Here is a 220000-nt window from a genome sequence, read left to right as displayed (position 1 = left end):
TTACTTCGAATACTACAAATAAACCAAAATCCCCCCAAAAATATAAAAATAACAACTGGAGCATGCGCAATAACAAAATAAACACAAAACACGTGTATTTACGATGGAACGAAAACGGCGCATGCGTTACATTTCTAAAAAAAAAAAAAATAATTACTGAGCATGTGCAACACAAATAACGCAGCAGATTCATTGCTAAACGCACAGCCTACAGCACTTTCTAATAACGCTCCACGTTACACACAAACACAACGTATGCACTGTGAATGTCGCACAGACTTAGTATTGCTGTGTCTGCGTTGAAACATTTTCTAACGTGCGACTTTAACGCCGCACTGTGAAAGAGGCCTTACTGTACCTACTGTATGTGATGTTAACATATCGGTAATGTGCATTAAAACCTTTTTTTTAGCATTGCGTTGTAATGCTGTGTTGTGACTTTAACATCGCATTACAACGCACCATCCTACTGTGAATGTAGCCACGAGCTTCATACACGAGCATGTCTAAAGTCAGTCAGGTGTATGTAAAGCTTCTGAACGTCAATTTAAACACTTCAGCCCTCAGTTGTGTTTCACTTTATGCATCCGAGCAATTTTCACCTCCCATTCATTCGCCTATAACTTTATCACTACTTATCACAATGGACTGATCTATATCTTGTTTTTTCTGCCACCAATTAGGCTTTCTTTGGGTGGTACATTTTGCTAAAATCTACTTTACGGTAAATGCATTTTAACAGGAAGAATAAGAAAATAAACGAAAAAATTAATTATTTCTCAGTTTTAGGCCATTATAGTTTTAAAATAATACATATCTCCACAATTTAAACCCACGTATTGTATTTGCCTAATAGTCCCGGGAATTACACCATTTTAATTATGTCCCTATCACAATGTATGGCGACAATATTTTATTTTTGGAAATAAAAGTGCATTTTTTTCCGTTTTGCATCCATCACTATTTACAAGCTTATAATAAAAAATAAAAAAATACAAATATTCAAACTTTACATGGATATTTTAAAAGTTTAGGTAAATATTTAAATTTTTTTGTAATTTTTTTTCTTTTTTTTTATCAAACATTTAATTTTGGTATTTTTTGGAGGGTGGGGTGTAAATAGTAAATTTTTTATGTAAATATGTGTTTATTTTTTTTTTAAACATGTAGATGTAGTTTTACTGTTTGGCTACAAGATGACAACCATGAGTTTGTTTACATTACGTCACTCTAAGCGTAACATGTACGCTTAGAGGGACGTAGGGGGACGTAAGAGGCAGAAAGAGCGAGGCTTCCGAGAGAAGCTGTCGCTTTTTCTGCCGGGGAAAGGAATCAATGATTGGGCAGCATGTTCTGATTCATTGATTCCCGGGCTAACGAACTGCGGCCCGGGAGCGTGCATGCACGAGCGCGATCGGCCGCGGGAGTGCACATGCGGCCTTTTGGACGTGTACACACCTTTGAAGGATGTCACCCTTCAGGGATCAGGACCCAATCCACTTGGGTGACATCACTGGGCTGAGCTGCGCAGAGGTGTGTCAGCTGTGTAGCTGATGGCGCACTGTGTTGCTATGCAGGGAGGTGGAGGGACAACAGAGTGGCGCACGGCATGATGGCATGCGGCGGACAGGGGAGCGGCGTGAACAATAGGATCAGACAACGCTGGGGGTGAGTTGATTTGCTGGGCAGATTGCTTTCGGGTTGGGAGTCGGGTGTTGCGAAACCTGTGTACACACTCCTGATAATCAGCTAAAGCGGTCGTTATCGGCCTCTTATAATTAATAAGTGACATCAGTAAGTGGGGAAAAAATCTTAAAATCCAAAGAAAAAAAACATTAATGTCAATGTAGTGTAGGGAACAAATAAGTTCACAAGTGGTTATGGAATAGTACAGTGATCTGGCGTTATTTATTCACATTTCACTTTACAATAATCTTACAATGTGTCTGACGTGTGAATGATCATATACTCATAGCTTCCAACTGTCCCTCTTTTGGAAGGGACAGTCCCTCTTTGGGAGCACTGTCCCTCTGTCCCTTTTTCCTCCTCATTTGTCCATCTTTCCGGACGTTCCTGCTTTCTATGTAAATATATATATATTTATCTATAAAAAAAAATGTGTTTGACTCTAAGCTTTATTCCCATCCTTTAAATTGATACATTACTAATTTTAAAATGTTAATATGAAGGAAAATAATCAGGATAGAAAGGACCAGTGTGGTGTGAATTATAAAACAACATATTTTTCTTATGAAATCTTTATGGTATACGTGATTAGGGGTGTGCCGGGGGCGTGATCAGGGGTGTGGCAGGTGTGTGGCTTAAGTGTCCCTCTTTCTCATCTGAAAAAGTTGGGAGGTATGTATACTTACATTTTTTATTTATTTTATTCATTTATGTTTGCAAGGAAAGCAAGGGTTTCCAGTAGCAGAGATGCTGTTTCCGGCACTATATAACCCGTTAGGAGCGAGAGAAAAAGCAGTATGCAAAGATGAATTTCAACAAGCGATCTAGCTGGGGACTTACTTTTTATTCAACACATCCCGGAGTTTTCCTTTAAGAATTTATCTGCTACGACTTTTATCCTTTCTTTCAGCACAATAAAATTCAGTTGTTTTCCAGTCCAAGAATTTGGCTCGGGGACTTTTTTTTTTCTTCCTCTGGTTCATTTCCTCCGAACGACCGGAGCAGTAAAACCATGGAAATCAGCCACCGTTCCATAGCGGAGTAAAATGCTAATGTGTAACTTCTTGTCATAGTCGGGACAATTGCTAGGAAGGGCTGACACCGGCCTGGCGGATCAGGCAGCTGCTCACACAGCAAAGAATTAACAGATGGAAGATATGCAGACTATTGAATAAAGGCTTCTTTATTTGTCCTAGGAGGTAAAAAGACGGAGATGTTCACACTATCATCAGAGGTGTTTTTCATCTTTTCTTTCCAGCAGGCTTGCCGCTAAAAAAGACAAGATGAAAAAAAAAGAAGCTGAAAATAAGCCAGATTTTTCCTTTTATTCCGAGCGCAGGAACAGCCGCCGCTTTTTCTGGGGAGCGAGAGTAACTCCCAAGGGATCATGCTGGTTAGGTAGTGAAAGCAGTCTTCCCTGTTATTCTTTTCCCTCACACCTCTCCGCTGCCTGCGATCAATCACAGGATCCGTGCCGCACATGGAGGCCGCAGGATGCCCGAGAATAGCTTACGCTCTCCAAGTATATCTTCGACTGTAGAAAAACTGCTGTTGTGAGAAATAGGGAGCCTGATATTTTTAGACATTGTGCCCTCACTCGACCCCCTCCCCCCCCCCCCCCCCGTATTTAGCTAACTTCTACCATGTGGCGCTAGAGGGACCTACTGCTGTATGCAGAGCCAGGACAAGGTCTTCCAGCACCCAAGACTGAGACACCGAAGTGCGCCCCTCCATCCCTCCCACCCCAGCCATCACACACTGATTGCTATTAGATTAAGAGGCGCCCCAGGGCCCCCAACCCCTTGATCTCTAGTTATCTGGCTTACAGTCACTGCCATGTATCCCCTTTTCTTATTTATTTCTGCTTCAAACACAATAGTGGAATGATAGCTGAGTGAGTTATGCACCCCCTCCTACACTGCGCCCTGAGGCTGGAGCCTCTCTCGCCTCTGCCTTGGGCTGGCCCTAGCTATACGTAGCCTGTACACTGAACAGTGACGTAGCAATAGAGGTTGCAGAGGTAGCGACCGTATCAGGGCCCTTTGGCTAGAGAGCTTTCTCAACCAAAGTATTAGCTTTTTATTGGTCCTGTGCTGGTAATAATCACTTCTATAGATGCTTTGAATAGTCATAATCATTAACAAACTGTTCCCCATCCCCTTCTTACATCTCTAATACTGTGGATGAGCTTGGCAGGTTTTGTTGCGCTTTATCAAGTGCTACGTATAGAGTGCTTGGGGGGGGGGCCCAATGTAAAACTCGCACCGGGGCCCATAGCATCATAGTTATGCGGCTGACACTGTCCCACCACCAGAGTAGAGATGGCCCGAACGGTTCGCCCGCGAACTTATTCGCGCGAACTTCGGTGGTTGCGTTCGTATATGCGAGTTCAACCTGCCCCCTATACTACATCATTAGGGTCAACTTTGACCCTTTACATCACAGTCAGCAGGCACAGGGTAGCCAATCAGGCTACACTCCCTCCTGGAGCCACCCCCCCCCCCCCTCCCCTTATAAAAGTCAGGCAGCGTCAGCCTTTTCACTCACTCGTGTGGCTGCAGTAATTAGAGAAAGGAAAGAACCTTGCTGCTGACATAGGGAAAGCTTAGTTAGGCTCTTGTGTTAAGCTTGTTAGGTTACTCTTTCTTGCTGATCTTATTGCTAAAAAGCACTCCTCATCCTTAACAGCTCTTTTGAGAGCTATTGTTGTTCTTGTGATCTATTTTGTGTGTGTGTGTGTGTCACAGACACTTGTGTTGCATATACAGCCCTGTCAGTCAGTCGCAGCCGCAGCTGGGACATTGGCCCCTTGGTAATTTCTACTGTGCCACTGCCAGGCCCAGCACATTCAGTGACTACCTGTGTGTGTGACAGCTGCACATTTGTAATACCAATCACTGCATACCCACCTGTTCAGTGCACCTACCTACCTACCTACCTACGTGACCGCAAGCAGTGTTATATACCAGTCACTGCACCTGTTCACGGTACCAGCGTGTGTGACAGCTGCAAAATTGTAATACTAGTCATTGCATAATTGTTCACAGTACCTGTGTGACCGCACGCTGTGTAATAAACCAGTCCGTGCATACCTGTTAACTGCACCTGTGTGACAGCTGCACATTGTATTGTAATACCAGTCACTGCATACCTTTCACTGCACCTGTGTGACTGCACGTTGTATTAGTCAAGTCAGTGCATACCTTTCACTTCACCCCCCCCCCCCCAATATGGACGACACAACAGGCAGCCAGGGGCAGACCCAGAGGCAGGCCACCGGGCAGGTCTGTTCAAGGTCATGCGGGCGTGATTTCGTGCGGCCCTGGCCCAAAGTATAGTGCTCAGAAGAAGGCACGTCCCATCAACTCCCAAGATTGTCAGGACGTGGTTGACTATTTAAGACGGAAAAAAACTCATCTTCCACAGCCACCAGCGTTACTACAAGCACTACAGCTGCATTTGACACTTCGCAGGAGTTATTTGGTTGGAAATTAACTGATTCACAGACATTATTGTTACAACAAGATGAAGGCACTAAGCAAGTTACACCACCTCATATGTCTGAGTTAGGTGACACTATGGACGTAACGTGTGAGGAGGAGGAGGATGAAGTACCTGCTGTTGGTGCAGTTTGTGAGGTGTCTGAGGCAAGCAAAGCTGGGGAGGATGATTATGATGATACGGATGCCACGTGAGTTCCTAAGAGACAGGATGATCAAGGGGACAGTTCAGAGGGGGAGTCAGAGAGGAGTAGGAGGAGACAAGTTGCTGAAAGAAGCAGGCGGAGCTCGTCTTCAGAAACAGCTGGTGGCAGTGTCCGCCGCCATGTATCGCCACCTATAGACAGCCAGCCAACATGCCCTTCAACGTCAGCTGCTGAGGCCACCATAGTGCCCACACCCCAGGGGGGCTCAGCAGTTTGGAATTTTTTTGTGTGTCTGCCTTAGATCAGAGCAATGCCATCTGTTCTCTCTGCCGCCAAAAATGTAGCCGTAGAAAGGCCAACAGCCGCGTAGGGACAATTGCCTTACGAAGGCTCATGGATAAAAGGCACAAACTGAAATGAGAAGAGCACCAGAGGAAAAACAGCACAAAAGAGAAAATCCACCCTCCTTCTTCTCTTCCTCCTTCAGGTGCATCATCTTCAGCCACTTTCTCCCTTGCAACTTCACAATCACAGCCACCCTCCTCCACTCCGCTTCTCACCTTGAGCGGATCCTGCTCCTCTGCACAGAGCCGCAGCCAGGTGTCCGTGAGGAAAATCTTTGAACAGAAGAAGCCAATTTTCTGCCAGTCACCCCCTTGCCCACCGTATGACTGCTGGCTTGGCGGAACTGTTAGCTCGCCAGCTGTTACCATACCAGTTGGTGGACTCTGAGGCCTTCCGAAAATGTGTGGCCATTGGGACAACGCAGTGGAAGATACCAGGCCGCAATTATTTCTCCAAAAAGGCGATACCCAAACTGTACCATGAAGTTGAAAGGCAAATGGTGTCTTCTCTGGCACACAGTCTTGGGTCAAGGGTCCATCTGACCACGGATGCCTGGTCTGCCAGGCACGGTCAGGGCAGGTACATTACTTACACAGCCCATTGGGTCAACCTGGTGACTGCTGGCAAGCAGGGAGTACGTGGCTGTGCAGCGGACCAAGTTGTGACACCTCCACGGCTTGCAGGTAGGCCTGCTGCCACCTCCTCTTCTTCTCCTCCTACTCCTCCTGCTACATCCTCTTTGCTGTCGTCCTCCTCCTCCTCCTTGGCTGAGTGGCAGTGCTACTCTACTGGTGCTGCAATCTCCTCTCCAGCTACACAGCCCCAGCTTCCCCAGGGCCTATTCTGCATGCCAGGTACGACGGTGTCACGCCATCTTAGACATGTCTTGCCTCAAAGCGGATAGTCACACTGGAGTAGCTCTCTTGGCTGATCTTAACAAACAGGTGGATCAGTGGTGGATCAGTGGCTGACCCCGCACCAACTGGAGATCGGCAACGTGGTGTGTGACAACGGCAGCAATCTAATTTTGGCTTTGAATTTGGGAAAGTTGACACATGCACCCTGCATGGCACATAATTCAGAGATTTGTGTCTAAGTACCCAGTCTTACAGGATGTCTTGAAGCAGTCCAGGAAGGTGTGTGGGCATTTCAGGCGGTCTTACACGGCCATGGCATGCTTTGCCGATATTCAGCGGAGAAACAAATTGCCGGTGAGACGCTTGATTTGCGATAGCCCGACTTGCTGGAATTCGACCTTCCTGATGTTCAACCGCCTGCTACAACAGGAGAAAGCCGTCAAACAGTATCCCTACAACTTGTTCTGGCCGAAGTACTGGACACTCATGCGAAATGCCTGCAGGCTCATGCGGCCAATTGAGGAGGTGACAAACCTGGTGAGTCGCAGTGAAGGCGCCATCAGCGACTTGATCCCATATGCTTTCTTCGTGGAGCGTGCCGTGCGTAGACAGGAGGAAGAGTTGTGGGATCAATTCTCAGTAGAAGCAGATGATTCCTCAACACCTGCGGCAGCACAAAGGGGGGAGGAGGAGGAGGAGGAAGAGTCATGTGGGGAAGAGGAGTCAGATGATGAGAAAGGTGGTTTTTTTTGGAGGAGGAGGCGGAAGAACAACCGCAGCAGGTGTCGCAGGGGACTTGTGCTGCTCAACCTTCCCGTGGTATTGGTCGTGGCTGGGGGGAGGAGGAGAACTTAGCTGACATCACTGAGGAAGAGCAAGAGGAGATGGATAGTACATCTGCTGTGCAGCCTGTTGAGGGACCCCTGTATAAAAAAAAACTCAAGGGGAACGAGCAGGGCCAGTTCAAGTAACAATTGGGCCCTAGAGCAAAATTAGCCTGGGGGCCCCCCAACAAACACCCCCCCCTGACCAAAATACGTCATTAGAGGCCCCTTGTTAAATTTCCCTCCTGGGCCCCTGAGTTGGCTGCTGACCCTCCCCCAATCACCTCCCAACTTAGCAGACTCTGCAGAGTCCCTGGGGAGCAACAGTTAAGATGGTGGAAGGACAACTTGGGGGCCCCTACAGGCTCGGGACCCTGGGACAATTGCCCATTTTTTCCTATGGTAGCTCCGGCCCTGGGAATGAGCTGTACTGGGTGGCCACGCTACTATACCCTCGGTATAGGCCAGTGTTGCCAACCTTTCATGTTATTTTTTACTGACAAATACCTAAAAATTTACTGATAAAAGTTTTTTTTTACTGACAAAATCTCCTGCGCCGCGGAAAATGGGCGTGGTCACACAACAAAATGTGGGCGTGGTCATGGGTGGGGCCAAATATACATGATTTTAGTATTGCTGTAAAAGGTCTGCCAGGGAAGTTTAAGCTCTGCCATAGTGTTTTCCCCCCTTCCCCCAAAATACATGTAATCTTAATTTCACCAAAAATCCACGTAATCTGGCAGAGGTTCTTCCAAAATACAGACAATATGGCAGTGGTTCCCAAAAAGTAGATGTAATCTGGCAGCAGCGATTCCCCCAACATACACATTATCTGGCAGCAGTTCCCCAAAATACATTTAATCTGACAGCAGTGGTTCCCCAAAAATAGATAGCCCCAGGTCTATAGGTGTCCCCAGAATAGGTGGCCAGGGGTAGGGTATAGATGTCCCCAGAACAGGTAGCCAGGGGTATATGTGCCCAGTATATGTAGGCAGGGGTACAGGGCCGGTTCTAGACTGGCACATACGAGGGGGCAGTCAAATGGGTAGGGGGCAACATGTTTGAGGAAATTTGCACGCCGCGGCGACGAAAGTGGGCATAGCAAGTAAATGCACATAATGAGAGACAGTGTTTCACCAGTAAATGCACATTAGAGACAGCTTTTCAGCAGTAAATGCACGTAATGAGAGACAGCTTTTCAGCAGTAAATGCACGTAATGAGAGACAGCTTTTCAGCAGTAAATGCACGTAATGAGAGACAGCTTTTCACCAGTAAATGCTCATAATAAGAGGCAGCTTTTCACCAGTAAATGCACATATTAAGAGACAGCTTTTCACCAGTATATGCACATAATAAGAGACAGCTTTTCACCAGTAAATGCACATAATAAGAGACAGCTTTTCACCAGTAAATGCACATAATAAGAGACAGCTTTTCACCAGTAAATGCACATAATAAGAGGCAGCTTTTCACCAGTAAATGCACATAATAAGAGACAGCTTTTCACCAGTAAATGCACATAATAAGAGACAGCTTTTCACCAGTAAATGCACATAATGGCAAACAGCCAGCATTCTCAGTATATGTAGCCTGGGATATATGTGCGCAGTATATGTAGCCAGAGGTATATGTCCCCAGTATATGTAGGCAGAGGTATATGTCCCCAGTATATGTAGCCAGGGGTATATGTGCCCAGTATATGTAGCCACAGGTATATGTCCCAGTATATGTAGTCAGGGTTATATGTGCCCAGTATATGTAGCCAGAGGTATATGTGCCCACAATAGGTAGCCAGGGGGTATATGTGCCCACAATAGGTAGCCAGGGGTTATATGTCCCCAGTATATGTAGGCAGGGTATATGTGCCCAGTATATGTAGCCACAGGTATATGTCCCAGTATATGTAGTCAGGGTTATATGTGCCCAGTATATGTAGCCAGGGGTATATGTGCCCAGTATATGTAGGCATAGTATATGTGCCCAGTGTATGTAGGCAGGGTATATGTGCCCAGTATATGTAGGCACAGGTATATGTAGCCAGGGTTATATGTGCCCAGTATATGTAGCCAGGGGTACATGTCCCAGTATATGTAGTCAGGGTTATATGTGCCCAGTATATGTAGCCAGGGTTATATGTGCCCACTGCCCAGTATATGTAGCCAGAGGTATATGTGCCCACAACAGGTAACCAGGTGACCCCCCCCCCCCCCCCAGCAGGAGGACAGCAGCGCAGTGGAGGGAAAGCTGTGGCATCAGCGGTGGAGAAGGGGGGCAATATACCCCCCTTCTCTCACCTTAGTGCTCTCCCTCCCTCGCTGACTGTCCCCTCCTGATCTAAGTGCTGAGTGGCTGGCAGGCGGCAGCGAGCGGAACTTACCTGCGTCTCGTCGCCGGTGCGGGATGATTTGCCGCTACTCTGGTCTGGTCCAGACCAGAGCAGCAGAACTTCCGGCGCAGGAGCGAGACGGAAGGTAAGTCCCGCCCCCTGCAAAACGCCACTCCGCACTTAGATCAGGAGGGGACAGTAAGCGAGGGAGGGAGAGCACTAAGGTGAGAGAAGAGGGGGGGAGATTGCTCCCCTTCTCCACCGCTGCCCATAGCTCTTCCTCCACTGCGCTGCTGTCCTCCTGCAACAGGGCGGGCGGCCGTCTGGCCGCCCTTACAGACGCTGCTGAATTCCTTACCGAATTCACGGGCAGCTCATTTTGTATGAAAATTTACGGGCTGCCCGTAAATTTAAGGGCGGTTGGCAACACTGGTATAGGCACAAAGTGGCGGAGATGTTTCCAAATCACCAGAAGGCAGAAAGGATGCAGCACTTGCAGAACAAGCTGGCAACTATGCTTTACAGTGTGTTTAAGGGTGATGTCACAGCACAACGGAATAAAAGTGCCACTGCCAGTAATCCTCCTCCTCCCATGTCCACGCAGGCAAGGACAGGACGCTCTAGCGATCTCATGGTGATGTCGGACATGCGGACATTCTTTAGTCCAATGTCTCGCCTTAGCCCTTCCGGATCCACCCTCCACCAACGCCTGGATTGGCAGGTAGCCGACTACCAGGCCTTAAAGGGAACCTTAACTGAGACGGATATGGATGTTTCCTTTTAAACAATACCAGTTGCTTGTTAGTTCTGCTGATCTCTTTCACTGCAGTAGTGGCTGAATCACATACCTGAAACAAGCATGCAGCTAATCCAGTCTGATTTCAGTCAGAGCACCTGATCTGCATGCTCGTTGAGGGGCTGTGGCTAAAAGTATTAGAGACACAGGATCAGCAGGAGAGTCAGGCAACTGGTATTATTTTAAAAGGAAAAAATCATATCCTTCTCAGATTAGGTTCCCTTTAAATGTGGATGTAGACACTGTGAACAGCGATGAACCCCTGGACTACTGGGTGTGCAGGCTTGACCTGTGGCCAGAGCTGTCACAATTTGCCATACAACTTCTGCCTTGCCCTGCCTCAAGCGTCCTGTCAGAAAGGACCTTCAGCGCAGCTGGAGGCATTGTCACTGAGAAGAGAAGTCGCCAAGGTCACAAAAGTGTTCAGTACCTCACCTTTATCAAAATGAATGAGGCATGGATCCCAGAGGGCTACTGCCCGCCTGAAGACTAAATCAGTCCCCACACACAGCATCTCTGCCTGCACGCCGTGTGACTGCCTGCCCCATGACTAAGTCGCTCCCCACATAGCATCTCTGCCTGCAGGCTGCTTGACTGCCTTCTCCGCCACCACCAACAGGGTCAATGACTCCAGGCGGATTTATGAATTTTTAAGGCCGCTGTTAGCAGCGGCCACTATAATAATTTTTCTGGTGCGTGTACATGCCTGCCTAATTTTTCTGGCTGCACTGCAGTGATCATTACCTTGCTGCAGTGAAGGGGCTTGCGTATCACAACGAAGCAATGACCGATGTAAAAAAAAATAAAAATGAACACACATTTACATTATAAATCTATTGTTTACCTCCCACCCTCCCAAAACTACCCAAATAAAATGTTTACTATAAAAAAAAAAAACCATTACAATAAAAAAAAAAAAACATGTAAATATTTACCTAAGAGTCTAAACTTTTTAAATATCAATGTAAAGATGAAATATTTCTATATATTTTTTATTTTAAACTTGTTAATAGTGATAGATGCAAAATGGAAAAAATGCACCTTTATTTCCAAATAAAATATTGTCGCCATACATTGTGATAGGGACATAATTTTAATGGTGTAATAACCGGGACATATGGGCAAATATAATACGTGAGTTTTAATTATGGAGGCATGTATTATTTTAATACTATAATGGCTGAAAACTGAGAAATAATGAATTTTTCCATTTTTTTCTTATTCTTCCTGTTAAAATGCATTTACAGTAAAGTGGCTCTTAGCAAAATGTACCCCCCAAAGAAAGCCTAATTGGTGGCGGAAAAAAACAAGATATAGATCAGTTCATTGTGATAAGTAGTGATAAAGTTATAGGCTAATGAATGGGAGGTGAACATTTCTCACATGAAAACGACGGAACGCGAATGGGTTAAGCACTTTAGGCCTCCAATTTAGCATGCAATGTGATTTCTGCCCTTAAAACGCTGCTTTGCGTCAAATCCAGATTTTTCCCCGGGACTTTTGGCGTCTATCCCACTCTGCCATGCCCCCCTCCACTGGTGTTAGACCCCTTGAAACATCTTTTCCATCACTTTTGTGGCCAGCATAAATGTTTCTAATTTTCGAAGTTCGCCTCCCCATTGAAGTCTATTGCGGTTCACGGAAGTTCGCACGAACAGAACTTTTTGTGGAGGTTCGCGCTCGAGGTGCGCAAACCAAAAATCGGAGGTTCGAGCTAGTGTTGGGCGAACAGTGTTCGCCACTGTTCGGGTTCTGCAGAACATCACCCTGTTTGGGTGATGTTCGAGTTCGGCCGAACACCTGGTGGTGTTCGGCCAAACTGTTCGGGTTAGCCCGAACGGCTCAATGCCTGGCCGAACAGGGCCCTGTTCGGCCGAATACGGCCCCCCTATGGGGTCGCAGGCATAAGGGGGGAGCATGCCCCGATCGCGGGGGGGGGGGGGGGGGTCGGAAATTCCCCCCACCCCCTCCGCTAGCGCTCCCCCCTCTGCCCGCTTCCCCATACAAAAGTTTAAGGAAAGTAAAATAGTACCGGTGGTAGTGGCTGGCAGTGGCACTGTGAAGTGAGTGAGGAGAAGGAGTCCGGAGAGTGACGCGTTGAGGGAGGCCGGGCAGCGGGCGGTTCAGCGGTAGTACCCTTGTGGTACTTCCGCCCTTTCTCTGACCTCACGTCCTCTGCGTGATGACGCATACGAGGGTACGCGTGACGCGTACCCTCGTATGCAGAGGACGTGAGGTCAGAGAAAGGGCGGAAGTACCACAAGGGTACTACCGCTGAACCGCCCGCTGCCCGGCCTCCCTCAACACGTCACTCTCTGGACTCCTCCTCCTCACTCACTTCACAGTGCCACTGCCAGCCACTACCACCGGTACTATTTTACTTTCCTTAAACTTTTGTATGGGGAAGCGGGCAGAGGGGGGAGCGCTAGCGGAGGGGGTGGGGGGAATTTCCGACCCCCCCCCCCCCCGCGATCGGGGCATGCTCCCCCCTTATGCCTGCGACCCCATAGGGCCCCCAAAAGCGGGATGTTCGGGGAGTTCGGGGTTCGGCCCGAACATGCCGAACATCGCGGCCATGTTCGGCGAACGTTCCCGAACCCGAACATCCAGGTGTTCGCCCAACACTAGTTCGAGCCATCTCTACACCAGAATGGGATAATGTATACTGCTCTGCTGCTGCTCTGCATTATGTACAGAAGTGGGCCCCCTTAGCCATGGGGCCCCTGCAGCTGCACTGGTTGCAGAGGCTAATGTTGCATCCCTGCCGCCATTCCTGAATGTATTTTAAACAATGTTAGGTCTCTGTTCTCCAGATATGTTTTCTATGCCTGACTACAGAGAAAAGAAGCAGATCAGGGTGTCCTTGTTGCACTGGCTGCATGTTTGTACCAGGGGGAGCGCATTATAAATGAAATGCTGTATCCATACTGTGCGTGTGATGCTTACAATTCTGCTCTGCATGCAAACTGACAGGAAGTGCATTTGTTTAGTCTGTTTCTATGGCGCAGGCAATTTGCATGAATTTTGCATGTAAGCCAGAATTATGAGCATCACATCGAGCATCTGTAATCCAGGTATGAGGGTTTTGCTACTGAACATGATGCACATTCGAGTGAGCCAAGTTGCATATACTGGCCCATAGGGATGGTCAGCGAGTTGCTGATAATTCTGGCTTATGTGTATATTTAAAAAAAATAAAGAAGTTGTATAGTTGTTCAAAGGAAATCAGAGCTCATGTTAGTAAAAAGATTTATACATACCCAGGGCTTCCTCCAGCCCCATCCGTTCAGATCGCTTCCACGCCGCTGTCCTCCACTGCCCGCAGCTTCGGTAGCGGGTTCTGTTACTGCCCTCAGTCGGAGACAGTCTACACAAGAGAAGTGTGGTCTCTTTGCATATCTCTGCAGCAGCCACTGTAGAGATACGTAGAGGGCCCACTTCTCTTACGTCAGACTGGCTCAGCCTCTAGATGGTCCAGAGGCCTCCCATATCCACCTACACTCTACCGCCATTGCCCAGGACCCTCCTTTTATTCACAGCCAAATGCAAGTGTGGTCATACTGTGCATGCAGGGACGGATCTAGACAAAGTTGCGCCTGGGGCAAGGTCAGGTTTTGGCGCCTAAAGGTCAGATTTTGGCGCCTAAAGGTCAGGTTTTGGCACCAAAACAGCGCCTAAAGGTCAGGTTTTGGCACCTAAATTGCACTTCCCCATCCAAATTTTGCCGCCTTTTTAAGAATTCAACAAACTGTGCCTGGGGCAAGAGACCCGCCTGCCCCCCCTAGATCCGTCCCTGTGTGCATGCACAAGTGGTCCTCCAGCACCCAAGGCTGAGACACCAAAGTGCACCCCCCAAAACCCCCCCACCCCAGCCATCACACACTGATTGCTATTAGACCAAGAGGCACCCAGGGCCCCCAACACCTTAATCTCTAGTTATCTGGCTTGCAGTTACCGCCATGTATCACATTTTCTTATTTCTCTCTGCTTCAAACACAATAGGGGAATGATAGGTGAGTGAGTTGTGTGCCCCCTCCTACACTGCGCCCTGTGGCTGGAACTTCTCTCCCCTCTGCCTTGGCCAGGCCCTACCCAGGCGTAAAAACTACATGAATTCTGCATGATAAACAGCCTTGGCTAAGCCTTAGTGGGAGGGCAGGTTATATATTTAGCAATATATAGCTATAGGAAGTGTTTCTGATGCTGAAACCAGGATATTTAGCATAATAGTGGGTATGCTGAATATTTGACTGCCTTCTACTATAAAGTTGTTACAGTTCCTCTTTAATCCATTATGCCTGGCTAGTGGGGGCTGGAGGGGTTTCAGTTACTGAGTTGTTCTCCTAAGTTCTGCTTTAAGTATGAAACAATAAATGAGAGCCCCCTTTTGAAGGCCGCAGCAGGAGGGCCAATCTGGGAACCAAGTAGGCTTGGCAACGATCCATCACTAACAAGGACAACAGCCCATTTCCTTCTCTTCAAATACAAACACTGGCATTGAGAGATGGTAGAAACTAATGGGATCTACTTAAACCTGAAACATGTCATTTTTGGGTGGCTGACACTTTTTTTCATCCCTGGTGACAGTTTGGAGAAGATGTGAAGGAGGGTGTCTGCACTGGCAGATAAAGGGTTTCACAGCCGCGAAGTATTCATTTTACAGTAATTAGCACTAGGTTTCCAGTCCCTATAGATCCTGCCACTCCGATGCTTTTGACTAAAGGAGTCTGGGTTTGTCCTGTTCCTCGCACAACGCTAATTGCCTGAATGCCGCTTTCTGGGTCACTAATTATCAGCAGCAACACTCAGCTTGGGGACACAATTACAGAGAGAACCCTAATTAATCAAGAGTAATTAACAAACTTTATAATTCTGTGAAAGATTAATGAAGTCAGTGCGGCAGAAGCAATCAATGGTGAGAGCTGGTATCGCGCACAGTGGCCCCTGTCTTACAGGAAGTTGTCTTTCTCCTGTGCAAAACGAATTTCATAACAGCGTCATGCAATAAGCACTGCAACAGTCATATGAGGTTTCACCCATTATCTCCTACTCTGACCTTCTCCAGCCTTCAAGTATACCCAAAGGCACTGATTTGCTAAGACATCTCAGAAAGGTCTCCAAGCAACTCCGGGGGGGAAAATGTAAGTGATGCAACAAAGCTGGACCGGTTTCATTAAACATTGTTAGTTAAAAAAAGGCACATTAGGCCTCAGAAGAAGCACAGCACAGCGAAAAGGTCATCAGGCTGTGAACCATTGCATAGCTAACAACTTTCCCTCTTTTGGAGTGACAGTACCTCTTTGGGAACCAAATCCCGATGTCCCTCTTTTTCCCCCATTTGTCCCTCTTTTAGGACTGATGTACAGATCTATGTATATGTATGTCTTTTTCTACTGAAAAATGTGTTTAACCACTTCACCACTGAGGGGTTTTACCCCCTGACCACCACAGCAATTTTCACCTTTCAGCGCTCCTTCCATTCATTCGTCTATAACTTTATTATTACTTATCCCAATGAAATGAACTATATCTTGTTTTTTTCGCCACCAATTAGGCTTTCTTTAGGTGGGACATTATGCCAAGAATTATTTTATTCTAAATGTGTTTTAATGGGGAAATAGGAAAAAATGTGGGAAAAAATTATTATTTTTCAGTTTTCGGCCATTATAGTTCTTAAATAAAGCATGCTACTGTAATTAAAACCCATGAAATGTATTAACCCATTTGTCCCGGTTATAAAACCATTTAAATTATGTCCCTATCACAATGTTTGGCGACAATATTTTATTTGGAAATAAAGGTGCATTTTTTTCAGTTTTGCATCCATCCCTAATTACAAGCCCATAGTTTATAAAGTAACAGTGTTGTACCCTCCTGATATAAATATTTAAAAAGTTCAGTCCCTAAGGTAACTATTTATGTTTTTTTTTATTGTATTTTTTTTTTTTATATAATTACAAAAAAAAAAAAAAAATTGGGGAGTGTGGGAGGTAATGAGTTAATTTATTGTGTAAATGTAATGTTTGTATATGTAAAATGCTTTTAGGGTGTAGTTTACTATTTGGCCACAAGATGGCCACAGAGTGTTTGTTTACATGCGACCTGTAAGCGTCCGGAAGGACGCTTACGGGAAGCAGTAGGAGGCTGGGAGACGCACAATGATCTCGCTGTTTCTGAAAGAAGCAGCAGATCATTGCGGGGGCTAGATCAACGAACGGGAATGGATTTTCCCGTTCATTGATCTCCGGGGGAGCGGGCGGCGGCGTGCACGAGCGGCGGGTGCGCGCGCACGAGCGGCGGGAGCGCGGACGGGGCGGTAGCGCGGAAGGTACGGATTTCTCCGTCCCTGGTTTTTTAGGAGGGAAAAAAGGGGCGGAGAAATTCGTACCGCTGGGGGTAAAGTGGTTAATTGACTCTAAACTTGATTCCCATCCTTTACATTGATTTATTTCTTATTTATATGGAGGAGAATGAACAAGGATAAAAAGGACTAGCTTTATGGTATGTGTGACTAGGGGTATGCCATCGGCACCCACTGCCCTTCAGGGGAGGACTGGGGCCTTTTGGCCTGGGGGGAAAACACAAACTAGAGGCCCGTTTTCACGGCAGCCCCAGCCCAAGTGACATCACACACGTGCCCCACGTGCTATATGTCGGTAGTCACGTGGGAAATACAGCAAGGACACTCGAGGGACAGCGTGACAGGTAAAGTATAAATGCACTGGCTCCAGGGGGCACATAATACATTTTGAGTTACAACAGTTAGGGTTTCTATCACTTACACAAGTCCTGCAAGCAGCCCTTCTGGAGTCTAGGGACTGTCTGCAAGCAGCCCTTCTGGAGTCTAGGGACTGTCGAAAACTTTTCAACCTAGACAATATCTTATATAGCTGTGCACATGCAGTTAACAATGGTGAGAGACCAGACAGATTTTTTTTCCCACGGACCCTGCAGGCAAGCCTCTGCTCTGTATCATGCTGTGTATACTTACTAGCTTGCCCGTCCTGCAATTGCTCTGTAATTGGGCATTTATTTCCCTCATTCAGCCTAGTGTTTCACATTGCCTTATACAAAAACCTGAATTCACCAGGCACAGTGCCAGCCCTAAATCACTAAATGAGAGGCAGCCTGGGGGGAAATCTCCCCCCTGTCCCCCCTGGCCAGTCCTCCCCTGCTGCCCTTCCAGCACCCCTGCATCTGTCACGATAAGTACAGGGGTGTAACTAGAAATCACTGGGCTCCCCTGCAAAACTGCCCCCCTCCCAGAAAGGCTGGGGCTAGAGCTGTGCTCTACACACGAGTCCTGCTGAATAGGGACAGTCTACAAATCTTTGTCTGCATAACTTTGCATGATTCCTTATCAGTAGCTGAACAGACGCAGTCATTAGAACAGTTGTGCAGAGAGTAGAAGGTTCTTTCTCTCCGTACCCTTAGCTGTCAGTTTTATTAGGACAGGGAAAAGAACCCCCCCCCTGCACAGGCCCTCTTCAGCTTCTAGAACCCCCCCCCCCCCCCCCCTGTGGATGCATCCCTTGCAGGGTCTATTGTTACGCCCCTGGATAAGTACACACATTTTGCATTGTATGTTTATGGACTGCTTATCATTGGCAAAACAAAAAAAAATAAGCTGCCAAGTCTGATTTTTGCTTTGACTGTACTACGTCAAACATTTACTCTGTGTATTGCCTTCCTAATCATGTCCTGGCCTTAGATGTGATATGAACAGCGGCAATTGTCATTTTTGCATTCTAATTTTTGTTTAATGCATCTGAGGATTTAATTTGCTTTTTTAGACATTGAGTGTTGATATTTACGTTATTGTTTACATTATTACCAAGTCACTTTCCATAACTGTATGCTAAACTTCATTCGTCACAGAGAGAGTTGTGTTATTTCTCCACCCCAAGTGCATTACCTTACCGTTATCAAGATTGAGTTTCATCTGCCATTAACGGTGCATATTGCCATTTTATCAGGATCTATCTGTAATATGCCATCACCTTGCTGAATTTTAATGACCCTACCTAATAAAATGGCAGCATCGCTATTTGTTCCATAGTCATTCTTTAACCGTGTGAACTGCATTATTGCTGCATAAAAAGTGCAAAATTGACACTTTGTGACTTTATAGATCGGTTTTAACGACAAGGATATGATATTGGGGGAGAGGCCGTCGTTCCTCCCTGCCACGAGGCACAGATCAACCGAACTTCACATTATTCTGGGCCTGGATGGCCACATCCTAAACACTGTAGTTGGCTATAAGTTTTGTGAGATTTAGCACCTTTCATTCTATGGCCCCCACTCCATATCTAAAGCTTGCGTCTCCTTTATCACCATTTGATGGATGCAGGTCACACTATATTACACAGCCACATAAAAAGCAGAATCAATGTTTAATCATAAAAGTCTAAAGTGTATTCCACAGAGGACAATGACAGCGTATTATAGCCTTTATGTGTTAATCAATCCTCAGCTTCAGAACACCTAATAAGGAAACATAATGAGAAAGCCTTTATCAAATACAAGAAAAGCCATGTACATTGCAGCCTTTGGTCTATGGTTCAAATCACAGCTAAAAAATCACTGTCACAAAACTGTTTTATATACAGATATTTATCTGTAATCATGTAGTGTAATATCTTCATATTGCAGCAATATGGCTCCATATTGGTTCCAGGGATGGGGAAGATGCTGCAGGTAGAGATGGCCCGAACGGTTCGCCGGCAAACGGTTCCGGCAAACTTCGGTGGTTTGCGAGCGAACGCGAACTTTTCCGGAAGTTCAATTCGCCCCCATAGTGCATCATTAGGGTCAACTTTGACCCTCTACATAAGTCAGCAGGCACATTGTAGCCAATCAGGCTGCATTCCCTCCTGGAGCCCCCCCCCCCTTATAAAAGGCAGGCAGCGTCAGGCATTGGACTCACTCGTGTGCCTGCAGTTATTAGAGAAGGGAGAGCTGCTGTGCAGAGACCTATAGGGAAAGCTTAGTTAGGCTCTTGTAGGCTTCTTAGCTTGCTCCTTGCTGATTCTTATTGCTAAAAGAGCACCCCTCAACAGCTCTTTTGAGAGCTAATCTTGTTCTTGTGATCTAATTTTTTTTTTTGTGTGTCCCACTGACACTTGTATTGCATAGACAGCCTTGGTAATTCCTACTGTGTGTGCCACTGCCAGGCCCAGCACATTCAGTGAATATCTGAGTGTGTAACAGGTGCACATTGTAATACCCATCACTGCATATACCTACCTGTTGTTCACTTCAGTGCACCCACCTACCTATGTGAGTGCACGCAGTGTCACTGTGCCTGTCCGGTACCTGTCTGTGTGTGAAAGGTGCACATTATAATACCCATCACTGCATATACCTACCTGTTGTTCACAGTGCACCCACCTCCCTACGTGAGCGCACGCAGTGTGATATTTAATACCACCAGTCGCTGTACCTAAACTTGCCTAACTTAGGCGCTACACCTGCTATTGACGAAATTCTGTTTTGTCCCCACATTTATTGCCTGATGAAGCTGGCTCGGCCTGCGAAACGCGTTGCACTTTTGGGGTACTGTATAATAAATGTGATTGCTACTTTTCAGACAGTCTTTCGTGTCTGCTTTATGGAGGTAAGTCCACCACTTCCTCCTAGCAAATTTTAAAGGTTTTATCCACTTTTATTCTGCTGGCACCTCTGTTCTCCTACTACAAAGTCGCTGTACCTGTTCACGGTATGTGTGTGTGAGACAGGTGCACATTTGTAATACCTATCACTGCATATACCAACCTGTTGTGTTCAGTGAACCCACCTACCTACGTGAGTGCACGCAGTGTGATATACCACTCCGTGCACCTGTGTGACTGCACATTGTATTAGTCAAGTCCTATGATGAAGTGAAAGCATCCCTTTCACTTCATCCCCCCCCCCCCCAATATGGACAAACATAGGCAGAGGCAGGCCACCTGGCAGGTCTGTTCCAGGTCACGCTGTCATGATTTCATGTGGCCCTCGACCAAAGTACAGTGTTCAGAAGAAGGCATGTGCCATCAGCCCTCAATATTGTCAGGACGGAGTTGACTATTTAACACAGAACATCTCATTTGATTGTGTGGACCTTCAGAATTTATCACTGACTGTTACTCAGTTCCAGCACCTCCATAGTGGTGTGCGGTTCCTCCTCGGATTCCCACTTAACACTCAGTCGGCCGCCACCACCAAAGTGCCATCACCCCAGGGCTCAGCTGCCTTGTATAGCAGATAGATATACTAAATATACAGGAATTGATTTACAAAACTCTTGTTAGGAACTTATCTTACTTACTCACAATTCATCTCTCCTTATTATCCTTTTTTTTTTTTTTCAAACTTTTACGAATGTTTGTGTGGTTATAATATGCCATCTATGTACTGCTTTGTGTTGCAATTGTTATAATCTTGGATGTCCAGTGGCCCAGACTGCCTCAGAAACTTTAAAGGTGGCGGCCGATCGGCCATCCGATATGATAATTATTATCGAACTGGATGAAAATCAGCGCCGCCAAGAGCACGCCTGAACAACGATGCAACCAATTTCGGGCCGAAATTGATTACATGTATCAATCGGACATGCTGTAAGATGTCGGGGTGTCGTGGTCAATCGGGTGCACGGCGTTAACCGCAGGCTTTATATCGGGACGAGTGATGAAGGTGACGAATACCCTGCCGCTGTTCCCTCTAGTGTATAAATATGCCCTCCTGCGGGCATTTATACATAACCTGTCCTATGTCGCCCACCGCACAGTGCCCAATCCGTATTCAGAATCCGGCTCCTCTATTTGCGCTAAACACACCACCCGTGTATAGCATTTGGCGCATGTGTGACGTCACACATGCACCACGTGCTATACACTGGCTGAGTGTATAGAACAGATGGAGAAGTGGGATTCCAAAGCCGGATTGGCACCGTGCAGTGGGCGACATAGGACAGGTTATGTATAAATGCCCGCAGAAGGGCATATTTATACACTAGAGGGAACAGTGGCAAGGGGATTCAGCCAGTTCCTGAGATATTTCATGTTAAAGAGGGCCACTAACGATACAATTCGGTGAATGATCGTCTACAACAATTATTCGTATGAACGATCAGAACTGAATGTTTGGGACCACTAACGGACAAAACCATCTTAACCACTTGAGGACTTAGGGCTTTCTACCCCTTAAGGACCGGCCACTTTTTTTCCATTCAGACCACTGCAGCTTTCACGGTTTATTGCTCGCTCATACAACCTACCACCTAAATGAATTTTGGCTCCTTTTCTTGTCACTAATAAAGCTTTCTTTTGGTGCTATTTGATTCCTCCTGCGATTTTTACTTTTTATTATATTCATCAAAAAAGACATGAATTTTGGCAAAAAAATTATTTTTTTAACTTTCTGTGCTGACATTTTTCAAATAAAGTAAAATTTCTGTATACATGCAGCGCGAAAAATGTGGACAAACATGTTTTTGATTAAAAAAAAAAAACCCATTCAGTGTATATTTATTTGTTTGGGTAAAAGTTATAGCGTTTACAAACTATGGTGCAAAAAGTGAATTTTCCCATTTTCAAGCATCTCTGACTTTCCCCTGTCATGTTTCATGAGGGGCTAGAATTCCAGGATAGTATAAATACCCCCCAAATGACCCCATTTTGGAAAGAAGACATCCCAAAGTATTCACTGAGAGGCATAGTGAGTTCATAGAAGATATTATTTTTTGTCACAAGTAAGCGGAAAATGACACTTTGTGAGGAAAAAAAAAAAAAAAAAAGTTTCCATTTCTTCTAACTTGCGACAAAAAAAAATGAAATCTGCCACGGACTCACCATGCCCCTCTCTGAATACCTTGAAGGGTCTACTTTCCAAAATGGGGTCATTTGTGGGGTGTGTTTACTGTCCTGACATTTTGGGGGGTGCTAAATTGTAAGCACCCCTGTAAAGCCTAAAGGTGCTCATTGGACTTTGGACCCCTTAGCGCAGTTAGGCTGCAAAAAAGTGCCACACATGTGGTATTGCCGTACTCAGGAGAAGTAGTATAATGTGTTTTGGGGTGTATTTTTACACATACCCATGCTGGGTGGGAGAAATATCTCTGTAAATGACAATTTGTTAATTTTTTTTACACACAATTGTCCATTTACAGAGATCTTTCTCCCACTCAGCATGGGTATGTGTAAAAATACACCACAAAACACATTATACTACTTCTCCTGAGTACGGCGATACCATATGTGTGGCACTTTTTTGCACCCTAACTGCGCTAAAGGGCCCAAAGTCCAATGAGTACCTTTAGGATTTCACAGGTCATTTTGAGAAATTTCGTTTCAAGACTACTCCTCGCGGTTTAGGGCCCCTAAAATGCCAGGGCAGTATAGGAACCCCACAAATGACCCCATTTTAGAAAGAAGACACCCCAAGGTATTCCGTTAGGAGTATGGTGAGTTCATAGAAGATTTTATTTTTTGTCAAAAGTTAGCGGAAAATGACACTTTGTGAAAAAACACAATTAAAATCAATTTCCGCTAACTTGTGACAAAAAATAAAATCTTCTATGAACTCGCCATACTACTAACGGAATACCTTGGGGTGTCTTCTTTCTAAAATGGGGTCATTTGTGGGGTTCCTATACTGCCCTGGCATTTAAGGGGCCCTAAACCGTGAGGAGTAGTCTTGAAACGAAATTTCTCAAAATGACCTGTGAAATCCTAAAGGTACTCATTGGACTTTGGGCCCTTTAGCGCAGTTAGGGTGCAAAAAAGTGCCACACATGTGGTATCGCCGTACTCGGGAGAAGTAGTACAATGTGTTTTGGGGTGTATTTTTACACATACCCATGCTGGGTGGGAGAAATAACTCTGTAAATGGACAATTGTGTGTAAAAAAATCAAAAGATTGTCATTTACAGAGGTATTTCTCCCACCCAGCATGGGTATGTGTAAAAATACACCCCAAAACACATTATACTACTTCTCCCGAGTACGGCAATACCACATGTGTGGCACTTTTTTGCACCCTAACTGCGCTAAAGGGCCCAAAGTCCAATGAGTACCTTTAGGATTTCACAGGTCATTTTTGTTTCAAGACTACTCCTCACGGTTTAGGGCCCCTAAAATGCCAGGGCAGTATAGGAACCCCACTAATGACCCCATTTTACAAAGAAGACACCCCAAGGTATTCCGTTAGGAGTATGGTGAGTTTATAGAAGATTTTATTTTTTGCCACAAGTTAGCAGAAATTGATTTGAATTGTTTTTCTTCACAAAGTGTCATATTCCGCTAACTTGTGACAAAAAATAAAATCTTCTATGAACTCACCATACTCCTAACGGAATACCTTTGGGTGTCTCCTTTCTAGAATGGGGTCATTTGTGGGGTTCCTATACTGCCCTGGCATTTTAGGGGCCCTAAACCGCGAGGAGTAGTCTTGAAACTAAATGTCGCAAAATGACCTGTGAAATCCTAAAGGTACTCATTGGACTTTGGGCCCCTTAGCGCACTTAGGGTGTAAAAAAGTGCCACACATGTGGTACCGCCGTACTCAGGAGAAGTAGTATAATGTGTTTTGTGGTGTATTTTTACACATACCCATGCTGGGTGGTAGAAATATCTCTGTACATGACAATTGTTTGATTTTTTTTACACACAATTGTCCATTTACAGAGAGATTTCTCCCACCCAGCATGGGTATGTGTAAAAATACACCCCAAAACACATTATACTACTTCTCCTGAGTACGGCGATACCACATGTGTGACACTTTTTTTGCAGCCTAGGTTCGCTAAGGGGCCCAACGTCCTATTCACAGGTCATTTTGAGGCATTTGTTTTCTAGACTACTCCTCACGGTTTAGGGCCCCTAAATGCCAGGGCAGTATAGGAACCCCACAAGTGACCCCATTTTAGAAAGAAGACACCCCAAGGTATTCCATTAGGTGTATGGCGAGGTCATCGAAGATTTTATTTTTAGTCACAAGTTAGTGAAAAATGACACTTTGTGAAAAAAAAACAATAAAAATCAATTTCCGCTAACTTTTGACAAAAAATAAAATCTTCTATGAACTCATCATACACCTAACAGAATACCTTGGGGTGTCTTTTTTCTAAAATGGGGTCACTTGTGGGGTTCCTATACCGCCCTGGCATTTTACGGGCCCAAAACCGTGAGTAGTCTGGAAACCAAATGTCTCAAAATGACTGTTCAGGGGTATAAGCATCTGCAAATTTTGATGACAGGTGGTCTATGAGGGGCCGAATTTTGTGGAACCGGTCATAAGCAGGGTGGCCTTTTAGATGACAGGTTGTATTGGGCCTGATCTGATGGATAGGAGTGCTAGGGGGGTGACAGGAGGTGATTGGTGGGTGTCTCAGGGGGTGATTAGAGGGGAAAATAGATGCACTCAATGCACTGGGGAGGTGATCAGAAGGGGGTCTGAGGGGGATCTGAGGGTTTGGCCGAGTGATCAGGAGCCCACACGGGGCAAATTAGGGCCTGATCTGATGGGTAGGTGTGCTAGGGGGTGACAGGTAGTGACAGGAGGTGATTGATGGGTGTCTCAAGGTGTGATTAGTGGGGGGAATAGATGCAAGTAATGCAATGGCGAGGTGATCAGGGCTGGGGTCTGAGGGTGTGGGCGGGTGATTGGGTGCCCTAGGGGCAGATGGGGGTCTAATCTGATGGGTAGCAGTGACAGAGGGTGATTGATGGGTAATTAGTGGGTGTTTAGAGGAGAGAACAGATGCAATGCACTTGGGAGGTGATCTGACTGCGGGTCTGCAGGCGATCGGATGGTGTGGGTGGGTGATCAGATTGCCCGCAAGGGGCAGGTTAGGGGCTGATTGATGGGTGGCAGTGACAGGGGGTGACAGGGGGTGATTGATGGGTGATAGGTGATTGGCAGGTGATTGACAGGTGATCAGTGGGTTATTACAGGGAAGAACAGATGTAATTAATGCACTGGCAAATTGATAAGGGGGGGTCAGAGGGCAATCTGAGCGTGTTGGCGGGTGATTGGGTGCCCGCAAGGGGCAGATTAGGGTCTTATCTGATAGGTAACAGTGACAGGTGGTGATAGGGGGTGATTGATGGGTAATTAGTGGGTGTTTAGAGGAGAGAATAGATGTAAACAATGGATTTGGGAGGTGATCTGATGTCGGATCTGCGGGCGATCTATTGGTGTGGGTGGGTGATCAAATTGCCCGCAAGGGGCAGGTTAGGGGCTGATTGATGGGTGGCAGTGACAGGGGGTGACAGGGGGTGATTGATGGGTGATAAGTGATTGGCAGGTGATTGACAGGTGATCAGTGGATTATTACAGGGAAGACCAGATGTAATTAATGCACTGGCGAATTGATAAGGGGGGGAGGGGGGGTCTGAGGGCAATCTGAGCGTGTGGGCGGGTGATTGGGTGCCCGCAAGGGGCAGATTAGGGTCTGATCTGATAGGTAACAGTGACAGGTGGTGATAGGGGGTGATTGATAGGTAATTAGTGGGTGTTTAGAGGAGAGAATAGATGTAAACAATGGATTTGGGAGGTGATCTGATGTCGGATCTGCGGGCGATCTATTGGTGTGGGTGGGTGATCAAATTGCCCGCAAGGGGCAGGTTAGGGGCTGATTGATGGGTGGCAGTGACAGGGGGTGACAGGGGGTGATTGATGGGTGATAGGTGATTGGCAGGTGATTGACAGGTGATCAGTGGATTATTACAGGGAAGACCAGATGTAATTAATGCACTGGCGAATTGATAAGGGGGGGAGGGGGGGTCTGAGGGCAATCTGAGCGTGTGGGCGGGTGATTGGGTGCCCGCAAGGGGCAGATTAGGGTCTGATCTGATAGGTAACAGTGACAGGTGGTGATAGGGGGTGATTGATGGGTAATTAGTGGGTGTTTAGAGGAGAGAATAGATGTAAACAATGGATTTGGGTGGTGATCTGATGTCGGATCTGCGGGCGATCTATTGGTGTGGGTGGGTGATCAGATTGCCCGCAAGGGGCAGGTTAGGGGCTGATTGATGGGTGGCAGTGACAGGGGGTGACAGGGGGTGATTGATGGGTGATAAGTGATTGGCAGGTGATTGACAGGTGATCAGTGGGTTATTACAGGGAAGAACAGATGTAATTAATGCACTGGCGAATTGATAAGGGGGGGTCTGAGGGCAATCTGAGCGTGTTGGCGGGTGATTGGGTGCCCGCAAGGGGCAGATTAGGGTCTGATCTGATAGGTAAAAGTGACAGGTGGTGATAGGGGGTGATTGATGGGTAATTAGTGGGTGTTTAGAGGAGAGAATAGATGTAAACAATGGATTTGGGAGGTGATCTGATGTCGGATCTGCGGGCGATCTATTGGTGTGGGTGGGTGATCAGATTGCCCGCAAGGGGCAGGTTAGGGGCTGATTGTTGGGTGGCAGTGACAGGGGGTGATTGATGGGTGATTGATGGGTGATTGACAGGTGATTGACAGGTTATCAGGGGGGATACATGCATACAGTACACAGGGGGGGGGTCTGGGGGGGGTCCTGGGGAGAATCTGAGGGGTGGGGTGGGTGATCAGGAGGGGGCAGGGGGCAGGGGGGGAGATAAAAAAAAAATAGCGTTGATAGATAGTGACAGGGAGTGATTGATGGGTTATTAGGGGGGTGATTGGGTGCAAACAGGGGTCTGGGGGGTGGGCAGGGGGGGGTCTGAGGGGTGCTGTGGGCGATCAGTGGGCGGGGGGGGGCAGATCAGTGTGTTTGGGTGCAGACTAGGGTGGCTGCAGCCTGCCCTGGTGGTCCCTCCGACACTGGGACCACCAGGGCAGGAGGCAGCCTGTATAATACACTTTGTATACATTATAAAGTGTATTATACACTTTGTAGCGGCGATCGCGGGGTTAACATCCCGCCGGCGCTTCCGTATGGCCGGCGGGATGTTACGGCGGGTGGGCGGAGCCAGTTGCCGGGGGAAGCGCGCGTCATCAATGACGCGATCGCTCCCCCGGCATAGGAAAAGGACGCAACGCCCTAAGGCGTATTGCGGTCCTTAAGGCATCCACTTTGCCGCCGCCCATGGGCTGTGGGCGGTCGGCAAGTGGTTAAACAATCTGGTCAGATTGAAGGGATGAATCCCAAACCGGATCAATTTCATTAATCTGATTGAATTGGTTAGGAGATTTCCATCCGTTAGTGGTCCCAAACGATCGTTTCCGATAATTCATACGAATAATCTTTTGTAAATGATCGTTTGCCAAATTGTATGGTGAGTAGCCAACTACTTACCATACAATCAAAGGATTGGTTTGGTCTTCATAACGGAATCTCAGATATTTATGTAGGGTTGTATTAACTGATGCTAAATCTTTGACAATTGTTGGATTGCATGACGTTGCTTGGTCACTATCAAAGCACATCTGTTCCAAAGACACCCAGATTTTTTATTGTCTGCTCTGTGCCATCGCTGCCTTATCGATCTTAACTCTTGGTTTATCTCTCCTTGGGGTGTATTCACTGAATATCTGTAAAATTTACGTGCGCAGGTAATGCCTGTAAAATTTACTGACTTTTATGCAAAATAGCATAATGTACATTATACAAGCAATTAATGCAAATTACATTGCATAGTTTAGTACATTTAGCGAATACAGCCCTTACGTGTCTATCTCATATTGTTGCTCTCCTTGGCAATGGTGTGTAGAAATCATCATAGCGGCCACTATGGGGCCCACAGCCACTGAGTAAGCCCCAGGCACCTACCTAGGTTGCCTTATGGATGATCCTGCTCTGACATTGACAAATGCCTTCTTGCGCCTGTAGAGCATTGGAAGTGATGGACGCAGGTAATGGAAAGTTGAGTCCAGGCTTGCTATAAAGTGGACCTGAAAACTATTACACAGGACAGAAGGAAAGCATAGAGAAACGCACCCTGTATGTATTAGCCCAGGTATGGGCAAACTTGGCCCTCCAGCTGTTAAGGAACTACAAGTCCCACAATGCATTGCAGGAGTCTGACAGCCACAGTCATGACTCATAAAGGCAAGTGCATTGTGGGACTTGTAGTTCTGTAACAGCTGAAGGGCCGAGTTTGCCCATGCCTGTATTAGCCTGTCAAATTCCCCTTCATCTGTGGCTGTTCACAAGTTGTAATGTGATCCCTCCGCTGTGTCAGCTTCCATGAAAGCAGGAAGTAGACACACTGCAGATTTATTGCAGGATTTTGTATCAGCTGTAACAAAGAAATGTTTTTGTTTAAAGGTTATTATGCTGTTGCGTATCTCAGAGGAAGTTCTGAGTTCAGGTCCGCTTTAAGCTGGCGTACATACAGGCAGTTTATGTGCCATTTTTATCTGCATACATTGTTTATTCATTATTTTGCCCAGGCTTTACATTTCAAAGGTGTTTTTTAATTTGCATGGATTTTTTTTTCTCCAACAAAAGTGCCAGACACACACTATGTGTAAGCATTTCGCCTGGGAACTCGGGCTGTGACTGGCACTAAGGGTGAGAGATAAACAAGATGTAATGCACTCATTATAAGGGGAGGCAAGAGCCCTTAATCTTTTTACTACCCCAGAATCCTGCATTGCATCAACGCACAAGGATTAAACTATTTTCACAGAAGACCAGGGAAAAACAGAGGAAATGCCACATTTGTCAGCTAGCCCAGGTATAAAAGGTGCCATTGTCTAAGCAGATCCATAGTAAACTCTTGGCTTCTTATAGGGTACGTAGGGATGAATGACAGTGTGACTTCTAAAAGTTACAACATAAAAGTAGGCCGGAGGGGATAATGAAAGCTGCTGTAACACTATAGAAAATCTGATGAGATATGGGGAATAAAGGTTCCTTATCTTAGTACAGGGAACAGCACAATGCTGTACAAAGCGTGCTCTGCTCAGTGTGTGCTGTGCACATAGCCTGCTGCCACTGCTGTTGTGTGATATTGTTTAAGCTGAGGTGACCTATTTCAGAAAGATCATGACTGGTCCAACAGGACAACCAGACAAAAAAAATATTACATGTGACTTTCTGAAGTCATATATTGTAAAGCCTTCAATAACTAGTCAACTAAATGGTCACCAGCTTGTCAGTATTTAAATAAGGGCGGGCATATGCAAAAGAGAGTGTCCACACAAAACAGGAGGAGTTGCAGGGTTCGAACTACAAATCATGCCCGCAGCATCCCATTGCTTACTGCATGTGATAGTGAGTTTAGTATACTGCATGCTTATACTTTTTGCAATAATATATTGGAGATATCTGTTTGGCTTCTGTGAAAGCATCCAGTAGGTTCTTATTGCCAGGGTAGATCACCTGACCCAGACCGTCCCCCTCCCACTGCACTCTTTGTGGCCAGCACAGCAACTATAGTTCCTCCCTGTGTACGGTAATAAATAAATTAATTAAATCTTCCCACACTCTATTTATTGTCTTTATAAAAGCCATTTGTACCTTTCCTACCTCACTAAAGAACAAGTATCAAAACATGAGTATTTTCCTAACCTCCCTTAACAGCAAGTAGGATGATATTCATTAGCATTAATGCCAATATAATCAATATAATCTTTTTGTTATTTACTAGTGCTACGGTGTACCATTATAGTCCTGATGGTGTTGGACTGATGGTTCAGCTTATTTTCAAAGGAGAAGATGCCCTTCGAAGAGTTATGTTGTAGCCTCTATTTTCAGTCCCCCATGCCCACGCAGAATGTGGAACTAGAAGACCCACAAGACCACTGCTTCAGTTTTAGCAGACATGTGAGAGACTAAGGGCCAGTCCACACTGGTGACTGACGGCGGCTCGTTTCACCGATGTCAAATGCTTTTCTGCTACCGCGCACAAAAGCATTTGACATCGTTTCCCAACAGCTCATCATCGCATGGTATTTGAGCCTCTAGGGGGATACAGCCGATGCTAGAAGCTGCTTCAATTGTGGCACTTGCGCAATCACGGTAAATGCACTGAGATGAATGTTGATGAATGCTGCTTTTCTGCTTTGCCCACGTAAGTGTAGCCTGCATACATGTGTGAAACCATTGCTGATTAGATGGATGAAACATACCCAGAAGGGGGAGCTAAAGCAATGGCAGCCATACAATCACTGTGGGCAAAGCAAGTGCAAGATTGGATGTATCTGCACATCTGCTAAACTTGAACCTCATCCCGTGGGTTTTATTTTTCACATTGCACACAGATGGAGGGAGCTGAAAATAGAACATGCCACACAGCTCATTGCAGGGCCGCCTACTCTGTAAAGATATGCTGCTCCACCAGGCCGACACTGTAAGTACTGTATGTAACACCACAGCAAAGGTAAAAAGAAAAAAAAAATCACCAGACAAAAATGTTATGTTGGTCTTAATGTTTATTAAAATAGTTATGTTTGTTATTAAGGTGGTTCAAAAATTTCTTGTTTTCTTGATAGTTGTCCTTTAAGAAACCATCCTTCAATGCTTTTTTATGTATCTTGTTTATAAGCACTCCCACATCAATCTGGCCCCGCCTCCTCCAGGTTCTGATTTCTCAGGCAATGGAAAGGGTTTTGACAATCTAGGGCCCATCTTCCCCTCCCCCCCCCCCCCCCAGTATTGTACCCCATATCATGCTGTAGGCACACATCATCCAGCCTGCAAGCAATGGCTCCGCCTCTGGAAGCCATAGTATAGCAGCACACAACACCAGAGCGGGATCATCTACGCTTTTTCGGCTTGTGAGCTAATTTAAAAATTAGCACGTTAAAATGATCTACCTATGTACAATTTTAGGAGCACAATTGTATATGCAGAATGGATAATGTAGTGCGGTCGGCATCTACCAGGAAGTCCTTGTGATATACCAGCAGATCGCAATCTACTTAATGGGCACCTCTGATCTACAGGGAAATCTAGGCAGGTGTCTGGGGCCTATTGGGTGTCGGGACACCCAACTGCCATTTTCTGTGACCACCTCTCCCATCTCAGATTACCAAAAAGACAATATGGCTGTGCCAAAGCTACTGCCTTGCCTAGGGCCCAATTTAATCTTAACCCATCTCTGTGCAACACGATCGTGTGACTGCAATCTCTGATTATCAGAGACGTTATTTAGTGTTATTATTATCAAAATAAATGATTGCATTTTTCCTAAACTAAAAGAAAGAAAGAAAGAAAACAAAGCAATGCCTGCAGCGTAGCTTTAGGAAATAATATACAAAATAAAAGGAAAATCCAGCCAGCTGAGGGAGCCCATGTCAGAGTGAATTTAGATTTATTTGCACATCATTAATTACAAGTCAAGCAGACAATAACACTCTCTGATAAGATAACATTTATATTAGGCTGATGACATTTATGTGTGTGTCTAATATACTTCAGAAACAGCATAGATTCTATCTATAAAGTGCATCATCTTCCAGGTACCGTTATCAGTATAACGGCAGATGAACTTTGCTCTGACGCTTTGTTCTTCTATCGCTGCCAAGAGTCCTAAAATTCCTGGACAGTCATAAATGTAAGATCTGTCTTTGTATAAATAGACAAGTACGGCTGTATAGGTCTGATGTTTTTTATTTATTTTATTTTTTGGGGTGATAAACAGTAATCCACTGCCATATAGGAAACATATTGTCCCTGTTCTCGAAAGTATGTCCATGCAATTGAACATCATGCATTTACTAAAGTTGGCTAATAAGCTGGTCTTGTTTTTTGATCAATATCTGGATGATTCGATAATTTGATCTGTTAGAAATTGATGACACAAATGACTCCAGATTGGTCAAATTTTGGTCAAAATTAATCAAAGTGGACGATTACGCCAAATAGAAGATATTGCTTGAGAGCATGGCGATAGGGTGGGAATCTTAGCATAATTCATCCTATGGTTCTCAAATATCTTTTCAAATCCCAAAAGTTGTAATCCTAGTGTTGTACAAATACTCACTCAGGACTCCTTTTCTTGGGCCTTGTAATACTTTAACCTCCCTAGCGGTAACCCTCAGTCAGAGCAGTAACCTGGAGCCTAAATCGTGGTAGCCGCTGGGAGATATGAAGAGGCTGTGTAGCATGGTGTCAGTTCATCTAACCTCCCCTGGGATCCAAACACTGGCAGCCATTCTTCTTCCGGTCCATTGAGGCTGTCGATCCCTCTGGTGAGATCGCCATCTGTCGTCATGACAACAGATCTCACTGTCGGAGTAGAGTGCCACTTGGTGGATGGAGGTAGAATTTCAGCGCTTGATCCAGATGTGGTGAGGAATGTGCAAAGCTGCTGCAGATCTGTGTGGCTGCATGATTTTTTTTCCTGCTTTTAGGGTCCAAAAGCCTGTGTAAAAATTGCACCACCACCACCACTGTGTAAAATCTGGAACTCATCATACCACTAGGGAGGCTATTCATATCATGCTGTGACCTTGTTGCCACTATTTACCTTTTTTCCTTCTCCACTGCTTTATTTTTACTCCTAGTATTTTTTTATTTTTATAATTGTAAGATCTTGCCAATTGTATAGCATTTTTCAGTTTGTATACTGTTTTCAATAGAGACATTGAGCTTTTTTTGTTATTTGTTACCACCTCTCTATGTCAGTAAAGTCTGCTGATAGCAAAAAAAGAAAAGTGTGTTGTGACAATTGCTTTTTTGGGCAGAGAAAAAATGTCAGATTCCAGTGGATAGGGACAATTTGCAGAGCGCTGTTAGACTTTAGGGCCTTTTTCCACTAGCCTGCGATTTGCGATTTGCTTCTGATCGCAAATCGCAAGGTACATTAAACTAATGGAAACTGCAGCAGCATTTTTCATTAGTGCGATCCGATTGCGATGTGATTTTGGTCAAAGCGCAATCCTCGTCCTGCCGCGTTTTGTATGCGATTGAGCTGGACTATAATGAATATAGTAGCTCAATCGCAATCGCATGGTGGAAATTGAAACGCGATTGCGATCGGAATCGCGATTTCATAGTGGAAAAGAGCCCTTAGTTGGTGTAGGGGTTGCCTTGCTGCAGGAATAATTAGGTGCATATAGCGGGAATTTTTTCTATGCAAACACTGATTAGCATTGAATCAAAACTGCTATCTCCTGGTTTCTTTGAAGCCTCGAATACACGCCTGACTTAAGTCAGCTGAGGTGATAACGACTGCTTCAAACGACAATCAGGCTTGTGTGCAGCACCTGATGACCCCCGACACTCAACATCAGTGACACCCAACCCCAGCGACACCCAACCCCAGCGACACCCAACCCCAGCGACACCCAACCCCAGCAACACCAATCCTCTCGCCGATCCCAATGTTCATGCCGCTCCCCCGTCTGCCACATGACGTAATGTACGCGCCGCTTGTCATCCCTCCGTTGCCCCCACACATAGCAACACAGCGAGTCATCAGCTACACAGCTGACACATGTGTGTGCAGCCCAGCGATTTTTTGATAAATAAAAATAGAAATTTAGCTGCTAAAAGTGTCATTTAGAGGTCCACTTTCCAAACTGATTTTCAAAAATGCAAAAATGATTTGCTTCATTTTGGAGAAGAAAAACAGCATGAAACAAATTTGCTTTGTTCTCCTTCCATTGCTAGCATAAAGTATGTGGCTGCTGCTAATTCCTCATTGTCTCCTTATCCCCAGGCAGCTGTTTGGTACACAATAATATCTCCATTTTTGAGGCTAGTTTCACATTTACTTGGTGCTATATGGAGCATTAAATGGCTCTTTCTTGTTTTTTGGTGTCATTATAATCCACTCTACAATTACTATCATTATTGTTATTGCATCAATTCTGTTAAGTTTTCTTTTTTTTTTGGGAGGGGATCAATCAGTCCAAGTAGACCTTACATTAATCTGGTTCTCTGAAACACTTCATGGGCCTATTCTGGCTGTGTTAATTAATTCATTTATGTACCGTAGGGCATTTATATATGTGTGTGTGTGTGTGTGTGTGTGTGTGTGTTCGTGCGTGCGTGCATGTATGTATGTATGTATGTGTGTGTGTGTGTGTGTGTGTGTGTGTGTGTGTGTGTGTGTGTGTGTGTGTGTGTGTGTATGTATATACACACAATGTAAAGTAGACAGTGTACAGATTGTATAACAGTGAAACTTTGCTGTCCCATCAATATAATTCAACACACAGCCATTAATGTCTAAGCGACTGGCAACAAAAGTAAGTACACCCTAAGTAAAGAATGTCAAAATTGTGCCCCCAAACATTCGAACTTTCATACTATTTATTAATATAGGGGTATAGGGTTGTGTCCAGGAGGTTAACTATAGGGGAGCTACTGCTGTGAACACAGGGGTGTCAGAGTTGAGAGGGTTCCTATCCTACTAATATTCCTTCCATCTGATACAGGGTCCCATCTTCCAGATCACGTGTTTTTGTGACTACACCTATGTATGTGTGAGGATCTGTGAAGATCATGATGGCCCTTGCACAATGGTCCCCCAGGCTGTGATTTTCACCAGGCGGTGGAAAGGGAAGGGATATGTATATTGGAGGACTCCATTAAAGATTTGCTGAGAGCCTCATGATTTTTAGTAGGTCCCTGTTTGCCTTTCGATTTTGGTCTTAAAGGGAACCTGGGTTGAGAGACATATGGAGGCTGCCATATTTATTTCCTTTTTTCCTCTTTCCCATCGCTAAATCCTGTATCTACACTCTGCTGGACTTCACAACCAGGGGCATAGATACACGGATCTTTGTATTCATGAGTGGCACGCGCCTGCAACCCCCTGCGGCAGAGTACTGATCTTTGAATGGGAACATGTGTTTCCAAAGCCAATCAAAGTGCCCATAGTGAAAAATCACTGGTGCTGTGTCCGATTGTGCGGTCCTAAAATGTACGCTGCCCCACATGTGCAGTATGATCCTATGTTGCGAGATTTCCTATTCTATTATGCTGCGCGCGAAATCTCCGCAGCCACGCCTCCTACACTTTCCCAAATTTTAAGGGTATGGGGGGATCCCCCAAACTACCTTTGTGGAAAATTGCAGCCTCACTAGTTCCCGAGATAGATTTACTTACTCTATCTCAAGGAACAGTGGGTTTTGGGCTCTACACTTTTGCACAGAGGTAGTCCCCTTCATACCTTCAAAATTTGAGGGGTATAGGAGGTGTGGCTGTGGAGATATTTGAGGTAATTCGTTTACAGTTCCCACTGAGCATGTGTGTTACTCAGTGAGGAAGGCAGCTCTAGGACTGCCTGATCAGACACGACACCAGCAACAGCAAGATACCTGTGGTCATTCACAAAATTGAAGTTAAAACACACACATACACATTACTCCCTATGTACTATTCAGTACACAGGATAGTGTGGGGACATCCATTGGCAAAAAAAGTCATGTTAAATACATAAAAAAAAAAAACTCCATTAGTTATTAACCCCTTCTTCCTCGCTCCCCATAGTTATCAAAATAAAAAAAGTGACAGCATTTTTAAAAAATACATAAATGGTTACCTTAGGGACTCATTTTTTATTTGAATGTCATGAGGGTATATTACTGTTATTTTCACAAATAATGGCTTGCAGTTATTGATATTCTATAAAAAAAAAAAAAAAACACAAAACAGAGAAAATACATCTTTATTACCAAATAAAATATTGCTGCCATACATTGTGCTAGGGACATAATTTAAACGTTGTAATAACTGGGACAAATGGGTGTATAAAACGTGTGTATAAAACGTGTTTGTTTTATCTATGGTAGCAGTTTTTTTATGTTAAAACTATAATAGTTAAATACTAAGAAATAATACATGTTTACATTTTTTTCTTATTATTCCCTTTAAAATGCATATAAAATAAAACAATTCTTAGGAAAAAGTACCACCCAAAGAAAGCCTAATTTGTGTTGAAAACAAAATGTATTCCTTTATCTGTGATAAGTAGCAATAAAGTTTTTGGTGAATTAATAAGAGGAGCGTGAAATGTGAAGGGCAGCATGGAGAAAGGATGCCACACGCTGTGCAGTGGCAAAATGCAGTGGCAGATATCAGCAAAAGTTAAAGGACCACTATCGTGAAAAAAGTAGGTAGATTTTCTTTGTTTTCAACAGCATTTCCTGAACAGCAGTTTAACTGCCAAAATAGTAAGATACCAGCCAGCCTCCTTACTCATTTGCACACTATTTTGGCAGTTAGACTTAATTGCAACTGCTGTTTAGGAAATGCTGTTGAAGACAAAGAAAACCCTGAGTATCCAATGGCCTCAATTCACTAAGCAGTTTAGTCTACTGATGGTTTTTCGTCTATGGATGGTTTGGTGTAAATCAGTTGCATCAAAAGGGAATTCACTAATAATTATCCAATGTTTTAGACCTGTTTTTAGACCTGGTCTAAAACATTTAATAATTAGCTCGGTAAAGCAGGGGAAATGATCAAAAGATGCAATTCACAAACGAGTAGTTATGACTGACATCCTTCTCTGATGAGCTCTCCTCTGGATACAATACCTCACAGAATTACTTTACCAACAGAAATCAGCTGGTCTAATCTCTGTCAGAAGAAGTGGGTGTGGTTACTCCTTGTTTGCCTTTGTGAATTGTATCTTTTGATCATTTCCCCTGCTTTACCGATCTAATTACCAAATGTTTTAGACCAGGTCTAAAAACAGGTCTAAAACATTACACCAAACCATCAGTAGACTAAAAACCATCCGTAGCCAAGGAGTTGGACTGACCCAAACCTGTCGGGTTCTGTCAGATTTTAACTGCCTACTTTTTCACAATAATGGTCCGATGCAGTGTCCGCAACAGACATGGCCATTTACCAGGCATAAGATACAATATTGACATTGGCAGCAAAAAGGGGCCACCAATTCTTTCTCTGCCCAGGGCCACCACGAGCCTAGCGCTGCCACTGCATGCTACTACACAGATGCAGTGTGGCTGTGCCTATTCTCGTATCGGAAGTGTGGCCGTGAGCTTTAGGAAGACACAGTGCTGGAACTGCGAGGAGAAGGCAGATGGGGGAGGGGTCAGAGAAAAATGGCGCATAGTGCCAATGTTTAAAAATGGCGCCGCATTGAAAACATAGCCTTAACGTTATTTAGCAATATCAATGTTTAATTATGGCGCACAGACGAAAAACTAATTGAAAGGTTAAATTGTTAAGCGGCATATCGCTAATTATCATTTTACTGTCTTTAATGTTAATGAATCCACCGTGAGGAGGGTTTCTTCGGCTGCTGGCTCATTCACTGACACAATTTCCTCGTATGTGGCGGCTTCTCAAGTTTCAACACAAGCAGCAGGAGAGAAGAGAGAGGAGTGGATGGGTGGAGAGCGGACACTTTAGCCCTGCCACCTCTGCCATCTAGGAAAAGCAGATTCTGGGATGAGGATGGTTGGCACAGCACGGGGATGATGCTGGCAGGAAGAGAGTGCAGCAGCAGGAGCCGGAATGCCACGCAGGCAGCAGTGTACTGGGTCACCCACACAGGATCGGCTGCCTGACCACTTCCAGCACCACTAGACAGCGGGCACTGCCAGCCAGCCACCAGCCAGGAGCATCATGCACAGGGTAAGAAAGTACTTTCAGTGGCAATGGCAGAGCCCTGGCATTTATATTTGTTGCCTCTGTCATCTGGCTGATAACGTTTTATAGCTAAACATTAAATAACGTTTAATAACGTTTATAGCTTATTGTTAAATAACGATAAGCGGCAAAAAAAAAACAGCGGCATCACCGTGCGCTATTTTTCATATGCGCCATTTTGTACTGTACCCAGAGAGCCTCAGGAGGATCCCTCCCGCGGTAAGTATCTATTTTTTGCTCTTAAAATCTTATAGGTTTGCTTTAATTTGTTCCCCACAGATTTGGCTTTAGGAGCCTAAGGAATTTGGCAGGGATTAGATTGTTAGCTCCATTGAGGGACAGTTGTGGCATGACTATATATTCCTAGGCAAGGTAGTGGGTTTTGGGCCCCCTTTTTATAAACTGAAATGGAGAGAGGTCAAAGTAGGTAGGTGGCCCCCCCCTGAGGCCCACTAAGCCCCAAAGCACCTGCCTAGGTTGCCTGGTGGATAATCCTGCTCTGCTTCACTGTGGAAGATGTTAGCACCAGATAAGTACACAATAATAAGGCGGTAGAACTATTCAGTGTACGCTGCACAGCCTTGGCATGACCACCCTGCCTGGCATTATCGCTCTGAGTTACATTTGCATGGAGACTGGAGATACCAAGAAAAGATTAATTTTCCCACAGACAGGCTGTGGCAGTAGCAGAAACAGCTTGATAAGTGTGTTTTTTTCCTGCTCTTCTGACAAACATCTCTGTTAATGGCCAGCAGAGTGAAGGCTTGCAGCAGAAGGGGTCTCTGGGTCTCTCCTAGTTGTGACCAGCACTCGGCTGGAAGACCCTGGCAAGAACAAAACAAAGGATTTGACAGCAGATTAAAAACGGCTTCTTCCACCTCTGCCCTTGTGCTGGCCGGCTTGCTCATTAGCATTGCAGGCTGTGGACGGGGCTCTGCAGTCTGTCTGAACCGTGCACTGCCTCGCCTATACCTCTCTCTCTCATAAACAAGCACGCTAGATCACGACAGGCAGAGGAATGTCTCAGGTTACTCAGTATTTGCTCAACTTTGAAGTAAGATGCTCTCAGTCCACCGATTTCAATATAGGTTTACAGTATGTGAACTTAAATATAATTATATAGCCCCTAATCTTTTACTATTTATTTTGCCCCCAAATAGATCACACCAGATCTTCTTGCTGCCAATTTTTTGTATTCGAAACAATTCCTTTTCACGGCAGCCTGTGTGACCTGAGTGAGAGCAGGAAATTTGGGTGCCGGAGTTGCCATGGAAATTTGGGTGTCACCATAGGCAGCCATAGTAGTATTGGTCACTGTGGGAAATTTGGGCACCGGCGGTGCCACGGAAGTTTGTGTGACCCCATAGGCAGCCATAGTAATATTGGCCACTGTGGGAAATTTGGGCGCTGGCGGTGCCACAGAAGTTTGTGTGACCTCATAGGCAGCCATAGTAATATTGGTCACTGTGGGAAATTTGGGCGCCGGCGGTGCCACGGAAGTTTGTGTGACCCCATAGGCAGCCATAGTAATATTGGCCACTGTGGGAAATTTGGGCGCCGGCGGTGCCACAGAAGTTTGTGTGTCACCATAGGCAGCCATAGTAATATTGGCCACTGTGGGAAATTTGGGTGCCAGAGGTGTCACGGAAGTTTGTGTGTCACCATAGGCAGCCATAGTAATATTGGCCACTGTGGGAAATGTGGGTGCCAGAGGTGCCCGATAAAACAGTGCCCGATATGCAGACTGTGGCTACAAATAATGGTTACTTGCGCCCACTATTTGTAGCCGCAGTTTTCATTGTGGATATTGCCGGATATATTATTGGGCTAGGGTTAGGTTTAGCTGTAGTAAAAGATCAGTATCATTTACCAACATTTTACTATCAGAATTTGAACTGCAAAATAGTAGAATATTGGTAAATTTACAGATATTCTACAAGCAGCTATTTTGGGTGCCCAAATTTCTGAGTGCCTTTTCGGTACCAAACGGAAGGAGTAAAGTAACTCACCAGTCAGAGAGAAAGGAAAGGAAGGGGGGATAGAGCCAGGCACCGGGTTGGAGGGATAAATTTAGATGAAGTTAGGCATCAACTTGGTGGGGGCGGTCCATTTTAGCCAAGTAAGTACCAGTCAGGAAGGTAGAGTTATGCATCAACGGTAGTGGTTAGGTCAATGGCACTGACTACATTAGGCAGGCAGGATTGAAGTTAGACAGTAGGCACCAAGATAAGGTTGGGCACAAGCCAGGGATTAATAATGTTAGGTTTTTAGTTAAGGTAGCAAGATATGACACATTGCTAGTGCCGCCTTGCATCTTTAATACCTTTTATTTGATGCTAGTTATTCAAATCAATGGGACTATGCTAGAGCTCGCTTTTATTTAAAGCCTAAACCTCACCCACTGAAGGCACTGGTCTTGTGTTAAAGGAGCAGTTAAAGCAGTATTGTCACCATAGAAATCAAATTTCATCAGCAACTGGTCTGAGTGTATTAAGTGATAAAGATGCTAATCCTGCATTCAAAACTTGCAAAACTTTTTCTGCAGTTATGGTTTGTAGTTATCACATACTAGCCCTAGTGCCAAACAGTGCCAAAGAGTTGAATGCTGGGAGTTCTTTTTATCTATAATATATTCCTCCTCTTCCATTTATTTCCCTGCCTAGCTGCTTATCAGAAACACCCTCTGATTACTTGTGTTCACAAGCAAGGCTGAGGTGAATCAGTGATTGGATGTGTAAATAAAAAAAAAGACAGTGCAGTTGTTAGTATACATACACCTCAGTGGGAGTGTCTGAAGATTCTGGGATGAGGGCAGCTAATGAATACACAATGAGCAAGAGAAGCGAGGGGGGAAAACAAGAGTCAGGAAGGATATGATGTCAGCATTAGCTTGGCAAGTTGGCCACTGCCTAGAATAGGATTTTCTGCTTTTCCTTTATAAAATTTACAGGAATCATTACGTGGATAGCACAATACATCTGTAATTTAAGTAGAAGTAGTATTTATCTACTTATATATAGAGATGGGCCGAACGGTTCGCCGGTGAACGGTTCCATGTGAACTTCGGTGGTTCGCGTTCGCGTCCCGCTGGCGAACCTTTGCGGAAGTTCGGTTCGCCCCATAATGCACCTTGAGGGTCAACTTTGATCCTCTACATCACAGTCAGCAGGCCCAGTGTAGCCAATTAGGCTACACTAGCCCCTGGAGCCCCACCCCCCCCTTATATAAGGCAGGCAGCGGCGGCCATTACGGTCACTCGTGTGCTGCCTGCGTTAGTGAGAGTAGGGCGAGCTGCTGCAGACTGTCTCTCAGGGAAAGATTAGTTAGGCTTAACTTGTTCCTGGCTGGCTGCATACCTGTTCTGTGAACCCACCACTGCATACCTGTACTGTGAACCCACCACTGCATACCTGTTCAGTGAACCTGCCACTGCATACCTGTTCTGTGAACCCATCACTGCATACCTGTTCAGTGAACCTGCCACTGCATACCTGTGCTGTGAACCCACCACTGCATACCTGTTCTGTGAACCCACCACTGCATACCTGTGCTGTGAACCCATCACTGCATACCTGTTCAGTGAACCTGCCACTGCATACCTGTGCTGTGAACCCATCACTGCATACCTGTTCAGTGAACCTGCCACTGCATACCTGTGCTGTGAACCCACCACTGCATACCTGTTCTGTGAACCCACCACTGCATACCTGTGCTGTGAACCCACCACTGCATACCTGTTCTGTGAACCCACCACTGCATACCTGTTCTGTGAACCCACCACTGCATACCTGTTCAGTGAACCCACCACTGCATACCTGTTGTGTTCAGTGAACCCGCCACTGCATACCTGTTCTGTTCAGTGGACCCGCCACTGTATACCTGTTTAGTGAACCCGCCACTGCATACCTGTTGAGTTCAGTGAACCTGCCACTGCATACCTGTTCTGTGAACCCGCCACTGTATACCTGTTCTGTTCAGTGAACCCGCCACTGTATACCTGTTCAGTGAACCCGCCACTGCATACCTGTTGTGTTCAGTGAACCCGCCACTGTATACCTGTACTGTTCAGTGAACCCGCCACTGCATACCTGTTCAGTGAACCCGCCACTGCATACCTGTTGTGTTCAGTGAACCCGCCACTGCATACCTGTTGTGTTCAGTGAACCCGCCACTGCATACCTGTTGTGTTCAGTGAACCTGCCACTGTATACCTGTACTGTTCAGTGAACCCGCCACTGCATACCTGTTCTGTTCAGTGAACCTGCCACTGTATACCTGTACTGTTCAGTGAACCCGCCACTGCATACCTGTTGTGTTCAGTGAACCCACCACTGCATACCTGTTCAGTGAACCCACCACTGCATACCTGTTGTGTTTAGTGAACCCGCCCCTGCATACCTGTTCTGTTCAGTGGACCTGCCACTGTATACCTGTTCAGTGAACCCACCACTGCATACCTGTTGTTTTCAGTGAACCTGCCACTGCATACCTGTTCTGTGAACCCGCCACTGTATACCTGTTCTGTTCAGTGAACCCGCCACTGTATACCTGTTCAGTGAATCCGCCACTACATACCTGTTGTGTTCAGTGAACCCGCCACTGTATACCTGTACTGTTCAGTGAACCCGCCACTGCATACCTGTTCAGTGAACCCGCCACTGCATACCTGTTGTGTTCAGTGAACCCGCCACTGCATACCTGTTGTGTTCAGTGAACCCGCCACTGTGTACCTGTACTGTTCAGTGAACCCGCCACTGCATACCTGTTCAGTGAACCCGCCACTGCATACCTGTTGTGTTCAGTGAACCCGCCACTGCATACCTATTGTGTTCAGTGAACCCGCCACTGCATACCTGTTGTGTTCAGTGAACCCGCCACTGCATACCTGTTGTGTTCAGTGAACCCGCCACTGCATACCTGTTGTGTTCAGTGAACCCACCGCATCAGTGCGCATACCTGTGCAGTTAAGTGAACCCACCTACCTACGTGAGTGCACGCAGTGTGATATACCACTCCGTGCATACCCGATATGGACAAAACAGGTAGAGGAAGAGGTAGTGCCAGAGCCAGAGGAAGGCCACCCGGCAGGTCTGCGCGAGGTCGTGTGAATGTAATTTCGTGTGGACCTGGCCCACAGTACAGTGCTCGGAAGAAGGCACGTCCCATCACCTCCCAAGATTGTCAGGACGTGGTTGAGTATTTAGCGACACAGAACACCTCATCTTGCTCAGCCACCAGCGCTACTACTAGCACCACTTCCGCTGCATTTGACACTTCGCAAGAATTATTTAGTGGTGAAATCACTGATGCACAGCCATTGTTGTTACAGCCAGATGATTTTTCACCAGCTCATATGTCTGCGTTACGCGGCAACACTATGGATGTAACGTGTAAGGAGGATGAAGGACCTACTGATGGTGCATGTTTGGATTTTTCTGAGGCAAGCGAAGCTGGGCAGGATGATTACGATGCTGACGATGATAGGGATCCTCTGTATGTTCCCAATAGAGGAGATGAAGAGGGGGACAGTTCAGAGGGGGAGTCAGAGAGTAGTAGGAGGAGAGAAGTTGCTGAAAGAAGCTGGGGCAGCTCTTCGTCAGAAACAGCTGGTGGCAGAGTCCGGCACCATGTATCGCCACCTATGTACAGCCAGCCAACTTGCCCTTCAGCATCAGCTGCTGAGGTCCCCATAGTGCCCACATCCCAGGGTGGCTCAGCGGTGTGGAAACAGCGCTGAGGAACCCTTGAACTACTGGGTGCGCAGGCTTGACCTGTGGCCAGAGCTGTCCCAATTTGCCATCCAACTTCTCTCCTGCCCTGCCGCAAGCGTCCTGTCACAAAGGACCTTCAGCGCAGTTGGAGGCATTGTCACAGAGAAGAGAAGTCGCCTAAATCACAAAAGTGTTAAGTACCTCACCTTTATCAAAATGAATGAGGCATGGATCCCGGAGGGCTGCTGCCCGCCCCAAGACTAAGTCAGTCCCCGCACACACAGCATCTCTGCCTGCACGCCGTGTGACTGGCTGCCTGGGCTGCCTCATGAAGACTAAGTCGCTCCCAGTCCCTCCACACAGCATGTCTGCCTGCAGGCCGCTTGACTACCTTCTCCGCCACCACCAACAGGGTCCGGGACTCCAGGCGGATTGCTGAATTTTGTAGGCCGCTGCTAGCAGCGGCCGCTGTAATAATTTTTCTGGTGCGTGTACATGACTGCCTGATTTTTCTGGCTGCACTGCGGGCAGCTGCAACAACAAAAGAAAAGGCATGTACATGCGCCCATTCCCCTTCGTGATCATTACCTTGCCGTGGTAAAGGGGCTTGCGTATCACAATGAAGCAATGACCGGCGCCTAGATGAGTGTCTCGGGGGGCACACAAAAGATAATAAGGTCGTTGCTTCATTGTGGTCAGACCAAATTTGATCAGCTGGACAGTCACTGTTCTGTCATTCAGCTACATCAGCCAGGCGACCATATGGGCTGTAAAGCCACCAAAACCTGCACTCTCGCCATGGTGTGCACCAGTCCAGCACGGCCATCACTACACAAACAGCTGTTTGCGGTGCGTTACACGGTGAGTTTGGTGTGTCAGTGTGAAGCAGTACCTTAATTACACTACCTGATTGATGTATACACATGCAAGATGTTTTAAAGCACTTTAGGCCTGTCATTTAGCATTCAATGTGATTTCTGCCCTTAAAACGCTGCTTTGCGTCAAATCCAGATTTTTCCCCGGGACTTTTGGCATGTATCCCACTCCGCCATGCCCCCCTCCAGGTGTTAGACCCCTTGAAACATCTTTTCCATCAGTTTTGTGGCCAGCATATTTTTTTTTTTTTTTCAAAGTTTGCATCCCCATTGAAGTCTATTGCGGTTCGCGACCATTAACGCGAACCGAACGTTACGCGAAAGTTCGCGAACCCGGTTCGCGAACCTAAAATCGGAGGTTCGGCCCATCTCTACTTATATATGTGGGTTTTTTTTATTTCTAGGTTAGCATGGGTGTCGCTTGTTCTTCAACCTCCTGAGCGTTACGCCACTCAGGAGGTTTTGTTACTTTTTGCAAAATTAATAAAATTATTGCTCCAAATCAGTGTAAACCATTTAGTTAGCACTAGGCTAGCTAGTAAAGGTTTTGGGCACTCCCCGATCCCCGCCGCTTCCCCGTTTATACATTACCCCCCCCTGGATCCAGCAAACGGCGCAGCCTCCCCAGACAGCTCTAGTCTTCACTATGGGGAGGATCGCACATGACGTCATGTGCAAAACTGATCCTCCCCATAGAGAGACTGGAGCCGTGCAGGGAGGCTGCGTAATCGCTGGATCCAGGGGGGGTAATGTATAAATGGGGGGATCGGGGGGGGGGGGTCGCATGGGAGCGGCGGGTGCCTGACACCTTTGCTAGATAACTTAGTGCTAGCTAAATGGTTTACACTGATTTGGAACAATAATTTTATTATGGGGGACTCCTGGGGCCACAGAGCGGTATGCCTGACACAGTGTCGGGCATACCGCTAAGGAGGTTAAAAAGGGTGCAAGGCACGTCTTGTTTAACCACTTCACCCCAAAGGCGTTTTTACCTAACGGACAAGAGTGATTTTCCCCTTTCAGTGCTCATCCCTTTCATTTGCCAATAGCTTAATCACTACTAATCACAATGAAATGATCTATATCTTGTTTTTTTCACCACCAATTGGGCTTTTGGGGGTTGATATTTGTTTTCAGTAATTACTTTATTTTCTATGCATTTTAAAGGGAAAAACAAGGAAAAAATGAAAAAATACACTATTTCTCCAATTTCATCCCCTATAGTTTTAATATAAACACTGCTACTGTGCATAAAACCCACACATTTTATCTGCCTATTTGTTCTGGTTATCACAAGATTTTAATTATGTCCCTAGTACAAAGTATGGTGCAAAGTATGGTGGCAATATAGTATTTGGAAATAAATGTGTATTTTTTCTTTGGTGGTACTATTTTCACATGCACGTGCACTGGAATGCACATGCACACGCGGGAGCGCGCATGTGCACGCGCACAGTGGCAGCAGCACTGTCGGACTTATAAAATTTCAGCTTGTTATTAAGTGGTTAAAGGACCTCTGTCAAATTTTTTTTTAAATTTTAAATACTTGTAAACACATCAAAATAAGAAGTCAATTTCTTCCTGAGTAAAATGAGCCATATATTACTTTTCTCCTATGTTGCTGTCACTTTCAGTAAGTAGTAGAAATCTGGCATAACCGACAGGTTTTGGACTAGCCCATCTTCTCATAAGAGGTTCTCAGGGTTTTCTTTATGTTTAAAAGCACTTAGTGAATGGCAACTACCAAAAAAGTCTGCAGCGAGCAGGGAGGCTGTCCAGCACCTTTATATAAATTTTTTTCAGGGAGTGTCTTTCAAGGCCATGCTGAGAATGACCCATGAAGAGATGGACTAGTCCAAAACCTGTCAGTAATGTAAGATTTCTACTACCTACTGTAAGTGACAGCAACATAGCAGAAACGTAATTTATGGCTCATTTTACTCTGGTAGAAATAGACTACTTATTTGTATGTGTTTTAAATTTTAAGATTTTCGCGACAGTTCCTCTTTAAAGGCGTGTGGGAGGGGACTGTGTTACAGGTTGCTATCACCATGCATTTTGTGAGTGCAAGGGGTTAACATTGCTAGGTAGCAGGTAGCTTTGACACTTGTCTCCCAGACTCTCACAATCAGTATGGTGTAGCTGAGCATGCAATGTAATAAAATGTTTTCCATAAATCCTTGCAATATGTACAACTGATCTGATATTTCTTAGTAAAGGTGGATTTTAGTAGCGTTAAAGTGACCAGTAGCGAGGGTGGCCCAGTTGGGGGAACCTTCAATTACTTCCTGATCAATCATAAATCACTTAGGGAAATAACAACCATGTTACTGCCTTTAGCTATTGTCACAGAAATCTGTTTGAAAGACAATTGTATTGCCACAACTGCTACATTTTTACTTTTCAATGCAGGACAAAGCTTAGTGACAGTGGATTGCATGCCACTCCTTCCCAAACACTATTAATAAAATGGACCATATGTACAGTACCTCCTGATCAAGGATGGATCAGGAAATTGCGTAGTACATGGCCGGCACCACTTTGTAGTAACAGTGAATTGTAGATGTTGCTTCCATATCATGTCATTAATGATATTTCTTGTGTAAGGGATACCCAGGAGGGGAGCACAGTTCATGTTTATCCAGAATGACACTAGTGGGACATCAGGTATGCTGCCACCCACAAGGTGCACTGTGAAAACAGGTTGAGAAGAAGGAAGGTGACAAGTGGATCCTTACAATCCTTTCTGGAGATCTCCCTTCTGTAGATCAGCATCATCTGCAGCACAAGTCATCATCTGCAGCACAAGAACCATCATCTGCAGCACAGACCAAGTACGATGGCGGCGCGCACAGACGCAGCGGCTTCATGCTACCCACATTGGTGCTCTCTTCTATTAATTTTCTTCCTACTGACCTTCACCGCCTCACAAGATCTGTAATACCTGGCATATGTGTATAATTTCTTCTCTTCCTTATTGCTATCACTATGTTCCCTATATGCACCGTGGGGTTGTCATGAAAAGTAATTTCGTTGTGTTACACAATGACAATAAAGTGAATTGAATTGAATTGAATTTACTCTGAGGAAGCAGTGGTGACCCTTGAGAAACACGTTGTTTTTTCGTAGATTTTTTGTTTTAATCCCTGTAATAAGAAAAGTCTATACTTTACCTATGAGGTTACATTGTTTCCTGGTTCTCCACCTTGCTGTTGGTTGCAGGTCCACTGAGCCTTCTAGCCCCACAAAGATGTAGAGCCTCTACTCACCGATCCGTAGTGATGTCTCCGCCAACATGTTTTGGCACAAGCGCTTATGCTGATAATCAAAAATACAGATTCAGCCAAGGTGAGCGATTTATATATTGTGTGAATCCCTCATTCAACATACTTATATGCACAGAGAGAGACCATTTCTTTCTGCTTGTCTACTTCCTTCTTCCTAAATGAGACATTATTAAAAAAAAAAAAGGTCCTAGTTTATTTTAATGGGCAATTATCTCCAGCTATAAAACTCCCGGGCCCATATGCAATTAACTTTTTACCTGAGTTTTCTCCTAGGTGATATTTTTAAACTTTTCAATAAAATGTCTTTTAAGCGACCAGAAAGCAAGAAAATACTCCAAATAATTTTGATAGTACTTTTTCACAAACTTTTTGGTATTTTTTTAGTTGAAACTGCTGAAAAGTTATTTTAAATCGAAGATAAAAAATGATCTACTAAGAGAAAACTCAGGTGAAAAAGTGAATTGCACTTTCTCTCCTCAGTTCTCTCCTAGCAAATCATTTTTCACAGGGGCGTAACAATAAACCCCGCAAGGGATGCAGCCGCAGGGGGGGCCCAGAAGCCACAGGGGGGGACCAGTCTTGGGAAACTGAAAACTAGGCAAGGAGAGAAAAAACGTTCTGCTCTCTGCACAACTCTAATGACTGCATCTGCTCAGCCACTGATAAGGAATCATACCAAGTTTTGCAGACAAAGATTTGTACACAGTCCCTTCTCAGTGTTCAGCAGTGTCTTGTGTACAGGGCTGTTCTAGCCCCAGTCTTTCTTTCTACCCCTCCTCCTTTAAAGAGGAACTGTCAGCCATACTATCTCAGAAAAAAACACATATATAAATAGATAAATGCTTGCTCTACTTATATAACATATGTATTGCACTGTCCACGTTTTGATTTTAGTGATTTTTCTATAGTAAAAAAAGAGAAAATCCTTCTCAGGATTCTTCATTTTAACTGTGTCTATCTTGAAGCCAATCCTGATGTCATTTTCTCCCTTACTCTCCTCTGCTTGATTGTGTATGCATTGCCTGCCCTCCTTCCAGTCTTCAGGCACTCCCACACAGCTATGCAATAGAAAGTGCATTGTCTCAGAATGATAAATATTGGCCAATCAGAGAGGAACAGAGGTGGGGGAGGGGAAAACAGTAGGGAAAGAAGCTTCAGCCAACCAGGCTGCATTAGCTAAGTCTGAGGGGAAAGTAAAGAAGCAAAAAAGACAACCCACCATGCCCTGCAGCTTCCTTTGTGCGGCAGTCAGATGTACCAAATAAGAGCCAAGTAAACTGGGGAATGTTGTTTTATGAACAAGAAAAGTAAGAGTGATTTGTTTTACTTTTGGATTGCCTGGATAGCTTTCTTATAACTCGTTTACCAGATAAAAATACAGAAATGATTTTTGATTTTGTGCAGAACAGTTACAGAATGACAGAGGTGAAAAATAGCAAGAGGAAGAGGGAAGAAGGTGCTAGGAAAAGAAGGAAGAGGGAGGGAACGAGAGTGAGAAGGATGGAAGGGTGGCAGAGAAATAGAGCATTGAGAGGAGTAAAGTGGAGGAAGGGAGGTGCTAAGTGGGGGACTTACACAGATATGATGGTGAACATCATGATGATGTCAAAGATGTCAGAGAGACAGAGATTATGATAAAAAGGAAAATAAAGGAAGACAGAGGGAGGAAGGGGAAGTAGAATAAAGTGAGGGTGAATGAGAAAGTAACCTAAAAGAAAAATTAAGGGAAAGAGAGGAATAGAAAGATACAAGGATGGTGAAGGTGGAGAGAAGTATGAGCATAGAAGAGAAACAAGAAAGACGCTGTTTTCTGTGACAGTGAAGAAGAGAAGGGAAGAAGACTGAGGGAAATCGGGGCATAGCTACAGAGCCATGCTCCCTCCACCCCAAACATGATACATAAAATAATTGCCTGATACAGGTCAAAACTGTCTCTTCAAAAACAGCAGAGGAAAAGGAATGGTGTGTTAATGATAACTGGTATTCAGGGCGCATAAAGAGGTAAGCATTGTCACTACAGAACCAATAAGGCATTAAGGAGTCAGAATGGTCCCATGTGGGCACCTTGGGTCCAGGGCACTGGTACCACTGGCAACCTCTGCATCCCTTGTTGCCGGGAGAGGAGAGGGATGTGGACAGTGATAGAGAGAGACAGAGAATGTAGATTGTAAAATAGAGAGAGAGCCGTTTGAGAGAAAAGTGCAGGGATAAGAGGAGGAAGGAGGGGGAAGAGAGCATTTGACTAATGATAAAGAGACGGGAGAGAGAAGAGGGGCGAGGGTGAGAGGGAGACAGACAGGACTGGATGAGAGATAGAAAAGAAGTGCAGGGAGAAGGAGGCAGAGGATAGTGAAGGCAAGATAAACTCAGTTATAGCCCATTGCGGGGATCCGTGCCCCCGCTGTGCCAGTGTCACAGCTTGGCGCAAGGAGGGTGGCAGAAGGGAAAGTCTGTGAAGTGATGGAGTCATCTGTCTTGCAGAGTGATTAGGGAAGGCAGTCCTCCTCCAGTCACTGAGGACTCTCTGGATAAGGATGCATTTCCATGTAAGCGTGCCAGGCTGAGGAGTGATCTAGCCTCTCTGCATGGCATGCCAGGCGGTGTGAGGCTCGGGCAGGGCGCAGGGTGACCCGCTGGCAGGGCTGGTAGCAGGGTAGGTGTTGGAGGGGGATAGGCAGAGCCCTTCCTCCCTTCCCAGCTGATCTCAGACTGAGGGGGTGTGCCAGGCATCAGTGCAGCTTTACCGGGACACTCACACATGCAGGAGCCCGGAGGGGCCAAGATGTGGCCCCCGTTCATGGAGCCATGGCATCCAGACTGAGCCCCCGCAGGGCACGGAGATACCTCTTCCTATGCACCCTCTGCCTGTCCTGCACCCTCCTCTGCTACAACCTCATCCTCCGGGGCAACTCCAGCATGCAGAGTCGGGGCTACCAGCAGCAGCACAGCTGCCCACCTTACCCTCCACTACTAGCCGGAAAGAAACTACAGAGGATGCCCCTGTGCCACCCCTCCGGAACTACTGCAACCCCAGGCAGCACTGAACTGCCCACCGCGGAATGGACTGGCAGGAACCACACAGAACCCCCTCACCTAGCTGGTACCTCTTCCAGACCCACCGAGCACCTGACCCACTCGCCTGCCAACAGCACCCCTGCCATGCGCTTCGGGCACAAGAGGCTCCCACAGGCCATCATTGTGGGGGTTAAAAAAGGAGGCACCAGGGCAGTGCTGGAATTTATTAGGGCGCACCCGGAGGTGAGAGCCATGGGCACTGAACCCCACTTCTTTGACAGGAACTACGAGAGAGGTCTGGACTGGTACAGGTAAGCGGCAGTGTCAGGCTGGATCTGCAGTTTGCCCCTGCTTCTATTTAATTTCGCGATGATTGTATCGATGCCTTTACTTTATCTGTTGATTTTATCATAAAACTTGAAACATTTACACAGAAAATAAATATCAACATGTCCTGCATAATGACCAATGCTGCACTTTATAAGGGAGAAGCTTAAAAGCCAGAGGAGAATTTCCCGCTGACATAGGGGACCAGGAACGCTTCACACTCTTGTGGCAATGCACTGACTAGTGTAGTAGGAGTGTCACTCTGCCTGAAGCCATTCTATAAGTGTGCCTGGTTACAACAATCTCCGATACAGTAGTAATATAAAGTGTACATGAAGCCTGATGCCAGTCTATAAGTGTGCCTGGCTACAGTCTCATAGTAATATAAACAGTACCTGCAGCCTGATGCCACTCTATAAGTGTGCCTGGCTGCAATCACATAATACTATAAAGAGTACCTGAAGCCTGATGTCAGTCCATAAGTGTGCCTGGCTACAGTCTCATAATACTATAAAGAGTACCTGAAGCCTGATGCCACTCTATAAGTGTGCCTGGCTGCAATCACATAATACTATAAAGAGTACCTGAAGCCTGATGTCAGTCCATAAGTGTGCCTGGCTACAGTCTCATAATACTATAAAGAGTACCTGAAGCCTGATGCCACTCTATAAGTGTGCCTGGCTACAATCTCATAATACTATAAAGAGTACCTGAAGCCTGATGCCAGTCTATAAGTGTGCATGGCTACAGTCTCATAATACTATGAAGAGTACATGAAGCCTGATGCCAGTCTATAAGTGTGCCTGGCTACTATCACATAATACTATAAAGAGTACCTGAAGCCTGATGCCACTCTATAAGTGTGTCTGGCTACAGTCTCATAATAAAAAGAGTACCTGAAGCCTGATGTCAGTCTATAAGTGTGCCTGGCTACAATCTCATAGTACTATAAAGAGTACATGAAGCCTGATGCCAGTCTATAAGTGTGCCTGGCTACAATCTCATAATACTGTAAAGAGTACCTGAAGCCTGATGTCAGTCTATAAGTGTGCCTGGCTACAGTCTCATAATACTATAAAGAGTACCTGAAGCCTGATGCCACTCTATAAGTGTGCCTGGCTACAATCACCTAATACTATAAAGAGTACCTGAAGCCTGATGTCAGTCTATAAGTGTGCCTGGCTACAGTCTCATAATACTATAAAGAGTACCTGAAGCCTGATGCCACTCTATAATTGTGCCTGGCTACAATCTCATAATACTATAAAGAGTACCTGAAGCCTGATGCCAGTCTATAAGTGTGCATGGCTACAGTCTCATAATACTATGAAGAGTACCTGAAGCCTGATGTCAGTCTATAAGTGTACCTGGCTACAATCACATAATACTATAAAGACTACCTGAAGCCTGATGTCAGTCTATAAGTGTGCCTGGCTACAATCTCATAATACTGTAAAGAGTACCTGAAGCCTGATGTCACTATATAAGTGTGCCTGGCTACAATCTTATAGTAATATAAAGAGTACCTGAAGCCTGATGGCAGTCTATAAGTGTGCCTGGCTACAATCTCATAATACTATAAAGTGTACATGAAGCCTGATGCCAGTCTATAAGTGTGCCTGGCTACAATCTCATAGTACTATAAAGAGTACCTGCAGCCTGATGCCAGTCTATAAGTGTGTCTGGCTACAGTCTCATAATAAAAAGAGTACCTGAAGCCTGATGTCAGTCTATAAGTGTACCTGGCTACAATCACATAATACTATAAAGACTACCTGAAGCCTGATGTCAGTCTATAAGTGTGCCTGGCTACAATCTCATAATACTGTAAAGAGTACCTGAAGCCTGATGTCACTATATAAGTGTGCCTGGCTACAATCTCATAGTAATATAAAGAGTACCTGAAGCCTGATGGCAGTCTATAAGTGTGCCTGGATACAATCTCATAATACTATAAAGTGTACATGAAGCCTGATGCCAGTCTATAAGTGTGCCTGGCTACAATCTCATAGTACTATAAAGAGTACCTGCAGCCTGATGCCAGTCTATAAGTGTGCCTGGCTACAATCTCATAATACTATAAAAAGTACCTGAAGTTTGATGCCAGTATATAAGTGTGCCTGGCTACAATCTCATAGTACTATAAAGAGTACCTGAAGCCTGATGTCACTATATAAGTATGCCTGGCTACAATCTCATAATACTATAAAGAGTACCTGCAGCCTGATGCCAGTCTATAAGTGTGCCTGGCTACAATCTCATAGTACTATAAAGAGTACCTGAAGTTTGATGCCAGTCTATAAGTGTGCCTGGCTACAATCTCATAATACTATAAAGAGTACCTGAAGCCTGATGTCACGATATAAGTGTGCCTGGCTACAATCTCATAATACTATAAAGAGTACCTGAAACCTGATGTCAGTCTATAAGTGTGCCTGGCTACCTTCTCATAATACTATAAAGAGTACCTGAAGCCTGATGTCAGTCTATAAGTGTGCCTGGCTACAATCTCATAATACTATAAAGAGTACCTGAAGCCTGATGTCAGTCTATAAGTGTGCCTGGCTACAATCTCATAATACTATAAAGAGTACATGATGCCTGATGCCAGTCTATAAGTGTGCCTGGCTACAATCTTATAATACTATAAAGAGTACCTGCAGCCTGATGCCAGTCTATAAGTGTGCCTGGCTGCAATCTCATAATACTATAAAGAGTACATGATGCCTGATGCCAGTCTATACGTGTGCCTGGCTACAATCTCATAATACTATAAAGAGTACCTGCAGCCTGATGCCAGTCTATAAGTGTGTCTGGCTGCAATCTCATAATACTATAAAGAGTACCTGATGCCTGATGCCAGTCTATAAGTGTGCCTGGCTGCAATCTCATAATACTATAAAGAGTACCTGATGCCAGTCTATAAGTGTACCTGGCTACAATCTCATAATACTATAAAGAGTACCTGATGCCTGATGCCAATCTATAAGTGTGCCTGGCTGCAATCTCATAATACTATAAAGAGTACCTGATGCCTGATGCCAGTCTATAAGTGTGCCTGGCTACAATCTCATAGTACTATAAAGAGTACCTGAAGTTTGATGCCAGTGTGCCTGGCTACAATCACATAATACTATAAAGAGTGCCTGATGCCAATATATAAGTGTGCCTGGCTACAATCTCATAGTAATATAAAGAGTACCTGAAGCCTGATGTCACGATATAAGTGTGCCTGGCTACAATCTCATAATACTATAAAGAGTACCTGAAGCCTGATGCCAGTCTATAAATGTGCCTGACTACAATCTCATAATACTATAAAGAGTACCTGCAGCCTGATGCCACTCTATAAGTGTGCCTGGCTGCAATCTCATAATACTATAAAGAGTACCTGAAGCCTGATGTCAGTCTATAAGTGTGCCTGGCTACCGTCTCATAATACTATAAAGAGTACCTGAAGCCTAATGCCAGTCTATAAGTGTGCCTGGCTACAATCACATAATACTGTAAAGAGTACCTGAAGCCTGATACCAGTCTATAAGTGTGCCTGGCTATAATCTCATAATACTATAAAGAGTACCTGAAGCCAGTCTATAAGTGTGCCTGGCTATAATCACATAATACTATAAAGAGTACCTGATGCCACTCTATAAGTGTGCCTGGCTACAATCACATAATACTGTAAAGAGTACCTGATGCTATAGAATGACATAAAGCACTGGGTATATTTTATACCTATTGTACAGCGTGTGGTTCGGATGAAAAAAATCTTATGTGACCGGTAATCTCTAAGGAAATTGAGGTCAGGGACGGTTCAAGACCAAGTTGCCCCTGGGGCAAGGTCAGGTTTTGGCGCCTAAAGGTCAGGTTTTGGCGCCTAAACTGCCATTCATTTTGCCGCCTTTTTAAGAATTCAACAAACTGCGCCTGGGGCAAGATACCCGCTTGCCCCCCCCTAGATCCGTCCCTGATTGAGGTGGACTGAAACTGTTGTGTCAGCCACATACTGTTATCTTGGGGCAGAGGCAAGCTCAGCATCAGAACTCCCAATCTCTAATATTAGGGTCTCTCTAATTCCCTTCCTATGGTAGTAAAGTAACAGCATTTTTTAAACCCTTTCATTAGTCGGTGAGAGAGATGTGTGAAGTTACAGTAGTTTGTTGGAATTCATTCCTTTAGTTACAGCTATGAGGAGCTGATCTGATATATATTGAGTTTATATACTTTTAATGAATTAAGCAGCACTTTATAAAGAGTAAGGAATGTTTCATGCATCAAGTTGTCACCACAGAGCTTACAATCTAATGCTGCCTCCTCAGTCACACTACTGTCCACCATGGCACATCTTGGTTAGATTACAATCAGAATAGTAGTGTGTTCTTGGGATAATGCGTAGAGCCTGATTTATTCATATGGGTGGACATAACACTGAAGTCATGTGGAGAAGGTGTACACAGCACAGATTGGGCAGTATAAGGGTATTGTATAGTTTGTAATAAGCCTTACAAGGCAATTACACATAGCTCCCAACTGTCCCTCTTTTGGAGAGACAGTCCCTCTTTAGGAGCCCTGTCCCTCTTTCCTCCTCTCCTCTTTCAGGACTTTGTCCCTCTTTGTATGTAAATATATATATTTCTCTACTAAAAAAAATACTCTAAACTTTATTCCCATCCTGTAAATTGATATATTACTAATTTAAAAATGTTAATATGATGGAAAATGAACTAGGATAGAAAGGACCAGTGTGGTTTGAATTATAAAACAACATATTTTTCTTATAAAATCTTTGTGGTATGCGTGAGTAGGGGTGTGATGGGGGCGTGATCAGGGGTGTGACAGGGGCATGGCTTAAGTGTCCCTCTTTCTCATCTCAAAAAGTTGGTAGGTGTGCATTTACAGCCTGCAGACCTGGCTATAGAAATCCTATGGCATGGCAGGAGGGGATTTCTGCCAGTGGAATCCACTTGGGAAGGTAAAATCAGATCATTCATGACATTAAAAAATCAGGAGGAATAATTGTTTTCTGTGTGGCACCCAAACAACCGCTAGTTGTAGCTGATCAGCTACAAACATGAATTCCCAAGCAGCCAATCAGCTATTAGCCACATCAAACGCCCAACTCCTTATTTGGGGGCCCAATTACCAATAATTAATACAGGCACCTGCCAATCCCTGCACTCAAATGAACTAATCTGCAGCTATCCCCCCAACCTTCGATAGTAAAGTTATGCTGAAGTCCACAGCAAATATACTACATGCCATGACAGAATTGTGCTGAACCCTTGTAATAAAATTCAAGCTTCACTCTATTCAGCAGCATTCACTCTCTTTCAGCACTGAAGTGCTTAAACACGTTTCATTACTGTAGTTTCCATTTAATTCAACTTACATTTCTATCTTTTGTCAAAACGAGAAATGATTGGAAAGGCTGGAAATATTTCAGTCGCCCTTTTTGATCAAATTGCTGTGTTTATGCGTGGCCTCCTTTCATGTTAATACAATCGTTTTCGTCGGGTATCATTTAAAGTGATTGAAATTGCCTGCAAAAATGGCCGTGTGTGGGCAGCGTTAGCCCGCATAGCTCACACTGTGCCGTCTGAGGCTGAAATAGATTGAAAGTAATTGAAAATATGAAGGTCCTGTTTCTGTCTCTCCCAACCTCACGCCATTAGTGTACGGCGTATGACATGCGGCTGAAACGGGCTGAATGTAATTTGAATAGATTCTGTAGGAGTATTCTTATATTATGTTCACGCTGCTTTGAATTGGCAGAAATTGCTCAGATTCCTGCATACAAGGCACCATAGTGCTGGGTGGACTCGGGATCATTGCCAGACATGCAGGGGCGTAACTACCATGTATGGGGCCCCCCTGCAAAAAAATATTGTATTGGGGCCCCCAAGGTCCATAGCGCCCTCCAAGGGACCAGGCAGGCAGCCTGTGAGCAAACACCCCCGCCACCCCCTCCTACCATGCATATTTACCAGCTTCCAGCGCTGTGGATCTCCAGGCATCACAGTAGCCGCACTCTCTGCTGCCCTTCGTCCATCTCTTAAACATGTGACTGGCGCCAGTCATGTGATAGAGAGCTGGTGAATGGAAGCAAAGAGGGTGTTAAGTGATGCACAGAGGAGACCAGCAGCACTGGAAGCCAGTAATATTACACTCGCTATCTGTTCCAGTGCTGCGGGTCTCCTTCGTGCATCACAGCACACTCTCTCTGCTGCCCTTTATCCAGCTCCTGATCATGTGACTCGCATCGGTCATGTGGCAGGGAGCCGATGAATGGCAGCAGAGAGAGTGTGCTGTGATGCCCGGAGGAGACCCGCAGCACTGGAACAGGTAGCGAGTGTAATATTACTAGCCTCCAGTGCTGCGGGTCTCCTCCGTGCATCACAGCACACTCTCTCTGCTGCCATTCACCAGCTCCCTATCACATGACTGATACAAGTCACATGATCAGGAGTTGGATAAAGGGCAGTAGAGAGAGTGTGCTGTGATGCATGGAGGAGATCCGCAGTACTGGAACAGGTAGCGAGTGTAATATTACCGGCCTCCAGTGCTGCAGGTCTCCTCCATGCATCACAGCACACTCTCTCTGCTGCCATTCCCCGGCTCCCTATCACATGACCGATACAAGTCACATGATCAGGAGTTGGATAAAGGGCAGCAGAGAGTGTGCTGTGATGCACGGAGGAGACCCGCAGCACTTGAAGCCGGTAATATTACACTCGCTACCTGTTTCAGTGCTGCAGGTCTCCTCTGTGCATCACAGCACACTCTCACTGCTGCAAATTGCTGGCTCTCTATCACATGACCAATGCGAGTCATGTGATCGGGACTTCAGCGAAGGGCAGCAGAGAGTGCTGCTGTGATGCACGGAGATCCGCAGCACTGAAAGCAGGTAAATATAATGCTCCCGGCATACTCTGCATGTGCATGGGAGGAGGAGGGGCCCCCAAAGCCCCTGGGCCCACCTGCATTTGCGGAGGTCGCAGGGGCTAATGTTGTGCCCATGTAGACATGCAAAGGACAGACCAAAAAGCGTCTTGACAAATAAAGAAGACGGGACCTCTGGCTTTGGGGAAATATAGTGGCATTAAATTGTGCCTGCTGTTATGTTGTTAGAATGTGCTACCCACTCATGAGTCATATCAGAAAATAGTAAGGGATCCTGAAAGGCATGTGAATTAGTGATTTTGTGACTTCAGTCACTCATATGACTGAACAATAAGATAGAAATAATACAACATGATAGGGTTAATTCACAAAGGTTACTTATTTTTCACATTAACTGTAAGGAGTGCTAATGCATGAGATGAATAGATAAGGAGAGCTAAACCATGGGTTATGATAACTAAGGAGAGCTAAACCATGAGTTATGTCAAATAAGGAGAGCTAAACCATGAGTTATGTCAAATAAGGAGAGCTAAACCATGAGTTATGTCAAATAAGGAGAGCTAAACCATATGTTATGTCAAATAAGGAGAGCTAAACCATGAGTTATGTCAAATAAGGAGAGCTAAACCATGAGTTATGTCAAATAAGGAGAGCTAAACCATGAGTTATGTCAAATAAGGAGAGCTAAACAATGAGTTTTGACAAATAAGGAGAGCTAAACCATACTGTTTGTTATGACAAATAAGGAGAGCTAAACCATGAGTTATGTCAAATAAGGAGAGCTAAACAGGCAGAACCTTCTAATATCGTGCAACTAATCAACCATCTAGACTTTAATCTACAAATGGAGAAGCTCTTTAGGCTACGGAATAATCAAAAAATTCACCTGGATGACTGGTTCTTTGACTGGAACAATCTGGTTGAAAGGAGTGGGCATTTATAATGCCGGACAGGATATATAGGTTTCAATTTAGTATAACTTGTATAACTAAATATAACTTGAGGTTTACATTATGATGAAAACGTGATATCTTATAGTAGATCCTAAATGTATCTTCCTTATTATTCCTGCCTATCCTACCCTTCCCTAAGCCCTTCACCTCTGGTCCCTCTGATAGTTGTGTCTAGTGCAACTGCAGCCCCAGGTACTATTAAAGTAAAAATAGGAGACTCTGGGTCTACAGTGAAGTAAAGTGAGACAAAATAGACCAGTGTATGTTACTGTTGAGGCGATTAGCCTCTTGTTCTAATATCTAAAGTTGCTCAACTATCTTTTCACTGTATTGACAATGACAATTTCAATGGAAATTAACACATGCGATATAGTGTTGTTTGTTCATTTGTTATTCTGTTTTGCTCGTGTCTTATGTATAATTCAGAGATACATATATGACATGTTATCAATGCATTATCTTAAAAATTCAATAAAAATCTATTCAAAACAAATAAGGAGAGCTAAACCACGAGTTAAGTTAGATAGTGAGAGGTAAATCATGAGTTAAGTCATTTAAGGAGAGATAAATTGTGAGTTAATAAAATAAGGTGAGATAATTTAAAGAAAACCTGTACTAAAAAAAAGTTACCATGGGGGGTACTCACCTCAGTAGGGGGAATCCTCTGGAACCTATTGAGGCTTCCCACGTCCTCCTGTGTCCTACGGCGCTCTTGCTGCAGCCCACGGAACGCACAGGTGACAATTGTTGGGCTGTGCAATATTTACCTTTTCTGGCTCCAGCGGGGGCGCTGTTGCGGCTCTTCCCACACAACCTAACAGTATAGGATGTGCATGAGAAGCATAAAAGGTTTGGTATGAACTTGGACTTGAAATAATAACCATATATGTTGACTATATACTTTAAAAAAGCCACCTTAAATACAGTACATGGATGTGCTTCTCCTCACAGTTATAGTCTAGGTTCCCTCAAACGTTCACATACTTTTTTATGTGTTTCTTATTCTTCTTTCCCTACAGTTGAGATAAGTGGATGTGCACTAGGCACATTTATTTTTAGTTTAGTATAAGCCAGTTCAAATGTGTAAAAGGTCAGAAGAGATGTATTAAGAGTATTAATGTTGCAACTTATATTATGGAGATTGTCATGCAAGAAATTGCATATGTGCACAGGACAGGAGTAAGAACTTTTTGTTTATATGAATATGTAAATGGTGTGACACACCTGATGTTAATATTACTTATCTCATACCAATCGTCCATTGTTCAACATTGAAAATGTAAAAGATTACCTAAAAAAACTAAATCTGGAATAACCTGGGTCGATTAAGGGAAAAGGTTCTGATTGTGGGTACCTGCATGAGATTGCTATTGTACCACTGCTGGCTTCCTAATGCTTTCTACTGTCCTATGGAGGCTTACAGTTCAGCAATAGTCCTCCTAGATCAGACAATATGATGGTAGAGTTTGCACCAGTAGCTGTCTTTTCCCTTTGTAACTTGAGGTTTATCCTCCATGTACTTCCAAACTATTGTCATTTGTCAACCTTCTGGGACATCCACACCTGGACCACTTACATGCCAGGTTGCCCCATTCCCTGCCTACCAACATCTCCACAATCATCTTAGGCAACTCCAGCATCCTCAGCACTTATCAAAATGCCCTGAATCACCTCTTAGTTAAATTTCTTAGAATAGTCCTCTGCTGAGATTCACATCAATAGCCACACAGTTCTCCTCCCTATCAAATTTGTCCATCTCCTGTTTCCTACTATCTGACCAGCTTCACCTTCCTTTCATCCTATTCTGTGTGTTCTCCTACACTGAGATAGACAAGTGATCCAAGGGCTAAACAAGGTCATTGAACAACCAAGACAAAAGGTACTAAAGCGGTGTCAACACCCCCTCCCCATCAATTTGACAATTTCCCAGAACATATCAAAGAAGAAACACATAAACATAGGCTGTGCACACATTCAAGTTTGGGTATGTAAACATGTTAGATTCTACTTGGCCAAAATGATCATGTGTGATTATCTTGGGTGAGAATGAGGTGTGTAAAGATGCCCTCTGATGTAATTGAGGTGGTCCTTAGTGATTTATTGTGATGAATGACTAATGATTGAACTCTGTTGTTCTTTCTGGAATATTTATTGAAGTCTCCATAACTGGATTACTTTTATTTACCCTCCCTCTCCCCTGTCCAAAGAACAGAACAGGAACCAGCAGCTTGCCTGTAAAGTGCTAGTTCCTAAACTAGCAGGAATTAACAAGAATGAGCAATTTAGGGTACACAAAATAGTGATGAGCACACATTTTGCATATGTTTCATTTTGCACTGAAGTTGGCAATCTGTGTTAATTATAATCATTCATAATTTTGCGTAATTTATGAGTAATTTTGCCTATTTCAGAGGTTTATGGCAAAGCCCGCATACATGCTATTGCCACCAAAATTGCTACATATGTTAAGGAGAATAATGGGTACAAGTCAACAAAAAGAACTTTTCAAAAAGACCTTTGAGAAAATCGATTTTAAAATGAAAACTACAATTTATGAAAAAAATAGCAATTTTGATGACAATACTTTGCTATTCACTGCCATTTTCACCATGAAATTACATGAAATTTCACACAAAATTACGATAGATTACACAAAATCAATATAATTTACAAATCATAATTACATATGGGCATAATTGTGAAAATGTATGCAAAATTTTGCGTGATGATAATTAGCTGATTACCATCATCACTAACTCAAAATATACAATATTCTTTAATCTAGGAATTTTTTTTATAGTGTTGACCAATGATCATCCTTTACTGAAGACATTTAGGTATGGTTCTGATCCAGCTCTGAAATATGCCTGAAGAAGAAACTTAAAGTTTTGAAAGCTTGCAAAGGAATCTTGTACAGTTAGTCAATAAATGTATCACCTAAACAACTTTTGTTGTTATGTTTTTGGATTCTCGCCATGACTAATACCGGACCACACGCAACTGGCTTCATCCTTTAATGCTCCACATTCTCTAATCTCTAGACTTTATCATGACTTTTTACTTATCTCAATGGCAGCATTTTCAGAGTTGATGATCCAAACCCACCTCCCGCTCTCTGTTATAGTACCACAGGGCTCATTCCTTGGACCTCTTCTTTTCTCCATTTCCAGCTATGATTTTGGCCATCTTATTAGCTCTTTTTTCTTTTAATAACACTTATATGTGGACAACACCAAAATATCTCTGCTTCTGATCGTTCAGCTTTAGCTTCTGGTATCTGTGACTTGATTTGTACGTATAAATTATAGACCCTACAGCAAAAACATAGATAGGGCCATTTTAAATAGATACATTCGAGCACTGATGATCTCCCTCCCCTTGTAGATATAAGTGAGCATGACAACATAAATGCAGGTATAACGTGGTCCAGTGAGAATGTTTGGGGATCAGTAGAGATTCTTTAGTAACTCAGGGATTTGGCAAATATATGCTTACTTGTACCACCTAGATGGAAACATAAATACAAACGCAATAGACAAAGTGAGCAATATAAGTATTTGAACACACTGCGTTTTTGCAAGTTCTCCCACTTAGAAATCATGGATGGGTCTGAAATTCACATTATAGGTGCATTCCCACTGTGAGAGACAGCATTAAAAAAATCAGGAAATCACATTGCATGATGTGTAAAGAATTTACTTGTATTGCACTGCTGCACATACGCATTTGAACACCTAAGAAATTTTAATATTTGGTACAGAAGCCTTTGTTTGCAATTACAGAAGTTAAACGTTTCCTGTGGTTCTTAACCAGGTTTGCACACACTGCAACTGTTGTTGTTTTTTTGGTCCACTCCTGCTCCTTTTGGCCCACTCTTGGTGTCCTGATTTTTTTTAATGCTGTCTCTCACAGTGGAAATGCACTTACAATGTGAATTTTAGATCCCTCCATGATTTCTAAGTGGGAGAACTTGCAAAATCGCAGGGTGTTCAAATTCTTATGTTCCAAACTGTACTTACCCCACAAAGCCTTAAAGAGGAACTCCAGCCTAAACAAACATACTGTCATTAAGTTACATTAGTTATGTTAATTAAAATAGATAGGTAATATAATCTCTTACCCACCCTGTTTTAAAAGAACAGGCAAATGTTTGATTTCATGATGGCAGCCATCTTTTTGGTTGAAAGGAGGTGACAGGGAGCATGAGACACAGTTCCAACTGTCCTGTGTCCTGAGCACCTCTCCCAGTTGCTAGGCAACATGAATAACAACATAGGAAATCCCATCATGCTCTGCACAGCATCAGGGGAAAAAAAGCCTGGGCTTTTTTTCTTTGATGGGTGGAGCAGTTAAAACGCAGCTAAAACTGATGCTTTGGTAAGAAAAACAAAGTTCTGAAGCTGTAAAACTGTTATAGAAACACCAAGCCTTTTCAGTTCTGCTGAGTACATTTTTAGTCCGGAGGTTCACTTTAATGTCCTTCTATTTCTGCACCCTTGATGGTCTTCATATCCATGGATACAGATAAAGTGTAGACATTACATATATAAGCATATAGCTGATCTATGGCATATGACAATGTCAGTCATCTGTTCAGTTATCTGTCAGTTATCTGTTTGCTAGCCTGAGCGCCAAGCACCACACACATTTATGCGCAGAGAGCAACCCTCCCCATATCTTCTCTTATTATCACTGATTTGTAAAGTGCCAACATATTCTGTGGTGCTGTAGAAAGGAAAAAACAAACATAGGATACATAATAATACAGACAATGGAACAAAATACAGAATTGGTAAACGTAGTAAAAAATAAATTGAAAACAAATTCCAAGAAACAAAAGGGTGAGACATCCCTGCCCTTGTGAGCTTACATTCTAAAATGTGACACATTTTATTGTTTCCCTGAGAAAGGAGTCTGCAGAGAGCAACCCTCGCCATTTTCTTTTATTATCACTAATTTGTAAAGTGCCAACATATTCTGTGGCGCTGTACAAAGGAAAAAACAAACATAGGATACATAATAATACAGACAATGGTACAAAACACAGAATTGGTAAACGTAATAAAAAATGAAATGAAAAACAAATTCCAAGAAGCAAAAGGGCGAGACAGCCCTGCCCTTGTGAGCTTACATTCTAAAATATGACATATTTTATTGTTTCCCTGAGAAAGGGGTCTGCAGAGGCCTTGAAACATTGGACGTATTGCTGTAAGTAGAGTCCTTTGAAGTAGAGTACTGCCTATGCCTTATATTAGATGGATTATATTATTATTATTGATTTATAAAGCTCCAACATATAACGTGGTGATGTACAAAGTAAGAAACAAACATGGGGTACATAATAAATGCAAAAATATGTAAATAAGTGATTTTGCGCCCACTGGATCTAAAATCAATACGATTGGCTGCAACAAGTGATAAGTGGGGTTACTCACACCCCCACCGTTAAAGTAAAAAATATATCTCAGAAAACACTTATGCGCCTATATGTACCATCACATATACATTCTTTTATTCAAAATCATAAATACAAAGGCATGAATCCCCTTTGGGCATAAGTGTTTTCTGAGATTCATAATAATGCAGACAAATAGTGTACACCAATATAGAGAATACAGAATTGGTAACAAAATGCAGAATCAATACAAAATACAGAATTGGTCATTACAGTGACCAAAGTAACATGATGAATAAAATGTATAATAAATTCCAAGATACAAAAGGGGGAGAGAGCCCTGCCCTTGAGAGCTTACAATCTACAGCACAGGTGTCGAAATCCAGACCTGGAGGGCCACATCCATGCCAGTATTTTTGGATGGACTGAGAAACAGAGGAATGTGCTCTACCTGATGGACCACACCTTTCCTGGTTCAGACCCATCAATTAATTTGAGCTGCTTCAGAAATGGACCTGTTTGACATCCCTGATCTACAGGAATAGGGGGGAAACAAGAGATGGGGTAGTATACAAAAACATACCTAGAGGCAGTGTGTTTTTAGGATATCTATTAGGAGTGCAACTTGGCTTTACAACAAAGAGGAAATGGTCTAAGGTAGAGCTTATGCTTGACGGAAAAAGTGAGTTTTGAGAGACTGTTTGAAGATAACAAAGGTTGGAGAGTGAAGGATGTATTGTGGAAGGGCTTCCCAGGGGTGGGGAAGGGGGGGGGGTTGAAGCACGTGCAAAATCTTGTATACATGAATGCAAGAAAGTGATTCCAGAGGAGGACAAAAGTAGGTCATGTGCAGATCTGAGATTGAGATCGGGTTGGTATCTGGAAACTTGTGAGGAAATGTACACAGGAGAGATTATGTGGAAAGCTTTTTAGGTTAGGGTTAAGATTGTGAACTGGATCATTCGGTTTATTGGTAGCCAATTAATTCTTGACAGAGAGGGGTAGCAGAGGAAGATGGCAATGTCCATGTCTTAATTGCTATAGACCCACACCAGGCTGATACTAGAAAAGGAGCAGTAATCCTATTATTATAATTATTATTATTATTATTATTATTATTATTATTGTTGTATTTATAAAGCGCCAACATATTACGCAGCGCTGAACAATTGAACTATTTTCCTACATGACACACTCCCTTTTTATTCCCCATTATGTATTATTGAGATTTTAGAAGACCAGATTTCCAGTTCACATGGTTACAAATGCTCCTGATGTGGCCAACATTTACCTATTAGAAGAACTGACAGTAGCGCCGTAGATGTAGAAAAACGGATTTATTGTGAGGTTTGCAGGGAGGGGAGAGATTTAAATATAAACACATCTGCATGGCGGGTGCTGACAAGCAGCTATTTTTCAACTCAGATATGCAGCAAATCTAAAGTTCACTGAAATGCTAATTTCACAACTTAAAACTCCCATTTGAAGCACAAATCATCCAGAAAGATTCAAAGTGGTTACCTAGAAGCCTTGCAAGCTCTGCACAAATAGCAGCCACTGATCATGATTAATGGATAGCAATAATGTAGATGTGCTGGAGGAGGTCCCTGCAGTGACTTCACCCCAAATACTATCACCCCGGTGTCTCCCAGCACCACAGACGGGATCACCCGAGGTCTCCGCATTATATAAACCCAGAGGAGAGCGGAGTCTTACACATGGTGAAATTAGAAGCATCCAGTCACCTCTTACTGTGTGAGCCCAAGCAAGTAATTCCTTCCTTTTCCAAATCACTGTATTCTGCATAATTATTAATGACCGTGTCCCTGTGGCCGGGTCACAGACATAAACCATTTCTGTGTCCTGGATTCACCTTTAGGAAGCAGAATGATGCTCTGCAGAGTCATTGTAACATTCACGCCTTATTAAAACTTGAAAGTTAACTTGCAGTCTTGAATGACATATGGAAATTAATTAATTTCCTGTATGTACAAAGCACCCACACAATGCTCAGCTTTCTACAGAATGTGTTTAATAGTTCACACGGCTTACTATCCCTTATAGCTCAGTTCCAAGAAAATCATTTATTTCAGCTTTGATTGGTGTGAAATAAAAGGTTTGAAATTTGGAGGGATTTTACTGCTGTCTGTATCCCTATTGGAAACATTTTCTCTTGCTTCCAGTTCCTGATGCGTAAGGTCATCTTGGCGCCTGCAGGGCACCGCATAGCCCCTCACAATGTTAATTATAGTTATCTCAAATCACAATAGCCAGACCCCGAATTATGTGTCCAAAGGGACAAATCAGCTTATCAGTAGGGGAATATATTTGTTATATTCCCCTTCATCACCTAGCACTGAGATTCTTGGCTTCTCCCTGCACCCAAATAACCACCACCAGATCCATACATATGCATTCCTGGGCCATCATGGCATGGAGCTTTTGTGGCTTTGGTATGATTGAAGACTAGTAGTAGTAGGAGATGACGCACAGGGGAAATAAAAACCTAACCTGATCTGTAAAAGTAACCTGTTGTATAGGCAGCCCTGTTGATCTTCTAGCATAAGTAGTGTAAGTGTTTGAGTCAAAACATGCATATGACTAATCTAGTAAAACCTGAGTCAGCTGAGTCAGAGTACCTGATCTGCTGCATGCTTGTTCAGAGTTTAGGGCTAAAATTATTAGAGACACAGGATTAAGAGGACTGCCAGGCAACTGGTATTGTTTAGAATGAAATAAATATGGCAGCCTCCATCTCACCTCAGGTTCCCTTTAAAGATGCTCATAAGTTATTGCCTAAACACAATCTTGGGTCAGTTATGGGGGAGACCGATTAACCTAACCTTATGATTTTGAGTGCTCAGAGTGAACCCACACAAGCATGACTACACTAACCATGTTGCAGTATTCATGAATATATAGTACGGTATATGGTAGCAGAATCTGGTGCAGAGAAATCATGCTATATCACGTTTAATAAATTAAAATGCAGCTATCATCATATGATCATATCACCCAGTGCCAGTCCCATGCACACCTCCAGGACTTCTCAAGAGCTGCTCCAACAGTATGGAACTTCCTACCTCCATCCATTAGGGCAGCCCCCTCCTTCAACATCTTTAAGAAGGCCCTCAAAACTCACCTTTTCACTCTGGCCTACCACCTCTCACTATTGCTCTAAACCCGCAGCTGAACTCTGGTCCGCTACCTTTCGTGTCCCTACCTCTCCCTCTAGATTGTACCCCTTCGGGCAGGGTCCTTCTCCTTTTGTGTCCTACCTGATTATGCACCTCCATTACTGTTCACCCATCCTATGGATCTGAGTGAACTTAACTTGCCTAATCTCCATGCTCCCATCCAGTGACTGACTAAGCATTACTTTGTACTCATACTGTGCTGTGTGATCTGGTATTCTTGTATTCCTGTATTGTCATATTGCTGTATGTCACCCCTCAATATTGTCTGTAACCTAAACGAATGTCCAGCGCTGCGTAATATGTTGGCGCTTTATAAATACAATAAATAAATAAAAATATGATCTGTATTATGTCAACATGCTGTACCATCTATGGGAATTATAGTCATATACAGTATGGGATATTAATGTGAAAGTTCATTTTATTTAAAGCATACCTAAAGTGAAAAATAAAATGTTATACACCCCAGTAGAGGGAAGCCTCTGGATCATGAAGAGGCTTTCTAGATCCTCCTACAGTTCAGCACAGGTCCCGCAAACTTATTAGACAAACGCGTATGGAATAAGTTCTTGTAGCTGTGCTCCTGGCCTTGGAGTAACGTCCGCACTTGTTTTATTTGGAACTATGCCCTTGTTTTCCTGCTCATGGCAGCAAATGCATGACTTTATCTGTATTTTCACCAACCTTCAGCAGATGGCTCTGATGTCTGTTGTTCCTGACCTCGCCTGCAGATGGCGCATAGAGCCATATGTATGGACTGTATGTTCCACCAGCAGAGGCCACCATACCTCTGTCACTTGTGCAGTCTGTTGCAGGTGGCCATAGGACATATAAGGACTTCTCTGGCTTGCAGCAAGTCCCAGAACTTCAGTACCCTTGCCCTGAGGAGCTGCCTGGCCTTTCCTGTCTCTTGTCACCTGTGACCTGTTCCTTGATCTCCTGTCTAATAAGTCATATCAAAGTTGGCATGTTTGATTATGTTTAATGTCTGCCAACTCGGTTCTGCGTTTCTTGTATATGTTACGGCCAGAACCCAAAGTCTGGACACTTCGGGTTCTGGCTCCTCCCCGCCCCCTCCTCTCACCATTGGCAGCTGGTATCCCTTTTTCACTATTATCCTCAGCGCTGAATATCCAAACATCAAATGGTGATAGATGCAGTCACCCCGTGCTCCAACAGACAGACAGGTGACCGTCAACAAATGAACACATCAATTCACCGTTAGTGCATACTAAAATGCATTCACATTTATTAAAAATCCAAATAAAAACCACAAAGATACTCTAGGGCCCTTATTACAAGGGACCCATCACTTTAAAACAGCATATAATACACATCCAGTGCTTATATCAATCAGATCAGTTGTAGAGTGTTGCCCAGTCTACCGGTTTTGGCATTGCGCCATCCTCAGGAGGTATCCCTACCCTCCCTGTATCTTCCCCACTACCGTTTGCCACTGCAGGGAAGTACCGCAAGCACCATAGCGGGTGCTGGCAGAAGCAATGTCTGCAGAATTCCCGCTGCCTGCTCCTCCAAGTGCTTGCCTGCGGTAATGAACGTTGTGCGAGGGGAGATAGAGTGTGGCTAGGGGATAGTGGCTGCCAGAAGTTATAGGGGAGGAGCCGGAGCTGGATTGCCGCTGTCTGCTTAGCATCTAAACAAACTCTATGGGCCAACTGGTGAGGGGGGAACAAGGCAGGGGAGGATCCGGAGCCGCAGGACTCTATAGGCAAATGGTGAGAGGAGGGAGGCAGGGGGTGGAGCCGGAGCCGGGTTCAAACTCATTTTTTGACATTGGCCGCTGCAACACGGCCACTTCGCATTCTGGCCGTCCAGAATCCGAAGTAGCCAGAATGCAAAATCTGTCTTGTGTTTCTCTACCATTGTTGTGTTCCCTAAACACACACCCATTTGTAACAGCCTTGCAGAATGAAGGTGCTTGTGCATGGAGGGAAAAGTAGTGCACGAGCGACTTTGTCCTACTGTCCACCATGTGACAGGTGGTAATTTAGTGCCTGCAGTTACCAATGTTACATAGACCTGAAGGGTGTGAAAGATTTTTTCTCTTTTCACCTGGGACCAGAGAGCTACATTGGGCACAGTTACATACTGAGGGATTAAGGTATAGGTCACTGATTCTTGGCCTGCAGTTCAGATCCAAACCCACAACTCACCAAAATGGTCAAGTATCTCCGGTATTATTATAAAGGATGGTCAATGAGATGCAAATGATTCTGAGTTGATGCAGGATTCTGCAAGTTTTATATGCAAATATATTCAGGTTGAAAATGGACCAATCTGATCCTGCTGTGGTGGAATTCAGTTTGTCTATTTTCAAGCTGAATACATTTACATACAGAATTTGCATAATCCTGCATCTCCTCAGATGTATATGCATCTCATTGACGTTCCATAATTATTATTACTATTATTATTGGGGTACAACTGAAAATTCCACACCTCTGGGCATTGTGTGGCAAAACAGAGATAAGCATTGATTACCCCTGTAGCAATAAAACTCAAAGTCAGTAGGTATGCCCAGCAAAACTTTAAGTCAAGTCCCATCTCCTTTAATAAAAAATAAAACCCTACTTACCTTGCAAACACTTATATGACACATAACAAAATAGACATTTTCCGCAACAACCATGTCTTAGAATATAATTATGCAGGCAGATCCCCCACACAGCATTAATAACCCTCTTGGCGGTTCATTTATTCTGCCAAATAGGCAGAAATCCATTTTTTTTTATTTATTTTTTTTTGTTTCATGTAAAGCTACCAGAGTGGTAGCTACATGAAACACCACTAGAGGGCGCACGTGACCCTCTAGTGCGATCATCGCCGGCATCAATAGCAAACAGGGGAAACGCATATATAACGCGTTCCCCTGTTTGGCTTCTGTCGCCATGGCGACGCTAGGAATGACGTCATGGACGTTAGCCGACGTCCTGTCGTCAGACGCCTCCGATCCAGCCCATAGCGCTGCCTGGAACTCATTAGTCCGGGCAGCGCAGGGTTCTGGTGGGGGGGGCCTCTTCCGCCGCTGCGTGCGGGCGATCGCCGCAGAGCGGCGGCGATCAAGCAGTACACACGGCTAGCAAAGTGCTAGCTGCACGTACAGCACTTTAAATGGGGCGAATCGCCCCACCAGGGGCGGAGATATGCTCCTGCACGGCATAGCCCGAGCTCAGCTCGGGCTTACCGCCAGGAAGGTTAAGCCAAAACTCATAATTTACTAGTTTGTTCTCCAAACAACATAATTAGCAGTGTAAACCCCCAAAACCATAATAAATAAGTAGATTGTCAGCTTCAAACAGCATAATTAGGCAATCTTTACTCCCCAAACATAATTATTAGGCAAAGTGTCCCTCAAACAAGTAATTAAACAGTGTTTCTACCACACATAAAAACCCCTATTAGGCACAGTTTCCTTCTCCAAAGTACATCATTGAGCAGCATTTCCCAAACAAACAAACAAACAAACAAAATAATTATGCAGTGTGTCCCCTTAAACATAATTAGGTAGAATTTCAAACAATTAGTCCACTCCAAATCATACCTAGGCATAATTAGGCAGCACCCCCTCCAAAATCATAACTAAGCAGAGATCCTTCAAAATAATAATCAGACAGAGGTCTTCTCTCAAAAGCATAATTAGGCAGAAATCCTCCCAAAAATCATAATAAGGCAGAGTTCTCTACTAAATAATTATGAGGCAGATCACTCCTCTAAATCCCTAGTGTCCGTGGGCACATGTAAATGAAAAAAAAAATAATAATAATTATATATACTCACCTTTAAGATTACTCCACTCCTACAGCCTGGCTCCTTGTGACAGTCTTAATTCTTTAGCAGCTCTGTTAGCATATCACTCGCCCGCGACTGTCATCATAGACAAACTTGGTGTGGGGTTGATCATTCAGTTTTCACCTGCCTCCAGTCAGCACATACAAAATCCCAAGCCAGAGTATTTACAGTATAGTTATTTGGGTTGAAAAAAGACATACGTCCATCGAGTTCAGCCAGAGAACAAAGTACAACACCAGCCTGCTCCTTCACATATCCCTGTTGATCCAGAGGAAGGCGAAAAACCCTTACAAGGCATGGTCCAATTAGCCCCAAAAGGAAAAAAAATACTTCCCGACTCCAGATGGCAATCAGATAAAATCCCTGGATCAACATTATTAGGCATTACCTAGTAATTGAAGCCATGGATGTCTGTAGTCCTGCAGAAGGATTGAGGCACCGCAGCTTACATTCGGGGCAAGTGCTCCAAATGTTTTCCATTACTGACACCACTGACTATGATGCATTTATATGGCATTGACTTGTGGGCAGTACTTTACAGTTTACTTTGACTGTCCTCAGAGGAGCTTACACCATAGTCATAGTCTATTGTACCTATGATATTCTGAGGACAATTTCTGCAACATCCGAAAAAGGCTTTAACCAACAGCCTCCTCTCTCCTTACATACTCCAAACCTTACATCCTCCCTTACAGCCTTCTCACCACTATCTGAACTCACTGTCTCCTCTCTCATCTCTAAATCACATCCCACTACATGCCCCCTTGACCGCATGCCCTCTCGCCTCATTACTCACTTATCCTCTACCATCTCACCTCCCTCCTTAACCTTTCTCTCAGCAAAGGCATCATTCCATCCTCCCTCAAACAAGTCCTTATAACGCCTATACTCAAAAAAACCTTCTCTTGACCCCTCTTCCTTGCCCAACTACCAACCCTTTTCTCTCCTTCCCTTCTCTTCCAAAATACTTGAGTCTATGCTGACTTAGTCCATCACCTCAATGCCAATTCTCTGTTTGATGACCTCCAATCTGGATTCCACCCCAGCTACTCAACCAAAACTGCCCTACTTAAAGTAACCAATGACCTGGCAACTGCTAAATCTACAGGCCTCTACTCTATTCTTATACTCTCTTCTGCTTTTGACAAAGTGGACCACCCTCTATTTCTCCAAATCCTCTCATCCATGGGCATTCTTGCTCTCTTGCTCTCCCCGGGCTTTCCTCCTACCTCTCAGATAGGACCTTCAGAGTAGCCCACTCCAGCACAACCTCCTCTACATGTCCTGTTGGTGTTCAACGAGGCTCAGTCCTCGGACCTTGCCTTTTCTCTATCTACACATATGGTCTTGGTCAGCTCATCAGTTCCTTTGGTAATCTTCCCACCTCACAATTAAATGCCCCTGCCTGACATCACTATTTCTGTTGATGGCACTTCCATAACACCTGTTCCTCAGGCTCCCTGCCTAAGTGTAATATTAGACTCCAGTCTCTCATTCAAACAAAACATTGACAAACTACCCTCCTCTTGTCGCCTCCACCTAAAAAACATCTCCCACATCCGCCCTGTTTTCACACAGGACACTACAAAACCTCTGGCGCATTCCCTGATTCTTTCATGACTACACTATTGCAACTCTCTGCTCTGCAGCCTCCCTGCCAACCGTTTTGCCCAGTTCCAGTCCATAATGAACTCTGCTGCACGACTCTCTGCTGCACGACAGCTCTCCTCCAGCTTCTCCAGCCCAATTCCCCTCTGCTAGTCCCTTCACTGGCTGCCAGTTACACAAAGGATGCAATTTAAAATCCTTCCTGACTCTCGCCTACAAAGCTCTCCACAACCTAGCTCCTTCCTATCTAAATCAACTTTTTTCCAAAATAACATCCTACACGCAATCTCGGCACTACTAACACTAGTCTTCTGTCTACTTCCCTGGTCACCTCTTCTCACTCCCGCTTACAAGACTACTATCGATCCTCTCCCCTCCTCTGGAACACTCTCCCTCAACACATCCGCCAGTCACCCACACTTACTATTTTTATGCGCAATCTGAAAACTCACCTCTTCAGGCAAGCATACTCTCCTACCTAGGACACTTTGCCCACTGACCACCATTTCTACCACCCCATACACAGCTTCCCTTTACCTATCCTCCTGTACCTTAAACCGTTAGACTGTAAGGCCTTTTGGCCAGGACTCTCCTCCCCTTTTTGTCTCACAATGCTGCGCAATGGGTGTACATACCTCCCACCCCTGTGTAAAATATATAGTTAATTTGTCCACTCTTGACTTGTATTCACTGTTGTATTGTTTACTTTGTATTGTTATTCCCTGTATTCTGTTGTACTGCGCCATGGAAGATGCTGGCGTTATGTAAATCATTAATAATAAAAAATAATTATGGCTGTTGATGCACCCCTACGCTGAAGGATTTCAAACAGAATACCAGTGAGAGGAATATGAGGGCAGCCATCTTTTTTGGCAGCTGGAAGGCTGTTGTAAATTTTTGTAATGGGATCAGTCAAGAATTGATCCAATCGTAATGGAGTCTAAGCACTTGACTGGAATAGCCATGTATCATCAGTGATTCAGAAGGTATTAGACACAGAGGAGCAAGCAGATGCTTTTTTAAAAGGAAGTGAACAGAATAACCTTCTGTATTCCCTTCACATCAAGTTTCTTTAAAGTGAACCTGAACAGAATAAAATTATTTAAAATAAACACATAACGTACCTGCAAATGAATATTACATATTTACCTCATCGTCAGTTCCTCTCAGAAGCTCACCATTTCCTTCTAATAATGATTCCTTCCAGTTCTGACTAGATCTAGTCAGAACTGGAAGCCATAGGGCCCTTTTCCGCTATATCAGGTGCTGTCAGTTATAACTGCAAGGGCAACTGATGTGCAAGGTAATGTCCATGTTCTCCTATGGCTCATGCGATATTAATGGAAGCTTTTACGAGGTCATCCCCCATTTTTGAAAATGAAGGATGGAAAATTCCACTTATAACAGTACACAAACTGGACAAAGGAGAGGAGAAAGAGATTGATGACCAGGCTGTGCGGAAGTTAAGTATGACATGTTTATTTTCACTTTTATTTTTCATTTCAGGTTTGCTTTAAGGGCTTGTGTGTACGGACATTTACTTGTGCATTTGACCTGTGAATCTGAAGAACATATCTGAAGAACATAAATGCTATCTGCTACAAATAGCTATAAATGCTGAAGAACATAAATGCAGTCAGTGCTACCCTGCTTTTAAATGCATTTAGAATTGTGTTTGGCTTTCAATGTGATTCTCCAAATGGAACCTGGTCTATTCTGCTATCTTTGTATTTTCTAGCTGATTGTATTGAACTCAGTGGGTGGCTGGCTGAGAACAAACACATCCCAGACAGGTATATTTTCCTGTACTTCTGTCAACGTGATTAATTTCCTTGTTTAGCCCATGGTTGTGCATACCATAAACCTAAGGGAAAAAAGAGCCTGGGGGGACTTACCTCAGGCGGGTGAACCCTCTGGATCCTAAAGAGTCATCCCCAACCCTGCAGTAGGAGGGAGTACTAGAACCAGTGGTGTAGCAATAGGGGGTGCAGAGGTAGCGACCACATCAGGGCCCTTGGGCCATCGGCGCCCTCCTTCAATCACAATATTAGCTCTCTATTGGTCCTGTGCTGTTAATAATAATTTCTATAGATGCTTGAAATAGTAGTAATCATTAATAAACTGTTTCCCATCCCCTCCTTGCCCCTCTGACACTGTGGTTGTCCTTGGCAGGTTTTGATGCACCATATCAATTGTTATGTATAGAGTGCTTGGGGGGCCCCATGTAAACCTTGCACCGGGGCCCCTAGCTCCTTAGCTATGCCACTGGCTAGGACCCACCAAAAGATCTCCTTTTCGGCACTTGTGGACCCGGGCGCACGTGCAGAGCAGTCTCCTGACTGCAAGCCGTCTGCACCTGTGCAGTGGGTCTGATCAGGCTCGCCTATTTCTGCCAAAGCCCAAGCAGACAGCTGTTACTTTGCCTGTGCAGGAGCGCAGAATGTAAATATTGTGGTTGGCTTATCCCCCAGGCTTCTGGCGCTGGATCAGGCTGGCGGAGGGAGACGGGGAAGCCTCATTAGGATGCAGAGACTATCCCCTCCCGAGGTAAGAATCTCCCAGGGGCACTTTTTAAGGGGTACCTCTGCATTAGTACACACCTATACAATATATACCATGACTGTGACAATTAACGTTGTGGTGGCCATGCTAGTGGGCTACCACAGTCACACAACAAGCATAACACGCGTGTAAGTCAAGGCGCTCTTAACTTACATGCGCTAATCTCATTTGCCGAGTGATATTCTTGTTGTGTAACCATGTTAGCCCACTAGCACGGCCGCTACAATGTTAATGTTACGCTTAGAGGACCGTGCATAGCGTGGGCTAAAATTAACTCGCACTGGGGTTGATTCACAACTATTGAACCTTTTCACCTTAACTGTAAGCTCTAAACCATGAGTTATTTCAAATGAGGAGAGCTAAACCATGAGTTATGTCAATTGAGGAGAGCTAAACCATGAGTTATTTCAAATAAGGAGAGCTAACCATGAGTTATTTCAAATGAGGAGAGCTAAACCATATGTTATGTCAAATGAGGAGAGCTAAACCATGAGTTACTGTATGTCAAATAAGGAGAGCTAAACCATGAGTTATGTCAAATAAGGAGAGCTAAACCATGAGTTATGTCAAATGAGGAGAGCTAAACCATGAGTTATGTCAAATAAGGAGAGCTAAACCATGAGTTATATCAAATAAGGAGAGCTAAACCATGAGATAAATAGATAAGGAGAGCTAAACCATGAGTTGAGGTAGATAAGGAGAGGTAAGTCATTTAAGGAGAGATAAATCGTGAGTTGATAAATAAGGTGAGATAATTTAACAGAAAAGCTTTGTGATCAGGCCCACTGTGTGTTGCACTATACATTTACCACCGTTTAATGAATGAAGGCCATAGTGTTAGACCACCAACTTATGACCTTTGACCATCTTAAATCCATCTTAAACATTTTTTGTAAAAAATACTAATAAAAACAAATAAAAAAATCATAATATAATTAATGCAAAACAGTGCCAAAAAAAAGTGGTGCTGTTTTTCAGTAACCAAATGCTTGTTCTGCAATTGAGTCACGGGTGGAAAGCATTAAGGCAGGCCATGATTACCAGCTGACCTGTTGCCATGGAAACATGAATGCCAATGTTTAACCACTTGATGACCCACCCTTTACCCCCCCTTAAGGACCAGCGCTGTTTTTACTGATCTGTGCTGAGTGGGCTCTGCAGCCCCCAGCACAGATCAGGTAGCAGGCAGAGAGATCAGATTGCCCCCCTTTTTTCCCCCCTATGGGGATGATGTGCTGGGGGGGTCTGATCTCTTCTGCCTGCTGGGTGTTGCGGGGGGGCACCTCAAAGCCCCCCTCCGCGGCGAAATTCCCCCCTCCCTCTCCTACCTGCTGCCCCCCTCGGCGATCGAGGCTGCACAGGACGCTATCCGTCCTGTGCAGCCAGTGACAGGACGTCCCCTGTCACATGGAGGCGATCCCCGGCCGCTGATTGGCCGGGGATCGCCGATCTGCCTTACGGCGCTGCTGCGCAGCAGCGCCGTACAAATGTAAACAAAGCAGATTATTTCCGCTTGTGTTTACATTTAGCCTGCGAGCCGCCATCGGCGGCCCGCAGGCTATTCACGGAGCCCCCCGCCGTGAATTGACAGGAAGCAGCCGCTCGCGCGAGCGGCTGCTTCCTGATTAATTAGCCTGCAGCTGGCGACGCAGTACTGCGTTGCTGGTCCTGCAGCTGCCACTTTGCCGACGCACGGTATAAGCGTGCGGTCGGCAAGTGGTTAAAGTAAACCTGCAGTTAGAAAATTCACTTCAAGTTTGATTCGTATGCTAGTAGAGGAAAGGCTTTGGGAAGCATAAAGCCTACCTGTTCCTCCATCCAGCACATCGTTCCTGTGCTGTCCTCACTTCATCTTCTTTTCTACTTCAGGTTGGCTTCAAAGCGACCCAAGAATCTGGACCTGAATAAATATAAAATTGAACCTCCTCATAAGGGAGGTTTGTAACACAATGTGCCCTGGGGGGGAAGGGGAGTTTGAAGTGAGCATCATTACTTACCTACGGGGGGGGCTGCCCCTCTACCCAACCATCCATATAGGGTTCACCATCTTCCCCGAATAGAAACCGCAGCGACCACAGTTTAAAGCTGTCAGCGGTGTTGCGTGCTCCTGGACACAGCCATGCATGCCAGGAGATGTAGTCCGTTGATATCAGAACATCTCCTGACCAGAAGATGTATTCACAATCGACTGATTACATCTCCCAGCATGCATTGCCGCAGTCTGAGGCAGACAAACACCACCATGGGAGCTTCAAACGGCAAAGATGGCGAATCCCCTACAGATGGTGGGCTAAAGGAGCAGCCTCACCCCACCCCAGTTCTTGCTCTTCCCCCCATGGCACACTTTATTACAAACCTTCTTTAAGGTTTATTTTATAATGTTTAGGTCCAGATGGTTAGTTGCCTTTAAAGTTAACTGAAGCAACAGGAAATGAAGGCTTCCATCTTTATCAGCTGTGAAGTAATCCCAGCTGTCTGGCTGCTATTTTAGATGCAGTAGAGTCACACCTGGAACACCTGATCAGTATACACATACTGGGCTGGTGACACTACATATTAAATGGCAGGGGATCAGCCCAACACTTGGCATAACACCTGGCCTAGGAATTCAGTAATAGCGCTGTGTATAATCCTTTCTCTTCACCTAGGTTTATATGCACAGACTTCTGCTCAAAGGTGGCAAAAAGCATAATTTGTCTTCTCATTTATACTTGTTATCTGAGCTATTATCACCAACTAAACATAGCAAGTGAATTAACAGGTCCTGAGGTTAATTCATTCAGAAGTAAATCTGAGGGCACTGAGCTGATAAAACAACAGCTGCATTTCCTAACTTTAAAGTACAGTATATGCAAGAGCCAACTGTTTTACTCTGGTAACCTTTTTTTAACAATTATTCTATGGTATAGTATTGAACTTTTAGTTCCATTTAAAGGGCAACTGTAGTGAGAAGAATATGGAGGCTGGCATATTTATTTCCTTTTAAACAATACCAGTTGCCTGGCAGCCCTGGTGGTCTATTTGGCTGCAGTAGTGTTTGAATAACACCAGAAACAAGCATGCAGATAATTTTCAGATCTGACAATAATGTCAGAAACTTCTGATCCGCTGCATGCGTGTTCCGGGTCTATGGCTAAGTATTAGAGGCAGAGGATCAACAGGATAGCCAGGGAACAAGTATTGTTTAAAAGGAAATAAATATGGCAGCCTCCATATATCTTGTTGCAGTTGTCCTTTAAAGAGGAGCTGTCAGCCATACTATCTCAGGAAAAAATAACAAATATATAAGTAGATCAATACTTACATAACATATGTATTGCACTGTCAACGTTATGATTCCTGTGAATTTTATAAAGGAAAAGTAGAGAATCCTATTCTAGACAGTTTCCATATTTACTGTGGCTATTTTGAAGCCAATCGTGATGTAATACCCGCCATTAGTCTCCTCTGCCTGATTGGCCCGCCCTTCGCTATAGAAAGTGCATTGTTTCAGCCTGAGAAATTTGGCCAATCAGAGAGGAACAGAGGTGTAGGAGGGGAAACAGGAGGGAAAGAGGCTTCAGCCAATCAGGCTGCATTAGTTAAGTCTGAGGGGAAGTAGAGAAGCAAAAATAGACAACCCAGCATGCCCTGCAACTTCTCTTTTGTGTACCAAATTTTGTGTGTACCAAATAAGAGTCATGTAAACTGGGGAATGATAATTTATAAACAAGAAAAGTAATAGTGATTTTAGCTTTTGGATTGCCTGATTAGCATCCTTATTACTTGTTTACCAGATAAAAATAAAGAATTGATTTTTTTATTTTATGCCCGACAGTTACTCTTTAAAGAGGGACCTTAATGACGCAGTAGAATGTAATAAATAATTTAGATTATCCATTTTTACCTTAACGATCCTGGTTTCAGTATCAAAAACACTTCTTAGTTGAATATAATGGGATGTAACCCAGTCTTCCAAGTGATGTTTAGCCCAGGCTATGATGTCACACACCATCCTCCCACCAGAGAATTCTGGGAGAGCAACTAACTAACTTCATAGAAGGAAAAAAGAAAAAGTCCCACAGTAATTCACCTTGCAAGCATTAAAGATGCTGGCACCTCTGATAAATTTTAAAAAAAATGCAAATCAGGGTGGATAAGATTTGACAGTGGGCCGACCCTGATAAATTTATAAACACAAATTGTAAACCATATAAACTATTTTATTAATTAAGTGATATACATCAAAGTTCTTCTGGCGATCAATTAGATCTAGATGTGGTCATTTTACAAGATGGGAGAGAAATATGCCAGTCTAGTGATTGAAAACATTCAAACAATTGTTTTATATTCTTTTGTAATCATTTTAAAAGAAGTAGTTTGAAAAGATTCCATTAAAATCTGTAAAAGGGGCAAATAGGAGAATAGATTGAGTGCATAACAATGAAACTGAATAAAATAACTGTAACTCATGAAAATAAACTTTGAAAACTTTGCAGTGGGCAGGATATAATCTTTTACTTTTGTGGAAAAAAAAGGGTAAGTAGTAGTTTTTGTAAAAAAAATATATATATACAAGTCTTTGGGGTGAGATTGTGTCAGAAAGTGTTATGTGGGAGGATCGGTCCATTATAATCACATGACAAGGCCCCAACTGCAATGCATCATGGGAGTTCCTTCTTGCTCACATAAAGATTAATAATTGTAAACTCCCTCTGCTTTAAAAAGTCAAAATAAGTTTTTCCAATGGCACTTTTAGGTTGCTTTCAGTTCTTAACAAAATCCTGCTGGTCTGGCTGACCCCCTCTCCCAATGTCCCCTTCAGCTACACTTTTTCTTCTGGTGCTCTGTTTACCACCTACTTCCTGTCCGACCTATAATGCAGTATCTCTCTGTCTCCTGCGCCCTTAGCGTTCACACACTTAGGGGTCAGTGCTTCTCGCCTCCCCCTCCCTTCCCACACGCCCCGCTGTTTTCCCATGTAGGTACAAGAAAATCAAGCTTACTTTTCACCAGCATCATATTTTCACTCCTTGTCTATAACTTTCCATAGTTCATAGCTGCTGTCAGCTTTGTTCATGGTTGCTATGGTATGTTTCAATATACGTTGCATGCTGATGTTTATTTAATTACCATGGTGACCACTTGTAAAATTTTAGTTCCTGTAACGCTCTTACTTGCTAATGGTTCCAGTGAGGGCTCAGGCAGCACTGGGCTGCTGCAGGAAGCTTCCTCTTCGTGTTCTGCAGCGGCATCCCCAGGACCCCTGCGGCTGTGACTCAGCATGTACGTTCCTCCAGCCTCCCCAGGGGGACTCGCCCATCCCAGAGCAGTTATTATAGGAAGAGGAGGCGGGTCTAATGGGAGTCAGCTGACACACTGGTCAGCTGACACTTTTCTGTTGCAATCTTTGCTGATTGGCAAGTTCCTTTTCTGGGCTGGTCTGTGATCTTTCCCACCTGTATATAAGCTCTGTTTATTCAGTTGCTCACTGCTCGTGATAGCAATCAGTACGCTGGTTTTGCTGGGCACTTTATCACTCCATGATAATTATAGCAGTGGCTGGATTGTGTACTGGTTAAGGGCACCGCCTTTGACATGGGAGACCAGGGTTCGAATCCCGGCTAGGTCAAGTACCTATTCAGTAAGGAGTTCAAGGCAAGACTCCCTAACACTGCAGGGTGGCCTCTTGAGCGCGTCCCAGTGGCTGCAGCTCTTGAGCGCTTTGAGTCCGACAGGAGAAAAGCGCTATACAAATGTTTGGATTATTATATTGTATTTCAATGCGACGGCCAGACTGACTGAGATACGACCTTAGCTTTACTGACCACTCTCTCGCCTAGCCCTCTGTAGTGCAGCCATCTGATCTAACGTGTATGACCCTAGCCTGTTACCGACTCCGATTCTGCCTAGCTCACTGTACTGCAGCCAGCTAATATTGTGTATTGGTCTACATAGCACCTGGCATGATAGTTCCGCTGTCTGTGTTGGGGGGGGGGGGGGGCAACAGGCAGTGCTGTAAGTGTTTAGCTCCTCCTACTTTACTTTTGCACCTAGACCAAGCACAGGAGCAAGCGTCTGTTCAGATACGGTTGTAGCGCAGGTCTGCTCTTAGCCCCAGCACCCACTCCTGGCAACTTACCCTCCACTTGCTGCTTCACTGTGTGATACAACGTGTACTGGTAAGCATGAATTTCCCATAGTAGTAATTTCGCAGCCATATTCGGAATTAATATGCAAAATCGTAATGTGAAATTTCAGACTATTGCAAAATTATTTTCACATGTAATCGTAAATATGTTCCGTAATTTCGCAATGACTTTTGTCATTTTTTAATTCTCACTTTTTTCACTTTTTAATTTTGTGAAAACATAACTTTCTCATATCTCTAGATTTTAAAGAGCAACTGTTAGTTCTAAAATGCCCCCTCAAAAAAACACATATGCAAGTAGATAAATACGTGCTCTACTTACATGACAGATGTATCGTAGTGTCCACGTTTTGATTTCTGTTATTTTCATGTTTATATATTAGAAGGCTCCTGTTGCTGGCAGGGGCCATCTTGTGTCCGGCTAGATCTTCTCCCCCCCCCCCCCCCCCCGCATCCCCCTCCTCCCCGCACTGACTCTGAGCACAGCGGGGAGGAATAAATGCAGCAGCCACACACAGACTCACCTAATAATAGATCCAAGCGCTGTCGTTCCCATCTATTCTCTGCACTAGTGCAGAGTGTAGGATACTGCAGCGCCTGGAACCATTATTCCGGGAGTCTGTGTGTGTGCACCACCTTTATCCTTCCCCAAAGCTCAGTGCGGGGAAAAAGGAGAATGCGGCGGCGTTTTTCTGTTCATATGCAAAAAAAATGTCTTATGCCTCATAGGCCCCTTATTCAATGTACTTTTTCTCCTAGGTTTTCTCCTAATAGATGCTTTTTAATCTTCTATTTGAATTAACTTTTCAGCACTCTACAATTGAAAAAGAAGGTGAAAAAGTACTGTCAAAAGTATTTTGAGTATTTCCTTTCATGCTGGTGGCTTAAAGAGAGTTGGGCTCATAAAATTTAAAAAAAATTATGCTACCTGATCCGGGGGGCTGGGCGTATCAGGTAGCCGCCAAAACTGCCACTCTCCGCCGCTCCGTTGGCCTGCTAAGGCCCACTTTCACTTTCGTGACCTCTGGGCCACGACACTGAAAGGAGAGATTGATTCTCTCTCCCAGGGTGCAGGGAGACGGGGGAGCAGCAGGGGACGTGGCCAATGGCAGCTCTGGAAAGCCTGCAGGAATGCTCCTAGTGGGCGTTTTAAGCAGGGAATCCCTATCCTCCCATTACCCTCCCAGATAGCGGCAAATTATGTCGCTAATTTCGGCGGGGCTATAGGGTGGCAATGGGAGGGCAGAGAGCAGCAGTGGGGGGACACAGAGGAATGTCTGTGTCCCACCACGGGTTCTCTTTAAAAGGCATTTTATTGATAAGGTTTGAAAATATCACCTAGGAGAAAAAGTGAATTAAATAAGGGCCATAGACTTCAATGCATTTATGCCAAAATTATGCAGTTACACAAAATCGAGATTCCCAACAAAATAAATATGGTCAGAATCCTCATGGTGAAAATTACATAAAATTTCGCTAAGCTGAAACTAACCATTACGATCAACACTAAATATGTAAAACTTACTGTCACAGATGTTGGAAATCAAGCAAACTTTGGACAACAATTAGGTCTCATTTTCTTTTTTTCTTCTTTTTCTTTTTTTTATCCTAACAATTACTCCTGCTTTGTGCAGCAAATTCCTTTGTTTACAATCTGTACTTTATACAGAGTTAACATAGTTGCAATAAGTACAGTCTGAGCCTGCTGTCAGTTTTGGAATGTTTTAGCTAGTTGAAAATTGAAAAGGAAATATATATTTTAATAACATTATATTACAAAAAGGCCTGTGCAGAACCGATCCATGCTTGCGGCAATTTTATAATGAAAGTGTTTTTTCCTTTTACATTTTATTAAATGTAGAAATTACACAGAAACTAAAATGAGAGGGGCCTATACACCCCTAGCACCACTGCCTCTGCCATTCTGTAGAGTGGTCTGCATCACTGCCAGCAGCTCAACGCAACATGGTTGCAACTAAGGGTCAAGCCTATAGACTCTGGCTGACTGAGGTGAGGTTAGTGATCCACTGAAAGGAGCATTTGCACTTGCACTTTGTGTACATTTTTTTGTGGCGTTTCCTAGTGCGATTTCAGATGATTTAAAAGCTGTTGTTCATTTACTGTATATTTTGGACTGTAATGCCCACTTTTTCTCCCCCAAAAGCAGGAAAAGTCACTGTGTCTTATAGTCCCAAGTGCAGGGAGGAGGGGGTCTTGACTTGTGAATGCCTGCCAATAGGAACCTTCAACCCTCCGCAATGTCAAGGACTCCCTGTACTGTGCCCATGCAGAGAAGGACACAGGGGGACAAAAGGAGGACACAGGGGAACACAAAGGGGCAAAGAGGAGGACACAAGGGGGACACAAAGGGCATAGAGGAGGACACAAGGAGGACAGAGGCAGACACAGGAGGACACAAGGGGGACGGAGGAGGACACAGGGAGACACAAGAGGTACAAAGGGGGCATAATCCACAAGATGCCCCTTTACCATGGATGCACCAAGTTAGTATATTTTTCCCCCCTGGTTTTTGTCCTCTAAACTTAGGTACGTCTTATGGTCAGGAGCGTCTTATAGTCCGAAAAATATGGTAATTAACAGCATTTTGTACAGCTATTCAATTATAATTTTTTTTATGTTGGTACTAAAATCACTGCAAAAATGTTTTTGTTTTGGACAGCGATGACAACGCGGTTTTGCAGCGATTCTATACTTAGTTTTGGAGTGCAAATGTTTCAAAAATGCGTCAGGACCAGCAATTGTGATTTTGGGGTAATCGCAATCGCTCCTGTTGGTTCACCTCCATCCACTTTCATTAGCCAAGCACTAACCTTTCATAATATAGGCAATTTACATTGCTATGACAAGTACACCTTCTGACTTTCCCACCTATAGCAAGTATGTAGGTTAGAAGATTCAGAACACATGATCTTCAGAGGTGGGACAACGAATCTTGAGAACGAATCGAGATTTGTGGATTCAAATCTCAACATATTTTCCACAATTCGAACCTAACAAATTCGGGCCCTGGGATGAAGCGATGTTGCATCCCTGTATTTCACGTAGGGATGCTCATTTGGATTTCGCGGAAATGCAATTTCCGAAATTCCGATCGGAAATTGCATTTCCGCATCGGAATGCGGAAATCGGTAATGCAAGCGCATTAGGCGGATTTCCGCCGGAAATCGCTGAAATTCCGCCCAACTTTAACATCGATTTTCTCAAAAACTGTAAGGTCTTTTTGAAAAAAAATGTTTGCATCTTGTTCAGTAGATTCTGTTTAATAAACCCTGAAAATTTGGGGTTTCTAGGACTTACGGGGGCTTTGCTATTAACCGCTAAAGTCGGCGGATTTTTACTGTAATGTAAAATGCAGAAAATCTGCATCTGCCTATTTTCTGCATTCACATTACAGTAAAAATCCGCCGACTTTAGCGGTTAATAGCAAAGCCCCCGTTAGAAACACCAAATTTTCAGGGTTTGTTAAACAGAATCTTCTGAACAAGATGCAAAAAAAAAGTTTTCAAAAAGACCTTATAGTTTTTGAGAAAATCGATGTTAAAGTCGGGCAGAATTTCCGCGATTTCCGGCGGAAATTCCGCATCAGAATGCGGAAATTAGTAGGTTAAGGCGGAATCGGTATTTGGCAATGGCGGAATGCGGATTTACCGCGGAATCGGAAATTGGCATTTCCGACCATCCCTGATTTCACGAGAGAGAGAGACAAAGCCGCCGAAGTGTACAGAGCTGGCAGAAGCGATAGACCCACCAGACAGTGCGATAGACACAGAGACCCACTGCTGCCCCTCAAGTTGCTTAGCGGCAGCCAGAGAGAGACCACCACAGGCCCGCCAGACAGAGCTATAGACCCAGGACCTGCTGCTGCCTTCCAAGCTGCTGCAAGGCAATTGGAGAGATACCACCACTGACCCGCCAGACAGAGCAATAGACCCAAGACCTGCTGCTGCCTCCCAAGCTGCTGCACTGCAGCTGGAGAGAGACCACCACTGACCCACCAGACAGAGCAATAGACCCAAGACCTGCTGCTGCCTCCCAAGCTGCTGCACTGCAGCTGGAGAGAGACCACCACTGACCCACCAGACAAAGTGATAGACCCAGAGACCTGCTGTTGCCTCCCAAGCTGCTGTGAGGCAGTCGGAGAGAGACCACCACTGACCCACCAGACAAAGTGTTATACCCAGAGGCCCACTGCTGCCTCCAAAGCTACTGTGCTGCATCCAGAGAGAGACCATCCTTGACCCGCCAGAAAGAGCAAGAGACCCACGGCTGCCTCTAAAGCTTCTGCCAAAGCTGCTGCGCCGCAGCTGGAGAGAGACCACCACTGACCCAACAGACAGAGTGATAGACCCAGAGACCTGCTGCTGCCTGCCAAAGCTGCTGCATCCCAAGCTGCTGCATTGCAGCCAGAGAGAGACCACCACTGACTTGCCAGACAGGGCGATAGACCCAGTGTTACAAACCTGAATAGAGGACCAGGAGATGACCACAGTGTGCAGCAATACAGATACTGAAAAGGGAAATAATGTGCAACAATGGTTTATTGTGATTGGGTTGAGCAAACAAACAGATAAACGCAAATATTATGCAAACCACATGCACAACACACTATATACAGAGCATTTACCATACAAGGATAATCAATGTGCAAAACCCCAAGGACCCTATCTAGCTAATCTAACTAATTAATATATACTGTATACAGGATAATATACACAGGAATAATATATTTACAACCAATCGCAGTACAAGAGGGAGCGGGCAGAAATCATGGTCAGAACATAATGCAAATTAATTTAACAAACCAATCGCAGTACAAAGGAGCAGGCAGGAATCAAGGTCAGACAGAATATACAGGGTTCGGCAACAGGAAGGCAAATACAGATGACAGGGCAAGGAACAGGCCAGGAAACAGGATAGTCCAGAAGCTCAGGTCTGCAAACAATTGCTAAGCTCTGGCAACCAGCAGGAGGAAGAGGCAGCTCTTAAATAAGTCATGTGATTAAAACACACAGGATTCAGCTGGTGGTGAGCAGTCTCAATGAGAGTTCCCATGAAGCCACCTAGAGGCCAAACAGGAAACTGCAAGTCTTTGTAATGGCAGCAACAGGCCATCTGCTGGGCGAAAGCAGAAATGTGGAGCTGCTCAAAAGTCTATTGAGCCCTCTGCTGGTGGCACAACAATAGTCCCGAGCAGTTCATGCCTATACTGCCACCAGCAGACAGGAGCAAGCAGTACACAGTTCCTAATACCCAAAGACCTGCTGCTGACTCCAAAGCTGCTGCATCCCAAACTGCTGCAAGGCATCTGAAGAGAGAGACCACCACTGACCCACCAGACAGAGCAATACACCCAGAGACCCACTGCTGTCTCACAAGTCACTGCCAAAATGGTGTGCTGCAGCCAGAGAGAGACCACCATTGACCCGCCAGCAAGAGCGATAGACCCAGTGACCCACTGCTGCCTCCCAAGCTGCTGGCAAAGTTGTACTGCAACTGTAGAGACTACCACCAACCCACCAGCCAAAGCAATAGACCCAGAGACCCGCTACTGCCTCATAAGCCACCGCCAAAGCTGATGTCACCAGACAGAGCGATAAAACAGACACAGATCCACTGCTGCCACCCAAGCTGCTGCCAAAGCTGTGCTGCAGCCAGAGAGAGACCACCACCGAGACCACCTGCCTCATCTGCTTACAGTAAGAAGTAGCCACTATATAATAGGGCCGTGGCATTACCTAGTTCTCTACAAAGGGGGCATTATCACTCAGATTGAGATTCTCTACTAAAGGGGCACTACTGAGGGGCACTATGTACTGAGGAGGTATTACTACTAAGGAGGCTCTATACTGAAGGGGCATTACCTAGTCCTCTACAAAGGGGACATTATCAGATAAAGGGTTACTGTGTACTGAGGGGGCATTACTTGTTTGGGGTCTGAGGCTAAAGTATCAGAGGCAGAGAATCAGCTGGACATCCAGACAACTGGTATTGCTTAGTAAAACATTTCAGCTTCCAAATCCCTCTCACCTTATGTGCTTTGGGTTTCTTTCTGTGTAAGAATAGTTTGTTAAAGAAGTAAGGGTCCACATGAATTACATTTTTCACCTGAGTATTCACCTAGGAGATAATGTTCATATTCTTTTTAAAATAACTTTTAAGCATTTTACAATTGAAAATGTACCCAAAAGTTGTCGAAAAAGTACTATCAAATTTATTTTGAGTATTTTCTTGCTTGCTGATGGTGTAAAAGGCATTCTATCACATGTCGTGAAAATATCACCCTGGAGAAAACCCAGGAGAAAAATTGAATTGCATATGGGCCAAGGTGTCTTCTTTATCTATATATATAAAATCGGGTGTACAGTTGGTCACTTGGTGACCAAGGTTACAAATCCAGGAAAGGTGAGCGGAGCATAAAACAGCCAATCAAATTTCAGGCATTTATTTTAAATGGGAAAATGTAAACCGCAGCCATTCTTAGACTGTTAATCGCAGGGTTCTCAAACTTGGCACACTTGGTCACTGGGTGACTGGGATTAATATTCAGGAAAGTGGGTGGAGCTTACAACAGCCAATTAAAATTCACCTATTGATTTTTAAAGGGAATATTTAAGCTGCTACCATTCTCTTATACTGTTAATAGCAGATGCCTCAAACCTGGTACAGTTGGTCACTGGGTGACTAGGGTTCAAATTCAGAAAGGGGGTGGAGCCATAAACAGCCAGATTTGTTTATTTTTCAATGGAAATATACAAAGTATTGATACCAAGGACCCCAAAGCTGATAAACTTGATATTTGAGTGACTGTATGTCAAGGTTAGAAAAAGGGGGCGGTGCCAACAACTAAATTTTTTACATGGCAGGGTTCCCAAACTTTACACAATTGGCCACTGGGTGACTAGGATGAATATTCAAAAAGTGGGTGGAGCCTACAACAGCCAATCAAAATTCACCTATTGATTTTCAAGGGGAATATTTACATTGCACCTATTCTTACACTGTTAATGACAGAGGCCTCAAACCTGATACAGTCAGTCATTGGGTGACTGGGGTCCAAATTCACTAAAGGGGTAGAGACACAAACAGCCAATCAGATTGGTTAGATTGATTTCAGCCATTCTGTTATTGGCAGGGTTCTCAAACTTGACACAGTTGGTCACTGGGTGACTGGGACTAATATTCAGGAAAGTGGGTGGAGCCTACAGCAGCCAATCAAAATTCACCTGTTTATTTTCAAGGGGAATAATTACATTTCTGCCATTCATGCACTTTTAATGGCAGAGGCCTTAAATCTGGTACGGTCAGTCACTGGGGTTTAAATTCTGAAGGGGGCGGGCCAAAAACTCTAAACTCAAAAAGTCTATCAGATTTGTTTAATTTCAATGGTAAAATGCAACTTATTGATGCCAAAGACCCCACAGCTCATAAACTTGGTAATTGAGTGACTGTATGTCAAGGTTAGAAATAGTGGGGGGAGCCAAACACAACTAACTTTTTACATGGGAAAATATAAACTGCACCTATTCTTACACTGTTATTGGCAGAGTTCTCAAACTTGACACAGTTGGTCACTGAGTGACTAGGATTAATATTCGGAAAAGTAGGTGGAGCCTACAAGAGCCAATCAAAATTCACCTATTGATTTTCAAGGGGAATATTGAAACTGCAGCCATGCTTACACTGTTAATGGCAGAGGCTTCAAACCTGCTACAGTCGGTCGTTAAAGAGGAACTTCAGCCTAAACAAACATACTGTCATTAAATTACATTACTTATGTTAATTGAAATAGATAGGTAATATAATCTCTTACCCACCCTGTTTTAAAAGAACAGGCAAATGTTTGATTTCATGAGGGCAGCCATCTTTTTGGTTGAAAAGAGGTGACAGGTAGCATGAGACACAGTTCCAACTGTCCTGTGTGCTGATCACCCCTCCCAGTTGCTAGGCAACGTGAACAACAACATAGGAAATCCCATCATGCTTTGCACAGCATCAGGGGAAAAAAGCCAAGGCAGTTTTCTTTGGTGGCTGGAGCTGAGCTAAAAATGCAGCTAAAAATGATGCTTTGGTAAGAAAAACAACGTTCTGATGCTGTGAAACTGTTAAAGAAACACCAAGCCTTTTCAGTTCTTCTGAGTAGATTTTTAGTCCGGAGGTTCACTTTAAGTGTCTGGGGTTCAAATTCAGTAAAGGGGCGGAACCAAAAACAGCAAGATTTCTTTGCTGGATAAACTGCTTCCATTAGCACAATTTTGATGCCAGGAACCCAAAAGCTCACAAACTTGGTCATTGAGTGACTGTGTGTCCAGGTTACAAAAAGTGAGTGGAGTTAAAGGGAACCTTAACTGAACAGGGGGTAAAGAGTTTCACTTACCTGGGGCTATTACCAGCCCCCTGCAGCAGTCCTGTGCCCTCGGAGCCGCTCTGGAATCCTCCGTTCCCCTGCTGTCACTTAGTTTCATTTTTAACGACTCACCAGTCGGCCGGCCGCCATGCGTATTATTGGACGCATTCCCTACTGCAATTAGCGCTGTTGCAGACCACAACGCGTACAAAAATACGCGTTGCCGCATATCTACGCGTGCGGAATGCGGCAACGCGTATTTTTGTACGGTCCGCAACAGCGCTAATTGCAATAGGGAATGCGTAATAGCCCCAGGTAAGTGAAACTCTTTACCCCCGTTCAGTTAAGGTTCCCTTTAAAAACAGATTTTTCTGGGAAATTGTAAACTACAGCCTTTCTTCACTGTTAATGAGAGGATTTCAAATTATTGATACCAAAGACCACAAAGCTCACAAACTTGGTCATTCAGTAATTGTGTGTTAGGGTTACAAAAAGTGGGTGGAGCTGACACCAGCCAAATACATACCCGGGCAACGTCGGGCAATCAGCTAGTTCTTCATAAAAATAAAGAGTTTGAATTTCTAACTACTGTATATTCTCGAGTATAAGTGTAGAAATTTAGGTCTGATTCACTTCATAAAAGTATAGGGGTCGACTTATACACGAGTCACAGGCAACAGTATTGCGTGTACTAATAGTGACATTCCCATTTGCAGCAATTTACCCAGTGTGGTAAGTGATACTTTGAGGAAAGGAAATGCCAAGAAAACACAGGTCTGAAAGTCCTGGCCACAACAATTAGCATGGAAAGGGGCAGGGGGGAAATACTGAGCTGCATAAAAGGGAGTGAATTATTGCAGCACTTGTGGGCCTGAAAAAGGTACTGGCTGCATTTAAGGGACAGGAGGGGTCAATGGCTGCAATACTGTATGCAGTGCAGTCATTAACCTCTCCTGGTCCCCAAGTGCAGCCATTAACTTTGCTGGGTAGACTTATACTTGAGTGAATAAAAAATTCCAGCTTAAGAGGGTTGAATATTGGAGTCGACTTATACACGGGGTCGACTTGTATTCAAGTATATATGGTATGTTTCTGACACAGATCACACAATTCTTATGTAGAGGATTTGTTAGATTTAAGATTTGAAAGATTTGAGATCTTTTTTGGATTCAGATTCAGAATCAAGGAAATTTGGATTGGTCCCATCTCTATTTATACAGGTGAAACTCGAAAAATTTGAATATTGTGCAAATGTCCATTTATTTCAGTACTTCAACTTAAAAGGTGAAACAAATATATTAAATTGACTCATTACTTGCAAAGTGGGATATTTCAAACCTTTATTTATTATCATTTTGATGATTATGGCTTACGGATTATAAAAACCCCAAAATCAAAATCTGTTAGAATATTGTGAAAATGTCCAATACACTTCTTTGCTACTAAGGTTCTAATCCTTATCCGTGCTTCACATACAATTCGTGAAGTTATACAGTTTTGTTTTTGTTTGTTGTTGTTTTTTTCGGGGGGGGGGGGGGGGGGGGGGAGAGCTTCCAGTTTGCTTTAACCACTTAAGGAGCGGGGCTGGTTTTTCTGATCTGTGCTGCTTGGGCTCTCCAGCCCGCAGCACAGATCGTGTGGCAGGCAGGGCGATTAGACTTCCCCCCTTTTTTCCCCACTAGGGGGATGTCCTGCTGGGGGGGGGTCTGATCGCCGCCGCTCTGCGTGGCCGAGCTGGGGGGGAATTGGTTCTTCAAAGCCCCCCCCCCCCCTCCGCAGCGATTAACAGCCTCCCTGACCTTCCCTCCCTCCCCTCCTTCCTATGGGCGGCACAGGACGGAGTTCCATCCTGCGCCGGCTCTGATAGGCTTCAGCCTATCAGATGCCAGTGATCCCCGGCCAATTTAGAGGCCGGGGATCGCCGATCTCCTTTACGGCGCTGCTGCGCAGCAGCGCCGTATGATGTAAACACAGGGGATTTCTTTCCCGTGTGTTTATATTTAGCCTCTGATCGCAGCTCGCAGGCTGTTCACGTAGACACCCTCCGTGAACTGACATGGAGCGGCCGCTCAAACGAGCGGTCGTTTCCATGGAGACCCACAAACGACCAGCCGCCACCTATCGGCGTTAGCTGGTCGTTATATGGTTAAGTTAAATTACTGAAACAAATGGACTTTTGCACAATGTTCAAATGTTTTGAGTTTCACCCGTATTTAGTCCACAAGTACCAGTATGCCAAGAAACTTGTCTTCATCCATGTTTTTCTCATGACAGCCTTTAACATGGGATTAAGAGGGTTAATCTATTGTAGAGTAGGAGAAATATTGGCGTGTGCATCCACTAGATGCTGATGTTTTGTGAAATGACTCTTGTGAAGGAGGCAAACCTGCATTTGTGTTGTAATTCTTTAATTATTATTCATGAATAAACCTGAAAGATTGCCTGTACTTGTGGGTAGAGAATGCTTGAGAGGATCAAGTGTCTCCCAGTCAATGATTGCTGTTAATTATTATGTTTAGAAGGAAGTGTGCACGCTTCCATGCATATATGTGCTGGGGATGGCGCTTCCTGCATATATTAAAGGGCTAGTATGCCTAAGACAAAATGGGTACCGTCATGATTTAGGGCCCGGTTCAGAGAGATGGCTGCATCTCGCATTGAGATGAAAGAAGGTGTTTATTTCAATGTGTTTAAATTCGATTGCCATCAGTTGCGCGAGTGCCCACGGCTGATCGAATTTCCAAAGACGCTGGATGTAGCTTCTAGCTTTCTAGCGTAGGTGGTGTTTGTGGCTCCATATACCCCCTGGGGGCTTCAATGAGTTTGTGGGAATAATGCCAAATGCTTTTTCTGGTTTTCAAGTGTTTGAGTCGGGACGTAACTACAGGACACCCCCTGCAACCGCAGGGGGACCAGAGCAGTTAGGGGGTCCTAACTACTACTTTACTTTTTTTGATTAAAAATATATAAATAAATACACATATTTGTAAATCAGTCCTGAAAAAGGGACAAATAAAGAAGAATTATGGACCAAGGGAATTGGTAACCAAAGAGAAAGAGAAACTGTCCCTCCCAAAAAGGGACACCTGGGAGCTAAAGCCTAGTAAACATGTACAGGGATTATCAGCTGGAAGGGATCAGAATCAATCCTTGTGGCAACAGTTTTGGGCCTGATGCTGTACAGATGCATTACTAGCCTCACAGCCGTCTCTGTCACCAGGCAACTATAAATTTTGGCCTGGGGCGCCGTGGGTGGCCGTGGTCGCTCTCTCGCCGCAGTGTGTGTGTTTATTTTTATTTTCTTTTTCATTATCAGGTCGGGGGTGGGCTGGCTGTGACAGGCAGCTCAGCCTGTGCCGCCTACTGGTCCGCCCCCCTCCCTCTCCCTTCAGAGCGAGCAGCCGCACGCTACTTAGCTATACGTGCGGTCTGCCCCCTCTGCTTCTCAGTGCAGAGCGAGCAGCCGCATGCTAGTTTGTTTATACGCGTGCTGCCACCGCCCCTAACGCCGCCCCCCGCCTGTCACACGTGCTTGTGTGACGCACCAGGGACCAGTGCCACCGCCGGCTGCGCTACACTGCACAGATCCACCCTCCCCCTCCAGTCTTGTGGTCCTGCAGCTTCAGCAGAGGACAGACAGCTACAAAGGGTGGTGAACACGTGTTTTGTGTGTGTGTGTGTGTGTGTGTCCGTTCGTGTGTACAGGCAGTGTGTGTATATATACAGTGTATGTACAGTCTTTATGTATGTGTACAATGTGTGTATGTACAGTGTGTATTAATGCATGTGTGTATGTACCATGTGTGCATCCGTGTACGTACAGTGTGTATAGTGTGTGCATGCGTGTATGTACAGTGTGTATAGTGTGTGCATGCGTATATGTACAATGTGTGCATGTGTGTGTGTGTGTGTGTGTGTGTGTGTGTGTGTGTGTGTGTATGTACAGTGTGTATGTACAGTGTGTAGTGTGTGCATGCGTGTATGTACAGTGTGTGTGTACAGTGTGTGCATGCATGTATGTAGTGTGTGTATGTACAGTGTGTGTGTGTGTATAGTGTGTGCATGCGTGTATGTACAGTGTGTGTGTATAGTGTGTATCCATGTATGTACAGTGTGTGTGCATGCGTGTATGTACAATGTGTGCATGTGTGCGTGTGTGTGTGTGTGTGTGTGTATGTACAGTGTGTATGTATAGTGTGTAGTGTGTGCATGCGTGTATGTACAGTGTGTGTGTACAGTGTGTGCATGCATGTATGTAGTGTGTGTATGTACAGTGTGTGTGTGTGTATAGTGTGTGCATGCGTGTATGTACAGTGTGTGTGTATAGTGTGTATGCATGTATGTACAGTGTGTGTGCATGTGTGTATGTAGTGTGTATGTACAGTGTGTGTGTGTGTGTGTGTGTGTACAGTGTGTGTATGTATAATGTATGTACAGTGGGTGTGTATGTATAGTGTGTGTATGTACAGTGTGTATTTTCTGGTGAAACAGTGCTGCAATACGGGTATTTTCTGGTGAAACGTTGCCGCATTATCATTGTTTTCTGGTGAAACGCTGCCGCAAAACGTTTATATTCTGGTGAACCACTGCCGCAGTACAATTGTTTTCTGTTGAAATGTTTCCCACATTACGATTATTTTCTGGTTAAATGCTGTTGCAGTACGGTTATTTTCTGGTGAAAGAGTGCCGCAATACGTGTATTTTCTGATGAAACGTTGCTGCATTACGATAGTTTTCTGGTGAAATGCTTCCGCATTACGATTATTCTCATTGGAGGTGCCAAGGAGGGGGGCGGGGGCGCCACAGGTTTTCTCGCCTGGAGTGACAAAATGGCTAGAGACACCCCTGACTAGCCTGCAGGCTAGCACTGCCTCTATTGCTATGGGGAAAAAAATCTTCCTCAAAACCAGCCTTCTTGTGCCATCCCACCAATATCTGCCCCGTGTGGAGTAGCTACAGAGTACAATTTTTGCATTAGGCTCTCTTAAGCACGCTATATGTAACAATTGCTTTAAAGCACCAAATCCTGCTACAGTGTCAGATAGGTGTAAGCAGGTGGATGGGAACAGTTTGAAAATCACTATTCAAAGCACATATCAAGTTGTTCATTACCTTCACAACACCCGTAAGGCGGAACAGGCAAAAATGGCGCACAGCGCCGAGGGGATAAAAAAGGCGCAGCAATAATGAATATAAAACGATATTTATCGTTTTATATCTTGAACTAATTTAGGCAGCGGGGGGTTGGGGGGAGATGCAGCGGGCAGGACAGGCAGCGGGGTGGAGGATGTGTGCGAGGGATACATTACCTAGTCCCAGCCGGCGATCGCTCCTTCACTTCTTCTGTTAGTTTGCAGGAGTCCTCATCCTGCCAATCATTCACCATGCGGCTTCGGTTTCCGCATGGTGATTGGCTGGATCAGGACTCCTGCAAACTAACAGAAGAAGTGAAGGAGCGATCGCCGGCTGGGACTAGGTAATGTATCCCTCGCACACATCCTCCACCTAATCCTACTCCCTCCACCCGCTGCCTGTCCTGCGCGCTGCCTCAGTAGCCCCTCTGCAAATGGCGCACCGTTCTGTCAATAAATGTTTTATAAAACGTTATTTACCGTTTTAATGCATTTACATTAAACCGGTAAATAGCGTTTTGTGATTGGCGGAACGGTGCGCCATTATTCACTCTGCGCCATTTTTAACTGTACCCTAAAAATACAGGAGGTGAAGGAGAGCCTCTAGTGGGCCCCTCTAGTCCAGGCCACCTGGTGCAGTTGAAACCTCTGTGTCCCCTATTGCTACACCACTACCCACCCATCCTCCATACAAGCCCTTCTGTATATCTCATACACAAGAGATGGAATCACACACCACTGGCGAGGTGCTGGACCCAAGTTATAATCCACAAGAAATTCCAGAAGGTCCGCACACTCATAAGTACCAAGTCTTATTTATTCAAAAAGGTGACACATCCATTCCAGAAAGCCAACGAGTCGTTTGTACCAAGTAAGTACCAAGTCTTATTTATTCAAAAAGGTGACACATCCATTCCAGAAAGCCAACGAGTCGTTTCGGGGCCCCGATGGGTCCCCTTTGTCAAGGATGTAGTGCAGAAATGTCGGCTGTAGTGCAGAAATGAGTGCGCGGACCTTCTGGAATTTCTTCTGTATATCTCAACTGCCCATTCAATCAGCAACTTCTACTTCCATGTGTAACTTCCATGTCTGTCAGTCCCTCTCTTTCACGTACAATTCTTATGGGCTGCAGCTCCCCTCTTCCAAGAGTATTCTTTTTCCTCATTTTCTATTACATTTGCAGTGTCCTCTTTCATATGTAGCAAGCCATGTCTAGTTGCCTCCTTGTGCAACAGCTGCCTTGGCCTTGGGTTGCAGCCTGTGCAGCCTTTGCAGAAATTCGGGCCTGAATATCACTGTCTGCTAAGAACCCGAGACAGCTGTAGCTCTCTGCATATCAGCAGACTAGACTGGCTCCACTGGAATGAATGGAGATTAGTGCATGTGCATCATACCACATCTCCAGCAGGCTGCCTGCATTATTTATTAAGAACTGTGCTGCAGCTATGCAAAATGATATGAGGAAATCATTTTATTTAATCTGGTTGAGCTTACTTCCTTTAAAAATGTTAGAGAAAAAAAAGTTAACAAAAATAAAAAAAGGCTCCCTCCTAAAGATACAATAGATAATATTCCAGAAACCTTGAAGAAGTTAAAAGACACAAGGAGACACAGGCAGGAGCCTCAAAGTGCAGTATGGTGTAACTGATGTGGTTGTTTCTAGGATTTAATTCAGAAAATGAGGTTGCAAATATGGGAAGTCAACAACCAGCGCATATTACGACCAGTCTCTCACAGGACACAGAGGAAGGTTGCACCCCCAACTGTAGTGAAAGCACCGAGCAGAGCTCAGTGAAACTAGGTTGTCATATATAGAATTTGTAGAAGTAGGCACCCTGAGCTAGGTGTAAGCATATAACGTACCTTCTGATAACTAAGAGTAACCAATGAGTATTCTAAATTAGCACAGAAAATTCATTTTGTAGTTCATGTCCACTTCATGAGACATCAGTGACTGGGGGCTGTACTAAAAGTATGTGAGCGCTTCTACAGTATGAGACACTAAATAAATATTTCCAGGACTCACGGTTGTTCTCAGCAGAAGGTGAGTGATACGAAGCAAGTGGTTCCGGCACACAGTGATAAGCACCGGACACTGAAACTAGGCGCCCCATAGCAGCAATGGTAAGAGTAATTCGAATTACACCCCCCTCCGAATAGTATGTAACGCTGCCGGGGACTTTAGCGGCAGCAGGGTGAGCCGTCATTTGGATCGCCCTGCACCCAACTCACTGGTGGCATACTAATACATACGCAAGTGATATGCTTATGCTGCTTTTTAGACTTTAAATATTTTATACCCAGGCCACTTTCTCATGCATATCCCTCCTGGAGATGGTCATTGCCCCTTACTCAGCCATGCAGGTTAGGGGCTAATGACTACGCTAGATTTTAATAATGTTTTTTGTGCTTTTTCACATAAATTATTCCAAGGTGTGGGGGTTTGTTCATCACTCGTACACCTTTTGACGAAGTACCGTAAGTGAAAAAGTTCCATTTTACTAATCCCCTGGGGGGAGAATGGTGACTTAATGTGTGGCGTGTCCATAGGCTGCTCTTCCTGTTATTTATTTACGTATTTGTACGTGTAGCAGCAAAATATTATGGAGCAATGTACAGAGTATATTGTCTTGTCACTAACTGTCCCTCAATGGGGCTCACAATCTAGTCCCTACCATAGTCATATGTCTAGTGTAGTGCATGCATCATAGTCTAGGGCCAATTTAGGGGGAAGCCAATTAACTTATCTGTATGTTTTTGGGATGTGCAAGGAACCGGAGTGCCCGGAGGAAACCCACACAGACACAGGGAGAACATACAAACTCCTTGCAGATGTTGACCAGGCTGGGATTCAAACCAGGGATCCAGCGATGCAAGGCAAGAGCGCTAACCACTACACCACCGTGCTGCCCCCGTGCTGTTACCTCTATTTCATTTCGGAGGGAACTGAGGGTAAGCAATAGGCCATGGAAGAGGGGCCTGGAAAGGCTATTTTAACCTTCATTAAGGGCCGGTTCACACGGATGCTTGACAGGCGCTGCCACCGTCCAGAACGCATCATTAAATGCTCCCATTCAAGTGAATGGGAGCATTTGTATCGGGTGGCGTGTATCGTTTACCAGCGTTTGCGCGAACGTGATGTTCCGATCCCAATTTTTCCCGTCGTTCCAGGCGATCCTGGATGGTGTTCATGTCCTCCTGCGGGGACGTAAAACGCTGATCGCATCTGGAAGCTGCCGAAAGCCTGCGAAAGCCCCCGAACAAGAAGCGGGGCAGAAGCCCGTGTGAACCGGCCCTAAAAAGAATCAAAAAAATTAAGATATTGTTACAATGTTTATTTGAGTTTGAATCTTTCATTAATATATTTTCACTGTAAAATCCTTGATTTTAACGCAGCTTCATTTGCTATATATTTGATGGTGATCACTGCAGCCATTGTTTAGGGCTATATTCAGCAAATGGTTAATAAGATGCAACATCGTAGATTGGCCACTCACAGATTCCCTCACACAGATTCTTCTTTAAATAGTGATGTGATTGAGATTTGACTTGCATCGCAGTTCACTGATGCTTACCTCGGCATTTGTAAATCAGCCCACAGTTTATGAAGGAGTTAGTAATGGCATTTACAAATGTGTGTGTGAATATATTCATTCCTGCGCAGAGGATGAGATATCTGGCGTATTTTTAGCTTGGCTGTGAAGCTGATTGTTCTGTTAGTTGTCATTTTAGGCTAGAGGCACCAGGACTTGGTTACACATAGTTCAAAGAAAGCATCTTACTAAAGGAGGTATGCAGATAATCAAGGCAGGATGTATACTTTTCCAGCATACATGCAAAATGGGCATGACGGAAGCTCGGGCACAGGAAATAGTCGCTAGTAGAATATTAATAAAATGAATAATACTCTGTTATTGAAAAGCGGTCATTTCTGTACATTTTACTGATATTTTATTATTGCTAATCTTAACCCTATTCTCACACAAGCCCTCTCTCTACCGATGCCTAACCCTAACCGAGCCCCTCACTGTTGCCAAACCCTTACCAAATATTCCCACAGACCCCCACACATGCAAACACACACCCTGGTGCGATACATAACCACAACCAACCCCCCCACACCAAAGCCTAACCCTAACCGACCCTACTCCACTGATGCCTAACCCTAGCCAAGCCCCCCCCCCCCCCCACACACACACACACATACACCGATGCCTAACTCTACCCGACCCACCCCCACCCCCCAATTCCTGACCTGAATCGAACTACCCCACTGATGCCTAACCCTAACCGACCCCCTCACTGATGCCTGCCTAACCCTTACCAAATAGTCCCACAGACCCCCACACATGCAAACACACACCCTGGTGCGATACATAACCATAACCAACCCCCCTCCCACACCAAAGCCTAATCCTAACCGACCATACTCCACTGATGCCTAACCCTAACCAAGCTCCCCCCCACACACACACACACACACACACCGATGCCTAACTCTACCCGACCCACCCCCAATTCCTGACCTGAATCGAACCACCCCACTGATGCCTAACCTTCAATTAAACTACACACACACACACACACCAATGCCTAATCTTAACTGACCCCTCACCGATGGCTAACCAAAAATCAATGCCTAACCCCAACCGCCCCCCCCCCCCCCCCGCCAATATCCACACCGCCTTCTCTGTATTACGATGAATATCATGCACTGTGGAAGTTTGAATTAATAGCCGCTATAAACTGAAATTTGGGGGCTAAAGACGACCAATGAAATAGTGGGCACCTGAGCCACCCACTATACAAACTGCGGTGCTGCGGCTATAAATAGCGTGCACAACGCAAGGCGCCTGTCATTTGTAGTGCAGTTTGTATAGCGGGTGGCCTCGGCACCTAAATTTCCATTTATAGTCGCTATTAACATAGGTGCCTACAAGGCAACCAAACTTCCACTACGCCTCCGGTGCCCAAATTTCCTTTCTCAGCCCCCTCTTACCTGTGCCACATATAACAACCCTTCTCTTTCATACATAGTTCCCATCAGCTCCGATCTTCCATGTGCTGTTGCCCAATTGAAGCCTCCTTTTTCCATTTTTCCACTTGCAGCCTTCTCTTCCATATGCAGCAACGCCTCTTCCATGGCCAGCCACCCTTTGGAACAGCAGCCTCCCCGTGTCCCAGTTTTTGAGTGATGGTTTGTATTTGTCTGTGGGGAAGGGGGGGTTATTTTTTTGTCTTCATCGGCTGGCTGTACTTGTAGGGAGGGAGGGTTGAGAGGCCTGTGGACTCAGGAGGTAGCCCCATGCTATTTTTTTTGCAGGAGGCACCATACATTCTAGTTACACCCCATGACTAATGTCAGTGTAAACTCTAATACATCTAGCCAGGTTGCATGGGGAAAGATGATAAGGATAGTTTCACTTTACAGAAAACTGATAGGCAGAGTAGTATCAATATCCATACTCAGTCTATGAAAATTACTGAGAAATATTGAGGCAGATTAATAGCACCCATGATAAAATTTACATGCCCATAAAGTGTGCTGGCATTTATGCAAAACGGGTGTTGAGCAAATAGCGCAACTTGCATGATATACACAACTTGTATGATGCTTGTAAAATGTGCGTCATGCTGATGGCATTGATGTCCTGTACTTTGCACCAGTTATCAGTTATCGTTGAAGTGACATGGAAGCAAAAAAAAGAAAAAACTGATATAATGAATTGTATGTGTGGTGTGGATAATTCATAGAGCATTAGTAGCGAAGAAAAGAGTCTCATATTTTTATTTTCTGTTATATAGCTTTTTTTATAACATCGCATCATTCTGTCATATTTGCAGCTTACAAACCACACTCTGTATTTATAAGCTATAAAACAGAGCAGAGCTAATGACTCTTTGAACTTCCCTGCGGTAAAACTTTATGTCAAGCTATCTCTCACTGTTTCTTTGAAGTATAAGTGCTTCAGAAAACAGGACAGTCTCTGACCCAAGTTGGGCCGAAGAGCTCAGACAAGCTCTTTTGTATAGATAACAAGTGAAGTTTATTAACTCTTCTTGTACTGGAAAACAATATGTTTTCTTTGCTTCTTTGCTTAATAATGTTCTATTTCTTAGCTGTTCTACACATACAATTAATTATCTCATAAGTTTATTTTCCTTTCAGGTTTGCTTTAAGCTTTCCTTTTAAATTGCCTCCTAGAATGTATGCATAATAGGTACTTGCCCAATTGAAGCCTTGCCAGAGCTCAGTGGCCAGGCACCCATACTGCTGAGTTAGAGTGGCGTGCAGCTGGATCTATATACAGAAAGCTATGTGTATGGATTGGGCCCAGGGAGCGGAGTATTGACATACGCTCGGTTCTCTCACCTCAGCTGGAAGTCAGATGTGGAGACACAGATGCCCAGCCATCTATTTTTGTATAGATCCGACCCCTGGGAGAGGTGCGCATTGACATCCGCGCCGCTTACACCTCCATCGGCAATTAGACGCAGCAGTGTAGAGGTCCAGGTGCCTCACTTAGGCATGATTTAAATTGGGTAAGTAGTACTTTATGTGCTGCAATAATATCTTCTGGGTGACAATTTTAACTGTGAAATGTTCATTCTGTGCAGACTTTTAGTTCAATATTAAAGTGGATCTAAACGCAGACCTTCCTCTGTGCTCTAGAAAATTAGCCACAGCATGATAACCTTTAGGGGGAAAATGTCTTAATTACAATATATGGAAATCCTAAAAAAAAACATAACTTTTGTCTTGGTATTATTTTCCTGGGAGTGGTGGAAGGCTTAAGCCTTATGATGGGTACACATGATGCCATTTCATGTTTGATCAATGGGAATCAATTAGTTCTGTCATGTTCAATCTGCTCCCGTTCAATAACGGGGTCAATTTCCCGGGAACATTAGGACATGTACACACGATGCAGCTTCCTGTCAGATTCCCCGTTGATCAGACAGGAAATTGCATCATGTGTACCCAGCATCAGTATCTCCTATACAGGCAGAGAGCCACAACACTCTGATTCACAGCTGCTGATAAGAGTTAATTGTACCCTTTGATGTAGCTAAACAAACACAGAGCACAGTGCAGTGGATTTTTTCAGCAACTCTATGTGGAATAAAACTTTTCATTGTGTGCTATTCAAGAGTTCGGGTCCGCTTTAACACAGGAATTTTTTTTATTGAAGCAGGTCATTACTGAGGAAGTACAGTCACTACAGCAGATTACTTTAATTGGGATATTGTAGCTACTCACTACAATACAATTACTTGGGTTGAATGGTACCTGAACCAACCAGAGGAATTGCTCTACTTTATGGCATCATTTCAAATACACCAAATATTTTTTTTCAAATGAGTATGTTTGAGGACACTCAGGCAATACAGATCATAATAAGGTAACATTTGTTTGGACATTTAACAGAGTTTTGAGTATGTGAAAAACGAAAACTATGAATATTAGAAAAGTTAAGTTGAACAGCTCGGGGACTCACTAAGTCTTGTAGACTTGTGGGCAGCACGGTGGCGTAGTGGTTAGCTCTCTCGCCTTGCAGCGCTGGGTCCCTGGTTCGAATCCCAGCCAGGGCACTATCTGCAAAGAGTTTGTGTCTGTGTGGGTTTCCTCCGGGCAATCTGGTTTCCTCCCACATTCCAAAAACATACAGATAAGTTAATTGGCTCCCCCTAAAATTGGCCCTAGACTACAGTACTTACACTACATAATATAGACAAATGGCAATGGTAGGGATTAGATTGTGAGCTCCTTTGAGGGACAGTTAGTGACAAGATATATATATATATATATATATATACACTGTACAGTGCTGTGTAATATGTCGGCGCTATATAAATACTAAATAATAATAATAATAATAGACTGCGGTGGCAAACTGCAGGGCAAGGACAACAAAAGAAAAATCCAAGCATTTTACCAGATCTTTAATGAGTATTGTAGTATGTTTGAACCTCATGGGAAGAAGAATTTTAGATATAAAAAAGGATGGCTAGAAAACTATTTTGGATATGATTAAAAGGAAATGCATTTAAGGCCCTAAAGCATGAGAAGACTGTATTATAAAGAAATATAAGAAATATAAAAAAAATGTAAAAAGGAATTGGATTTGCAAAACTGGAAGCTGCAAAAACAGCTAACTAGCAATGATAAGTCAAATCCCCCAAAAAATGAGAATTGGAATATGACTCTTCTAAAAGGTCAAGTAGGGGAAGACAGAACTAGAGCTGAGATATTACATGCATGCTTTGCATCTATCTTTACAAAAAATACAAGTGAAATAATTTGATGCCGCACTCTATACCAGTAATTATCGATGAACTGTGGGTACAGTGGATACAGGGTGAGCGGCGTCACTGTTTCAATCATGAGACAAAATAAGTGGCCTGCACTCTTCTTCAATTTTGGCTGGAAAAAAAAACATATTTCAATGTTTTGGGGACACTCTGGACCCCTTTATCAAGGACATCAATACGTTGTTAAAGAGGAAATGTAACCTAGGACTGAACTTCATCCCAATCAGTAGCTGATACTCCCTTTTCTGTGAGAAATCTTTACCTTTTTACAAATAGATCATCAGGAGAGTCTGTATGGCTAATATTGTGATGAAACCCCTCCCAGAGTATGATGTCAGGACCTTGGTCCTGATAGTTTCCTGTCTGTGAACCTGGTTGCATTGTGGGAAAAAACAACTGTTTCCAACTGCCAAACAACCAGTTGAGCCTACCAACCATCCTTTGAGCAAACGACATGAACATATTACATGGTGATCTATCATTTCTTGTTTGCTCTTCTATTTTTTTTTCTCACTTTCAAATGTATTTATTTATTTTTCCTCCTCTTCATTAAAGTTCCTCTTTAAGCCAGATAGCTGTGGTTCATTCCCAGTCTTAAGGGACCCATACACCTAACGATTTTCCCACCGATATACAGCAGATTCGATCACTGTGATCGAATCTGCTGTGAAATCGTTGCGCAAACGCTGACCGAACGATCGATTTCCATCCGAAATCGATCGTTCCCATCAATCCATCCGTGCAGAAGATTTTGCTTCATTGCTGGAGGGTCGGGAGTGCGTCGATAGCGGCGTTCAAATGTCCGACGACCGACGCTAACGGCAATACATTACCTGCTCCACCGTCACGTGTCCCCGCTGTCACCGCTGTTTCTTCTCCGCTGGGTTCCGGCAGACTTCACTTCTTCCTGTCCTGACAGGAAGTTTAAACAGTAGAGCTCAATCACAAGAAAATGTATGCGTGCTCTACGCCAAGCTTAACCCTTTCAAGTCTAGCTGTGCAAATCTGGCTAAAATGGCTTATCATGAGACATGCTCATGCAGAAATGCATCTGCTTTCGCATGCCAAACTTTGCAGGGTCAAAAACCAATACTGCGAAGCGGTTGCCCTGCGGGAATTAGTTCATGCTATACAGCACTATCCAGGAGCGCCTCGGGGAGGCTTCCCATTGCCCCCATACAACCGGGGGGGCTGTGGGGCCCCAGGCTCTCTCACTGCCTAGGGACCACAGCAACACCCCGGAGGTGGAGGCTGGGTAGCGCAGACGACCCCCCCAAGCGTGGCCGGCGCCGAGGGGGGCCATCCGCACCCATCTCCCAAAAATTTAAAAACAGGCACTTACCTGAACGTCTATTGCGTTCTGCTGCTGCGCATCGACTCGGGGCACTGCATGGGAAAGGAGTGACGCATGGGTCACCCCGAGCTGTGGGGCTCAGGGCTGGCTCACACACATCACTCCAGAAGGGGGAGGAGGACAGGCACAGACAGCCCACTTATAAAGCAAACCATCCACCACCTGCCTCCAAAGGACAGAATGCAAATATGCTCAATCACAAGAAAATGTATGCGTGCTCTACGCCAAGCTTAACCCTTTCAAGTCTAGCTGTGCAAATCTGGCTAAAATGGCTTATCATGAGACATGCTCATGCAGAAATGCATCTGCTTTCGCATGCCAAACTTTGCAGGGTCAAAAACCAATACCGCGAAGCGGTTGCCCTGCGGGAATTAGTTCATGCTGTACAGCACTATCCAGGAGCGCCTCGGGGAGGCTTCCCATTGCCCCCATACAACCGGGGGGGCTGTGGGGCCCCAGGCTCTCTCACTGCCTAGGGACCACAGCAACACCCCGGAGGTGGAGGCTGGGTAGCGCAGACGACCCCCCCAAGCGTGGCCGGCGCCGAGGGGGGCCATCCGCACCCATCTCCCAAAAATTTAAAAACAGGCACTTACCTGAACGTCCATTGCGTTCTGCTGCTGCGCATCGACTCGGGGCACTGCATGGGAAAGGAGTGACGCATGGGTCACCCCGAGCTGTGGGGCTCAGGGCTGGCTCACACACATCACTCCAGAAGGGGGAGGAGGACAGGCACAGACAGCCCACTTATAAAGCAAACCATCCACCACCTGCCTCCAAAGGACAGAATGCAAATATGCTCAATCACAAGAAAATGTATGCGTGCTCTACGCCAAGCTTAACCCTTTCAAGTCTAGCTGTGCAAATCTGGCTAAAATGGCTTATCATGAGACATGCTCATGCAGAAATGCATCTGCTTTTGCATGCCAAACTTTGCAGGGTCAAAAACCAATACCGCGAAGCGGTTGCCCTGCGGGAATTAGTTCATGCTGTACAGCACTATCCAGGAGCGCCTCGGGGAGGCTTCCCATTGCCCCCATACAACCGGGGGGGCTGTGGGGCCCCAGGCTCTCTCACTGCCTAGGGACCACAGCAACACCCCGGAGGTGGAGGCTGGGTAGCGCAGACGACCCCCCCAAGCGTGGCCGGCGCCGAGGGGGGCCATCCGCACCCATCTCCCAAAAATTTAAAAACAGGCACTTACCTGAACGTCCATTGCGTTCTGCTGCTGCGCATCGACTCGGGGCACTGCATGGGAAAGGAGTGACGCATGGGTCACCCCGAGCTGTGGGGCTCAGGGCTGGCTCACACACATCACTCCAGAAGGGGGAGGAGGACAGGCACAGACAGCCCACTTATAAAGCAAACCATCCACCACCTGCCTCCAAAGGACAGAATGCAAATATGCTCAATCACAAGAAAATGTATGCGTGCTCTACGCCAAGCTTAACCCTTTCAAGTCTAGCTGTGCAAATCTGGCTAAAATGGCTTATCATGAGACATGCTCATGCAGAAATGCATCTGCTTTCGCATGCCAAACTTTGCAGGGTCAAAAACCAATACCGCGAAGCGGTTGCCCTGCGGGAATTAGTTCATGCTGTACAGCACTATCCAGGAGCGCCTCGGGGAGGCTTCCCATTGCCCCCATACAACCGGGGGGGCTGTGGGGCCCCAGGCTCTCTCACTGCCTAGGGACCACAGCAATGGGAAGCCTCCCCGAGTCCTTTGGAGGCAGGTGGTGGATGGCTTGCTCTATAAGTGGGCTGTCTGTGCCTGTCCTCCCCCCCCTTCTGGAGTGATGTGTGTGAGCCAGCCCTGAGCCCCACAGCTCGGGGTGACCCATGCGTCACTCCTTTCCCATGCAGTGCCCCGAGTCGATGCGCAGCAGCAGAACGCAATGGACGTTCAGGTAAGTGCCTGTTTTTAAATTTTTGGGAGATGGGTGCGGATGGCCCCCCCCCGGCGCCGGCCACGCTTGGGGGGGTCGTCTGCGCTACCCAGCCTCCACCTCCGGGGTGTTGCTGTGGTCCCTAGGCAGTGAGAGAGCCTGGGGCCCCACAGCCCCCCCGGTTGTATGGGGGCAATGGGAAGCCTCCCCGAGGCGCTCCTGGATAGTGCTGTATAGCATGAACTAATTCCCGCAGGGCAACCGCTTCGCGGTATTGGTTTTTGACCCTGCAAAGTTTGGCATGCGAAAGCAGATGCATTTCTGCATGAGCATGTCTCATGATAAGCCATTTTAGCCAGATTTGCACAGCTAGACTTGAAAGGGTTAAGCTTGGCGTAGAGCACGCATACATTTTCTTGTAATTGAGCATATTTGCATTCTGTCCTTTGGAGGCAGGTGGTGGATGGCTTGCTCTATAAGTGGGCTGTCTGTGCCTGTCCTCCCCCCCCTTCTGGAGTGATGTGTGTGAGCCAGCCCTGAGCCCCACAGCTCGGGGTGACCCATGCGTCACTCCTTTCCCATGCAGTGCCCCGAGTCGATGCGCAGCAGCAGAACGCAATGGACGTTCAGGTAAGTGCCTGTTTTTAAATTTTTGGGAGATGGGTGCGGATGGCCCCCCCCGGCGCCGGCCACGCTTGGGGGGGTCGTCTGCGCTACCCAGCTTCCACCTCCGGGGTGTTGCTGTGGTCCCTAGGCAGTGAGAGAGCCTGGGGCCCCACAGCCCCCCCGGTTGTATGGGGGCAATGGGAAGCCTCCCCGAGGCGCTCCTGGATAGTGCTGTATAGCATGAACTAATTCCCGCAGGGCAACCGCTTCGCGGTATTGGTTTTTGACCCTGCAAAGTTTGGCATGCGAAAGCAGATGCATTTCTGCATGAGCATGTCTCATGATAAGCCATTTTAGCCAGATTTGCACAGCTAGACTTGAAAGGGTTAAGCTTGGCGTAGAGCACGCATACATTTTCTTGTAATTGAGCTTAAACAGTAGAGCGCCCTCTACTGTTTAAACTTCCCTGGACAGGAAGAGGTGAAGCTTGCCGGAACCCAGCGGAGAAGGAGCAGCGGTGACAACGGGGACACGCGCCGGTGGAGCAGGTAATGTATGGAGGGGGGGCGGTGGCAGCGGCAGCTTGACAGATGGTGAATCGATTTCATGCTGAAATCGATTCACAATCTGTTTGCAGTAAAGGCAGCCATACGATCCCTCTCTGATCAGATTCGATCAGAGAGGGATCTATCTGTTGGTCGATCTGATGGCAAATCGACTAGTGGATGGCCACCTTTACACAGTGAACACTTACTGTCTAGTGCAGTAAAGTGTGCAAGCTTAGCTAAATAAAATCAATACAGAGAGAAGGCACCTGGCCAAAACATCCCCAGAAATTAGGATTGGATCTATGTTATTCATAGACCACATAATATAATTTATTATATATCTACCTTTCAAATGGATCAGTTCCATATGACTGGCAAATAGCGTTTGTTTTCCTATTGTTCAAGAAGGGGGGGGGGGGGGGGGGGGGAAACAGACTGGGAAAATAAAGGCATAAGCATCCAATTCTGTGTAGGTTGTTTTAAGATATCCTAATCGAAACCATACAGAATTATATAACACATAATAATCTCATTCCACATAACATGGTTTTAATAAAGACACAGCTTTTCTGACAACATGCTTTAACCTCTTGCCGACCGCGTCACGCCGATGGGTGTAGCCGTAATGGCAGCCCCAGGACCGCCTAACGCCGATCGGCGTAAGGTCTTTGGGGCAGGTATTGCAGGAGATCTTGCCCGCAAATGCACGCGCCTCTCCGCATGAATGATGGAGCAGAGCTGGGAGACTGATAGACGGCAAAACCGCCATCTAATAAACCTGTACAGTGCTGTAATCTAAGGCAGCACTGTACTGGGGACAGCCTTGTGACACGGCTGTCCCCTCCATTGGCTCAGGGGTGATCTGCTGTCATAGGCTGGTGGGGGGAGTGAGGGAGAAGCCACTGGATAAATAAAAATAATTCACAATTCTATTTAACCACTTCAGTACCAGCACCCTCTGCCCCCTTAAGAACCAGAGGGTGCTGGTACAGTAAACCGCCGCTTCCCGACGAATCGCCGCTAAAATCCGCCGCTCCCGCCGGTCACGCTGCTCTGTTCCCGCCGCAGGCTCCTCTCTCTGCCGTCTCTATGACGGCAGAGCGATGTGCGACGGTCAGGAGACGCTTTTATTGGCTCCTGATCCTGTCACTCAATGTAAGCCAATGTGAACGGCTAACAGGAATGACAGGGCCAGGAGCCAATGAAAACGGCTCCTGCCCGACTCACTGTGCTCTGCCGTCATAGAGACAGCAGGGCAAGCAAATTTCGGCGGGGAGAAAGCGGCAAGAGCGGCGGGAATGGCAGGGACGCGCAGTGAATGGGACATAGAGTTTACGTCCAGTCAGAACAGCAGCGGCATCTGCCCGCCGTAGAATCGCACTGCGTCAGTCCGTAGGTAGTTAAAAATAAAACAAATAATATTTGTTAAAAAAACAAACAAACACTGAGGGAGCAATCAGACCCCACCAACAGAGAGCTCTGTTGGTGGGGAGAACAGGGGGGGGTCCCTTGTGTGCTGTGTTGTGTGGCCCTGCAGCGAGGCCTCAAAGCTGCAGTGGCCATTTTTGTGAGAAATGGCCTGGTCTTTAGGGGGTTTAACACTGCGGTCCTCAAGTGGTTAATGGAGTGGTGTGTGCAAATCTAGATGCTGGGAAAGTAACAGATGTATTATAATTGTACTTTGTAAAATCTTTTGACAAGGTCCAGACTCCCTACAATAGCCTGGTTCAGAAGATGATTTAGAAAGAGAACTGGATAAGGGACAGTAAATAGCAGGACTAAATGGATCATACTCAAAATATGAGAGTGCTATTACAGAAGAGTCTTGGTTACCCGGAAGCGGCAGGGATTGGCTGAACCCGGAAAGTGTGCTCTCTGGTTGAGACTCAATGTTAAAAATAGGGCTAGCTAATACATTACTATACCCCGCTCTGCCCCGCTCTGTATACATATCATGAACTTTGCATTAAATGTTAAATTACAGTAAATGCAAGTATATTTACCTTGGGGGAGCCGTGGAAGCCAAGGCCGTGCAGGTGGGTCACATGGCACACAGAGGCATGTTCCCTGCTCTATTCTATGCCTCTGTGGCCCCTCTGCACCATTCTCAGCTACACATCCCCCGCACTGTGCTGTGACCCAAACCAGCCCCCCACCACCACCACCGAAACCACGACCGGCAGCTTGTCGGCAATCTCGAGGGAAAGGGGCATCCCTTGAAGGAGAGGTACTCCTGCAAAATGCCCCCTCTGGGCATCAGGAATTCCCTTCTCTCAATGGCCCTTCTCCGGCTATCCCCCACCTGTTGCCTGTATGCAGCGTCGTGTCCACTGACCCCTGGAAGTGAAAGTAAGCCATTACAGACTTCAGGGAGGTACATATGTAATAAAAAAACATACTTCCTGACCAGGAGGGCAGCGTCCACCACATCGCTACCTGATCCGGCTTGCCCCCGCCCCCACCCCCGATCATTTAGTATGTTTTTTTTATTACAAATTAAGAAGTTGGCATTTATCACTGTGAGTACTGCCGGGGATCTGTGCTGGTTGGTTGAGACTGCAGGTTAGTTGAATTATGGATAACTGGGACTCTACTGTAGTAGAGTCTTGCAGAGGTCACTTTGAGGGTTCAGTTTTCTTCCATTTTTTATTGAAAAAGCAGTTGGGATAGAAAGTAATTTTGCCATTGTTGCAGGGGAAACCAAGTTATGTAGAAATTAATTGTCACCACTCTGCAGGATAGTGACATTCTGCAGAAGGATTTTGACAGCATTGCTATTTGGCCAGGCAAATGGGAGATGAAATGTAATGTTGATAAATGTAAGGTCATACATCGTGGCATCAACCTACATAACTATGTAACCTATATTCCTTCTAATGGATTAAATGCAGCAGCCAGTGTGCTGTAGGGGAGAACAGTAGCAGCTTCTATAAGCAGTCTCACTATGGAAAGTGTGTAGAGGAGGCAAAGAAGCTGCTCACCTATTCTGCATACTTTATGATTTGTCTTCCAAATGTCATCTTATAGCTGTGAGATCAGATTACCTAAGATTAAATACTGAGGAGTCATTCAGGATTGATTCGCCACTCCTACGCATCTTCTCCTTAAATCTAAGGCCATTGACAGACTGACTGATGCTTATTACACCAGAAGCCACAAAGCATATTGGGCCATATGCAGTTGGACTTGATATGAAACGGGCAGAGCACAAGCTTCTTATCACATGACATCGCTCAGATTTACCAGCAAATTCCATTGCCGGCTTCACTTGAGCAATGTCTGAGCGTAAAGAGCATCACTCACATAGCTATTTACTTAAGCGATTCTCATACATACTGGCCAATGGGTAGCAGAAGGTTGTGCCATGGAGGTGTCCTTCAGCACTGCTGCCTTGCTTCCCCAGGAGGGAAGCAGGAAATTTGGGCACTTGCCGCAAATGGACTATTGGGGCGCCCCTTAACCACTTCACCACTGAGGGGTTTTACCCCTTGAACACCAGCGCAATTTTCACCTTTCAGCACTCCTTCCATTTATTCGTCTATAACTTTATTATTACTTACCGCAATGAAATGAACTATATCTTGTTTTTTTCGCCACCAATTAGGCTTTCTTTAGGTGGGACATTATGCCAAGAATTATTTTATTCTAAATGTGTTTTAATGGGAAAATAGCAAAAAATGTGGGAAAAAATTATTATTTTTCAGTTTTCGGACATTAAAGTTTTTAAATAATGCCTGCTACTGTGATTAAAACCCATGAAATGTATTTGCCCATTTGTCCCGGTTATAAAACCGTTTAAATTATGTCCATATCACAATGTTTGGCGCCAATATTTTATTTGGAAATAAAGCTGCATTTTTTTCAGTTTTGTATCCATCCCTAATTACAAGCCCGTAGTTTGTAAAGTAACAGTGTTATACCCTCTTGACATAAATATTTAAAAAGTTCAGTCTAAGGTAACTATTTATGTTTTTTTTTTATTGTATTTTTTTTTTTAAATTACAAAAAAATAATAATTGGGGAGTGTGGGATGTAATGAGTTAATTTATTGTGTAAAACTAATGTGTTTGTATATGTAAAATGCTTTAGGGTGTAGTTTTACTATTTGGCCACAAGATGGCCACAGTGTGTTTGTTTACATGCGACCTGTAAGCGTCAGGAAGGACGCTTACAGGAAGCAGTACGAGGCTGGATAAATCACAATGATCGCGCTGTTTCTAATAGAAGCAGCGGATCATTGCGGGGGCTTAGATCAACAAACGGGAATGGATTTTCCCGTTCATTGATCTCTGGGTGAGCGGGCAGCGGCTTGCACGAGCGGCGGGAGCGCGCGCATGAACGACGGGAGCGCGGATTACTCCGTCCCTGGTTTTTTAGGGGGAAAAAAGGGATGGAGAAATTCGTACCTCGGGGGGTAAAGTGGTTAATATCGACTATTGGGCGCCAAAAGCAGAAATTTGGGCACCTGATAAGACACAGAACATTTAGATCTTCTTTTATGGGTGACATCCATCAAAGGTGTGTATGCACCTTTAAGTGTGCTTTAAATAGACTTTCAGAAGCTTTTGTTCATGCACCATACAATGTTGACATATAAGCAGCTGTTCACTGAATTGTATTGTGTTGAAAGATAAGACAAATAACAGAGCTGCAACCCCTAGGGTGCACTCTATAGGCAGTAGCAGTGTTAGGGAGTCTTGCCCAAGGTTTTCTACTGAATAGGTGCTGGCTTACTGAGCAGGAAGAGCTGAGATTTGAAACCCTGGTCTCCTGTGTCAGAGGCAGAGCCCTTAACCAGTACACTATCCAGCCACAGACCAATAAATAGTGGGCGCAAGGCCCTTCCAACCGAAAATTTTCGTTATGAGAGTTATCGGTTTGAAAATCATAATTTTTAAATTCCTTTTGAGAACCATCATTTTGTAAATGATTGTTTTGAAATCTATTGTTTTAGAAATGTATAATTTTTATTAATTATGTTACTTGCAGATTTGATATGGACAAATGCTCTGTAGGAAAGTGGGAGGCTTTGTTGCCCTTCTCTTACAGAGGCCCCTCCCCCCTTATCATGTACCATGTGGGTTGGTATAGTATGGAAGGGGGAGTGGGGGCTACTTTCTTTTTTAATACATTTAAAAAAATTGGCCTGTCAAACCTTCAGCATGGTCGACGTTCCTTCAGCAGTGCCAGTGCAAAATCTTGACTGACTACTTTTGCTGGGGAATTTTGGAGGCAGGAAATCAATATCTCTCAGAAAACGTATACCTCACATTGGATTTTAAGAAGCCATCTGAAAAAATAGTATGATTTACAAAGAAGACTGCTTCTGCCTTCTTCCCTCAGTGAGATATTTTTGCCCTCATGCAGGTACACTTCTTCTCCTTCCAGGACTCTTCTGCCTCCTGCAGGAACATTTCTGCCCTGCAGGTACACTTCTGTCTCTTGCAGGACACTTGTGCCCCTTCCAGGACTCTTATGCTTCCTGCAGGAACACTTCTGCCCTCCTGCAGGTACATGTCGGCCTTTTGCAGGACACTTCTGCCCCTTCCAGTACACTTCTGTCTCCTGCAGAAAACTTCTGCCCTTTCAAGGACACTTCTGCCTCCTGCAGAACACTTTTTCCCCTTCCAGGACACTTCTGCCTTCTGCAGAACACTTTTTCCCCTTCCAGGACACTTCTGCCTCCTGCAGAACACTTCTGCCTCCTTCAGGACACTTCTGCCCCTTGCAGGATACTTCTGCCTCCTGCAGGACACTTCTTACTCCTGCAGGTCACTTCTGCCCCTTGCAGGATACTTTTGCCTCCTGCAGGACACTTCTTCCTCCTGCAGGTCACTTCTGTCCCCTGCAGGCACACTGGTGCCCTCTGAGGGACACTCTGCAGCAAGCCAAGAAGATTCAAAGCTCATCTTTTCTCAGACCTGCATATAAAGATAAAAGTCACATGGGTGACTGCAGTGAACAGCGTCATATTAATTTCAACCTAGTTCATATCTGGCAATGCTAGAGCTCTTCTTTGACATAATTATAGCTGTGTTACATAAAGCAGCATGTAGTTTATGGCTAGTATGTTTTTATTATCCCCAGTATTTGCTATGGCAATCGTAGTGTCCATTTCATAATGCTCACAGGACTTCCACGCAGTGCCATCTGTCATTTGCTGGACAGTTGTAGTGAGTATATTAAACTCGGCAATCGTGGGCTGTATATTACTTTGCACTGTTGGGACTATGTAATGTGCTGGACACTGATGATGTGGAAAATGCTGGGAATTTATGCTGCAAGCTACGCTGATCCCTGGAGCTGTATAATATTGTCATTAGCAAGGGCTGTATAATATTCCTATCAGCTGGAAATGCATAGCATAGCAGGGAAGCGCAGTACAGTGTTACAGCTGTTGTTCAAAGGAAACCACGGTAGAAAAATGGAGGGTGCCATTGCTGATGCCTTTTAAAGTGTACCCAAGGTGGCTTGGGAAAGAAATGATAGATACTTTCCTAAGATCATCTAGTGGCTTCCTGTGTCTAATCCAAAACCTTTCAGGCCTATCAGATGTACTAGCTACTGTAAGTTAGAGCAACATAAGGAAAAAAAAGTCATTTATAATGCGTAGTACACTTTAGCTATGATAGTGGTCCTTTAAAGGGAACCGGAAGCCAGAAGAAACATATGTTAACTGTCATGTCTATTTCCTTATAAACAACAACAGCTGCCCGGCAGACCTGCTGCACTCTTTGGCTGCATAAGTGTTTGAATCATACACCCGAATCAAGCAGGCAGCAAATCAGGTCAGACTTGGGTCAGAACATCAGTCTGCATGCTTCTTCAGGGTCCTTGGCTTTAAAGAGAATCTGTACTGTAAAATTCTTACAATAAAAAGCATACCATTCTATTAATTATGTTCTCCTGGGCCCCTCTGTGCTGTTTCTGCCTCTCCCTGCTGCAATCCTGGCTTGTAATTGCCATTTTTATGCAGTGTTTACAAACAAAAGACATAGCAAGTGATAGGCTGAGAGCAGCTCAGTGTGTGAGTCATACAGAGTGTGCAGGGGCCTGGAGAGGGTGTGTATAGCTTCTATCCAATCACAAGCAGCACAGCACATTCCAGCCTGACTGCCTGAGCCTGACAGACCCGACAGAGGAGAGAAGATTAGATCATAATCATATAACAGAGATAACACAGCCACTGTGCAACTAGGAAAGGCTGCAGTAAGACAGAGCACATTAGAACAGCTATAGGAACTTATAGGATAGAAGAAATAAGGCTCAAAATTTTGTTACAGAGTCTCTTTAACCCCCCTGGCGGTCTATTAAAAACCGCCAGGGGGCAGCAGAGCAGTTTTTTTTTTTTTTAAATCATGTAGCGAGCCCAGGGCTCGCTACATGATAGCCGCTGTGCAGCGGCATCCCACCGCCCTCTTCGACCGCCTCTGGCGATCTCCGATCAGGAAATCCCGTTCAAAGAACGGGATTTCCTGGAGGGCTTCCCCCGTCGCCATGGCGATGGGCAGCATGACGTCACCGACGTCGTGACGTCTTTGGGAGACCCGATCTACCCCTCAGCACTGCCTGGCACTGATTGGCCAGGCAGCGCACGGGGTCTGTGGGGCGGCACGGCGCAGCGAGCGGCGGGCAATCGGGGCAGAGCGGCGGCGATCAGAGGGCACACGCAGCTAGCAAAGTGCTAGGTGCGTGCTGCAAAAAAAAATTATCAAAATCGGCCCAGCAGGGCCAGAGAAATCCCCCTGCGTGGCATAGCCCGTGCTCAGCACGGGCTTACCGCCAGGGAGGTTAGAGAGACACTGAAGCTAAAAAAAATATATATATGATATAATGATTAGTATGTGTAGTACAGCTAAGAAGTAAAACATTAGGGGCAGAGACATACGTCTAATATTCAGATCAGTGAATAATGGCGCACAGCTCCTATGCATAAAAATGGCGCCACATTAAAAAGATACGCTTATCGCTATTTATCGGTAGTACTGCATAATAATGGCGCACAGGTAAAAGAAAAACGGCACACAGTAACGTTATTTATCAATATCGCCATTCATATGCCAAACAGCAGACGTTATTGCACACAGTAACGTTATTTATCAATAGCTAACCTACATAAGCCAAACTGCTATTTAACTGCAAAACGGTGAATGGATTTAATGTAACTCTGTCAAGGTTAGGGTTAGGCATCACCAGGGGAGATTTAGGGTTAGGCACCACCAGGGGAGATTTAGGGTTAGGCATCACCAAGGAGGTCTTAGGGTTAGGCACCTCCAGGGGAGTGGTTAGGGTTAGGCACCACCAGGGGGGTGGTTAGGGTTAGGCACCTCCAGGGGGGTCTTAGGGTTAGGCACCACCAGAGGGGTGGTAACGGTTAGGCACCACCAGGGGGGTGGTTAGGGTTAGGCACCACAAGGGGGGGTCTAGGGGTTAGGGATAGGTACAGAGAGGGTTCTGTGTGTTAACGCTAATTTTCAATAAAATAAACAGAGCTAAATAATGATAAGGCTGTAACGTTAAATAGCGATAAGCGACAAACGGATTACCTGCAACACCGTGCGCCATTATTCGCAGGTGCCATTTTCAGATGGATCCTCTAATATTGTTTCCAGTACAGGAAGAGTTAAGAAACTTCATTTGTTATGCATGCAAAAGAGCCACTGAGCTCCACAACTTTGAAAGTCAATAGAGACTCTGTCTCTGTCTTCTGAAGCTTGTTATCTCAACTGTCTATCACTGTATTGTTTTGTTTTTTTTGTCTGCAGAGGACAGTTCAAACGTTCACTATCCTGCTCTGTAAAATCAGTTAAAATGCTGTGTAGTGTATAAACTGCAAATATTAGAGAATGATGCACTGTTATAAAAAAAAAACCGACATAACTGAAAATAAAAATATGAGAATATTTTCTTTACTACTAATTTTCTTGTAATTATCTGTGCTACACAACCAATTCATTATATCATAATTTTTTTCGCTTCCGTGTCTCTTTAAAGGCGAACTGAAGTAAGAGGTATACGGAGGCTGCCATATTTATTTCCCTTTAATCAATACCAGTTGCCTGGCAGCCCTGATGGTCTATTTCTCTGCAGTAGTATCTGAATAACACCAGAAACAAGCATGCAGCTAGTTTTGTCAGATCTGACTTTAAAGTCTGAAACACCTGATCTGCTGCATGCCTGGGCTGCCAGGGAACTGGTATTGATTAAAAGGAAATAAATATGGCAGCCTCCGTATACCTCTTACCTCAGTTCAGTTCCCCCGCCGCTCCGCAGGCTCCCGGTGGTCTCCGGTGGCCGACCAGGTCAGGTCGGCCACCGAAGACCACCGGGAGCCTGCGGAGCGGCGGCGAGGGCACCTCCTGCCTGCCACGGGCTGGAGGAAGCCCCAGGTAAGTGGAAATTGATTTTTATTTTTTAACCACCCTCCCTGAACCTTCCCTTTAAGTGACCCAAAAAAGTTTTAAAGTATAAAAAATGGACACGGAGGCATGTTCCTATCTGAAGGTCATGCCCCTGTGTGCTCTCCGCTCCGCTGTTGGCCCTCCCTGTGCCCTGCTAGACCACCCAGAATTTGCAGGCATTCAGCATGTAGGCAAAGTAATAGGAAAGGGGCATCCTTGTAGGAAAGGATCTCCTACGTAATGCCTCTTCCCTGCCTATCTGAGCCTTCTAACAGGCTCTCCACTGCCTGCTTCCTGCCTCTCCCCCACCCCCCTCCACGCCTATCAGCGCTCACGGAGGAGAGCTGCATCTGCAGCGTCAGACTCAAGACCCCAAAGTCAGAGAATCAAAACTGTAGCATTGCTGCAGATAGGAGTGGCGGGGAGAGGCGGCAGTGAACACTACTTGATCCAGCCACTCTTCCGGATTGGGTAGCATTTTTTTTCTTAAACCCTCTTTAGGCTCTATTCACACCTGCGTTTTCAATACGCCGGCAATTTTTGCCGGCATTTTGCAGGAGTGATTTTTCCGCGATTTCATGTGGAAAAATCACTGAACACTGCGGCGATTTTGACGCGATCGCGTTTTGCGCTTCTATAGCACTGAAACGCGATCGCCTGAAAATGGTGCAGGCGTTTGTGTTTGGCGTTTTTGCCCGTTTTGGGGCGATTTGCGGCGATTAGCGCAAATCCCCCAAGTAAGAACAGGCCCATAGGGTTTCATTACGCTAGCGCTTTTAAAAAAGCATTTGAGCGTTTTGCCAAAATCGCGGCAAAACGCTCTAGTGTGAATGGGGCCTAAAGGTATTAGAGGCAGAGGATCAGCAGGACAGCCAGGCAATTTGCTGTACTGCTGTAATAAATGTCAGCCTCCATGTTCCTCTCACTTTAGGTGTGCTTTAAGTTTTTAACACATACTGCACGGGGTAATAATGTTTTGCACAGTAGGGGCATTTGTCAGCTTTATCCCTCCAATATAGCAAGTTTCAGATAAACAAATGATAAATCTTATGTAAAGAATCAATAGCATAAGCTTCCCAGTCATCGCTAGGTGCACTTGATAAAGATCAATAAATTAATTTTATTTAAGATTCTTTAGGATTTTTGAGGTTTTAAAATTGTACATGCACAATGAATATGCTAGATCATCTAAAATCGCTTCATCCTCACACAAACCAGTCACACACTGCAGCGGGAATAATAGTTACATTTGCATAAAATAGTAAAAAAAATGTCATAGTGTAAAAATGCTAAAATTTGCAGAGCACAAAAAAATTGTTGAGATACTGTATCGATCCTAAGTAGATATATATGCACAAAACGGTTCCATCCAATGTTCCTGGATATTCCCCCAGTTGTGGCAAAGTTAGTGAACTTGGTATTACAGTTTGCAATGCAATTTGCAAGTGAATGGCCTAGGGAAGAGCATGCTTGTCAGAAAAAGCGAGTTTTGAGAGAGCGTATTAAAGGTATCAACTGTTGGAGAGTGACGGAGGTGTTGAGATAGGGCATTCCATTCCAGAGGATGGGTGAAGCACGTGAGAAATCTTGTATACGTGAATGCGAGGAGGTAATTCTAGAGGTTATTTCTAGAGGACAAAAGAAGGTCATGTGCAGATCTGAGATTGCGATTAGGTTGGTATCTGGAAACTAGTGAGGAGATGTACAGGGGAGAGAGATTGTGGATAAGATTTGTAGATTAAGGTTAAGGGCCCGTTTCCACTGGCGTGGTTTGTGCGCCAAATCCGCAGAGTTTCCCTGCAGGCAAATCGTGCGGGCAAAATCTGTCATAGGGTACAATTGCGCAGCCGGCCGAATCACTTGCGCTAGCGATTTGGCCGACATTGCCATCTGAAATGGTGCGGGAGACTGTGAATCACATAGCCGTGCTTGGCACGACTAAAGGGATTCGTCTGCGTGCCCGCACACCAAGAAGTGACGCACTGCGTCTCGCAGACGCATGCCTCACAAGTGGAAACGGGCCCTAAGAGTTTCAACTTGATCCTTGGGTTAATTGGCAGCCAATGAATAGCTTGGAAGAGAGAAGCAGCAGAGGCAGAGTGAGAAGAATGATGAATGAGACAAGCAACTGAGTTCAGCAGTGCCAGTCTGTTAGTTGGTAGTCCACAAAGTAGTATGGTACAATAGTCCAGACGAGATATTATAAGAGCATGTATTGACATTTTAGTTGTGTCCTGAGTGAGAAAAAGTTGGATGTGAGATATGATTTTGTGTTGGAGATGGCAGGACCTGGTTAGGGAGTGATTGTGAGGAATAAATGAGAGAGAGGAGTCAAATATTACCAATAAGCACCGTGCAATGGAGTCACTTCCAGCAGGTGTGATAAGTAGAAGAATAATGCGCTCATTTGACGTTGTTTAAATGATGTTGAGGGGACACCTGTACTCACACAATTTATTTGGGGTTCCCTCCAACCATCCTCCATACAGTGCATGTTTATACAACCCAGGCTGCAAAAAGGGATATCTGGTCACTCTAACTAGAGAAAATATCATTTTATACAACTTACATTAAAGTGACACTGAAGCGAAAAAAAAAAACTTATGATGAATTGCATCTGTATTACGGATAATTAATAGAATATTAGTTGCAAAGAAAATAGTCTCATATTTTTATTTTCAATTATATAGCTTTTTTTTAATAACAGTGCATCATTCTCTAATATTTGCAGTTTAAACACTTCTCAGCATTTTGAATGATTTCACAGAGCAGAGCTAATGACCTTTTCAACTTTCCTCTGTAGTAAAACCTTAAAGGAGTTATCAGGCAATATGACCAAAATAAGCACTACTTACCCTGGGCTTCCTCCAGCCCCAAGCTCCCAGCACGTCCCTCGCCGCAGCTCCGTCCCGGTCCCCGGCGATGACGTCAGGCCAGCCGTCAGGCTTTCGCCTGCGCGAGCGGCGCTGTCAATCACTGCCACGTGGACCTGCGCAGTCCACTACGGTCCACGTGGCGGTGATTGACAGCGCCGCTTGTGCAGGCACAGTACAGGCCGACCTGTAGGTCGGTCTGACGTCATCGCCGGGGACCGAGACGGAGCTGCGGCGAACTGCTGCGGGGAGAGCTGTGGCGAGGGACGTGCTGGGAGCTTGGGGCTGGAGGAAGCCCCAGATAAGTAGCGCTTATTTTGGTCATATTGCCTGATAACTCCTTTAAACAAACAACATACAGTGAGAGACAGTTGAGATAAAAGCTTCAGAAGACAGAGCTCTCTGGCTCAGACAAGCTCTTTTGCATAGATAACAACTAAAGCTTCTTAACTCTTCCTGTACCGGAAACAAAATGAGACTCATATCTCTGCTGCTAATGTTTTACAGTATTTCTTAGCTGTACGACACATACAAAGCATTATATCATAAGTTTATTTTCACTACAGATTACCTTTAAAGAACTGAAAACTAGATGCAAAGGGCCTGATGCAGGAAGCACCAGTATTTGCTGTACACTAGTAGCACACAGCAATTTCAATGGCACTAACGTCAGGGGGAGCAGCACACATTACACTATTTCCACAACTCGCATTGCTATGGTAACGCACGGTATGCTACTTACCCAAGGCAAGCGGGAAAGATACTGGACAAAATAAGGGGGAAAAAAACAAAACATTTTTAACCAACATTGAAGAAGATAAAGTAACGTGAAAAACAGGCTGATTAAAACTAGTAAAGTACAATTAAATACAAGAAAGTATAATAAAGGCATTTAATGTAAGTAGTGTAGTAATACTGTACTGTAGTACCTAGGTTCTCAACGTGTGGTACCCGTACCCCAGGGGGTACTTCTGATGTTTTCAGGGGGTACTCTGGCTTGATATATTTATACAAGAATAACAAATTTAGAGTTTTAGGAAATGATACATCTTATTTAAACAACGCCAAATAAGTGTTTTGAGCTAATTAAAAGCAATAGTAAGTGCTTGGAAATGGTTGAGAGCCAATTATCATGTACTACGATTAAATATATATTTGTCAAGGGGTACTTGTGATAATGTTTACTATGTTAGGGGGTACTTGGTGAGTACAGGGTTTTAAAAGGGGTGCATACCAATAAATGTTGAGAAACACTGCTGTAGTATACCATATCACATAGTACTAATTAAGTTAGCTTATAAGGTGCCAGTTCTATTTAGTAAGCAGTATTGGTTATATTACATTGCCCAAAACAATGTCTTCTGATCATTTCAGGAGATAGTCTGCCCAGGAAGTGGTGACAGACTAATCTTGAGAGCAGAGAATGAGGGATGTTTCTATGCCAGCAGGTTAACAGACTTCATCGGCACAACATTTCCTGATGTATACTTTCTTCTGGTGTTTTTGGATTAGACTGCGCTGAGCAGGCATTTCTGTGGGTGTTCTATATATAGCAGGAGGGGTGCAGATACATTCTGAGACTCCATATTAAAGGACCACAATTGTGAAATATTGTAAAATGTAAAATATATATGTCCATATACTTACAAGAAGTACATTTCTCCAAAAGTAAAATGCACCATAAATTATTTTTTCCTATGTTCCTGACCCTTACAATGGCCAGTAAAAATCTGACAGATCTTGGACTAGTCCATCTCCTCATGGGAGATTCTCAATATTTGCTTAATTCTTTACATAAGCACTCACTGGAAAGGATTATACAAAGGGGCCGGCCAGGGGCATAACTACAGAGGAGCGGCCCCTGCAACTTCAAGGGGGCACACAGCTGTGAGGGGGACCTCAACTACTAACTTTCCTTTCCTGTAATAAAGGGGTCCAGCCTTCAGATCTGGTGTTTCATTGGGTGTGAAGATCCTGATGCCCGCACTTCTTTTATGATCATTAAAAGATGGACACCAAGGGTAGGAAAGGGAAAGGGTGTGAGCTTTATAAGGGGAACATCAAAGTTCTGCTGGGGGGCCCTATGATTTGTAGTTACACCCCTGAGGCCAGCCTCCCTACACATTTGCACACTATTGATAAAGTGGTCCTTTAAGTTTTCTTAAAATAATGTAAATTTAGGCTGTAAGTAATAATGCGATGCTCCTGGTTCATTTTTGAATTAACAGTTGCAGAGTTAAGCTTGTATTTTAGAATTAAAGAAAAATCAGTCCTACCAATATATTGCATCATTGCTCACCACCTCAGTTATTTGGATAAAACACTAATGCTAGGTACACACCATGCAATTTTCTGTTAGATTTATCTGCCAGATAGATTTTTCCCAACATGTTGGAAACAAAATCTTTCTGGCAGGTATATCTAACAGAAAATCTAACAGAAAATTGTATGGTGTGTACATAGCATAACATTTAAAGAGACACTGAAGCGAAAAAACAAATGTGATATAGTGAATTGGTTGTGTACTATGAATCATTACTAGAAGATTAGCAACAAAGAAAATATTCTCATACTTTTATTTTCAGGTATATAGTGTTTTTTCTAACATTGCATCATTCTATATTATGTGCAGATTACACAACACTCAGCATTCAAAATGAGTCTTTCAGAGCAGTCTGTGAAGTAATGACCTCTCCTCTAGCAGAGAAAAAGTAAACAGTTCACTTACAGTTGAGATAATAAAAGTCAGATAACAGCCCTCTCCACAACTAAGACTAAAGGTAGCCATACACTGGTCGATTTGCCATCAGATTCGACCAACAGACAGATCCCTATCTGATCGAATCTGATCAGAGAGGGATCGTATGGCTACTTTTACTGCAAACAGATTGTGAACTGATTTCAGCCTGAAACCGTTCACAATCTGTGGTGGTGGTGGTGCTGCCGCCGCTTCCCCCCCATCCCGCATACATTACCTGCTCCGCCGGCACGACTCCCGGGTCTCCGCTCTTCTTCTCCGCTCTGGTCTGCTCTGGTCTCCGGCATGCTTCCCTTCTTCCTGTCTGGGGGAAGTTTAAACAGTAGAGCGCCCTCTACTGTTTAAACTTCCTGCCGGGACAGGAAGAAGGGAAGCATGCCGGAGACCAGACCAGAGCGGAGACGGAGAAGAAGAGCGGAGACACGGGAGTCGCGCCGGTGGAGCAGGTAATGTATGCGGCTCTATTGCATCGGTCGTCGGGCACTCGAACGCCGCTAGCGATGCACTCTTTACCCGCGGGCGATCGACGGTTATTTTCCGCACGGCGCGATCGACGGGATCGGACGGAATGGATCGAAATTCGGCGTGTAGCATGAACGACTGGCAGCAGATTCGATCCCAGTGATCGAATCTGCTGTCGAAACGGCGGCAAATCGGGCCAGTGTATGGCCAGCTTAAGACTTAGTCGGAGAGTTAATGGCTTGTTTGCATAGAGATAACAACTGGAGTTTCTTAACTCTTCCTGTACTGGAAACAATTAGACTGATGTATCTGATCTTAATGTTTTATTTCTTAGCTGTACTACACATACAAATCATAATATCATAATTTTTTTTTCGCTTCAGTGTCTCTTTAAACCCGTTTCCTCTATCGCGAATTCACATGCGTTTGCCGCATGCAAATTCGCATAGCCAATACAAGTGGATGGGACTGTTTCCACTTGTCAGGATTCCTTTGCGTTTTTCTGTGCAGAAAAAATCTGCACAGCAGAGCCATCAGAATGCGCATACCGCATACAGCTATGTGATTCGTATACAATGTATTTAATGGGGAATTCGCATGCGGTATTGGTATGTGAATTTTCATGCGAATTCGCATACGATTTTGCATGGAATCAATGGAAAAGCACACAGTCACTGCCATGGTTAAATTCGCATACATCGTCATCCATGCAAAATCGTATGCGAATTCGAATGAAAATTTGCATATAACCGCATGCGAAATTCGCATCCGCATGCGAATTTTTACCGTGGCGATTCCCACCGCACAAGTGGAAACGGGCCCTAGTTAAACAAAAGACTTGGGCTGGTTCTCCACAATTTATTGAAAAAAAAATCTGACAGGGACTGCCCTGAAACGCCTTATCCATTTGTTGCTGTCAGTGGCCCGGAATGCCTCCCGCCTCTCCCCCAGAGCCAGGCCCAGCAGGCAAAGGTGCATTAAAATTGCTCAAGAGATGGGTTTATTCAGTAGCAAAATTAAAACTAAAGAAACTGATCTATGAGGATTGTAATTAATAGACTGTCCTGCAATAGATCAATAATTCTGATTAGAGGCGTAATGGGAAAATCTATGGACGGCTGTGATTAGTTTCTGGCAGCTGCTGGGATTTCTCTCCATCACAAGTTCGTTGGTTGATTTATGTCCTTGGTGTAGCAGCCGGGTGAGCTGCTGTATGTGATAGGTCAGCAGGGAGCTGTGTCAGCGAGGTACACGGCAGGGAAGCTTAGCAGGGGACGGAGCTGGCTTGGGTCACTAAAGGAGAAAATGTATTTGCATACCTTGGGGAAAGCAGGCTGCCAGCACTGTGTGGAATTTGTGCTGCTCTAAGCCTTCCTGGAGAAGTGTGCTCTTACCATACAGAACTGTACCGCTCCTCCTCCAATGGCCACTTCCAGTGTCATGCCTGGAGCAACAGGCTTCTGATTTGGCAGTGAGTATAATAATTGCCAAGGCGGGCCAAGCAGCTGTTGTGAACGCACATGTCATTTTTGGCTATGCTCGTATTGGGGGCCAGAGTGACAGTTCAGCCATACAATTCTATTTTTTGCAGTGATTCTGTCATTCCTTATTCATTGTTCAGCTGCCTACATCTGATACCTATAACAAAATAGCACCACTTTGCAGTCAAAAATACATACCTACAGTAATCTGTGACATAGACAGCTATAAAAGCCACTATATGGCATAGCGGCAAGACAGCTACAGCTTGAAGCCAGGCCACAATGGCTTTCTTGCCCTGCGCCATTGCAGATGTGAGTGGGAGAATTTGTTGCTCCCTGGAGATTGGCTGATACAATTGTGCATTCCCAAAATTGTACCCCATTTAGTGAGAAAGAAAGAGAGCCTGCACTCTTGCTAGGCAATTACTGTATTCACCGTTTTCATATACACACACTAACACACTATACTTTTTCAGCCCCTAGGCCCAGTTTGTTGGGGCTCCGCTTCAATGTGCAGCAGCGCCCCTCCTATTTCACGTGTAGTACCCTCTTCCATGTTCAACATCCATGTGCTACAACCCCTTTCTTTCATGTACAGCTCCCGTCTGTATCAGCTTCCCTTTTTTATCTGTTGCTCCCCATTTGCAGGCTTTTCTTTTATTTCTACCTGTATTGCACATTTATTTATATATTTATTTATTTATGTATTTATATAACGCCGACATATTACACGCAGGGCCGGATTTCTGGCAAGGCCACATAGGCCATGGCCTAGGGCACCAGAAATTTAGGGGCGGCTCAGTGAGGGGCAGTAAAGCTGTTCTGTACAGCCATCCCCATCTACAAGGACAGCTTTAACCCTTCGTACACTGTGTCCTGTACTTGTGTCGTCCCTGCAAGACCTGTAAGCTCTATCCCTGCAGGTACATATCAGCCTAATTCTCATGGTGACACAATGGGTCCATCATTAACAAAATGGCAAACATAACATAAAGTTCTTAAGGAAAACACAACTTATAATCTATACGCATATTACTAAAATACTTATTGTCGACTGTGACATCCAATGATGGAAAGTAAGTAAAATGCTCATTGGGGCACACAGAGATAACAACCATACAGACAGTATAGTTGGCCTTGGGCGGTAAAAAGTACAAATCCGGCCCTGATTACACAGCGCTGTACAGATTATATATTGTCTTGTCACTAACTGTCCCTCAGAGGGGCTCACAATCTAGACCCCACCATAGTCATATGCCTATATCGTGTAGTGTATGTATCATAGTCTAGGGCCAATTTAGGGGGAAGCCAATTAACTTATCTGTATGTTTTTGGGATGTGGGAGGAAACCGGAGTGCCCGGGGGAAACCCACGCAGAGACGGGGAGAACATACAAACTCTGATGTTGACCTGGCTGGGATTCGAACCAGTGACCCAATGTTGCAAGGCGAGATCGCTAACCACTACGCCACCATGCTACACATATGTTTATGGTTGATGTTCCGCCCAAGGCCTGGGTCTTTGAGGCCTTTCCGGCCCTGTACACACATGAGTAGTTTTGAGTGCTAACCCTTCATCAACCGTGCAAAGCATCACAAGTCGAATGAAACGGTAACACCTGAAACTAGTTGTTTCAATACATTCACTACCTAGCAAGAGTGCTGTCTCTGTTTCTACTCTAATGGACGATTGTACTATAGTGGTGGACCACTGGACATCTTGGAACCTGAAATACAAGTGTTTGCACTGTTAACGTTCTGCCCTATTTAGGACTCTGGTATAGACACATGAAGTATCTGTTAGACTGGCATGAATTAAAGGGGAACTGAAGAGAGAGGTATATGGAGGCTGCCATGTTTATTTCCTTTTAAGCAATACCAGTTGCCTGGCGATCCTCTGCCTCTAATACTATGAGCCATAACCCCTGAACAAGCATGCAGCAGATCAGGTGTTTCAGACTTTAAAGTCAGATCTGACAAGACTAGCTGCATGCTTGTTTCTGGTGTTATTCAGATACTACTGCAGAGAAATAGACCAGCAGGGCTGCCAGGCAACTGGTATTGATTAAAAGGAAATAAATATGGCAGCCTCCATATACCTCTTATTTCAGTTCCCCTTTAAAGAAAGAAGAAAGAGACCAATTCTAAGATGGGAACCATGTCAATGTTAACTGGCTTTGTAACAAAAATACTGGGAGCGTACAGTACATGTGCTGTTCAATCTTTTGAGAACTGCGCTTGCACACAACACTCCCGGTGATGGGAGTACAATCCAAAAGGGCACGCAGATTGGACCACGCGTTTGCAGTCGGCATCACAAGAAGAAAAGGTGTAGCAATAGCAACTACTGAACATGGATAAAATGTATGTAAAGTTTAAAGAGGTACTTTAACCCTGTATTCCCAATCAGTGGATGATACCCCCTTTCCCATGAGAAACTGTTACCTTTTCTCAAATAGATCATCAGGGAAGTGGCCATGGTCCTGACAGTTACCTGTCTGTAAACATCTTTGCATTGTGGGAAATAATGGCTGTTTCCATCTGCCAAGCAAGCAATATATATGTTACGACACCAGAACACAAAGTCTGGACACTTCGGGTTCTGGCCAGTCAAAGCTAGAAGTGGCCATGCCACTGCGGCCATTGTCCAAAATGAATTGAATCCTGGTGGCTCCATTCCTATCCCCCGGCTCTGGCTACTCCCCCCTGCCCCCCTCTTATTGACTTCTGTCAGCCAGGGACACGCGTGCACCCAGACTCGTTCGTCGTGACAGGGAAGCATAGTGGGAATGATGCAGACATTGCTTCTGCCACCACCCGCTCTGCAGGAACGAACATCACTAATATCTACCGCGACTCTAGGTGCACAAGTGTCCCCGGCTGACAGTACTCAATAGGAGGTGGGCAGGGGGGAGGAGCCGTTGCTGCCAGGATTCAATTCAGTTTGGGCTTTGGCCGCAGTGACACAGCCACTTCTAGTTTTGACCGGCCAGAATACAAAGTGGCCAGACTTCGGGTTCTGGCCGTAACATATATATAAAATGTAAAACAATTTTTTAGCCTATCACATTGTTAGATGGTGTGTTTATAGATAATGGCAGTTGGCACTATTTGTTTCTTTTTTTTGTCTGCCAGCAGTAAAGATGATCAAAATGGAGCAAGCAACATGAACAAATTACACAGCAAATATCAATCATTTATTGATCTATTTTCATTTTTTTAATTTCTCACTTTGCAATGTATTGATTTATTTTTTCTCTACTACTATCTTTCGATAACGTTCCTCTGTAAAGAGTCCAGGGGGTGTCTAACATCTCTGCTGTGGGCAGTATTTATTGGATCATAAATGATCTTCTGGCATTTCCACAATGCTGTTTATAGGCTATCAGCCGTATACCAGCTATTAGCTGATTGGGATTTCAGATCATTTGACAGCTCTTAATAAGAACAACACATAATCACATCTACACAAAAATCATTTTTTGAATGAGGGAATCAGAAAGTGTAGATGCACTTTAATAGAATAAATATTTTAAAGATGGCTTAATGCAGTTAGATTTCTGTTTTGGAATTGTTCAAATGACCAATAGAAATGACTGTATTTATATTTGCATTGCAGATCTTATAGAATAATTTGAATTTTCTACACTACATCCTCAATTTAAATCTTAATGCAAATTATCAATTTGGAGCCATTTCAGTCAACATTTCCCAATTTTACCACGTTTTCAATAAAACCCGAAAATTGATTGGAAATTACAATTGGTCTTCAGTGCAGTACAATATTTCATGCATATAAAATAAAAATAGTCATATCTGACAAAAATGTTTATTTTTTTTTAACTGTCTATGATTATTTTAAAATATTCGAGGAATCATTGTACGTTTTATTAGCATTTATATTTTATAAAGCTTGTGAGGAAATTAACTTGATCTAAATAATTGAAGAACTAACTCTTTTTATGTACAGTACAATAAGCAAGAGGATTATGAGGAGACATGGACTAAATGGCTGGAGTTTTAAAGGGAATCTGAAGCCTTAATAAAATAAAAAACAGATACTTACCTAAGGAGAGGTAAGGAGAGGGAAGGCTCTGAGCCCTACAAAGCCTTCCTGTTCCTCTCCTCATCTCCTCTGTTTAAATTTCCCGCCACGGTATGCTTCAGCAGTCTTTGGGACGGGCGGCTCCGTACTGCGCACGTGTGAGTGCACGAGAGAGGGCACTCGCGCCCTCTGTAGCCAAGCACGTGAGCACTATTTTGGAGCAGGTAAGAACCTGATGGCCTCCCTCCCCAGCACTCGCTGTGACCTCTCCCTCCCCTAACATGCACTGACCTCTTCCTCCCCCAGCAGCACCCACAGTGACCTGTCCCATTCCAGGCACCCACATGGACCTCTCTCTCCACCCCTCATCCACAGTGACCTCCCCCTGCACCCCCAGTGAGACCCCTATACCTAGCACTTCATTACATTCAATCAGTAGCCCCCTCCTCCGACTAGAGAGAACACTCACATGCTACCCAGATCCCACACAGTTTCCTCCCACTTCTGGCACTCAGTACATGAACTAGTGTTGTCCGGATCATGAACGATTCGGATCTTTGATCCGAATCTATTTTATGAGTCGATCATCCGAATCATCAAAATGAGTGATTCGGATCGCAAAAGGGGCGGGGCCAGGAGCGACACGCCCCCTCTCAGCGGGCAGCGGGGTCTTGGAAGCAGAGCAGAGATGGATTGCTCTGTTGTATGGGAGCCAGGGACAGGTAGATGAGAGAGAGGGGACATGGGTGCCACTGCCAGATATGTGTAGAGCACACATACTGGCTGAAATGTGCTGCTGATTATAGGCTGTCTGTTCCGCAGTTGTGCACAGTGAACACATTGGAAGCTTTTTGGCTCAGCACAGCTCAGTAACTTTGCAGACAGTGTGATTGAAAGGCAATATAATCCTCCTGCACTCGGCACTAAACAGCTGCACTTACCGTATCTTCTGGGAATGCTTTCTTTCACTGTGCGACCTTTTCTTTCAAAGTGTACAGATGAACATATAGGTGAAATATATGTAAAGCATATGACTTCAGCATGTGGGTATTACGTGCAAACATTTCTGCTCTCTGCTCGTCCCTCCTCCCTTCTCTGTCCACTCCCTGCCCTCTGTCCATCTTCTCCCCTTCTCTGTGTGTCCACTCCCCTCCCCTTCTCCTGTCCACAGACCTGTCCTGCTGTTCATTTCACCCCCGAATGCTTCCGGTAGTAAAATGATCCGAGATTCGGATCAAAGATCCGGATCTATTCAATGATCCGATTCGAATCATCCGGATCATTGAAAAGATCCGAACTTCCCATCTCTAACATGAACAACGGGTGCATGAACAACGGCGGGGATAAATAAATACTCATTTGTTGACGGGTCCTACGCACATTAATGACTTACTTCTTCCTTCTTCCTGTCCTTGCATTCTGTTTCCCTGAAACAGCGCCCCCTGGGCGCTGTTACAAGGAGATGGAACGCAAGAACAGGAAAAAAAAACAGTTCACACGTGCAGGACCTTCCGGCAAGTAAGTATTTGTACTCCTTACCGCTGCGTCCCCGCTCCCCCTCCCCCGGCTCTCTATACTGCAGGCACCTATCCTGGCTACACCTATCCCTGGCTACCTATGCTGCCGCCACCTATTACTGGCTACACCTATCCCTGGCTATCAGTGCTGTGGCCACCTATCCCTGGCTACCTATCTTGCGGCCACCTATTACTGGCTACACCTATCCCTGGCTACCTATCTTGCGGCCACCCATTATTGGCTACACCTATCCCTGGCTACCTATGCTGCAGCCACCCATTATTGGCTACACCTTTCCCTGGCTACCTATGCTGCGGGTATCTATTACTGGCTGCACCTATCCCTGGCTAACTATGCTGTGGCAATAGTGTTCATCGCATTCTTATTACACGCAGACAGACCACCCAAAGCTCCCCCTGCTGTTGATATAGTATAATCAGACTTAGCACCACGCAGTATTGCACATTCATTTACCTTATCAGTGACCAGTCTATTTTTAAAGAGCAGTTAATGCTGCTTTGTGTCATATGCATGTGTATGTTTGTTTATACCTATATACACATAATAGCTGGCCAAGTCTCTATGATTTTATTATATACTTTTACGTATTATTTATACTATTTATGTATCATTTAGTATCAATTACGATTTTTTATTTCATAGTCATGATTTTTATTGGTATTAGGATAGCTCTAAGTGTGTTAGTAGCATAGGCTTATGTGTATGTATATATATATATATACTTTTTTGAAGGATTTTCACATTTTACTGATAGATGAGTTACTATTATTATTTGCTGCATTAATTGATTGCGTGTTCTACACAGCATATGCATCTATCTTTATATAATCTTTTTATACTATTCAATCTAAGAACAATTGAAATATAAAATCATGCTGCTATGCATGAGCGCATGTGTATATATATATATATATATAAACGGATCTGGAAATATGTGATAGATCCAAATTTGATCTGATTTAATATAAAAAATTTTACGATTGTAATGATATGATTTCCAATGCATGGTTATATTAAGGAGTCTTTGTTGCTGTTATAGGCACTGCAATTGGCCTGATGAAGCGGGCTGTAACCCGCGAAACGCGTTGCCGCTTGTGCTAATAAAAATCTTTTGTAATACTTTACAGAGATTTCGTCATTGAGGTAAGCTACCTCATAACATATATTGTTTTTAGCTGTTTTTAAACGCTTTTAATATCCCAGGGCGCCTCTTTTCTCTATTGTGCTATGCTGTGGCAACCTATTACTGGTTGCTTGCACCTATCCCTGGCTAACTTTTTTTGCGGCCACCTATTACTGGCTACAGCTATCCCTGGCTACCTATGCTGCGGCCACCTATTACTGGCTGCAACTATCTCTGTCTACCTATGCTGCAGCCACCTATTACTGGCTACACCTATCTCTAATGCCACCAGTCCAGGACTTTCATAGGAGCAGGGCGAGCCTTTTTACAGCTTTACCTGGTGCCCAAATCTCCCAGCGGCTTAGTCATATGTATGCCAAGGGAGTGGGGCACCCCACACTGGGATTGGGGGGCACATTATTTATTGTAAGGGGGGGCCCGGGTCAAAATAATTGTATAATACCATATGCCATAATACCGTCATACTGTGGTGTTTTTTTAGACGGTTATCATACCGTGGAATTTCATACCGTTGCAACCCTACATGTTACATGTACAATAGTTTGTACCCACTCAGTACCCACCCGTGGTCCAAACCTATATGACATCCATGGTGCACGTCCAACCCACATGGCACTCGTCACTGCCCACTCATGTCTTATCAACAACACGTACATGTGCCCTGTACCCACCCTGGGCCTGTACCCAGAACTCATATGGCACCCCAAAATCCCATTCTCAGACCATTAGAATATTGTGAAAATGTTTAATATTCGAGGCTCAAAGTGTCAGACTCTAATCAGCTAATTAATCCAAAACACCTACAAAGGGTTTCTATTTCATATATTAGTTTCACCTTTTAAGTTGAATTACCAAAATAAATGGACATTTTACATGATAGTAGTGATGCTCAAATACCCCTTTTTAAAATTCGAGTTTGGTCGAATTCGAATAGTAAATTATTCGAGGTCAGTCGAATATTCGAGTCGAATAATTTTTACTATTCGATTCGACCTCGGACTTCGAGCTCACTATTCGAGTCGGTATTCGAGCTCACTATTCGAGCTGACTATTCGAATTGGCCTTAAATAGCTTCCAACACTTGTTTTGAGGGTGAATGATGCAAGAAACATCTTTTTTTCCAAGTAACAACAGCAAGTGATTATGTGGGGATGTTCCTTTAAAAAAAAATGTGGAAAGAGAAGTTGTGTCCTTAATTTTGTTCAGTAGTGTTACTGTATATACTTGTTCTTCTTCTTCTTTATCTTTCTTCTTCTTCTTCTAGATCTTCTTCTTCTATATCTTCTTCTTCTTCTTCTATATTGTCTTCTTCTTCTTCTTCTTCTTCTTCTTCATCATCTTCTTCTTCTTCATCATCATCTTCTTCTTCTTCTTCATCTTCTTCATCTTCTTCTTCTTCTTCATCTTCATCTTCTTCTTCTTCTTCATCTTCATCTTCTTCATCTTCTTCTTCTTCATCTTCTTCTTCTTCTTCATCTTCTTCTTCTTCTTCTTCTTCTTCTTCATCTTCTTCATCATCTTCTTCATCTTCTTCTTCATCTTCTTCTTCTTCTTCTTCTTCATCTTCTTCTTCTTCATCTTCTTCTTCTTCATCTTCTTCATCTTCTTCTTCTTTTTCATCTTCTTCTTCATCATCTTCTTCATCTTCTTCTTCATCTTCATCTTCTCCTTCTCCTTCTTTTTCAATATCGTCTTCTTCTTCTTCACGTATTTCTCTTTTCAATTTTTTTTTTAAAGAAATGCAGCTATTTTTGAGCGTAACAAATAGCTGGTGGGCGCACGCATGTTGGAAGCGCCATTGTATGTGCTCCCTGGCAGTGGAAACACAAAGACAGCAGGAGGTAAATTCAGCAGCAGGAGGAGGAGGATGAGTGTGTGGCAGCAGGCAGTCAATGAGGCAGGCAGCTCGCCGTGACATAATAGCCCTGGTACCTAGCGGTGATACCAGGGCTGTAAATAAACACAACAGGAGGTCCCAGACAGCGGTCGTGCAGCCCACATTGTGTCCAATACACAACTGGGACAACACAGTTTTCAACCCGGGCACCTCAGAAAAATTAAACCTTTTTTTTTTTTTTAATGGTTTGTTTGGTTTTGGTTTTGCAACCAATATAGCTATTGTTTGACGTAATAGCTGGTGGCAGAGTGGCAGCAGAAGGTAATTCTGTGTACCCTGGCAGTGGGAAACACAGACAGACAGCAACAACAGCAGGAGGAATGGAGGAGTAATGTGAGCAGCTATTGTTTGACGTAATAGCTGGTGGCAGAGTGGCAGCAGAAGGTAAATCATCTGTGTAGTGTACCCTGGCAGTGGGAAACACAGACAGACAGCAGCAGCAGCAGCAGGAGGAGGTATGGAGGAGCAGTGTGAGTGTGGCAGCAGGTAGGCAGCGTGACATAATAGCCCTGGTACCTAGCGGTGATACCAGGGCTGTAAATAAACACAACAGGAGGTCCTAGACAGCGGTCGTGCAGCCCACATTGTGTCCAATACACAACTGGGACAACACAGTTTTCAACCCGGGCACCTCAGAAAAATTAAACCTTTTTTTTTTTTTAATGGTTTGTTTGGTTTTAGTTTTGCAACCAATATAGCTATTGTTTGACGTAATAGCTGGTGGCAGAGTGGCAGCAGAAGGTAATTCTGTGTACCCTGGCAGTGGGAAACACAGACAGACAGCAGCAGCAGGAGGAGGAATGGAGGAGTAGGCGAGCAGCTATTGTTTGACGTAATAGCTGGTGGCAGAGTGGCAGCAGAAGGTAAATCATCTGTGTACCCTGGCAGTGGGAAACACAGACAGACAGCAGCAGCAGCAGCAGCAGGAGGAGGTATGGAGGAGCAGTGTGAGTGTGGCAGCAGGTAGGCAGCGTGACATAATAGCCCTGGTACCTAGCGGTGATACCAGGGCTGTAAATAAACACAACAGGAGGTCCCAGACAGCGGTCGTGCAGCCCACATTGTGTCCAATACACAACTGGGACAACACAGTTTTCAACCCGGGCACCTCAGAAAAATTAAACCTTTTTTTTTTTTTATGGTTTTTTGGTTTTTGGTTTTACAACCAATATAGCTATTGTTTGACGTAATAGCTGGTGGCAGAGTGGCAGCAGAAGAAGGTAATTCTGTGTACCCTGGCAGTGGGAAACACAGACAGACAGCAGAAGGGCAGTACACAGCAGCCCACTGTAGGTGTAAAATGTGTGGCTGCAGGCGACGTAATAGTCAAAGTGAACCAGGCTGGCTTAGTGAGCAGGAGCCAGGAGGTGGTAAAGGGTGGTAAGGCACATTAACGATGGTTCCGGCAGCCAGTTCATGTCCCCCTCTCGCCGACAACAGGGGCCAGGAACTCGCCTTCCACCCACGCCTGGTTCATCTTGAGAAACGTCAGTCTGTCCACAGACTTGTGAGACAGACGTGAGCGTTTCTCGGTGACCACGCCACCAGCTGCACTGAAGCAGCGCTCGGACAGCACGCTGGAAGGGGGGCAGGACAGCACTTCCAGGGCGTACTGCGCCAGCTCGCTCCAGATCTCCATGCGCTTGACCCAATACTCCATGGGATCAACAGGGGCATCGCTGTCAAGCCCGCTGTACGACCCCATGTAGTCAGCCACCATGCGGGTCAGGCGCTGGCTGTGACCGGAGGAGGATGCTGCTGCATGCATCTCCTCTCTAGTCACTGCTGCCGGAGCCTCTACAGTCCTGTAGAGCTCGTGGCTGAGAGACAGCAGGTCTGTGGGGCGCTTGCTGCTGCTGGATGCAGGCACCTGCTGCTGCCTCTGTGCTGGCTGCTGGACAGTGGGGGTGGAAGGCTGGGGGAAGGCTTCCTCCAAGCGCTCAACAAGGGCCTGCTGCAAGCTCCTTATTTGTTGCGCTGGGTCTCCTCCTGCAGGCGGCAGGAACTGGCTCAACTTCCCCTTGAGGCGTGGGTCCAACATCATGCTGATCCAGATGTCCTCCCTCTGCTTCATCTGGATCACCCTGGGGTCCCTGCGCAGGCACGTCAGCATGTGCGCTGCCATTGGGAAGAGGCGGGCCACGTCTGCTGGCACATCGACGTCAGTGCTGTCCTCATCCTCCTCCTCTGCCGCCTCATCCTCTCTCCACCCCCGCACCAACTCAGCTGCGCTGTGCTGATCCCCCTCATCAGCAGCCAGGTCAGGGACCTCCACCAAGTCCTCCTCCTCCTCCCCCTCAGAGGTGGACTGCGCAGCTGGTTGCCGCTCCTGCTGGTCCAAGGCTGCCGCTCCCTGTTCCAGCAAAGCATCGAGGGCCCTGTTCAGCAGAGAAACCAGGGGCACCCACTCGCAGACCATAGCATGGTCCCTGCTCACCATGTTTGTGGCCTGCAGGAAGGGAGCCAGCACTAAGCACACCTGCTGCATGTGCCTCCAGTCATCATCGGGGACGATGGACGGGATGTTGCTGGTCTTGTCCCTTCTCTGAGCTGCGGAAACAGTGGCCAGGGCAAGGTACTGTTTGACAGCGTGCCTCTGTTCAACCAGACGCTCCAACATCGCCAGGGTGGAGTTCCAGCGAGTCGGAACGTCAAGGATCAGCCGATGGCGTGGCAGATCCAGCTCCTTTTGCACGTCTTCCAGGCTCGCACAGGCTGCAGCCGAGCGCCGGAAGTGACGCACAACATTCCTTGCCGTTTCCAGCAGTTCGCCCATCCCCTGGTAGGTGCGCAGGAACTTCTGCACCACCAGGTTCAGCACGTGGGCAAGACAGGGGATGTGGGTCAGGTTTCCCCTGTCTATTGCGGCAACCAGATTGGCCCCATTGTCAGCCACCACCTCTCCGACTCTGAGGCCTCTGGAGGTCAGCCAAATCCTCTCCTGCTCCTGGAGTTTGGCCAACACATGGGTTGCCGCCAGCTTGGTCTTCCCAAGGCTGACCAAGTGCAGCAGCGCTTGGCAGTGGCGGGCCTTCACGCTGCTGCTGAGGCGGGGGGTTTGGCCAGGTGTGCCGGAGGATGGCAGAGGATCGGAGGAACCTGCTGCAGTTCCCCTGACCCTGCGGGGTGGCACCACCCACTGTGTTGCTGCTGCTGCTGTGCCCGCTGCTGCTCTCCCATCCTCACCCCCTTCCACCAAGCTGACCCAGTGGACAGTGAAGGACAGGTAGCGGCCTGTCCCGAAGCGGCTGCTCCAGGAGTCCATGGTGACGTGGACCCTTTCACCAACCGCGTGCTCCAGCCCTCGCTCCACATTGGCCATCACAAAGCGGTGCAGTGCAGGAATGGCCTTGCGGGCAAAGAAGTGTCTGCTGGGGAGCTGCCAGTCTGGGGCTGCGCAAGCAAGCAGCGCACGAATGTCGCTCCCCTCCTGCACGAGCGTGTACGGCAGGAGTTGGGAGCACATGGCCCGTGCCAGCAAGCCGTTCAGCTGCCGCACGCAACGGCTGCTGGGAGGCAGAGCCCTAACCACCCCCTGGAAGGACTCGCTCAAAAGGCTCTGGCGTGGCCTTTTGCTGACACGGGAATCAGCAGACACAGCAGAGGAGGCCACTGAGGACTGGCTGCCAGAACAGGCCTCAGTGTCGGCGGCAGGAGTTGCAGAGGGGGGAGGAGCAGTGCGTTTCCGCACTCCTGCTGGTGCTGCTGGAGGAGCAGGAGGGCGGGTGGCTGCTGTTGCTGCTGCTGCTGCTGAAGGCTGTGCAGTGATGGGTGTGGTGCCACTGCCAGCAGCAGATGCCTTCAGCCTCTGGAACTCCTCATGCTGGTGGAAATGTTTAGCCGCAAGGTGGTTGATGAGCGAGCTGGTGCTGAACTTTAAGGGGTCTGCACCTCTGCTCAACTTCCGCTGACAGTGGTTGCAAGTGGCGTACTTGCTGTACACAGTGGGCATGGTGAAAAACCGCCAGATTGGTGACAGAAACTTCCCCCTACGGCATGGAAGCGCTGCTGCCTGTCTCCCTGTGGTGGTTGGGGGGGGGCTTGGGTGCGGCTGGTGGTGGTACTGGCTGATGCTGCTGCTGCTGCTGCTGAGCCTGAGACACCAGCAGGCTGTGGGACGCTGCCAATGCTTGCAATGATGCGCCTCCTTGCAAGGCCCACAAGCGCATCCTCCTCCTCAGAGCTGCTGAGGACGACATCCCCTGGAGGTGGTGGCACCCAGTCTCTGTCTGTCACTGGGTCATCATCATCATGCCCCTCCTGAAACATGTCCTGCTGGGATGATGACCCCCCAAACTCCTCTCCTGATGCATGGATGGGACGCTTGACTGTCGCCACAGTCTTGCTGTCCAATCCCTCCTCCCCCAAAGTGCCCATCAGCATCTCCTCCTCAAAATCGCCAACAACAGCAGACAATACCCTGATGGTGCCTGGGGTAAAAAGACTGCTGAGTGACAGGTCGGCGACTGATGGTGAACTGGCCTCCTCCCCAGGCCCTGCTGGGCGGCTGCTGCGAACAGGGGTGGTGGTGGTGGTGGTGGTGGTGGTGGTGGTGAGGGTGGAGGCCTCGGATGCAGAGCTGATGGCGGGCTGCTCATCCTCCGTCATGAGTTGCACCACAGTGTCTGCATCCTTTTCCTCAATGGGACGTTTCCGACCCGGCTGGAGGAAAATGGGAGCAGGTGCTACACGCTGCTGCTGCTGTGTCTCTGCAGCGTGAGTTGCAGATGCTCCTGCTGGGCGGCGCCCAAGGCGTCCACGGCCAGTGGCTATGGGAGGAATGTTAGCCACTGACGCTGCTGCTGCTGCTGCGGAACTGTGCATGGTGGCGCGCCCGCGGCCGCGGCTTGCCACAATGCTGCTCCCTCTCCTCCTGATTCCCTTGCTGCCCTTCCCCTTGCCCAAACCGCGCTGGCTGCCACTTCCAGACATCTTCAATGTTTTGGGCGTATAGACAAAAGTTTTTTAAAAGGGCGGGTGAAAAGTGGGGTACTTTAATGGAGTGGGTTGGTTGGTGAGGTGACTGAGTGAGTGTCCCCTAGTACAGTAAGTAAGTACAGTCAGGAAGTACAACTAGCAGTTACAATAATCAGTAGTAATCACAAGTAAATTTAGTGTGTGTACACTCAGACAGTGAGTGCACGCACGCAGGAGCTAGTAGCCTATGAACACAGTGACTGAGTGTCCTAGACTCCTAGTACAGTAAGAGTAAGTAGTAACAGTAAGTAGAACTAACTAATTACAATAATCAATCAGCGATCAGAAGGAAATGGAGTGTGGGTGTGTGTACACTCAGACAGTGAGTGCACGCACGCAGGAGCTAGTAGCCTATGAACACAGTGACTGAGTGTCCTAGACTCCTAGTACAGTAAGAGTAAGTAGTAACAGTAAGTAGAACTAACTAATTACAATAATCAATCAGCGATCAGAAGGAAATGGAGTGTGGGTGTGTGTACACTCAGACAGTGAGTGCACGCACGCAGGAGCTAGTAGCCTATGAACACAGTGACTGAGTGTCCTAGACTCCTAGTACAGTAAGAGTAAGTAGTAACAGTAAGTAGAACTAACTAATTACAATAATCAATCAGCGATCAGAAGGAAATGGAGTGTGGGTGTGTGTACACTCAGACAGTGAGTGCACGCACGCAGGAGCTAGTAGCCTATGGACAGTGACTGAGTGTCCTAGACTCCTAGTACAGTAAGAGTAAGTAGTAACAGTAAGTACAACTAACTAATTACGATAATCAATCAGCGATCAGAAGGAAATGGAGTGTGGGTGTGTGTACACTCAGACAGTGAGTGCACGCACGCAGGAGCTAGTAGCCTATGGACAGTGACTGAGTGTCCTAGACTCCTAGTACAGTAAGAGTAAGTAGTAACAGTAAGTACAACTAACTAATTACGATAATCAATCAGCGATCAGAAGGAAATAGAGTGTGTGTTGTGTGTGTACACTCAGACAGTGAGTGCAGTGCGCACACGCAGGAGCTAGTAGCCTATATGAACAGTGACAGTGAGTGTCCCTACGGGTACAGTAAGAGTAAGTAGTAAGTAAGTACAACTAACTAACAATAATCTATCAGTAATCAGAAGGAAATAGAGTGTGTGTACACACAGACAGTGAGTGAGTGCACACACGCAGGAGCTAGCTAGTAGCCTATAAACAGTGACAGTCAGTGAGTGTCCTACTCCTAGTACAGTATAACTACAATACTATTAGTAAAGGACAGCAGAAATACTGGTATAGATGAGAGAAATAAACAGAGGACAGCTGCCCACAGAGGCAAGGCCCCCCTGAGGCCTAAACCTGTAAGCTTGCAGCAGCTGCCTGTCTCTAATGTAACACACAAGCTACTAACTAAAATACAATGTCTAAATAACTAACAACAATATAGGTGTGTATAGGAGGTGTATGTGAGCAAAAACGCTAGGTAAATGACCACAATAGAGCTCTTGCTAAGCCAAAGCACAAAGGAGCAACTCTCTCTCTGTACAAGTCTCAGGCAAGCACGGAGAAACGGAACATGGCGGCCGCTATTTATAGGGTAGGGGCTGGCCAGGGTCCCCCTCTGTGATTGGCTGCCGTCAGAGGGCCTGGGAGCCCTCTGATTGGCTCTAAGGACATCAATCTGGGCTATGACGCTATTCGAGCTCGGTACCGAGCTCGAATAGCGCCGGGTTGCTCGAATAGCTCGAATAGTGAATGGGCTATTCGAGTGTACTCGGATAGCCCATTCGAATAGCTCCAGCTATTCGGAGCTCGAATACCGAGCTCGAATAGCTGAAAAAGAGCTCGAATATTCGAGCTACTCGAATATTCGAGCTCTGCTGAGCACCACTGCATGATAGTCACATTTCTTGCTTTTCATCTGTATAGGGGGTTGTGAGTGGACATAAATTCTGTCTGTTACTGCTATCAAGGAAAGGAGGGGGGGGGGGGCCTGTCTAATTCTGCTTTTTTGGGGGGTGGAGAATTACATACATAATGTTTTACAATTGGTTAGTACCCCTTTTTAAAATGTGAGCACCCCCCACCTAAGGATCCGCTGTACGGCCCTGGGTAGCACAGAGGGTGATACTGAAGGCACAGGGGAACAGAAGTTACACAGAGGGGGACACTGGAGGCACAGAGGAGGTTCAGGGGACAGAGATGGCACGGTGTTTCCACTTAGGGACAGATTTAGGTTGAGAATAAACCTGCAGTCCTCAATCGCGTTTGTTAACAGGGGACTACCTGTACCTCATTACAGACAGCATTGAAGTCTTAGCACTTCTGCCTGGCACCCTGAGTAAATCCAAAATGCATATGGTCATATTTAAAGTGGAGGCAGCCAGGAGCAGAATTAAATGGGGGAATTGGAAGGGCCAAGCAATGCTCTGGATACTTCCACTGTAGACAAGGTGGAGGGGGCCAAAAGAAAGATTTGTGTCATGTAGATATACTTTTTCATGTAAACATTGCTGTCCATCCCATCCTCCTATACTCACAGTGTCAGGTCTGGAGCCCCCAGCCTATGCTTTGCAAATAAAGAAAAAATTGTCTAAAACGTTACAAAGACCATGATTGCAGGCAAAATTCCTGCTGCTACTGTGGAGCAAAACGAAGATTGTTTTCAGCTGTTCCTGCCGCCAGAATCCAATCTGACCATCTCAAGATCTTGTTGGCTCAGCATTCAGATGTACAAGTGAGGCTATAGCTCATAAATAATTAAGCGGGAGAGAAAGATTGAGGTGGTCTGCAGGAGACATCATTTTTTGCTCCGAGATTATTCTGTCTGTGGCATTTGCTTGTAGGGGTTTCCTGCGCCCGTATATTCAGCAGGGGCACATCAAAGAAAATTGCTATGTTTGAAAGGAAAAGGCATACAGCTGGTTACTGATTCACAGGCTGTTTAAAGCTTTCTCACATCTAAGCATGAAATGTGTGTCTTATGACTACAAGTCATGATACACTATAAAGCCACAACTATGTTGTTGGTAACGACTGCATTCCCTCTAGGTTGGGGCCCCATGTGGTGATGAGGGGCTCTCCTCTGGTCACTGCATTAGCTCTTTATTAGAGCTTTAGTGGTAATGGTCAACTCTGTATGTGCTGAAAGTCTTAACCACTTAAGCTGCATGGACGTGATAGTCGCAGCAGCGGCTGCTTATTTCTGCAGGGACGTGACTATCCATGCCTGCATTGTGAGAATGATTGCTGTTACAGCCAGTAACAGTGATCTTTCTCTAAAAATGCATACATGAGGTACATGACTTCCTGTAATGACCGTGCATGCGTACTGCAGCAGCAGTGATTGGTTAAAGGGATAATGTGATCCCTTGACCCCTATGGCTGCAGTGGTTGGCCCAAGGGATCAAGTGATCCCTTGGCCAATCAGTGTTTCCTAATCCCTCAATGATCACTATTACTGATAGTAATAGTGATCATTGATTAAAGTTATAGTTAAAGTGCTCCCGATACCCCCACCCCTCACCCCAAGACAGCAATGATTAGTGCAAGGGATCATGGGGTCCCTTAACCAATCAGTGTGCCTGAAGGTCTGTACCCACAATACAATTTTTTCTGCAACTTTTTTGCGGCAGGTGACTTTCTGTGCAACAAATGATCGTTTTCACAATATCGTGTAAAAATGTTTACCAAAAATGAGTCAAGCTATGTTTCGCGACATGCTGATCACTGAGTGACCGATTGATAAGATCCTTACTGTCCACCGCGATCATTTTTTTACCACGGTCGTGTAAACAATTGTCTGAATGATCGTTCACATCGTTGTTACCACGGAAGTGAAGATGGATCGGGGGCACAACTGCTGGTTGCCGCTGATCCGTCTTCACATTGGTACTTGTTTTATACCTGCAGCCAGTAACATTCCTTAAAAAGTTTTACACACATCCCCCCCCCCCTTTCACAATTCTCTTACTGTTTTTTTATACTACTGTTCTCCTTTTGGTTCCTAACTGCCTTGTTAATTTATGCTGATACTCATTAAAGTGCAGGGCCGGATTTATACTCTTTACCGCCCAAGTCCACTGTCACCAGCTGCCCCCCTTCAGCATAGGTAACCAGATGACCCCTCCTCCCTTTCCTCCAGTATAGGTAACCAGATGACCCCTCCTCCCTTCCCTCCAGTAGTCAGATGACTGCTCCCCCTTCCCTCTAGTATAGGTAGCTAGATGACCCCCCTACCTCCCAGTATAGGAAGCCAGATGACCTTTCCCTACAGTATAGGTAGCCAGATGACTCCCTTAATCCCTCCTTTTCCCATCCCACCCCCCTTCAGTATAGGAAGCCAGCTCGCTTTCACAACGCAGCAGCCATTAGTGTCACCCATCTCTCCATTCATCTCCAGTACAGAAACTTCCTCTTCCTTTCTGTCTCCAATGCTGCCCAAGTCCATAGCCGCTGACCACAATGCAAACATGCAAGGTGGCTGCTGCACAGGCAGGTAGCAGCAGAGTACCGCGGTCAGACACTCGCCTGATATCCCTGCACTGTAGCATTTGCAAGCATGCAAATACTTCACCAGTTTAGCCTGCTGCTTTGGTGCCCTTGCTCCTGTGGAGCCCTAGGCATTTTTTATGTGAATTGTATCTACATGGTGGAATTTTGTTATTCTCTATGGTTACAAAATTTAAAACTCTCTGTACCAAGTTTTGTCAAAAATGATTGTATTTTCTGGCCCATATGCAATTAACTTTTTCTCCTAGGTTATATTTTCACACTTTTTTCAATAAAATGCCCTTTAAGCCACCAGTAAGCAAGAAAATACTCAAAATCATTTTAATATTACTATTTCAACTACTTTTTGAGACTTCTTGAAATTCAAGGTGCTGAAAAATTATTCTAAAGAAAATATGAAAAATCATCTCCTACGAGAAAACTCAGCAGAAAAAGTTACGGTAATTTCATATGGGCCATTTTGTTTATACGTTGTAAAAATATCTCCCAGGAGAAAACTTAGGGAAAAGCGAGCTAAATTAGGGTGATAGTGTGTGAGTGAGTGAGTAAGTGAGTGAGTGGGTGAGTGAGTGAGAGTAAGTGTGTGCTGGGGGGGGGGGGGAGCATATACCTGGCAGCTAGATTTGGTCTTTAACCTCTTCAGGACCACAGTCTTTAAACCCCCCTCCCCCAATGACAAGGCCATTTTTGTAAAATAGGCCACTGCAGCTTTAAGGCCAAGCTGCAGGGCCGCACAACACAGCGTACAAGTGATCCCCCCCCCTTTTCTTCCCACCAACCGGGCTTTCTGTTGGTGGGGTCAGATCGCCCCCCAGGTTTGTTTGTTTATTTTAAATAAATATTTATTGTATTATTTTTTATTAAATTTGCGTTTTTTTTTTTTGTTATTTAAATTCCCTTCCCTCCCCCTTCCCATCTGCCTATCACAGCGGATCGGTTCTGTGTCCCCCAGGGGGACAGCCGTGACACAGCGTGTACATGCTAATTAGACGGCGGTTTCACTACCAACGGAGCTTCGCCTACCAACAGGAGTAGTGCGAGGAGCGTGCACGCGATCTCCTGCAAAACGCAACCCCAGGACTTTATGCCGATTGGCGTTAGGCGGTCCTGGGGCTGCCTCCGCGGCCAGGCCCATCGGCGTGACACGGTCGGCAAGCAGTTAAACTGTACATCAGGTGGTGCAGGGAGGGCAGATGGGACACATAGGCATGGTCCCTGGTCCATGGCATGCCTCTGTGCCCCCTATGCAGCGTTCTCTGCCCCCCACCCCCGCGCTTTTGGTCCCTGAAATTGCCAACATGCAACTTCTCTCGCAATCTCGAGGGGAAGGGGCGTCCCTAGCATGAGAGGCACCCCTGCAAAATGCCAACTCTGGGAACGCCCCCTCCCTCCTCTTACTGGCTCTTCACTACCTATCCCCTGCCCGTTTCCCAACTTTCTGAGTTGAGCTCTGTACCTCTCAGATGAGAGCACAGAGCTCTGAATGCAGCATCATGACCCCTGAAAGTGAAAGTAAGCCATTACAGGCTTCAGGGGGGTTGGGGAGCGGCGGAGATGGATGCTATCTGACTCGGCTTGCCCCCCAGATCAGGTAGTATGTTTTTTTTATTACACAAACAAAGCTGTCTTGAGGTTTCTTTAAAGGGAACCTTATCTGAGAGGGATATGAATGTTTCCTTTTAAACAATACCAGTTGCTTGTCAGTCCTGCTGATCTCTGTGGATGCAGTGGTGACTGAATCACACACCTGAAACAAGCATGCAGCTAATCCAGTCTGACTTCAGTCAGAGCACCTGATCTGCATGCTTGTTGAGGGGCTGAGGCTTAAAGTATTAGAGACACAGGATCAGCAGGAGAGTCAGGCAACTGGTATTATTTTAAAAGAAAAAATTCATGTCCTTCTCAGTTTAGGTTCCCTTTAAGCATAATTGTTTGCAAGCGAAATAGAGAGGGGTATTTGTGCAAATGTTCTGAATGCACCTGCTGAAGTCGATGTGCTATCATCACTGTAGGGTCTCATAGGTGCTAAAATGTGAGTCTAGAGTTCCACATTTTATCATCCCTTTTCTTCCCAGTCACTTGTTTCTTTATGGTTTGTTTAATTTCATACACATCTAAACACACAGACGTCACAGATGGCTCTGCTGTGGAGCCAGGAAAACCACTGTGGGCCAAACACCACTAATCCCCTCTTACATTGTACACTGAAAACACACTGTGACTGCATTCAGTTGAAAACGGAAAATCAGTTTCCAAATCTCTCAGATGTGAGATTTGAAATCCCGATTCCCTTTTTATATTAAATTCATTCAGTGCAGGTATTTCATGTGAGAGACAATGGAGGATTGCTGCTGTTTGGCCCCCAGGTGGTGCTCCTGGCTCCCCTGCAGCCCCCGGCTGAACCTGTCCCCAACTAATTACTGTTTCTTTTCAAGTTTAATCCATCTACTTCATGAACTGATTGTTTTCCCTTGCAGTGTTGTATGTGGACATAATGGGTTTGATTTACTCAGGTTGGTGAGCTGTGGGAGCCTTTGTGATTAACAGATTGACTGGAAATTGCCTTTGTGTTGACTAAAGCCCAATCTACACATTACAATTCCCTGTGCGATAGATTGGATTGAATTGATTAAATCCAACAGTTCCGATAGGGACTCGATCGATAGTGTGATCGATTTTGGTTAGTTATCAATGCAAAATCGAGCACACTATCGATCGAGTCCCGATCAGACCAGTCGGATTTAATCGATTCGATCGATCGCACAGGGAATTGTAATGTGTAGCTTGGGCTTAAAGCTGACCATACACTGGTCAATGTGGCCAATAGAGATGTCCCAAATGGTTCGCATGCAAACTTATTTGCGCAAACAACGCAGATTCGTGTTAGCAGCCGAACGCAAACTTTATGGCGGTTCGACCCGCCCCCTATACTACATCATTGGACTCTCAATGATGTAGTATAGGCTGCACTCCCTCCTGGAGCCCCCCCCCCCCTTCCCCCATATAAGGCCGCAGAGTCGGCCACGTTCTCACTATGTGTGCTGCAGTATAGTGAGAGAAGGGAGAGACATTGGAGAGATAGGGAAAGCGATAGTTAGGAGGACTGTTAGCTTGCTCCTTGCTGATATTTGTTGCTGAAAACACCACCAAAACAGCTCTTTTGAGATCTAATGTTCTTGTAATGTTTTTTTTTTTTTCGTGTGGCCCACTGACACTGCATATACAGCACAGTCACTGTATACCTTTTCACTGCACCTGTGTGTGTGACAGCTGCACATTGTATTGTAATACCAGTCACTGTATACCTTTCACTGCACCTGTGTGTGTGACAGTGGCACATTGTATTGTAATACCAGTCACTGTATACCTTTTCACTGCACCTGTGTGTGTGACAGTGGCACATTGTATTGTAATACCAGTCACTGTATACCTTTCACTGCACCTGTGTGTGTGACAGCTGCACATTGTATTGTAATACCAGTCACTGTATACCTTTCACTGCACCTGCTGTGTGACAGCACGCAGTTTTATATACCAGTCACTGCATACCTATTCACTGCACCTCTGTGTGACCGCACGCTGTTTTATATACCAGTCCATGCATACCTGTTAACTGCACCTGTGTGACAGCAGCACATTCTATTGTAATACCAGTCACTGCATACCTTTCACTGCATCTGTGTGACCGCACGCTGTTTTATATACCAGCAGTCAGTGCATCCATTGTCACTGCACCTGTGTGATTGCACATTGTTATACCAGCAGTCACTGCAACCTTTTCACTGCAGCTGTGTGACTACACATTGTATTAGTCAAGTCAGTGCATACCTTTCACTTCATCCCCCCAATATGGACAAAACAAAAGGCAGAGGCAGGCCACCCGGCAGGTCTGTTCGAGGTCATGTTGACGTGATTTCGTGCGGCCCTGGACCAAAGTACAGGATGATGAAGGTGTGAGGATCATGAAGTACCTGTTGTTGGTGTAGTTTTGGAGGTGTCTGATACAAGCGAAACTGTGGAGGATGATAATGATGATGATACTGCCATGGATGTCACGTGGGTTCCCAATAGACAAGATGAACAGGGGGACAGTTCAGAGGGGGAGTCAGAGAGGAGTAGGAGGAGACGAGTTGCTGAAAGAAGCAGAGGGAGCTCGGCGTCAGAAACAGCTGGTGGCAGTGTCCGGCGGCATGTATCGCCACCTATGGACAACCAGCCAACATGCCATTCAACGTCAGCTGCTGATGCCATCACCAAGTGCCATCATTCCAGGGCTCAGCGGTGTGGAAATTTTTTTTTGTATTTAAACTTTTTATTATTTTTAGAAAAAGAGAAGTATAAAAGTACAAACATTTCGTCAATATCAAAAAGTACACATCATAAAGATAAAACATTCTACAATTGTTTGTAGCATACTTAGAGTTACCTGTAGTGTCAAACAGAGCAAATATACAAAAAAAGTTTGCTTACAAAGAGGAACCTGCTGGGTGCAAGCCAGTACCGCACTCTCATACCAGCAGTCCTCCCAGCCTTCGTAGGACCAAAATTGACTAAAGAGGACCAAATTATAATATAACTAATCTGAATAAGAAGAAAAAGAAAGGGAGAGAAAAAAAGAAAAGTCAGAAATAAAAGGAACAGAGAGAAGGAATAAAAAGATAAAGATATGTGGAGTACCAGACTCCACTGAAGGGGAGGAAGAGAGAAGGAGTGAGTCAGGGGGTACTATCAGCCAAGTATACTAATCCAATAACTGAACGGTGCGAAAAAACCTAGCGGTCAAACTAGACTGTCACCTCAAATAGATGCATGAAAGCTCGAGGCACCCCAAACCTTGTCAAACAATAGTTGCTTATCTGTTAATCTGGCTGTGAGCAATTCCATTTTATAAATATAGGATAATTTAGCCAAAACCTCTGTCCTAGAAGGTACTTTAGTGTCTCTCCAATGCTTAGCGATTAAACATCTGGCAACTGTAAAATAGTGGTTAAGCAAAGTTTGAATATGTGGTTTTACTTTTGAGTGGGGTTTTGCCAAGATACAATACCAAGGATCGTTAGGAACTGTTATATTGGTATGTTGGAATATAAGATGTATAACATCCAACCAATATTTCTTAATATGGGGGCAGGACCAGAAGATATGAAACAAAGAGCCAGAGTGGTCACACTCCCTTCAACAAAGTAGGGATACAGCGGGAAACCAATTGTGCAACCTCTCTGGAGTCCTGTACCATAATTGCATTATTTTATATATATTTTCTTTTGCAATTACACGGTGTGGACATTTTTTGTGTGTCTACCTCAGATGAGAGCAATGCCATCTGTACTCTCTGCCACCAAAAATCGATTTGTGGAAAGACCAAGACCCACATAGGGACAACAGGCACATGGTGAGAAAGCACAAACAGCAATGGTATGACCACCTGAGGAAAAGCAGCACACAAACGCAAAGCCACCCTCCGCCTCCTCTTCCTCCTTCAGGTGCAGCATCTTCAGCCGTTTTATCCCTTGCACCTTCACAGCCACCCTCCTCCACTCCGCCTCTCACCTTGAGCGGTTCCTGCTCCTCTGCCCACAGTAGCAGCCAGGTGTCCGTGAAGGAAATCTTTGAACGGAAGAAGCCAAAGTCTGCCAGTCACTCCCTTGCCCGGCGTCTGACAGCTGGCTTGGCGGAACTGTTAGCTCGCCAGCTGTTACCATACTAGCTGGTGGACTCTGAAGCCTTCCGAAAATTTGTGGCGATTGGGAAGCCGCAGTGGAAGATACCAGGCCGCAATTACTTTTCTCAAAAGGCGATACCCAAACTGTACCGTGATGCTGAAAGGCAAGTGGTGTCATCTCTGGCACCCAGCGTTGGGTCAAGGGTCCATCTGACCATGGATGCCTGGTCTGCAAAGCATGGTCAGGGCAGGTACATTACTTATACGGCACATTGGGTCAACCTGGTGACCGCTGGCGGCAAGCAGAGAGTACGTCGCTGTGCAGCGGACTTAGTTGTGACATCTCCACGGCTTGCAGGCAGGCCTGCTGCTACCCCCTCTCCTCCTCCTACTCCTCCTGCTACATCCTCTTCACTGTTGTCCTCCTCGGCTGAGTGGCAGTGCCACTCTACTGGTGCTGCGATCTCCTCTCCAACTACACACCCCCAGCTCCCCAGGGCCTATGCTGCATGCCAGGTACAATGGTGTCACACCATCTTGGACATGTCTTGCCTCAAAGCCGAGAGTCACACTGGAGCAGCTCTCCTGGCTGCTCTGAACAAACGGTGGATCAGTGGCTGACCCCGCACCAACTGGAGATCAGCAACGTGGTGTGTGACAACGGCAGCAGTCTCATTTCGGCTTTGAGTTTGGGAAAGTTGACACATGTACCCTGCATGGCACATGTGCTCAATCTTATAATCCAAAGATTTGTATGTAAGTACCCAGGCTTACAGGAGGTCCTGAAACAGTCCAGGAAGGTGTGTGGGCATTTCAGGCGTTCCTACACGGCCATGGCACGTGTGGGCGATATTCAGCGAAGAAACAACTTGCCGGTGAGGCGCTTGATTTGCGATAGCCCGACTCGCTGGAATTCAATGCTCCTCATGTTTGACAGCCTGCTACAACAAGAGAAAGCCGTCAACGAGTATATGTAAAACTACAGTGAAAGGTCATGCTCTGGGTTGCTGGGGCTTTTCTGGCTTAAAGAGGAACTGTAAGCTGAAACATTACTCACTGCCAGCAGGTAGCCTGTGTCCAGTTTATAGGGGAAAACCTGGAAATTTCATATATTAAATCTATAATTTTGCTGCTATTTCAGCTTGAAGGTGGAAGCCCCGCCCACTTCATGGCCAGGTCCGCGGGTGTATATTAATTAGCCTGCTGCGCAGCCTTCTGGGTAGTGAGGTGCAGAAACGTCACAAGAAGCTCCCTTTGCAGTTAAAAAAATGAAAAGCTGCGTCTCTCCCTGTTACCAAGGCAGCTGAGCTGTCTGTATTCAGAGACGCTGTGAGGAAAAGCTGTCGAGACTCGGGAGCACTGCTTTAGCAGAGGAGTACACAGTGCTATAAATTAAAGCTTTTTTTTATGCCGTCTAGTTGTGGCCAGCTCCATCCCTTTCCCCTCCTCAGCGCTGCTCATTCATTAGAAGATTGCCTTCACGAGGCTGACTTTAGCTGCTATCTGCTGCTAGAGTGTAAAGGTCGCAGGAAGACCTCTCATACTTATCAACCTTCCACGGGTCAGTAACTGGGATCAGAGCTGCCCTGCTAAAGCTCAGACAGAAATCAGGGAATCACTCGCAGCTCATTTTTACATCCGTGGGTTTACAGCCAGGATTTTCACAACCACTACACACTGGCTGGCAACTTAAAACTTTGGATCAACATACACTGTACACGTACACGCACACTGTATACACACACACACACACCGTACAAACACTATACACACATACTATACACACTGTATATACACACACACACTGTACAAACACTATACACATACACACACACTGTACACACTGTATACACACACACACACACTGTATACACACACACACACACACACTGTATACACACACACACTGTATACACACACACTATACAAACACTATACACACTGTATATATACACACACACACACACACACACACACACACCCTGTACAAACACTATACACACACACACACACACTATACACACTGTATACACACACACACACACACACTGTATACACACACACACTGTACAAACACTATACACACACTGTATACAGACACACTATACACACACACTGTACACACTGTATATACACACACACACACTGTACAAACACTATACACACACACTATACACACTGTATACACACACACACTGTATACACACACACACACTGTATAGACACACACACTGTATACACACACACACACTGTACAAACACTATACACACTGTATATACACACACACACTGTACACACACTGTACAAACACTATACACACTGTATATATACACACACACACCCTGTACAAACACTACACACACACACTATACACACTGTATACACACACACACTGTACAAACACTATACACACACTAAACACACTGTATACACACACACACACTGTACAAACACTATACACACACTGTATACAGACACACTATACACACACACTGTACACACTGTATATATACACACACACACACACACACACACACACATTGTACAAACACTATACACACATGCTCACACACTATACACACTGTATACACACACACACACATGCTGTATACACACACACACTGTACAAACACTATACACACACGCACACTGTATACGCACACACACTGTACAAACACTATACACATACACACACTGTATACAAAAATTGCGGGAATGTAAGCAGTTTATCAATCAAAGTGATCTGACTGGCCATTTGTGGCTCCACCCCCTTTAGTGAATTTGAACCCCAGTCACCCAATGACCGACTGTAGCAAGTTTGAAGCCTCTGCCATTAACAGTGTAAGAATGGCAGCAGTTTAAATATTCCCCTTGAAAATCAATAGGTGAATTTTGATTGGCTGTTTGCTCCACCCACTTTCTTGAATCTTAATCGCATTCACCCAGTGACCAAGTGTGTCAAGTTTGAAAACCCTGCGATTAACAGTATAAAAATGGCTGCAGTTTACATTTTCCCATCTAAAATGAATGGCTGAAATTTGATTGGCTGTTCTATGCTCCGCCCACTTTTACTGGATTTGTAACCTCGGTCACCAAGTGACCAACTTTGCCAAATGTGGGGAATCTGCCTTGATTACTGTGAGAATGGCAGCCTTTTACCTTTTTTTTCCATTGACATGAATGGGTAAAATCTGATTGGCTGTTTGTAGCTCCGCCCAGGTGGGCAGGGGGGACGCAAGACCCCCAGAACATATCATCCCAGGGAGTAAGGAATCTGTATACCAAGTTTCGTTCAAATCGGTCAATGCATTTTTGCGTGATCCCGGCACATACGAATATACAGTATATATATATATATATATATATTAGATGACAGATATGTAGATAAAAACAATACAATGACAGCTGATAAACTGTACACAGACAATGTTACTTGTGTACAAAAGCGAATGTGTATTATCTCTATACACATGCTTATTACACTTCCTAGGCTTCTTCAAATGGCGTCAGTTAGATAGATAAGGGGAAAGAGTCCGTTACAACCTACACTCTGTGGGCGTGTTTTCAACTGCTGGAATAAAGGGAAAAAAACTTGCTATTTGCGCCAGTAGTAAAAATGAATCCACCCATTCTGCATTTGACAATTGTACAGCACCTCGCTGTCAGGGTAAGTAGATTTATTTGTCACTTCTTCTTATTTATGATTCAATTACACATAAACCTCTCACATTTTAAAAGAACATTTTTTCTCCTTACAGTTCCTCTTTAAGTACTGGACACTCATGCGTAATGCCTGCAGGCTCATGCATCCGTTTGAGGAGGTGACAAACCTGGTGAGTCGCAGCGAAGGCGCCTTCAGCGACTTGATCCCATATGCTTTCTTCCTGGAGCGTGCCGTGCATAGAGTGGTGGATCAAGCTGTAGAGGAGCATAATCAGGAAGAGGAGGAAGAGTTGTGGGAAACATCACCTGCGGCATCATCAACACCTGCGGCATCACAGAGGAGGGGGAAGGGGGAGTTGTCTGGGGAAGAGGAGTCAGATGAGGAAGGTGTTTTTTTTTGTGGAGGAGGCAGAAGAACAACCCCAGCAGGCGTCGCAGGGGGCTTGTGCTGCTCACCTTTCCCATGGTATTGTTCGTGGCCGGGGGAGGAGGAGAACTTACCTGACATCACTGAGGAAGAGCAAGACGAGATGGCTAGTACGTCGGTATCCGACTTTGTGCAGATGGCGTCTTTCATGCTGTCCAGCCTGTTGAGGGACCCCCATATGAAAAAACTCAAGGGGAATGACCTGTACTGGGTGGCAATGCTACTAGACCTTCGGTATCAGCACAAAGTGGCAGAGATGTTATCAAATAACCAGAAGGCTGAAAGGATGCAGCACTTGCAACACAATTTGGCAACTATGCTTTACAGTGCGTTTAAGGGTGATGTCACAGCACAAAGGAATAAAGGTGCCACTGCCAGTAATCTTCCTCCTCCTCCCATGTCCACCCATACAAGGACAGGATGCTCTAGCGATCTCATGGTGATGTCGGACATGCGGACATTCTTTAGTCCAACGCCTCGCCTTAGCCCTTCTGGATCCACCCTCCACCAACGCCTGGATTGGCAGGTAGCCAACTACCTGGCCTCAACTGCGGATGTAGACACTCTGAGCAGCCATGAACCTCTGGACTACTGGGTGCGCAGGCTTGACCTGTGGCCAGAGCTGTCACAATTTGCCATCCAACTTCTGTCTTGCCCTGTCTCAAGCGTCCTGTCAGAAAGGACCTTCAGCGCAGCTGGAGGCATTTTCCGTAAGAAGAGTCACCTAGGTCACAAAAGTGTTCAGTACCTCACCTTTATCAAAATGAATGAGGCATGGATCACGCAGGGCTACTTCCTGCCCGAAGAATAAGTCAAACCCCACACACAGCATCTCTGCCTGCATGCCATGTGACTGCCTGCCCCAAGACTAAGCCGGTCCCCACACAGCATCTCTGCCTGCAGGCCACTTGATTGCCTTCTCTGCCACCACCAACAGGGTCCAGGACTCCAGGTGAATTCCTGAATTTTTCCTGCTAGCAGCGGCCACTATAATAATTTTTCTGGTGTGTGTACATGCCTAATTTTTCTGGCTGCACTGCGGCTGCAACAACAAAACAAAAGGCATGTACATGTGTCAATTCCCCTTCGTGATTGTTACCTTGCCGCAGTGAAGGGGCTTGCGTATCACAATGAAGCAATGACCGGCTATATGAGTATGTTGGGGGGCACACCTGACCCAAGATAATAAGGTCTTTGGCTCGTTACTTCATTGTGGATAGACCAAATTCGATCAGCTGGACATTCTGTCACTGTTGTTCTGTAATTGAGCTACCTCAGCCCGACCATATGGGCTGGAAAGCCGCCATCACCTGCACTCTCGCCAACGTGCGCACCAGCACGGCCATCTGTTTGCGGTGCGTTGCACAGTGAGTTTGGTCTGTCAGTGTGAAGCAGTACACTACTTACACTACCTGATCCATGTATACACATGCAAGATGTTTTCAAGCACTTTAGGCCTCCAATTTAGGAATACAATGTGATTTCTGCCCTTTAGGGAATATAACCCTGCTCTGCGTCAAATTTAGAATTTTCCCTTGGACTTTTGGCGTGTATCCCACTCCGCCATGCCCCCCTCCAGGTGTTAGACCACTTGAAACATCTTTTCCATCACTTTTGTGGCCAGAATTAGTGTTTGTAGTTTTGAAAGTTCGTCTGCCCATTGAAGTCTATTGCTGTTCGCGATGTTCGCCGGTTCACAAACTTTTTCGCAAGTTCGCGTTCGCAGTTTGCGAACAAAAAAACACGGTTTCACGACATCTCTTGTGGCCAACAGGAAGATCCCTCTCAGATAATCTGATAAGTGAGGAACCCATCTGACTGAATCCCTTTATACACTGTAAGCAGATTTCCAATAGCTGTGATGTTGAAAACAATGTGTGGAGCTGTGCATTTATTTTCACAAAAATGTGTATATTTTGCAAAAATTCCATTACATTTTCATAAAAAAGTTGATTAAATACAAATGTTGATACACAAATGACTGACTTTTTCATACAAAAATTCAAGTTCCTCCTTAGTAGAGAATATTGACTAAATTTCTCAGCAGGTGTGATTGTCAAGGTCTACTATGCTTTTTTATTCCTTCCATCAAATCCCATTCAGAACACTACCAGTGTTTATACGTTGCCCCTGTGTTTGTGGATTTCCTCCCACAACTTAAAACATAATGGGAGTTTACTTTTACAAAATTGGCCCTAGAGTGTATTCGAAATACTAGATTGTGAGGCCCATTGAGCAGAGTCGGGACAAGGTCCTCCAGCACCCAAGGCTGAGTAACCAAAGGGCGCCCCTCCATCCCTCCCACCCCAGCCGTCACAAGACTAAGAGGCATCCAGGGCCCCCAACACCTTAATCTCTAGTTATCTGGCTTGCAGTCACTGCCATGTATCTCATTCTCTTATTTCTCTCTGCTTCAAACACAATAGGGGAATGATAGCTGAGCGAGTTGTGCGCTCCCTCCTACACCACGCCCTGAGGCTGGAGCCTCTCTTGCCTCTGCCTTGGCCCGGCCCTGCCATTGAGAGACACTTAGGTCCTTCCTTATCCAATTACCTTTTCTAATTTTTCAACTTATCTAAAAATAAAAGAAAAAAACATTCTGCATTCACCAATTGAAAAAGTACTAAAAAGTGGGTAAAATAGTGATATCAAAGCGATTTTTGAGTAATTTTGTTGGGAGCTTTAAAGATATTTTATTGATAAGATTTGAATATATCTCCTTGGAGAAGACTAAAGAGAAAGGTTCATAGGATACTGGCCTGAAAAAAAGTCTTGCCAAAAATGGGTTAGTGTAGTGGTATATAAATGCATATTCATATTAATAACAAGTAGGAGTATAGGAGGAATATGGCAACGCTTTTGTCCCACCATTTCCTGAAAATGAAGCAGCCGGCAGTGAGAGAGTTAATGATAACTTGGCTGGAGCTCAGGGTTCATCTCCAGTCTGTTAGTGTGGAGTCTGCACCAGGACATCAGCACAATCCCCCTGCTTCCTAATTTACAATAACAATGTATAGTCTGTACTATTCCTAGATCTGCTGCTCCATTTTATCCATTCCCCTAAGCATGCTCTGTATACTACCTATCATTACAGGCAAAGAGAAATCCAGCATGCTCTATACATCCAAAGGAAATCTATCCACATACTGAAAACATAGGATATTTTATAAGCACATGGTGGTGAAGGCCATTTTGCTATATGTGCATTTTAATTAAGAAAGTATTGCTTTGTTTATTGGCTGTAGCTTGGCACTGTGGTGTCTTGCCTTATGGGAAATCATTCATAGCATGCACACTTCATTCGTGAAATCAGCCATTGCTTCCACTTCAATATCTGTATAACGTGAAATATCTGTATAACGTGTCATCTGCTGCGGGAATGGCACGCCTCTCTGAATATATAAAATGGCCACCTTTTTAGCCATCGTCTATGGGGAAAAAACACTGAAAAATTCTCTCCTTGCTGAGATTGGCATGGAGCAAGATGGAGGTAGGATGGAGGCATTATAATGTGGGCATTATACAGGAGGCAGATAGAATAATGGGGGAAAATGAGGGCTAATACAGAGAAAAAAAATAATCTCATGCAACACCATGGCTATCATTCATAAAGAGGCTGTCGGTAAGGGGAATCAGTGCGGGAAAACACCGCTGGCGGTGTTTTAGACTTCTGGGTGGGCATTCATAAAAAAGTATCCATGTGCGGAAGCACTGCGGAGATTCCCCGAACTAGGCTGGCGATAGGCAGGCGGTAGGCAGGTGGAGACACGGAAGCTGCAGAGTTGATACATTTCTCCGTGTTCCGCTCTGCTGCAGCTGCCTGGGAGGTCTGTGTGTCTCCATTCACTTGCATTGGTATCGCCACATCAGAGGGAGCGGGACTTCCCGACCTGACACCGCTTGCGGTGTTCTTCATGAATGAACATTTTGCTACATTTGTTCCGATAATCACCGCACAAGGCGGTGATTTATCACTCTGCTCGTTAGTGTCATTTTTTCATGCGGAAAGAGCCTTTATGAATGCTGACTTTGCCGAGTGGTCGGTAAAGTCAGCTGTTTTTAGCATTTCCGCATGCGGAAATGCTTTATGAATGATAGCCCATGTGTTCATAATTTTTTTCCCATTTAATTTAGATATTTTGTCAGTTAAAACAGAAAAGGTAGTTCAGTGATGCTGCTGGCATGGCCACCAAAAAGGAGCCTGCGGCTCCCATCGCTGCATGTCATGTGACAGGTATCGGGAGCCACAAGGTGATAGGCAGCAGGGCACATGGCTACACTGAACAGAGGAGGACCAATCCTGTCACAGGAAGCAGGCAACGTGTGCTGCTGCTTTTCTACATGTAAGGAGAACAGGAGTGGGCCCCCTTAGCCCCTGGCCCCAATTATTAATCTGTCAATGTTATCCACTATATGATGAATTCGAACATCCACCAGGAGAAAACATACTATTTGGCATATGTGGTCCCTTTGACAGATTACCCTGTCTATCTGCTTGATAATAGAGCCCACACCACCAAAACCTGCCTGGCCTAAACAGCACTCCTATTTCCATAGGGAATCCAGCCGTCAGTCCCCAGGTTACCAGAGGACATATCCTGCTGCTGCCCAACTACCCCAGAATCAGCCTTCTTGACTCCATGCAAACATGCAAATTTAACATGGACCTGAACTCTTGCAGAAGACAGAAAGAAAACACAGAAATAATAATCTGATCTGATAATAATCTGAACATTTGTATAGCGCTTTTCTCCTGTCGGACTCAAAGCGCTCAAGAGCTGCAGCCACTGGGACGCGCTCAAGAGGCCACCATGCAGTGTTAAGGAGTCTTGCCTTGAACTCCCTACTAAATAGGTACTTGACCTAGCCAGGATTCGAACCCTGGTCTCCCATGTCAAAGGCAGAGCCATTAACCAGTACACTATCCAGCCACTTTGCACCCTGTTTGGCTTGTCTAATTCCCCCTCATCTGTGACTAATTACAAGTTGTAATTTTATCTCTCAGCGGTGTCAGCTGACTGCCATGGCAGAGAGTTATTTTCCAAACACAGGATGTTAACCCTTTGTCTGCTTTGATGAAAGCAGGAAGTAGATGCACTGCAGATTTGTTAGAATTATTGCAGGATTTGTATCAGCTGTAAGAAAGAAATGTTTTTCTTTAAAGGTTATTATGCTATTGCTTATATTTCAGAGCAGTCAAACAGGACTTGACTCATTTATCCCCCCTCCCCCCCACCCCTCCCCTTCTTCTGACCCAAGTAACAACCTCAGTATTCTACTCTGGCGTTACTTCACCTTCATCCTCACTGATCCCACATAATACCTGTTTGGCCAGCAGTGAATGGTCATTTTAGTTAGCTATTGATCATTTACCTGATCCAAAGCTCATCTAACAGTATATAGTGGGATTTCAAGCTTATTTCACAAAATATATAAATATATAGCATAAAGATTTATCTCTTGACCTTTTTCCTATCCCAAGGACACTGCATAGCATAAGAACACTTCGGCTGCATATCAAGGAAAGATGATTTCACAAAGATAAAAGCAAAGGTTTTTACAGAAAGCCTGGTCAAGCTATAGAATGTCCTTGTACAGAAGGTGCAATGGCAAAAATCAATAATAACCTTTAAAGCAGGACAGGAAAGTTCTTTTACAACTAATGATATCCAAAGTCATACTTATTGATGGATAGTGTCTGGAACTTTGATCTAAAATAAAATTGATCAGGTAAAACTGGCTAAGGCTCTCGGGGTTTATTTTGTCCTCTCTGAATCAAAGCAACTAGAGTTTTATAGTAAGGTAGAGCCGGAGCAGGCAAAAAGGGCGCAGGAGCCTTTCCGGTAAAAGCGGTGCTGCCATAGCCGCCTATAATAAAAGCCGCGTTTTGCAGCATGAAATGGAAATTTGGGGCATGCGTCGATGGCCGCTTCCTGCCAGTCCCAAAGCAGAGGTGTGGAAAACAACAATTGCTCCTGCTCTGTGCAGCTAATTACTCACGCAGGAAGGGGAAGACACCTGGGCTACCAGGACTGAAATGTTGGGCAACATAAAATAAAGATTCTAGTATAGTAAAGTTAAGTAATAAGAATTGTCTTATAGTCAGCTTTAGAGATCCATAGCCATCTTGAAATGGAATGCTTTTTAATAAAAATCAAACTGCAGAAATATTTGTAGTTTTTCATTTAAAGTTATGTGTTTTTTACAAATCTGTTGAGAGAGGAATTTTACTTGTTTTATTGCCACTGAGGGTGCAGAAAATAGCCAATAGAAGAATATCGGTAACATTACTGATATTCTACTACTTAATTCATATAGTAACATATTGGTAATATTTAGTGATATTTTACTATGACCTAACCTAATCCTACTCTCTCACAGAGCCCTCCCTCTACCAATGCCTAACCCTAAGGCCCCCCTGGTGGTGCCAAACCTTAACCCCTCCCATGCCTAACACTAAGGACCCCACCCCATTCCTAACACTAAACGCCTCCTCATTGACGGCTAACACTAAAGACCCCACCGATGCCTAACCCTATCTGCCAGCGTCCTCTGCTTCCCATTAAGCAAATTGCAGCTATGAATAGCGAGCACGAAAGGCACCCTTTTCGACAGGACACGACTTACACCTTTTTCAACTTTTCCAGATGAATCAGAATTAAAAACGCAGGGGCTACCGCTAGCGACAAGTATAAACCCCATAGGTTAATTAGAGCTTCAGAGACAAGTAATGCAGCTACAATCATAAGTAATGCAGCTCCTGCCGCCTCTAGACCTCCACACTGCCAGAATGAGGACGAGGGCCACCAGGATTTCGCACGACCCCTCCCACCCATTCTTTGAGCTCCTTCCATCGGGCTACCATTTCAGAGCTATCCCCTCCAGGACCACCAGGTGTAGGAGCACCTTCCAGGCAGTCCTCCTACTAAACTCCAGCGTCCAGCCCACCCTGCCAGGTTGTTACACTCTAGTCCCTTGGACAGCTTTATTTCACCTAAAGGCCACCGTGAACTTCCAAGCTCTGCTGTGCAGAACTTGCCCCGCACTGACTAGCTATAGAGTTCTTGCCTCCCTCCTTTGCCTTGTATGCATGCTTCCCATGTCTGTATCAATGTCGTTTTTCTTACTGTCCATGTCATGTCTGTCTTACATACTACTGCCATTGCCATGTGTACCACAAGTAATTCCGGGTACGCCACTTGAATAAAGGCGATTCTGATTTTGTTCTATGCAACTACCCCTTATTGCTTCAGTTTTCTTAGCACCTGTCTTGATAAATTTGCTCCAGTGGTGTTGATGGGAACGCAGCTAAGACCAAAGACCAGCCCACAGGCCCAGATTTACATTTACCAGTATAGGTAGCTACAGTTGTTCCTTAGCATTAGTTAGCCAGAGGTACCCTCAATATTAAGTAGCTACTAGCTAGAGGTGCCCGCAAATATTAGGTAGCTAGAGGAACCTCAGTATTAGTAGTTAGAGGTGCCCTGGGCCCTGACTGAAGGGTGAACTCATCAGATGAATGCTGAGAGCTGGGGGAGTAACCTCTCATTTACACTCTCATTAGGACTCTGCATAGGGAAGGAGGGAGGGAGGCACTAGGGGAGGAGAGTGAGCCACCTTCCCATCATCAGGCGCCTGCAGGCACGTGCCTACAGTTATACAAACAACCAGTATATATGGGTACTCAGCCTCCTTGGTGTATAAAAAGTCATATTTTTATTGATAAACACATTTGGACACACAAACCCAATATATTAAATGATAATAGGTAATCACTACAAGAAACTATATAGATAGTTCCACTTATTATTGCCGACTGGCAGGAAAAATACACCCTGATGAAGCGTCCAATGGTGACGCGAAACGTTGGTGGGCGGAGCAAGATGGCACGTCTGGTGTCCACCGGGCTGAACGATCACACAGCCGCATGGAAAAGTGCTTCATCGTTCTCTCCGGCTCCCCTCAAAAACGCCTCCCTGTCTCCCGGATCTATGTGGCAGTCGCGGAAACCGCTCAGCAAGAGCAAGGCCACAAATCACAGGTTGAGTAGGCAATTGAATGCATATTACTCTGCCGGTAAGCTTATACCACATGCAAACGGCAAGAAAAGGATGATGTAACGCTACAATCTACACTGTGGTGAGATGCTCTGAACTTTAATCTACTGCTTGGCATATATAGTTACCTGGAGTCATATTTTTCCTCCCAGTCGGCAATAAGTGGAACTATCTAGTTTCTTTAAGACCTTACTAACTTTTCTCAAGCAATATAGAACTGTTTTTTAAAGGGGGCCCCCCCTTTGTGATGTTAATCATATGGCACTAGTGTGACTGCGCAGAATGTATGTTGCATTATTACTTGATGCCCAGACTGCCATGAGATGCTGTTTTATAGCAAGAGAACCGCTTCCATACGCAATTTTAATGATTGAATTGTTGTTGTGATTACCCTTTATCATTTAATATATTGGGTTTGTGTGTCAAAATGTGTCTATCAATAAAAATATGACTTTTTATACACCAAGGAGGGTGAGTACCCATATATACTGGTTGTTTCTATAATTTTGGGTGTTTTTCTAGGGTTGGCCCCACCCATTATCTAATTGGGAAAGGTATATTTAAATTTTTGTGACACAGGCCCTTCTTTCAATTTTTCTTATGTGCCTGCAGTGCCTTATGGTAAATCCAGCGCTTCCAGCACAGAAAGAGTGCTAGCTGCGTACTTATTGTGTTTTGTAACTACACAGGAAGCAAAGACTTCTTTTGGTGTTTGTATACCTTTAAAACTGTATCGAGGCAAGTAGTTTTTGCAAGCCTTAGTGCTGCACAGGATATATTCTGAGGAGATCTCATCTGCTGCAGTCCACTGGGAGAAACTAGCAAGAAGCTGATTATCCAATCCACCCCCTCAGTGCTGCGAGAAGATCATCATTGTCCCTGTTTTTTTTTTTTTTCTTTTAGTACCATTCAAGCAGAGAAAGCAAATATCAGCGGCACTGATCTCCTCCACACATGAGAGGGTGCGCACGGCACTTTCCAGGCCGTTTCTCTGGCGCCGTGTGGAAGCCGAATACATGGATAAATCTTCATCCCGACAAGCTTTTGATTAGGAAATAATTGCAGCAGCTGTAGCTTATTATGAGTTTTTTAATGAATGTAGCTTGCTTTATCTAGGCTGGAATTTCACCTCAGATTAATTACTCCGAGACAAATTAACTGCACTTAAAACGTCTGTCTAAGTAGAGCGGAGTCTTGAGGCCGGGAGCGGCGGGTGGCGCGCGAACGTATAGCGACTGGAGACGCTGCCTGTTATGAATAATTCCACACTCCGCAATGTGTGTGAAGAGGACATTATTACTTATTTCACTCCCGCTTCTCTTGGGGATCCGAGCTGAGCTCTGACTTATTATTATTGCTGTTGGTATTCGTATTATTTATTTATTTTACTTATTAGCATTGTCACTGTTCTGCTGGGCTTTAGAGAAATATTGAACCGTTCAGATCAGCGTCAGCTGTAGTTTAAAGAGGAACTCCTGTTTAAGATATTATTGTACACAGGGCTGGTACAAGGTTCTCCAGCACTGGCAGATATGTGCCCACCCCGGTATAGATAGCCAGATGTGCCCCTAGTATTAGGTAGCCCCCCAACCCTGTATAGATGGAAGCAGGAGATTTGGGCGCACGAGACAAGTGGGCAAAAAGGGCGCCCCATTCACTCCCATTACAAATATCGTTTAATGGGCGCCGAACAGGGAAAAAAAGGCGCCGGAGATTATTAACGTTTTACAAACGGCGCCCAGAGATTTTAAAGGTTTTATAACTGTGCTTGTGATGATTTAACTTTACAAAATGAGCCCGTGACGAATAACGTTTATAAAGATACTAAATCACTATTTCTAAAACATTTCTAAAACATTATTATCCACCCAAAAAAATTATTTACATTTTTTTATTTACATTTTTTATTTACATTTTTTATTTATTAATGTTTGTAAAACATTATTATCCATAGGGGGTCTTAGGTTTAGGCACCACCAGGGGGGTCTTAGGTTTAGGCACCACCAGGGGGGTCTTAGGTTTAGGCACCACCAGGGGGGTCTTAGGTTTAGGCACCACCAGGGGAGTCTTAGGTTTAGGCACCACCAGGGGGGGGTCTTAGGTTTAGGCACCACCAGGGGGATCTTAGGTTTAGGCACCACCAGGGGGTCTAGGGGTCAGTGATAGGTACAGGGAGGGTTTTTAACAAACGTAAATATAAGTTTCAGTTTAGAAACAGGGAAGATTAACGTTTTAAGAATTGCCGATCTCATACACATTATTTAATGATTTATAAATTCTTAAAACACTATTTGTAAACGAAATTCTACACAATATTTTTATAAACGATAATATTGCTTATCGTTTACACCACGCGCCCTTTTTTGATGTACGACGCCCTTTTTTGATGTACGCGTATAGATAGCTAGCTGTGCCCCTAGTATTAGGTAGCCAGATGTGCCACCAGTATTTAGCAGGTACCTTCCCCTAAGCAAAATTACAAAATTTGCCCCAGTACCCCTACCCCTAGTAAAAGTAACCTGATGTGCCCCCAGTATGAAGGAGGGGTCCATGTATTATAGATAGCCAAATGTGCCCCCAGTATTAGGCAGCCCCCTCTCAGTTCAGATAGCCAGATATTCTCCCAGTATTATACAGCCCACTGCCCCAGTATAGGTAGCCAGATGTGCCCCCAGTATTAGGTAACCCCCCCCCCCCCATCCAGTATAGGTAGCATGATGTGCCCCCAGTATTAAGCAGGTAACTCCAGTAAAATTAGCCAGTGCACCCAGTATTAAGTAGGTGTCCCAGTAGTATAGATAGCCAAATGTGCCCCCAATATTCTCCCTCCCCCACCACAGCTATTGCAAGATAAGATTAACAGTACATTTACCTTCTAAATCCCTTTATTCATAGGCCCACTACTGTTGATGTTCCTCCCTGGGATCTAGCGGAGGGGCAATGTCTTCTGGGGGGAGAAGGCATGGACAAATGCTGAAATCTATTAATTACTGATGTGCAGTGTGTGACAGCGATAGATCCCTCTCTTATCAGATGTCGATCAGAGAGGACATTTTAAGAGAAAGTCTGCAAGTGTATGGCTTTTAAGCTGTGCACTTTAACATTTGAAGGAGCCATCAAGATAGGATTTCAGTTAGTGTATAATGCATTCACTGCCTTTACATTGAGTGGTTCAGCTTGAGGTGGGCTGAGTGTCATGTATGCAGTGTGGGGACTTGGGAAACCATTGATGAAGGTGCTACATGCACTGTAGATTATATGAGATTGTACATAATGTATATTGTAATGTCCAGTCACACGTACATGTCGTTTTGCCACCCGGTCACTTTGGTGCAGGGTGAGGTAAATGACGGCTCACCCTGCTGCCGCTTAAATTCCGGGCGGCATTAATTACTATTCCCCCTCTGAGCCATAGCAACCCGGAGGGAGAAGTAATTTGGGGTCTGGCTATCACTGGCCACTGAGTTACACTTCTGCGCGGCCATTATGTCTGTGGCAGCACCTAGGTCTGGCATAGCTCAGGGAAGAGCGCGCGCCGAAATTGCATGCCTCACCAATCACATTCATACAGGGAGAGCGGGGGCTGGTGTGAAGCAGGTAATTTGAGTGCCCATGGCAGTTTGGCAAAAATGGGCGCCGTATAGACCGCAATGTTCAGTTTGGCTATAGCGGTACCCACTGTGTAATTTGGGTGCTGTCAGCGCGCAATAATAATAATTTTAGCAGTGGAATGCGGCAGTGATATCGGCGGATATTGCAGTGGGGGGAGGGGTCATTAGAGTTAGACATCGGTAGAGGGAGGGCTCGTGTAGATCTTGCGTTAGGTGCAGGGTCGGACTGGGCCACAGTAGTACAGTTTTTTCCCTTGGTGGGCCCCACCTCCAGGTCTCTGGTGGGCCCCCCTCCATGTCTGACAGAGCTCCAATTGCTGCCTGCAGCACAAAAATTCTCTTCTCAGTGCTGTAATCCCTCATGCTGAGAGCAGTGGCGTAGCTAAGGAGCTGTAGGCCTCGATGCAAATTTTACAATGGGGTCCCCCAAGCACTCTATACATAACAATTGATACGACGCACCAAAACCTGCCAATGGCAACTACAGTGTCAGAGGTGCAAGAAAGGGATGGGAAATAGCTTGTTAATGATCACCACTGTTCAAAGTATCTATAGAAGTGATTATTATGAGCACAGGACCAATAGAGAGGTAATACTGTAGTTGAGGGAGGGCCCTTCGGGGCCCCTTTGGCCCAAGGGCCCCAATGCGGTCGCAACCTCTGCAAAGTAGGACATTACTTTATATTGAAGGAGGGGACTCTATGCAAAGTTTTGCTGGGCAGCAGCGTCTCTGAATTACAATGCTGCTAAGATGACCACGCCCACCTTCCGATGCATGGTCACGCCCTTTTTTCACCACAATCATGGGATGTGTGGGCCCCAGGTTGAAATTTCTTTGGTGGGCCCCCAGTGTCCCAGTCCGACCCTGGTTGGGTGCAACACTTTACTGTAAGGCTCCATTATTATAGCTATACCTATAGTAATTAAAAAGTTTGATCCCTCTATCTGTGTAATTGGCATGCGTATTGTTGTTGCCTAGGCAGCTGGAAGTGGGGGAAGTCGAATGGCGGCTTACCCTGCTGGCGCTGAAATACCGGGTGGCATTAAATACTATTTCCCCTCGTAGCAACTTGGAGGGAGAAGTAATTTGGGGTTTGGCGATCGTTGGATCCCCAAATTATCCTTGCAGGCGGCGCAACTACAACATTTCTGCTATAGTGGCGCCATCGACCGGCACCGTGCACCCAGATGACCTGATTCAGTGTAATTGATGTACTACAGTGCACATATCTGCATAACTACGAGGTCCCTAAAATGCTCAGGGGCTTAATGGCCCAAACACACGGGCTACAAGTGTCGCCACAAACACGTGGCACGTGCATGTTGCGGCGACAGGTCCTCTGTGTGTATGAGGCGCGCGCCACGAACTGCCGCTACTCAGAGCTGTCCCCACAGCCAGGAGGGAGCTTTCGTCGGGGGGATGAAACTTTTGGCGACAGCTTCCTAAGCGTCTCTGCCTGTTGGACAAAGACGTGTAGACAGCTGTCGCTCAGGCAGAGCTGTCGCCGAGCTGTTGCCCTCACCTCTCCTGTGTGGTAGCAACAGCAACAACGGTGCCCCATGTGTATGAGCCTTAAGATATGTGTTAGTTATGCTGATGGCTGAAGCATTTATCTTTATCCACACAGTGCAGAGGGGAACTGTATTGACAGCCAGTATATAAAGCACTTCAAATAGATTAAATCATCACGAAGTGCTATACAAGGTCAAGGGTCATCAACCCTGAAATCTCTTGTGGAGCATAAGAAAATGTAATAGCTGACAGTTTTCATTGCCAATCGATAACTTCTCTTATCCTTATTTGGTATTTCTTGTTCAGATGCCTGCCATTAATTATTGATTAACATTATTCTTTCTTGTCTCCAAACACAGAAACCTGATGCCTCGATCTCTGGACCAACAGATCACTGTAGAGAAGACCCCCAGCTACTTTGTGACCAGGGAGGCTCCTCGTAGGATCTCAGAAATGTCCCCTCGAGTGAAGTTGATCGTGGTGGTCCGTAATCCAGTCACCCGTGCCATCTCAGACTATACACAGACTCTGTCCAAGAAACCAGACATCCCTAGCTTCAGTGAGCTTGCCTTCTACAACAGGACAATTGGGGAGGTGGACACTTCATGGAATGCTATCCGGATTGGACTCTATGCTCTGCACCTGCAACCCTGGCTTAGCCATTTCCCGATTTCCCAAATGCATTTTGTAAGTGGTGAACGTCTGATTACAGACCCAGCAGGAGAAATGGCTCGAGTGCAAGACTTTCTTGGCCTCAAACGTCTAGTGACAGATAAGCACTTCTACTTCAACAAGACCAAGGGTTTTCCCTGCCTCAAGAAGCCTGGGGGTGGTGGTGCACCACGGTGCTTGGGTAAATCTAAGGGTCGGACTCATGTACAGATTAACACTGAGGATATAGACCAACTGAGGGAGTTCTACAGACCCCATAACATTAAGTTCTACGAAACAGTGGGCCAGGACTTCCACTGGGAGTAGTCTTTACGGGAGAACTGATTTCAAGGATGAACCCATTTAAACTATCAAAGAATGTAGAAATCAAATCTAAAATTCATGATGGTAATTTAAACCGGAAAAATATGAAATAAATTGTAAGAAGTTTGGCACTATTTTGCAACCCCCCCCCCCCCCCCCCCCAAAAAAAAAGATGAAAAGACATCAAAGTAAAGCTAGTTGGATAATTAAACACAAAGTTCACAGCAGAGACCACAACACCAATGCAAGCTGCTATTAGATGAATCTGTTCTAGGTTCTTTCAAGAGGGAAGCACACTGCACTTTGTTAATTATAAATACTACAGAACGTATCTGTTATCTGTAAATTAAGCTTAAATCTTCACCATGCACTCCAAGTTGGTCCCCGTATCCAAGACATGGCAACCAGCAGAAACGTAGTACAGACCTATTGAGGGAAATATGGAAAACTCGCACAACATAAAGCAGAACGTAAAACTGTTGGAAAACACAAAACATGTGAACTGTATCTCTATTGATGTTCATATTGATTGAAAAAATAAATATATATTAAAATGTACTTTTTTTTAAAGAGATGCTAATAAAATAAGGCCCTTTGCTCAGAACAGGGCTTACTTCAACCCAATATTTTGTTGGGAAGGGGGTGTTGGGGATGGAATGAGTCATAAGTATAAGTCATAAGTATTGGATGAATCATACTTATTCCTAAAATTGGTTCATGTTGCACTGGTGCCGTTTAAATGATGTATTTTTGCAACCAGACTTCAGAAAAGATGGATGACTGAGCTCTGGAGTCTGTAACGATATTAGCAATATAAGGTCCTGTAGATGAAGGGCCGTCTAGAGGTTAAACAGCCACGCAACACAACGTAAAATGTGTGGAACTTATTTTATTTAGCCATGCCGAGATTCGTTTACTGGGATTTGTGTGCAGCTGGAAAAAAAAGAGCCCCAGGGAGGTACTTACCTCAGGCGGGAGGGCGGACCCGATCGGCTCGGCTAACTCCCTCTGAGCCCGAGCGGAGAGCCGCTACTGCACATGTGCGCAGCGGCAATCATAAATATTGTTGTTGCTCTGTGTCTGGGGGAGGCAGTGCTGCATCCAGATGGCTGAGCAGGATGGGGAAAGTCTCTGTAGGATCCAGAGGCTTCCACCTCCTAAGGTAAGTACCAACCCCCCCTTTCCCCAACACTCTTTTTTATTTTTTTTATTTTATTGCAGATTCTCTTTCAGATGTTTTGAAAACACTGGGGGTCTGAACTTGAACAAGCTTACATTTTGTAGAGTAACAATACACTCTACTGGAGGTGCTTGTCATGCCCCTTCTGGAGAATATATAGGAATTTCTGCATAAAGTCCAAAAGTGTACGAACAATTCTACTTTACTGCAGACAAACAGTACAGAAAGGCAAGGGGGTTGAATCACTAACAAAAATAGCGCTAGTAACTGGATTTAATCAGCGTGCCTTAAATGTCAGAGTCTGCACGCTACGTGTGTAGTGACCGCATAGTGCGTGTAATTACCCTCAGTGACAGGAGCGCATGATATGCTGCGGATAGGGCAGCATAGCGAGCGCTAGTAACTTTAGCCTGCTATTTGCTAATAACGGGTGCTCCAATCATCCCACCTTTCGGGTCGAGTCACTTTAAAGGGAACCTTAATTGAGAGGGGTATGGAGGTTTCCTTTTAAACAATACCAGTTGCCTGGCAGTCCTGCTGATCTCATTGACCAAAGTAGTGGCGGAATCAGACACCTGAAACAAGCATGCAGTTAATCCAGTCTGATTTCAGTCAGAGCACCTGATCTGCATGCTTGTTGAGGGGCTGCGGCTAAAAGTATTAGGGCCCATTTCCACTATCGCTAATTCGCACGCATTTTTCGCATGCGAATTCGCATAGCAATACAAGTGAATGGGACTGTTTACACTTGTCAGGATTCCTTTGCGTTTTTCTGTGCAGAACAAATTCTCCTGGCAGAGGCATCAGAATTTGCATACCGCATACCGCTATGCGAATCGCATACAATGTATTTAATAGGAAATTCGCATGCGGTTTGTGTATGCGAATTTTCATGCGAATTCGCATAGAAACAATGGAAAATCACACCAGCACTGCCATGGTTAAATTCGCATACATCGTCATCCATGCGAATTCTCATGCGAATTCGCATGGAAATTCGCATCCACCCGCATGCAATCACCCACGGCGATTCGCACCGCACAAGTGGAAACGGGTCCTGAGAGACACAGGATCAGCAGAAGAGTCAGGCAACTGGTATTATTTTAAAAGTAAAAATCCATATCCTTCTCAGTTTAGGTTCCCTTTAAAGGGCATCATCCCCCAATAGGCTGCCTGTCACTTGATATGTACTAAACATATATCAGCTTATAGCAGACTATAGCTTCTGCAGTAAATGTGGTTGGCTTTACATAAGCATTGCATTGCAGCCAGAACTTGGGTGAAATCTGAACACTTCTCCGGTGCTTATCTTAATATAAACATTGCCTTGTACAGGGAACAGACAGGACTGTGGAGAATAACATAAAGGGTTACTCTAACAAGGAATAACTGCTTAGTTTCACGATCATAAAATCTTGAAAGTCACTTAAATAATTTGCAGAACATTTTTAAACATATATAATCAACGTAAAGCAAGTTGGAGATCATCATTTCTCTGCATTAATGTGAGATTTTCTGACAGTAGAGTCATTTCATTCACCTTTCAGAATAGTCTGACTTGCATCAGAGCGAGGTACAGTATGTATTCGGATAACTCATTAGACCGCTTTACTAAGCCCCAGGAAGCACATGTACAACCTTTTTTTTTTTGACATTGTCAAGTAATCACAATTGCTAGTATCCATAGCAATATGCAGGAATCTTTAGATGCAAACAGCGACCTAAATAAGATTTTTTTTCTTCTATTAGCTTAAATCTTTGCCTTAAATCAGTTAAAAGTATTTGCTTTTGTGAAATGTTATGTGTACATAAATCGGTCTCTCCAGTTTTTTTTTCCCATGATCATAATTGTATTAATGATAAATACCAATACAAATCTAATCTGTGGCTTTACATGTAGTGGTTGTGCATCAGCAAGAACCGCACTGCCTTGCCATGGGCTGCATTGTCCTGTTTATTAAAGAAATGTGTGATAGTGTTACTATGCAAATATTTGTGCTTGAAAATGGTCTTACAAGTCAAATTCCACTTCTGATGATACAGAAGCAATCCCTTCAATTCAGATGTACACAGTACAAGGATTTTCAAGAGCTTTATTCCAGATTATTTGTCTTGATTTATGAGCAAAGATAGAAACAGCTATAATCCAGCCTTAAAGGGAACTTGAGGTGAGAGGGACAAAGAGGTTGTCATATTTATTTCCTGAACAATGCACTTGGCTTGGTGTTCCTGCAGATCATCTGCCTCTAATATGTTTAGCCACAGACCTGAACATGCACGAAGATCAGATGCTTGACTGAAGTCTGACTGTATTAGCTGTTTGCTTTTTCCACGTGTGTGATTCAGACACTACTGATGTCAGAAGGATCACCAGGACCAACAGGAAACTGGTATTTCAATAACAATGTTCCGTGCGCTCCTCACCCACCAACAGTGGGAATATATTAAAAATAATTAACAAAAGAGGATAAGAATTATTTAAACCAATAAGAACACCCTTGGATCGCTCACTACCATTAATGTGCGTGCTACACAAATTTAAACCTCTATACAAAGTATAGCGCTCAACAAGGTAAGGTCTCACTGCACTTAAAAATTCCAGGGGTTACAAAACCCCCTCCACTAGAGTTGGGCCGAACCTCCGATTTTCGGTTCGCGAACCGGGTTCGCGAACTTTCGCGAAAGGTTCGGTTCGCGTTAAAGTTCGCGAACCGCAATAGACTTCAATGGGGATGCGAACTTTGAAAAAAAAAATTAATTATGCTGGCCACAAAAGTGATGGAAAAGATGTTTCAAGGGGTCTAACACCTGGAGGGGGGGATGGCGGAGTGGGATACATGCCAAAAGTCCCCGGGAAAAATCTGGATTTGACGCAAAGCAGCGTTTTAAGGGCAGAAATCACATTGAATGTTAAATGACAGGCCTAAAGTGCTTTCAAACATCTTGCATGTGTATACATCAATCAGGTAGTGTAATTAAGGTACTGCTTCACACTGACGCACCAAACTCATCGTGTAACGCACCGCAAACAGCTGTTTGTGTAGTGACGGCCGTGCTGGACTGGTGCGCACCATGGCGAGAGTGCAGGTTTTGGTGGCTTTACAGCCCATATGGTCAGTCACCTGGCTGATGTAGCTGAATGACAGAACAGTGACTGTCCAGCTGATCAAATTTGGTCTGACCACAATGAGGCAACGACCTTATTATCGTGGGTGTGCCCCCCGAGACACTCATCTAGGCGCCGGTCATTGCTCCATTGTGATACGCAAGCCCCTTCACCACGGCAAGGTAATGATCACGAAGGGGAATGGGCGCATGTTCATGCCTTTTCTTTTGTTGTTGCAGCTGCCCGCAGTGCAGCCAGAAAAATTAGGCAGTCATGTACACGCACCCGAAAAATTATTACAGCGGCCGCTGCTAGCAGCGGCCTAAAAAATTCAGCAATCCGCCTGGAGTCCCGGACCCTGTTGGTGGTGGCGGAGAAGGTAGTGAAGCGGCCTGCAGGCAGACATGCTGTGTGGAGGGACTGGGAGCGACTTAGTCTTCTTGGGGCAGGCCAGGCAGCCAGTCACACGGCGTGCAGGCAGAGATGCTGTATGTGCGGGGACTGACTTAGTCTTGGGGCGGGCAGCAGCCCTCCGGGATCCATGCCTCATTCATTTTTATAAAGGTGAGGTACTTAACACTTTTGTGACTTAGGCGACTTCTCTTCTCTGTGACAATGCCTCCAGCTGCGCTGAAGGTCCTTTCTGAGAGGACGCTTGCGGCAGGGCAGGAGAGAAGTTGGATGGCAAATTGGGACAGCTCTGGCCACAGGTCAAGCCTGCGCACCCAGTAGTTCAAGGGTTCCTCATCGCTGTTCACAGCAGTGTCTACATCCACACTTAAGGCCAGGTAGTCGGCTACCTGCCGTTCCAGGCGTTGGTGGAGGGTGGATCCGGAAGGGCTACGGCGAGGCGTTGGACTAAAGAACGTCCGCATGTCCGACATCACCATGAGATCGCTGGAGCGTCCTGTCTTTGACTGCGTGGACACGGGAGGAGGATTAGTGGCAGTGGTACCTTGCTGGCGTTGTGCCGTCACATCACCCTTAAAGGCATTGTAAAGCATAGTTGACAGCTGGTTCTGCATGTGCTGCATCCTTTCCACCTTCCGGTGAGTTGGTAACAGGTCCGCCACTTTGTGCCTGTACCGAGGGTCTAGTAGTGTGGCCACCCAGTACAGCTCATTCCCCTTGAGGTTTTTTATACGGGGGTCCCTCAACAGGCAGGACAGCATAAAAGACGACATCTGCACAAAGTCGGATCCAGTACCCTCCATCTCCTCTTGCTCTTCCTCAGTGACGTCAGGTAAGTCAACCTCCTCCCCCCAGCCGCGAACAATACCACGGGAAGGTTGCGCAGCACAAGCCCCCTGCGACGCCTGCTGCGGTTGTTCTCCTGCCGCTGTCCCCTCCTCCTCCTCCTCCTCCCCCAAAGAAACACCTTGCTCATCATCCTCTGAGTCTGACTCATCTTCTGCACATGACCTCTCTTCTTCCTCCTCCTCCCCCCTCTGTGCTGCCGCAGGTGTTGAGGAAACAGCTGGGTCTGATGAAAATTGGTCCCATGCCTGTTCCTGCCGTAACGGTTCCTGGTCACGCTCATTCGCAGCTTCATCCGCCACTCTACGCACAGCACGCTCCAAGAAGTACGCGTAGGGAATTAAGTCGCTGATGGTGCCCTCACTGCGGCTCACCAGGTTGGTCACCTCCTCAAACGGCCGCATGAGCCTGCATGCATTTTTCATCATTGTCCAGTTGTCGGGCCAGAACATCCCCATCTTCCCAGACTGTTTCGTTCTACTCCAGTTGTAGAGGTACTGGGTGACGGCTTTCTTCTGTTCTAGCAGGCGGGAGAACATGAGGAGGGTCGAGTTCCAGCGAGTGGGGCTATCGCAAATGAGGCGTCTCACCGGCATGTTGTTTTTACGCTGAATTTCTGCAAATCGTGCCATGGCTGTGTAAGAGCGCCTCAAATGCCCACAGAACTTCCTGGCCTGCTTCAGGACATCCGCTAAGCCAGGGTACTTTGCCACAAATCTTTGAACCACCAGATTCATGACATGTGCCATGCAGGGTATGTGTGTCAGCTTCCCCATATGCAAAGCGGCAAGCAGATTGCTGCCGTTGTCGCACACCACGTTGCCTATCTCCAGGTGGTGCGGGGTCAGCCACTCATCCACCTGTTTCTTAAGAGCAGCCAGGAGAGCTGCTCCAGTGTGACTCTCCGCTTTGAGACAAGCCATGTCTAAGATGGCGTGACACCGTCGTACCTGGCATGCAGCATAGGCCCTGCGGAGCTGGGGCTGTGTAGCTGGAGAGGAGAACTGCCACTCAGCCAAGGAGGAGGAGGAGGACAGCGAAGAGCATGTAGCAGGAGGAGAGGAGGTGGCAGGGGGCCTGCCTGCAAGCCGTGTAGGTGTCACAATTTGGTCCGCCGCTTTCTGCTTGCCATCGTTCACCACCAGGTTCACCCAATGGGCTGTGTAGGTAATGTAGCGGCCCTGCCCGTGCTTGGCAGACCAGGCATCCGTGGTCAGGTGTACCCTTGACCCAACGCTCTTCGCAAGAGATGACACCACTTGCCTCTCAACTTCACGGTGCAGTTGGGGTATGGCCTTTCTGGAAAAATAAGTGCGGCCTGGCATCTTCCACTGCGGTGTTCCGATGGCCACAAATTTACGGAAGGCCTCAGAGTCCACCAGCCGGTATGGTAACAGCTGGCGAGCTAACAGTTCCGCCACGCCAGCTGTCAGACGCCGGGCAAGGGGGTGACTGGCCAAAAGTGGCTTCTTCCGCTCAAACATTTCCTTCACGGACACCTGACTGCTGCTGTGGGCAGAGGAGCAGGAACCGCTCAAGGGCAGAGGCGGAGTGGAGGAGGGTGCCTGTGAAGGTGCAAGGGAGAGAGCGGCATAAGCAGATGATGCACCTGAAGGAGGAAGAGGAGAAGGAGGGTGACTTTGCTTTTGTGTGCTGCTGCTGCTTTTGCTCAGGTGGCCATCCCATTGCTGTTTGTGCCTTTTCTGCAGGTGCCTTCGTAAGGCACTTGTCCCTACGTGAGTGTTGGCCTTTCCACGGCTCAATTTTTGTTGGCAGAGCGAACAGATGGCTTTGGTCCGATCTGAGGCACACACATTAAAAAATTTCCACACCGCTGAGCCACCCTGGGATGTGGGCACCTCAGCAGCTGATGCTGAAGGGCAAGTTGGCTGGCTGTACATAGGTGGCGAATCTGGCGATACATGGTGCCGGACTCTGCCACCAGCTGTTTCTGACGAAGAGCTGCCCCAGCTTCTTTCAGCAACTTCTATCCTCCTACTACTCTCTGACTCCCCCTCTGAACTGTCCCCCTCTTCATCTCCTCTATTGGGAACATACAGAGGATCCCTATCATCGTCATCATCGTAATCATCCTGCCCAGCTTCGCTTGCCTCAGAAAAATCCAAATGTGTAGGTCCTTCATCCTCCTTACACGTTACATCCATAGTGTTGTCGCGTAACGCAGACATATGAGCTGGTGAAAATTCATCTGGCTGTAACAATGGCTGTGCATCAGTGATTTCACCACCACTAAATAATTCTTGCGAAGTGTCAAATGCAGCGGAAGTGGTGCTAGTAGTAGCGCTGGTGGCTGAGCAAGATGAGGTGTTCTGTGTCGCTAAATACTCAACCACGTCCTGACAATCTTGGGAGGTGATGGGACGTGCCTTCTTCCGAGCACTGTACTGTGGGCCAGGTCCACACGAAATTACATTTACACGACCTCGCGCAGACCTGCCGGGTGGCCTTCCTCTGCCTCTGCCACTACCTCTTCCTCTTCCTCTACCTGTTTTGTCCATATCGGGTATGCACGGAGTGGTATATCACACTGCGTGCACTCACGTAGGTAGGTGGGTTCACTTAACTGCACAGGTATGCGCACTGATGCGGTGGGTTCACTGAACAGTACAGGTATACAGTGGCGGGTTCACTGAACACAACAGGTATGCAGTGGCGTGTTCACTAAACAGGTATACAGTGGCAGGTCCACTGAACAGAACAGGTATACAGTGGCAGGTCCACTGAACAGAACAGGTATACAGTGGCGGGTCCACTGAACAGAACAGGTATACAGTGGCGGGTTCACAGAACAGGTATGCAGTGGCAGGTTCACTGAACACAACAGGTATGCAGTGGCGTGTTCACTAAACAGGTATACAGTGGCAGGTCCACTGAACAGAACAGGTATACAGTGGCGGGTTCACAGAACAGGTATACAGTGGCGGGTCCACTGAACAGAACAGGTATGCTGTGGCAGGATCACTGAACAGGTATGCAGTGGCAGGATCACAGTACAGGTATGCAGTGGGCTGGGGGCTCACTGAACAGAACAGGTATGCTGTGGCAGGATCACTGAACAGGTATGCAGTGGCAGGATCACAGTACAGGTATGCAGTGGGCTGAGGGCTCACTGAACAGAACAGGTATGCTGTGGCAGGATCACTGAACAGGTATGCAGTGGCAGGATCACAGTACAGGTATGCAGTGGGCTGAGGGCTCACTGAACAGAACAGGTATGCTGTGGCAGGATCACTGAACAGCTATGCAGTGGCAGGATCACAGTACAGGTATGCAGTGGGCTGAGGGCTCACTGAACAGAACAGGTATGCTGTGGCAGGATCACTGAACAGGTATGCAGTGGCAGGATCACAGTACAGGTATGCAGTGGGCTGAGGGCTCACTGAACAGAACAGGTATGCTGTGGCAGGATCACTGAACAGGTATGCAGTGGCAGGATCACAGTACAGGTATGCAGTGGGCTGGGGGCTCACTGAACAGAACAGGTATGCTGTGGCAGGATCACTGAACAGCTATGCAGTGGCAGGATCACAGTACAGGTATGCAGTGGGCTGAGGGCTCACTGAACAGAACAGGTATGCTGTGGCAGGATCACTGAACAGCTATGCAGTGGCAGGATCACAGTACAGGTATGCAGTGGGCTGAGGGCTCACTGAACAGAACAGGTATGCTGTGGCAGGATCACTGAACAGGTATGCAGTGGCAGGATCACAGTACAGGTATGCAGTGGGCTGAGGGCTCACTGAACAGAACAGGTATGCTGTGGCAGGATCACTGAACAGCTATGCAGTGGCAGGATCACAGTACAGGTATGCAGTGGGCTGAGGGCTCACTGAACAGAACAGGTATGCTGTGGCAGGATCACTGAACAGCTATGCAGTGGCAGGATCACAGTACAGGTATGCAGTGGGCTGAGGGCTCACTGAACAGAACAGGTATGCAGCCAGGAAGAAGTTAAGCCTAACTAATCTTTCCCTGAGAGACAGTCTGCAGCAGCTCGCCCTACTCTGACTAATGCAGGCACACGAGTGGCCGTAATGGCCGCCGCTGCCTGCCTTATATAAGGGGGGGTGGGGCTCCAGGGGCTAGTGTAGCCTAATTGGCTACACTGGGCCTGCTGACTGTGATGTAGAGGGTCAAAGTTGACCCTCAGGTGCATTATGGGGCGAACCGAACTTCTTCCGCAAAAGGTTCGCGTGCGGTACCCGCACGCGAACCACCTAAGTTCGCGCGAACCCCGTTCGCCGGCGAACCGTTCGGCCCAACTCTACCCTCCACACAGTTGAATAATGAAAAACGTTCATATTAAATAAACAATTCACACTGCAAGAATGTTCAGTTCAGCCAACTCCAGTTGGTTCTTAAAAGCACAATAGTCTCTTAATCTTCAAACTTTAGATATATGATCCTGTTATACGCTCACCAGAAATGTTGGCCGACCATATAGATCAGTAAACGCGTATTTGGCCTTGCCAGTAAAAATCATATGCTCCAAAAGTCGCCTTTTAGCTCCATCAGGACTCCGTTCATATAGGGGGAAAGAGACACAACAATAGTGTAAGGCCTCGTTCACATCTGCTGCGCTGAAAAACGTGTGAAAGCGCGTGGTAAAAAACACATGCACTTGTGCGCGCTTTAGTGCGCGTTTCTGTGCGTTGCGCTGCGCTTCTTTAAGGCACGTTTTGCTTGTTGTACCAGCAGCAGTTGTCAATAAAACTTTGTTTTTGTATGTAAATGTATTTTTTTCTCCAATTAGGGGTAAAAAACGCATGCGCTTCTATGCGTTTGTACGCGCTTCTATGCGCTAAAAAAGCGCACCTATTCACTTGCATTGATGTGCGCTTTCCAGCTCAACGCACAGAAATGTATGCAACCCTACGTTTCTGTAACGCTGCTCAGCGCGGCGCATAGATGTGAACCATCTACATTTAGTTGCATGGGAAAGTAAATACCTTGCTGATCGCACAGGGCAGTGCGCTGTAAAAAGCGCACAGAAACGGCCCTGATGTGAACGAGGCCTAATACTGCATACACCTCCAATTCCACAATGTCACCAGTGCATCCAATCTCACACTGTAACAGCCAGCGTGCCTCCACCACATAAGAACTTTAGCCTCTCACCAGATCTCGGGGCTGACCCAGCACAGACCAGCAAACCAGCGTATTTATATCTCAATGTTATCACTCCGAATGTAATAGACCTATGACTCAAACAAGGGGTAGCATAGCGTAATTCCGTTTTATTAAAATAGATTAAAAAAGTAGTGCACTCACAAAAGTTGTAGATAAAATGCGCATATAACAAAATGTTCCACGAGCTCGCCCAGCATCTCACCGGCTTCCCAGGCTCCGCCCATTTGTCATTATTCAACTGTGTGGAGGGGGTTTTGTAACCCCTGGAATTTTTAAAGGGAAGGTTCAGGGACTTTTTAAAAATATAAAAATCCGCATCCACTTACCTGGGGTTTCCTCCAGCCCGTGGCAGGCAGGAGGTGCCCTCGGCGTCGCTCCGCAGGCTGCCGGTGGTCTCCGGTGACCGACCCGACCTGGCCAGGTCGGGCTCCTTCTGCGTTCCAAAATGCGCCTCACGGCGGCGCGCTGACGTCATCGGACGTCCTCCGGGCTTTACTGCGCAGGCTCAGTAGTTCTGAGCCTGCGCAGTAAAGCCCGGAGGACGTCCGATGACGTCAGCACGCCGCCGTGAGGCGCATTTTGGAACGCGGAAGGAGCCCGACCTGGCCACCGGCCTGGCCAGGTCAGGTCGGCCACTGGAGACCACCGTCAGCCTGCGCAGCGGCGCCGAGGGCACCTCCTGCCTGCCACGGGCTGGAGGAAGCCCCAGGTAAGTGGATGCGGATTTTTATTTTTTTTAAACAGTCCCTGAACCTTCCCTTTAAGTGCAGTGAGACCTTACCTTGTTGAGCGCTATACTTTGTATAGAGGAGGAAACTGGTATTGTTTAAAAGGAAATAAATATGCTAGTCCTTATATCCCTCTCCCCTCTGGTGTTCTTTAACAACAACAACACAAATCTTAGTGGCTAGTAAGTATATTTGTATAATTGCTGCAAGTGACTACAGAGTTGCAATGCTTTCTGCTGTGTGCAGCTAATTGCTCATACAGGAAGAAGGGAGCTATGGAGATGTCAATTGACAAGCATGTAGAGAAATTATGAAAATGTTTTGATTTCATGGTTAAGGGAAAAGGGCTCTTTAAAACATGCATGGCACATTATATTGATAAATGACTTGCATAGCACTTGGGGATGCAGAGGTTACAACAGCACCAGGGCCCCTGGACCTGAGGAGCCCACTAGGGGCCCTCCATCTCATCTTATTAGCTTTTTTATTGTTGTTATGCTGATAATTATCACCTCTTTATGTGCATTGTATCTATCTTCTATATATATATAATAGACTAAGTGCCTCAACCTTCAAGCAAGAAGAAGAAGTAGCACCCTGCCCCCAGGGCCGGTCCAAGCAAGAAGAAGGGGCTGGTCCAAGCAAGAAGAAGAAGTAGTGTCATATCAAACCAAGGGCAAAGAGGGATAATTTGCATATTCAGTAGCAGTGCATTGTGGGTAACCACAAATGTTCACTTATAGCTGAATTATTGCAGATTTGCTTATGTTTTAAGAAGGAAAATTACACCAAGCTTTGCTTTTTTTTTTTTGTAGGAGGGCTTTTTGGTCCCTTTTATCCTCCTATACATTCTTAGTAGTTTGGGTCACCCTGAGCTGCTTGGTTACTCTGTTGTACTGGTCCAAGCCCTATCTCATACAGCCATATCAATCCCTGCTATGTACTGATGAGGACCAAAAGTCTGACATATGCTGTCACATGTGGGTTTGATATGACTGCGTAAAATTTAAAGCTATAGGGCCTGATTCACAAAGCGGTACAAACTGTTTAGCACGGGTGGGCTAAACAGTTAGCACATGAAGTGCTGTTCGTGGACTTTTGCACGCGCAAAGTGCGTGCGTAAAGTGCCACGATTCGCGGCAAATTTCGCACGCAAATCATGGCACTTTGCGCGCGCAAAAGTCCGCAAACGACACTTCACGTGTTAACTGTTTAGCCCACCCGTGCTAAGCAGTTTGCACCGCTTTGTGAATCAGACCCATAGGCTTGCTTGACTTACCAAGGGTAAAAAGGAATAATTTGCATATTTAGTAGCGGTGCATTGTGGGTAACCACAAATGTTCACTTATAGCTGAATTATTGCAGATTTTCTTCTGTTTTAAAAAGGCAATTACACCAATACAGTGGGCGGCATTGCAGGAAGTGACAATAGTGGATCGCACGCTGGAACACAGAAGAGGTGAGGCATCCCCGCCCGCTGCCACTTACTAATAGTGGCGGCTGCTACTGTGCTTAAGCAGGGGGAGAAGCCAAATTACACCAAGCTTTGATTTTTTTTTTTCAGTAGAAGGTCTTTTTGGTCCCTTTTATCCCCCTATACATTTTGAGTGGTTTGGGTCGCCCTGAGCTGCTTGGTTACTCTGTTGTACTGGTCCAAGCCCTATCTCATACAGCCATATCAATCCCTGCCATGTACTGATGAGGACCAAAAGTCTGAAACAGGCTGTCACATGTGGGTTTGATATGGCTGTGTAAAATTTAAAGCTATAGGCTTGCTATATACCAGTGGTTCTGGATGCTTGCTTGGGTTACTAAGGGTGAAAAGGAGTAATTGGCATATTTAGTAGCAGTGCATTGTGGGTAACCCCAAATGTTCACTTATAGCTGAATTATTGTAGGTTTCCTTCTGTTTTAAAAAGGCAATTACACCAATACAGTGGGCGGCATTGCAGGAAGTGACAATAGTGGATCGCACGCTGGAACACAGAAGAGGTGAGGCATCCCCGCCCGCTGCCACTTACTAATAGTGGCGGCTGCTACTGTGCTTAAGCAGGAGGGGGAGCGCACATGGGGGACCCAGGTGAGGGGGGGGGTTCCTGCTGAGCTTAAGCTGGATGGGGAGCACACATGGGGGACCCAGTTGAGGTGGGGGGGTCCGACCCCCCTCCCCGCCCCTGTGCCCAATACCCCCTTCCTGCCCTCTACCCCCTTATGCGGCGTATGCTACGCCGCGGTCGGCTAGTATAGTGGTAATCCTTAATGTTTCCTAATTCTAAATACACCTCTCTGACACTGCAGCTGTTCTTGAAAGGTTTTCGGGGTTCATATCAATTGAGTGCTTGGGGCCCTGTGAAAAACTCACACTGGGACCCCAAGCTCCTTAGATACGCCACTGGTAGCACTGATATATTTCACACCCATTTTTTTGAAAGATAAGGTGGTATATCACTTTAAAGAGGAACTCCAGCGAAAATAATGTAATGAACAAAAGTGCTCCATTTTTACAATAATGATGTACAAATGATTTAGTCAGTGTTTGCCCATTGTGAAATCTTTCCTCTCCCTGATTTACATTCTGACATTTATAATATGGTGACATCTTTACTGCTGGCAGGTGATGTCTGTGGAAGGAGATTCTGCACCATGATCATGACATCACTCTGTGGGAGGGGTTTTAACACAATATCAGCCATACAGAGCCCCCTGATGATCCATTTAAGAAAAGGAAACGATTTCTCATGGGAAAGGGGGTATCAGCTACAGATTGGGATGAAGTTCAATCCTTGGTCACGGTTTCTCTTTAAGTATTTAGCACCCAGGTCCATAAAGGTATAGACCCCGGGTATCTGCGCAGAGCTGCTGCAGAGCTTTGTCACCTCCTGATCTGAGGGACAGATCATGTATTGCTTTATGGATGTGAATTTTCTGACGCACGCAGATGCGAAACCGCATACCCACATATGTGGTTTTAACATGTGAATTCACATGTGCATTCCTCATTTTTTTTGGGGGTGCAATTTTTACAAGGAACAAAGTCTTATTGTCACTATTGATCGCGTATGAAAAACGCACACAGAAGCGCAAAAATCGCATTGCATGCAATTTTCCTGCATATGACGTCCGAAAAATAGCAACATGGTTGTCAGTTTTTTTCTGGATGTGATTTTTGCATATAATGGAAACAGGCCCATTGCAATTAATTGTGTGCTTAAAAACGAACAAATTTGCACCTAGTGGTAACAGGTCCTTAGACATCCCAAAACATTGTATTTCGGGCTCGTTCACACTAGAGGTGCTTTTTGGATTTTTTAAGCGCTGCCGATTTTTCAAAATCACCGTAAAAGCGGCTACACTATGCTTTCCAATGAGATAGTCCGTTTGCTGTCCGCTGACAAAATCGGTGCCTGTACCATTTTTGAGGTGATTCCGCCTCGATGGAAGGTATAAGAAAAATGCAAAATGCTCACAAAAACGCTTTGTGCAGCAATTACGTTTTTAAGAATAAGTACATTGTATTTATTATTTTCCGGTTCAAAGAGTTCACTTCCTGATGATGAAAGAGAATGATGAAAAATGATCTCCTAGGAGACAACTCAGGAGAAAAGTGAATTGCACAGGGGCCAAGGAAAGCTAAATCATGAGTTAAGTAAGTCAAATAAGGAGATATAAACCATGAGTTAAGTAAGTTAAGGAGAGATAAAGCATGCGTTAAGTAAATAAAGGAGAGATAAATGATGAGTTAATAAGTAAGGTGCGACAATACAACAGAATGCTATGTGAATCAGTCCTGTTGTGAGAAGAGATCAGAAGCAAATACAGCTTTTCATTCATACTTTATTATATTAACTCCCTTTTTTCCCTGTACTTCTTCACCTTGTTTTAAATCTTTTTTTTTTTTTATTAAGGTATGCAGGCTTTATACCACAAGGAAGGGTACAAATTGCCTTGTCTGTTCAGAATAGATACCATTCATTCTAGGCTATAAAAATCCATCAAAATGCAATAAAAACATACATTATTGGTGCTGTAGTATCCCAAACAAATGGAAAAATGCACAGGAGAAAACAAATCACTGAGGATCTTAGTTTACATATTCTTTTCTAGTTAAAGTCAAGAAAATGCTTTTTTGGGGTCAAAATTCTGTCCTTTTTTTCCCTATTCCCACAACAACAAAAATGTATCTCTTACATAGTATAAGAAAATGTACCATCTGTTTTCTGTAAAACAATAAGTCGGTTGGCTAAGATAACTATAAAGCCAAGGTGCAGTTATCCGCTAAATTGGAATACCTCCAAAACCTTCAAAAAAATGTTCTGGGCATGCAGAGATTTCAAAGTTTGAAAGGCTTAGATCTGCAGTTGTCTAAAATTAGATTAAATTGAATTCCCGAAGTTAGCAATGTTTTCTGGATAGCAATCATATTTCTTCATATACAAGTATGCATATATGTGCAGTAGCCTGTCATTTCCAGATTCCTACACATCCACTGCTGTAAATTCAACCCAAAACATCTTGTCACAGATATATTAAAAACATTATTTAAATATTATTAAAACATTAACATTATTAAAACATTATTATTAATCATTATTAAAAAATATATATGAAATATGATTAAACTATTAACTGTCTTACAAAACACCCTCATGCCAAAAATAAGCCCTAGCATGATTTTTCAAAATTTTTCAGTGTGCTTGAAAAATAAGACATACTCCAAAAATAAGCCCTAGTTACAGTTCATAAAACAATGAGTCAAGGCAGCACAGTATACTTGTAAAAAAGGAAAAGCAATTGACAATACAATGCAGCAGGACATATAGACCCTTCACCAAGGAAAGTAACAACCTAACCAAAAAAATCAAACTCAAAAGACCCCACCAGTATATCTTACTTATATTATTAATGTGAAAGTTTGGATGTTTGTTACTCAATCACGCAAAAATGGCTATACAGATTTGAATGACATTTGGCACACACATAGTACATTACCTGGAATAATATATAGGATACTTTTTATCCCCAGAATCAAAAAGTGGGTGGAGACAAATACAAAGTTCACTGGAAAAATGTAAACTGCAGCCATTCTTACACTGTTAATAGCAGGGTTCTCAAACTTTACACAGTTTGGCACTGGGTGACTGGGATTAATATTCAGAAAAGTGGGTGGAGCCTACAAAAGCAAATCAAAATTCACCTATTGATTTTCAAGGGGAATATTTAATTGCTGCCATTCTTGCACTGTTAATGGTACAAGTCTCAAAACTGGTACAGTTGGTCATTGGATGACTGGGATTCAAATTCAGAAAAGTATGTGGAGCCACAAACAGCCAATCAGATTTGTTTCATTCCAAGGGAAACTATTGATGCCAAAGACTGCCAAGCTCACAAACTTGGTCATTGAGTAATTGTGTGTTAGGGTTAGAAAAAGTGGGCGGAGCCTACACCAGCCAAATACATACCTGGGCAAAGCCGGACCATCAGCCGGACCATATATATATATATATATATATATATATATATATATATATATATATATATATATATATATATATATGCACGGCATCTGGGCGGACTTCAGGCAACCGTCATGGCGCGCATGTGTGGGTCACTGCCAGTCGCCCACGCATGTCTGTCGTGGTCGTGCGAGGATTACGCCCGTGTGCATGTTGCAGGTCGCAGCTGTGTGAGCTTTGCGAGCTTTACAGGGAGTCGTGGCCATGCATGCGCTCATTGGCCTAGCACCCATTATTTAAGGGATGGCCCTTTTTTATTAGTGTATATATATATTCAAAATATAAATGCTTCAATAAGCAAATAATAGTTTTATAAAAATTATGATTAAGTACTACCATTAAAGATAATACATTTGTAGAAAATGACAGAAGCTAGTTTAATTACTTGATAAGAGTTTAATCATTGCTTGAGCATCCTTCCATTTGTCTATTAAAATGATTAAAGGCTGCAGCACTGTGTAAAGAAAGATCTATCATATAAAATACATGGCTATAAAGACACACCAGCTGCTATTGGACGACAGTCACTGCAGCTATTGTCTGGATTCAAACTGGACATAGTGATGGCAGGAGAATGGTTAGTAATTATATGAAGTGAGTGTTTTGGGGGGGATTTTTTTCCACATTGGGTCAGATCACCTATGATTGTTGTTCATTGTGGCTTTAGCCAACCCCAGGCACTTATCTAAATCTGCTTCCTTCTAGCTTATTAAGCACCGTTCACTTTACGTTTGTGAAAATCAAGCCTTCTGCAGCTAAAAACATTTATAAAAATTGGGTCATGTAACCTGAAGTAATCCCCCTGAAGGAATCAAGAGCAGATGATAGGAAGGCAGGGTGCTGCTTGATCAACATCATTATGTTCAGGCTGCAAGGGGTTGAAGAGAAGAGGCACGGACAACCTGCAGATAGCAGCATGCAGCTCTGGATGTGCCTGCTGCAGGAAATGGATGGCGTAGGGTTTCCTGACAGGTATCATTTTCTGGGCAGCTCAAGGAATTTATGCAATAATAAAGCAATCTCTGCTACTGGGTTCAAACAGGCTTAGGCCTGGTTCACACATAAATCCGTACATTCCCAGTCCAGTACTGGCCTGGCCTGTCCTGCATCGGTTTTGCATACCATACATACTTGAGTATAAATCTAGAAATGTAGGTCTGACTCAGTAAGTAAAAGAATAGGAGTCGACTTATACCCAAGTTATGGACAACACTGAGCACACTGAGTAATATGTGTACTATTAGTAACATTCCAATTTGCTGCAATTTACCCATTGGTAAGTGACACTTGATAAAGGAAATACCAAGAAAGCAAAGGTCTGAAAGTCCTGGTCACAACAATTAACAAGGAAAGGGGCGTGGAAAAATACTGGGCTGCAGGAGGGGGAGAGAATAATTGCTGCACTTGGAGGCCTGGAGGAGTAATTGGTTGCACTTAAGGAATAGGGCCTTAAGGGGAAAAAGCATTAATGGCTACAATACTGTATGTAATGCAGTCATAATAAACCCCTCCTGGGCCCTAAGTGCAGCTGTTAATTCTTCCTGGTCCCCAAATGTAGACATTAACTTTGCTGGGTAGACTTATACTTGAGTCAATAAAAAAAACATTTCAAGAGGGTTGAATATTAATGTGGACACGAGGTCGACTTATATTCAAGTGCTGTATTTTTTGGACTATAGGACGCTCCTGACCATAAGACACACCTAGGTTTAGAGGACAAAACCAGGGGGAAAAATATATACTAAACCTGGTGCATCCATGGTGAAGGGGCATCTTGTGGATTATGCCCCCTTTGTACCTCATGCCCCCTTGTACCTCTTGTCCCCCTGTGTCCTCCTCTGTCCGCATGTGTGTTCCTGTGTCCCCCATGTGCCCGCCTCTGTCCTCCTTGTGTCCTTCTCTATACCCCTTTTATGTCCCCCTTGTGTCCTCCTATATGCCACTTTGTGTCCCCGTGTCCTACTCTGCATGGCAGGTGTTCACAAGTCAGGAACTCCCTGCATTTGGACTATAAGACGCAGTGACTTTTTTGACCCCCTTTTGGGGGAGAAAAAGTGAATCTTATAATCTAAAAAATACAGTATATATGGTACGTTTTCTAGCAGTTTTACCTGACTGGGAGGGAAATGTACACCTTTCATGTGTGAACACACCCACAAACCACATACAAAACTGATACAAAACTGACAGGACTGGACCGGACTGGAAATGTACACCGTTTATGTGTGAACACAGCCATAGAAACACATACAAAACTGATACAAAACTGAAAGGACTGGACTGCACCGGAAAGGTACAGATTTATGTATAAACATCCATAGAAATACATACAAAACTGATGCCAACTGTCAAAAACTGACAGGATAGGACACCTTTTTATGTGTGAACCAAACCTTAAACAGGCGTGGGAAACATTTGCTTCTGGAGACAGGCCTTCAAATATAAATGTTATAAAGAATTTAGCACAGTTGTTATGTTGTCTGGATTGCCTCTGGTGACTTTATTTGTTGGGCTGGAGGTTCTCCTGAGGTCTGTCTTTTGCATACCGTTCCTTTCGCTAAGTATATGAGCTGCCGCTAGGCAAGGTGAAGGCATATCCATTTGCAGTGAAGAGGTAATACAGATGGATTTAATATCATTCATGACAATGAACCCACTCAGCAACCTCGAACACAACTATCAAGTCAATGTTCTGTCAGCTGCTCGCCTCCAGATTAAAATGTGATTGTAATGTATCTTTTATTTTCCCCTGATAAAGTCTTATCACTCATTGCTTCTCTCTGATCTCCAAACGCCGGCGAGGACAGGGAAAGAGGGGACCTGACAATAGCTGTCACCACTTATTGGCCCGGTAAACAACCGGCTTCCGGGATAATGAGTTTTCTCTGTGTTCACTATAAATCTGAAGCACCCCAAATATTATTCACACATACGCTCTGAAAGGCTTCATTAATGCACATCAATGAACTCGACTGGATGGCTTCATATGGAGGGCCGATATCAATAGATACTGCCTGCCACAGCCCACATCTTTGTTTTACTGTCTTGATTAAGATAAATAAATAAAATACAAAGTACAATAGCCATATGCTGTAAACAGTCTTTGATGGGTTTTAGGTTTCCTACACTCAGATCACTGCAGCCACCCAGTGCTCCAGCAAAACAAACAAGCAGCTACACCAAAGATACAAACACTGGGGTCAGATGCTGTATTCCACAAAAAACAAGCTTCAATGGCACATGCTTAAAACCATTTGGGAATAAAACACTTACATTCAGGGCCCTTTCACACTGTGGTGGTGCGGTGAATCCACTACCTGTCAGCTGTCGGTCTGAAAGAGGCCTAAGTGTTTTTTCTGATGGTTTCATTTTTACTTTAAAGCAAACCCTCTGGAGGATTCCTGGGTCCTTCTTCAGCTTGTACACTCTGTTTTTCCTCCGTACATGAGCAATTCTTTCTACTGGGCAGAGGCATAGCTATGGGTGGGCCCAGCAGTGTAAGGGCGCTCAGCACAGTCGCTGCATTCCCATGTATGTAAGAGGAGGTTTGCTGGCTGAAGAGCCCCTTCTTCTATCCCACCCCCTGCAGAGGAATGCAGAAGAGGGGTACATATGGCTAACTTTGGGGGGGGGTCATATGGCTATCTAAAGTGGGGCACATTTGACTATTTAAAGGGGACACATCAAGCTATCTGAATGGTAGAAGGGGGCACATTTGGCTATCTAAATGGGAAAAGGGGGTCACATATGGCTATACATATACAGCATTGGTACATTTGTTTCCACCCATAACCACGACCATATTTTAATGCATGGCCATGCCCCTTTTTGTGCAGAGGTGGGGGGGGGGGCACAAAAACTGTCTATTTCCCCAGGTGCTGAAAACCCCAGCTACGCCTCTCCTACTGGGCATGTGCAGGCTGTTCTCGCACATGCCCAGAGTGAATGAGCTTGTTCAGGACCGTGCTCCCAGGCAGATGAAAGGGGAACTTCAGCCTAAACAAACATACTGTCATTAAGTTACATTAGCTATGTTAATTAGAATAGATAGGTAATATAATCTCTTACCCGCCCTGTTTTAAAAGAACAGGCAAATGTTTGTAATTCATGGGGGCTGCCATCTTTGTCATGGGGGCAGCCATCTTTGTCATGGGGGCAGCCATCTTTTTGGTTGAAAGGAGGTGACAAGGAGCAGGAGACACAGTTCCAACTGTCCTGTGTCCTGATTACCCCTTCCAGCTACACACGCTAGGCTTCAAATGTCAAATTCAAAATGTAAAAAAATAAAAAATTGCACCAAAACAGCAGAACGAGAACAACAACATCAGAAATCCCATCATGCTTTGCACAGCATTAGGGGAAAAATGCCCGGGCAGTTTTCTTCTGTGCAGCTAAAAATGAGGCTTGTATAAGAGAAACAAAGTTCTGATGCTGTGAAACTGTTAAAGGAACACAAGTCCTTTTCAGTGCTGCTGAGTCGATTTTTAGTCCGGAGGTTCACTTGAAGCAAATTCGACTCACAGGTTAAAAGTGTGAGGGACCCAGCGTACATCGTGGGCCAGAGAAGGACCCTAGAAGAAGCAGGACCATCCAAATGCTTCCCATTGAGTTATGTCACCTTTTTTGGAGGTGGGGGGAGACTTCAGGATTGGTTTAAGGAATCCTGAACCCTCTAATGATACCTTTATATCAGAAGATTTGCTGATGGTAGTGAAAGAAATTCAGAGGTAATGTGAAAGTTTTCCACAGCCAATTATCTGGTTTGAGAAATGAAGTGAAAGGGATGCACCCGTGGAATGCTAATCCTTATTACAGCAATCCTCCTCTAAGGACACACAGAGCAGCTGCACCGTCTTAGTGTATCTCATCTGACCCATATTCTGCTGACTGATTCACATCAGAATGATAATCACTTGCCCATCTTACAAGGTCATGGGCATTAGCAGACAAGTGGCAATAAGTCTAATGTAACCTGCCACGGAAAGCCCCAAGCTAAACTATGGGGGGAAAAAAATTAACAGAGTCTATGCACTCTTTAGAATCTCTTATTGTGTAAATTGTAAGCTTAAAGGATACCCGGGGTGACATGTGACATAATAAGATAGAGAAGTGCATGTACAGTGCCTAGCACAGTGGTCCCCAACCCCCGGTCCATGGCCCACTGCTGCTCCATGAGCCGTTTACAGCTAGGCCTGCGGTCTGTCCTCTCGCCTCCTCCCCCAGCGGCCGCCGCTGTGTTATCTTAGCTGGCGGCCGCTTCCTCTTATATATCTTGCTTAGCCCCTCTCCTTCAATCCCGTCTTTACTCACAGCAGCGCGTCTCCTGGCTGCTGTGAATAGGCAGAAGCAGGAGAGTGGCTTCCTGTAGCGGCAATGGGAACCGTTGCCCTGCTTCCTGCCTCTTCACAGCATCCGGGAGACGCGCTGCTGTGAGAGAAGACGGGATTGAAAGAGAGGTGCTGAGCAAGATATATAAGAGGAAGCGGCCGCCAGCTAAGGTAACACAGCGGTGGCCGATACTAACTATACTGAGGCATCTATACTAGCTATATTGGGGCAGCTATACTGGCTATATTGGAGCAGCTATACTGGCTATATTGGGTCAGTTATACTGGCTATATTGGGGCAGCTATACTAACTACAGTATACTGAGGCATCTATACTAGCTATATTGTGGCACCTATACTGACTATACTAACTATACTGAGGCATCTATACTAGCTATACTGGGGCAGCTATACTAACTATACTGAGGCATCTATACCAGCTATACTGAGGCATCTATACTGGCTATAATTGGGACAGCTATACTCCCTATACTGTGGCAACTCTACTCACTATACTGGGGCAGCTATACTTAGATACCCTACCTGTACCTGACCGCCCCCACACAAAAAAAAACTGGGGAAAGTTTTGGTCTGGATAGTGGTTCCCGGTTGAGGACCCCTGGCCTAGCACACAAATAACTATGCTGTGTTCCTTTTTTTCTTTCTCTGCCTGAAAGAGTTAAACATCAGGTATACAAGTGGCAGTTCCTGTCTGAGTCAGGACTGGGTCAGACCACGCTGATAAGAAATTACAACAATAAAACACTTTCCTAGCAGAAAATGGCTTCTGAGAGCAGGAAAGAGATCAATAGTTCATAGATTTTAATGCTGGCATAGTTCAACGAATGTTTCATTGAGCAAAAACAATAAAACAGTAAAAACTTAAAAAGTAGATTTAAATGTAAAATAAAACTGTGGAATATCTTAAAAAGTCATTTTTAGGAGAAGGAGGATGTATACAATCTTTTATTTCACTAGTTTATTTTCACCTCGGGTGTCCTTTAAAGAAGAACATTAACCCAGGATTAAACTTCATCCTAATCAGTAGCCGATACCCCCTTTTCCACAAGAAAAATTTTCATTTTCTAGATCATCAGGGACCTCTTTGTAGCTGATATTATGGTAAACCCCCTCCCACAAATGTGATGTCATGACCGTGGTCCTGACAGTTTGTGGTCTGTGAACCTCATTGCATTGTGGGAAATAATGGCTTTTTCTGACTGCCAAGCAACCAGTATCTCCCACTGTGTATAGAGCTCTCAGTAACAAACATTCCGTACTTATCACTTGGCAGATCTAAAGATGTCACCACCGGGATATATTTCAGGATGTAAATCAGGGAGAGAAAAGACATTACAATGGGCAAACCCTGACTTAATAATCTATAAATGAATATTGTAAAAAAAAATAAGCAATTTTATTAATTAATTTTCTTATTTTGACTACAGTTCCTCTTTAAAAGCACAGAACTCTCTCCCTTATGCTGTGCTTATTTTGCCGCTCGATTGTGCAGGCGATTTTCTTATCTTCCGCTTGTTTTTCTTATCATTTTGCATTGTCTTCAATGCGGAATTGAGCGGCGAAACGAAAACGAAATTAATATGGTGCAACAAAACCTGCCAAGGACCTCCACAGTATTAGGGCCCATTTCCATTAGCCACCGTGCACGGCTGCAAGACGCGCGGCAGCACTTCCGGGTCTGCGGGCACGCAGACGAATCCCAGAAGCCGTGCCATGCACAGCTATGGGATTTGCTGCCTCCCGCGCGAAAACTGAGGGCATTGCCGGCGAAAGCGATGGGCAAGCGATTCGGCCAGTGGCGCCATTATTTCCTATGGCAGAGTTTCCGAGAGCGATTTGCCTGTGGGGAAACTCTGCAGATTCAGCCCGGTTTCCGCGCTAGTGGAAACAGGCCCTTCCATCTGCGTTTTGGGAACGCGTGCAGAAGGCAGACAAGTACTACATAAGACAGATCTAGACTATCAGCGCATAGACTGCACTGTCTGATGTTCACACTGCATGCGTTCCGGACCAGTGCGGTCCGGGAACGCATGCTGCACGCATTTTTTGCAGAAACGCCGCGGCTGACCCATTCACTTCAGGTGAATGGGATCAGCCACGCAACGCATAGAAACGTGGGTGGCGTGCGTTCATATGTGTTGCGTTCACAATGCACGGCTATCTGCGTTTCATAATGTGAACGTGGCCTTAGATGTGCAAGCAGAGGAGGGACACAGCTTGTTAATGATTACTACTATTCAAAGCATCTATAGGAGTGATCATTACCAGCGCAGGAGTCAAGACCAATAAAGAGCTAATGCTGATGCTGAGGGGGCCCTTCTGCCTCAAGGGCCCGATGCGGTCGCATCCTCTATTGCTATGCTACTGGTTACTGGTACAAATACAAGGGGAGTAGCATATGTCATACAACTTGCATTACCTTGGTGAAGTGCGAGATAATATGATAATGCACAATATGCTACTTGCATAAGTAATGTACCGCGCAATACCAAAGCAACACACGCAGTCAGGGTTGCTCGTAAACTACGCCAGCGCGAATCTACGCGTCATAGTGCGCAACTACGATGCGTAGTTCGTAAATGAAGTTTAAGAACTACACGTACGCATTTCCGCGTAGTCGTAGTCCCGCTATGCGAAGCTTCGCCCGCTACGCGTAGTTGACGTATGTATTGCGAAGTCAACTACGCGTGCGGTAACTGCATCTATATGGGTCATTGCGCATGCGCAGAAATATTATTGCCCTTTTAGACGCATACAATTCCGCATTGGAAGGTGGAATGTACGCTTATATTACTTTATATTTGCAAATAGGTTGAAGATTATTGCGGAAATTTTTCCGCATAAGGGCATAAGCGGTCGCATCAACTACGCTTCACCCTACGCGAAGCATGCGTAATTTAACACGTAGTCTACGAAATGCAAACGTAGTGAAGTTTCTGATTACATTGGCGTAGATTGCGAAGCGTATTTGCGGAAAAATACGCGTAGTTCCAGCGTAGCGAAGTTGGCTGACTACGACCATCCCTGCATGCAGTGCTCTATTCATCCGGTGTTAGTACCGGTAAACTTAGTACAGTACATCAGGCTCCTTGTGTGTTCCAGTGCTACATTGCAACATGTATTCATATCTTCCACCTTTCTGTACAATTTATAGAGGCACTGTAGTGACATATAGTAGAATGTAATACATTTTCCAGGATAGCCACTTTTGCAGTAATTTTCCAGGTTTCAGCATCAGAAACACTTACTATATCAATATATTGCTATAAATTGGTATGAAGCCCTTCCCTTCCAGTGATGCTTGGTCTAGGCTGTTTAACTATGCAGAATCCTCCCTCCCAGAGCATTCTGGGAGTCCAGGCATTATTTTCACTGGCTTCAGAATTCTCAGAAACAAACATTCTGCAGAGCTGCTCCTGGCAGAACTAAAGATGTCACCACCTGTGATAAATGTCAGAATGTAAATCAGGGAGAGGAAAGATTTTACGATTGGGCAAACACTGACTAAATAATGTATAAATTAATATTGTAAACAAAAATAAGCAATATCCATTGTGTTATTTTCACTACAATTCGTCTAATAGCTGCCTTGTTTAAAGAGAACCTGTACTGAGTAAAAATATTTAAAATAAACACATGAGGTAACTTCAAATGAACATTACATAGTTACCTTGCCATCAGTTCCTCTCAGAAGCGCTCTATTTTCTTCTGACAATAATCCCTGCCAGTTCTGACAACATTTTGTCACATCTGAAATATATCAGTTGCTGTCAATAAAATATCAGTTGCTGTCAGGCACGTGCACAGGGGCGTGCTCTGGGTGCCCAGGCACCCCCTTTTTAAAATCTTCAAAAAAAGGCCCTTCTCGTTGCGCAAAATAACCTCCACCCCCAACCGCGATAAGCCCCGCCCACCCGCTGGAAGCCCCTCCCCCGCCTGGAACACTTTCAAGTGAAGAGGCCCAGACAGGATTCCTAGTCTGGCATACTGACCTCTCCCTCCACTTAGGACTCATACTGACCTCTACCTCCCCCAGCACCCATAGTGACCTCTCCCTCCACCTAATACCCAGTGACCACTCCCTCCCCTAGCACTCACAGTGACCTCTCCCTCCACCTAGGACCCATACTGACCTCTCCTTACCCAGTACCCACAGTGACATCTCAGTTCACCTATAGCACCCACAGTGACCTTTCCCTCCATCTAGCACCCACAGTGACCTCTCCCTCCACCTAGCACCCACAGTGATCCCTCCCTCCCTCCAGCACCCACAGTGATCCCTCCCTCCCCCAGCACCCACAGTGACCTCTCCCTCCACATAGCACCCACAGTGACCCCTCCCTCCCCCAGCACCCACAGTGAACTCTCCCTCCCCCAGCTCTAGCAGTGATCCTGTCTACCCCAGCACCCACACTGACCTATCCCTCCCCCAGCATCCACAGTGATTTTTACCTCCCCCAGTGGCTACCCTCCTGTCCCTTGCAGCACCCACAGGGACCTCCCATCCCAAAAGCAGCACCTACAGTGACCTCTCCCATTGCCAGCGCCCACAGTGGCCTCTCCCAACATCCAGCATCCACTCCCTCCTCCAGTAACCACACTGACTTCCTCCAGCACCCATACTGATCTCTTCCTTCCACAGCACCCATAGTGGCCTACCCTTCACCCAGCACCCACACTGACCTCTACCTCCCTTAGCAGCAACTATGCCATTTATAGCAGCACCCATAGTGACCTCCCACCCCCTGCACCCATACTGACCTCTACCTCCCGAGGCCCACAGTGATCTTCCCCAAAGGACCCACAGCGACCTCCTTTCCTCCAGCACCCATACTGACCTCTACCTTCCACAGCACCCACAGTTACTTCTCCCCCCAGCACCCACAGTGATCTACCCTTCCCCCATCAACCACACTGACCTCTACCTCCCCTAGCAGCAACTATGCTATTCATAGCAGTACCCACAGTGATCTCCCACCCCCTGCACCCACAGCAATCCCACCAATATTCAGCACCCACATTACACTCAACCAGTAACCCCCACTATAGCAAGCACCCAGTACTTGCACCAAGCACCCTGCATTCAATACTCACATCTGGCCTCAATATGGCACTTAGTACTTGCATCAAACAGTCACATGACACCCAGTACCTGCACCCCTTCACCCTATAGCTGGCACCCAGTACTCACACCCACATGGCACAGTACCTGCACCCAGCCCCAACATGGCACTCACTACTCACACCGCCTTCACATGGCACTCACTATCTGCACTCACATAACTAGTATTAGCACCCAAAGTACCTGCACTCAGAACCCACATGACACACAATGCCCACCCATAGCTAGCACCCAGTGCAGGCATGGCACCAAGTATTTGCACCTATGTGATACCCAGTACCTGCACCCAACACCCACATGCTTCATCTGCAGTAGTTCCAGTTGCACTAAGCCTCCACTTGGTGCCCAGCACCCACACCAAACACTCACATATGACATCCAGTACTTGCACCCAGAGCTCACAAGGAAATGAGTACCTGCAATCAATACCTACATGATGGTTGATACACACCCATACAGCCAGAATCCATATGGCACCCTGTGCCAGCACCCAGAATCCACATGGCACCCAGCAATGCATCTGCCTTTTGCACCCACATTATTATTATTATTTATTATTAATTAGTATTTATATAGCGCCGACATATTACGCAGCGCTGTACAGTGTATATATATATATATATCTTGTCACTAACTGTCCCTCAAAGGAGCTCACAATCTAATCCCTACCATTGCCATATGTCTATATTATGTAGTGTAAGTACTGTAGTCTAGGGCCAATTTTTAGGGGGAGCCAATTAACTTATCCGTATGTTTTTGGAATGTGGGAGGAAACCGGAGTGCCCGGAGGAAACCCACGCAGACACGGAGAGAACATACAAACTCTTTGCAGATAGTGCCCTGGCTGGGACTCGAACCAGGGACCCAGCGCTGCAAGGCGAGAGAGATAACCACTACGCCACCGTGCTGCCCAACATGACAACTAATACCCCACTAGCCAGCACCCATCACCCATATGTCACCATGTACTCACTCCCAGTACCCACTTGGCACTCAGTATTTGCACCTAAGACCCACATACCCCCATAATCAACACCCACATGGCACAGTACTTACACGTTCCAAAGCCATTATATGTGCCTAGTACCAGTCCATGGCCAGCACCCAAATAGCACCCTGTACTCATCCTTGGTCTGAACCCGTATGAGACTCAGTACTCTCCCATGGCACACATCCAGACCACACATGGCACTCCCTACTCACATAGATCCCTGTACCAATTAGCAATCACATGGCACCCACTATTGTTTATCACAATCTGCTACTCATTCAGCACCCAATACTGCATAGCAACCACTGCAAATAAACACCCAATACAAACTGGACCTTGGTACCCAAAGCAGCTTGACACAAACTCTACTTTGGCATCTGGGCACCCACTGCAACTTAGCACAAAGTGAACCTTTCCGTCTTACCATCTACTGCATCTGGGCACCCACTGCACCTTGGCACTTACTGCAGTTTTCCATCTACTAATGCTTAGCAACCACTGCATATTGGTAACCACTTATTTGCCTGAAAAGAGGATTGGGTGCTGATCAAGAGGGACAGAGGTCCCAGTAATGAAAGGTGAGTCTGTGCCTCCACTGTGGGCTCCACTGTGCCCACTGTATCCCACTAACAGTGGGCACCTATCACTGCTGATTTGAGAGGGTGGTAGCACCAAGAGTTGGTTAGAAGGAGACACAAAAGGCTTTATTCACAAAGCGGTGCTAACCTACTTAGCACGTCTAAAGTCTTTAGACACGCTAACCAGGGTGCTAAGTAGGTTAGCACCGGATTTCTCAATCAGATCGCGCGCTAACTTTGCGCGCGCAAAGTTTTACGCGCGCAAAGTTTTTACGCGCGCTAAGTCCCATAGGCTTTAATGGGCACTTCGCGCGGAGCGCCCTGCGCTCTGTGCAGTACGCGCATAAAGTTTTGCGCGCATAAAGTTTTATGCGCGAAAAGCTTGTTTAGACATGCTAAGGGGGTTTTCACAGGCGTGCTAACAGTTAGCACCGCTTTGTGAATCAAGCCCAAAGTCTGCCTGATACTGCAATAAAGGTGTGTGTGTGTGTGTGTGTGGAGGGGGGGGGGTTAAGACTGCCTTATGCTTTCTGGAGAGGGGGTATTACATACACAATTTAGCACGATTTATCGATTTCAAATTTGAGCACCACACCCTTGAGGATCCTCTGCATGGCCCTGCCCCTTCCTGCAGCACCCACACTGACCTCTACTTTTCCCATCAGCCACCCCTTCCCCTCATAGCTGGCACCCAGTACTCACGCTCACATGACACCAAGTATCTGCACCTAGGCCTAAAATTGCACCCAGTACTCACACCTGCACACAACTTGCACATGGCCCCCACTATCTGCACCAAGCACCTACTTAACCCGTACCAGCACCCAAAGTACCTGCATTCAAAACTCATGTGATGCCCAAAGCCCACCAGTACAGGCATGGCGCCAAGTATTCGCACCCATGTCACACCCAGTACCTGCACCCAGCATCCACATGACATCCAGTACATGCACCCAGATCTTACATGGCACTAAGTACTTACAATCAACACCCGCATGACACTCGATACCCAACCATAGCCAGAACCCACATGACACTTAGCACTTACACCCAGAACTCACATGGCACCCAGCATCTGCATTCAGCAGCATGACAATCAATACCCCCCTAGCCAGAAACGATGCAGGGGAGGGGGGGGGGCATGTGGGGGAAGGCATTGCCAGGCCCTTTTTTTAAATTTGAGCACCCCCCACTTAACCTCCTTGCCGGTTATCCCGAGCTCAGCTCGGGGTAACCTGCGCAGGAGGATATCTCAGGCCCCGCTGGGCCGATTTGCATAATTTTTTTTTTGTTGCAAGCAGCTAGCACTTTGCTAGCTGCTTGTAACTTCCGATCGCCGCCGCTCGCCGCCGATCCGCCGCAATCCGCCGCGCCGAGTCGCTCCCCCCCGCCCCAGAGCCCTGCGCTGCCTGGCCAATCAGTGCCAGGCAGCGTTGAGGGGCGGATCGGGATTCCCTATGACGTCCCGACGTCCATGACGTCGGTGACGTCATCCCGCCCCGTCGCCATGGCGACCGGGGAAGCCCTGCAGGAAATCCCGTTCTCAACGGGATTCCCTGCATACTCTGATTGCCGAAGGCGATCGGAGTGGGTGGGGGGATGCCGCCGCTTAGCGGCTATCATGTAGCGAGCCCTTGGCTCGCTACATGATTTAAAAAAAAAAAAATTAAAAAAATGTGCGGCGCTGCCTCCTTGCCGGATTTTTTAGACCGGCAAGGAGGTTAAGGACCCTCTGCACGGCCCTGGCTGCTGTCAGTTATAGCTGAGAGGAAAACTGATGTACCAGGTAGTGTCCATGTTTCCCTATGGCACAAGTGGGCGGTGTTGCAGTTTAACTGTGTGATGACCAGAAAGCTGGTATGGGTAATGGCCATTTTCAAAATGGAGGACGGAAAATTCCCTTGATCACAGTGAACAAACAGGACGCGGGACAGGAGAAAGACACTGAGGGGTGGACTACATGGAAGGTAAGTATGACTTGTGTATGCTTATTTTGACTTTTAATTTTCAGTTCAGGTTTTCTTTAAAGAGACACTGAAGTCTTTTTTTTTTACCTTATTTTTAAGTCATCTTCAGCATTAACTTCCAAGTGGAATTGCTGCATCCCTGCGGCAGATGAGTGATTTATTACTGAGAAATAGCACTGCAAAGTTCCAGGACTCGCAGGGCTTTACTTCCTTGAAGAGGCAGAGCTTTACGCTGTAGCTCTGCCTCCTACACAGTCAATCTCCGCCGATCTCCGCTCCTCTCAGTCTTCTTTCACTGAGAGGGGTGGGGAGAGGCGGAGATTGATTGCAGTGGAGGTAGAGCTACAGCGCATAGCTCTGCCTCCCCAGGGCAGCATAATCTGCGACCTGCAAAGTTGTGGAACTTTGCAGGTCTATTTCTCTGTAATAAATCACTCATCTGCCGCAGGGATGCGACGATTCCACTTGGAAGTTAATGCTGAAGAGGACTTTATAACAAAATAAGGTAAAAAAGAGACTTCAGCGGGCCAGATTTATCAAAGCATTCAGTTTTTTCTTCTAAAACTGTTCTAACCAGCAGAGGAACTGTTCTGCATGATAGTAAGAAACTTCTCAAATCCTACATAATAGCAGTTTAGCGTTGATTTCTAGAGCTGCACTACAGTTAAAGTGAATCTCCGGACTAAAAATCGACTCAGCAGCACTGAAAAGGCTTGGTGTTTCTTTAACAGTTTCACAGCATCAGAACTTTGTTTCTCTTATACAAGCCTCATTTTTAGCTGCACAGAAGAAAACTGCCCGGGCTTTTTTCCCCTGATGCTGTGCAAAGCATGATGGGATTTCTGATGTTGTTGTTCTCGTTCTGCTGTTTTGGTCCAATTTTTTATTTTTTTACATTTTGAATTTGACATTTGAAGCCTAGCGTGTGCAGCTGGAAGGAGTAATCAGGACACAGGACAGTTGGAACTGTGTCTCCTGCTCCTTGTCACCTCCTTCCAACCAAAAAGATGGCTGCCCCCATGACAAAGATGGCAGCCCCCATGAATCACAAACATTTGCCTGTTCTTTTAAAACAGAGTGGGTAAGAAATTATATTACCTATCTATTCTAATTAACATAACTAATGTAACTTGATGACAGTATGTTTAGGCTGAAGTTCCTCTTTAAGAAAAAGTGCAAATCCATCCCTAAATTGCTGCAGATTAAAGGACACACAAGGTGACATGTGACATGATGAGATAGACATGTGTATGTACAGTGCCAAACACACAAATAACTAAGCTGTGTTCCTTTTTTTCTTTCTCTGCCTGAAAGAGTTAAACATCAGGTATGCAAGTGAGAGTTTCTATCTGGGTCGGGACCAGGTCGGACTGGGTCAGACTATAGCTTAACCCTCACTGATAAATAATTACAGCCCTAAAATACTTTCATGTGAATAAATCGCTTCCAATCCTGAAGCAGGAAAGACATAAAAATAATAGTCAATCATTTATAGGTTTGAGCTCTGCCATACTTCAATGAAGGTGTCATTGAGCAGAGACAATGAAACAGTAAAACTAGATTTAAATATTTAAATAAAACTGTGGGATATCTAAAAAAAAAAGTTAGGATAAGGAAGATAAATACAATTGTTTTTCTCATCATTTTATTTTCACCTCGCATGTCCTTTAAGAAGTACTTAATAGCAGTTCTCCAGATACTGCACTGCCTGAGATGCCTTCCTAACTCCTTCTATTCCTTACAGTTTAAGAAGGAATCTGCACTATTTAGTGATTTCGTAGGATGTCTGAGACAATTCTGAACGGATTTCTAGAAACCTACTGATATTTTGTCTCAGACACTCTTGATAAATGTCCCCCAGTGTCTCTTTAAGTGTGCCCTATCTGCATACTATCATTGTTTATACTCCTGTCTATACTACATATCGTCTATTGTACAGTATCACAGAAGACGCTGATGCGTTAAAAAAATCAAAAATAATAATAAAGATTGCACAAAGAGCCACGTCACAGATGGGAAGATAGGCCTGACTAAATTTTCTGTGGAAGAATAGGTATTATACAGCAGAAGGTCAGTTGTTTTTAGGGAAACCGCAAAAAAGAAAAAGCAACTATACCTCCAACAGTTTTACAGCTCAACACTGTTGTATTGTAAAAGCAGAGGCGCGATGAGGAGCGCCACGTAAACCAGCCACATAAACCAGAAATATAATCCTCTGGTTTATGGTGTCTAGGACAGTCCTTGCTGAGGTGCCCATTAAATCAAAATCAGATTTTATTGGCCGAAAAATTTCACGTGTAAAAGAAATTTAATCTGGCTGTTGTTCAAATAACACAGGCAATACAACACCAGCCAGATAGTAGAACCATGGTTAACAGTATGTTATGGGTCCTTTATACAAGTATACGGCTCTGTGCTGCATAACCCTGCATTCCAGCAGTTACAGCAATACTGTACACAGTGCTGCTGCTTAAAGTACCCCTGAACTGAGCGGGGGTTTGCTTGCTATTAATGATGTTTTGTGATATGCTGAACTGGATCAGAACTGTTGATTCAAGTAATACTGTACAAGAAATCAGCATTTGTTAGTTTTATGTCAGCTGCCAGCATATAGTTCCCATGCTTCCCATGGCCTCCTCACTCCCACTGCTGCTACCTGGGGGTCGAGACCCTCTTCTTCTGTGTGGCTGCACTCCCATGTATGTACAGTACAAGCACAGTAAAACTGCAAATGTGCAAAGGTCAAAGCAGTGCAGGGGCTGCTATGTGCTACTGCATAGGTGCACACCTCGGCTACACTGTGGCACGTTGGGGCACTGGCCCCACCGGGAATCACTGTGCCCCTCTGACTCAAACTAGCCCAGTACACCTGTAGGTAACTTTTTTCAATAATAGCGCCATCATTTGGACAATCTGTTCAGTTCAAAAGCCTCTGAGTTCTGTTTGTGATGCTTACATTTGGTTCCTATAATTCCAGAACTAGTTAGCCTTCATTTTAACACCCGAGTTAGGCAAACAATATCTAAAGCTTGCCATACAAACATCAGTTGTGCCCCCCAAGAAATTTGAAGCTGGAGCCGCCACTGACAATGCCTGTATGTATCTTGATCAAGCCAAGGAAGCAATATTTGATTAGATTTGAGAGGAGAGAGACAATAGGAAAGAGAGGAGAATAGGGGAGAGGGAACAGAGAGAAGAAACAAGAAAGGAAGGGGAAGAGAAAGAAGAAAGGCGAGAGAACAGATGAGTGAGAAGAGAATAGAGATGGCCCGAACGGTTCAGTGCACCTACCTACCTACGTGAGCGCACGCAGTGCTATATACCACCAGTCACTGCACCAGTTGACGGTACCTGTGCGTGTGACAGCTGCACATTTGTAATACCAATCACTGCATACCCACCTGTTCAGTGCACCTACCCACCTACGTGAGCGCACGCAGTGTTATATACCACCAGTCACTGCACCTGTTCACGGTACCTGTGTGTGTGACAGCTGCACATTTGTAATACTAGTCATTGCATAATTGTTCACAGTACCTGTGTGACTGCACGCTGTGTAATATACCAGTCTGTGCATACCTGTTAACTGCACCTGTGTGACAGCTGCACATTGTATTGTAATACCAGTCACTGCATACCTTTCACTGCACCTGTGTGACTGCACATTGTATTAGTCAAGTCAGTGCATGCCTTTCATTTCACCCCCCCCCCTCCCCCGATATGGACAAAACAACAGGCAGAGGCAGAGCCAGAGGCAGGCCATCCGGCAGGTCTATTCGAGGTCGTGCTGACGTGATTTTGTGCGGCCCTGGCCCAAAGTATAGTGCTCTGAAGAAGGCACGTCCCATCAACTCCCAAGATTGTCAGGACGTGGTTGACTATTTAACACAGAACACCTCATCTTCCACAGCCACCAGCGCTACTACAAGCACCACATCCGCTGCATTTGACACTTTGCAAGAGTTATTTGGTGGGGAATTCACTGATTCACAGCCATTATTGTTACAACAAGATGAAGGCGTAAGCAAGTTACACCACCTCACATGTCTGATTTAGGCGACACTATGGACATAAGGTGTGAGCAGGAGGATGATGAAAACCTGCTGTTGGTGCAGTTTATGAGGTGTCTGAGGCAAGCGAAGCTGGCGAGGATAATTATGATGATGATGATGATACTGCCATGGATGCCATGTGGGATCCTAATAGACAAGATGACAAAGGGGACAGTTCAGAGGGGGAGTCAGAGAGGAGTAGGAGGAGATGAGTTGCTGAAAGAAGCAGGGGTAGCTCGTCGTCAGAAACAGCTGGTGGCAGTATCCGGCGCCATGTATCGCCACCTATGGACAGCCAGCCAACATGCCCTTCAACGTCAGCTGCTGATGCCACCATAGTGCCCACACCCCTGGGCTCAGCGGTGTGGAATTGTTTTTGTATGTCTGCCTCAGATCACAGCAATGCCATCTGTTCTCTCTGCTGCCAAAAATTGAGCCGTGGAAAGTCCAACAGCCGCGTAGGGACAACTGCCTTACCAGGGCAGTTTCTAGGCTAAAATGCACCCAGGGCGAGGGTTAAAATGGCGCCCCCCACCCCACCCCCCGACAGAGCCAGGTATACATGCCCGCAGTTTAGGTTAGCCAGGTCTAGTTGCACTCAGTATAGGTAGCCAGCTATAGGTACCCCCAGTATAGGTAGCTAGGCATAGTATAGGTAGCAAGGCATAGGTGCCCCAGTATAGTTGCCCCCAGTATAGGTTAGCCAGGTAGATGCCTCCAGTATAGGTAGCCGGTATAGTTGCCCCCAGTATAGGTTAGATAGGCAGGTGCCCCCGGTATAGGTTAGATAGGTAGGTGCCCCCAGTACAGGTTAGCTAGGTGGGTGCATCTAATATAGGGAGTCAGAATAGTTGCCCCCAGCCTAGGTTAGATAGGTAGGTGCCCCCAGTATAGGTTAGTTAGGTAGGTGCCTCCAATATAGGTAGCTAGTATAGTTGCCACCAGTATAGGCTAGGTAGGTAGGTTCCCCTAATACAGGATAGATAGGTAGGGGCCCTCCAGTATAGGTTAGATTAGGTAGGTGCCCCCCAGTGTGGTTAGATTAGGTAGGTGCCCCCGAGTGTGGTTAGATTAGGTAGGTGCCCCCCAGTATAGGTTAGATTAGGTAGGTGCCCCCCACTGTGGTTAGATTAGGTAGGTACCCCCCAGTAAAGGTTAGATAGGTAGCTGCCCCCCAGTATGGAGGGGGGAGTCAGCCGCGGGGAGGGCAGCCCGACCTTTCCCTCCCTTCCTCGCCGCGGGCCGCCCTCCGTGCTCCCCCCTCCGACTCTGACTGCAGGGAAGCGCTGTGTAGGGAGGGCAACTCACCTCCCTGGTTCCAATCACAGCCGATCTCCTCTTCTGTCTTCTCCTCACAGCCGCTGATACACACGCTGCTTCTAGCTAAACAGGAAGCAGTGTGTGTATCAGCGGCTATGAAGAGAAGAGGAGACCGGCGGTGATTGGAACCAGGGAGGTGAGTTGCCCTCCCTACACAGCGCTTTCCTTCCCTGCAGTCAGACTCAGAGGGGGGAGCACGGAGGGCGGCCCGCGGCGAGGAAGGGAGGGAGAGGTCGGGCTGCCCTCCCCGCGGCTGACTCCCCCCTCCATTACAGCGCCCACAACTCCTTCGGCGCCCGGGGCGCCCGCACGGGCCGCGCGGCCCTAGAAACGGGCCTGTGCCTTACGAAGGCACATGGAGAGAAGGCACAAACTGCAATGGGAAGACCACCTGAGGAAAAGCAGCACACAAAAGCAAAGCCACCCTCCTTCTCCTCTTCCTCCTTCATACCTGTTCTGTGAACCCACCACTGCATACCTGTTCTGTGAACCCACCACTGCATACCTGTTCAGTGAACCCACCACTGCATACCTGTTCAGTGAACCCACCACTGCATACCTGTTCAGTGAACCTGCCACTGCATACCTGTACTGTTCAGTGAACCCGCCACTGCATACCTGTTCTGTTCAGTGAACCCGCCACTGTATTCCTGTTCAGTGAACCCGCCACTGCATACCTGTTGTGTTCAGTGAACCCGCCACTGTATACCTGTTCAGTGAACCTGCCACTGCATACCTGTTCTGTGAACCCACCACTGCATACCTGTTCTGTTCAGTGAACCCGCCACTGCATACCTGTTCTGTTCATCAGCCAGGCGACCATATGGGCTGTAAAGCCACCAAAACCTGCACTCTCGCCATGGTGCGCACCAGTCCAGCATGGCCGTCACTACACAAACAGCTGTTTGCGGTGCGTTACACAGTGAGTTTGGTCTGTCAGTGTGAAGCAATACACTAATTACACTACTTGATTGATGTATACACATGCAAGATGTTTTAAAGCACTTTAGGGCTGTCATTTAGCATTCAATGTGATTTCTGCCCTTAAAACGCTGCTTTGCGTCAAATCCAGATTTTTCCCGGGGACTTTTGGCGTGTATCCTACTCCTCCACCTGGGGGTCCAGGTATTAGACCCCTTGAAACATATTTTCCATCACTTTTGTGGCCAGCATAATTTTTTTTTTTCAAAGTTCGCATCCCCATTGAAGTCTATTGCGGTTCGCAAACTTTTACGCGAACCGAACGTTACGCGGAAGTTCGCGAACCCGGTTCGCGAACCTAAAATCGGAGGTTCGGCCCCACTCTACATTTAAGTAGGTCTAACACGGCCATGGCATGCTTTGCCGATATTCAGCGGAGAAACAACTTGCCGGTGAGACGCTTGATTTGCGATAGCCCGACTAGCTGGAATTCAATGCTCCTGATGTTGAACCGCCTGCTATAACAGGAGAAAACCGTCAAACAGTATCTCTACAACTACAGTCAAAGTACATGCTCTGGGGAGATGGGGATGTTCTGGCCAAAGTACTGGACACTCATGCGAAATGCCTGCAGGCTCATGCAGCCGTTTGAGGAGGTGACAAACCTGGTGAGTGGCAGTGAAGGCCCTATCAGCAACTTGATCCCATATGCTTTCTTCTTGGAGCGTGCCGTGCGTAGAGTGGTAGATCAAGCTGTGGAGGAGCGTGAACAGGAACAGTAGGAAGAGTTGTGGGATCAATTCTCAGCAGAAGCAAATGATTCCTCAAGACCTGCGGCAGCACAGAGGGGGGAGGAGGAGGAGGAAGAGTCGTGTGGGGAAGAGGAGTCAGATGATGAGGAAGGTGGTTTCTTTTTGGAGGAGAAGGCGGAAGAACAACCGCAGCAGGTGTCGCAGGGGGCTTGTGCTGCTCAACTCTCCCGTGGTATTGTTCGGGCTGGGGGAGGAGGAGAACTTACTAGAGATGTTGTGAACCTCCGATTTTTGGTTCGCGAAACCCGTTCGCGAACCTTCACGGAAGGTTCGGTTCGCATAAAAGTTCGCGAACCGCAATAGACTTCAATGGGGAGGCGAACTTTGAAAACTAGAAACATTTATGCTAGCCAGAAAAGTGATGGAAAAGATGTTTCAAGGTGTCTTAACACCTGAGATCTTTCAGTGACTATAAGAGGGGGGAAAAAATTCAAAAATACATTATATTTTTTGAGAAAATCAATTTTAAAGTAACTCCTTCTGACCGTGGGAAAATTAAGCGCCCGCCGACTTTAGCAGTTAATAGCAAAGCCGCTTTAAAAACTAGAAACCCCAAACTTGCAGAAAATGTTAAGAAGAACAGTGGGAATAAGAGGAAAATTTGTTTTTTCAAAAAGACCTTATAGTTTTTGAGAAAATCAATTTTAAAGTTTCAATGTAAATTCTCCTTCTGACCGTGGGAAAATATACCCCCGCGACTTTAATGGTTAGTTGCAAAGCCCCTTTAAAAGCTAGCAACACCAAAATTACTGGGAATGTTAAGAAGAACAGTGGGAACAAGAGGAAAACATTTTTTTCAAAAAGACCTTATAGTTTTTGAGAAAATCGCTTTTAAAGTAAAAAAAAAAGAGTCGATTCATAAAAAAAGAACCGATTCATTAAAAAGATCCGACTCATTCATGAGCCGTTAGTATAGCAGAGAATGCGTCCTTGGAAGGACGTGAAGCTGCTGGCTCCCGCTGCTGGCTCTCCCCACCTGCCTGCACCTGTCAACCCCCACCTAGGCTGGCACCCAGCGCACCCATGGGTGCACTGAGTGCCAGCCTAGGTGGGGGTTGACAGGTGCAGGCAGGCAGGTGGGGAGAGACAGCGGGAGCTAGCAGCTATGCATCCGAAAGGACGCATTCTCTGCTATGTGGGTGGGGGGCTTCGGAGATCTTCAATCAACTTAATAGAAGATTGCAACATAACAGGATACAGTTCGTTGGATCAATTACCGTGGATATTGGCGTGGGAATTTTTTTTTAAAGGTACAGGTAAGTATTTCTGGTTAATTAAGAAAATTAAAGGACTTTTTTCGTGGTTGTGTTTTTATTTCATTTAACCCTTTGTGGAAATGGGTAAGGGGTACTTTGTACCTCTACACTCATTTCTCCTGGGAGGGGGTGGGCATCTGGGGTCCCCTTCTTAAAGGGGACTCCCAGATGCCACCATGAACCCCCCCCCCCCCAGGGAGTCGTCGCCCCTACCTCCTCCTGGGGCACCGGAGGTGGGGAAGAGCCCCTTGTCCATGGATTGGACAAGGGCTCCGGGGGGGGAGGGGAAGGCTTGGCCGCCCCCCCCCCCCCCCCGGAGCCCCACATACCATGGACCACGCGGGCTGGTATAGCTCAGGGTGCAAAGCCCCAGTCGGCCGGGTCTCCGCATTCTGGCTATCCCAGCCTGCATGGGGGACAAGGGGTTACAGAGGCTCGGGAGAGGGGACTCCACGTCATTTTTTTTTCAGATTTCCCACACTCAGCACATAAAAAAAATAAATATATATATATATATATATATATATATATATATATATATATATATATATATATATATATATATACACACACATATATACACATATATATACACACATATATACACATTATATATATATATATATATATATATATACATACAGTGGAGGAAATAATTATTTGACCCCTCACTGATTTTGTAAGTTTGTCCAATGACAAAGAAATGAAAAGTCTCAGAACAGTATCATTTCAATGGTAGGTTTATTTTAACAGTGGCAGATAGCACATCAAAAGGAAAATCGAAAAAATAACCTTAAATAAAAGATAGCAACTGATTTGCATTTCATTGAGTGAAATAAGTTTTTTAACCCTCTAACAATAAAAGACTTAATACTTAGTGGAAAAACCCTTGTTTGCAAGCACAGAGGTCAAACGTTTCTTGTAATTAATGACCAAGTTTGCACACATTTTAGGAGGAATGTTGGTCCACTCCTCTTTGCAGATCATCTCTAAATCCCTAAGGTTTCGCAACTCTGAGCTTGAGCTCCCTCTATAGGTTTTCTATTGGATTAAGGTCCGGAGACTGACTAGGCCACTCCATGACCTTAATGTGCTTCTTCTTGAGCCACTCCTTTGTTGCCTTTGCTGTATGTTTTGTGTCATTGTCGTGCTGGAACACCCATCCATGACCCATTTTCAGTTTCCTGGCAGAGGGAAGGAGGTTGTCGTTCAGGATTTCACGATACATGGCTCCGTCCATTTTCCCGTTAATGCGATTAAGTTGTCCTGTGCCCTTAGCAGAAAACAACCCCCAAAGCAAAATGTTTCCACCCCCATGCTTGACGGTGGGGACGGTGTTTTGGGGGTCATAGGCAGCATTTTTCTTCCTCCAAACACAGCGAGTTGAGTTAATGCCAAAGAGCTCTATTTTGGTCTCATCAGACCACAGCACCTTCTCCCAGTCACTCACAGAATCATTCAGGTATTCATTGGCAAACTTCAGACGGGCCTGCACATGTGCCTTCTTGAGCAGGGGGACCTTGCGAGCCCTGCAGGATTTTTATCCATTGCGGTGTAATGTGTTTCCAATGGTTTTCTTGGTGACTGTGGTCCCTGCTAATTTGAGGTCATTCACTAACTCCTCCCGTAAAGTTCTAGGATGCTTTTTCACCTTTCTCAGAACCATTGACACCCCACGAGGTGAGATCTTGCGTGGAGCCCCAGAGCGAGGTCGATTGATGGTCATTTTGTGCTCCTTCCATTTTCGAACAATCGCACCAACAGTTGTCACCTTCTCTCCCAGCTTCTTGCTAATGGTTTTGTAGCCCAAAAAAGCCCAAAAAGCCTTGTGCAGGTCTACAATTTTGTCTCTGACATCCTTGGACAGCTCTGTGGTCTTTCCCATGTTGGAGAGTTTGGAGTCTGCTTGATTGATTGATTCTGTGGACAGGTGTCTTTTATACAGGTGACTAGTTAAGACAGGTGTCCTTAATGAGGGTGACTAATTGAGTAGAAGTGTCTAACCACTCTGTGGGAGCCAGAACTCTTAATGGTTGTGGTAGGGGTTCAAAAACTTATTTCACTCAATGAAATGCAAATCAGTTGCTATCTTTTATTTAAGGTTATTTTTTCGATTTTCCTTTTGATGTGCTATCTGCCACTGTTAAAATAAACCTACCATTGAAATGATACTGTTCTGAGACTTTTCATTTCTTTGTCATTGGACAAACTTACAAAATCAGTGAGGGGTCAAATAATTATTTCCTCCACTGTATATATATATATATACACATATATATATATTTTAAAGGACTTACGAGGCCACAAGTATGAAAAAAGTTAAATACCATTTCATAATCCAGATCCATGGAGGACGCCATCTGCGCCCCCCCCCCGTTCATTCCGCCATGGCACCCGCAGTAATACCGGCCCTGGTCGGGTCCCGACCCCTCCAAACGGGTCGGGTTCTCATTCCCCCCTCAATATGGCCGCCACAGATTGCCGCTGCTGCGCAGTCCGCATAGATGCGATTGCAGCTGCACAGCTCTAGGTCCTCCTCCCGATGCGTCCGATGTATGCACACATATTGATGACGCGGCAGGAGGAGGCCCTAGAGCTGCGCAGGTGCAATCGCGTCTTTGCGGACTGCGCAGCCGCTGCAATCTGTGGCGGCCATATTGAGGAGGGAATGAGAACCCGACCTGTTCGGAGGGGTCGGGAGTCGGGACCCGACCGGGGCCGGTATTACTGCGGGAGCCATGGGGGAATGAACGTGAGGGCGCGGATGGCGTCCTCCATGGATCTGGATTATGAAAAGGTATTAAACTTTTTTCACATTTGTCGCCTAGGAAGTCCGTTAAATATTGTTTCCTGCTATCTTTTTAACATATCCTGCAAATTTGGGGTTGCAAGGATGTAAGGGGCCTTTGCTATTAACTGCTAATGTCGGCGGGTGATGATAACCAACCAGAATTATAGGGGTGCAAAAGTGCTTAATTCTGCTAAGGCTTCCATTAGGCTCCCTATTTCACTTTCCAAAATCTCACATCTTTTCAAAGGGCAATTGCTCAGCAGTGGCAAATTTTCTAGCATCGTAGGAACTGTTAGGGGGATCATAACTGGTGAGTTTCGGGCCCCTAGGCCGAAGAGGTCATAGCCTAGGGTCACAAAAACCTGTTTATTTGGGCAATTTCAATGGTGGCGAGTCTGGCGTACATAAATCGCAGCCATGGCCGTTAGCAACGTCTGAATCTCACGAAATGTCTCATGCAGGTAGAAGACATATTGTTAGACTTGGGCTCCAAAGATGGGTTCCATACATCTCTGCAAACCAGAGTTACAGGGGTCTAAAATTGGTAAAATCCCCCATAGGCTTTCATTGGGCCTCCTATTTACAGTTCCAAAATCTCACATCTTTTCAAAGGACAATTGCTCAGCAGTGGCAAATTTTCTAGCATTGTAGGGACCCCTAGGGGGAACATGACTGGTGAGTTTCGGGCCCCTAGGCCGAAGAGGTCATAGCCTAGGGTCACAAAAACCTGTTTATTTGGGCAATTTCAATGGTGGCGAGTCTGGCGTACATAAATCGCAGCCATGGCCGTTAGCAACGTCTGAATCTCACGAAATGTCTCATGCCGGTAGAAGACATATTGTTAGACTTGGGCTCCAAAGATGGGGTCCCTACATCTCTGCAAACCAGAGTTACAGGGCTCCAAAATTGGTAAAATCCCCCATAGGCTTTCATTGGGCCTCCTATTTACAGTTCCAAAATCTCACATCTTTTCAAAGGGCAATTGCTCAGCAGTGGCAAGTTAAAAGAGAGTAGGGAGAGAGGAGAAAGAAAAGAAGAGAGAGGAGAGTAGGTTTGTTTTCTGGACTTCTCCTGACCATGGTCCTAGCGCTCATCTGTATGTGTGCAGCTTGGTATTTGAAAGGAAACACGAAAGAGAAATGGAAAGACAAAGGGAAACAAATGAAACTAAAACATAGATGGTGCGGTATAGGAAAGGACACAAGGAAGAAAAGGTTCAAATAGTATACAGTTGAAACATGATATTTCTTCTTGACGGGTCCTCAGTCACAGGGCTCATCGGTGTGTGTTCACAGCTTGACATTTCGGGCAGCAATCCTTTAAATCAAGCCGTAGCATTGTTTTTCCCCAGCCCTCCTTTCCATACACCTCTCTTCTGGCCTTTGAATCAAATGTTTTTCACAACCTCTAAACGAGATTATTAAACGTGCTCCCTGGGTCCTTTGCAAAATCAATTCTTATTGATCCACTTCCTGAGTTTCCAGATGCCTCCGAACAGCCCGCTGAAAGAATCCTCAGAAAGCGTCCACACAAACCAATAAAACTATATCTGTTTAACAAGAGACGAGTCCATTACGTGCGCAATCCGCAGTCTACAGAGAGATCAGCGCACTTTACACAGCAGCTGGAGGACACGGCAGCCTCCAACCCAAATAAATTACATTTGTAGGATGAAACTGGATTTGTCAAACAAAAGTGTATATCCTGCATACTACCAAGGGGGAATGAAATTATAATACATTATCTAATTGTTCGCTATCGTAGATGACAAACTGCTGTTTTATTCATATTGTACAGATCAACGAGGAAACACACAATCATAAGGAAAAGAGAGTTTCTTAAACTACGGATGAGAGTCTTCAGACAGAAAATCAATAGCAATGGCCCAAATTAGGACACAACGGCTGCCTGATACAGGACTCTCTTACGTATCAATTAGTGCCACTTATTTTCAGGAGCATTGATTGATACTAAACTCTGCTGCAAACGGTGATGGCTGTTGCTAGGGTTCATGGGAATTGGGGGGGTGCTGTATATGCTTAACGCAAAAAAAAAAAAAAAAAAAAAAACATGTTTATATTCCAGTGGTCCAGATCAGATGTTTCTGACTGAAATTAGACTGGATTTGCTGCATGCTTATTTCGGGTATGTGATTCAGATACTGCTGCAGCTATAAAGATCAGCGGGAGGCCAAGCAACTGGTATTGTTTAAAAGGAAGTAAATATAGCAACATCCATATCCCTCTCATTTCAAGTGTTCTTTATAGCAGGATTGTCACCATAAAAATCAAATTTCAACAGCAACTGGTCTGAGTGTACTAAGTGATAAAGATGCTAATCCTGCATTCAAATCTTGCAAAACTTTTTCTGCTGTTATTTTTTGGAGTTATCACATACCTTAGGAACACTGGTCCTTTAGTAGTCAGTGCCAAACAGTTGCATGCTGGGGGTTCTTTTTATCTATAATATATTCCTCCTCTTCCATTTATTTCCCTGCCTAGCTGCTTATCTGAAACACCCCTCTGCTCACTTGTGTTTACAAGCAAGGCTAAGGTGACTAAGCGATTGGAGGAGAAAAGAAAAAAAAGACAGTGCAGTTACAAGTATACACCTCAGTGGGAGTGTCTGAAGACTGTAGGAGGAGGGCAGCTAATGAATACACAATGAGCAAGAGAAGGGAGGGGGGGAAAACAAGTGTCGAGAAGGATATGATGTCAGTATTATCTTAGCAAGATGGCCACTGCCTAGAATGGGATTTTCTGCTTTTCCTTTATGCAATTCACAGGAATCAGTACGTGGATAGCACAATACATCTGTTATGTAAGTAGAACTAGTATTTATCGACTTATATATGTGTTTTTCATTTCTAGGTTAGTGTAATGATTGTGGAATTCGCTCCATGATCAGCGCACAAGACGTGTGCGCTGACACTGCGGAAATCCTCCACAAACGTATAATTTGCGGAAACCCAGCAGAAGGTGCAATGCACCTGTAGAGGGAAATTCCTGTCGACAGGGGGAGCTGTGGAGTGCAGAGGAACAGCTCCTCTGCCCGACCACACACGCCAGACAGGAATTGCACGAAAGGACCGAACGCAATCGCAAGAGAGGCAATTGAGAATGAGCACAGAGACAGATTGTATGTGTGTGCACCAAACTAGTCGCCAACCCGCAACGGTGCACACACCACAGCAGATATGAAGTATGAACGCGATTGCGAGAGGTGCGATCGCCAGACGTGACACAAGGTTACAGCAAGGCAGAGCACGAGAGTAGCAAAGGCACAGCAAATCATACAATGAGGTGATACGGAAAATAACAAACGCTAGCTAAACGCGAACACCGCACTCATTTGCAACAGTGCACGCGTTTATGCGCGGTCTCCACGTGATAAGCACAATAGAGACAAACACGCCTAACTAACCACCGACAGACAAACACGAAACAGAGGACGCGAGCGCTTGCTTAACGGTTACCTCACCGAGCCTCCAGCAAGCGTTCGTAGCAGACAAGACAGACACACGAAAACATGAATAAGCGAACGATAGGATCCACAGCACTAGCGAAAGTGGCTAGCGCAATCCAGGAAGACAGAACAGAAGGATCCACAGCACTAGTGCAGGATGCTAGTGCAATCCAGGTACAGAGTAGCAGAACAGAAGGATCCACAGCACTAGCGCAGGATGCTAGTGCGATCCAGGTACAGAGTAGCAGAACAGAAGGATCCACAGCACTAGCGCAGGATGCTAGTGCGATCCAGGTACAGAGTAGCAGAACAGAAGGATCCACAGCACTAGCGCAGAATGCTAGTGCGATCCAGGTACAGAGTAGCAGAACAGAAGGATCCACAGCACTAGCACAGGATGCTTGTGCGATCCAGGGAAAGAGATCAGAAGGGGCTACCAGTAACAACCGCTGTTCCGGTTAGCACCCAGACACACAGAATGATTTCCTGTCGACCACCGCTGGGACAGGACAATCGCAACAGACAAACAAAACAGATAAGCAATCCTAACTGCACTAGGGAAACCTGCCAAGTGCAGTTCCAGGGATTACTCTAGGCTAATCTTCAACAAAATGCAAGGCTGACACTCCAGGCGAGTGTTATACAGGATCTAACTCTTATGACCAGCAACTTACTGTGGTATCACATAGTATTTATAGAGCAAGCCCACAAGGGATGTGGCTAGGCAATCTGCATGACAAACATATGCAAATTCCTCAGCAGCAAGTTGCAATACTGACAAAAGGTCTCTCTTCCAGAGACCTGCAGAATGCAGACCTGAACAGTGGTCAAAAGGCTGCCTGCCTGCGCAGGCAGCCCAGCAGATCCTCACAGTACCCCCCCTCTAGGGTCGGATTCCAGACGACCCTCCAAACTGATATCAACAAAAGACTCTAACTGAAGACTCATGAAGGTCAGGACAGCCCGACAAGGCCCAATTCCAGAATCAGTCCAGCCGAAACCGACCTCATCGGAAGCAAACGCCACCGAAACATGTCCACCAGCACTACCAGTCTCAGTATAACACCCATCAGGACTGTAAACGCCAGAGAAGAAGCCATCGACACCCTCCAGACAATACCCACCACCTTCCAAGGAGCGTCCGAAAATACCAAACCTGCCACAATACCTGTTCGAAGTGTCCCTTACAACACAAAAGCCACCGTTGATCTTATCCAGGGTACCAAGCAAAATTTCTCCCGGAATCTCCCAGAACGTTTTGAAGCTCCACAGAGATCCCAAGAGGGCAGAACAACCACCAGGCTCACACGGAGAACCACCAAGCCCTCCCATGGAACCAATGACTATTCTGGACTCAGAATTACGAGGACACCCATCAAGATCAAGACTTTCAGGGACCACTTCTGGGCATACAAGCAGGCAGGCCATATCAGAGCATGTCTCCACCGAGGAAGCATCTGAGCATGCTGGTAACCGAGGCACACTTGGGCTTTCTGGGTCACAGAGCACATTGGGGTACACCAGCACAGGAGAAACCTCAGAACATGTCGGGGAACTGCCAACCTCAGAGTCCGGCACGATAGGACCAAAACCAGTACCGGGCAGAGAATCATCATGAGCAGGGGTCTCAAGCACTGGACTCTCAAAAAAAACTCGTACTCAGGCTTAGAAGTCTCAGTGACTAATGGTATCTGACAAAAACTCATCATTGACTACACACGACTGAAGCTCCACCAGAGATGAAAAAGTAGTCAGCACAACAGCAATGCCTACTGAAGTGGGCAACACCTCAGAAGGACTTGGGGGGCAGGAGACATCTCCTACAAGTTCTGCACCCTTTGGGAGGAACTCGGAGGTCTCCAGGACATGAGACAAGACCTCAGGAACATCATTTTTCAAGTTTTCTGAGAAGGATTCTGAACTATCCATGTTACAGGGCAAAACTGGAACTTTATTTTGTAAACAGGGCAGAGGTCCCAGGGCAGGTTCCACCATAAACTGAGACTGAATTTCATCATCATGAGCGGAACGTACAGGAATATTTACTGGAACACACACTGACTCCCTAACTTTAATCTCGCTGCACCCAGAATTCTGCGTAGCAGTCAAACTAGCTTGCAACTCCAAAACTGCAGAAAAACAGGTGAGTATAGTGGCAATACCTAGACGAGCCTCTAGGGACACCGCAGGAGACTCTAAACAAGGCCATCTTAACTCATCCAGAGTACAGGGTGCAGAATCAGCATTTTCCTCAGAACAAGAAAGGGACTCACAAATGTCAGTGTGATTGGACATCATATTGTTATTCATGGTACAGGGCAGGCTCAGAGAAACTTTCTCTGGACCCAGCAAAAATGTTTCAGAGTCAGATTCGCAAAACCGAAGCGCTGTCTCACTCTTAGATTCGACTAACAATGTCAAATCCGAGGAGCCAGAACGCAAAACCTGCGAATCAAAAATCGCTTTAGGTTGTGAAACTGACGCTTCCATAGCGCAAACCTCCACAATCTGCAGGGCAGACTGTAAGGTGTTCAGGACAGAAACACTGGAGCAACTGTCACCAGGCAACGGGCCCTTACAGGTGTGAACAGGGTGAGACAAAGACGCATCTGCAGTAGAAATAGCGACAACATCCGGAAAAACTTTATTAGACATATTAATTTTACTTTTGATGCTGCAAAATTTAGGAATTTTCCCCATGGCAGGATCACAGATGGAAGATCTTAAAGATCTGTCTCTAAATGACAAGGGGTCCCACATATCCTTGAGAAAACTGGCACATTCATGCTGATCACAATCTGCAGGAACATCAGAGAAACAGGCATCAGATCGCATAGATTTAAACTGCACGCAGTCAGGAGAGAATTCTCCAGGATTCGCACAGGAATCAACCACAGTGGCGCACACACTCACTTCAGATCGCACAATTATTATTATTATTATTATTATTATTTAGTATTTATATAGCGCCGACATATTACGCAGCGCTGTACAGTGTATATATATAGCTTGTCACTAACTGTCCCTCAAAGGAGCTCACAATCTAATCCCTATCATTGCCATATGTCTATATTATGTAGTGTAAGTACTGTAGTCTAGGGCCAATTTTTTTAGGGGGAAGCCAATTAACTTATCCGTATGTTTTTGGAATGTGGGAGGAAACCGGAGTGCCCGGAGGAAACCCACGCAGACACGGAGAGAACATACAAACTCTTTGCAGATGTTGCCCTGGCTGGGATTAGAACCGGGGACCCAGTGCTGCAAGGCGAGAGCGCTAACCACTACGCCACCGTGCTGCTCACGCATGTGAGTCACACAATGTCACCGTGCTGCTCACGCATGTGAGTCGCACAATGTCACGACTCACATGCTTTACCCCAGAAAGGCAGGAACAATCATCCGACAACGATGTCTCTTTATTGGAATCAATTGGTTGGTGTGTGTGCAACTCATCCAAAATCGTCTGCCATACATAAATCATCAGATCCACATCACCCTCATCACATTCATCGGAATCAATCAATAGGTACATAGAATCGAGACAATCATTCAAGACATCTTCGCTTTTTGCGATGTAAAAATCGCAAAAGGCTTTCCAATCAAAATCAAATTCCTCCATCAAGGCCTCAATGTCCCATGAGGCAAATGGAGGTTCAAACAGGCCAGTATCCAGATAATGTCAATATGGGTGGAGTTCAGGAACAAGAACAGATTTTTTAACTGCTTTAATATAGTGTGCGATCCTACCTATAGTAGGATCCACATAAGCTTTGGATTGAGGCAAAAAACCAGGAGACAGATCAACATCATGGTAAACATCATTATCATACTGAATGGTTTTGCATGGAAGGGAAAGATCAGCTGACTTATCAGCAGCTACACATTCAATCAGAGCAGGTGGTAAGCCAGGCAGTCCAAACCAGTGAGAGAATATCACTGCAAGAAACTGATACAGATTATCATTCCAAGAATTGTTTTTTAGCACATCATACGCCCAGGTGAACAAATCGTCTTTTAAGAGCACATAGGCAAACTGACGAGCCGACGTAGACGGATCAGCAATCTGAAAGGTGGGATCCAGGTAAAACCTCACACATTCAGAGAGAAATTCCTCTTTGGTCTCTGAGTTTAGCCTTTTAAAGCTCTTAAAGACACAGGACCCATACTCGACAAAATCGTACAAATCAGAAATTCCCTCTACACTGGGAATTTTGGTTGGGCTGGTCATACTGTAACAATTGTGGAATTCTCTCCGTGATCAGCGCACAAGACGTGTGCGCTGACACTGCGGAAATCCTCCACAAACGTATAATTTGCGGAAACCCAGCAGAAGGTGCAATGCACCTGTAGAGGGAAATTCCTGTCGACAGGGGGAGCTGTGGAGTGCAGAGGAACAGCTCCTCTGCCCTACCACACACGCCAGACAGGAATTGCACGAAGGGACGGAACGCAATCGCAAGAGAGGCGATTGAGAATGAGCACAGAGACAGATTGTATGTGTGTGCACCAAACTAGTCACCAAACCCGCGACGGTGCACACACCACAGCAGATATGAAGTAGGAGCGCGATCGCGAGAGGTGCGATCGCCAGACGTGACACAAGGTTACAGCAAGGCAGAGCACGAGAGTAGCAAAGGCACAGCAAATCATACAATGAGGTGATACGGAAAATAACAAACGCTAGCTAAACGCGAACACCGCACTCATTCGCAACAGTGCACGCGTTTATGCGCGGTCTCCACGTGATAAGCACAATAGAGACAAACACGCCTAACTAACCACCGACAGACAAACATGAAACAGAGGACGCGAGCGCTTGCTTAACGGTTACCTCACTGAGCCTCCAGCAAGCGTTCGTAGCAGACAAGACAGACACACGAAAACATGAATAAGCGAACGATAGGATCCACAGCACTAGCAAAAGTGGCTAGCGCGATCCAGGAAGACAGAACAGAAGGATCCACAGCACTAGCGCAGGATGCTAGTGCGATCCAGGTACAGAGTAGCAGAACAGAAGGATCCAGAGCACTAGCGCAGGATGCTAGTGCGATCCAGGTACAGAGTAGCAGAACAGAAGGATCCACAGCACTAGCGCAGGGTGCTAGTGTGATCCAGGTACAGAGTAGCAGAACAGAGGGATCCACAGCACTAGCGCAGGATGCTAGTGCGATCCAGGGAAACAGATCAGAAGGGGCTACCAGTAACAACCGCTGTTCCGGTTAGCACCCAGACACACAGAACGATTTCCTGTCGACCGCCGCTGGGACAGGACAATCGCAACAGACAAACAAAACAGATAAGCAATCCTAACTGCACTAGGGAAACCTGCCAAGTGCAGTTTCAGGGATTGCTCTAGGCTAATCTTCAACAAAGAGCAAGGCTGACACTCCAGGTGAGTGTTATACAGGATCTAACTCTTATGACCAGCAACTTACTGTGGTATCACATAGTATTTATAGAGCAAGCCCACAAGGGATGTGGCTAGGCAATCTGCATGACAAACATATGCAAATTCCTCAGCAGCAAGTTGCAATACTGACAAAAGGTCTCTCTTCCAGAGACCTGCAGAATGCAGACCTGAACAGTGGTCAAAAGGCTGCCTGCCTGCGCAGGCAGCCCAGCAGATCCTCACAGTACCCCCCCTCTAGGGTCGGATTCCAGACGACCCTCCAAACTGATATCAACAAAAGACTCTAACTGAAGACTCATGAAGGTCAGGACAGCCCGACAAGGCCCAATTCCAGAATCAGTCCAGCCGAAACCGACCTCATCGGAAGCAAACGCCACCGAAACATGTCCACCAGCACTACCAGTCTCAGTATAACACCCATCAGGACTGTGAACGCCAGAGAAGAAGCCATCGACACCCTCCAGACAATACCCACCACCTTCCAAGGAGCGTCCGAAAATACCAAACCTGCCACAATACCTGTTCGAAGTGTCCCTTACAACACAAAAGCCACCGTTGATCTTATCCAGGGTACCAAGCAAAATTTCTCCCGGAATCTCCCAGAATGTTTTGAAGCTCCACAGAGATCCCAAGAGGGCAGAACAACCACCAGGCTCACACGGAGAACCACCAAGCCCTCCCATGGAACCAATGACTATTCTGGACTCAGAATTACGAGGACACCCATCAAGATCAAGACTTTCAGGGACCACTTCTGGGCATACAAGCAGGCAGGCCATATCAGAGCATGTCTCCACCGAGGAAGCATCTGAGCATGCTGGTAACCGAGCCCAGCGGATCCTCACAGTTAGCATGGGTGTCGCTTGTTCTTTAACCCATTAGCAGGTTCAATAGACTTATCTATTTTGAGATAAGTGCACTGCTTTTGTCAGCAGAACTCGTTGTGCTGTAAATTCTTGGACTGCATTGTTTTCTCTCTGCTAGCAGAAAATATCGAAACTGAAAGCTTTTCTCCCGAGTGTTCTCGAAGGAGATAATTTTTCATCTTATTTAAAAAATAACTTTAATAATAATGGACTACATTGTATGTAAAAAAAAAAAAAGTAAAAAAGTCATATCAAACTTATTTTGAGTCATTTCTTGTTTGGTGGGAGCCATAAAATATTTTATTGACCAGGTTTGAAAATATATCCTTGCATAAAAATTAGGAGCAAAGTTAATGGGGTATGGCCCAGCTAAGCAAGAGCATGTGCAAGAAGTTTAATCTGTACATGAAGGCTTATATACTTGCAAAATCAATGTCGCCCAGTAGGGATCACTACCTGATCCTTTGGGTGACATTGCAGGGCCCACATGCATCACTATCCAGCAAGCTAGGATAGGGGGCTTAGATGCTTTCCTTGCGTTGAAAGACATCCATTGCTACAATTCCTAGGTAATGCCTAATGATGTTGATCCAGGGATTTTATCTGATTGCCATCTGGAGTCGGGAAGGATTTTTTTTCCCTTTTGGGGCTAATTGGACCATGCCTGCTAAGGGTTTTTCGCCTTCCTCTGGATCAACAGGGATATGTGAGAGAGTAGGCTGGTGTTGGTGTTGTACTTTGTTCTCTGGTTGAACTCGATAGACGTATGTCTTTTTTCAACCCAAATAACTATGTAACTATGTAATCTAACAGCATGCACTGTTGCCATTCGAAGGGGTGGGAAGGGTACGGAGTGGCACAGGAGTGACGTCAATCGGTGGGGTAAGTAGGGAGAACAATGATCTCAGCCGTAGCTCATTCGAAGCGATTCGCCAGGTTGGATCACTAGCCAAGCAGTTGAGAGGGGTCGGGGCAGCCGTACACACTCTGGATCAGCCTTTCTCAGCCTTCTTACCATGGGGAACCCTTCAAATAATGTTTGGATCTCAAGGAACCTTTGCATTAACAGGGGGAGTGGGGATTTATTTTTCGGTATGCATGGCTGTGGTTGTTCATTGTAGCAGCCTTGTTGTTTCCTATTATAGTGGCACATGTCAGTGTTTATTGCTATAGACCCCACAAATTAATTATAGTGCTTGCCTTTGTCAGTACTCTTTATTACATTACTTCTTACTATGGTGCCACTCTGTCTCCCT

General features: G+C 45.4%; 1 protein-coding gene across 1 annotated transcript; it reads left to right on the top strand.

The window, feature by feature from the left end:
- Nucleotides 1-49726: 49726 nt before the first annotated feature.
- On the top strand, nucleotides 49727-167468 carry LOC137525602 (heparan sulfate glucosamine 3-O-sulfotransferase 2-like). Its single transcript, XM_068246751.1, has 2 exons — nucleotides 49727-51165; nucleotides 166295-167468. The coding sequence occupies exons 1-2, from the start codon at nucleotides 50645-50647 to the stop codon at nucleotides 166911-166913; spliced, it is 1140 nt and encodes a 379-aa protein (XP_068102852.1). The 5' UTR covers nucleotides 49727-50644; the 3' UTR covers nucleotides 166914-167468.
- The last annotated feature ends 52532 nt before the right edge of the window (nucleotides 167469-220000 follow it).

Source organism: Hyperolius riggenbachi, chromosome 7 (genome assembly GCF_040937935.1).
Source record: "Hyperolius riggenbachi isolate aHypRig1 chromosome 7, aHypRig1.pri, whole genome shotgun sequence".
NCBI lineage: Eukaryota > Metazoa > Chordata > Amphibia > Anura > Hyperoliidae > Hyperolius > Hyperolius riggenbachi.
Note: the sequence above shows the minus strand (reverse complement) of the source record. Positions and strands in the feature narration are given on the sequence as shown.

Excerpts from the sequence above, each read along its gene's own strand:
- LOC137525602 (XM_068246751.1), top strand. The coding sequence starts at position 50,645 with ATGGCATCCAGACTGAGCCCCCGCAGGGCACGGAGATACCTCTTCCTA. Across the intron at positions 51,166-166,294 it reads AGAGGTCTGGACTGGTACAG|AAACCTGATGCCTCGATCTC; the intron begins GTAAGCGGCAGT and ends CTCCAAACACAG.